At 37.0% G+C, this 279210-nt stretch overlaps 4 protein-coding genes across 5 annotated transcripts; 2 read left to right on the forward strand and 2 right to left on the reverse strand.

Moving 5' to 3' along the window:
- The first annotated feature begins 15753 nt into the window (after positions 1-15753).
- Positions 15754-181790, forward strand: LOC133529641 (ABC transporter G family member 20-like). Its single transcript, XM_061867402.1, has 18 exons — positions 15754-15893; positions 79835-79942; positions 115259-115343; positions 116022-116185; positions 117775-117934; positions 129880-130016; positions 132990-133115; positions 136817-136910; positions 137557-137742; positions 138461-138699; positions 139684-139924; positions 143804-143981; positions 148680-148795; positions 156888-156961; positions 160985-161082; positions 166414-166581; positions 174236-174343; positions 178958-181790. Exons 3-18 carry the CDS (start codon positions 115263-115265, stop codon positions 179149-179151), a joined length of 2364 nt encoding a protein of 787 aa, XP_061723386.1. The 5' UTR covers positions 15754-15893; positions 79835-79942; positions 115259-115262; the 3' UTR covers positions 179152-181790.
- Positions 66641-69463, reverse strand: LOC133529838 (uncharacterized). The gene has a single exon (XM_061867648.1). It carries the CDS (start codon positions 68121-68123, stop codon positions 67023-67025), a length of 1101 nt encoding a protein of 366 aa, XP_061723632.1. The 5' UTR covers positions 68124-69463; the 3' UTR covers positions 66641-67022.
- Positions 181788-221597, reverse strand: LOC133529648 (lysyl oxidase homolog 2A). 2 transcript variants are annotated; one of them, XM_061867416.1, is made up of 10 exons: positions 221255-221597; positions 220309-221067; positions 216204-216344; positions 213975-214210; positions 204608-204839; positions 200275-200426; positions 197622-197758; positions 193269-193426; positions 184502-184596; positions 181788-183259 (listed from the first exon to the last, which is right to left on the reverse strand). In XM_061867416.1, the coding sequence occupies exons 2-10, from the start codon at positions 220481-220483 to the stop codon at positions 183137-183139; spliced, it is 1449 nt and encodes a 482-aa protein (XP_061723400.1). In that variant the 5' UTR covers positions 220484-221067; positions 221255-221597; the 3' UTR covers positions 181788-183136. The 2 variants fall into 2 exon arrangements, with proteins under 2 accessions (XP_061723400.1, XP_061723399.1); XM_061867415.1 differs by having other exon boundaries at positions 220309-221597.
- A 38244-nt stretch (positions 221598-259841) lies between these two features.
- LOC133529898 (facilitated trehalose transporter Tret1-like) lies at positions 259842-272250 on the forward strand. Its single transcript, XM_061867700.1, has 9 exons — positions 259842-260243; positions 261802-262026; positions 263237-263430; positions 264038-264326; positions 264803-265238; positions 269643-269735; positions 270261-270372; positions 271175-271481; positions 271850-272250. Exons 1-8 carry the CDS (start codon positions 260071-260073, stop codon positions 271438-271440), a joined length of 1788 nt encoding a protein of 595 aa, XP_061723684.1. The 5' UTR covers positions 259842-260070; the 3' UTR covers positions 271441-271481; positions 271850-272250.
- Positions 272251-279210: the final 6960 nt, after the last annotated feature.

Genomic DNA, 279210 nt, shown 5'->3' on the forward strand with positions numbered 1-279210 from the left:
TGGATGTCATTCCAGATCTAGAGCGGAGCCCAACTGGGGAAGTACCTCCACCTTACAGAAAACAGCAGCCAAATAACACTAGACCCTACTCGTAGTGTTGTGTTCCTGCCGGTGAGTAAGGTTGCCAGAGCTCAACAAGGGGGGGTCGGGTTTAGGGTCGGCAACGCGCATGTAACTCCTCTGGAGTTGCAGGCGTACATAGGCTACGGAGACTGCTTAACATCAGGCGGGCCGTATGCTTGTTTGCCACCGACGTAGTATAAAAAAAATTACGTGTTCAGTATGTACAGTAACCATACTAGGTTACAGTAACCAATATATATGTACATATAAATAATAATAATAATAAATAAATACTTTTTTTTATTAATATTATAGGACATTATTACACAAATTGACTAAGTCCCACAGTAAGCTCAATAAGGCTTGTGTTGAGGGTACTTAGACAACGATATATATAATATATAAATATTTATAAATACTTAAATACATATAAAACACCCATGACTCAGGAACAAATATCCATGCTCATCACACGAATAAATGCCCTTACCAGGATTTGAACCCGGGACCATCAGCTTCGTAGGCAGGGTCACTACCCACTAGGCCAAACCGGTCGTCATCATACACATATACATCATATACATCATATACATATGGCTCGATGATTTAAAGCAGAAAAAACTTCGGACTGCACAGGAACCATCAACAGATTCGCGCTTCACCTGCGATCTTTCTGGCAGGAGTAATATCACAGTCGAATACTAATAAATGTTATTGCTTCCTTATAATTTACAAAAACATGGTAGTTATTCAATAACACATGGTTATTTATGCAAAAAATGTACATCAATACCATAATTATTTTTTCCAGAACAGAGATGTTTGTCTCACAAAAATGGCCAATGTATTTAGTGCGATTATTATGCTCAATTTCCTAATTGGCTCCTCTATACGATGGGCCATCATACTGGCCCGCTAAGATGGGCCAGCGTGTAGAGCGGGTAGTGGTGTCGGATGGCTTATGGCGCGGCGGGATGGCGATGGGATGGCTATGGTGTCGGTTTTTCGTCCGCACATCAAAGGTGGGCCAGCGATAGTGCGTACGCATATACACGTGTCCAATTTAATAGTGCGGACTGCACAGGAACCATCAACAGATTCGCGCTTCACCTGCGATCTTTGTGGCAGGAAGTGCCGTGCTGCGATTGGGCTTTCCAGTCACAGGAAAAGAAGTGCCGCACCTCCGATCTCCGACGGCGCACGGACCTCTTCTTCTTCTTAATAACCTGTCGCTGCAACAATCATCTGTCAAGATGCTGTGGCCAATGATGATGATACATATGATGGTTACTGTACCTAGTGTTATTGAACCTTATTACGAACAAAGCGACATTATAATGAAGTAGAATCATGTAAGAAAATATCATATTAATAATTCAAATATGTAGATTATTTACTTATTATTTTGCATTTATCATTGCCATTGTCCAAGTAATACGCGTACGCAGCAAAAAGGAAAAAGAATTACAAGAACTTATCCCATTGTTCTCGTATTACCTAGTTTCCCCGTAATATGTTTATTTATGTACTGCGGTCTAGAATGGCTATTACTAGATGCAAGTGTTTCCATTTAAATTATATTGATTTACATAAAACTAGTATTATGACTAATAATTAGACTACATATTGTATTATTTATTACAGAAAATCTACTATTAAATCATGAAATGACTCATAGCAATTATCGTTTCTTTTTCATTCCTTTTATTTGATATATAACACGATATGCTTTTCAAAACTTTTTTGATTATTTTGTTTACTCCCCAAAAGTGGCCTCTATGTTTAAAATTAATTTATTTACTTTACTTTGCCGTGTTTACGTCACAGGCTTACATATTTGTACCAAATTTCAACTTATTTGGTCCAGTAGTTTCGGAGCAAATAGTCTGTTACATACGGTCAGACAAACAGAGGCGTGGTGAGTCATCGTGTAAAAGGTTTCGTTTTTTGCTTTTGAGGTACGGAACCCTACAGTGTTGGCCGCAATGAACGGTTACAGTTTTTCACGTTTAGGCCAACACTGGAACCCTTAAAATTAATTTATTTAATTCAGTTTTAATTAATAGTGTTCGATTGTATTTTTAGCTATACTTATGCAGTTTTTAGAGTGACGTAACCAAAATGCTAAAAACGGAACCATTATAGTTTCGTCATATCCGTCTGTCCGACCGTCCGCGTCCGTCCGTCTGGTACGTCACAGCCATTTGTCTCAAAATCCATAACGTTTAATGAAATTTGGAATATAAGTAGATATATTATGTAATTATGTTAGTAGTATGTATGTATATGTATTGTCTTATTGCTGTAGACTTAAATTTTAAAGGTTTTTTCTCTACTGCTATTTAGTTTTTTACTCAAGTACTCCACTACCTAAAGGTTGTCTGTAAGAGATCGCTCTATAGCGATAAGGCCGCCTGTTGTTTACGTCTACCTTCATGTATTATATGTGTTTCCATGTACATTTATTCTGAGGTTGTGCAATAAAGAGGATTTGTATTGTATTGTATTGTATATATATATTTCGTGATTCAAATACCTATCTAATTCTAAAAGATTTTTGCTTAAAAATAGTTCAATTGTGTTTGATCTACTTTGATTATAGCTTTTAGAATCTGATAAAGTTAACTCTGCACTGACTTGACAAATTATCAATAGCAGAGGCCGGAATTCTCGTGGCAGTTTTAAATATCATTGAGAACCTCTCATTTATCGACTTTCGATAGACCTATATCGATACAATGTAGAATACAACATATTAAACAATATTAAAATTAGAGGTAAATAACAATCGATCTTATCGCTAAAGAGCGATCTCTTCCAGATAACTTTTGAGTCGTCAAATATTCGAAATAGAAATATGCAATAAAACTACGAAAACTTAATAGTTACTAGTTCCATATTTAATTAGGTACTTCAGTTTCTTTTTTTTTTTAATTTCACGTTCAATATTTGCTTTAGTGCTAACAAATAATCCATTACTTTCTTTATTAAAGAAATATGTTATCATCTTTTTAGGGTTCCGTAGCCAAATGGCATAAAACGGAACCCTTATAGTTTCGCCATGTCCGTCTGTCTGTCTGTCTGTCTGTCTGTCCGAGGCTTTGCTCCGTGGTCGTTAGTGCTCGAAAGCTGAAATTTGGCATGGATATATAAATCAATAAAGCCGACATAGTCGTACAATAAAATCTAAAAATTTAATTTTTTTAGGGTACCTCCCCTACACGTAAAGTGGGGGTGAATTTTTTTTTTCGCTTCAACCCTAGAGTGTGTGGTATCTTTGGAAAGGTCTTTCAAAACTAATAGGGGTTTTAAAGAAACATTTTTTGATAAAGTGAATATATTCGGAGATAATCGCTCCGAAAGAAAAAAAATGTGTCCCCCCCCCTCTAACTTTTGAACCATAGGTCCAAAAAATATGAAAAAAATCGTGGAAGTAGAGCTTAAGAAAGACATTAAATGAAAACTATAGCGGACATGATCAGTTTAGCTGTTTTTGAGTTATCGCAAAAAGTTTTCCCTTCATAGTAAAAAGACTTACTTTAATTAGGTACTGATTATGCAAATTTGCCTATTTGTTTAACTCGGGTGAAAGGTACCATTTACTACACTTTAAGCTCCAGTTTAGCTTATTGTGACGGAAGAGTAACTACGGATCCCTACACTGAGCGTGGCCCGACATGCTCTTGGCCGGTTTTTTTCCATATTATCTGCTTTGACGACCGGACTGGCCTCGTGGGTAGTGACCCTGCCTATGAAGCCGATGGTCCCGGGTTCAAATCCTGGTAAGGGCATTTAGTCGTGTGATGAGCATGGGCATTTGTTCCTGACTCATGGGTGTTTTCTATATATTTAAGTATTTATAAATATTTATATATTATATATATCGTTGTCTAAGTACCCTCAACACAAGCCTTATTGAGCTTACTGTGGGACTTAGTCAATTCAAAGTTCAAAGTTCAAAGTGTTTTTATACTAATAATTTGTGTAATAATGTCCCATAATATTTATATTTATATTTATATATTTCTTTTATAGGCAAATATCCATTAACTATTATAATTTTTTAATATTTTGTGTTCTACATTGTATATATCGATATATGTGTACATATCGGAATCGGAAGTCGATAAATGAGAACTCCTTATGGCAGTTCAAAAATGCCACAATAATTCCGGTGTCTGATCATTAGTATCATTATAAAGGTCATATTTCCAAAGTAATTTGACGTTTATGATGACGACTCAAGACTTTGTTGTTGCAAATGTTATGCAAACTATAATGGCTAGCTTCAACTATCTTACAGGTACAACATTGAGATACATTTTTGCATAGATATACAATGAAAATTTTAACCATACTCAATAATTCAGCCCGCAATGTAAAGCAACACACAAATTACGAGATACGAGCTATTTAAAGTAACTTTCAACGCTTGTTAGCAGTAATTAAGGGTAACTTAAAAAAAATCTTGACTCATTATTACACGGGTAAATTCTATGTCTAGTTTGATTTATTGCCCGTATTGGATACACACACTGTATGAATTGATTGCGTACGGATAATAAAGTTTATCAGGTCATGAAGCATTAAAGTTTATATAAATGACTTTATACTAAATTTGACTTATCCTGTTAGGCAGATTTTTATGGCTGCCTTTTTTTTCGGACAGGATAGTTACCAAATCACAACTTGTTCGTAAAAAAAACATACTTTCTCGTAATTTAGAGGAAGTTTTTTTTTAACATACTGTGAAATTGCGCTTTGTGAAAATATCATGCAGAATAGGGAACTTTATCTATCCACTAAATTTTACCGAAATCTGACGAAAACAAAAATTGAGCCACAATAAAATCAGCCAATTAACCCTGCTGAACATGAATCCTCCCGCCTGTCTTATCTATGATGTCGTCAATGTTATGTGGCTAAAAATATGGTCTTTTATTCTGACTTGAATCTATATCTATTCGTGTTAATTGAAGGATAATTTCCATATGTTTTAGTTCCCAATAGACCCACGCGTCATATCTAATAGAATCCTAGCGCTACGGTGCATTCACTGCGAACGCACCGAGCCTTTCTCTGTGCTCAGTGTGTTCGAGACTCAAAAATAGCTCGATTGTCTTTGACCTACTTTGATGAAACATATATCAGGAGGTATATATATTCAGGACGCATCTCGTGATCAAGGAATGTCATTAGACAAATGCTGATATTACAACAAATATGTTAATCTATGTAAATACTGCACTAAAACTAGTAGGACCTGTCTGGCTTGGTGTTAATGGTCAATTTTAATTAGCAAAAAATAAGTGAGTGAGTGTGACCCGTAATTTTTATGTGTTGTTACCAAAATTTGCATATTTTTTTTGTACCTGTTGGTATTCCTTAATATAAATAAATAACAGTATCCAAGTTCTATATAAATCAGGGTTCCAAATAGCCCCAGACGACATATCTAATAGATTCCTAGCGCTACGTTCACGGCGAACGCACCGAGCCTTTCTCTGTGCTCGGAATGTGTTCGGGACTCGGGACTCAAAAATAGTTCGATTGTGTTCGACCTACTTTGACTATCATTTTATTAACTTTAAGTATTGGCGTTGTGCGAAGTTGGTGGTGAGGAAAATACAATGTCAATATATTTTAATCTTTTCTTTGTAATATACTTCTGCATATAATTTAAGTTTTACCACGAAATAAATTATTTATGATTATATTATATTGTATGTATGATTGTACTTTCATGGGATGACATCTTCATACTACTTTGGCAGCTGCCAACTGTCAAATAAGCAATATGTCCCACACCCACTAGGGCGGCACCACAGTCACACACGGAGCGAATAGGTAGGTAATAGCAAAGAGAATTTGAAATAGAGGTGGATTGGCAAATAAAACTTTGTAGCCACGTACATTTACTGCCATCTTTCGACACATGATTAAAACTTTTAGAACGCCATTTGACTTTGATCCTTATTCTTGCACTGATATGTGTGAAATTTGTTAATATCAAAAAGTGGCGCACGTCATGTGTGTGAGTGTGAACCGTAAAATTAGTTTAATGATTCTAAGGTACCTAAATGCCTATTACCCGCAAGTAAGGTGAAGCATGGTGAAGTAAGGATTGAATTCCGACGCAATAGCCAATGAAACAAATTACTATTTTATTGCCTATCTTATGCTTTTCTACTAAGACTATTAGTCTTGCTTCACAACGATATTATATTTATTCAGAAATGGATAATGCAATACCATTATGATGTCAATTCTATATCAGTGCGATTCACGCCGCACACGCCAGCTAAGCTACTAGTCGCCTTCACCGCGGCCTCGAAACCTGGTCCGTTTTAAACGGTATCACAAGGCTAAGGGTCGTGGGGTTGGGTAACGATTGGTAGTGAAGAGCTGGCCAACACCAACAGCACACATCGTCCTCAAACTGGCATCCAAAAAACTCGGTGTGCTCAATAAAGCGAGGCGATACTTTACTCCGGGGCAAAGACTGCTGCTTTATAAATCGCAAGTCAGACTCCATATGGAGTATTGCTGTTACTTTGGGCAGGAGCACTTGCATGCCAGCTTGGACCTTTCGACTCAGTCCAAAATCGTCGACGATCCCAAACTCACAAGCGGTATTGAACCTTTAAGTCTAAGGAGAGACTTTGCCTCCTTGTGTGTGTTCTACCGCTTGTACAATGGGCTGTGCTCTGAAGAATTGTTTGACATGATGCCAACGGCCGCTTTCTATCACCGCACCGCTCGCCGTCGGCAGGGTATTCATCCTCACACCCTAGAACTTAAATGCTTACTATCAGGCGGGCCGTATGCTTGTTTGCTACCGTCGTGTTATAAAAAAAAGACGACAATTGAACTGGCGACCCGCCAGAGCCGCCACAGCCGAAAGGCGGAAGCGGCCACTCATACCTCCCTTCCAGGGAGATATCGAACGACATCCAGTCAGTCAGTGCGACTTGCTTGGATAGAGTGGATAGAAGCGTTTTTGTTTTTCATGTTTCACGAGTCATATTACTTAACATTCATTGCAAACATTTTTTGTAGCCGATCCCAGAGTTTCCCTGCTTTATAGAGGAAAGCGACTACAAATAGGGAACCCGCCGAGCGGGTTTCCAGCACTCAATGTGGGATTTGCAAAAATGATCCCTAATAGATTCCTGGCCGTGTAGCCAACGTTACAATCGTTAACGCTCCGTAGCGTAGCGTAGCCATCTCTCTCTATCACTCTTCAATCTTAGTGCGACTGAACTTCTATGATCTGAGGGCCTACCGCAAACCACGTTCGACGTGTTACCTATGTCACACTTACGTACGAATTCACAAGTGCGACAGAGAGGCAACACGTCGAATGTGGTTCGCGGTAGGCCCTCTGAATGCGACGTGACAGTTGCGTTTCGTTCGCCACGGAGCGTGAACGATATGCACTATGCACGTTGCCTACGTGGGCTGTTACTATTATAAAGTATTTTGGTATAATCGATTTCTATTATATTCTGTTTTTTTTAATACTTTGATAATAATGATAATGATCAGTATTTTGCTTCGTTTGAATAAGTAAGAATTCTTAATAAGTACCTACCTATATAGAATACCCCAGAAAAATGCGTACGTTGGGAGCTTATTTGTTTTTTCTTAATATCTACACTGAGAAAAATTTGCTAAATATGAATCCAAAATTGAAAGTAGCTTGCAAATCGCTACTTATTACGGATGCAGTGCAGCATATACAGTTGCCGCGTACTGCTTAACTGGTGCAAGCATTGACATATATCGAAGGACGGGCCTTACGGGCACTAAGAATGGTGTTAGTTCAGTAGTGTCGCTCACGCATTTGAGCCTGCAGTCTAACGCAACTAGTTGCGAACTTGGGACCAATCGCGCGCGTGAGGCGAACTCATCAACCAATAGCGTTGTGGCGTTAGACTGCACGATTGGCTCGAATTCGTGTGCGTGACATCGCTGCTCTGTCCCCATCCTCATTGCCCGTAAGGCCCGTCCTCAGATATATGTTACGCATTTAGGAAATACACAATGCCCATCAGCTGCCCACACCGTCCCCAAATTGACGGCCACCAGACCACCCCACCAGTCGGTGGGGAAGCGAACCGCAACAGCCGCCGCAGCCATTGTGCGGTAGCGGCCCCTCATACCCCCCTGACGGGGGGTATCGACAGAACACTCACTCACTCACACAATGCCCACTGCTCGTCCAATGCACATTTTTGGAATAAGCCCTGATGAGTGGAAAATTGAATGACGTATGAAGGAGGCGCATGTCACGACCGATGCTTAATGCATGAACACATTAAAAATACTCAATTCTTAAGATTCCAGCCCGCGTAGCCAACATGCTAATCGTTAACGCTCAGTAGCCTACCGTAGTAATATCTCTCTATCACTCATCCATATTAGTGCGACATCGACAGTGACGGTTGCGTTTCGCTATGGAGCGTTAACGATTGGCACGTTGGCTACGCGGGCAGATTAACGAACGGATGAAACATTGAATAGTACTAGTAGCCTGTTTTTTTACGCGATATAGATAATTTTTAGATTTCAGTGGTAAATTCCATAGTTACTTATACCTTAGGCTAGGTACGTTACAAAACTGAATTTAATATACATCATACGCTGATATGCATGGCATCATCATACCATGGATGACCGAAAACATGCAAACCGAATTGTCCTTAGGAATTCTGTTAGTTATTTTGTTAGTGTGAGTCAAATCTTCGAAGCTAAATTCGACCCACTTCTCGATTTCCGATTGAGCTGAAATGTTGCATAAATATGTAGATCGGATGACAATACAATATTATAATGACTGGAGTTGATCTGATGATGTAGACAGGAAGTGGCCATGGGACTCTGTTATGAAACAACACAAACTTAGTTGTGTTTGGGGTTGTTAGAGTTGTCTTGATGAGTATTAGTTGCCTGTTGAAAGGAAAGTACAGTTAGGTAGCGGTAAAAGCTTGTACCAAAAACAATGTTATTGCCAAAAACTTATTTCACTTCGTTAAAATCTGAAAAATAAACCATATTCAAATAATTGAATTCATTATTACTGAGTTACCCATAAATAAAACAAATATAAGCAGCTGCGTGTACATCAGTACCCCTAGTGTAACTTTGATCGACATCATAACGTGACGAACGCGTTTGCGTTAAGTCTCATTTTGTATAGGATTTTGAGTTTCCAAAACGTCCCGCTTGGCGCGCTCTTTCGAAATCCAATACAAAATGAGACTAAACGCAAACGCGTACGTCACGTTTGGAAATCGAATTTATTTACACTAGGGGTACAGAACTATCACCGTAAAAAATGTAGTTCTGTAGGTCACTCGAACAAACTTCTCTATACTATGAGAATATATGATCAGAGTGCTGCCATCTATCGGTATCACCAGGAAACACGTTGATAACTGGTCGGCCAAGGTAGCTGATGGCGCTGCGGGCGTGAAGTTGAAAGCGTTTTAGTTTGGAAGTCCGCCGATAGATGGCGCGCGTGGATACAATCGTATTATCATGAAAAGTCTTTCCTCAGTTTTCTTCGTAAGTGCTCACCCCTATGTTAAACGAAGTATAGAAGTTTTCTTTAGATTTAACGAATGAATATGCCGGAAAAAACACAGTTATATTTAAAATTAAAAAGGTTCAACTCCGGAGAAAGAAATAGTCAAAAATGTAACTTTAAACTTTGTGTGTATTGGCGGAATGTATGCCTACATTGCTTCTATCTATACTATAAACGAACACGTGTAAGCCTCATTATGTAATACAATTGCTTATTATATAATTCATAACTTCAACTATTAAGACACGATATAAGTATTGTAATCAGTACATTGACTACTCCGAGTTTGGTAAGTATCTAAATAGAGAATGAACAATATATGAATATTAGGAACGCTTTATTGAAGTTGTCACTTTGTCACTTGCCATAAGGACGCCTTGGCGGTTATTAACGTAACGATACAAGCATAGCTCGTCCTTATGGCAAGCGGCAAAGTGAGACATTTTGCTGGCCGCGGTCACAATTTTATAAGGTTTTTATCTCTGAGCTCTTTTGTTTGTTTTAATAGTTGTTTGTTGTGTGTGTGTAAAAAAGTAAGTAATTTACGGCATCCTGGTAGTCGGTAGCATCGGTAGTGACCTATTTAAGAAGCTGGAGGTCCCAGGTTCGAATTCTCGTAAGGCCATTTATGTATGTTTATCACGAATATATTTTTCTGAGTTATGGATGTGTTTGTTTTTGTCTATTTATGTATCTATATCGTCACCTAGTAACTACCTACCCATAGTACAAGAAAGTACAAGCTTTGCTTAGTTTAGTTCTAAGGTGTGAGGATGAACTCCCTGCCGACGGCGAGCGGTGCGGTGATAGAAAGTGGCCGTTGGCATCATGTTAAACAATTCCTCAGAGCACAGCCCATATACACATACTTACTTATAAGTGATTCAAATTAGGTCTAATAGGTATAGGGAGCGCGCATGAACTGTAGGAGGCAGCACAGGAGCCGTCAGATTTTTGGCGCGAGGCGTAAATGTGATGTTTTTTGTTCCGATGTAGCCCACAAGATGGCAGAACCTACTATGTACAAGAAAACATGTGACGTGTGCATGTGACAAAATGTGCATGTTTATGGTTCCGATTCAGGCCACAAGATGGCAGACCCTCCAACGCGCACGGTCCCTATACCTATATCACGTATCATTTTAATATCATTATGGGCCTTGGGTATTTGACGCAAGTTTCGCTAGTTAGACCTTGAATATTATGTGTTAGATAAAAAGAAATCCGGTTTTCAATGTTATTCGATCGGACACCTCACAGATGCTTTAACTTTTAAGCAATTAAAAATTTATAGGAAAATGTTTAAAACAAGTTTTTAAGACGTTTTGTGACTTTGCAAGAATTTTATGATCACTCCGTCAGTGAATAAATTTCGTACACTGGTTTCTCATAACGAATAACATGTTTTAAAATTTTATCTCGGTTTTTCAATATATGTAAAAAAATCCAACTCAGAAACAAATCAAATTTTGTAAGTATAAAGATAAAGATAGTTTATTATTCAAGTAGGCATATTACATATACCGGGTGTTTCCTGTAACACGAGCAAAATAAATAATTGAACCATATATTCTCTCTTCTTCCTCGCGTTGTCCCGGCATATTGCCACGGCTCATGGATGGGAGCCGGGGTTTGAACCTGCGATCTCCGGATTGCAAGTCGCACGCTCTTATCGTTAGGCCACCAGCGCTCCACCATCAATGAAACCATATATTGTCCTCCTAAAACGATATATTTTTTGATTAACAACTTTTAAAAATTATGAAATCTTTAGATTTTATCTTTTTCATACAAATTGAATATTATTTTCAATGTATTGCGTCTGAGAATTAACTTCAATGGGTAATAAAAATAAAAACATATTTTTTTTTTTAAAGTTGTTGAACAAATGTTGGTGTTATGAGGAGTACAGCCTACAGTTTAATTTATTGTTCCTGTTACAGGTAACCCGGTATATATATATATATATATATATATGTTAACGGCACCAATCATGAAACATATAAGAGAAAATTTGGAGTGTTTCTGATATTTCACCAACACCTGTAAAATTTCTACCGCTTTACGCTTTAAAAGTTGAATGTTCAATTCGTCCTTTATGTTTTCTATGTATTTAATGAAAGCTACTGCAATTGGTTTCAATATTATTAACCACTTTAAACTATGGTTTTTTGCTCCAGTCATGGAGCAAAAAACCATAGTTTAAAGTGGCGCCATTAATTTTCAAAATAACAAATATCAATGAAAAATTAATCTTAAGCAGCTCTGTGGCTCTTGTTTACGGTAAAATGTTGCCAGCGATTAAAAACTGATGGTAAATACTTGTTTTACAGCATTTGTCTATACTATTCCATTACTGGTGCCTGTTCCATTATAGGGGTGTTTACTATATAAGTATTACTCTTGTTGTTTTTAATAATTACACTAATAATAGTGTAATGTATGTACATATTATACCTACCTACATTAATGAATTTATAGGGGGTTTTCCAATAAATAAAAAGTTGATTATCAAAAACGTCAAATGTACCTAATATAAATGTCACCAATAAATGACCTTTTTGACGTTACCTGCGGCAGCATAACTGCAGCAGTATTGCAGTGTAACATTAAGCAAGGAGTTTTGGCCGAAGGGTGTCCAGCCCTTCGGCGGTGCCGCGGCCGGCTTTCTGACACTGCGGGGTTGCGTAGGTACCTACTACCTAATGCATCGCTACTCTAATATGATTTTATAGTGTTTAGTTTTATAAAATATATTATTAAGTATAACATATATGCTACTTATAAGGTATTAATCTATGGACTACTAGTTACCTGAAAAAAAAAAGATTTTCATTTAAAGATAGTTTATTTTCCAAGTAGGCATATTACAATGCGCTTATGAACGTCAAATAAAGCTACGCCGGCTCTAACCCTACACCTCTGACCCGAGAAGATTAAAATCCCTCCTAAATTGTGGGAGGTAGGGGAGGTAGGAGGGAATCCTAATATGGGACCGACAAGAAAACCCGCGGGACACATCTTTTCAAAACACATTTTACATCTTCTAACATGCATTAAATAAATAAATAAAACACAATTTAAATTAATATGGAATTTAACAATTTCATTACTACCGCAAACATCAAAATAGTTGTAGCTGCCTTGATTTTTCACAGCGTGGCAGCAATGCAAACGGCAGTAATATCACGCTGCAATACTGCTGCAGTAATGCAGGTGAAGTCTGAAACCAAACGATATCTTTATACGTACATTATAATGGTACGCAGGGGCGTATTTACCCTAGGGCCAAGGGTGCCATGGCTGGGCGGCAGGCTGCGAAGGGCAGCGCAGGCCCCACGTTTTCAAAAGGTGCGGAGAAAAAATGCTTCTGTGTTTTGACGACCTGTCTGGCCTATTGGCTTGTGACCCTGCCTACGAAGCCGATGGTCCCGGGTTCAAATCCTGGCAAGGGCATTTGCATTGTTCCTGAGTCATTTAAGTATTTATAAATATTTATATTATATATATCGTTGCATTAAGTACCCCCAAAACAAGTCTTAGTGCGCTTATTGTAGGACTTAGTCAATTTGTGCAATAATGTCCTATAATATTTATTTTATTACATGGGGCGCCCCAGGCCCAATAGCTCAGGGCGCCAAATATTAAAATACGCCTCTGATGGTACGAGGCGTAAATACCTACTCGTATTGTGCATTTAAGAGTTATATGCAATCACGTGCATTCGACAATTCGTTTTATGAATGACAATATTTGTCTACGTGATTTTTACTGATTTTATGATGAGAATATATTTTGTCTCAAACCTATGCCAGTTGAAATATTTAACGCGAAACGTGATTTTATTCTGAATTTGTTATCTCTGTTTTCAAGTTAAACATCGTCACGGAATTACCATTTTGTTTTATTAGATTTATAAATTAGCTAGTGGGCATTTATTTATTCGTATGTTTATCACAAATATTTGTTCCTGCGGCTGTAGAACGGTCGCATTTTTATCACTTGCCACTATGCCTGTCCGTTTCGCACTTACATATCTGTTAGAACGTGACAGGCATAGTGACAAGTAATTAAAGTACGACCATGCTACAGCCGCTGAGTTATGTATATAAGTATATTATTATATACTTACCTAATATTATATCATCGTCTAGTATCTAGCAGGTACCCACAACACAAGCATTTATTGAACCATTGAGCTTACCGTGGGACTAGGTCCTAGGATCTGTCAAACTGATTCAATCATTTATGTATGTAAATTAAAGTGAGGTTTTAGAGAGTGTCTGTACCCCTAGTGTAACTAAATTCGATTTTGAAACTTGACGTACGCGTTTGCGTTTAGTCTCATTTTGTATTGGATTTAGGAAGAGCGCGCCAAGCGGGACGTTTTGGAACCTCAAAATCCTATACAAAATGAGACTTAACGCAAACGCGTTCGTCACGTTATGATGTCGATCAAAGTTACACTAGGGGTACCGATCAGGTGTGTAATAATAGACTTAAATTGACCGGGATATAAACCGTGATTACCTTTTAATATTGTTACCCGTGAACAAGATGCATGTAACTGCGTCGAAATATCGGGTGCTCAAAAATTAATACTTATAAAAGGTAATCACAAGTAATTATGATACAAATTTTGAGTTGTTTCCTTATGTTAGTTGGTACAATTGACTTTTAAATGATGATTTTGAGTGATTGGGATTTGATTTGGTTTGATGTTTTACAGTTAGTACCTACCTACCTATTTTTCTGGCGTTGTTGTGCTGAAAAAATGTGTATCACTCGCTGACGAAATTTGTTTAACCCTCCTGTCTTAAAACTCTCGCAACGCTCAAGATTCCACTTTAAGAACCATTTGCTACGCTCATGGTTCAATTTTGAAATCTTTCGCTTGCTCGGGTATCAATATTAATAATACCGAGCACGGCCACGAACGAGCGGCTAAACAACAACTTTGTCTCCTTGTAAGACAAATAACTATTATTTGTCTCCATTTTTTAAATTCATATATTTACATTACCAACTTACACTACACGTCAGTATTTGGATAACCCAATTTTTTTTTTTTATACTACATCGGTGGCAAACGAGCATACGGCCTGCCTGATGGTAAGCAGTCTCCGTAGCCTATGTACACCTGCAACTCCAGAGGAGTTCCATGCGCGTTGCCTACCCTAACCCCACCCCCCTCGTTGAGCTCTAGCAACCTTACTCACCGGCAGGAACACAACACTATGAGTAGGGTCAAGTGTTATTTGGCTGCGGTTTTCTGTAAGGTGGAGGTACTTCCCCAGTTGGGCTCTGCTCTAGATCTGGAATGACATCTGCTGTGCTGTGCCCTATACCACACAAGGCGAGATGACATTCACATTGCCCATACCTCTCTTTTCGACGTAGTTTAAGGACATACCCAGGTCCGGTCAATTAAGTACTCATGCCAAATTTCAATCTAATCAGTTCAGTAATTTTGGAGCTATTTAACAGAAACAAACGGACAGACACACATATGATCGTATAAGGTGTCGGGGTTTTCCTTAAGAGGATATAAATGAGGATAAAATGATAGAATATAAATGTGAATAAATTGACAAGTAAGTATATGAATAGATTGTATAAAAAAAAACCTAAATCGGCCAAAGCCAAAGTAATAAAAAAATTTTTTTCAACCCTTTAAAACTATGGAAAAGTTAAAACAATTGTTTTTACATTAAGAAATAAAAACCATTTTAGAAATAAGAAATGTATCAGAAATCATATTTAACTACAAATATTAATCATGATTTTCATGGAAACACGTCAATAAAAACCCGCAGGATGCTTATTATTCTATGACGTAAGGAAAACACGTTTGCCGACCTTAAGAATAAACATACCCTTATGTGGTAAGCAATAAAGTTCACTTTTAACGTGCGTGTTTACGTTTGAAGGTAAGCAAGATGGATGCCGTTCCAAAGTTGATGCGAATCAAATGCCAAGGAAACCAGTATAAGCGCTGCAATAGTCGTTACGTATTACAAGGTCACTTAACGCTGGTTGGCCTATCAACTCGACTCTGCGCCATCGCTCGACCAATGAGAACGCATGCTGTGCGCCTGAGCATCAAGTTCAGTGCTAAAGAATCGCAGCGACGGTTGCACGCGCGGATTTAAATTTTGAATTTCGAACTTGAAGTGTTTTAGTGTTGTGGTTGTGTTTTTTTGGATTGGTTGTCGTGAATAGGGTTGGCGAAGTTTAAGTGAGTATTTTTTAATTATTTTTAAGGGGTGATTACAACGTGATTTTTTGTGTAAAATACCCTCATTTTAAGGAAAATGGTATAAGGTCACACATAGAAAAAAACGAAAGTCGTGTCTTACGTTCCCGAAATCGGTCAAATACTCAAAACCACCTCCAACATAGTTAGAGCCTGTAAGTACTGTAGAAATGTATTTTATCCATTATTTTATTAAGTAGGTATTTTTTTATTTAAGCAGAATAACGCTTATAAACATAAACTATATAATGTATTTAACATAGGTATTAAATACAGCCGTCACCCAAATAATTACATCTGTTACAGAAATTGCGTAACTTTCGGCCTCTGCATGCAAAATCCTCGCGTTACCTCATTTTACGTCCGTTACCTCAATTCCTCAATTTATATGAAATATCTCACCGTAACAATGCTCATACGATGGTTACATATGAATTCATTAGCGCAAAAACTAAATTTGGTAACTATCGTAGGTTAGAAACGATTTTGCAATAAGGTCAAAAACTTTTTTAGAATGAGTTACGATTATGCGACTTTCATAGAATAAACGAACTTTAAAGCCAATTTAAAGCTAATTTTCATATTTTATGTATATAGACAAGTAAAAACCTTCTACCTTAAAATTTTTAGGTAAGTATGATGAAAGATTTGAAAAATGTATCCAAATCGTTAACTTGTATAATGTCCACAGAAAAAAATACCTGTTTCTTGGAACGTTTTTCACCCAATAACGAAAAAAATAGACGCGTTTTACCTACCATTAAAACGCATATTAATTTACTTACCTTATTCGAAGCTTATTTAATTGAGATAGGCTGCACGTTTCCCGCCGGTTATTGCTATCTCTTTCTATACCCCTTCTACTTTTCTCCCTCAACCTGGCAGTGGGGATGACTTTGGTTCATTCCCAGATTTCAATTTGTTCTTCATTGGATCGAAATTAAACCAGGCAGAGTTTACTCATAAGCTTCGAATAAGGTAAGTAAATTAATATGCGTTTTAATGGTAGGTAAAACGCGTCTATTAATTTGACTTGACCGTTATTCGAAGCTTATTTAATTGAGACATGTTTGTTATCGCCTGGTGGAGGACTTAAGATGCCAATGTGACATAGAATGTATAAAATGTATACTAGTTCACTTGTGGGATGTAAATATATATGCTAGATTGTTTCAAAATGAACAAGAAGATGATCGTACATCAGTTTTAATTAAGGGTTCACAATACATAGTACAGCTTTGGTAAAGTAATTTAAATCGATAAATACCATATGGAAATCTGAAATATTGGAATACATATAGCAATGGAAGTAAGACCCTGTTCTCTTAAACACGATTTGCACAGGTACTGCTACCTGAAATTCGTTTCTAATTAGTATTTCATAATTAATGTTAGATTAATACAATTTTAAAAACCGTACAGGTTGATAAAGTAATCAACAATATTTGAAACAACATTTCTCAAGACAATTAGTCATAAATATGTATAGGTATCAATCAGAATATCCTTAGGACTAACTAATAATGATTGATTCTAGCTGAATTATAACTAATCAACTGCTGCAAACAAATTTGATATATTCATGGTATTAATCAAGGTGGGCGCAGGCATAACCTCGCGTCTGTAAAATTTTTTAAAAGTATTTTCAGAACGCCAATTACCTCGTGACAGAATATCTTCTACAGAACAATTGTCCACCCAATTCTTAGAAGCTACAGCAGCACGTATGCTCCCAGGTGTTGCCGTTATGCCTGCCTCCCTAAACACAGATTTAACCCAACCTGCAATCAGAGCACGCGATGCGGCTTTAACATCACCTCTGAGAGAAATAAAGAGGCTATTACAATTGGCGGATTCTCTTCTACTTTTTAAAAGCGAGAATGTTTGTTGAATCCAAAAAACAGGGTCAAGATTTTTACACGTCTCATTAGTAAGCAATCTCCACCCTGATTGTCTGTAATCCGCACAATCAGTTTTAGACCCGAAAATAGGCCAAAAAATTATAGAATTATCGGTGAATATGCAGTGATTAGAATCGATATTTAGCAATGTAAGATCGTGTATTCTCCTGCCCGAACAGAGAAGGAGGAGCAATGCCGTTCTTCTGCAAGCCTCAAAAATATTGTCATGGTTAATTTTTGATTTTCTAAGATAATCAATCAAGACTTCCACATTCCAAATTGGAGGTTTTTTATCTATCGGATTTCTTAAAGCTATGGATTTTAGCACATGCTTAACAAGGACATGAGTACTTAATCTTTCCGCAGAATCCGTATTACACAAAGTTGATACTACAGATTTATATAAAAGAATTGTCTTGTAAGATAATTTGTCGACCAAGTAAAGGTCTGATAAGTATTTGGCAACCTCTGGACCCGAAGGCTGTGTAGTATTTACTTTATGCTGCGTCGACCAAGTTACCCACTTTTTCCAAGCTGTATTATACGTCTTGCGCGTAGAGGCGCGCCAAGATGATTGAAGAAGGGCAATTTGTGCCGAGTTCCAGCCCGTTAGACTTTCCGACCACCCCCACACTTCCAGACTTCTAGCGTCATTTCGTGGACATTCGGAGGCGGTAGATTTGTGGTCACGTCCAGAAGGATCTTGTCTAGGTGACCTAGTGTAAACGGAGCTGCTATGGCACGAGCTTTGAGATCCGCACGCCAGAAGACACGGTGCCATCGAGGAACTATCAATAGGAATGTTCCTGAAGCTTGGTTCAGGTGAGTCAGCACTTTCGGTATCAAATACGGGGGTGGAAAAATCCATGCCAGTTCGAAATTCCAAACCTTTGAAAAGGCATCGTGAAACAGGGCTTCGTGGTCGTTTTGGTCTATCGATACATAGTTGATTACGACATGAGCTCTCGCCGAAGCAAACAGGTCTATTACTGGCACTCCCCACTTGGAAAATACTCGCTCCGTGCCTTCTGGAAGAAGATGCCATTCCGGAGGTGCGCGCAATCTTGATAGATGATCCGCGTGACTGTTGTACCTCCCTGGTAAGTAAAACAGGCTTAGATGGATCTGATATTGCTCCAGCAATTGGAAAACTCTGTACGTTAGCTGTAAGAGAGGTGTCGACCTCGTTCCTCCCTGGTTGCGGAGGTAGGCTATAATAGTCTTGTTGTCGCTCTGAACTAGGACCGTCGAGTGAGACAGGAGCTGACAACGATCTTCCAAAACGTTTAGAATGGCAAGCATCTCCTTTTGATTGCAGTGCAACTCTTTTTCCGCATTCGTCCAGAGACCCCAGAGAGACTGATAATCTAGTTGCGCTCCCCACGCAAGATCTGATGCGTCGGTTGTCAGAAAATGAGACGGAGGTGGCACATGAATTCGAGACGAGCAATGACAATTGTGCATCCACCACACTAGATCGTCCCTCGCATCTTGAGGTATCGCATATACCCTTTTCGAAACTTCTGGAATCCGATTTAGGAGATTTAATAAGGCTCGATAGTTTAGCCTTCCCAAGTGAACCACGAAACTCGCAAAGTTTAGGAGTCCCACCAATTTCTCCAACTCCTTCCGGTTTGTCTTGTTGGTGTCTAAAATTTGACGTATCTGTGAGACTAACTTGGGTAATTTGTCTTTCGGCAGATACTTCTGATTGGACCACGGGTCCCAATAAACACCCAAATACACCAGACCTGTCTGAGGTTTCAAGACTGATTTTTCGTAGTTGACTATCCATCCCAGTGATTCTAGTCTTGTTAGGACTATGTCTACGTGGTTGACAAGAGTCTCTTTGACCTGGTGGGCAATCAAGAAATCGTCGAGGTATACAACTACTCGTATATTCTTCTTTCTCAGCGACTGAGCAATCCAGTTGGTTATTGACGCAAATACCTTTGGCGCTGTGGTTAAACCGAATGGGAGGCAGGTCATTTCTAGTAATTCTTGCCTGTAGATAAGACGCAAGAACCTTCTGTGCGCTTGGGCAACTGGTAAATGGAAATAAGCCTGTGACAGGTCTATTTTGCACAACCAATCTCTTGGTTGAAGAAAGTCCGGTATGCGATGAACGTTTAATAAATTGAATCGTTCTGTCAATACGAATTTGTTCAGGGCCTTTAGGTTGAAAATAGGGCGAGCAGTGCCGTCGCTCTTTGGTACTAGAAACATTGTGGAGAGAAAACTGGGTGAAGGTTCTGCCACTTCCAGTATACCTTGAGTCTTCATTTGATTGATAACAGCTGTCATTTCGGGCGAGTGTGGGCACTCGTAGTTGCTCTGATGAAGACTCGGATAAAGCAGTGGCGGTTTCTGTATGAAAGGTATGCGATACCCTTTTATTATTCGCAACAGAAAGTCTGGAGCATTCGCTTCTCTCCACATATTGTAATAGTCTGCTAAACGGCCGGCCCTGAACTGTAACAAGTCAATATCTCCTTCGCTTGTTCTGTCTCTGCCCCGCGGGGGAATGAGGGCGCTTACGTCCTCCTCGAGCTCTTTGCTGATAGTCCCTTGGCTGTCGGTCTCGAAAGGAGGATCCAGGAACTGGCCTTGTATTAGAGCGAGCGAGATTGTACGCATTTTGATACCCTTGCGAAGGGTACGGTTGATGGTAACCACCCCGCGAGGGTGGGATATTGTTTGCATCAGTATAGCCATGATTCTCATAGTTACTGCCACCAGCATGTGCGTGATTATATCGAGCACCCTGCGAGAGTACTTTACGAGGTGCTGCACCCTGCGAGGGAGCACTTGTCATCTTTGAAGGGCCTGCTTGCGAAGCAGGAGTCTTAGGTAATGGCCAGAAACATTTACGCACACCGCCATATTTTTCAATTGCAGCCGTAAAAGCCTCAGCGTTAAACAGTGACGTTCCTGATGGAGGAATCTTTCGTAAAGCGCATTTAACCAACTTATCTCTGACATTTTTTGTTATTCCATTTCGTCGCATTTGAATCACTTCCGCTCTGTGGCCACATATAACCTGTAAAAAATCTTCAGAAACCTTGTAGTAATCTCCACTGAGAAAAACACTGTTAAGTTTTTCACGAAGCGCCTCGTGTACAATTTCCGTGCCTCCCTGGGCCCAAGCCAGCACATCCTGCACGGCTGCGTGTAAGGCCTCCTGCTGTTTTAGCATACAGTAAGTTAATGCACCGAAAGCCCTATCTGCCTGGACTAAGTGAGGATTTTGATCATATTCCTTAACCTCGTCGTTAGTTTCTAAGTCAGTGTAGCCTGGAGTGTGATTATACACTTTTTGTATCTCTGCATAGCGTAGATTAAACCATTCATTATGATTCAACCGCTGTATATCACACAATAGCTTTAACTCACCTTCTGACGTCCCTGGCATAGCCGGTTCTTTCAGTTTGGTACCGAGTCCAAAAGCAAACGGCTTTGGTTCCAGGGGCACAGGCGGGGCCTGGTCTGGTCCATTTTCCACATAAAGATCTCGACTGCAATCTGAAATATCTGAAACATAATCGTACGGGCGAACACATTCGTTTGATCTTGCTATTTGTTCCTGTAAGCCGCTAACGAGTTTTGTCAATCTGAGTAACTCCTTTTTTGTGCCCCCCCTTTTGTTTGACTTGCGGTGCCGTTTTCGCCTCGGGCCTGATGTGCAGGAGCTAGCAGAACTGCTACTACTACTCGATGAACTGGAACTGGACGACCGGTCACGATTTCGTGTAGGTTTTCCCTGAGAACCAGCTTTGCTACACTCTCCGTTAGCATCGTCCATGATTCTAAATCAAATAACAAAGAACGAACGGTAAAACCGTTTAAGCAATTTTCATTATAAAATGGAGGGTAAGTACATTTTCCACAGCAAATATTTAGAGTCCCAGTATTTAATTTTACTTTATAATTACTTATATCACATGAGGGTAGAATCAATGAAAAGAATTACTATCAAAAAATGTTAAGGACTTACGTGTATTGTTGCACACAATTATTAATGTATTTTGGTATTAGTATGTAGATACTATACCGTAAAAATGAAATTTTAACCGTCGCGCTTGATATCGAATGTGGTGAATATTGCGAAATAAATTCCAATCCTTATTCTGTATAATATTTTTGAGAGCGCGACCAACCGCGGCGGGAAACTAGACGCCAATGAAGAACAAATTGAAATCTGGGAATGAACCAAAGTCATCCCCACTGCCAGGTTGAGGGAGAAAAGTAGAAGGGGTATAGAAAGAGATAGCAATAACCGGCGGGAAACGTGCAGCCTATCTCAATTAAATAAGCTTCGAATAACGGTCAAGTCAAATTAATATATGTATCTAAACAGAATAAGACAAAAAATCTTCCAGAAATAATATTAAAGAAAAAAAACCGACCTCAATGAGGAAGACCGGTGAAAGAACGATTATTGTTGATTTTGTATTTCATACAATTAAATTAAAAAGACAGCGTCCTCTGCCTAATTATGTAGAAAAGGAGGTAAAATGTTTTTTTTTGTCACCGCACCCACCTTTCAGATTTGCCCTATGGTTGACTGGTAAGATATCTGCAACAGGGTATTCGACTGTATTTAAAATAATTTATTTCACACCATGCATGAAATAAAGCACCAGATAATTATTAGAAAAACATATATAGCAGTTATAAAAAAAAGTTCTATTTAATAAATAGAATAGAAATATAAATAAAGAAAATACGAACGTCACTATATGTATCTTGCCTTTACTTATCCAATAAATGCTTAAATTCTTGATTTGTTGTTGAAAATATAAAAATCACTATATGTATGCCTTTCACATTTGAAGACTTCCCTCAATCCCTCCTGGATCCCATCATCAAAACTGAGTTTTGACAAAAATGGAACCAATCTGTATATATATAAATTCAAACAAAAACATAAATTTCAAAATCGGTTCAGAAATGACGGAGTTATGGAGTAACAAACATTAAAAAAAAACATACAACCGAATTGATAACCTCCTCCTTTTGAAATCTTGAAGTCGGTTAAAAAAGTAATAAAAAATCCTTTTCGCAAAATTAAGGACACTGACACTGCACGATAGGGCGTCACTTTTATCTTTACAAGACAATTTATTAAGATAAGATTTTTTTATTGATATATTCTGCATGGAATCCTCATTACTGTTTGTCTCATCCCGAGCAAAATAAACTGTGTACGTCTTACCCCACCTTACCTTAAAGTTCTAAGTAAAATTATACTAAAAGGGGGACTTAATGTCGTAAAGCAATTTTTAACATTTAACCCTAGTTTCTGCCCGCGACTTCGTCTGCGTGGGATGGTGATGATGATTGATGTAAACTATCCTATATCCTACTTTGGACCTCAATCTTTTTCCCTACTAAATTTCATCTATATCGGTTTAGCGGTATAAGCGTGAAGAGGTGACAGACAGGCAGGCAGATAGACACACAGACAGATTAATAATAGTAGAGATTAAGGTTTTTACAACTTACTTCAAAAAAATCACTCATATAAAATTGGTTCTCATGAAGTACACAATATATTTATAATGTTTGGAAAATTCCATACAAAATAACCTGTTTCTATTGATTTTTAGTGTATACTAATGTTTATTAGCAAACAACCGTGATGGTCATCGCTTCTTGATGTATAATAATTAAAAAAATCTACTCCATGCTTAAAAAATACTACTCAGCCAAACACGGAGGTTCGATGTTCATAATCATAATGTTTTTTATTTTATTATTATGATTGTTGATTAAGTTGAGTAATATCACAGTCGAATACTAATAAATGTTATTGCTTCCTTATAATTTACAAAAACATGGTAGTTATTCAATAACACATGGTTATTTATGCAAAAAATGTACATCAATACCATAATTATTTTTTCCAGAACAGAGATGTTTGTCTCACAAAAATGGCCAATGTAGTGCGATTATTATGCTCAACTTCCTAATTGGCTCCTCTATACGATGGGCCATCATACTGGCCCACTAAGATGGGCCAGCGTGTAGAGCGGGTAGTGGTGTCGGATGGCTTATGGCGCGGCGGGATGGCGATGGGATGGCTATGGTGTCGGTTTTTCGTCCGCACATCAAAGGTGGGCCAGCGATAGTGCGTACGCATATACACGTGTCCAATTTAATAGAGCGGACTGCACAGGAACCATCAACAGATTCGCGCTTGACCTGCGATCTTTGTGGCAGGAAGTGCCGTGGTGCGATTGGGCTTTACAGTCACAGGAAAAGAAGTGCCGCACCTCCGATCTCCGACGGCGCACGGACCTCTTCTTCTTCTTCTTAATAACCTGTCGCTGCAATAATCATCTGTCAAGATGCTGTGGCCAATGATGATGCTCTCAACCATCGTATGGCTATCTCGCTGGTCCAGCGCTGATGGACTATCGTGTAAAGATGCTATAACCATCGCATTGGCCATCTCGCTGGTTAGCGCTGGGCCATCGTGTAGTGGAGCCATAAAGATTTCAAATTTGGGTTTTTCTTTGTCAATCACTAGGCATGGGAGGCATTCCAGAAAAATGTTGGGCACATCGCCCGCAGTATTTCCGGACCGATACAACCTTCAAGAAAAGAGCGTACTAATCTAAAAGGTAATCTTAAAGGCAGGCAACACTCTTGCAACCCGTGTGGTGATGCAGATTTCCATGAGCGGTGGCAATTAGTTACCACCAAGGGATTCGTCTGCTCGATTCCCTCATATTATCAGAAAAAACATTTAATAAGACATTTCCACACTTTTTCAATTTAGCTTGGTCAGACAATAACACATCCTTTAAATATACCTACACAATAGCAATAATTAATATAAATACTCAGGGACGACGCAAAGACTTGACCTTATACCTGCGAAACCTTCTAGCAACATTAATTTCAATGCTGCGACTTAGGCTGTGGTTATAAAGGTGAAGTCATTACTGTTCATTAGCAAATTACTGGAGCTAAAGGTACTTACTTAAAGAGGTTATAGGTACCTTATTAATGTACTGTAGGTATATTTGAGTTTTAAACTGCATATCAAATCTGCACGTTACTTTGCGTTCATAAAACAGTGCTATGTCCACGAGTGTCTATAATACTTGAATAGTTCCCTCAATTTCTCTTGATCCTGAAGATAACTTACTTCACTAGCTCAGTGATCCAAACAGGATCTTGGCCTCTGACACAAGAGAGCGCGAGGCTTTGTCACTTCAGCGCCCGGGGACGCACAGATGGACGTTTTCCGCCCGGGTGCCCCACATACGCTCTTCTCACAACACGATCCTCTCCCATCCTCTCCAGGTGACCGAGTTGAAGATAACTATTGAATTAACTGTAAATTATACCCTTTCAAACAAAAATACGTCCAGCTTCAGCTGCCTTTAAGAAATCGGGGAGCGAGCGTACGTAATAGCAAAAAAATCTTCCTCATTTTTGAGATTGAGTCGGGACCGATACGTGTCTTTGAGAGATCGAGGGAACTCTTTAATATAATATAATAGCATACCTATTTGGATATTTTTAATAGTCGCTGTAAAGTCGTTTATTTACCTCTGTAAGTCATACGATATAATGTATTTCCAACGGTTCCCCAACCCGGCATCACGCGGTACGACCGCTCTGCTCGCCGGTTTAACATTGACTGATTGTAACTGTCGGTGACGCCACTATGACGTAAGCGCTCGAGATGTCTATGGGACGTGCATTTTCTCTTAAAAACATTAGCTAAAGTAGAATTGCTGGTTCCGAAAATTATAAAATGATGCTATACAATTTTAAGAAAATTAGGCCCGGTCTTACGGGCACTAAGAATGGTGGAGTTCAGCGGTGTCATTCACGAATTCGAGCCAATCGTGCAGTCTAACGCCACAATGCGATTGGTTGATGAGTTCGCATCACGCGCGGGATTGGTCGCAACTAGTTGCGTTAGACTGCACGATTGGCTCGAATTCGTCTGCTGCGTGCCATCGCTGTACTGGCCCCATTTTTATTGCTCTAAGGTCCGTTCTTAGATATATGTCAATGTTTAAGAAGTATTTGTTTAAAAAAGGTGTTAAAGTAGAGAAAAATCGTGTAGCCCCAGCTTTATTCGTCCCACTAGTATAGTTATATAGTAACAGCTCGCGTAGGTGCCTATGGCTTTGCGTAAACATCAAACATAGGTTAAATATAGGTGAACACAAAAGGATTTTTCCATACCGGCTTGAGGTTACTTTGATTGAATTCTATGAATAAGTTTATTACAATAAAACAAAATCTGAAGCCTTTATAAAGGCAGAGCGAATATATTTCCCACCTGTTTTTGAACTTTATTTCAAAGTTTTAGGGTTCAAATTTGCATAGTAAAATGAAGAGTTTTTTTTTAGTATTTATGTTAAAGTAACTATAATTATGTTTAATAATTCTTGAGAGATAATAATTATTGAAGGACGGGACAGGGAAAGTTAGTGGGCGTATAAGTCACCGTGGTGAATTTGACTTGTTGGTAAAAGAGCTCGGAACATGACTTCGGTTACAGCTAGGTATATATTTGAACTTGTTTATATAAAGTTAAAATATTTGTATTTTAATCAGTCCTGTGTGTAACACACGAAAAATGTTCAACCGGAACCGAAAGAAACCGGACAAGTGCGTGTCCGACTCGCCCACCGAGGGTTTCGTACACATTTTACTTACTTTTTTATGTTATAGTTTTTAGGTTTTTCCCTGTACTTGTAGTATAAGACGATATTACTTGCCAAATTTCATAGTTCTAGGTCAACAAGAAGTACCCTATAAATTCCCTTGGGAATGTCGAAATATACGTTTGTTTCGGTATAAACGGCCGTATATATTTTTAAGTTAATTTAGAATTTTGTTTTTTTTTCACAGCTTTAAGTGACTGACTGAGTTTATGGTTAATTTCAATTCGATAACTCCACGCGTTCCCGAGATAAAGGGTATTGACAGACAGACGGACGGACGGATGGACAACATAGTGATCCTAAAAAGGTCCCGTTTTTTATTTTTGAGATACGGAACCCTAAAAAGAATATAAGCTGCAAAAGAAATATAAGACCCATCTCTATAGTCAAAAATTAATAAGCTAAAGTTCCTTTGGCATATATCTAAGGACGGGCCTTACGGGCACTAAGAATGGTGCTAGTTCAGCGGTGTCACTCACGAATTCGAGCCAATCATGCAGTCTTACGCAACTAGTTGCGACGAATCGCGCACGTGGTGCGAACTCATCAACCAATTGCGTTGTGGCGTTAGACTGCACGATTGGCTCGAATTCGTGTGCGTGACACCGTTGTACTGGCCCCATTCTTATTGCCCGTAAGGCCCGTCCTTAGTTAATATATTAATAAAATTCCATGCCAAAATTTGTAATAGTTTCGGAACCAAACTGCTACATTAGCATGTGCGAATACGACTGTTGCAAGAACCTTGCAACATCTTGCCTTGAATATAGTTTAAGGTTCTTATTCGTACATTCTCAGTAGCATGATCGGAGTTGATGACTGCAAAATTTAGCTCACAGAAGTCGCAGAAATGAGTGAGATGACTCACAGATTTGTTTTAAATCCCAGATACTTAGTGCTGTGCGTTATAGACCTCGCGATAAGCTTAGATAATGTAAAAGTAAACAACACTTATGTAGTTCGTTGATTCATTATCACAGCAGGGTTGCGAAATGCATCGCAGCCATAGTGTGTGTTTTAGTTTTTAAGATATATTTTATAATATGTATACTAGTTTTAAGGTATTTATCTATGGTTGCCTGAAAATAAAGATTTTCATTCATTATCATCTGTTTTTTGCTCCTAATTTTTACAAAAATAAAAAAATCGAAAAAAGTCAAACATAGGGGCAGCTTTGGTCAATATACATCGAAATACCATGGAAATACCTATGTAAAAAGTCCATAATGTCTATATCCAGAGAGTATAATGGGGACTACGTTTGTATGGTGACCAACAATAGTAGCTTATAAATTCATTCCTCCGTTATAAATTTAGTGTTTAACTATAGTTAAGTATAAGTACTTTGACTTGCAATGTCAACCGTACTATAAGGTCGGACCTAAGACCCGGCCTTGGTTTGTATAATATTTTATGCTAATTTTAAACCTCTTGTGACTAATATGGCTTCCCTTGATCTCTGACGACTTTATGTTTATGCATATTCGTTTTCCATGTATAATATCATTATCATCATATATTTAAGAGTAAGACTCTTGTGTAAATAAAAAAAGTTTTCAAAAAATGCTCATTTAATAATAATATAGCCATTTATTTCCATGCAAATTTACATATAGTTTTGTACAAAATAATTTTATTTAGTGATTTTTTTTCTTTACTGCACGACCTGGGTAAAGGCCTTCTCCGTCTGTTTCCAACCTGTGCTTTAAGTTTCCAGTCTCTACCAGCAATTCTTTGAATTTCGTCAATCCAGCGGTTTTTGGGTTTCCCTTGGCCTCTTTTTCCTATAGGGCCCGCCCATTTAGTTACCCGTCTTGTCCATCTTCTATCTGTCATGCGAGCTACGTGTCCTGCAGATATTGGAACATATCAATATCACAAATACTTCGGTTATTATTCTCTTAATATGTTACCAACACAATCAGGTAATATTACGGACACCTTTTATGAACAGCGAGCAATATTTTGATTTTACAATTTGTTAAAAGTTTAATATGGTACCAATACATTCTATGATCCTCTTTTTCTGCACAGATTCTAACATACGATCTCCAAACTCGCACTAAATGATTACTTACACCTTACAATTTAAATGAACTTCTCCCTGTTACTCCTCAATATTTTACCCTGTTATTAGATTGAGTAATTACATTGTAATAAATTATGTTAAATAAAGAACTCATTAAAAAAAAAAAATAACTTCTCAGGAATTATCGTAAATAAAAAGTCAATTCGAGCATATAACTTGCAGGTACGAAATGTTAAAAACCTTCGTTTGTGCTTATTTTTACCACGGCATTCGCTGCGATCGCTTTAATATACCTCCACTATGCCCTTTGCACGTAGCCAATACCACCCATTACGGTAATTTCGCCACCACGCTTACCCGCGCGTTATATTTCTCTACATTTCGTTTTTACGCGCTTACAAGCGCGTTACTTTTGCCTACATTTGGTACTTACGCTCGTAGTCGTATTAAACTGCCCTTACACAACTCACAGATCTCACAGTGCATTTTCGAGCACCAATCAGCGATCGACCGCATCAATCCATCAATCAATCAAATTTATACGTATTATCAATATCAAAACCTTAACAGATTTTAAAATCATAATAACGACCAAGTTTAATGCAAAACGACCTTATGAAGTTGTTGACCAATTTGCTCCTTTTAAAGAACGTATTTTACCGGTTTGCTAAAAATAACTTGTGCATTTAGCATGCACGATGCAACAGGCTTTGACAAAGAAGCATCATAAAGGATGACTACCGCTAGACCGGGCCGGGGCCGGGCCGGAGCTTCGGGCGTTTCATTTTCTCTATGACACCACGTGATCACCGAGCAGCCATCATAGAAACGTGACGTCCCGGCCTGGTCTAGCGTGAGTCATCCTTAAGTCAGTGATTCCCAAAGTTGACTAGGCTCTGATTCACCTAACAAAATTGTTAAATTCGGGACCCACCATACCGGGCCATAAAATATTATTGGTAACGCTCATATTCCCTAGTAGTTTCAGGGCCCGACCCATAGTTTGGGAAGTGCTGTATGCTGTGAAATTTATTGATTAATTACCTACTAAGCATAAACGTCTGCAAATGAATATGATAACACAATGCCTGGAAATAAGGGAAAAGTAGAAAACTTGGGCGAGACTAGAACTCGATCACCTGACTAACAAAGCTTATTCTAATCGTAGTTTTATTTCTAAGCATTTGTTATGAGTATTGATTATTTTTCAAAAAGTCTTGGAAACCTTTTTTTACTGTTCTTGGCTTTTGGGCTTATCGCATTCAGTATCGTTAGATTTTCGATCCTACCATCAAAATATTTTAGTTTCTCAGATTTATTCTTTTTGTACATACAATGACCGAACGGGATGGTCATATGGAACTTTCAGTATTAGTAGCAGAGAAAGTGCTATTATTGTTTGTCCTTGTCATAGCCTCACTTCCTTTCTGCCTACTTCTAAAAAGTTCTAAGTGACGTAGCGCACGTTTTTGTTGCCCACCGTTTTGTGGTGGGGAACAATGAACACGACCAAATTACGTAGGTTGTTTCTGGTATGTTGTCAGGAATGTTACAAGGTGTTTTTGATTTCGTCGCAGTGCGTATGTTCTGTCCCTTACGAGCGCACGCGTATGGCCCCCGTCTATTGACAGTACTAACCCCCTTATTCATAAAACTTTACGGAACTGATTTAGTTAAATTACATTTTATCCCTTTCTTACAAATACATAAGTCAAAATGACAGATAAAGATAAACGATTCATAGCTAATTTAGGCCAGTAACGCGTTTATGAATAACGCCATAAGTCTATGGGAAATAGTCATGTGACTTGTCGTAGAATCTGTCACGCCGTTTTTTTTTTTCTATTTAGCTTTTATCAATGTACAGTCGAGTTCATAAATATGTATATTTTTTTTACCTTATTGCAATGGATTAAGGTGAAGAAATGTATTCGACTGTACGATTGACAAAGTTTTACAAGTTTCCAAAGATTTTACATAACGTAATATAAAATGGCAAAGCTGTCGTCCTTGGCAAGTCGGTAACCTTTGAGTAAACTATCTCAATACCAAGTCGTGCGTCAGAACAGAACAGGCTGTTCAATGCTGTGTCGGTATTATTAATGTATTATTCTAGTGAGTGAGCGCGGTTGACCCACTGTAACATGAACCTAAGAAGGATTTAAGCATCGATATATATGTATATCTAAGGTCGGGCCTTACAGGCAATAAGAATAAGGCCTGTACAGCGGTGTTACGCAGAAGAATTCGAGCCAATCGTGCAGTCTAACGCCACAACGCGATTAGTTGACGAGTTCGCATCACGCGCGCGATTGATCGCAAATACCTAGTTGCGTTAGACTGTATGGTTGGCTCGAATTCGTGAGTGACACCGCTGAAATAGAACCATTCTTAGTGCCCATAAGGCCCGTTCTTAGATATATGTCAATGGATCTAACGCAACATAGTAGTGTTTTTATTATATTTTTGTCAGTTTTTAATGAAGGGCAATTGCTATGAAAAAAATCATACGGAAAGTAGATTATATTTGCAAGGCCAAAACTTGAAAAGATTAATGTTGTCTCGATATGAAAATCTCACGTTTTGGTATATTGAAGCAGTCCGAAGGTAAACATTGGTCACGTTTTTCCATTTATAGCCTGCCTCTTTCGCACTCATGACATGCACGTGATGTCTTCCCTTTTGCACACTTCATTTTTGGATAATCGGAAGTTCTATGGAAATGGGACCGCTAAAATTCTTCCGATTTTGAGATCGGTCCCATACAAAAAAGGTATTCAATATGACTTACTTATTTACTTCGCGAAATATGGCTAATGATTTAAAATATCTTCATATTAGGCTCACGCCCTGAAAGTCGCTCGTTGTTGATCTAAAAAGTGTGCAGAAAATGATACGTTTCCGAGAGCGCACTGTACTTTCTAAATACGTATTTTTTGATAAGAAATTAAAATTTTGGTTCTAATGGATTTGTTGTACAATTTCCATTCCATAAATAAAGATATTTTTACCTAAATTGTGAATTTAATGCTACTGAAATACTTTTTTATTTTTTTATTTATTTTTTTATACCACGACGGTGGCAAACAAGCATACGGCCCGCCTGATGGTAAGCAGTCACCGTTGCCTATGGACGTACTTAGCCGCGATTTATAAATGCACATGTATTTAATGTTACTTTCCTCGTATTCGAAATGAAAAGTAGAGTGTTTAGCTCGGGTTAAAGGAATCATTTCAGCCTCGGTCTATTGGCGCCAAACTACCTTGGCACTCCCTTGGCTAACAATCTACTATTAACTCACACGCGCTTGTTAAGCATTTGCAATAGCAATCCAGGTACTTTATACATTCCAATAAAAGCATTATGGCGAAAAGGTTCTTGTAACCAAAAGCACTTGACGACTAAGGGCTTAAAGAAGGGTCCTTTATGAGTTTAGGATATGCGTTGAGATAATTAGGCTTTGAATTAATGTGGGTAACGGTGGTAGAAAGGATTTTTAGGGGATATACATATACAAAATGAATATATAGTGGTGTTACTATAACTGGCTTAAATCTAAAATAGGCCCTTGAGGCATTGTACCAAGGATGCTGGAAGCATTTCCATTTTCCTCGTTGTATCGCAATGCTGATACATTGTGCGAGGAAGCCGCCAGTTATTCGGTCACCAGTTACGTCAACCAGACGCTTCGTGATTGAAAAATATTATTGAGTTCTTATTGGAAAGGGTTGGATATGGATTGAAGTACTGGAGTAATTTTATTATCAATTAAACTTTACATGCATTTTTAGATGAGCAAAATCTGATACAATAAAAACCGGCCAAGAGCATGTCGGGCCATGCTCAGTGTAGGGTTCCGTAGTTACTCTTCCGTCACAATAAGCTAAACTGGAGCTTAAAGTATAGTAAATTGTTAACCAAGGGATGAAACGGTACCTTTCACGCGAGTTAAACAAATAGGCAAATTTGCATAATCAGTACCTAATTAAAGTCTTTTTACTATGAAGGGGAAACTTTTTGCGATAACTCATAAACAGCTAAACTGATCATGTCCGCTATAGTTTTCATTTAAAGTCTTTCTTAAGCTCTACTTCCACGATTTCTTTCATATTTTTTGAACCTATGGTTCAAAAGTTAGAGGGGGGGACACATTTTTTTTTTCTTTCGGAGCGATTATCTCCGAATATATTCACTTTATCAAAAAAAGTTTGTCGAAGACCCCTATTAGTTTTGAAAGCCCTTTTCAACGATATCCCACACTGTAGGGTTGAAGCAGAAAAAAAAATTCACCCCCACTTTACGTGTAGGGGAGGTACCCTCAAAAAAATTCAATTTTTAGATTTTATTGTACGACTTTGTCGGCTTTATTGATTTATATATCCATGCCGAATTTCAGCTTTCTAGCACTAACGACCACGGAGCAAAGCCTCGGACAGACAGACAGACAGACAGACAGACAGACAGACAGACAGACAGACGGACATGGCCAAAACTATAAGGGTTTCTAGTTGACTAAGGAACCCTAATAAAAAGCGGGCCGAGGCGTCTGACACCTGACACTTCATTTTTTATGGCGGGTGATCGGTGATCACGTGATACCTATAGGAAACTAAAGTGTCGGACGTCTCAGCACTCCTCTCCTCTATTCTTCTCTGTCATCTGTACCTCTATCTCTCTTCTCTTTCTTCTTTTCCTACTTGGCAGTGTCGTACTGACCCCACTCATACCTCAAGCTGTAACTGGCCCCAGGTGAGGCCCAGCAGTGTAAGTTATGATAAAAAAAACAAAGGGCCCAGACCCGGATCGTTCTAGCGTGGTTCATCCAATTGTTTACTGCGCCGTCATAGTTTAGTATTAGATGTTTTTTGGCGCAAAAACATCTTTTTTGACGATAAAATTTTTCAAAAGTGCACATAAGGTAAGGTACCTACTTATGGATAATATGACGTAAAGAACCCATTGTATTAACTCGTCTAAAATTATGAAAATATACATGTATTTACTTAAATACTTATATATCGGTGTTTTATTTTTTCTTTAGAACTGTGTCACAAGTGGTTACACACATTATTGTTTAAAATATTAAATTTGTAGATGATAATGTTGATCGATTAATTTCGATGTTTTAAGAGCAGAAGATTATTAAGGTAGCGTTTGAAACACGTAGATATAGCACCTTGATAACTAGCGTGCTCAAAACATATTATCTTTTACATTATTCATGTCCGTGTGCCGTTTTATGTCAAATTAACACGTAAAGTGACGCTCAATAGATTGCCGTGAGAACGTGCGTGTACGTGGTCTTCAAGAGGAAAGGGGAAGGATTCTCCAAACGTAGTCTTAATTTTCCTCTACAGATATTAACATTACAGAAAATGTTTTTCACAATTTGATGTAAATTAAAGATGAAAACATTACATGATAATATAATGTAGGTTTAAAGTCAGGTCGTTTATTGACAGATTCAGGCGATTTTGTATTTGATTGGTTAACCAATAAATGTTAAAACGACCCAAAAATGTACAAATTGTTTGTTTACTTTTATTTTAATACACATATACAGAGTATATTAGGTTTTCTGCAAGCGTGCAAATTTATAATCAATAAAATTACAAAAAATAAATTTATAATGACATGAAAAGTTAACATAATAGGCATATCACAATTAATACAATTATATTACTAAATATCACTATATAAAATACCTATATATAGCATAAATATAAATAATAAAAGTACGTGTTATATGATCTGGTCTGACATGCATCTTCGTAAAAAATTTTTTTTAGATTTTTCTAGGCGTGGAATTTATTTATGGCTCTTAAATCTTATAATAATCAAAATTTAAAAAAGTCAAACGAACTACGTTTATGGAGAAGCAGCCGCCCACCATGCATAGTCTTAGGTTTAAAGCGAATTTGGTTATGCATATAAAAACAAAACAGACGCCATCATAAATCTTATTCGAATGCATGAAGGTCTATATTACATGGTAACCGTGCGCGACTGTGGATGTTTTGGCTGTCAATGGGCCACCCCACACCAGCGTCTCCCGAACGTCAGCGTCTAGTCATAGCGCCTAGGCGTAGTAGTAGTAGCGTAGCCTATGGCAGCTGCTCGACGCAACCTTGACGCGGGTGCGTCATGAAACGTATACGCACTTTTGGTATAATTTTACTTTACAAACGTGCATAACGTATAATAACGTTAAGTATAATGTACGAATTGTCTATTTTCAAAAAGTATAAGCTCATAATGATATAACATACATAAAATATATCATTGTTTCGCCTAACGAGCATAAGAAATAATTCCGTTTGAAATAATCTAGATTTAGTATACATATCAAAATGTCGAATAACATTTTAAATAATATTTGAATATAAAGCAGCAGAGCGTGTAGATACTGTCACGGAAGAGTATTGCTTGACAGAGTATAGATAGGTGCGACGACGAGCGAAGCGAGGAGGAGCGTGTTAGGTGAACTGCGAGCTAATTGATTTTCGTATAAAACTCTTTGTGTTACTATTTTAGTTTCTACTCATAACCCTACAGATTTTAGAGACAAAGTTTGTCGGGGAATAGAGAGAAACATGGGTACCTAATGGAGAGAAATAATAGACAGAAAAGAGAGAAAGTTTGGCGTTTATTAGTATGTTACTTTTTTATATTATTATTGGTAATGTTTGTTATATATTTTTAAAGTTATATTAATTCAACATTATATTACATGAATTTTATCATAAATGATAGTATACTTAAAGGGTGTTATTAATTATGAAATTGTATTTTTCGTTGTTATTCGTTATAATCGTTATTCTTAGTGAATGTTATACTTTTAAATATTATACTATTAGAGTTTATATGTTCTATGGAATATACCATAAGTACGTATACATTTCATTACTTACCCCCTTGACGCAACTGCGCGCTGATTACGCTCAAAAGACGCTAGTGAGAGGTTGCCCTTTGACAGCCAAAACATCCACAGACGCGCACGGATACCATGTAATATAGACCTTCATACATTGCAATAAGATTTATGATGGCGTGTTTATATGCAATAGGCGTAGCGTTTAAAAGTCCGTGATTGTGCATTATCATTATTATATTAATGTTACCTCGTAATGGTTGACTGACTAGCCTTTTGCGTCGTTGCAGATTTTGTCACGTAAGATTTTATGCATAATTGATATGATTACTTGATTAGATACACGTGATTCTGTAATATAATTAACGCTTGCTTTTTTTGTTAATGTTGTTTGTTATGAATTCGAATGTTTATGTTTTTCCATATGTTTAAGAAAAACTAGCCTACATCAATAGTCCATTAAGATATGTTTATTTGTGTACCCAATGAACCAGAAATATGAGTTTGCCGCAATTTTGGCGTGTCACGTTTTTCCACGGGGAAATTACAGACACAGTATAGGGAAAAGACAGAAACGTTCATTTTGTTGTTGTCCTTGAATGGTCGCGGGTTCAACTATACTCGTAAACATAAACTAATTTTAAATGGGACTGGGCCGGCCATGTCAGCCGCATGCACCAGAGGTAGGCAAAAAAAAGCCACAGACACCGCAAGACGGCCGGGGAACTGGCAGGCCCAGGTGAAGATAGCGGGATGACCTGGACGCATAGCTCAACGGCTGACCGGAGATTGCTCAAAACCGAGACTGATGGAGATCGAGGGGGGAGGCCTTTGCCCAGAAGTGGGACACCATGTAGGCTAGTAATCATAATATTTATCAAGCAGTTACGTTTGCAAGCAATACCATATTTTTAAACCCCCTAAAATCAGCCTAAGAAGGAATGGAAAGATTCGCACACATCTGGTAGGACTCCGTGACTCAGTTGCCATTAGTGGTTGGACCGGTGTTCCAATGGTCGCAGGTTTGAGTCCTGCTGGAGGTGTAAATGTTTCAATTTTTCCTTTAATTCAAAAACATGACATTTTTAGGGTCCCGTACCCAAAGGGTCAAACGGGACCCTATTACTGAGACTTTGATGTCCGTCCGTCCGCCCCTCCGTCCGTCCGTCCGTCTGTCACCAGGCTGTATCTCATGAACCGTGATAGCTAGTTGAAATGTTCACAGGTGATGTATTTCTGTTGCCGCTATAACAACAAATACTAAAAACAGAATAAAATAATTATTTAAGGGGAGCCCCCATACAACAAACATATTTTTTTTGCCGTTTTTATAAATAATGGTACGGAACCCTTCGTGCGCGAGTCGGACACGCACTTGCCCGGTTTTTAACGTAGTTTTCCCTATAAAGTAACCCGATAAAAAATCTTTCTGAGTTCAACAAAAATTCAACACTTCCGATGACACTTGACATCATTCTGATTTTTGTCGCACTTTTGATACTTGATAAGAGATCATACATTCTAGACCTGTGGTTTTACGTGCCTTTCCTCACTTGTTTTTTTTCGAATATAAATTTCTGCACAAGCCTAATCTGTACAGTCCCACAGGACGATGAAACCCGAATGACGGCGGAAAATTACGACAGAGTTGATCAGAATACGCTATACTTCATGATGTATTCATAACCTCGGCAAACAAGCGTAGAATACTAAATTATAGGAAAGTTGCCAAATTACGATTTTGTACGCGACGAGAGACAAAGGATTGTTTCTTAGGGATAAATTAAACAACCTTCAGTAGACTTAGCGCAGGAGCGCCGCGACAGTATCTCGCGAGATAAACTACCCATCTCTCTCTAATTAGTATAAGTAGAACATGACGCGTAGTCTATGACGTGCGCGAGATACTGTCGCGGCGCTCCTGTGCTAAGATACAGAGTTATAGATCTGTCAATTTCCTTGATAAAATGAGTGGCATTCGCCGCCGCATTACTGCCGCGATTACGAGGTAGTATAGTCAAATTAACGAAAAGTATGGAAGTAAGTCGTGTAGTCGTGCTATTTTTGGATTCGTTAGATGGCGCAACTAGATTATTTCCCCCGAGTTGCACCGTTTCTATTATGTACGGAAGACCGTTAAATTTTAGGTATAAACTATAAAGTGCCGTAATTTTGGAGTAAATTAAAAGCTATTGGGTTCAAGCTAAGTAGTGTATAGAGAACACCTTGGTGCATAGTATATCTTAATAAAAAAGATGTGCAATGTATGATACCCTAAAAAAATTTTTTTTTTCGATTGCGGCTCGAGGATAAGTCAGTCGGTTGGTGCAATCCATAGATATAAGAAGTAAGGAGATTTATAACGAAGCAAAATTTCAACGAGTCTCGCTGTCTCCAACTGTCCCCCACCACATCATTAAAGGCGTGGCCAGACAACCAACTCACGCGCTGTGATTGGCCAAACCGCGCGGTGTAGGAGCCTAGAGCGGCGGCACTAGAGTGAGGACAATTCGATAGAGCTATCGATATTTTTAATGTTCTGAAAATGACCTTAGAGTTTTGACATTTTTGTTTTAAGTTATAATTGCCATATACTTAATTTATATTCCTTTAAATTTTTGACCTTATTTACGAGCTAAGAATTTTAAGGTACGTGTAAGGTATATTAGTTGAGCCATAAGTTCTCTCACAAAGGTTTTTACTGATAAAATGTAATACAAAGCTTTTAATTAAAAAAAAACATGTACCATGATGCGAAAGCTTGTTTATGCTTAACTAATCAAATTGGTTTAAATTTTAGTCATTATTTGATGTAATGTTTGTTTAAATTGTTTACTTTGGGATTGTCGTTAGACGCGAGCGCTTCATAAAAAAAAAAAGTTTCAGTTTATTATAGCATATTTCGTCACCAATTGAAAGCATGCAATTCCAGCATGTGACATAGTAAGTATAATGCACCATTAAATAAGCTTTTATATCATATGTACGAATAATAAGGAAACAGTAATCATAATTATCAGTAAAAAATCTTTCTGATAGAACTTTTGGATCGACTAAGTATACAATATACTATTATTTTAAACATATTTATATTCTATCTGTAACTGTAACTGGAAATATTTTTCTTGAAAATGATCCAAACAAATAACACTTTTCTCGCTCGTAAACCAGTTAGGGCCCCCTTCCTGTAGCATCTATCCATTTTTCGTTAATACTGGGAACTGAAACTGAAAAAAAATTGCAATCATGAACATATTTCTTTTTTGACTCACTGTAAACTGTACATCTGTAAATTCCATTCACCACCGTTTCTTTTTCAATTGTTTACTCTAAATAATTGTATATTATTATTTTCAATTGTAGTATTGTTTTTTTTTTACTTGTAAACCGTATTATCCACCACAGGACAGGCTATGCCTAGTGTGGGGGCCAGCATAAATGTAATACTGTTATTATTTTATTTCTGAAATAAAACATTTGTACATTTGTACAATTGTACTTAATTAAATCAGTTTATTTTTTGGCTTACATTTTCGATTTTTAATCCAAATTAATAAGTATTAAATTAAACATTAGGGGCATATAAAATAATTGTAAAATCTTACTTGAAAGAAATATAATATAATATCTAATAATAATCTAATAATATATAATATCTTTATTTCTTTATTTCGTATGAAAGTAATTATTTTTAATGTGTGTATACACTTTATCCAAACATTTTTATCGATAACGCTCACAGATCAATTATATGCACGAGCACCACTCTACTTCGCGGCGTCAATGAAGGGAGCGGTTGGCGGTCGTACCAAGAAACAATAATGTCCCTGTGAATATCGTTAGCGGTTTAATGCATTGCGCCGTTGCTAAGGACACTACAAATAGTTTTCCATGCCAAAGCGTCAATGTAGAATGTATAGACAAATTGCCACGCGTTTGTATGACAACATGGTCTGACTCAGAAAAATCATATGTCACTGGATTTATTTGTTAAAATGTGTGGTTTTATTGACTAATACGTGAAAAAAAATGTACTATGTAACTCCATGATCCTTATAGTTTTTGGATACACTCCTATTTCGACACAAAATAACGCTATAATTCGGCATTTCAATAAAATTGACGCGCACATTGTTCAATGACAGCTAATTTGCTACTGTCTTATGGCGGGCCGGTATGGCCACGATGTGGCCATGTCGCGGCGACACGCGCCACGCCTCCGTCAGCCATCTAGTACTTTCTATGATCTGAGGTGCAATCTCAAGTTAAGCTTTTTAAAGCATTATAAACATTCAGTTAACTTTGCACGCCTGGGCAAATTATGGAACATGTATTTTTAATTATTTTGTACATTGTGCTTCGGGGGAAATTAAGAGAGACGTGAAAATTTTAAAAACGGTACTTATCTAAAGACACTACATTTGCACTAAATAAAAAATAGATTTTTTTTACCGGAAGTTTGTCAAAAAGTAAATAGAATTAATCGCAACGAACTGCAAGCGAAGGTGGTTGCCGCACACGGCGCGGGGCGCGCGGGGCGGGGAGATAGCGCAGCGCTCAGCTAGGATTTGCAATATCCGACAATTTTTCGGATCCGGATACATAGAAATAGGATATCAAGAACGACTGTAAAAACTTCAAAAGTGCGACCAAAAATGAAATGCAAGTTTGTGCGTAAATTGTCTATGTGAGATCAAAAATAGTGATGTCATGTTACAACATATTAATAATATATCGGTGTTTGACCACTTTATCGACTACTTATTCAAATGTGTTTGATTGTATAAAAAAATGTTATACGAGTAGGTATGAAGGCGCTTCCCTTAGGGTGATATAGGGCCCAAAAGGTGCCTTTGATGAAACCAGCACCATATTTTAGTATGTTGTTAAGCATGTTATTTTGACAAAAAAACCATCGGGAGACAGTTTCTAACGTGGTTAAGTCACCAGTTATGACGTCATCAAAATGGCCGGTGCCGTGTTCAGAATATTGCGTATACCACAGAAAGTATATCACATGTAAGCTTGTGTGGGGTGTCATAAAAAGCAAAATTAAATGCGCTACAATATCATTTAAACATTTGATCTTGTAAGTACCATAGTTTGCGAGAAATTTTAAGTTTTATTTAAATTTTCCCGAAAAAAAATCCGTTTTTTGTTTTCATCAACTTTACTAGTAACTTTACAGGAAAACATTGTATCAAGATATGAATGCTACATTAGTAAGCTATTAAATTCCATTAAAATTTTGAAAATCGGTTTATAAACAAGCAAATTACATTATTTTTGTTCCATACCGGATGACACCACCAAGAGTCGGATGGCTGTTTCAATACAATTTGCAAGGCAAATGATGTTTAAGTAAAGGTAACTTGCTGAACGATATTTATAGTAAAGTAATATTTTCGATAAAAGTATTATTATCAAAATTAAGAATACTGAGATCGTTTTATTGTAATTTACTCCGGATCTAGCTAATTAAAGTTACACACTAATTAATTAAATCAATCGTAGATCGTAGTGGTTCTTTATACGCATTTGCGTACTAGGTACTACGAGTATTTTTGTTTCGACGTAGAACTTTATTGTGTAACACACTAATTAAAATTTTTTTTTTTACGTGTTATTTTGTCCCAGAGCATGCACCTTCGCATGCGCAAAGCATAGTGTATTTAAATCCGTGTTTTACTCACCCACACCCTGTACAGCGTTCTTTGCACTTGCAAGACAATAGCTCCTTGCAGCTGAGACTAGCATCAGGAAGGGTTTTCTACAAAGAGGTGTACGCTGGTCCATCATTTTTCTTTCGCCAAGCCTAGTTGCAAGAATCTAGCATTTGTGGGTCGCTATTCAGGTAAATTGGTCCCAATGTGGGTCTGTTAAGCCCTTTTTATATGCAGAGAGCATCCTGTTGAAGGAATATTTATTTTATTTTTTATTTTATTGATAAAAATGTTTACATGACATTACAGTTGAACCAATGCGTCACGAAACTTAAACTAACTAATAATTATAAGTATTAACAATTATAAAAACAATAATGGCACATTAACAAATTAAATTGGGACAGTTGAGCACCTAGCATCCATCGCCTCACAGAATCTCAAGCATTCACTATACACTGCCGCCCATCGCCAAGCAAATAGATCGCATTCAGGCGTCGATGCCAGGAGCGCATTGAGCAGTGAGAGGGCGCGGGGCAGCGGCGAGTTCCTGCGCGATACGGTGCGCGCCGGCGGCACGGCCAACAGGTCGCGTTGTCGTGGTCTGAGGGCCATTCTCGGGACGTCCGGAACAAACAGGCGCACGAGACCAGAAACAACTTCGGGACAGTCTGACTCCCCACGCAAGGCTCGGCATGCCATGACAAGGAGTTGGTAATTCCGCCTGACCTCCAAGGAATTGTACCCGAGGGAGCCGAGAAGATACTTTGTCGGGTACAGGTACGGATAGAATCCGAATATTTTTTTATAAAGGAACCTTAAAAACGCTTTCTGGAACTTCTCAAGCAGTAAAGCATACGTCGACTCGTAGGGGTTCCAAATGATCGACGAAGTCTCCAGCTTACTCCTTACTAGACCATTGTACACCATTTTTATAGCCACCGGGTCATGAAAATCGCGAAGATTTCGGATTACAAAACCCAGCCTTTGAAAGGAGCTCTTCGCGAGAGAAAAAATATGCTCGTGAAAAGTTAGCCGTGCATCGAACACTACGCCCAGATCCTTGACGGAAAAGACACGATTTATTGGCTCTGACCCCAGTATATAATGCCCATATATAGCGGAACGAGAGCGGCTAAATGTACACACACAACACTTGACTGGGTTGAAATGAAGTTTATTGTGCATACTCCACCGAAACACCAGGTCGATGTCCTCCTGTAACGTCTCGCAATCAGTTCTTTGCTCAATCCTGTATACCAGCTTCAGATCATCAGCATACAAGAGACATTGAGCCGCCCGAAGAACTGATTTGAGATCGTTAATCATGATGCCGAAAAACAAGGGTCCCAAGATGGAGCCCTGACTCACGCCGGACCGGGTGTGGTAAGGAGTCGAGACAAAACAGCCATGTCGGACGAATTGCTGCCGATCGCGCAGATAGTTGGCAAAAAAGGCTAGTAGCTTGGGAGAGAAACCAATTTCATCAAGTTTCCTAAGCAGCACATCGTTATCCACGCGATCGAAAGCCTTCGAGAAATCGAAATAAATGACATCGACCTGAACACCTTTGTCAAGATGCTGAGCAAGGTTTTCAGTCAGTATCAACAGATTCGTGTTGACCGAACGACTTGGCCGAAAGCCATGCTGCGCGTCACACAAAAAGGGCCGAACCTGGGAAGATAGAATCCGGTGAAGTATGGACTCAAACAGCTTGCCAAGGGTGGGAAGAACGGCTATGGGTCTGTAATTCTCAACGACGGAAGTGTCACCCGCCTTCGGTATTCAGACCATTTTTCTCTCCTTCCTACTCTACTATCCTAGCCTTGGCCTCCAGGTCGCTTTTGTTTTGAGCCTATAGCCCCAAGTCATCAGGATATCCAATGATCTAATGTTTGCATTAAGCAACATTCGCATTCATTGTATAAAGTTACTGCGTGACATGATGTACTTATCAAAATTGATGTGCTGTTAGTATTTGAATTGCTTGAATATATGAAAATACTATATTTAAATGACAAAATTATTCATAAATTTCATTAGAAAATTGTTTCGGTTATAGGTCAATAACCATATTTAACGGATCCGTAATATCCGGATCTTATGACCCGCTAGGTCCGGATCTTATAGTTGACGGATATCCGGATATTTCGGATATCCGGATCTCAAACCCTACGTGCAGCGATTGTTCCGAGACAGTTTTGACGGGCAACGAGCACAAATCTTTCTTCTGGCATTAAAACGGAACTATTGTTTTAAACAATCATTGAGTGAAATAAGTAGTCTAACGTTTTCGTAAGTATATGGAAAAACGCGATTTTTCGAATTTAACAAACATTGAGCGTACCTGTATTTAATTTGTTGACTGTCTGTCTGCATACTCAGAAACCTTTTACGAGAGGTATGGGCATTGTGAATGTCATCTCGCTCTGTGTGGTAGGGCACAGCACAGCGGATGTCATTCCAGATCTAGAGCAGAGCCCAACTGGGGAAGTACCTCCACCTTACAGAAAATCGCAGCCAAATAACACTAGACCCTACTCATAGTGTTGTGTTCCTGCCGGTGAGTAAGGTTGCTAGAGCTCAACGAGGGGCGGGAGGGGGTTAGGGTCGGCAACGCGCATGTAACTCCTCTGGAGTTGCAGGCGTACATATGCTACGGATACTGCTTACCATCAGGCGGGCCGTATGCTTGTTTGCCACCGACGTAGTATAGAAGAAAAAAAAACATACTATTTTTGCAGTAGGTACATGCCACTACTCGTGCCTCAAGAGCCGTGCTTCGTCGGTGCATCTACGCGCGTTCCTTCTCTTGCCACTAATCACGCGCTTGTCGCTTCTGTGTATTTATTGCTCTACGTTTTTGGTACTTGATTACAAAACTGCATGTTCCGTATAAAAATGCCAATTTTTTATGGGGTGCGAATGTAAACAAAATCAAATGAATATGATTGCATCAATTTCCAATAGTATTAAAATTTCCCCCGAAGTACAACGATAGTAAAACATGAAAAACTACTTTCCGGGTGTCGCACCCTGGTGCGAATTTGACATTGGATTTAGATATTTTTTCTAATTATTTACTCAATTTGCACCGAGTACATTACTTTCCCCAGACCCGCAATGGTCAAAATAGATTTTTTTGTATGTTGTTTTTTTTTTACCTGTTCCGTAGCTTAAATTAACATAAATAACACGTGCGAATTTAGATATAAGTGTTGTAAAACGTACGCCAAATTGCACCGAGTACACCTTTTTTCTCTTCTTAGTTACAACCATTACATTATTTTCAGCCGATTTCACCCCTTTCCGGGGGGGTGAATTTAGTAACGATTGTATAAAGTTAGATTTTTAGCCCATACAAAACAATCCGTAGTGATTTTATTAGTCCTTAGAATTAGTTCCTGACTTTAGTGAAATTTGAGTTAATTTGACCGTACTAGTACGACCGCTCTGCTCGCCGGTTTAACATTGACTGATTGTAACTGTCGGTGACGCCACTATGACGTAAGCGCTCGAGATGTCTATGGGACGTGCATTTTCTCTTAAAAACATTAGCTAAAGTGGAATTGCTGGTTCCAAAAATTATAAAATGATGCTATACAATTTTAAGAAAATTAGGCCCGGTCTTACGGGCACTAAGAATGGTGCTAGTTCAGCGGTGTCATTCACGTATTCGAGCCAATCGTGCAGTCTAACGCCACAATGCGATTGGTTGATGAGTTCGCATCACGCGCGGGATTGGTCGCAACTAGTTGCGTTAGACTGCACGATTGGCTCGCATTCGTCTGCTGCGTGCCATCGCTGTACTGGCCCCATTTTTATTGCTCTAAGGTCCGTTCCTAGATATATGTCAATGTTTAAGAAGTATTTGTTTAAAAAAGGTGTTAAAGTACAGAAAAATCGTGTAGCCCCAGCTTTATTCGTCCCACTAGTATAGTTATATAGTAACAGCTCGCGTAGGTGCCTATGGCTTTGCGTAAACATCAAACATAGGTTAAATATAGGTGAACACAAAAGGATTTTTCCATACCGGCTTGAGGTTACTTTGATTGAATTCTATGAATAAGTTTATTACAATAAAACAAAATCTTAAGCCTTTATAAAGGCAGAGCGAATATATTTCCCACCTGTTTTTGAACTTTATTTCAAAGTTTTAAGGTTCAAATTTGCATAGTAAAATGAAGAGTTTTTTTTAGTACTTATGTTAAAGTAACTATAATTATGTCTAATAATTCTTGAGTGATAATAATTATTGAAGGACGGGACAGGGAAAGTTAGCGGGCGTATAAGTCACCGTGGTGAATTTGACTTGTTGGTAAAAGAGCTCGGAACATGACTTCGGTTACAGCTAGGTATATATTTGAACTTGTTTATATAAAGTTAAAATATTTGTATTTTAATCAGTCCTGTGTGTAACACACGAAAAATGTTCAACCGGAACCGAAAGAAACCGGACAAGTGCGTGTCCGACTCGCCCACCGAGGGTTTCGTACACATTTTACTTACTTTTTTATGTTATAGTTTTTAGGTTTTTCCCTGTACTTGTAGTATAAGACGATATTACTTGCCAAATTTCATAGTTCTAGGTCAACAAGAAGTACCCTATAAATTCCCTTGGGAATGTCGAAATATACGTTTGTTTCGGTATAAACGGCCGTATATATTTTTAAGTTAATTTAGAATTTTGTTTTTTTTTCACAGCTTTAAGTGACTGACTGAGTTTATGGTTAATTTCAATTCGATAACTCCACGCGTTCCCGAGATAAAGGGTATTGACAGACAGACGGACGGACGGATGGACAACATAGTGATCCTAAAAGGGTCCCGTTTTTTTATTTTTGAGGTACGGAACCTTAAAAAGAATATAAGCTGCAAAAGAAATATAAGATCCATCTCTATAGTCAAAAATTAATTAGCTAAAGTTCCATTGGCATATATCTAAGGACGGGCCTTACGGGCATTAAGAATGGTGCTAGTTCAGCGGTGTCACTCACGAATTCGAGCAAATCGTGAAGTCTAACGCAACTAGTTGCGACGAATCGCGCACGTGGTGCAAACTCATCAACCAATTGCGTTGTGGCGTTAGACTGCACGATTGGCTCGAATTCGTGTGCGTGACACCGTTGTACTGGCCCCATTCTTATTGCCCGTAAGGCCCGTCCTTAGATATATGTCAATGTCAAGTTAATATATTAATAAAATTTCATGCCAAAATTTGTAATAGTTTCGGAACCAAACTGCTACATTAGCATGTACGAATAAGACTGTTGCAAGAACCTTGCAACATATTGCCTTGAATGCAGTGTAAGGTTCTTATTCGTACATTCTCAGTAGCATGATCGGAGTTGATGACTCTGCAAACTTTAGCTCGCAGAAGTCGCAGAAATGAGTGAGATGACTCACAGATTTGTTTTAAATCCCAAATAGTGCTGTGCGTTATAGACCTCGCGATAAGCTTAGATAATGTAAAAGTAAACAATACTTATGTAGTTCGTTGATTCATTATCACAGCGGGGTTGCGAAATGCATCGCAGCCATAGTGTGTGTTTTAGTTTTTAAGATATATTTTACAATATGTATACTAGTTGTTGTTAATGTGTTCCAATTTGTGCCGCTTTGGCATTAGCTGTAAGGTGCAATTTGTTATTTGAAATAAATAAATAATAATGATAATCTATGGTTGCCTGAAAATTCACTATCATCTGTTTTTTGCTCCTAATTTTTACAAAAATAAAAAAATCGAAAAAAGTCAAACATAGGGGAGCTTTGGTCAATATACATCGAAATACCTATGTAAAAAATCCATAATGTCTATATCCAGAGAGTATAATGGGGACTACGTTTATATGGTGACCAACAATAGTAGCTTATAAATTCACTCCTCCGTTATAAATTTAGTGCTTAAGTATAGTTAAGTATAAGTACTTTGACTTGCAATGTCAACCGTACTATAAGGTCGGACCTAAGACCCGGCCTTGGTTTGTATAATATTTTATGCTAATTTTAAACCTCTTGTGACTAATATGGCTTCCCTTGATCTCTGACGACTTTATGTTTATGCATATTCGTTTTCCATGTATAATATCATTATCATCATATATTTAAGAGTAAGACTCTTGTGTAAATAAAAGTTTTCAAAAAATGCTCATTTAATAATAATATAGCCATTTATTTCCATGCTAATTTACATATAGTTTTGTACAAAATAATTTTATTTAGTGATTTTTTTTCTTTACTGCACGACCTGGGTAAAGGCCTTCTCCGTCTGTTTCCAACCTGTGCTTTAAGTTTCCAGTCTCTACCGGCAATTCTTTGAATTTCGTCAATCCAGCGGTTTTTGGGTTTCCCTTGGCCTCTTTTTCCTATAGGGCCCGCCCATTTAGTTACCCGTCTTGTCCATCTTCTATCTGTCATGCGAGCTACGTGTCCTGCAGATATTGGAACATATCAATATCACAAATACTTCGGTTATTATTCTCTTAATATGTTACCAACACAATCAGGTAATATTACGGACACCTTTTATGAACAGCGAGCAATATTTTGATTTTACAATTTGTTAAAAGTTTAATATGGTACCAATACATTCTATGATCCTCTTTTTCTGCACAGATTCTAACCTACGATCTCCAAACTCGCACTAAATGATTACTTACACCTTACAATTTAAATGAACTTCTCCCTGTTACTCCTCAATATTTTACCCTGTTATTAGATTGAGTAATTACATTGTAATAAATTATGTTAAATAAAGAACTCATAAAAAAAAAAATAACTTCTCAGGAATTATCGTAAATAAAAAGTCAATTCGAGCATATAACTTGCAGGTACGAAATGTTAAAAACCTTCGTTTGTGCTTATTTTTACCACGGCATTCGCTGCGATCGCTTTAATATACCTCCACTATGCCCTTTGCACGTAGCCAATACCACCCATTACGGTCATTTCGCCACCACGCTTACCCGCGCGTTATATTTCTCTACATTTCGTTTTTACGCCTTTTGCCTACATTTGGTACTTACGCTCGTAGTCGTATTAAACTGCCCTTACACAACTCACAGATCTCACAGTGCATTTTCGAGGACCAATCAGCGATCGACCGCATCAATCTATCAATCAATCAAATTTATACGTATTATCAATATCAAAACCTTAACAGATTTTAAAATCATAATAACGACCAAGTTTAATGCAAAACGACCTTATGAAGTTGTTGACCAATTTGCTCCTTTTAAAGAACGTATTTTACCGGTTTTCTAAAAATAACTTGTGCATTTAGCATGCACGATGCAACAGGCTTTGACAAAGAAGCATCATAAAGGATGACTACCGCTAGACCGGGCCGGGGCCGGGCCGGAGCTTCGGGCGTTTCATTTTCTCTATGACACCACGTGATCACCGAGCAGCCATCATAGAAACGTGACGTCCCGGCCTGGTCTAGCGTGAGTCATCCTTAAGTCAGTGATTCCCAAAGTTGACTAGGCTCTGATTCACCTAACAAAATTGTTAAATTCGGGACCCACCATACCGGGCCATAAAATATTATTGGTAACGCTCATATTCCCTAGTAGTTTCAGGGCCCGACCCATAGTTTGGGAAGTGCTGTATGCTGTGAAATTTATTGATTAATTACCTACTAAGCATAAACGTCTGCAAATGAATATGATAACACAATGCCTGGAAATAAGGGAAAAGTAGAAAACTTGGGCGAGACTAGAACTCGATCACCTGACTAACAAAGCTTATTCTAATCGTAGTTTTATTTCTAAGCATTTGTTATGAGTATTGATTATTTTTCAAAAAGTCTTGGAAACCTTTTTTTACTGTTCTTGGCTTTTGGGCTTATCGCATTCAGTATCGTTAGATTTTCGATCCTACCATCAAAATATTTTAGTTTCTCAGATTTATTCTTTTTGTACATACAATGACCGAACGGGATGGTCATATGGAACTTTCAGTATTAGTAGCAGAGAAAGTGCTATTATTGTTTGTCCTTGTCATAGCCTCACTTCCTTTCTGCCTACTTCTAAAAAGTCCTAAGTGACGTAGCGCACGTTTTTGTTGCCCACCGTTTTGTGGTGGGGAACAATGAACACGACCAAATTACGTAGGTTGTTTCTGGTATGTTGCAAGGAATGTTACAAGGTGTTTTTGATTTCGTCGCAGTGCGTATGTTCTGTCCCTTACGTACGCACGCGTATGGCCCCCGTCTATTGACAATACTAACCCCCTTATTCATAAAACTTTACGGAACTGATTTAGTTAAATTACGTTTTATCCCTTTCTTACAAATACATAAGTCAAAATGACAGATAAAGATAAACGATTCATAGCTAATTTAGGCCAGTAACGCGTTTATGAATAACGCCATAAGTCTATGGGAAATAGTCATGTGACTTGTCGTAGAATCTGTCACGCCGTTTTTTTTTTCTATTTGGCTTTATCAATGTACAGTCGAGTTCATAAATATGTATACATTTTTTTACCTTATTGCAATGGATTAATGGTATTGTGTTCCTGCCGGTGAGTAAGGTTGCCAGAGCTCAACGAGGGCAGGGAGGGGGTTAGGGTCGGCAACGCGCATGTAAATCATCTGGAGTTGCAGGCGTACATAGGCTAATACGCATACTGCTTACCATCAGGCGGGCCGTATGCTTTTTTGCCACCGACGTAGAATAAAAAATATATAAAAGGTGAAGAAATGTATTCGACTGTACGATTGACGAAGTTTTACAAGTTTCCAAAGATTTTACATAACGTAATATAAAATGGCAAAGCTGTCGTCCTTGGCAAGTCGGTAACCTTTGAGTAAACTATCTCAATACCAAGTCGTGCGTCAGAACAGAACAGGCTGTTCAATGCTGTGTCGGTATTATTAATGTATTATTCTAGTGAGTGAGCGCGGTTGACCCACTGTCATGAACCTAAGAAGGATTTAAGCATCGATATATATGTGTATCTAAGGTCGGGCCTTACAGGCAATAAGAATAAGGCCTGTACAGCGGTGTTACGCAGAAGAATTCGAGCCAATCGTGCAGTCTAACGCCACAACGCGATTAGTTGACGAGTTCGCATCACGCGCGCGATTGATCGTAAATACCTACTTGCGTTAGACTGCATGGTTGGCTCGAATTCGTGAGTGACACCGCTTAAATAGAACCATTCTTAGTGCCCATAAGGCCCGTAAGGATCTAACGCAAAATAGTAGTATTTTTATTGAATTTTTGACAGTTTTTAATCAAGGGCAATTGCTATGAAAAAAAATCATACGGAAAGTAGATTATATTTGCAAGGCCAAAACTTGAAAAGATTAATGTTGTCTCGATATGAAAATCTCACGTTTTGGTATATTGAAGCAGTCCGAAGGTAAACATTGGTCACGTTTTTCCATTTATAGCCTGCCTCTTTCGCACTCATGACATGCACGTGATGTCTTCCCTTTTGCACACTTCATTTTTGGATAATCGGAAGTTCTATGGAAATGGGACCGCTAAAATTCTTCCGATTTTGAGATCGGTCCCATACAAAAAAGGTATTCAATATGACTTACTTATTCACTTCGCGAAATATGGCTAATGATTTAAAATATCTTCATATTAGGCTCACGCCCTGAAAGTCGCTCGTTGTTGATCTAAAAAGTGTGCAGAAAATGATACGTTTCCGAGAGCGCACTGTACTTTCTAAATATGTATTTTTTGATAAGAAATTAAAATTTTGGTTCTAATGGATTTGTTGTACAATTTCCATTCCATAAATAAAGATATTTTTACCTAAATTGTGAATTTAATGCTACTGAAATACTTTTTTTATTTTTTTATACCACGACGGTGGCAAACAAGCATACGGCCCGCCTGATGGTAAGCAGTCACCGTTGCCTATGGACGTACTTAGCCGCGATTTATAAATGCACATGTATTTAATGTTACTTTCCTCGTATTCGAAATGAAAAGTAGAGTGTTTAGCTCGGGTTAAAGGAATCATTTCAGCATCGGTCTATTGGCGCCAAACTACCTTGGCACTCCCTTGGCTAACAATCTACTATTAACTCACACGCGCTTGTTAAGCATTTGCAATAGCAATCCAGGTACTTTATATACATTCCAATAAAAGCATTATGGCGAAAAGGTTCTTGTAACCAAAAGCACTTGACGACTAAGGGCTTAAAGAAGGGTCCTTTATGAGTTTAGGATATGCGTTGAGATAATTAGGCTTTGAATTAATGTGGGTAACGGTGGTAGAAAGGATTTTTAGGGGATATTTATAAAATATTTTTTTGGAGATATAAATATACAAAATGAATATATAGTGGTGTTACTATAACTGGCTTAAATCTAAAATAGGCCCTTGAGGCATTGTACCAAGGATGCTGGAAGCATTTCCATTTTCCTCGTTGTATCGCAATGCTGATACGTTGTGCGCGGAAGCCGCCAGCTCTTCGGTCACCAGTTACGTCAACCAGACGCTTCGTGATTGAAAAATATTATTGAGTTCTTATTGGAAAGGGTTGGATATGGATTGAAGGACTGGAGTAATTTTATTACAAATTAAACTTTACATGCATCTTTAGATGAGCAAAATCTGATACAATAAAGCAAGCGGGCCGAGGCGTCTGACACTTCATTTTTTATGGCGGGATGATCGGTGATGACGTGATACCTATAGGAAACAGAAGTGTCGGACGTCTCAGCACTCCTCTCCTCTATTCTTCTCTGTCATCTGTACTTCTATCTCTCTTCTCTTTCTTCTTTTCCTACTTGGCAGTGTCGTACTGACCCCACTCATACCTCAAGCTGTAACTGGCCCCAGGTGAGGCCCAGCAGTGTAACTTATGATAAAAAAACGACGCCTCGGCCCAGACCCGGATCGTTCTAGCGTGGTTCATCTAATTGTTTACTGCGCCGTCATCGTTTAGCATTAGTTGTTTTTTGGTACAAAAACACCTTTTTTGACGATAAATTTTTTCAAAAGTGCGCATAAGGTTAGGTACTTATGGATAATATGACGTAAAGAACCTATTGTATTAACTCGTCTAAAATTATGAAAATATACATGTATTTACTTAAATACTTATATATCGGTGTTTTATTTTTTCTTTAGAACTGTGTCACAAGTGGTTACACACATTATTGTTTAAAATATTAAATTTGTAGATGATAATGTTGATCGATTAATTTCGATGTTTTAAGAGCAGAAGATTATTAAGGTAGCGTTTGAAACACGTAGATATAGCACCTTGAGAACTAGCGTGCTCAAAACATATTATCTTTTACATTATTCATGTCCGTGTGCCGTTTTATGTCAAATTAACACGTAAAGTGACGCTCAATAGATTGCCGTGAGAACGTGCGTGTACGTGGTCTTCAAGAGGAAAGGGGACGGATTCTCCAAACGTAGTCTTAATTTTCCTCTACAGATATTAACATTACAGAAAATGTTTTTCACAATTTGATGTAAATTAAAGATGAAAACATTACATGATAATATAATGTAGGTTTAAAGTCAGGTCGTTTATGGACAGATTCAGGCGATTTTGTATTTGATTGGTTAACCAATAAATGTTAAAACGACCCAAAAATGTACAAATTGTTTGTTTACTTTTATTTTAATACACATATACAGAGTAAATTAGGTTTTCTGCAAGCGTGCAAATTTATAATCAATAAAATTACAAAAAATAAATTTATAATGACATGAAAAGTTAACATAATAGGCATATCACAATTAATACAATTATATAACTAAATATCACTATATAAAATACCTATATATAGCATAAATATAAATAATAAAAGTACGTGTTATATGATCTGGTCTGACATGCATCTTCGTAAAAAATTTTTTTTTAGATTTTTCTAGGCGTGGAATTTATTTATGGCTCTTAAATCTTATAATAATCAAAATTTAAAAAAGTCAAACGAACTACGTTTATGGAGAAGCAGCCGCCCACCATGCATAGTCTTAGGTTTAAAGCGAATTTGGTTATGCATATAAAAACAAAACAGACGCCATCATAAATCTTATTCGAATGCATGAAGGTCTATATTACATGGTAACCGTGCGCGACTGTAGATGTTTTGGCTGTCAATGGGCCACCCCACACCAGCGTCTCCCGAACGTCAGCGTCTAGTCATAGCGTCTAGGCGTAGTAGTAGTAGCGTAGCCTATGGCAGCTGCTCGACGCAACCTTGACGCAACTGCGCGCTGATTACGCTCAAAAGACGCTAGTGAGAGGTTGCCCTTTGACAGCCAAAACATCCACAGACGCGCACGGATACCATGTAATATAGACCTTCATGCATTGCAATAAGATTTATGATGGCGTGTTTATATGCAATAGGCATAGCGTTTAAAAGTCCGTGATTGTGCATTATCATTATTATATTAATGTTACCTCGTAATGGTTGACTGACTAGCCTTTTGCGTCGTTGCAGATTTTGTCACGTAAGATTTTATGCATAATTGATATGATTACTTGATTAGATTCTGTAATACAATTAACGCTTGCTTTTTTTGTTAATGTTGTTCGTTATGAATTCGAATGTTTATGTTTTTCCATATGTTTAAGAAAAACTAGCCTACATCAATGTCAATAGTCCATTAATATATGTTTATTTGTGTACCCAATGAACCAGAAATATGAGTTTGCCGCAATTTTGGCGTGTCACGTTTTTCCACGGGGAAATTACAGACACAGTATAGGGAAAAGACAGAAACTTTCATTTTGTATTTGTCCTTGAATGGTCGCGGGTTCAACTATACTCGTAAACATAAACTAATTTTAAATGGTACTGGGCCGGCCATGTCAGCCGCATGCACCAGAGGTAGGCAAAAAAAGCCACAGATTGGGCGCCGCAAGATGGGCGGGTAATTGGCAGGCCCAGGTGGAGATGGCGGGATGAACTGGACGCATAGCTCAACGGCTGGCCGGAGATTGCTCAAAACCGAGACTGATGGAGATCGAGGGGGGGAGGCCTTTGCCCAGAAGTGGGACACCATGTAGGCTAGTAACCATAATATTTATCAAGCAGTAACGTTTACAAGCAATACCATATTTTTAAACCCCCTAAAATCAGCCTAAGAAGGAATGGAAAGATTTGCACACATCTGGTAGGACTCCGTGACTCAGTTGCCATTAGTGGTTGGACCGGTGTTCCAATGGTCGCAGGTTCGAGTCCTGCCGGAAGTGTAAATGATTCAATTTTTCCCTTAATTCAAAAACATGACATTTTTAGGCTTCCGTACCCAAAGGGTTAAACGCGACCCTATTACTGACACTTCGCTGTCCGTCCGTCCGTCTCACCAGGCTGTATCTCATGAACCGTGATAGCTAGTTGAAATTTTCACAGATGATGTATTTCTGTTGCCGCTATAACAACAAATACTAAAAACAGAATAAAATAATTATTTAAGGGGGGCTCCCATACAACAAACATATTTTTTTTGCCTTTTATATAAACAATGGTACGGAACCCTTCGTGCGCGAGTCGGACTCGCACTTGCCCGGTTTTTAACGTAGTTTTCCCTATAAAGTAACCCGATAAAAAATCTTTCTGAGTTCAACAAAAATTCAACACTTCCAATGACACTTGACATCATTCTGATTTTTGTCGCACTTTTGATACTTGATAAGAGATCATACATTCTAGACCTGTGGTTTTACGTGCCTTTCCTCACTTGTTTTTTTTCGAATATAAATTTCTGCACAAGCCTAATCTGTACAGTCCCACAGGACGATGAAACCCGAATGACGGCGGAAAATTACGACAGAGTTGATCAGAATACGCTATACTTCATGATGTATTCATAACCTCGGCAAACAAGCGTAGAATACTAAATTATAGGAAAGTTGCCAAATTACGATTTTGTACGCGACGAGAGACAAAGGATTGTTTCTTAGGGATAATTTAAACAACCTTCAGTAGACTTAGCGCAGGAGCGCCGCGACAGTATCTCGCGAGATTAACTACCCATCTCTCTCTAATTAGTATAAGTAGAACATGATGCGTAGTCTATGACGTGCGCGAGATACTGTCGCGGCGCTCCTGTGCTAAGATACAGAGTTATAGATCTGTCAATTTCCTTGATAAAATGAGTGGCATTCGCCGCCGCATTACTGCCGCGATTACGAGGAAGGAGTAATGCTACAGTTGATATCCGAACAGCGAATAGCTTTGCAAAGCGAATAGTTTCGCGGACATCAGTTAATCCTTTTATGCAATTAATTTATTGCAAAACGTTATTTATAAATGCTTAAATCTAAAATAAACCCGTCGGAATTCGGTATTTAAAAGAAACTATTTTAAAAATAACCCCATTTTTCATAAATTTAAAATTTAAACGTTAGACCTTTTATTTTACTGATTGGAAGCCAGCAATTCGAACGAGCATGTACAGTCAGCATCGATAGTAGCAGACAAAAACGCATCGTAACTATCCGATCGGCCAATGCTATTTTTAACCGACTTCAAGTAAGTAAACGACTTCAGAAAAATCGATAGACGTCGAGTATAGAACACCTGCGGGATGGTTAAAATGGAAACGGCTCACGGGAGTAATGTGCGATGTTAAAATGCCACTGAGGGTAAAAGAAAAACTATAATATAGTTTTTCTTATATTATAAGACCGCGATTAGACCCGCCATACTCCACGGTTCCGAATTCTGGGCCACTACTAAATAACACCTAAACAAACTCCATTCTGCAGAAATGCGCACATTAAGATGGTCGGCGGGCGTCACTCTAATGGATAAAGTAAGGAACGAATACGTCAGAGGCAGCTTTAAAGTCGCTCCTATTAACGAGAAAGTTGTTGAAAAACGACGTAGATGGTACGGACATACAATGCCGGATTTAGAGGTCTGGAGGCTTCGTGCAAATAAAATTTTCCAAAGTCTCTATTGTGGAGGCCCCGGGGCTGTAGCCCCGGTTGCCCTCTTCTAAATTCGGCCTTTCGACATACACAAAAACGACCCTAAGACCCTATCCTCAAGACAGCCTTAAACTTGCCGTCGACGAAGTGTCGAAGCCGAAGGCCTCCCGGCACTTGGTTGACGACGGTCCAAAAAGACCTTAAAGAACAAAATATCGACAAGAACCTAACCAGGAATCGCGCCTCCTGGAGGCTTAGGACAAGGAAGGCCGACCCCAAATAAGGATAAAGGTCTAGGATAACGATGACTTAAAAATGTAGGAGCTTTTCAAAACATCGGAATCTTTTATTTCTATGTTTATTATACATATTAGTACATTACGATACAAGTGCGAAAAATAGGAAATTCGAAACGAGTGGCGATAAATTAAAACACGACCGAAGGGAGTGTTTTAAATCGACACGAGTTGCGAATTACCTATTCGCACATGTATCGTACAACGTTTTACAGTACATATGGCCCTTTAAATGTTCGACACAGTAACATAATATGCTACTTCTCGCACTAGTGCTATAAAGTAGCCCCATATGTACTGTAAATTATATTATTACACCGATTTATTTATTTTTTAACCCCCAACGCCAAAAGAGGGTGTTTTTTGTTTGACGCCAATGACTGTCTGTCTATCTGTGGCATCGTAGCTCTCCAACGGATGGACCGATTTTGTTGCCTTTTTTTTATATGAAAGCAAATTTCCTCGCAATGGTCCTTAGACATGTTTGATAAAAATTGATCTAACTTTTTGAAGAGTATCTGAGTCATGGATGTTTTCTATGTATTTAAGTATTTATACATATGTTTATATTATATATATCGTTGTCTAAGTACATACCTGCAACACAAGCCTTATTGAGCTTACCGTGGGAAATCAATTGGTGTAATAATATCCTATGATATTTATTTATTTATCACCTCTTTTCCAAAATGATATACGGCATTTTTGGCAGAATGTGTAATACCCATAGTACTACCAAAGGGGATTTGAAATGGAGGTGGATTGTTGAAGAAAATGTTGTAGCCACAGTCAATTTACAGCTATCTTTTAGAACGCCATTTGACTTTGATCCTTATTGTTTCACTTATGTTTCACTGATATCAAAAAGTGGCGCCATCTAATAGATCAAAGGCCAAAGGTATGGCGTCATCGTGAGGTTCGAGCGATGGCGCCACAACCTTTAGCTGATGCCCGGTAAGATAGCGCCATTTTTTGATATTTAATGGCCCTTATTCGACATGCTAAAAGTGACGTTTCGTGTTGATTTCCATTTGATGTGAGAAATATTGTGACTTGTCGAATTGCTATTATCACCACCTGTCAGTGAACAATATCCACACTAGAGGCGGGGCGTTGTACCGGAATAGTTTTTGGAACAGGTTATTTGTAATAGACTACTTTTAGCTTGTCGAGTATTTAAAAGTACGGACTTTGATTTCTGAAATAAAACAAATATGAAACTTTTATCACCTCGTACCTCCATTCTTACCGTTACTTTAGGTAAAATAAAATTTTGTTAACAGATGGTCGTCTGGGTGTCTGTTGTATCTAAAAATAATGTAATAATATATAACAAAAATATGACAATAGATTCATAGCCTTCACTCAAAACGTCACCATATTTCCGACCCTTACCGAAATAATAAGTCGATATTTGTATAAATAATCCTTATTTGTAAGACGCCTAAGCACGGCAAATACGTAAACTGCCTATTGGGGGTCATACTCGTAAAACTGGTATTTTAGACGTACTTTTGGTACGAGTAACAGAGACGTACTTTTGGTACGCAGTCCCAGCTCTAGTCAGGATTCTAGTTGTCAAATATAAGCGTGTCGAATACGTATTAGTTAACTGTCAAATGAAATTAGATCAACGGTAGACTTTTTTGTCGATGGGTATGGCTGCCATGTTTGGATTTATGACATTTAAAAGGGGATCCTAAGGCAGAGAGTAGTTTTACCTGTACGATTTTGATTCTTCTACTGGACGCAAGATGGAGTTAGCTGCCAAATTCCGATCAGGCTGACGCAACTAGGAAGAAAAAAGTTTTGTATGGAATTTGTTTCGCAAATCATTGCCAACGAAGAAAAAGAAAACGTCAGTGCTATTTATTCTGTCAAGTTTACATCAAGTCTACTGTCAGCCTAATTGCTTTGTTTGTTTTGAAGGCTTCAATGTTTTGTTCGGGTATTTCGTGTAATTTCTTTATTATTTAGTGCAAAAATCTAAAATAGTCAACCGTGATCAGAGTAAAGAGCGAGTTTGTTACAATGCCAGCGAGAAAACGGTTTACTAAGTGTGAAATATGTGGCAAGCGAGACACTCGAGAAAATCACGAAAAAAGGGTTTTTATGGCGAAATTTCCCTTGGATGAAGACTGGTAAGTATTGCTTTAGATACTTTAGACCTTATTTTGGGTCAGCAGGCTATAAACACATCGAAAATTAGATATTTTACATTATTTTTCGTTGTGAACTAGGGATGTACTATAACTATCGATAACTGTAGTTTTATTTGTATATCAGTGTAAATAATTAAATAAAATATGTGAAATTTCCTTAGAACTAGCATGCAATATGACCATAATTAATTCGTCGAAGCTTAATAATGCATAAATTATCTATTACTTATGCATTAATGGTCATTAGTTAACATATTTTTTTTATCTAGTGATTATTTAATATATTAACCTAAAATGTAACAAAATTAATCTCTGTTTTTATGATAAATAAAGATATATTATAGGACATTATTACACAAACTGACTTAGTACTAAAGTATGAATGGCATGTGTTGTGGGTACTTAGACAACGATATATATATATATATACCCACAACACATGCCATTCATACTTTAGTACTAAGTCAGTTTGTGCAATAATGTATATATATATATGTACATAGACCTAATTTATAAGTAATTATAAATACATAGAAAATACCCATGTCTCAGGAACAAATATTCATGCTCATCACACTAATAAATGCCCGTTCCAGGATTTGAACCTGGGACCATCGGCTTCATAGGCAGGGTCGCTGCCAACAAGGCCAGACCCGTTCTCATGATTAACAGACATATAAATACATAAAAAGTTAAAGCATTGATAAAGGGTTGTTGATAACTGGATGCCGAAAAACATGATTTATAGATGCATATTAGCGCGAAATAATCAGTTGATCATCTCATTAGCAAACACATGGAATATAAACTGTAGATAAAGTCATGTTTTTCCAAGGCTGTATGTTTTCAGATGCAGGCAGTGGGCCAAATTTGTTGGGAACGAAGACCTGATACATCTTCCTATCATCATAGAAAAGTTACATTTATTCAAACATGTATGTGCACATCATAATGAAAATCAAGCATTTAATAAAATAAAAAAACACGACTTAAAAACTGTATTAAAATAATTCGGGTCCACATTAAGCCCGACCAGATAGTAGTCCAATTAAGAACTATTCACTATATAACATACAACTTAAATGTGGACTCGATGCTAACCTGATTTCGAGTACAAAATTTGTAGACAGGAGCCTATGTTTCAACCCTCCCCATTTTATCGATATCGATAAGAATCGTAGGCGTGTAGCGTACTACACTATTTAAATCGCTTATGTTGGTACTATGGTTCTTTGACAGTTCTTTGTCGTACATTTTGGTAATGATTTGCGAAACAAACTGATTCCACTCGCTAGTATGGAAGTCCCATCTCTTAAAACGTAGTGATTATATGCTCTTTGACAATGACATGCAGTTGCGTCGATGTAGATCTATCATAAAAACGTACATGTGACGCATGTGACAATTGTCCAGGATGAAAGAAATATCTTGACAATTAACATAAAGCAATACAATACCACAAAATGTCAACAAGAAAACAGATTTATTATAAAAATACAAATTATATACGAAGCTTCATTTTAAAACCAATGGTCGTGGGTTCTAACCCCGGCTCTTAACAATGTGCATCTTGTATCATGTACCGATTGCTTTTCAGTAAAGTAAAATATATTATCATGAGGAAGATGGAGTAGCCCCAATAAGGTATATTTTCCCCTCTGGGTTAGAAGGTCAGATAGTAGTGAGACAGGGAGATATAGTGAAGAATGCGGAAAAACAAGCATTTATTGTGTTGGCTAGTTTTTTTTTATCAAAATTTGAAAACGAGCGCAACAGCATGCTCAAAGCCTGTGAGTCAGAATCTGTTAAATTTAGGCTTAAGACGAAACAGGAGCTGAGCCCGTACACAAATTTGAGATTTTTAGGTAAAAGGTAAAAAATATCGCCGTCGCGCTGACGAGTGTGGCTGCCCGTACCTAGCTAGAGACTATCCCTTGTGTGTGTACCAACAAACCAAATTTTAGACAAATATGATACGTCTTCTTCTTCTTTGTCGTTGTACTCTTTGCAGAGCGTCGTGGTCAACTGCTGATATCAGGCGCAGATGTTGCTTGCCGTACGATTTCTCGCCATTTTTCGCGGTTGGGGGCCATTCTGGCAAATGCGTTCAGCGGACCCTTCATGGCAGATTTGATATGGTCAGTCCATCGCATAGGTGGCCTTTTGCGCGGTCTTTTTCCGTTTGCTCTACCCTGCACCACTAGACGCTCTATGGAGTCGTTGTTCCTCCTCGAGACGTGACCGAAAAAACTGAGTATGCGGGTCTTTACGAGAGTCGGAAGGCGCTGCTTGATACGGAGTTCTTTAAGGATGGAGACATTAGTCCGAAACTCGGTCCAGGATATCCCCAGCATTTTCCTCTTTCTAGGGCGTCTATCGTCTTCTCCTCTGTCTTTCGGATAGTCCAGGTCTCCGCAGCGTATAAGAATATAGGAAAAACGAGGGCCCGTACAAGCCGAACCTTCGTGGTGTTTGTGACGTTTCGGTGATACGTAGCCTATACGTAAAAACTAGCCAAGACAAATCCTTTATAATTTCAGGATTTTCTACACAGCACAGAACATGGCACCCATATAGATCTCAATTCCGTTGTCGGCGAGTCAACAACGACACATATTCTTAATATTGAACTTAATTGGCTCTCATTTCACATTTATGTTTTAAATTAATTATAGGCATAGACATACCATATCCTATTGTAAGTACAAAGTTTCAGAGCAATCTAGCAAGTCGATTTAAAATGAGAGCGTAACTACATTTGTATGGAGAACCGAATTTGCTGCGGACGCACAATGTAGCATAATCGAATTAGGACCAACCTCGAAATCTCTGTAACAGTCATGAAATTTATTATGTATATAAATTAAAGGCATGTATATATTTTTCATGCCCAAACCATTTAACATTTGGGGACCTCGAGGAATCCGAGCCATCTTGGAAAATGTGTACCATCAACACAACAGTCAACATTAAAACTTATTAAATTCTACACAAAAAAGTCCTCGATATCTTTGCGGAACAATACATCTTGTTATAGAGAATACTTGCTGAATTTAAGTTTAACGCTTATACACTTCCAGGGGACATTCTCTTAAAAGGAAACTCGGAGGAATATGAATTCTATTTTTAACTATACATTTGTACGTGGTCTACCCCAATATTAACATTTTACTCTACTGCGACTAAACCAGAAAGAAGGATTATGGGTGTAAGTACTGATGTTTCAGTACACCCAGTAGCTAGGTATTAGGATACTGGACGGATTTTTTTAAATGACATATCGTTATATTCTTCTTGCCATTCACAACCTACTTTTACTTGTTCTATTAAAGAAAAATCAATACAGCCGCCTTGAGAGGACTCCGAATATTAAATCATATTTTTTCTTCTAGCGCCTAAACTATTGAGCGGAGTACAGTAAAACAGACATCAGTAGATCCACAGTTAGTATACAAGTGCTATGCAATACAAAGTTACTAAAATTAACGGAAGAAAAAAGTTTAGGGCTAAATAATACGTCATTTAAAAAATCCGTCCAGTATTCTAAGCTACAGGCTGTCCTGAATCCTCAGTACTTATACCCATAACCCTACTTTCTGGTTAAGTTGCAGTCAAGTAAAATATTGATATTGGGGTAGATTATATACAAATGTATAGTTAAAAGTGGAATTTTTATTCTTCCAAGTTTCCTATTAAGAGAATATCCCATGAAAGGGTATAAGGGCTAAATCTGGGTTTAGCAAGTATTTTTTAAAGCAAGATCATTTTTTTTCGCAAAGATGTCTAAAACTATTTTATGTAGAATTTTATAAGCTTGAATGTTGCCTTACACGATTATTGAATAAAGAACGTAGAATTAGAGTAAAACGCGAATTTCTCCTGGATGGTCCACATTTTCCAAGATGGCTGCGGTTCCTCAAGGTCCCCAAATGTCAAATGGTGTGGGCATGAAAAAGGGGTCTTTAAGGGGCGTATATACATACCAAATTTCATGACTGTTCAGACATTTCGAGTTTGGTCCTAATCCGACTGTGCTAATGCCACTATGTACGTAAACTGTAACTGTACTGCGGACTCAACCTTCACGTTATAATTTTTTAAGTATTAACGTTGACATAGTAACGAAAATAATAAACACGTCAATTGAAGTAAACAATATTATTATATGCAAGAAAATTTTGCAAAATAGGTACATTAAACATTAATGATTAATATGTAAAACACCATTAATTATTGAATTAAAATTATGATTTTGTGTTAAAAAATATGAGACCAATTATACAGCCCGATTACACGGGCTACATATTAAAAATGATTATCATGGAAACAGTAAATATACACAGGTGAACAAAGTTATAGTAAAATAGGTGCATAATTTCAGAGCTTGCCTGGCCCACCTGTACCACCTACCATGACCACGGCCGTCTCCTACTATTATTTTTTTCTAATACCTATGGCCTTACTAGCGAACAGTATTCCATGTTCTTAATCCAGAATTTAAACCCTTAACTACATATTTGTGGCACTTGGGGTTGAATTTGAAACTCTAGGGCACTAGCGTGGCTCTATGAGAGCGCCTTATATAGGCTTCTGGTGACCAGAGGATCAGCATTGTTAACCAGCGCGGAAATGCACCAAGCCTTCTGAGCACCCTACCGAGCGACCAGAATATAGGGCAAATATTTTATGTATACGTTTTTGACTTAAGTGTTTTTATCATGTTTTATATTTAAACTTACAGATGTCGAACTACCAGCAAAGTTTTTGAAGAGGTGTAGTTTTTATATTTTCTGGTACCAAACTGATACAGGAAATTGGAACATCAGTAAATAATCTACACCGAAGACAATGAAATATAGTCACATAATACTTTAATGTTATATTTTATTAAAGAAATCGGTAAAAAAATGTGTTAACTGAAAAAGATAATTTTTATTTTATTTGTAGTTGAATAACAAAATATGTATTTAATCTCCTTTTAACATAGGAATTCTCTTTGTGTAGGTACATATAAATAATAGGTACTTAGGTCTTGGTAAGTAATATAGGCAGTACAGTAGGTCTTATCTTAATAATTTGAGATCTCATACATGCGTTCCGATATATCTGATGGCGACTGTACATACAATGGGGTCGCGTATACGAGTACAAAGAGCATTAAAATAGTTGTTGATAGACCAAGTGAGCGAGCTACTATGGTACCTATCTTTATATCAATTTTATGCATTATGTAATAGCGCAATACAGAATTTTTTTTGACAAATGTAGTATTATTTTTATAGTAATAAAGTTATTCATGAACCATCTCGTAATTTAAAAAAAAACGGACTTTATCTCTAAATCATATGCCTTATATTTACAGATGTGTTAGGTTACAACTTGGTTCGTGAATGTGGTTTAGAAGCAACTTGAGACTGGGTGCGGAGTAAATTGCATCAATTTTTTTTACAATTTTGAGCGTTTATAGGAGAATATGTGGAGCGAGCATTATTCGACGTGTAGGTGTGGGTTCAACAAAAAGATCGCATGTCAATAGTTCTTTATTGTCGTTAAAATTCAATTAATAATCGCCTTTATCGACCATCAACTGTGTGGTCACTTTTTAATTGATTGACGTTGTCAGGTACAGTTTCACTACTCGCCGCCGCATTGTTCATAGCGCATTACTTATCCTATCGAATACAAGATGTCGCTGATTCCTGTAAACTTATGTTTAAAAAAAAAGACGCTTTACTCTATGCCATATATTGTAGGAAAGGAAGGGTATTCCCTGTCGTACGTCAAAAAATCCAAGATGGTGCCCAAGCCCATGGACAATAAAGTCTAGCAATAAAATCAACACTTGTCAAAATTTGACATTAGCAATCCACAGTCAGGTGACAATCAAATCAAACCGAACCACTTCGAGTTCAGAGCCATTTCAAACTATATAGTAGTAATAAACAAAGTTGATTTTTGTTTGATTATTTTTTCTATGAATGAGTTTTGATTGTTCCAAATGATAATATCCACAGTTGATAGAATCAACACTTGATACAATCAACATGCGATAGAATCAAGTGTTGATTTGATGTGGACGCGAAATTTGACAGTTGTGCATCTCGAATAAGGCCCCAGATGTTTTATCAGTGGAGGAATAAGGATCAAAGGCGTTCTAAAAGTTTTAATCATGTGTCGAAAGATAGCAGTAAATTTACTGTGCGCTACAAAATTTTCTTCGACAACCCCCTTCTATTTGGAATTCTCTTTGGTACTACGTAGTCCGCTAATAAAAAATGGTTTTCCTTTGACGCATAGTCTGATCTGCTACTTTTAACGCTGACTGTACCTACCGTAGTCGCTCGTATTCTTTTTATTTCAACGTTCATATCGGTTGTCATGGAGCAAACAAAAGAATTTTTCAATATTCTTCGTACATTGGGCATAGAAGATGCATGCATTTCTATGGCTTGCTTAAATAGTTATAGCAGTAATAGAAATGTGCGAGGCATAACAACCGTAAGCGAAGTCCGATAACTCGTCCAATTGCTTTTAGTGTTTTTGTGTAAAATATTGTGTTATGTACATAGATGGTAGGATCGTATAGATATGCTTACCGCGTGCGCCCGTGAGGGACAGAATATATGCAATGCGACAAAATTAAAAACACGTATTAAGTAACATTTTCTGACAACATACCAAAAACAACCTACGTAATATGTTTGCTACTCGTATGTTACGAGTAAATAGGCCCCAGATCGAAATCACGATTTTCTAATTAAAAATGACGTGCTGGACTTATTTCTTAATCTCAGTCTTATAATGGCTATAATCATTATTAATTATCTGGACATAAATGGCGACTATGTAAATTGCATCTGGCTCATAAAACCCTAATGTTAGGTCATAAAATATAATGAGATGAAATTGCTCATCTAGAAAACCCTATTTTTATTCTGCGTGTATTTTTTGAATGCGATTAATTTTCGTTGGTTATTTTTTGTCTTATTAAGAAATGTTTGCAATAAATTTAGTTAATTTTATGACATACGATACATTCATGTATGTACTTATAATACCACAATATGCTTTAAGTAGCCGTTAGTTTAGTTGATACGATAGAGAGGGAATGCGATCGAGTTCACGCATTCGCTAGAGTAAATGTCGAATACCAACTCGTGGTATACCCGTATACCCGTGCTGTTATAAAAAGTTGTGGAGTGTGGCTATAGGGCTCTGTACAGTCACGGACTTTAATTGCTGCGCCATTTAGGGTTCAAGTTAATTTGGATGTCAATACCGTTAGGTATGAACGTCCAATGTTGAAGAAGGGTTGGTAGCCTAGCGGTAAGAGCGTGCGACTTTCAACCCGGGTCGCGCTTTTCGGTGAAGGAAAACATGGTAAGGAAACGGGGCTAATCCCAATAAGGCCTAGTTTCCGTAAGTTAGTCACTTTCGTAAAAATGAGTGCCTACGCCGATTTTCGAGATCAGTTGCCAAGCGGACCCCAGGGGTCCATGAGCCGTGGCAATACGCCGTGACAAACGCTAGTAATAAGAAGATTAAATGTCCAATGTAACGTAAACCCTAAATGGCACAACAATTAATGTCCGCGACTATATATTTTAATAATTATTGTCTAAGTAATGTTGATATTTATTTTTGTATTTATAGTTATAATTTAGTTATAATTTAAAGTAGGAAGAACTCGGACTGTTTCGGACATCTTAGGGCCTGTTTCACAATGTCCAAGTCCTGAATAAGCTACTTGCCAATTATCTGACGAATAAAGTCATTGTCGGCGTTTCGCTTCAGATAAGCTTAACTGGTAGATAAAGTGCTGAGGTTTGCATGAAGTTTTATCTGGCAGTTAATTTATTTGTCAATTAGCTATCCGATATTTAATTTATTTATAAAAGAGAAGTTACATCGGCTATGGTCACTTATCTCATATCTGCCAAACTGCATAGGTAGCAGTTTGTTGGCAGAAAACTTATTCTACCCTCCAACATTGTTAAACAGGCCCTTAAATAAATAATACTTAGTATACCTAACGATGATAATGTATTTTTGGAAGATGACGAAATTGATGATGAGTTCATCCTAACAAAGAAGTTTCTAACTGATTGAGGTTACGTTATCAGGAAATGAAGAAAGTGCTAAAAGATGTTAATATCAGAGTTAACAAATAATAAAAATAATTCGAATATCAATTTGAAGCGGCTTTGTGTTTAAATATGAAAAAAGAAAAAAAAACAATGGTGGTTACTTACCTTTTATTACTAAACGTTTACTTATTACAGCGAAACCCTTAAAATAATAAGTAGACTTAATATATACACATTGAAAATAAATCAACCTATCAAAATAACTGACGAGAGCAGTTTTTGCTCTAATAAATAAATAATTAAATATTATAGGGACATTCTCACACAAATTGACTAAATCCCACGGTAAGCCAATAAGGCTTGTGTTGTGGGTACTCAGATAACGATATATATAATGTACAAATACATAGAAAACATCAATGACTCAGGAACAAATAGCTGTGCTCATCATACGAATAAATGCCCTTACCGGGATACGAACCTAGGACACGCAGGATCACTACCCACTAGGCCATACCGGTCGTCAAATTCAATCAATATTCTATAGTCAACGTTTCAACTCCATCAAATTCAGTCTCAATTTCAGGCTTAATATTATTATCTTCATACATAACTTCCCAATATGAAGGCGGATCATCAGAATTTTCGATAGAGAAATCATCCTCCTCAGTTAAATCATTATTCTTTTCATCATCTGTCAATTTCTCAATGACTTGTACAGGTATTTCAAGATACATATTAATATGAGGCGATGGAAGCAGTAGTATAATACCTACAGCGTAATCTCTTGCTATCATTTTAGAATGTTCTATTGACGAACAGTTATTAGGTATAGGCAGATCAGCAGATACTGTAGTAGCTTCTCCAGCAAATATAGCTCCATAGTTAACATTCACACCTTCAACATCTGATTTACTCATCACTTCATTATATCCAACTATGCTGTATTTATCCACTTCGATCAACTTGATTTTAATACCTTTCACTATAACACTAGTATTGTTATCTATTTCACAATCTATTTTGATATTCTCACCGGGTTTCACGATGGAACTTGCTATTGTTGCTTTAACACTTATAACTCCTTTGCTAGAGCAAATAGAAGTAAATTTTAGCAGCTTTTTTTGATCTCCGTGTATAAGCGGCTCTATTGACAATCTAGGTGTTGCACCAGATATAACATTAAGTTCCTTCTTGTACCGTGTACTTAGATTTAAAGTTCCCGGCCTTTCAAATTTAATTCTCACATAATACTTGATGAAACACCAAATTTTGTATTTTCCAGTGTGTTTATAAAACTTCAAAGATGGTGGCACGTTTTCTGGTAGCTGGAAATTGAAATCCATTTCATATTGTCCAATAGTCAGCGGTTCTTTCTTTTCATTAGTGTATATCACATGATCTATATCGACGTAGTCTTCAGAGTTCCAGAATCTGTATTTTTTATCTCTTCTCCGTCTGGATTGGTCTTGTATGCGTAGTTTTCCTAGTCCTTTCAAAGATATTGTTATTCTTTGAAACGTGTACTCCTCATCTAAATAGTACCTTATCGCTCCTGATACGATGCTTCCCGGGGTATATTTATATTTTCCGTCTGCAGGTTTATTTAAATTTATTTCACAAAATATACCCATATTTGTCAATATTATTTAACTTTTTTCAAGAGTAACTGTTAAACGTTGTGTTTCATTTGGTTTGGATTATCGTCTGATAAATATTCGAGTAGTAGTTTATCTATATCTACCCGTGAAGATAACACTATATGTTATCTATTCTAGTCTGATATGTTTACGATGGTTCATCAAACATTTATCGATTCATCGATTTATCTATATTTAATCTAGATAACCTATAAAATCATTATTATTTAGTTTGATATTATTTTTATTATTTTATCTCAAAATATGGCAAAACATTTGTAGCGCGCGTGAATTTTGATTTTAGTTTATATTGTTCAAAAATCTGTTAAGGCCCCGTAGATTGTGTGTTGTTATCTCACTCTCACTGAGCGTCAGCGAAGCGTGATCGAGACGGATGTGTGTTCTCGGGACCGCGGATATCAAGTTTTTGAATTTTAATATGTTGTAAGTTTAAAAAAAGAAAAAAGTATTCGCTTAGCTCCCTAATAAATAAAATTGCGCATTTTTATAAGCAATTTTCATATTTTTAAGCTATAGTGCATAAATTGTAAAAAAAATTTGAAAGTGCGTTTTAGACCTACGACGTTTTAGACGTTTTTTTTTTTCTATCGACCTAAAGTCAAAAAGCCCCTAAAGAATATCATCAAGATTGCCGATTAAATTTTTTCCAACAGTATTGTTTTTTAAAAACGTGGTTCGCTTTTTCAAAATACTCCACTCTCTGAACATACGGCACCTTAAATGTATAGAATATTCAATCCTGCATTTATTCGATAATAACTTTATTGAATAAACAAAAATAGCAACAGAAAGCGCATCCACCTTACGTTTTGTGAAAATAAAACGTGCATTTACACATATGTCATCTGCAACACGCACCGTCAAAATTTAAAGCAAATAAGTTTTTACAAAATAAAATATCTATAATAAGGAAAAAAACTATACAGGGCGTCCCAAGACTATGGGACATCAAGGAAAGTACCTTAAATATCGTAGACAGGATATTTTGCTGAAAGAAGCCTTTAAAAGTAAGTAATATAGCATTCAAAGAATTTCTAAAAAAAATTTGATAGCTGCTTACTTTTTCTGGGAATTAAACCTAATCTTGAAATTTTAATCAAAAATTTTACTGTATTCATTTCTTTTGCGATATCATATTTCTGAGATGACTTATTTTTTATGCATTCTTCCGATTGGCATCATAAAAATACAGGGTGTTTTTTTCGCATTTGAGTCGGTACGATTTCCAGACAAAGTAACTTATTTTTTTAAATCTTTGAATGCAGTATTACTCAGTTTTGAAAATAAAATAAAGTCTCCTTTTAGCAAAATATTCTATGTCTTATATTTAAGGTACTTTCCCTTAATGTCTTGGGACGCTCTGTATACCCGGCACAAACGTTCCCCGAATACCGGTAGCGTTCCTGAGTTGAATAGCCAACGATATACGTTGGACCAGGTACGAACCAGACCTAGGATCGCAACCCCTACCCCGCAAGCATTTACCCAGGTCCCTCGCATAATCCTGCATTTTGTTGACATTATTCATAAAAGCCGTACATTTCCCATTCCGTTTGCAGATTCCATAAAGAGAACATGTTTGTCAAAATAGTCAAATATCGAAGTCAAAGTCAAAGTCAGTCAAACAATCCTGTCTAGTACTGCATAAACACGCGTCACATATCTCGATTATTTGACTTGTCTTATTGACACATCGTAACATGATCTGTGACCACCACCAATAAACTCCGCATTGTGAAGTGTTTACGAAGACTCCACCACATGCATACGTTTGCTGTTAAACTTTTAAGATAAATTAAGATTAAATTAAATTACATCATCACAGGCCTTTGCGTCTATTGCAGACGATTTAAGCATTGCTGTTTAGACAACGGGTTTGGTGACTGTAGAGGCCGATGCGTGAGCGGCACGACCTCCCACATTTTTGGCAGAGAAAGCTCATGCCACTTGAGGTTCCAGTCCCGATTTGCTTTCTGCGACACCTTCTGCTATCTAACGTATTAAACCAGGCTTGGTCGCATAGCCTTCTCCCCTCCACAACACGCATGCGCCATCCATCACTGTCTTCAGCTAAAGTTTCCCAGGCATGGTGGTCGATTTCAAATGCTGACACGTCTCGCTTAGTTCAGTCTTTAAAGCGCAGCATCGGTCTTCCAACTTTCCTTTTAGCATACGCAACTGCACCAAGCAAGACACGTCGAGGTATTCTAGAGGATTCGATCCGGTGCACATGCCCCAGCCACCGCAAGCGTCTCTGTTTGAGTAGAGCGGCAAGCCTGGGCAGCTGCGCTTTTTCAAGAACCCTTTGATTTGTCACTTTGGCAGGCCAAGTTATGCCTAAAATGTTGCGTAGACAGCGCATGTGAAAAGTGTTGAGCCGTCGCTCCTGTTTTGCATACGTCATCCAGGTTTCTGCTCCGTACAAGAGTATACTTAGAACGCAAGTATGGTATACTATCATCTTGGTTCTAATAGTGAGGTGTTTGTTACACCACACCCTTGAACGTAGCCTCCCGAACATGGTCGCTGCTTTGCCAATATGAATATCGATCTCTGCATCAAGCGAGAGATTGTTTGACACAGTCGACCCAAGGTAGCAAAACTTATTGACGACTTCCAGAGCTGTGCCATCCACCAGTATTCTGGGTGTTTCCGCACTGCCCTGCACTGAAACGACTGTCTTTTTGGCATTTATGGACATGGAAAACAAATTGCATGCCGGGAAAACCTGTCCATGATGTTTTGCAAATCAGCTGCAGAAGCCACAAAAGCTGCATCGTCAGCAAACAAGAGACGAAGAGACTTATGTACAATAAAACTTAAAAACTATGTTAGTAACAATAAACAGCCTAACTAAAATCACAACAAATCATCGTTACTGGGCTTATGAAGCGCACAACAGTGCATAATGTACGGACACTCAATCATGTCAGCAATCATAATTAGGATGGTATTAGATAAGCTAAACATTTATTTCATTGAATAATACCCAAAAATTAAAACAATCTATAATACGCTTAAATACTGTACGTATACAAACACGGCTTAGAAAAGTGAACATAAAATATACAATCTTGTAAGCAAAAATTATAACTGGCTCTAAAATATTTCACATCAATTTGACGTCTTTAAGCGCCAAAAACGTGAACTGACGCGCGCGGCTACAGCCCAATATCAACCTTCGTGCATTCCCACAAGGTTAACGATGAAGCGACAAACACGATAGCGTGGCGTTCTAGGGTTCTATATAATTTCGCAAGCCGCAGCATCCCGTTATATTTTACACAATTGTTTTGCTACAATAACACATGTTTAGTTTAAAATAGTTTTAGGTTCTTATGTGTTTTCTCTGCTCAAAAGTTGAGAATATTGGTAAAACCGTTTTCGGCGGTTCTATATTATGACCGATTCACCCTAGACGGAAACGTTATTTTTGATGGATATTTGCAATTACGTGAGCGCACTTAGACAGTATTAGAACTTTTATTACATTGCGGTATTTGATCGGTCGGTAAAATAATGAAATTAAATCGCGTTAGACCCGTTAATTGCATTAAATATGTGTACAAAACGCGAGAGTTTAAAGTGTCATATTTGATCAGTCGGTTGAATTGGATGTAATCTATTATTCGCAATGTAACTATATTCGCCCGTCGTCTAAATGAGCATATGCGGCATTTAGTAGACAAGTGATCTGCACACCGAAAATAGGGGCAATGTCAACAGTCCGTGACAGAGACATGCTCAGTAAGCAATATGAGGTCATTATCTATTTTATAACTATTATATTACGTATATAATATAATATGTACTGTCTTCTTCCTCGCGTTGTCCCGGCATTTTGCCACGGCTCATGGGAGCCTGGGGTCCGCTTGACAACTAATCCCAAGATTTGGCGTAAGCACTAGTTTTTACGAATGCGACTGCCATCTGACCTTCCAACCTAGAGGGTAAACTAAGCCTTATTGGGATTAGTCCGCTTTTCTCACGATGTTTTCCTTCACCGAAAAGCGACTAGTAAATTTCAAATAATATTTCGTACATAAGTTCCGAAAAACTCATAGGTACGAGCCGGGGTTTGAACCCGCGACCTCCGGATTGCAAGTCGCACGCTAGGCCACCAGCGCTTATAATAAAATACTGTAACGGCTAATTAATAAAATAAACACAATTGCTCTAACAAAGTTTTCGAAACTATCGAAAGCAAAAATACAGTACATACATAGTCTCTAGCGGCCAACCATACAAGAAAAATTGGCAATAAAATTTGAATCAATGGTATTAGATTTGTTACGTTTTAAAATCGAACGAAACAAAACATAAGCAACTCTGTACCCCTAGTGTAAATTTAGTCGATAGCGAAACGTGACGTACGCGTTTGCGTTAAGTCTCATTTTGTATGGGTTTTTGAACAGCGCGCCAAGCGGGACGTTTTGGAAAGTCAAAAATCTCATACAAAATGACACTTAACGCAAACGCGTACGTCACGTTTCGCTGTCGAAAATATTTACACTAGGGGTACTGTTCAATAATGATTCAAATGTTATTGGAGGAAATTTGTACTAGTATGAGAACCGTGCAGAGGGTGGGTCAAGGATTAAGACATGCCGTTTTCAAACTAGAGGTCACGATTCAAACTCGCTCAGTTTATCGAAATTTATTTTATATGCATATAAAAGTAAAATATAAAAACACGAAAAAATACAAAATACATAAAAATCTAACCTATGGTGCCGCCAGCAGCTAGGCAGACCCCAGCTGCCGGTAGTCAGGGCTGCAGAGTGAGGAACCGCCGGGCTATTCGCACCGTGTCCAAGTTTACCACCTTCTGCATCTGACTCTTGATCCAGCCACCCAGCTAGAATCTCTCTAGGTGTTGGTAGAGACCATTTCATCCTATAATGATATTAACAATGATAACAATGAAATTGCAAAGCGTCTGGTTGACGTAACTGGTGACCGAAGAGCTGGCGGCTTTCTCGCACAACGTATCAGCACTAGCAGCATTGCGATACAAGGAGGAAATGCTGCCAGCATCCTTGTTACAATGCCTCAAGGGCCTATTTTAGATTTAAGCTAGTTATAGTAATCCTCTGTATATATCTATTATGTATATTGTTATTGTAAATAAAAATAATATACTTACATAAGTACAATGACAATCATAGTTATTTGACTGGCTCACTCCACACTCCTATAATGATATTAACATTGATAATCATAGTTGTTTGCGCCCGGGTCACGTGCCGCCTGTGTGGTTACGTGAGGTCGGGGTGAATTCGAACATGTATCAATGTGTTATGCTCGCATGTTATTATAGATCGTTTTATTAGTATTAGAAAGAAGGTAAGCGATCATGATGTGTATTTTATAAAAAAAAACACTTTTGAATAATAACTCATAGCAAATATGTAACAATTATAAATGGTTTGGCCTATGACCGGTTTGGCCTAGTAGGTAGTGACGCTGCCTACGAAGCTGATGGTCCCGGGTTCGAATCCTGGTAAGGGCATGTATTCGTGTGATGAGCATGGATATTTGTTCCTGAGTCATGGGTGTTTTCTATGTATTTAAGTATTTATAAATATTTATATATTATATATATCGTTGTCTATTAAGTACCCTCAACACAAGCCTTATTGAGCTTACTGTGGGACTTTGTCAATGTGTGTAATAATGTCCTATAATATTTAATTATTTATTTATTTATTTATAAATCGTAAGTAATCGATTATTTACAATCGTTTGCTTTCATAAGCAATATAAACTAATTTTCAAAAAGCGTTTTCAATAATTTTCAATAAAAATACATGTCAAGATTGTTTACGTTTTTTCTAACGTAAAAAAACGAACTATAGTGTATACACTAATATGGGATGCTGCATTTTGTTATATAATCTAGTTAAATAGATATACAATGAGGAATCTATCAACATTATTAGGGTAAGCAAGTTGCACATAGTATCTTAAGCCTTTGAACGCTTTACATAATACATAAAAACGTCTCTTACATGCCAATGTCTGGGACGCAAGCGAAATAATGTAAACCTTACTCGAAAGTATGGAGGTTATTTTTACAGGCAGTGTCTTACCTGAGCGAATAACTCACGAACGCGAAGCGGCGCGGCGCGGCGCGGGTGAATTCAATCGTTTGATACCTATGGAAGTGTCCTACGTGGGCGATCTCCGAATGCCGTTGGGCCGCCGCATTGCCCACGTAAGCCGCCCTGTAACAATTACGGCGGTTTCAGACTAGCGTACCTATTTTTCCGCGCGTATACGGTCGTTTCGGCGGTACGAGCTTACACACGCGTTACTTTTCCTTACATTTGGTTTATAGGTACGGGTACACGCATGTACGCGTATTCTCGTTTAAAATGCTAGTTTGAAACCGCCCCTATAGTTTTCCATGGCGTTGTGGGCACGACTAGTTACGACGCCTTTAAGTGTTCTTGGTATATTTTCTTCTTATATTTCTATGTTGTATGTGTTTACTCTTTGTTGCTTTACTCGTAAGTTTGTTTATTATAAATAAATAAATATTATAGGACATTATTACACAAATTGTCTAAGCCTAAGCCCAAGAAGGCTTGTGTTGTGGGTACTCAGACATCGATATATATAAAATACATACAAAATACCCAAGAATCAGGAACAAATATCCGTGCTCATCACACAAATAAATGCCCTTACCAGGATTTGAACCCGGGACCATCGGCTTCATAGGCAGGCTACCCACTAGGCCAGACCGGTCGTATTATGTAGTTAAGTTTCCTCTACGTATTTGGTTGACCAAAGATGGGCCAACTGTTTAACTTCTTAAATAAAATGTAATGTGTTCTAAGAACAATGATCATCTTCCATGGTTTTTAAGACAATTTGACAAAACTAACGAAAATACACTAGTTAGGTACAAAAACCTGCAATATCCACTAATAATCAGTCAGTACATTTATTTGCCTAACATTTTGTTATTTGCAAAAAAAAAAACTAGCCCCGATGCATATGTTTTTGTCTAGTCAAAGGATTTTTGGAGGTTCTCACGTTTGTAAAAATAAATTGTTAAAAAATCACAAATGTGTAATGCTAATACTAATAAAATTATAAGAATATACAAAATATTTGTGTATAATTAGACGAACTCCACTGCATCGGGGCTAGTAGTAGCAATACCTTCCAACCGAACTGTGTACGCGAAGAACAGATTTCTCGTAAGAGCATACAAAAGTTATAATGAGAAGTACTCTGATATTGATATATTTAATTCGACCTTACCTAGGTTTGTTTCTGCAATTAAGAACATAAATAAATAAATAACAGTAATAATAAAAAACGTAGTAAATATTAAATCTAATGATTTGTATTCTCTAAGATAATGAGCTGCATGTAAATTAAGTATAAGCAAGGTATAGCGTCTTTCTTTTCTGTTGTTTAAGTTTAATAATCTTACCTGAACCTACTTTACAAATTCATAGAAGTTAAACCAAATTGTATAAGTCTGGTTTGAGCAGCAAAGAATGTTATTATTCTATAAGTGGAAACTGTTATGGCTTGTGTGTATTCTATATTTGTTTAAACATATGTATTATTTTTCGCGGTTTGTTTCCCAATAATAAATAAATAAATAAAATAGTAGTATCACTACAACAAAGCTTCCCTGTCCAGAACTCAAAGAGCATGTTATTAAGACATAAGACAATCAGGGCCGATCTAATCACAGGGGCACGGCAGTCGGGGCACGTACACAACTATCACTTTCGGAACAAGGAAGGAAAACTTAACGTAATGGAGGTTTGTACGGATCTGTAATTACTGAACGGAAATTTTGTTTTTCCCGAGCAACCGTAGGTATAGTATGAATTTTCTGAAATGATTTTTACGCCTCAGACCTTAACCTGTTTTTCTTATTTTTTTTATGCAGAGCTACAAAAGCCTTTGTTTTTTTATGCAGAGCGGTTAGCTCCCGTGTCAGGCACGTGGCAAAGCAACAATGTCGCTAGTTGTCGCTTAGTAGAAGCGCATGCAAGTTTCGTCGCTTATATCTACCCGCTTTAGTTTTAATAAGTAACAGAATAGTTCATATAGTTCTATACTTAGTTGTTTAAAATTGGCTTTTAAAGTTGTATAAATTACCCCCTCCTTTGTTTTAAGTACCAAAAAATTTATTTTTTGTAATCTTTTGAGAAATATATATCTTAAATCTAAACCTAAAACTAAAAAGTAGGTAACTGTATCGTGATAGTATCAAGGTTCAAATCTTAACAGCTTATTCGAAGAACAATCGGCCACTCGGGCGGCAAAAACAACAGGTCATTATTTTTGGAGATAACTAAACTTGGCTGTTTCATGAATTTGAACCATATAAATAAGATGATAAGATTGGTTATTAAGCGGCTTATTCCCGTTTACTTAAGAGGAAAGAGGACGGCCGATTCTCTATATACACGTAGTCCCCATTTTCCTCCCTGGATATTGAAATTTTGGAAAATATATATGGTTAATATACATCAAATTTACATTTGATGTATATTAACCATAGCTATGCCCCTACGTTTGACTTTTAATCGATTTTTTTTTATACCACGTCGGTGGCAAACAAGCATACAGCCCGCCTGATGGTAAGCAGTCTCCGTAGCCTATGTACGCCTGCATCTCCATAGGAGTTACATGCGCGTTGCCGACCCTAACACCCCTCCCCCCCCCCCCTCGTTGAGCTCATAAATAATTTTTTATTATTATAAAAATTAGTAGCAAAAAACTGATTTCATACAAAAATTTAAATGCTTCCAACTTCTATAATAATAAAAAAAATCGAAAAAATCAAACGTAAGGGCATAGCTGTGGTTGATATACAACAAATTGTGTCAAAATATATTCAATAATGTTAATATCCAGACAGGAAAATGAGGACTACGTTTGTATGAAAACGAGGACTACGTTTGTATGAAAAGGTAATTTCGCGCGGGTCCTCCATTTTCGTTTTAAGACGGCGTTTTAGCAGTAAGTATTAGAATGATATACCTACTCATTGCACAAAGGAAACAATACCTTTTGTTTTACAGATTAGGGTCGGAGCCGAAAAAATAACTTACACGTTTCATAAAATTCATACTAAGATTACGCAACGTACTTAACTAACAATAAATTAAATAGGTATATCAAAAGGAAACATTTCTCGATGCTGCGAGGCAGCGCGTCGTTAAGAACTATTTAGGAACACATTAGCGCTCATATTAGCAAAAGTTATTTCTGTAACGTAATCTTATAGTCTAGCGCGATTTATTCCGTAACTATTCTGGCATTTTTAGGGTTCCGTATCCAAAGGGTCAAACGGGACCCTATTACTGAGAGAAGCTGTCCGTCTGTCCGTCCGTCCGTCAGTCCGTCCGTCCGTCCGTCCGTCTGTTACCAGGCTGTATCTCATGAACTGTGATAGTTAGCCAGTTGAAATTTCTATAGATTATGTATTTCTGTTGCCGATATAACAACAAATACTAAAAACAGAATAAAATAAATATTTCTTTCCAATCTCGAGGTTCTAAGCAACGTCGGGCGGGGTCAGTCCTTGGATGGGTGACCGTTTTTATAGATAATGGTACGGAACCCTTCCTGTGCGAGTCCGACTCGCACTTAATCGGTTTTTTAATTTTGTTTTAGTTTTTTTTGTCGGTGGTAAAGTTGGTGGTTATACTATTCTGTGCGCAACTGCGTGCACAATGTACAATGTACAATGCCCAATGCGCAATTCGCGATTCGCGACGCCCATGATACTAAGCTCGGCACACGGCGCGTAAGCGTAAGAGACGCGTAAGTGAAATACGCGCGTAGAGCGTGACCACTACCAGCACGTACAACTTCAAACAAGTGCACACACGAAGCGTTGTCGTAGCGTAGCGTATGAGATGTCTGTCAATATAACGACAGGCGTAGCGTTAAAAACAAAACTTCTGACATAATAAAATAATCTTCATCTGACGAGAAAGTAAGATCGTAGATATATCAGCCGAAGAATTTCCAACTAATGAGATTTCACTTATAGAACGCTTACGCTTACGCGACGCTTGGTGCCCAGGCCGCGTAGCCAAAGTTACAATCGTTAATGCTCCGTAGCGTATCGTAGTCATCTCTTTCTATCACTCTTCCATATTAGTGCGACTGTGACAGTTGCGTTTCGTTCGCCACGGAGCGTGAACAATAGGCACGTTGGCTACGCGTGCAGTACTCCGCGCGTCTCGTACTCGTAAAGTTTTTCCGATACGCGTACGCGTCTCTTACGTTTACGCGCCGTGTGCTGAGGGCCTAAACATGACCGCGGCCGGCAAAACGTCCCACTTTGTCACTTGCTATAAGGATAAGGACGAGATTTGCTTGTATGTTTATAAGAATGACAGACAGAGTTACTTTCGCATATATGCATCTCAACTAAAGACATAATAAGCATTTAGGTAACCTTTACCTTTCATTGTTCAGTTTCTTACGTGTCACATGCATTGTCATAAATGCTTTGTTATAGAAGGTATAGGTATTATTTGGTATTATTGCTTAGACACACAGGCCAAACTTGCACTGACATCAAACAGAAATTAGTATGATATTGGTAACATATCAGCTAGCTGTCATACTAGGTGGGCCGACACATGCAGAGTGGTATCCTCTTTAAGACAATTACAAATACACATTGTACCTGAATAGTCCTAACACCTTATGTTACTGTATTTTTGCAAGTAAATAAATGATTGATTGATTGATTATATTGTAAAGATAAAGATAGGTTATTATTCAAGTAGGCATATTTCAATGCGCTTATGAACTTCAAATAAAGCTACACCGGCTCTACACATATCTGATTCGAGAAGATTTAAATACCCCCTCAGTTGGAGGAGGGTATCCCAATATGGACCGGCAAGAATCTTGGCGGGACACATCTTTTCAAAACACGAATTCGAGCCAATCGTCCAGCCTAGATGTATTTTTGTTAATGTATTTTTTATATTAAAGGAAAATTAAAACCGGACAATTGCGAGTTGGAATCGCCCACCGAGGGTTCAGTACTTTTTAGTATTTGTTGTTAAAGCGGCTACAGAAATATATCATCTGTGAAAATTTCAAGTATAACGGTTCATGAGATACAGCCTGGTGACAGACGGACAGACAGACGGACGGACCGCGGAGTCTTCAGTAATAGGGTTCCGTGTTACCCTTTAGGTACGGAACCCTAAAAATGGAAATATGTATGCTTCCGGCAGGACTTGAAGCCGCAACCTCTGCAATCCATGCTCATAACCAATTGAGCTACGGGAGCTGTCCAGAACCTCGCCAATCTTTCCATTCCTTCCCTATGTATACACGCCTTCTGGGGAGGCGTAAAAAAACTATAGCTCGCAGACGTGTATGCTTGTCAAAAATTGGTTCATTAAAATTATGTGTTTATATTTATCATTGAAGTATATAATAATCTAAATTGTATTTTTTCTCATTTAATGCAAGTTCATTATGAAGTGATATTTGGAAAAGTGTCCCGCCGAGTTTCTTGCCGGTCCATATTGGAATACCCGCCCTTCTCGGGTCAGAGGTGTAGGGTTATAGCCGGTGTAGCTTTATTTGAAGTTCAGAAGCGCATTGTAATATGACTTCTTGAATAATAAACTATCATCATCTTTATCTTATCTTTATTTTATTTACAGATTCACGTCCACTGCTGGACCTAAGACTGAGGATCGTCAGATCGGTCCCTCACCCAACGGACTCCCATAGACTTCATCAGATCATCATTCGACAAACGTTGTTTTGAGGTACGTCTTTTCCGAAATTTATAAACTTTCGGACTACAAAATTGGTTAGATGATTGCGAAACTTATGCAGACTTATAGTTTTAATATAAGCATTTTTTGTGAGTGTTTCAAACTAACTGTTATGTTTTTGGGAACTATGAATGAATATTAAAGAAAATTTAGATAGACTTTGTAGCCGCAGTAAATTTACTGCCATCTTTCGACACATGCTTTAAACTTTTAGAACGGCATTTGACTTTGATCCTTATTCTTTCACAGATATGTGTTAATATTGTTAAATATCAAAAAGTGACGCCATCTATCTAATAGATCAAAGATCAAAGGTATGGCGGCAACGTTTCGAGCGATGGCGCCACAACCTTTAGCCGATGCCCGATAAGATAGCGCCACTTTTTGGTAGAGGCACTCTTACCTCGAAAATAACTAAACTTATCGTAAAAACTAACTAAACATTTTAAAAACATACACACTTTAAAATTTAATAGTTTTGTGCTGATATATACGGACATTTATTTATACCGGGTGTTTCCTGTAACACGAGCAAATAATTAAACCATATATTGTACTCCTAAAACGATATAACCTTTGATTAACAACTTTTAAAATTATGAAATCTTTAGATTTTATCTTTTTCATATAAATTTAATATTATTTTCAATGTACGCTGACATCGGTGTGTTTGACGTTGCTTGTCACGCTTTAAACGTAACAAAATTCGCAATACATTGCGTCTTAGAATCAACTTCAAGGTGTAATAAAAATTAAAATATGTGTTATATTTATAAGTTGCTGAACAAATGTTGGTCAGTTTGAGGAGTACAGCCTACAGTTTAATTTATTGCTCCTGTTACAGGAAACACCCGGTATGTATAATTATTATAAATCACTGTAATTATTACGCGTGGGAAGTTGTAAACTAGGATATGCACCTATAAGGTATCTTACTTTTAAAAATGACGGTTCAACTTTTTTCATAATTGGGGATCATTCATAAAAAATATCCCGATGAATTAATACACTTTTGAAGTAGGAAAAGCAACATATTTCTACTATCATTGTCATTAATTTGTTGGTATACTTTACGTTGGTTTACAAACCAATGACTGAGACGATCGGCCCGATTCGAACTTTAAGATACGTCAAATATTAGGTCTAGGTACGATATGGGTCGGATATGTCAGTGTCAAAAGTGACGTTTCTTCAAACAATAAAGTATACAATCAGAGTTACGCCTCTAATGGCTACTAACCTAATATTGTCGGTCAAACAACTTTGTCAGTAGAAAAAGGCGCGAAATTCAAATTTTCTATGGAAAGATAACTCTTCACGCCTTCTTCATGTACCATCTCTGTCCCGGACGTCGGCGACCTTATGTCCAGTAAAGTCTGACCTGATATATGATCACACGTCATATTGCGGAATTTCTTTGGAACTAAATTTTTCATACTAAACTGAACTGTCACCCTATACATGAGAATAACAGCGCCCCTTTGACTTACTTTAACTTATTGTACTATGTCCCCTAGATGGGGCAGAGGGCGTCCACAGTGCGCCGCCATCTGGATCGGTCTTGAGCTTCGTGCTTGAGTTCGCTCCAAGTCTTCCTAATAGCCTTCGCCTCTGCAATTATAGTCCGGCGCCAGGTCTGCTTTGGACGGCAACGTTTCCTTTTTCCTTGGGGATTCCAGTCTAGGGCTTGCCTCGGTATGTGTTTAGGATCCCTTCGGAGTGTATGCCCAATCCAACTCCATTTCCGGTGCTTGATCTGCTGGTCGATCGGGGTTTCATTGCAGCATCTCCAGAGGCTGGCATTAGAGATTTTCTCGGGCCAGTATACACCGAGAATGCGCCCCGCTGACAATTATCATTATACTTCTGGTCGGGCTTTAGTTTTCTTCGCGCCTACATTTTTAAGTTTGCCGCTTTTTCCTACTCACGGAAATGGCTTGGCAGAATATATGTTCGTTTTCATATTAAACATAGTTACTATTATGCCAATCGTGTATGATACATGTAAAATTGTTATGTTATTACGGAAGGTGCCTCTTAGAAGTCTGAAGGTTACCATGTTTTTCTCCTGTCCTTGCCAAGCGAATAAGAACTTTAGTTTTATAGTTATAAGGGTCTGTCTGTCAAAGGTTAAGGTTATGTTAATGTAAGCGTTTATTACTTTTGTATTCATGTTCAAGGGCATGTTCTTATATTTATGATTATGATGATAGATTTGTGTATACTTTGTTTTAAGTTAAAATATTTGTTAGCTATCGCATTATAGGATCTCTGTTGTTCGTCCGACCGTCCGTCTGTCTGTCAAGACCTTTTATCTCGGGAACGCGTGGAGATATTGAGTTGAAATTAAAACCACGTACTCAAGTCTAGAGTCCCTTGGAGCTGTAAAAAAATCAACCTTCTAAGTTAACGTAAAAAAAGATACGTCCGTTTATGCCGCAAAAAACGTATATTTCGACACTCTTAATGGAATCAAAATTTAAAAGGTACTTACCGTTGACCTAGAACTATGGAATTTGGCAAGTAATATCGTCTTACACTATAAATACAGGGAAAATCTGAAAACTATAAATTTGTAAGAAATAAAGTAAAATAAAATAAAACTTAATTTTGTACAGAACTCTCGCACTCGCAATTGTCCGGTCGGTAAAAGTAAATCAACTAAGCCAAGTCGTCAATTTTTTATAAAACCTATGAAATTATGTTCATTAAAGTCTAAACTAACTACCCTTTGAGTATTCCGTCAATCGTCGTATCAAAAATACATGCTGTATAAATTTGTTGCACTAGATCGCCAATGCAGGACGTCATCATTGCAAAACTATCCATGATATAAAATCGCTTATTTTATGGTTTCGTTATCACATGTATATCTCCAACATACGCCCGCAGGTCAATTGAAACAACTAGGTCCGAAGGTCATAGTGGATGACACTGACCATGACACGTCGCCGACATTAACACAGTTCCAATCCAACAGCTGATCAGATAAACCAGTTGATTGGTTTTGTAACCCAAAAACCGAGCGAACGTGCTATTGCACATGCTTTGGGACATTTAAGAGCGTCTCTTAGTATTAGTCACTCGATAATTACGATATATGATATGGTTTTTCGAATTGAAAAGGCAGTTAAACGGTTGTGTTGAGAAAGAGTGCACACCGAACAACACAAATAAATGGGTATATTGTCTGTTCTTATAAAAATAGTGTAACCTCTGTGAATGCATCATATTCTTGCAATAAAGACATTTATGTTCTTTAACATAATATAAAAGGTTGTGGATGAGAAAGAGTGGATACTGAGCAACACAATTATCAGTTGTCGGACATTACACCGGGGTAAGTGAAATGACCATAGTTATCTAAAATCTGTTGGAGAGCAAATGATGATTCCATTCGCACCAATAGTTTCACAATAGGTGCCGAATATCGTGCGAAATGAAAACGAAAAGGCGAAAATGAAAATTTAAGTGTCGTTCTTGCTCCGTTGTTGATCTTACCCTAGCTGACCTCATAAATAAAATACGTAAGGGTCAATATGGGTACAGATGTAGTGCATAATTATTTTCCATCGTATTTTCACGGAAACGAATGAACGTGTCTTACTATTTCAGTCAGTCTCGGTACAATTACTACTGAGATTGGCTGAACTAGCATGACAAATACGAACGATTCCGAGAAAATACGATGGAAAATAATTATGCACTTGCCCCCTTATTCATAAACGTGTACTAAAGTTACGATGCCGCTGATCATCGTTTGTCTCTTTCCGACGTATTGGTATGATGGAAAGGGACAAACGATGATCAGCGGCATCGTAACTTTAGTACACGTTTATGAATAAGGAGGTAGATGTGTAAGTGTGGCTGGCCTCCACATTGGACCTGTTTACACATTGATTAGTGTTTATTGCGAATTCATGCATTTGCTACTTGCGTTCAGTGACAAATGTATATTTTGGACCCACGGTTCAAAAGGGCGAATCTTTTCGAAAATATTCTCTCTATCAAAAAAATGTCTTTTTTAGACCTTTATTCATTTTGAGACCAATCCAACAACACACCACATCATACACATAAAGCGATTTTTTTTAAATTAATGACGTGAGTAAGATATTTGATAGTGAGGTCTATTCGAACTGTCAAGTAATTTCTGCCAGTAGAAACAAGCGGCAAATTAAAAAAAATAATATTAGGCGCGAAGGGGTTGCCTCCCATTCAGGGTTGTAGGCGTCCCATTCATGTAAATATCTTATCTGTAGTTGTGTACGCGAAAGAACGTCAAGTTTTGCCAACCCTAATAACTGCCCGGAGCAATGCTGAGCGAAGCGGAGCCTGGACGCTTTAGTTTCCTCCCCTTGACCCTGCTGCAGTGCAATGTGTAACGCAGCGTCTTACGTAAGTGAACAACTCTCGAACGGCGCAAAGCGAAGCGACACGGTGCGGTGGCCCACGGAATTCGCATTCGCAACGTGATCGCCCGCGTAGGACACATCTACATATAGGTATCAAAGGTTTGATACACCTGCGCCGCGCCGCTTCGCGTTCGAGAGTTGTTCGCTTACGTAAGACACTGCTTAAATCTGCTGCGGTCGCGATTCGAACGTCACCTTTAATGTGATAATTACAATTGTATCGACAAATGACATTCTGCAATACCTTAGTAGGAATTTTAATTACGTTCATAATTATTTCTACAATCCTATAATTACTTGAACAAGTTTGATTATAAAAGGTTAGAAATTAGTGTAATTACATTCGTCATATAATAATATTGAAAAGGTCGAAACAGACAAAAGATGATTATTAAAATATGTCATTTTATAATAACTTATCTAAACAGGTAGATAGTAGGTAGTAATCTAAAGTAATGCATACAATTTCAATTCAAGGAAATGCCAATGATATAGCCAATGATACAAGAGTACCTAGTGTAATTAAGTAACCTATACAAAGCATATGAAAACCTGATGAAAACTAATCGGTAGTATTTATAATACAGGATGGACCTACAAAGCATATGAAAATTAATCCATAGTAAAGTATATAATTATTATACTACTTATATACAGAATCAACCCGAATGAACCTGACTGTATTCCTAGTTGACCGAGCCAGCGCGAAACGTGAGCGAATCATCCCCTTTCCAGTTGGTCAAAATTGCTTTAGTATTTCTGTCCTGGCCGCGTAGCCAACATGCAAATCGCTTACGCTCCGTAGCGATCGAAACGCAACTGTCACTGTCGCACTAATGGGGAAGAGTGATAAAGACACAAAGCGTTTTGTTGTCGTGGCACTCGTAGCGATAGCGATTGTCACCTTGGCTAGGCCGGCGGGTGCCTAGCCAAGGTGACCATATTAGTGCAACAGTGAGAGTTGCGTTTTGTTCGATACGGATCGTAAATGATTGGTATGTCATATTTCATATTTCTCAAACGATCGATTCGTGAGATTTCGTTAACAGGTTCGATAATTATATTAATAGATTGATTGACTTAGTTTTTTTTTTCAAAATAGTGGATTGGGGCAGTCTACAGCTCAAAGAGCCACTGGTTAATAATATGTTATCATTATTGTATTACACACGTGACACAAAAAACTATTTCAATTAATAATCTCAAACCGTGAACAAAGTCCAACTAAAATGTGACATTTGTTCATGAGAGGTTTTTAACTTCATTATAATCGGTGATATAATTACGGATGACATTAATTTTTTATGTTCCGTAAACTCATCCGGCTCTAAAAATAGATCTAATGAGTTCCTTGTACGTCATAAGTTTCTTAGAAAACCCAAAATTTTACCTAAGAATAATTGTATTCAGCGAACGGTCTCATAGCGAAGAGTCTCGACCAACACCTTCAGAGACTCTCGCTAGGGGGATGGATCAAGGGTCAGATGCAGAAGGCGGTGATCTTGGACACGGCGCGGATAGTCCGGTGGTTCCTCTCTCTGCGGCCCTGACCACCGGCAGCTGCGGCCCTGCCCAGCTGCTGGCGGCACCCTAGGTTACCCTAGGTTACAATATGCCAAGCTCGTGGCAAGGCTACTGAGGTATGGGAGGTAGATTTAAGGAACAGAATCTCCATATACCAAAAAGTGTCCAACAAAAACCATAAATAGGTGGCGCTACAATACCTAGAATACTTAGACAAAAATCGATTCATAGACAGCGCACTTCACTCCGTCAATAACGCCTAGGTTCTTAGCTACTCTAGCGCTACTCTATTTATAGCTGACAACTGGATACTTTTGCAATAGTTCTACCCATGGAGATTATATTCCTTGCCTCTACCTTCCATATACTGAAGTCCACATTTGGGGGTTGTCATAGAGATTCGAGATGGCGAAGACGTCTCGAGAATATTTTTTTGTGTTTTGCTCATTCATGTAGTTTAAAGTATAATATCGATAGCTTATTATGCAGTGAACTATCGCGGAAGTGTGCAGCTTATGAAAAACTAATCTTGAAACACGTTTAACCATGTTTTAATCAACACCCGGCAATCCATTGTGACTTTTAAAGTCTAGCTATCTCTTTACTAAAAGCAACTACCGAACAACGCCATGCTCTACGAGCACACTTAAAACGATTTGTTAGATGAGTTTCCCAAACGCAGTACAACGTTACTTGACATTGACAAAATCATCATAGATTTGATGGAAGCCATATTTGAAAAGAAGAAGAAGTCCACACTTCAGGGGGGCTAGCCAAAATGACAAACCCCAAACGAAAAGAAAAAAACAATCGGGTTATACGGAATGACACATGATACGAAAAACCACGTCATTTTGCGAGCACGTCAGAAACGTTTGCAAATAAAGCAATAAATTTTCGACTTATCCGAATAATTTTAAATTTAGAATTTCATATGCGCTGTCTGCGGAGCATACTTGGCTTCACATGGAAGGATCGCGTGACAAATGAGTCTGTTCTAAGCGAGGCACAGCTCCATAGTATCACAGCCATACTAAAGAAGAGACGACTGAGGTGGCTTGGGCATGTGTATCGAATGGAACGGACTCGTTTGCCACGTCAAATCCTGCTAGGGGAGGTTGCAGACGCAAAAAGACTGGTCGGGCGGCCAATGCTGCGCTTCAAAGATTGCGTCAAGCGTGATATGGTTACTTTTAATATCACATGTAACCAATGGCAAAAACTGGCCGAAGACCGACCCGTATGGCGTCGTGCTATTCACGATGGTCAAGCCACACACGACGATGCTTGGTTTACCTCTTTAAGAGAGAAACGTATGAGGTTCCACGAGCAGGTCTCCAACCCTCGCCCACCTGGGCAAGCATACACCTGCCGCGTGTGTGGACGTGGGATCCTCTCTCGCATAGGGCTATACAGCCACGAACGCAAGTGTCGTTACCAGGATGCTGCTTAAAACATCTCGCGCAGATGAAAAGGCCTATTATATATATCCGAATAAGGTGTTTGTTAACGACCCACTTTGTCGCTATTCATAAGGATGCCTTGTCAGGTTATTCGTATAAAGATACAAACAATTCTCGCCCTTATGGCAAAAGACAAAGTGGGATGTTTTGCTGGACGCGGTATTTATTTATTTATTTGCAAACGTTACTAACTGACGTGCCTGCGAAATGCCTCCTCGAGTGCGGTGTATGGTTATTTTAATTAAAAAAAATTAAGATAGAAAAAAAAACATCTTGGCTTGTGACTGAGTCGTTTTATATCAAGTCAGCTTCAATTGCAGTTGCGAGAGTGTATGCACTTTGCAAACAAAGAAACAATTTCAGACGAAAACGTTTTTTCCTAGAAGATGATTCATTTCATCTCAGGGACAATTCAAATATGGCAATAATATTCCGCTCGCAAATAATAATACCTGAAATCACCAGATTTTCATTCTATACTTTTATTTAACTTCACTCCATATATTATAGTAGTTAGTTTTGTAGCTGGCCCCTAGTGGCTAATCCTTGTCTATTGTTAACTAAAACCGCGCGTGCCACTGCCCACTACCTGCAAAAAAAGGGTCGTATAATTCTAATTGGCATCAGAGCGCGGGCTAGTCCAACGCTCAAAAAACCAGTATAGGTGCGCTCTCCGATTACGCGCCTTTGTTACGCATCTCGAGGACACATTTTAGACTGGTTCGGTAGCGTTCGACTCGCCGGCACTCAGTAACCGTAGAGGGACCACACACGAAATTGCCAATTATTTTTTCATTAGTTCATTTTGAATCTCATTGCAATTACCATAGGAGTTGTAATTCAATAACCGGTTAAAGTGACCGGACCTTTTTTTATGCAGGTACTGGCACGCGCGGTTTTAGTTAACAATAGACAAAGGATTAGCCGCTGCGGGCCAGCTACAAAGCTATACGTACCTAACGTAACGACTATAAGTACCTATTCGTATATATATTTGATTCAAATCTTGTGACTTAAGTTTTAACTACTTATAACTTACATCAGGCATTAGGCGTACATTAGGTTTTGACGACCTGTCTGGCCTAGTGGGAAGTGACCCTGCCTATGAAGCCGATGGTCTCGGGTTCAAATCCTGGTAAGGGCATTTATTCGTGTGATGAGCATGGATATTTGTTCCTGAGTCATGGATTTTTTCAATCTATTTAAGTATTTATACATATGTATTTATTATATATATCGTTGTCTAAGTACTTGCAACACATGCCTTATTGAGCTTACCGTGGGCCTTAGTCAATTTGTGTAATAATGTCCTATGATATTGAATTTATTTATTTATTAGGCGTACTTCAGATGTCTGCAATAATTAATGATCATTATCAACGTGCAGTTTTCATAGCAATGTATGGTTGAAAAAAAAAACACTAGCATTATTATCATGGAACAGTGATACGGAGACACAAAGCGTTTCGTTATTGTAGCGCAAGCGATAGGATCGTTCACGAAAACGCGTGCCTTGAACCGTAATGTCATATTGTTAAAGGTTAGATTTGACAAATCTGCGCGTCATCGTGGATGACACGAACTTGGCACCCATTATATTAGTCCAGATAGATGTGGCAGGCAATAGTACTATAATTCCACCACCGGGTTGATGATGAAAACGAATACTTGTACCAATATTTTAACTTTATTAATTTATTGCAAACCAATTTATAATAAATATACACACCTTAAACTGTTCAGTTAACAACTCTAGTTATTTTGTGACAATTTTGACTTGCTGCCAGTTATTTTTACTTTAGTTTTTTTCTTTATGTATTCATCTAATGCAATTGTTTATGTTTTATTTTATTCAATTTTGTAATCTTACAAGCTAACCAGCAGGATAAGCAGGATTGTGAGGCTATATCTTGCAATTCATTTTTTATTTATTTAATTTTATATAAATTTATATATATATTTATTACGTATTTTTAATATTTATGTCTGATGACGAAACTTTTTATTCTGCTAGTAATGACAGTATTTCTTTTCATTCTCTAAATTCCCTTGATACTTCTTACACTTTGGGTACCCTTGTGTCTCGCGAATTTCTTAACTCCTGTGACTTTAACGTGTGCCACATTAATGCACAAAGTATCCCTTCTCATTATAGTGAACTTATCGAAACTTTTCAATCCGACTTCGTCCATGCGATCTTAGTGTCGGAAAGCTGGTTGAAGCCTACCCTAGACTCGACATCCTATGCCTTGCCTGGCTATGTGCTGATCAGAAATGACCGAATTGGAAAGGGTGGTGGTGGCGTAGCAATTTACCTGAGAAGTACCATTCCGTACAAACTGTTAAATTCGACTCCTTCTCTTTACTCTAGTTCAGCGGAATGGTTATTTCTCGAGGTGAATATAAAAGGGGTTAAGGCAGTTCTGGGTGTAATTTACAGTCCCCCGACCATTGACTACTTTTCCGACCTGGAACGAATTCTTGAGTCCGTAAGTTCTGAGTACACACATCACCTGATCATGGGGGATTTAAACACTAACCTTCTGAAAGATACGACACATTCGCGTAAATTGATGTCACTGCTTCAGTCGGTCAGCTTCTCTCTTATTCCTTTGGGCCCGACTCATCACACGGCCTCATCGGACACTTGGCTCGATGTCATTATCACTTCGTCTCCTAGTCTTGTCACTAAGCAGGGTCAATTCCTAGCGCCAGGTTTCTCTCACCATGATCTGATATACGCGTCATACAAAATTAAGGCTCCTAAATTCAAACCTGCTCTTATTCATATGCGCAGCTTAGCTAAAATCAATTCTGAATCGCTCTTAAAAGATGCTGCTGCTATCGATTGGTCTCCTGTGCTCTCAACCTCATCAACGGACACTAAGGTTTCGTTGTTTAATGATGCGATCCTGAGGCTCTTTGACAAACACGCACCCGTTCACACAGTCAGAGTTAGGCGTCCACCGGCTCCCTGGATCACTGAAGGCGTCCGTATAGCAATGCGGAGGAGGAACAAAGCTTTCGGTCTCTATAAACGTGACCGCACCGACACCAACTGGGTACTCTTTAAGGCAGCTCGTAACCGTTGCAACCAGATGGTACGTACAGCAAAGCGACGGTTTATTCACAGTAATGTTTCCTCTTCTTCTATGGCTGATGTCTGGAAATTTCTTAAGTCTCTTGGCTTAGGTAAACCTTCCAATGGTTTCGATGGCAGTTCCTTCACTCTTAATGATCTTAATATACATTTTTCTTCCGCTTCTCGTGTTGACACTGCTATTAAGACCAGTACTCTTTCTACTATCTTATCTATGCCCTCTCCTGTCACAGATTCATTCTCATTTTGTCCTATTTCTGTAGTTAATATAAAGGCCATTATTAAAGCCATCAAGTCAAAGGCCGTGGGTTGTGATGATGTCAGCCGTTACATGATTGTATCAGTCCTTGATTGTGTACTTCCTGTGATGGCTGACATCATAAACTCCTCACTGGTCACTGGCGAATTCCCTTCTCTTTGGCGCAAAGCGTTTGTGATTCCGCTACCTAAAATTAGTAATCCCACCTCTCTTAATAACTTTAGACCCATCTCCATTCTCCCCTTTCTCTCGAAAATCGCCGAAGCGGTTGTTCATAAGCAACTTTCGCTATTTGTCCATTCGCATAACCTTTTAAGCCCCGTGCAGTCAGGTTTCCGACCAAGTCATAGCACCAGTACTGCGCTTCTTAAAGTGACAGAAGACATTAGGCGAGGCATGGAGAGTCAATTGGTCACGGTTCTTGTTCTAATTGATTTCTCTAACGCGTTCAACACCGTTGACCATGACATTCTCCTTGCTCTGCTCAAACTCATGAACGTTTCGGAAACAGCCCTTAACTGGTTCGCAGCCTACCTGAGGGGCCGCCAGCAGGCAGTCCGAGTTGACCGGTCCTTGTCTGACTGGTGTGACCTGGTTACTGGCGTGCCTCAAGGAGGAATTTTATCCCCACTTCTATTTTCCGCCTTTATTAACTTTATTACACCTAACCTTTGCTGTACCTACCATCTGTATGCTGATGACCTGCAACTCTATGACCAGTGCCCCGTGACTGACCTTCAGACTTGCATTGAGAAACTTAACCTGGACCTTTTACATATCCAGCAGTGGTCAAACAAGTTCGGCCTTTTTGTAAATCCTTCCAAGTGCCAGGCCATTGTTATCGGTAGTTCCAGACAGCTTGCAAGAATAGACTTGGACGCGATAACACCAGTAAGTTTTGACGGCACTCCAATAAGGTTCAGTCAAAGTGTTAAAGATCTGGGTGTTCTCTTAGATAGTACTCTGAGTTGGAGAGCGCAGGTTACCGAGATCAGTCGAAAGGTCATGGGTTCCCTTCACGCTCTTAATAAATTTAAGCACTTCCTGCCTATCAAAACCAAAGTTTTATTAATTAATTCCCTTATCCTGCCCATTATTGATTATGGTGATGTGTGTTATCCGGACTTAAATGAAGAACTTCTCGACAAATTGGATCGGCTACTCAATAACTGCATTCGCTTCATTTTTTGCCTTCGTAAATATGATCATGTCTCATCTTTTCGTTCCCAGCTCGGCTGGCTCCCCATTCGTCAACGACGCAATGTTCGCATGTTGTGTACTCTTTTTTCTGTGTTAAATGATCCTCATTCTCCTGAATACCTTAAGTCTCTATTTCAATACTACGGCGTTACCCGGGACCGTCAACTTCGCTCTTCCGGCAATATGTCTCTATCTATCCCTCTTCACCGCACTGGGTTCATGTCGAATTCGTTTTCCGTGCAGGCGGCCCGTCTTTGGAACGGACTTCCCTACGGCATCAAAAATGCTCAAAATAAGTTTGCATTTAAAAAATCCTTACGTACTTTCTTTGCTAGCAGAATGAAAAAATAATAATGTATGGGTAAGCTCTATATGTTTTGTCGTTATTTATGTATATATTATAAGAAATATAAGTATGTATATTTATGTATGTATGTATTATGTATGTATGGTATGTTATTGTATTATATTTGGTTGTTGTTGTTAAAGTAGCACCGCCCACAATCTCTCTGCTTTGCCTAAAGGTTGACTGGTAGAGAATGCCTCATGGCATTAAGTCCGCCTTTTGTACTATAAGGTTTTCTTTTGTGCAATAAAGATTAAATAAATAAATAAATAAATAAATAAATATTCCAGGACGTCTTCACTATAGCTTGTCCGTACTCAAACTGGTTGCTTGTCGCTGAGTTACTGTCTTTTTATAACAATTCAAAATGGCGGGAACCAGTGACAAGTCAATTGATACTCTTTTATAAACTAATCATAGATAAAAGTAAGAATACTCAAAATGTGAGCTATTTATAAATAATGAACCTTATAATACGTATTTTATTTATTGAGGAAGACATGTCGTAACCTATATGTTTAACGATAATAACGAAATATCTAGAAAGTGGACAACCTTCTTCAAGACTGTGCCAATGTCAGATGGAAAATTTCGTATCTGTCTTGTTCTGACCATTCCTTAGAGTATAAGTATAGGTCAAGAAACTTACTAGTCGATAACAGGGTCTTTTGTTTTTAACTTTTATGGTACAAAAGATAAGCATAAGGTATAAAAGATTGACATAATTCTACAGAACAATCTGTAGTCAAGTAGAGGCCGGTGCCAAATTTGTGAATTTTTGAGTTCATGTACCTTTTTTATACGACGTCGGTGGTAAACAAGTATACGGCCCGCCTGATGGTAAGCAATCTCCGTAGCCTATGTACACCTCGAACTCCAGAGGAGTTACATGCGCGTTGCCGACCCTAACACTCCGCACCCTCGTTAAGCTCTGGAAATCTTACCGGCAGGTACACTGGTTTTCGGTAAGGTGGAGGTACTTCCCCAGTTGGGCTGTGCTCTAGATCTAGAATGACATCCGCTGTGCTGTGCCCTACCACACAAAGCGAGATGACATTCACAATGCCCTTACCTCTCTTTCGGACGTAGTTTAAGGACATACGGTAGGGTCCAAAACGGGTACTTAAATGTTTATTGTGTTTGTCGTGAAATTAATAGGCATATCGTGAATCATGAAAATATTTGTCTCGTTCGACGGAGCCTCGCGTCTTTCAGTTTGCCCTTCGGACATCTGAAGCAACCTTACGAACCTATCCTACCTGTCTATTGGTTTAATGTGACTACCGTCAAAACATTACGCAGGAAAATTACGAGCTGCCTGATCTTACGATCTGCCGCCGACATATATATTGTCGTGCTGTTGTAGAAAGTAATTTAATTTAACTTTAAGTCGATAATAGTAAGTATTGGTTGTGTGCGCAACAGTGGCGCCCGTCTATCGTCTATTAATGATTACTTATTTGACACTTGTCAGACCTGTCCACATAACTTTACATTTTAGATACAATTATGGAGTGTAGTGGTAAGAAGAACAATCTATTATGGGAGAACTGTTGCTAAAGTGTCCAGCTAGCAGCTGAAATAATAGTTTGAAATCTCTCCGATGGCGCTAAGGTAGCACAAGGACATGACATGAACTTAGACGTAATTGACGGAGTGAAGTGCGCTATCAGTGGTTTGATTTTTTATCAAAGTCAAAAATTTGTTCGCGATGTATTGTGGCGCCACCTATAGGCTACGGAGACTGCTTACCATCAGGCGGGCCGTATGCTTGTTTGCCACCGACTTAGTATAAAAAAATATATATTTAAGGTTTTTGACGGACACTTTTCATACATAGAGATTGTTCTCCTTACCTCAACCCTCCATAGATGTAATGTTGGATTTCTGGTTGAATTTGAAAATGGCGAAGTCGTCTCGAAATATATGTTTTTTAAAGTGTAATATTGATTATTGTTACTTATTATGCAATGAACTAATAATGCACGTGTGCAGTTATTTAAGAATTAGTCTTGAAATGCGTTCAACCATTCTTAAGTCAAGACCCGGCGGAGATATTTTGGCTATTAGTAAATAAAGTCCCGCTATTTATTTACTAAAAACAACTAGAGTACCAAGATAAAGTGGCAGTGATTTTGATAGCCCAGACGGTGAACGTTTTATTTTAAACGTCAAATTTCTATGAAATGATGACATTTACTTGACACTTGCACCGTCTGGGCTATCAAAATTAGAACAAGATACTTATCTTGTTCTAAGTTTATTGCACAACGTCATTCTGTACCAGACACACTTTTGACATTGGCGAAATTATCAATGAAAGCCATTTTTAAAGAACTTGCCATGTCTTTTAGTTTCCTCAGTTTGCACATAAAATTTCAGGGCCAAGTACACAGATAATACCCATTAGCTAAACCAACAGGATATTAGTGTTTGACAGGACGTTAAAGGCAGTACACATAAGTCTTATAACCTGTTATTTGCTCAAATAAATTAATGGTTGCATTAACTACGTCAATGCATTGTCATTTACGGTGATGCAAGTTGTGGAAAACGCGGGTTTTTGCAATATTCATACAAAGATTCAAGTACGATATGTTCCATTGTTTCGAGATTTTTTGCGACATTTTTATTATCTGCAATGTTCGTATGTAATTTAACATTGTTTAACCACTTTATTATATGAAATTTAGGCAAAACTTATAAAATGAAATTACTTATACCTACAGATTATTAGTGACTGTAGTACCTTGATGGTCCTGGGGTCGAATCCCGGTAAGGGCATTAATTTGTGTGATGAGCACAGATATTTGTTCCTGAGTAGTGGGTGTTTTCTATGTATTTAAGTATTTGTATATTATATAATATACCTATAGGCTGGTGCACGGCAATGTTCGCGATTTCGAGGAGCAACGTAAACTTGACCTCGACGCTAAACGCGACGAGCTAAAAACACGCCAGCTTGCGTCCATACACTACCACTACGTAGCTGGTGTCCTCACGTGCCCTCAATGTGCGCGAGGGTTCACCTCGAAGATCGGCTGCGTCAGCCATCTTCGGGCGAACGAGCGCCGAGCTAACTAGGAATCGAAGTCCGGAAGGATCATAATTATCAATGGCGGCTTCCTCGCACAACGTATCAGTATTGCGATACAACGAGGAAATGCCGCCAGCATCCTTGGTACAATGCCTCAAGGGCCTATTTTAGATATAAGCTAGTTATAGTATTCATCTGTATATATCCATTATGTATATTGTTATTGTCAATAAATAGATTTATTTAACAAAAAAAAAAAAAAAAAAAAAAAAAAAAAAAAAAAAAAAAAAAAAAAATATCAATATACCTATGTTATTGTCAGAGTACCCACAACACAAGCTTTCCTGAGCTTACAGTGGGACTACTGTGGGTGTGGGAATTTGTGTAAGTATGTCCTTGTAATAAACCATTATTTATTTATTTATGCAAAACCACTGAAAAAAATTGTTTATAGTGGTCTGATGTTAGATGATCACGGTTTTTATCTTGGCTAGGATTGTAACAAAGATTGCGTCTTATTTTCCGAATCGTAGTCATCTCTACTAGGTAATTTCAAACTAGTAACGGTCGCGATGTGTTGACTCCACTCTACTTTTAACTTTATCTAAACCACTGTAGGTTGTTTTTGCTAGAAACGTCTTTATTTGCACTTTGTGTTGTTATAGCGACGTAAATTCCAAAAGAGCGTAACAACGTTCGCCAATGTAAGACATAAGACATTTTAGATTATAGCCTCTGATGATGATACAGCTATTCCAAAATGGCGTAAGAACGTTAATAAATTTAAGACATACGACGTTTTAGAAAATAGTCACTAGTTAATGTCACTTAGTTTTAAATGGGCTTGTATTCGCAGACATTTTGTTGCTTATAAGACTTAATAGTTTATAAGTAATGTTAAGTGCATTGCGAAACTTTGTACGCCCGAAGCAATGCGTCATTGGCAGCAGGAAATTGAATTAATTGGAAAAGTTTCGAACTTGGGAGATTAAGAGTTTAAAATTGCAGAGTGCAGTGTTGCAATTTGTTACTTATAAATTTGCACGTTAAACTTCGAATCGGTCCACTTCGAGGATGTTGGCAACTCTGATTCATTTTTGATTTGATTTTAATAAACATGTTATTTTAAGTGTGAATATGTCGTGCTTAAATAAATAGAAAAATATCAAAATATTTAAACGTATCTGTGTAAGGACGGATTTAAGGCCTTATTTCGTTTTTGCTCAATGTGCCGAAAAATATCAAAAAATATGTACAAAGAAAATCAATGTACTTAAGTGCCGCATAAAGTATTTGCTCATGTTACAGGCCACACCCTGTATATATCTAATTTGGAAGAGTACACCAGGGGCCCATTTCTCGAACGGTATTAGTCTAATACTATTAGTTTGTTGCCGTGGTAACCCATACGACTTGACAGTTTGTGGACTAATACAAAAATATAAGTCTAATAAGGTAGAAGTACTACTGCTCGACGCTGCACTAGTCATCGACATGGGCACTTTATTTCATAGAAATAAAGGTTAAATTTGAACAACGAAGATTTTTCTGTATTCGAACTTAATTCTTGTCACTTTGACATAAAGTGCCCATGTCGAGTACTAGTGCAGCGTCGAGCACTAGTACTTCTACCTTACCTTACGAGAAATGGGCCCTAGGATGGTATTAATAGTATCTGTCTAGTCATTTTAAAAACCTATTAAAAGAAAATATCTAATATTGATGCGGTCGATAGGACACCGGTCTATTTATCGTATTATATACCTGTCAGTTTAGGTAAATTTGGCCTCCGTACAAATTTAACTATTTTTTTTTACAAATTTGCCGTTTTCAGATTTTTCCGTGTATTTGTAGTGTGAGACGATATTATTTGCCAAATTGGGTAGTCCTAGGTCAACGGGAAGTATCCTATACATTTTGATTCTCTTAATTGTGCTAAAATGTCCATTTGTTGCGGCATAAACAACTATCTTGTTTTAAGTTTTACGTTAACTTAGAAGTTTTATAGTTCCCCAGTTTTAAGAGACTGTAGACATGAGTATATGATTTATACTTATTTCTTTCATAATATTAAATTACATTATAAATTATTTTAAACTAATCTATATTAATTTATATTCTGATCGTCAAATGTTGGTTTTAGTTTCAACTCGATCGATACCTCCACGCGTTCCCAAGATAAAGGGTCTTGATAGACAGACGGACGGACGGACAGACAACAAAGTGATCCTGTAAGATAAGTGTTTCGTTTTTTTCTTTACGGAACCCTAAAAATGCGGAGAGGAGAATTGTGCTCATTTTGTTTGGTTTGCTTGATTTGGTGAGACACTGCCGTCCCCAAATTAAATCACACCACAGTTACAATTAGAAATAATTACCAGTAATTACGCAATTATTATCGTAACGCAATCTTAATTATTATTAGATCGTTAACTGAGGGAAACTAGTCCTTATTAGGCAGATACATTAAAAGTAATTATAACTATTATAAAATAACTGTATTAAGGCGCCTCTAATACTTGTTCCAATAATTGAATAAATCGAGAAAAAAGAATTGTATAATGTTCACAATACATTAAAAATATTCACTCATTATTTCATTAATTTAATTTTCAATATAAACTTACAGTGTACGAGTACACCAAATCGTTTATATGAGAACAGTTACATCATCGCAATAAAATAATTAAGAAATGACAGAAAACATAGCCAAAAGAATCTAAAATAGCCTAAAAAAAATCCAAAAAAGTCAATTAATAATAAAGAATGATAATTTATATAAGTAAATGTCAAAGTATCCTACAGGTTTAAACATAAATTATTACACACATCAATATAAGAAAATTATACAGAAATAACACAAGTAGAGGTTAACAACCCGGCCTTATCACTTAAAAGCGATCTCTCCCAGACAATACTCAATAAAAGCTTACAATTTAGAGCGGTTTCAGACTAGCGTATATTTCTGCGGGTATGTATACGGTCGTATCGGCGTTACGAGATTACACGAGCGTTACATTTCCCTACATTTCGTTGTTTCGAGCTTACACAAGCGTTACATTTCCCTACATTTCGTTGTTTCGAGCTTACACCAGCGTTACATTTCCCTACGTTTCGTTGTTCGAGCTTACACCAGCGTTACATTTCCCTACATTTAGTTGTTTCGAGCTTACACCAGCGTTACATTTCCCTACATTTCGTTGTTCGAGCTTACACCAGCGTTACATTTCCCTACATTTCGTTGTTTCGAGCTTACACTAACTTTACATTTCCCTACATTTGATACGTCAAACATTTGCTAAAGATACGATATGGATTAGATATGTCAGTGTCTACAGTGACGTTTCCGTATGTTTAGGAAATTTTTGACACATCTTAAAGTCTGATATATTTTAAATTGTGCTGTTGGTCTATACGAGCTTACACGTTCGTATAAAACGTAAGTATGAAACCGCCTTTATAATACTTTCAAATGTGTAAATACTTCCAGAAAGTTCGTTGGCAAGGGATTTTCTCATTTGTGGGTAATCCCGTTCGATTCCTGACTCAGCCAACTTGGTAAATTATTTCGAGGTTGCCATAATCTTGTTAAGTAAGGGTAGGGTGGCGTAGGCTGAATTCATCTTGCGTATACAGGCTGATTCAGGAGACGTGAGCAGGATTAACCGTACGAAAACGCCATTTGGCGTTTGTATATCAGACCAATTCGAACGTACATTGCCGAGGTTTTCCCGAGGGGCTGCAATATGGGGTTCTTCAAAAAAGGAATGTACAGCTTTTTAAAGGGGTCGGCAACGCGCATGTAATATCTCTGGTGTTGCTGGCGTCCATAGGCTACACGTACGCGCAACAGCGTCCAGTAGTGTTGGACCGGGCAGTCTAAGGTAGCACACGGCGCGTAAGCGTAAGCGTATCGCAATATGCGCGAAGAACGAGAGCGCTACGGGCTCCCACAACTTCAAACAAGTCCGCCGACGAAGCGTCGTCGTAGCGTAGGGTATGAGATTTCTGTCGTCATTACGACAGGCGTAGCGTAACACACGCGTAAAAAACAAAGCTTCTGAGTTCATCAAACAATAAAAAATCTTCATCAGACGAAAATGTTAGATCCTCGATACATCCGCCGAAGACATCTGACGCGACTACATGATTTCAACTAAATAAAAAGATTTCAATAATAAAACACTTATGCGACGCTTGGTGCCCAGAACTCTAAGCGGCTCGTACTCGTAACGTTTTGACGATACGCTTACGCGGCGTTATCTTATCAAAATCAAAGTGATTTGATAAGATTTACTTAGTTGAAACCGTTTCCTCCCGAAATGGAATTTCATAGAAAAAGTACCTTTACTACGTTAGATTCAAAAATCTATTCTTCCCTCGTAACAAATTTATTATTTATTTAAATCTGACTTTTATAAAGTTGTTTAAAGGTTATTTAACCTCACATAACATTGACGTCAACATCTGAAATACGTCAGTTTAGCAAATCAGGTTTCATGTTGACCGTTGACCGATAGAAACTTAGTTATGACGTAATTTGAGGACACTGCCCCAAGGATATTAAAGTCAATGTTAGTGAACAGTTAGGTAACCAGGCAGTTCAGAGGTTTTACTTAGCTAGATGACAATTGCACATCGACAAACGCCGAACGGGACAAAAACATTTATTGGGATACTATTAGAAGTATTAGAACAAATAAAATTATTTTCAGAAAATATTTTAATTTGTATTCATTTTAAGTAGAAACACTACTATATAAATTATAAACTGAAATAAATGTCATAAGGTAGAAGTACTAGTGCTCGACGCTGCAATAGTCACCGACATGGGCACTTTATTTCATGGAAATATAGGTTAAATTTGAACAACGAAGATTTTTCTGTATTCGAACTTAATCCTTGTCACTTTGACATAAAGTGCCCATGTCGAGTACTAGTGCAGCGTCGAGTACTAGTACTTCTACCTTATACTAAGAAAAACTTGCCAAGGCCTCCAGTGCCCCAGGCTGGAAGCGAACCAGCATCCTCTACTATCGCGGCAGAATTCAGATGCCTTAGCCACTCGGCCACCGGGGTCACGGCGGCATTGGTCGAATTTTTCCAAGTATATGCATTTCTTACTGAAGGCTTACGGCGCCCCCTAGCCATTTTTAGGGTTCCGTAGCCAAATGGCATAAAACGGAACCCTTATAGTTTCGCCATGTCCGTCTGTCTGTCTGTCTGTCTGTCTGTCTGTCCGAGGCTTTGCTCCGTGGTCGTTAGTGCTAGAAAGCTGAAATTTGGCATGGATATATAAATCAATAAAGCCGACAAAGTCGTACAATAAAATCTAAAAATTTAATTTTTTTAGGGTTCCTCCCCTACACGTAAAGTGGGGGTGAATTTTTTTTCGCTTCAACCCTAGAGTGTGGGGTATCGTTGGAAAGGTCTTTCAAAACTAATAGGGGTTTTCAAGAAACATTTTTTGATAAAGTGAATATATTCTGAGATAATCGCTCCGAAAGACAAAAAAAAATGTCCCCCCCCCTCTAACTTTTGAACCATAGGTCCAAAAAATATGAAAAAAATCGTGGAAGTAGAGCTTAAGAAAGACATTAAATGAAAACTATAGCGGACATGATCAGTTTAGCTGTTTTTGAATTATCGCAAAAAGTTTTCCCTTCATAGTAAAAAGACTTACTTTAATTAGGTACTGATTATGCAAATTTGCCTGTTTGTTTAACTCGGGTGAAAGGTACCGTTTCATCCCTTGGTTAACAATTTACTATACTTTAAGCTCCAGTTTAGCTTATTGTGACGGAAGAGTAACTACGGAACCCTACACTGAGCGTGGCCCGACATGCTCTTGGCCGGTTATTAAGGTAGAACAGTTGGTTCGAACTTCTAACTGGATCAACTCAAGTGATACTCAGCTAGCGAGAGAGATGGCGCTGGATGGATGGGTTTTTCTTAGGTTATGCCATTTATTTCAGTTTATAATGTATCGGGAATATTCAGGATATTCGGGATAACAGATGCAACGACCAAGAAATAGTTGGTGAGATGACCTCGGTCGCTTTTTGCAGTGACTGGCGGGAGCATGCACCAAACCGCGATGAGTGGCGGAAGAAAGGGGAGGCCTTTGCTCAGCAGTGGAACACAAAAAAGATGCAAATAAAAATCATGTGAATATTTCCATACATTTTAAAATATTCTATTGGCGTTTTTTCTGTCAATAATCGTCATCTTAGCTAGGCCCTCTGTTTACCTTTATCGATACTTTGTCTTTGATGTGACGAAAAAAAGTTACTGACCGAGAAAAGGATAGAGATGCTTAAGAATAAGCTAAAAAGGGAAAACTTTACACAGCCTTGTTTGGGCACTTGGGCAAAATGATGAAGTTGAAGTTATAAGCTTATGAGGGATCTTGTTCTTAATCATGAACATATCAAAGTAAAAACATACGAGTGTTTTTTTTTTGCCATTATCACATTTTAGAGTGTCCCATGACTTTGCAATTGAAAAAGAAATAAACAATTGTCTTTCAATAATTCAAGGGATTTATATTCGACATGTCGCGTGACGGCTGTGGCATATCTTCGAATTTTCTAATTTGTCTCTATTCAGTACATTTGGTAGCCAAGCCACGCCGTGTAGTTATGCTTCTGTTCGTTGAATTCGTCTTTTATTGCAGGATATTCATTTTTTATAATTTTATAGATAAGTTAATAAAAAAAAATTATATAAGTAATACAATTAACTGACTACATTTTTTATTGGTTTATAAAATGATATTGATTATATTTGTATTACATATTTGACATTTTTGTATTCCAATAACCGTGAATTTAATGAATACACTAAATTGGGGACCTGTTGGACTTGACTTGACATAACTTTTTTTATGTAGCCTATTTTGTGTCCCTCTGCTGGGCAAAGCCCTCTTCCTTCCGCTACTCATCACTGTTTATTTTATTTTATTTATTTTTATTATTTAAAACTCGTAAAAGCGACGAGGTCATCCCGCCATCTTTTTTTTTTGGTCTGCCGACGACATGACAACACTTTCGGTGTCGAACGCCCCGTTTCTAGTTCAAAATGAACACACATATCTATTCTTAGCAGTGAATGTGTAGTGGGCAAAAATAAATACACAGATAGTGCGTCATAGAGAAAAGTTGTATATAATTTAATTACTGCTTGCTTAAAAAAAGTGTAACTACTGGGATTATCCTGCTGTTACACCAGCCTAATGAGCACAAAAACAAGGGGTAAAGACAACATTAACAACGCAGCCTTCAACTAACTCTTAATACGTCACCTTAAGGTCTACTTTTGAATGAACTCATTGCCGTTTTTCAGAAAACTGAGTGGTTGTAAACTTTGGAAAAGTGACTTTGACTTTGAGACGGAGTCAAAACTTTCACACTTAGGTTTATGAAAGAGGTTAAGGTGTGTTTAAGGCACCTGAATCGTGGTAGACTGGAAAGTGAAATCAACAGTGAGTCTAAAAGACATTATTAACAGTAGTCAATTTTAACTACTAATTGTAAGAAAATTTCCGAGAAACTCAGACATGTGTTATACCTTTAAACCAGCAATTCTTGTATATTTATATATTTCGGGGATATTGGAAATGGCTTTAACGATTTCGATGAAATTTGCGATATGGGGGTTTTCTGGGGCGAAAAATCGATCTAGCTAGGGTGTCGTCTCTGGGAAAATGCGCATTTTTGAGTTTTTTTATGTTTTTTAAAAACGAGTCACTCAACAAGCCGAGCAATAATCAAGTTACGTGAGTGACCCGTATAAAAATTTTTTGAAATTGTGTTCAGATCATTTTGAACACCCGCTTACCTACTTATGCTGTACTTGAAACTGGAGGCCGATTCAAAAGTACGTTTTGATATCTAAATGTCATTGAGTTATTCACGTGAATTCCGCTCGTACTTATCCGTACATGTATTGGGGCGAGCGAGACGCACGGATGAATGAGAACAGAATGATATAATTTTCATGTCAAAATTGACCTAAGCTTGAATTAGCCTACTGCAGTGATCAAAGGCAGTGTCGACAGTCTTGCGGTTTTACACTAAATGTCAGTGATTAGACGAAACCGCTACTGCACACTGCTATGTTGAGATTAACCTAGTTTTACTTGATTTACCTCAATTTAAGTTACAAGAACGTGCCAAACATTCATTGGGACGTTTTCGGGCCCACTGAAAAACTCCGTCTTCCTCATTTTAATGAGTAGGAGAGTGTGCCTGTGCCTGTTTCCTAAAAAAAAAATTCAGACCGAAAACTAGTTCGGAGAATATGTGGGTTACTAAAATAATATACCTAATGACTTAGCAAAACACAACTTCGCTGAAAATTCAAATTTTTATTTTATTTATTTCTCATTTACGCTTTTCTGTTTTGCCCTACGGTTGACTGGTAGAGGATGCCTATAGTGGCATTAAATCCGCCTGCTTTTTATGTGCAATAAAGTTTAAAATAAATAATAAAACTCATACTTACATAATACCTAAGAGATAATAATAATTAAAAAAATGGGTGGCTCAAGATGCCGCGTGCGATAAGTGGCGTATTTGTGAGTGAGTGACCCGATTTTAATGGTAAAAAAAAAATACTTTTATTGTAATCTCCTTGTAACCATATTTTCATAGACAGCGAAAATAGCCACGTGGTTATTTATGCACAATAATTAAATAAATAAGCTAAATAATATTTACCTTACCTACATAATAGATAGGATAAATAATATATACCTATACCCACACTAGACCCTACTCATAGTGTTGTGTTCCTGCCGGTAAGTAAGGTTGCCAGAGCTCAACGAGGGGGGGGGGGCGGGTTTAGGGTCGGCAACGCGCATGTAACTCCTCTGGAGTTGCATGCGTACATAGGCTACGGAGACTGCTTACCATCAGGCGGGCCGTATGCTTGTTTGCCACCGACGTAGTATTAAAAAAAAAACCTATACTAACTATACGAACTCGATTAATATGAAAATTGATTTCACCAAATTCATATTAAAACTAGCTATTTGCTTTTGACCTAAAATACAAAAACAAATTCTCACAAATAATTAATACGGCTACCCTTTCATTACAGAAAATAACTAACAAGTACAGTAATTACTAGTTCTGAAGTTGATTAAATAATTAAAGTGGGGAAGGATGAGCCTAATGAAAGACTCGCAAAATTCAATACCATTGAAACACCATGTTTTTAAATACAGTCCTTGGCAGCAAATCCAAGAGCCATGTTAAGTGATGGTCGCGCTTTTTAGTCCCGAAGCAGATGAACGGATATATAGTACATTACTATAGAGGCCGGGAAACGTAGGGTTGCAGGCCAAGTAGATATATACGGCTGAGCGTAGCGAAGCCGGATAGAGATACGCGGCCGGCAACCCCGTTTTTCGCCGAGATATGTATAGTGCTTTTCTCAAACTTGCAATTAAAACAAAAAATTGTAGTCAATTTGTTTTGTGGCGACCTACTCGGCTCGCCACTCTACCAGCGGTGTACAACCTTACGCGCGAAGTCCGCTCGCCTGCGCGATGCGCCACCGCGCCGTTGCTTAGCAACGAATATGCACAACAAATCTGAAACAAAACTGAAGCTAGTTGATGGTTGGATGCCAAGACGTTGTGTCACAATTTGACGTTAAAAAACAAAAGAAGGTTGCTTTACAGTCCTAGGTCTGTAAGGCAGTATGAAATTCCTTTACATATCATCTTCACTCATGCCACCTGATATGTAGTATTTCCGGACCTAATTTGACGTAAGTCATGTCATCATTTTATAGCAAGTTTGAGAAAAGGAATTTTATTGCCTACTTTCTAGTCTTCGTACTTAGTGACAGTGGCAATAATATGAGATATCCCTAGCGGCTTCACTTCGGTAGTTCTGTGTGGAAGCATTAACCTCCCGCAACTTTGACCTCGCGTAGATTCCCTCGCCTGTGGGATGATTCGCGCCTTCGGCGCAGGTGGGTAATCAAGGTTATTTGTCTGTACACACGAATTAACGTTCCTAAGTAACTTTAGAACGGGTCCACCGAAATATCATAATTACTTATAGTTTTGTAAAAAGTATTTGTGATACATAAGCGATGGTTCTTATTTGTATTTTAACTCAACAGGTGGTGCTACTGTAAGTTACAATTTTTGTAATTCAAATGAACGATTTGCAATCTTCTTCTTCACGTGCCGTCTCCGTCAAGAAGGTTGGCGACTGTATGTCTATATGTCTCTCTATGTTCAGTCATGCGAATTAGTCTATCTCCGCTCTTTACTTTTAACCAGTCTCTTATATTTTTAGTCCATGATGTGTGCCCTCTACCACGACCACGTTTCCCTTAAATTATTCCTTCAATTATAAATTTCAGTAGGTTGTATTTATTGTTTCTATAGATATGTCCAAAATACGCTGCTTTTCTTAATAGTTGATAGTACATCTAGATCTATTTTCTAGTTTTTTTTTGCTTTTTGCATAAAAGTTTATTGAGGGTTGGATCATTTTCCTTAAATTACGTCTTTACATCGTTTGTCATCATAGACATCACTCAATTTATTATTATATAGGTATTATTTTTATATAGGTGAGGACGAAAGTGACACGTGACACTACAGGCGACAGAAGCGTAACCATCCTAGGGTAACAGCACCAGTGGCCAGCCAGGGACCAGTAGTCAGCCTTTTAAGTCGTTTATTGGTCATAAATATCTGGTATATTCGATTAAACAAATCGCGTGTAGTCAAATAGGAGCTCTGATTCCTTATTCGTTAATACGTAACGCGGCAGGTGCGGTGAGGTATCGGGGAGAGGAAATATACTCGTTCATAAAGGTGATGTTTGTTGAAGAGAGCTGGAGTGTCATGTCCGCCATATTTTTTACTGCACGTGGTGTTCTTTTAACGCGTGAGAAAAAATATGTTTTAATATAAAAAGTTACTGTTTTTTGTTAATTATGGGTTTATTGGTTTGTTTATCTATTAAATTGCGTTATATTTAAATAGAAATATCAATATTTAACTTATAAATTAAGGAGGTTGACCACTGGATACCACTTTTTTACAAAAAATCCAGTGCCCAGCCTCCCGCGGCTGACTTTCGGGTTATTAGTTATTTTTTTTATTTTTGATCCAATACGACCGTTAGGACCGTTACATTTACATTTTCAAATTTAGTTAGGCATGTCTCAGTCAATTTAAAGTAAAACCCAGTAGTCAGCCGCATTTGAAATAATGTTTTAATACGGCTGACCACTGGGTTTCACGGATCCAGTACTCAGCCATTATCTTCCTTGGTACGTCGCTGCCAAATATTATGAACTTTAACTCATTTAAATAAGGTTCAAAAGTGTATACATACTTTTGTTGAGAAATATTCCAATATCTAACGGACCCCTGCACGGGTTTCACCAGCATTTAAACCAATTTTAAAAATAATGAATTCTATTAAATAAACAGATTCATTAATAAAAAATAAGAAGATAAATACAGTGTTTATTAGTTTGCAAGAATAATTTTAAGCACCTATGGCCTACAGATTTCGTGGCATGAGAATTGTACTTATAAGAGTATAGGTACCTAGACCTACCTATACTCTAGCTTCCTACCTAGGAATGATAAATATTATAATATCGTTAACTGTAATACAAATAATAGTGTTTTTTTATTTCATTGTTATTAATAGTTTATAAAGGCTGAGTACTGGGTACACAAAGGCTGCTTACTGGATTTTAGAGGCTGACTACTGGAGAAAAGTGCCATTTTTTGTTTAATCTTAATTATAGATATTATAAAGAGGATTGTTATTTTTTGACATACTTTATTTTAAAACTATAATAAACACTTGATCTAACCATGTTATGCGTTTATTTATCCGACTAATCCTGTAGAAACGTCGAGAGTACAAACTTTAAAAATGCGTTATAAGGCTGACTACTGGTGCCTTTACCCTATCCATTGAGTTCTAGTACAAGGACATTAGTGTAGAATAACAAGTCTTGTCTATAATGACGCAGAATAATTATGATCACTACAAATAATTAGTAGCTAGACTTTAGCCGCGAAAATGTTTCATACTTAGGTATATCCTCATGCCGCTCAGAGGGCCTACCTACCGCGAACCACTTTCGACGTGTTGACTCTCTCTCGCACTTGTAAATTCGTATGTAAGTGTGACAGGGACGCAACACGTCGAACGCGGTTCGCGGTAGACCCTCAGACGTCAAAACTTGTCAAGTCGAATGCAATTTTGATATTAACGGAACGGGAGACCTTTTTATAGGTCTCTGGGTTGCTAGAAGATAATATTTTGTAGTCACTGAAGGTTGATGAAAAATGACAAATCTCGAGCCTCTTTGGAAACGAAATGTGGCGATGAAACGAAATGTATTTTTTTCAATCAAGTACGTACTTAAGACATTTTTTCACTATAACACGATGTATAGGAAAATGTCGGGGCATATTTATTAGCTTTTGCATTTAACTGTGTATTCATAGGTACACATTATCTTTCGCCCGCATCATTGGAAAATAGATATTTCCAATTCGAATCAGACACTAAGATTTCATCCCTTTACAGCCCCCATTGTCATTAGTAATCTAAGTCTTATTGATAGTGAGTGACCCGCATAAATACACTTTCCTTTCCTTTACTTTTGCTTCTGACATTAAATCTCGACTTCACCTTCATTTGCTTAGCGCCACTTGCACCATCTCACTAACCCGGGGTTGACCGGTTAAACCTGGAGTTACCATGGTATGGTTATCTGTACAATTAGGTCAATTAGACACTGGGTTAACGTTTAACCGGCTAACCCCGGGTTAGTGGGATGGTGCTAGTGGCTATTAGTGACACAAGATGAAAAATTAGAAGATTTATATTGCGTTGGCAATGTAAATATTTCCGAGGGAGATAAGTGCGTAGTGAACATTACGGAAATGGCGTAGCGGTTAAGATGTTCGTAAATTTTCCAGAACCATTTCTAAATGACAGTACTTGCGTAGTTTTTGTCGTCATGATCATGAGTAAGCAAATTTTTTGCTATAATGACGTAAATGTAATGTTGAACGTTATTTGCAAATGAATATGATGAGATGAGATTTAGCCGTGAAGTATAGGTACTAAAACGTTCTATCTATGAGTTTGCTAATATTTAGATATTGGATTGTCAAAATATCTTTTTTCCGCATACCATATATTACAACATTCTTTTGTGAATATTTTAAATTCTAAGTTCGTAATTCGAAAATTTGCATATTTACACCACAGTGGGGTACGTATATTAGCAGAAATTGCATCAGTTTTTTGTTTTTGGATTGGCTTAAACTGTGATTTGAACACAGATTTTCACTTTAAATTGATGGTTACCAAAAAATAAAACCTTACACGATAGCGCTCCTCAAAGTTTTCATTCGATTTATTTTCATTCATTATTTTTTTAAACCTCAAATAACGTAAAAGCTACGCAAGCTACTTCCGCGAGATTCGCAAAATATTAAAATTCGAGTCACTCACGTTTTTTAATCGCTTTTCGTACGTTTCGTAGCTACTCGCTTCGTACGTTCGGACTCTGCAGATGTTCCAGTTTAAAATGTCGATTGTGAATGTCGAAAAATATTACGTGAGTGACCCGTTATAAAAAAAAAACTACAACAATTTTAAAACCTGCAAGATTTATCCTATACACACAACGCATGTAGGCACTAACGTAACTATTAACTGTGTAATAATACGAGTCATATAAATCGTATATCTTAGGTTGAACACAAAGGAATTCCTTCCCTTGATTCCAAATTTCGTGTAGTTTCGTTGAAATTCCTCCTTTGATTCACCAATGTCTTTTTGTTTCCAATAACTAAGTCTACACACAATACTAAAGTATATGGTATGCTGGATAATCTCTAAGATTATATTTATATGTCATGCTGTAATAAAAGAAAATGGAGGACTCTAAAGATGTGTAGATTAATTAAATAAGTGCCTGATATCTTGATAAGTAAGTTATTTGGAAAATTGGGTACTTGACACATGTTGAATATTATAACAAAATTTAGCTAAATGGTTAGAAAATGAACCATCCATTATAAAAAAAGTAGAATTTAAAAGATTTTTTTTTTTACTTTCAAAAAGAAAAAAAGAATCGAATTCTAATCGAATCCTTACATTTTATTGAAAAATAAATTGTATGACAACTACGAGTATATACATAAACGCAATATTTCAGAGTCAAAATAGCAATTTTCTTGATCTTCCATACATTTAGGACAGACTAACGTAATGTGACGTCACATTACAATATCATTTTGTTAGATGCGTTTCAATCGTCAACAGAAAACCGCACCCAAATAACACTAGTCCCTACTCATAGTGTTATGTTCCTACCGGTAAGGTGGTCAGAGCTCAAAAAGGGTGCGGAGTGTTAAGTTGCAGCCGTCTTTAGGCTACGGAGACTGCTTACTATCAGGCGGGCCGTATGCTTGTTTGTCAGCGGCGTAATATATAATAAAACGATAACTTTGCCCCCTTTTACAAATAACTATTGTCACCTCAGCGTAGCATGAGGCGGCTAAGAGCGCCAATTAGCTCAGATACGAATTACGCAAAGCCTGTAAACGTGTCAAGGTGATGCCATCATAGCGAAGAGCGCGGACTCAGTTTCAGCGATTAATTGAGCCGAAACGAGCAGATTACATGCCAGTGTAGCGGATGGGTTAAAACTCTCATGCAGTTGAATAAACAGTTCCTATTGCGAAAAACGCAAAGCCTGGAAATATGTCAAGGTGACGCCATCATAGCGAAAGGCGCGGACTAATTGCTAGCAATCCATTGAGCCGAAACGAGCGGATTACATGCCAGTGCAGTAGATGGGCTAAAACTTTCGTGCAGTTGAATATACAGTTCCCATTGCGAATTGCGCGAAGCCTAGAAACGTGTCAAGGTGACACCATCATAGCGAAAGGCGCGGACTCAGTGCCAGCGATTCATTTAGCCGAAACGAGCGGACTACATGCCAGTGCAGCGGATGTGCTAAAACTCTCGTGCAGTTGAATATACAGTTCCCATTGCGAATTGTGCGAAGCCTAGAAACGTGTCAAGGTGACGCCATCATAGCGAAAGGCGCGGACTCAGTTCCAGCGATCCATTGAGCCGAAAAGAGCGGACTACATGCCAGTGCAGCGGATCTGCTAAAATTCTCGTGCAGTTGAATATACAGTTCCCATTGCGAATTGCGCGAGGCCTGGAAACATGTCAAGGTGATGACATCATAGTGAAGGGTGCGGACTCAGTGCCAGCGAATTGTTGAGTTGAAACGAGCGGACTACATGCCAGTGATAAAAAGTCCTAATTGCGAATTGCGCGAAACCTGTCCAGAAGCCATCATAGTGAAGGGTGCGGTATGAATCGTAATAATGGGACTACATACTACATCCCCGGGCGTATGAGGACTGAATGCAGATAGTGTATGTGGTGAGTAGTTCTAATTACGAATTGCTCAAAGCCTGGAAACATGTCATGGTGAAGCCATCATAGAGAAGGCTGCAAACTCACTGCCAGCGGGTTATGAGCAGTGGCCAGAACTTTCGTGGCGTTTTCAAAATGTCATAGTGAATTCTTATTTACAATATATCGATATATAGGACACAACATATTAAAAAGTTAATAGGTGCTGGTTATTTGACCGTAAATAAGTACCAAATTTAAAACCAGATACAAATTTAAAAAGTATGAAATGAAATTGAAATGGAAAAAAAAACATTGAACTGAATTGATTTAATGTTAAATTGTTCATTATTTTACCTGTATTTTATAATTAACTCTTGACGGTCATGATGTTAATTCTTATAGATTTGGCATGTAACATTTATAATGCAATGTAATATTATGAAATAAATAATTATCATATCATATAGCTCGAAAGACACTTGTTTAAGAGTACAAAGCCTTAAAATATGTGAAGTTACCTGTCTTAGGCAGTGTCTTACCTGAGCGAATAACTCGCGAATGCGAAGCGGCGCGGGTGAATTCAATCCTTTGATACCTATGGAAGTGTCCTACGTGGGGAATGCCGTTGGGCCCTCGCGCCGTGTCGCATTCGCGAGTTATCACCCACGTAAGCCGCGCTATAAGACAATGTGTTTTCGTTCGAATCACTTAAACGCTCACACAGAAGACACGCCCTAACTCATTAAATTCACGGGCAGCCAGTTGTCTTCCCTAAACGAGGCTGATTAACCGCTTCCATATGCGAATAGCTTATCAATAATTATTGACTGTAAAGTTACGTAATCTTTATAGAGCAGTTCTTAATCGTTGGTCACTACGTCTAAAAGAGAGGTTGCACTGTGAATGTCATCTCGCTTTGTGTGGTAGGGTACAGCACAACGGATGTCATTCTAGATTAGTTTTACTTTTAAAATACTGACGTTTATAATTTAATATTTTTGTTTATGTTTAAAATGATTTAATTTAACAGTTATTTAAAATATTTTTACATAATTTTCAATCGTGGCTGAATGCCGAAGAGGTATGTGCCTTCGATGCCTAACCTGTCAAGAAATTATAGAATGGCGGACGAATATTTGATATGTCACTCACTGTATTTAAGAATTATTTCGTTTAAAATTTTGTTTTTTCTTCGCAAGTCTGATAAAAAACAATGTGTGTAACTCCGGGGGTAAGAATATTGCAAACTCGAGTCTTTAACTCCCTCGTATCCCAAATTTTACTTTCCTCGTTGGACAATGTACATTTTTTTTTCCAGTGCGTGGCTTCAAAATCACCACTGCTTTAAAGCCCATCACAGACGGAGCGATAATATACCAAAAGATATTTTATTTATTTTTATATCTACCACCAATTGACCATTTTAATATAGTCCGCACACAAAGCTGTATCTAACGACCTCTTATAGCAAGATATCTTAAGATATAGTTGTTAGATTTGTAGCTGGCCCCCAACGGCTTATCCTTGTCTATTGTTAACTAAAACGGCGCGTGCCACTACCTGCAAAAAAAGGGGCTGGTCACTTTAACCGGTTATTTAATTACAACTCCTATGGTAATTTAAATAAGTTTCAAAATGAACAAATGGAAAAATAATTTGCGATTTCTTGTGTGGTCCCTATATGGTTACTGAGTGTCAGCGAGTCGAACGCTACCGATCCAGTCTAAACTGTGTCCTCGATATGCGTAACAAAGGCGCGTTATCGAAGAGCACACCTACACTGGTTTTTTGAGCGTTGGACTAGCCCGCGCTCAGGTGCCAATTAAAATTATACGACCCTTTTTTGCAGGTAGTGGCACGCGCTGTTTTAGTTAACAATGGACAAAAGATTAGCCGCTTCGGGCCAGCTTCAAATCGAACGGCTATACCTTGCGATATGCTCGGTATATTACGATATATTTTGGTATATTTCGACTCTCTCGCAATGTAGGTGCTAGACAGACAGCAATATTATATTTTGTTATCGTTGGCGTGTGTAGTGCTTAGTTATACTATCAGATATTTGTCGGTATCTTACGGTATATACGGTATATCTGAAAAATGAAGTGACGAAATTTAATATATATCCTCCGTCTGTGACGGGTTTAAGTTTGTGAAATGCGTCATTCGTTAACGTGTTTTATGCTTTTTAGAATATTTAACGAAACAGGTTTTAAAGCTACACGTGTCTGCTTAACACATTTTAATATTCGATTTTACGACTGCGGATTATGGTGGTATATAAATTACTTATTTTGCGGAATTGGGTTTTATCCGGTATTTTTACCACGAGTTTGATACTGACATATTCGCTAGCAACTGCGTAAACTAACTCACAATGCATCTACCTCGGACTGATATTCGAGGTGCACTGCGTTTGAGTTGACACAGTCGCTAGTTTAAGAGGAAAGTGGAGGACCCGCGCGAAATCGCCTTTTCATACAAAGGTAGTCCTCATTTTCCTCTCTGGATTTAATATTATTGAACATATTTTGACAAAATTTGTTATATGTTGATATGAACGTGTACAGCTCAGGGGACTGATTTTTGAATTTCGACCACCCGATTTCGTGTATTTTGTTCAATAATATCTCCACTACTAGGCAATTAAATTCTCGTAATGGAATTGAAAACGAGTGATCAATACCATAGCATTCCAAAAAAATAGCATTTCGCTGTTTTCCACAGATTTTCGAGTGACGAAATCGAGCGCTCGAAATTCAAAAATCGGTCCCCTGTTATGCCCCTACGTTTGATTATTTTATAATTAGTAATTATTATAAGCGTTAGGAGCATTTAAAATTTTGTTTGAAATCTTTAAAATTTTGTTTGACTTAAATACTATATTAAAGCTGATATTTTGACGCTAAGAGTTAGTGCTTCTGGGCATTTTCTGTAAGGCGACAACCATTATGCCTATTTTGCGTGAAACGAGGTAGCGCTACTCTAACCACCCCCGCTCTTCCACGAAGCCTAGCAAAGTTTTCAGATTGCTAACTTCCTCTTTTTGTGTGCACGAAGTCCCTAGGTATTTGCTCCTGTATATTTCTACCTGTTTGCAGTCTAGAAGATATGTTTTGTTGTTTCCTCTTCCATGCACGCTCTGCACATGGGGCTGTCTGTTTTACCCATATTGTGTAGGTGTTTGTTTAGTGTGAAGGTAACAACAACTGTTACTTAAGAGGCTGTCAACACCCAATGTCCTTGAAATTGATGTTACTTAAACAGTTTTTTAAGAAATACTATTTGTTTTAGTCAAGTAAGAAAAATATATGTTCATATTAATTATATTTCAAAGACCGTGGTTGTACTCGATACATGATTGAACGAAATCGGCTCGATAGAAAATAATTGCAAAGATTGGTCTTAAAATCACAATTAAATGGTTCTATGTCTTTATTGTTTTGACTTATGGGTCTGCAATTAAAATCACAATTTCAAAACATTTATATCTAAACCGCTGTTGAGTAAAATATTACACTAATAATCCACTTTTTTTATTTAAATATTTTTCTTATTATTCCCTTGCCCAGGCCCAGTAACATGCGACAGTGCTATCTCATTTACTCCGATACAAATAGACAGTGTGCGCGCTTTAGGTATTGACAGCCTCTTAAGTAGGTACGGTGAAGAAAATTAATTTCAATACGATTACGTACATTGTCACAGTGGCAATAGTATGAGGTCCCTAGCGACTTCTATATTGATTATCACTGTGCAAAGGTACGAAATATCAGAAGTTGACCAACATTCTTAAACGAGTTTTAACAGGCATCGTTTCTTGTGGGGATCTTTTTGAGCACTTCGTTCAGCTACTTTTACAGCTGACTGTATTAGAGTGACATGACTGATATTGCTGACCCTACTCTGTTCATTCACGAGTCTGAGGTTTAATAAAAGGCGGATTTAGTCATGACTTAACTCTTGACATTAATGGGCCCCAGAGTCTAATAAAAGGCTTTGTCACAAGTTTCAATTTAATATTTAGAATGGAAACGGAATAATTTTGATATGGCCGATATTAGTTTTAGTAATTATTATTCTACTTTCAGTGTTACTTTGCTCGCGATAGTTGTGTTACTTTGCCCACCTTTGAAAATTCAAAGGGCTCTAACTATATGTACTGTAAAACGTATGATATACGTGCGAATAGGTAATTAGTAATTGTAACTTGTGTCGATTTAAACATTTTAAAATACCCCGATCGGTCGTGTTTTAATTTAAATCGCCACTCGTTGCTTTTTTACTACTTTTGTCACTCGTATCGTAATGTAATATTACTTATTCTTCTATAATTTTTTCTATTAAGCCCAACCATAAGAAACTTTGAAAAACTGTAATAGGGACCATCATTTAACGCAAGAGGTACCCCAAGTACCGTCCAATTTGCTTAACTTTAGCTGTGCTAATAACTGTTACTTTGCCCACAACATTGCTGGTGACCTACTAACAAACGACTCTTTTTGTTACAGCACCATGCCAGCCTACGACAACGCTGGCGCCACAATCTCCCTCGAGGATGTACGGGATCCAGAAGTTGGAACCGATGACTTCGAGGTACGTTTCAATAAAGTAATACCGTTTCACTTTGCCCATTAGGCTCCCAACTTTGCCCAAATGGCATGCACAACGAAGGATATTAAATAAATAAATATTATAGGACATTATTATACAAATTGACTAAGTCCCACAGTAAGCTCAATAAGGCTTGTGTTGAGGGTACTTAGACAACGATATATATAATATATAAATATTTATAAATAATTAAATACATAGAAAACACCCATGACTCAGGAACAAATATCCATGCTCATCACACGAATAAATGCCCTTACCAGGATTTGAACCCGGGACCATCGGTTTCATAGGCAGGGTCACTACCCACTAGGCCAGACCGGTCATCAAAATTCATTAGTTCTTTTCTTTCACATTTAGAGTATAGCTTTGAGGTTGCTAAGCCAGGTAACCAACTCAGGTGTGACTGAGTTCAAATCATCAGCTGATCAGGTGATGAAGGGGACAGCGCTGGAATAATATATATGGTCAGTGGTCTGCTCTTCCTGACCGCATACGCAGAGTGGAGAATCTTTCTAACCCCATTTGTATATTAGGGAAATACGAGGGCCATGGCCAGTTCTCAGCCTAAGAATTATTTCCTTGTTCAGTTTTCAATATCGTGGAGTTCAAAACTTTGCAGCCCTACTTTAAGATTTAATTATATATTCCTTTTCACAGATAGCACAAAGAAGACGTATCCAGTTTAAGACTCAGAAGTCCACATTATCCTCTAGAAGACAGCAAGCAGTGTGCGTCAGAAGGGCGTACAAGCGATATGGTTCCAAAAGCAGTCCAAATGTCATTCTCGACGGACTGAATATGACCGTGCCTAAAGGCGCTATGTAAGTATTTTTCTATTTATTAAGCTATAGGTTAAGTGCAATAATAAATACGTGGGAATGTATTTTAAATTCAGCATAAGCGATATAATCCGTTTGTATAGTTTTCTTTCATGAGTAGCTATCGCGGTAACAATATTATGTACATAGATAGATAGATAAAATACTCTTTATTGGAAGACCTCAGTAAGTACAGCTTGTAATAAATACAGAAAACTGAAAATAGATAAGTTGTACTTAATATTTAATAAAATGATTACTTGCTTCATTACCTTTATAAAATATTTAGAAAACCCGTCTGCTAACTTCCTCAAAAAGATTAAAATTACATCTTCCGATATTTTTCATTATAAACGGGCAATAACGAGAAACCCTCGAATTATCCGTCCGCGTCCCGTTGTTCTATTTAAATTATTAGTGAACATCGTGTTAGTTTAAATCAATATATCGCGTAGAGTTTCTACTTAGTTAACATTTTAATGTTAGTAAATGTCCCAACTCCCAACAAAATAAATGCTCGAAAAATATTCCCCTTTCTCGGCAGATTAGAAAAATAACCAATACACGATGGAACATCATTAAAACAACCTTATACTTGTACCTTTAGATGTTATAAGTAAGATAATATTAGATACTGCTCAATGAACATGATCGTTCTCTTCACGAATTTAGTAAATATAAGTATTTTGTCTGTGGATTGCACTTTTACATTAGACCAAGGTTTTATTGCGATCTTTACAGACAACGTGACTATGAAATTAGGTCAATTTGTAATGAGGCTTCCATACAATGCGATTGTGGGCCTTTGTCATCGTATGAGTGATTGAATCACCTTCAAGATTTTTTTTGTATCCCAAAATATCCCATTTTAGACTTATTTTACGTAAAAATCACACAATTTACTTCTGGATCATTACAATAAATTGTAAAAAGGGTGCTCAGCATAATTTATCATCCAAATGTCAAGATGAAATTATATTTTTCCCAGAATATTACGCAAACGGTAAGCGTCCTCAATCAAATTAAAAGTCCTCTTTTTCTCAAAAACCGGATATTTTAGACAATTCTAACGGCAAGGGTTCAATGGTTCTGTAATTTTAGAAAAAGGGCGTAATCAGTTATGAATTTCATAAAATTATAAACCTTTTTTAAAGTTCAAGACAGAAAAATAGGTACGATTTCTTCTACATAATCATAATTTTGTCATTAATTTTAAGCTGATGATCTATTATTTAAAAATGTTGTTAACACTTTAAATGAATCTTTTTTCGTTAAATTAATTATGCTTCTTCTTTTTTGGAGTCTAGCCAAATTATATAGTTATGTTTACCCCCCTCAGCTCTAAATAACTATCGTATATTTCACGCTGATTGGGAAGGGGAGCGCTTTTAAATAATTGAAATATAAAAGTACAGATTTTAAAAGGAAGTACACCATACCGCCTACCATACTCCATAAATCTAGCCCGGCTTCAATATGGAGTCGCGTGCAACGAAGTTGTGCTTGACGCTCATATTTAGAGACATAAATTTCCTTAAATATGATTAAAAACTTAAATGAACACCTAAATCTGCAACCAACCTTCCTTCCAGATACGGTCTCCTGGGTGCTTCGGGATGTGGGAAGACAACTCTCCTTTCTTGCATCGTCGGCCGCCGTCGGTTGAACTCTGGAGAGATCTGGGTGCTCGGAGGTCGGCCAGGGAGCCGCGGCAGTGGAGTCCCTGGACCTAGGGTCGGGTACATGCCTCAGGTAGGATAATATTTATTTATTTAAACGAACTTAATGGATTTAAATTAAATATTATTAATCTAATTTTACGTCTTAACTCTCACATGTTTTAGTCAGTCGTGCGACGTGTTTCGAAGAGCCTAGGTCTAAATATTATTCTAGAGATTGAGATAAAACCAAAACGGTCCGATTCGAACTTTAAGATATACTTATGGATTGGATATGTCAGTGTCAAAAGTGACGTTTTTGTTGTATATTTAGGATATTTTTGACGTAAATTAATTTTGAACAAACAAAAACGTCTGCGAACGATACTATTAAGCTTAGAAAATTGAATTGTTTTGCTCAGATGGCAGAGCGCTGGAGTATCGACCCAAAGGCCGTGAGTTCAAGTCTCACCCAAGACAGTAATTTTTAAATTTATCCTAAGCTTAATTTTTGACGTATCTTAAAGTGCGAATCGGGCCGGTAATTAGTGAAAATTACTTCAGGAACCCTTGTAACTTTATAATAGAAATGAAAGTCTATTTTAAACTTCTTCTATTAAAGACGTCCATTTGAAACCGGCCCTGTACAGAAAATAATTGCTAACACAGTAGGCCTAGCACATGATTGGCAAGATAAACAGGATAGAACTACCCGTCTTTTTTTAACTACGTTAATTAAAGAGTGACGGGTAGTCTATCTCGCCGCGAGATACGCCAGTCATGTGCTAGCCCGGCTGGTAGTTACATTTAAAGTGATAACTTTAATCACCAGTTTCAAACAATAACTTCGGCAACTATAGTTGTCTTAAGCCTTTCACGGCATCCTTATTCAAACTAATTACATAACTAATCGGTAACCCTTTCGGCTTTCCATGTCTAAATGTCACAGGTGTATGTTAAGTTCGTGTACATAAGACTTTCTTAATTTTTGGGAATATGCACAATAAATATACAACCATAGGCTGCCATCTTATATGGCTGAGGAAGCAGCAAATTTAGCAAAGCTGACATGATATACCTTGACTTAACATACCACCCATTAGGGAGGACACTGTATCTATTAATCAAGGCTCGGTGGGGTTTTACACTAAATTTTCATAAGAACAAGAACGTTCTAAGAATTTTATTGTAACCTAATTAAAGCGGTTTATTCGAGGAGCGACGAGACAGCCGGCCCGTCCAGTGGTGTGCCGCGTAAACAAAGATACCGACGGATGGATGTCATTCGATACCTCCCTCACGGGAGGTATGTTTGGCCGCTTCCGCCTTTTGGCTGTGGCGGGTCGTTCCCCACCGATCGGTGGGGAGGTCTATTGGCGGTCATGTGTGGAACGGTGTGTGCTGCTGGTGTAGGCCAGCACTTCACTACCGATCGCTACCCAACCCCACGACCCCTAGCCTGGTGATACCGTTTGAGCGGGACCGCGGTGAAGGCGACCGGTAGCTTAGCTGGCGTGTGCGGCGTGCTGGTGAGGCTGTGTCCAAGTGTGTATTGTGCTTGCTGATGCTCTGCTACTGAGGTCTGATGTTGTGGTGCGGCGCGATGTCCCGTAGATAAGATAACGACATAGGAAGAAACCAGCTTTTATTGTCCTAAACCGGTTAATCTGACAAGAACTTTTTGGAAATATTCTCCGATAAATCGTTTTATGAATGAAACCCCATGTTTTGCCCCAAATACTGACAAGGGTTTGGAAATTTAACTGGATTCCGCTAGCTATTGTTAAACTATGAGCTATATATGAAAAGTATGTTAAAAACTATATAAAAAAAGAGCAGAAGGGAAGAAAGAGACGAAAAAAAGAAAAATAAAGGAAGAAAAAGGAGGCATAGTTTTATATTTAAATCAGTAATACCTCTGATTACATACCCATTTTGTTTAATGCACAAACTTTTTAAGCATATGGCAACATATCTTGGGGATTGACACTACCATTTTACAGTTACTTCTAACTTCTGAATAAGTTAATTTGATAAAATGCTCATTTCCATACATTAATTGCTAATAACCATTTAAATTGTATTATGAATACTCAATGAAATCCCACAAAATCTGCAAAACTTAAGTTTTGCTTTCCACAATAAACTAATTCACAAAATTATGTTTGCTACGCAATTTTATTTTTAATTACTAGGCGCTTTAGATCTAAAATTGAGTGGACACAGGTGATTGGCTTTTAACATTTTGCGTGTATTTGGTCACTTTTTAACCCTGTCACGGCGGCATTAGCAATTCAGTTGAAATCGATACTGAATACGATCCATTAAGGCGGGCTATTCCCGATGCGACAGTCGCCCGGAAGTTGCCGGCTATGACATGTATACATGTCCCGTCATATGTATGTGTTTCCATCTATTTACATGGTTATGGTAAATATGAATTTTACTGAAGAAGTGTGTCTGGATTTTATGGGATAGAATTTACTAGTATGTCTTTTAACTTGTGTTGTTAGACTATTTAAAGTTGTAAGTTTAGTATATTAACAAAAAAAAAGCGGCCAAGTGCGAGTCGGACTCGCCCATGAAGGGTTCCGTACCATTTATGACGTATTAAAAAAAACTAATTACTAGATCTGGTTCAAACCAATTTTCGGTGGAAGTTTGCATGGTAATGTATATCATATATTTTTTTTAGATTTTTCAATCCATTATTTTAGAAGTTACAGGGGGGGGGGGGACACATTTTTTCACTTTGGAATTGTCTCTCGCGCAAACTATTCAGTTTAGAAAAAAATGATATTAGAAACCTCAATATCATTTTTAAAGACCTATCCATAGATACCCCACACGTATGGGTTTGATGAAAAAAGATTTTTTGAGTTTCAGTTCTAAGTATGGGGAACCCCCAAAATTTATTGTTTTTTTTTTGTATTTTTGTGTAAACATCATAATGCGGTTCATAGAACACATCTACTTACCAAGTTTGAACAGTATAGCTTTTATAGTTTCGGAAAAAAGTGGCTGTGACAGAATCGGACAGACAGACGGACATGACGAATCCATAAGGGTTCCGTTTTTTGCCATTTGGCTACGGAACCCTAAAAAACACACATTTACATAACACACATAAAACGTTTGAGTTTTAATATATACCTATATTAAACGTTTGTGTATAATTAATATACAGGTGATTTCAGGCTCGCGGAGCAAGAGAACAAGACATAACGAACCTAATGTTGTTGCTAATGCTTATTTTTCAGATGACAAGTAGAAAAAACATTTTTGCATACAGTTGGTCATCCTACTCAATGTGACGTCTTGTCGCTTTCCATACAGCGTATGTCAAAAGTCATAGGGTGACCATGATGTATAAGATTAAATTTACTTGAAAAATAAGAAAAATAAACTAACTATCTACCAAGTCACCAGAAATCAGCCTGTATACGAATACGTTTGTATGTTTTAGTCTGTCTGTTCTGATTTCTTTGACCTTTTATGAATTTGATTAGAGTTACTTTGATTAATGCATTATTTATTTATATGGCTAATGACGCCGATTCTAGTTGTAAAATTTGTTATGGTTTTGACCTTATTTTAACCTCTTGAACGCCAGACGGCGAAGGAATATGCCGCGCCCCGGACGCCAGGCACACGCGATTATTTAAGCGAAACTGAACTTTATGGAGTTCCGCGAAATTTCCTATTCAATTGGCGAAGCTGTCGGCTGTAGCCAGATGACGGCCAGAGCCGACTGTGGCGGTCAATAGGTTAATACGATATTGTCGATCGCTCACGCTTGGTCTGCTCGAAATGCAATCAATGCATTAAGCATCTTGCTCACAGCTATTGTTAAATCAGAATCGGTCACAACCTCTTGCCCTGTATTCTTTACAAGCTTTTATGTGACTTGCCCTGTTAGTATATTTTTGTGTGGATCAAATCTTGGAAGCTAAATTTGACCCACTTCCCGCATTCTGATTGAGCTGATATTTTGCCTACATATGTAAGTCGGGTGACAATGCAATATTATGGTACCATCGAGCTGATCTGATGATATAGACAGGAAGTGGCCATGGAAACTCTGTGATGAAAACAACGCAACCTTATTGTATTTGGGCTCTTTAGAATTATCATAATCAGCATTAGTTCTCTGAAAAGAAAAGTACAGTCAGCGATATACCAATGCACCAAAAATACCAATAATGATTTTCTTTGCCAAGAACTTATTACATTCGTATCGTCTCTACGAAGCATTTTAATCAAGCGACAAAATTGTCGCTGCCAAAAAAAACTGTACCTAGTCTATAATCGGTCCGTGAACAGCGGCCTTACTTTAATCCCCGACAACGGTGGTGAGCGAACGTAATTTATAGGGAAATGCTTAAATTACTGGCGAGTTTTATGGATTAGCTGTGGATTCACTTCGTGGTTTTTCATTTGTTTTAGGGACGCAGTTTGAATTGGAAACAACGGGGTATAAATTGTGTTGTTGAAAAATATCGAGTTGATGAAGTTGATTGAGTGTGTGGTTTTGTATTTTAAAAAGTTTGTAATCGACGCATGAACTATTGAAATTGAAGTTTTTTGGGTGTGTTTATGTACAACTATAGTTTGTGATTTTGTTTACATGTATTTTTGGAACGCGTTACAAACTTGACGCTTGATGTATAATTATAATTTTGGGTAATTTGTTTAAAAATAGCGCAAATTCTTTAATTAAAGATTTTTCCATCATAATTATCAACAACTAAATTAACATAGCATTTGGTATAAATGTCTTAAGTGGCAAACGTGAAGTCTAGCGGTGCGTTTAGGCGGGGTGCGCCTCGCAAACGTTTTCAAATTCCGATTCAGTACCCCTAGTGTAAATTTATTCGATAGCGAAACGTGACGTACGCGTTTGCGTTAAGCCTCATTTTGTATGGGATTTTGAGTTTCCAAAACGTCCCGCTTGGCGCGCTGTTTCTAAATCCCATACAAAATGAGACTTAACGCAAACGCGTACGTCACGTTTCGCTATCGAATAAATTTACACTAGGGGCTCTAATTCGGACAATTTTGTTTCAAACTAATTTACCCGGTGAATTTCGTCTAACCTACATCTATTTTTTTTTTTTATTATTTTTTGCACGTACGCTCTTTCTTAGTTTTTTCTTTCATAAAAACCTTCTCCTGATGTCATGCCAACAACAAACAGTAAGTAAATAGATTAATAATAATTATATTTTTTATTAGAATTTATAGATAAATACTTCACTGAGTTTAAAGCATATACATACGAGTATAATTTAAATAATTATTAGTCAATTAACAGTCAATTTGGTCCGTTTAAGGTCAATTGATGCAAATGCATTCATTAGTATGCATTATTGAAGTATTCCTTAATGCCATATTGTGTCTTGTCAAGGAGGAGCTATTTAATTTTGCGATGGAATATGTTGATGTTAGTTTTTTTCAGAGACATGTCAGTCGCTTCGCTTGACAGACAGATGAAGTGTGCGAAAGGGAAGCCATGACGTATATGAACAAGCCATAAGTGCAAAAGAGGCAGACTACATATGAGAAAACGTAACCAATTTTGAGTTCGAAGGCGGCCGAGGCGGCCAAAATCATATTGCCGTATTTTTTAACGTGAAAAATATGAGCGAATCAAAAAGAAAATTATACTTACATTAAGTAATTTAGTGACGATGGTGTCATGTTGTGTGCCGGGTTGTAGTATTTCAGGGCCAAAAAACCCAGGAAAATACTCATTTCACAGGTAATTATGATATTCCTAGCGAAATTTTCGTAACGATATTTTATCAAATTAACAGCATAAAAAGTGTAAAAAACCAATTACAACAGTTCATTATAAGTTTTTCTTCAGTTGTGTGTTAATATTTCATCATATTAGTCAATAATTTAGAATATTTTGTGTAAAAACCTAAACTGTTACTTTACGCTAGGGCTTGACAAAATGTTCATATGACTGTATCGATAAGTTGTCGGTATATTAGTAGGTATGGAATTAGTTGTTCACAAGACATCATTAAGATATTACCTTTATAACCGACTTAAAATAATAACGATTGTTATAATACCTTTTTTGAACGTGTACATGTTTAGTGATAAATTTAAACTTCACTTTCCAACACAGTACTTACATTTTAACCACTTTTCCACGGCTTTGCCGCCAACACAAGGAAACACAAGACAACGTATACTTGTACACAGCGTATACAGTGTATACACATCCAGCCCAAGTTGTCAGCAGGAAAAGGCGCGAAATTCAAATTTTCTTTGGTAAGTCAACTCTTTGCGAACACATTTTCAAACAACTTCAACTTTATCATTTTCAACTTTTTCAAACACATTTGAAAAAGTAGTCGATAAAGCAGTTCAACATCGATAGATTATTAATATTTTGTAACATGATATCACTATTTTTGTTCGCACATAGACAATTTACGCACACACTTGCATTTCATTTTTGGTCACACTTTCCAAGTTTGACAGTCGTTCTATACTATCCTATTTCTATGGTTTTTTTTATTACTTTGACTTTTCCTGTCTCATTTTGAGATTTATATCTCATTTTCCGAAAAAAGTGACTAGACATGTTCTTTCCGTGTACACTTCACATGCAGTAACCTAAAACAAAGATAATTGATAGATAGTTGCAAAAAAAAAACGTTATGAAGCCTACTTTCATATACACAATTTAGGTCAATAAACATACACGTATAAGAAAATAAAATAGACATACATAAACATACATAGTGTATATATAGTCTGTATGTGTACAAACTCTTTATATTATTGTAGGCCGTTTTATACTCGACATCTAATATAATAAGTTACTATACACCAACACGCACCACACTTTTACATAATCCATACTACGACACTTATTATTATTTTAAAGGCATGCTACTAAATATTTATGTTTATTTATGTTTTTTTTGTTACATCGTGAATCGTTTGTGATCTGGGTTCTAGCAGAATTATCAGTGCTTCACCCGAACGAGTGGAGCGTAGCACTGAGCCAGAACCCTTTTGTTTTGCTGCAACGCACACAGCACACATTACCTTTTATTGATGCTTTTTGTTCTTTATTTAATTTTTATTTTGGTGTTGCTATTGTTTGTATTATTTTTTTGTTTAGTTGTGTGTATTGTGGAAAGCGAATAAAAAAAATACATAATAAATATATCAGACACAAACCAAGATATACCAACATATAACAGCAACATATCAACCACAGAGTAAAAAATAAATATGTATTTCAAACACTAAGGGAGAGATAGGTAATGTTCTTTAAGTAGTTTTTTTGAATACAGCAAGAGATTGAGCGCATCTAATGTTTGGAGGTAAGGAGTTCCAGGGTCGAACTGCTTGAAAGGTAAAAGATTTGTTGTAAAATTTGAATTTAAATTTGAATTGAATTGATTGTCATAGTTCGTGTCATTCAGGATGACGCGCAGATTTGTCAAATCTAACCTTTAATAACATGACATTACTTGTCAAGGCACCCGACGTCGTGAATGACACGATTATGGAAGGTAGAGGTAAGGAACTCAATCTCCATTGGCACAACTGATGCAAAAGTCTCCAGTTGTCAGCTATAAATAATAGTTCCAAATCTCTCCAGAGTAGCGCTAGAGTAGCTAAGAACCTGGGCGTTATTGAGGGAGTGAAGTGCGCTGTCTATGATTTGATTTTTATTTAAAGTATTCTAGGTATAGTAGCGCCACCTATTTAAGGTTTTTTTGATGACACTTTTTGGAATATAGAGATTCCATTCCTTACCTCCGCCTTCCATAGACACGATCTTTAATACAGAGGTAAAGTCTACGAAAAAAACGTGCTATACTGCGCCATATGTTTTGAGGTCACTGAATTGTCAAACGTCAACTTGTGACAATCAGAGCTACCGCAAAAGATCCACACCGCCATCTCTTTTACCTGTAAAATTCGAAGCACGAAATTGTCTTAGATTTTACGCATCTTATAGAATCGATGTTTATTTGCCTAAAATAAATACATCATAGTAAAATGGAGTGCTAAAATAAACCAGTACAGTAATAAATAAGTTTAGGTTAAGGAAAAACAATTTACGCACCCTCTACAATAAATCTTACCTTTGTTTTATCTTGACAAGCCAAAATCGCTAACTCTTAGGTTTTATATTAGGTAATAAATAAATAAGCGTTCGAAAATTCGGTGGTAAGGAAATTAAATTTGTGGTAGGTAAGTTGCGTGATTTTGAATAAAGGTGCATCCACACATAGGTAAGTTACCTAATGTTACAGTGTTGTACACACTGTATAACACAGTAACTTTAGGTAATTTACCTATAATTCTTTTTTTTAACCTTACCTTCTTTCTAATGCTAAAAAAACCATTTATATTTAGATACTTACTCTTTCACAGTGTTGCTCCACTAAATTAACTGCGGAATTGATGCACCTTAAATTATAAGTTTCTGCCAAAAAAATATTTAAAAAAGATTTTTATTGCAAGTTGTACTTTGATGATACCAAATTATGGTATTGTTTGTATTCTGTAGTACCTGTATCGTGTGATTATACCAGACTGGCTAGCATGAGTTGCGTTCATGCCCGTACTTGAGGTCGCGCTAGACGTATGGAGTCGCTCGAGATGTATGGAGTCGTGCGCGTGAACGCCACTCATGCTAGCAGGCCAGGTATTAGCGAAGTTTTAAATCGAATCTATTAGAAGTATACTGAGCATGTTGCAATAAGTACTTATATTGAGTAAGTTATAATCGACTTGCAAGATTTTAATACATTTTTAGTTACAAATGTGTTAGCCCCTTATAAGGCACAGTAGTGTCAGAAATTATGCAATATTGATCCCTATTACTTTGAACTGAAGTTCAAAATCATGTGGGAAACATATTCCCTCTACCTAATAAAGGTTTAAAATAGGTAGATTCTCACTGCAATAAACCTAATTTAGATTTTCAAATTGTGTTACTTATTGAAAGTTGTTAAATAAAGATAGTACAATCGTTTAAATAAATCACATCTTTATCTGGGAGATGTGGGAAGGCCGATTAATAATCAAAATTTAAATTCTAACATTTATTCTGCAAGTAGGCCTCAAGGGCTCTTTAACAAATAAATACAATACAAATGAAAAATACATAGCAATATTTAAAAATACAATAGCCTGGGTAAACATTGCACTATAATAAACTTAAAATAAATAGTTCCTACAATACGACACAGATGTATAGTCTTGTCTCTATGTTTAAATTAAAAAAAAAAAAAAACATTTTTGATTATATTCATCGTCCTTTTAATGCAAAAAGGTTAGCTTAGACTGACTATATAATTGTTGTAATTACGCCCATTGTGATTAATATAACATGAATCCGGATTCTAGAGCATCCATACAATTACCGTTAATATTACCATTACCTATGTGCATTCTATATCATATCGGGTGAGCACAGCGTCTCTGCATAGTTAATATTCGCAATAATCATGTAGCAATCCTAATAACATTTATGTATTGTACAGCTTACTACAGCTTAGAACTATTATACTTATTTCGGGCGTTGTCTTTTTTGGTTACATTAACGAAGATAAGCTATAAATGGTGCGTAATAAAAATGCATTTATGTGCTTAAGACGATCGGACGATATATGTTATTGAATGAACGGAACAAACACACCATAGCAAATAATTTTTTTTTTAATTCTTTCGGGCTCATACTCGTAGTTGAACTCAAAACGCTCACAAGATAATTCCCACATTGTTTAGGGTTCGTGAAGGTCATTTTACGAATTTTCTTTAAGTTATACTTAAGCCTTACCTTCTGTTAACATTACTATTTTTGAGTGGGGTTTACACCAAATTAATCAGGTACTTTCTTAAGTACAATATATAATAATATAATAAATTATTTATTCACGACCAACTTGGATCATTTTGTGTTGGTGACATTTTATCTTAAAGCTAATGTTAGTATATACATAAGGATTTAATTATAGCTAACTATAAACTAAAAAATGTGTTTCCAATGAATAAGTAAATAAGTCGATATTCTAAAAAAAAAATTCAAGAAAATTAGCTTAGTTACAATATAAGAGTGTTAGATTTAATACCTTTTCTAAAATGAAGATTGATTTTCAAAATACGGCAGATTTTTTTTATACTAAGTCGGTGGCATACAAGCATACGGCCCGCCTGATGATAAGCAGTCTCCGTAGACTATGTACGCCTGCAACTCCAGAGGAGTTACATGCGCGTTGCCGACCTTAATACTCCGCACCCTCGTCACAGATTATATAATAGTTCTTATGACCCTCGTTGAGCTAGACGTAGTTAAAATGATTCCTCTGATATAGTTAATCTGTGAATCTATTTCCTCAGTAATAATAGATTTGGATGCAGAGGCGCGCCGCATTGCACTTGCATGCAATAATAGCTTTGCATGCAGGTCATGTTAGTTGTAATATTAATTAATTCATATTTTAAGAGAACTTAGTGAGGCAGAGAACCTTGAAATGGGTACAGTCAGCAAAACTATTCGCTTAACATCGCAACCCATTGGCGTAATGGCTAAAAACTTGTTATTTTTACCTGATTTTAAGTCACCTTTGGTAAGGCGATTTAACTCGCACCCTGAAATCTTAATGGTCACTATACTTGCCGCAAAACTAACTGGCCACTGAGATCATAATGCTATATCCTTTACCCTTATTAAGACCAACCAAGAGTGAAAGAGATGGCATTATGACCTGACCGGCCAGATAGTTTTGCGAATAGTATAGTCGATGGTTTTAGTGGAATTTCCTTTCGCGAATGCTCTGAAATTATTTACTTCCTTGGCTTAATTCAAACTTTAGTATACGCCAAAAAATAGCTTTAGATACCTACGATATGGATCGGATATCGTCAAAAGTGACGTTTTTGTTTGATGAAACGTCACGTTTGACACTGACATATCCAATCCATATCATCTCATAGGGCTAATATGGTCGGCTCTTTATCATTTGTCACCATGCCTGTCACGCTCTAACAAGTATGTAAGCGCGAAAGCGACGGGCATAGTGACAAGTGATAAAAATGGAACCATGCTGCCACCGGAGCAAATTTTTGACGTACCTGTATCAAAGTTTGAATGAGGCCGTCTGTCGACTAAGCCGACTAGATTATGGAGTGTGGAATTAAGAGGAGAGGCATCTCTTATGGTAGAACTGTTGCAAAAGTGTCCAGCTGTCAGCTATAAATAATAGTTCCAAATCTCTCCAGAGTAGCGCTAGAGTAGCTAAGAACCTAGGCGTTATTGACGGAGTGAATTGCGCTGTCTATGATTTGATTTTTTTGTTCAAGTACTCTAGGTATTATAGCGCCACCTATTTAAAGTTTTATGATGACACTTTTTGGTATATGGAGATTTCATTCCTTATTTCCACCTTCCGTAGACAAGATGTTTTTTACGAAAAACTAAAGCATGTAGGTAATAGGTACTTCAAAAAGGACTGGGTGGCTAACCAAGATGATTATCGTTGATCGAAAACGTCAATTGCAACTTAAATAATGTATGCAAACACGTGACTAGGCTTTTCGTAGCATCTGTCATATCAATATTTTTACTGTACTGAGAAATGTATGTTTGTACGGGTCAAATCTTCCAAGTAAAATTTTACATATGTCAATTGGATGACAATTTAATATTATGGTACCATAAAGCTGATCTGATGATGGAAACAGGAGGTGGCCATAGGAACTCTGTGATATAACAAGTCAACCTAATTGTATTTGGGTGTTAGAATTATCTCGATGAGTAGTATTACTTGCCTGGAGAGAAAAGTTCAGTCAGCGATAAAAGCTTATTAAAAAAGGAAATTTTCAAAATCTTATTTTCTTTGATTTTAACGTTTTTCGATCAAAATATTTCATCTTGGTTAACTAGGGCTTTACAGTTTTCCAAAGAGTTATCTATGCGCAACTGATTTGGCATTAACAAATCTTTCTGTTTACTAAAACTAGAACTTTAGTGAATATTTTTATTGTTCTCAGGAAGTGGCACTGTTCGGCGAGTTCTCCATCCGAGAGACCATGATCTACTTTGGCTGGATAGCTGGCATGACGACGAGCGAGGTTGACGAGAGAGTTGACTTTCTGCTGACCCTGCTGCAGCTGCCGCATCCCACCAAGTCAGTACTTACGCCATTTTTTTTTATTTTTTTTTATTTAGGTAAACAAACAGTCACTACAAGAAAGGCTTAAATATAAAGTACCCAACTCTAGTCCAATACTGCAACTATGGTCCACAAGTTCAAACGGAAATTAAGTATCTATACCAATGTTTCTTTTGGTTTACTCCTAGTTTTACCTTCCATTTATAAACATACTTTGCCTTAGAACTACAAAAATATAGTAAAATACACACCTGAACGAGAAAAATTCGAGTTTATTTGTGGACCATAGTTGGGAGCTTTGGACTATAGTTGGGTGGTTTTACGGTATTTTAAACACTGTTTACAGTATGTGTGACCAACACCGCACCGTTCACCACTTATTAATTAGGTATAATTAGTTAGATTATTCGGAGCATTTTTTTGACAAGTTTTACAACACTGGAGCTTAAGGCTCCGGGAGGCATTGACATTGATAAATTCATGAAGAAGATAAAATAATCCTTAACGCTTAACAGTTAACAGTGCATGCAGTGTTACGTTAATATTGAATAGTTACAATTTTTTTTTCGCTTCATTCTAACTATCATTAGCTTCATTTCTAACTAGTATTAACAACTATACTTAACTATTATATTAGATCCTTTAAACTTAAATAGATGTCCTATACTAAAAAGGTAACCAAGTCCTCCAGTGCCCGAGGCCAGATTCGAACTGGCGTTTTCATATTTCACGGCTAGCGCCGTTACGTCCAATCCATCTGATTACTAGGATATCCATAGTGGTCTTTGAAAACTTTATCTGTCTCTAACTGAATAATTATTCGTTTTTTTTTTTCTATTTAGTCACATTATTTATTGAAGCGTAAGATATTGACAATTTAAGTTTATCATCGTCTATATCTAATTGAAGTTCTATATAATGCACTTCGTTTATATTTTACTGATGTATTATTTTCTTGTATACCTTACTATTATTTGTTATTCTTAAACATGTAAAATAGTTTATACTTTCATGTATTTCTATAACCTCTGTCATGGTATTTTATGTTCGCAGTAATATACTTTTAAAGAAACATATGTACTCAAATATGTCACCAAAATTGTATTGTACTTGCACTTCACATGTATGTTTCTGTATTATCTCATTGATAAATAATTAAACTGAATAAGCGCTGGTGGCCTAGCGGTAAGAGCGTGCGACTTGCAATCCGGAGGTCGCGGGTTCAAACCCGGCTCGTACCAATGAGTTTTTCGGAACTTATGTACGAAATATTATTTGATATTTACCAGTCGCTTTTCGGTGAAGGAAAACATCGTGAGGAAACCGGACTAATCCCAACAAGGCTTAGTTTACCCTCTGGGTTGGGAGGTCAGATGGCAGTCGCTTTCGTAAAAACTAGTGCCTACGCCAAATCTTGGGATTAGTTGTCAAGCGGACCCCAGGCTCCCTTGAGCCGTGGCAAAATGCCGGGACAACGCGAGGAAGAAGAAGAAGAAGAAGAAGAAGAAGAAGAAATAATTAAACTGATCAAAAAATCTAGGCTTAAATAAAACCGTATTAGGAACATGCAAGCGTCTTTGTCACTCACTGGCAATATAGCGTATCTGCCAATAGTTCGTATCGTGGTGAAATCTAGGCTTAAATAAAACCGTATTAGGAACATGTAAACGACATGTGTCTCAGTGTGCAAGCGTCTTTGTGACTCACTGGCAAAATAGCGTATCTGCCAATAGTTCGTATCGTGGTGCGTCATTTTGCAGTCACAGTGCTACATCTACCCACAGCGTCAGAAGCTAATGTGAGGTAATTTCATTGGCAGGTCAATGGTAATTGAACTAGTCTGATGTACCTACAGCCGGTTGATAAGCCACGTATGTAGTCTATACTACTCTGTTTACTGACACGTGTAATAAATGAACTTAAACGGTTATTTATTATTGAGTGAGTGGATGTAAGTGGTTATTATTCTTGTATTTTGTCAGTTATCATTTTCTAAATATAGGCTATCTTTATAACTTTTATGCTATCCGTACTAGGCGAGATGGATATGTTGGTCGAAATTATGCAAAAAATGCTATATTTCATAGGTACATTCTCTATGAAACAGCTACCTAACAGTATTAAAGTAGAGTCGTACCAAATAATTTTCCATGGCATTTGCAATGAAGAAGTGTGGTAATGTCATAATTAATTTCAAAATTCTCACTAAATATTATGTGTATAATCTCGGTATTAAGTCGGTGCAAAGTTATCTTAGACGGACTCTCTATGCATCTGGACGAAAGAATCATCCGTTTGTCACTTATATTGGCTAATTCGCACACTGACATTTCGATTTGTCGCCACATGAAGAACGAAGCGACATCAGTACCCCTAGTGTAAATGTATTAGATAGCATGACGTGACATACGCGTTTGCGTTAAGTCTGATTTTGTATGGGGTTTTGTCTAAATACCATACAAAATGAGACTTTCGCTATCGAATAAATTTACACTAGGGGTACTGTTCTGTGTGCTCAGCGTTTCCTCACTGCCAGAATTTTATTCTTCCTTGTTTCACTCATGACACCATGGTCCATTTATCTCATTGGTGGTTTAGTAGCGGCCTGGCCATCCACTCTTCCCTGGACCCAAGATGTAGATGTAGATGTAGATGTAGTGTAGGGACGCCCGGCCGGAAGCAGGCGGGCTGTCGATCGCGTGCTGCGTTCATTCAGCCCAATTCCCTGAAGTTGGAGCTGCAGGTTACTGTCCCGGCGGCATTCCCATACCAATCTCCTCAAATCTTCTTGTTTTCCTGCAGAACAGAAGGACATCTTTAAGTCCCTGGACCCAAAGTCGTCGTCGTTTTATGACATCATTCTGTTGTTGTCAATGTGTGAATTGATTTACTAGAAATAAAATCATATTAATGCCATCCATTCTTGCATGCTGTCCAATACCGGCCAAACGAAATCTTCTCTTTAATAACACAAGTATTATTTTCCAGGCAAGTGAAGACCCTGTCAGGAGGTCAGAAAAGAAGAGTATCGTTGGCTGCGGCTCTCATCCATGAGCCGGAGCTCGTGATCTTGGATGAGCCCACCGCTGGAGTCGACCCTGTACTGCGACAAAGGTACCTTACCGGAGAATTTTCCAGTTAGAATTTTATACTATTTTCAATGTGCCCTCAGTTGACAACAAAATTAAACGACGATTTAAGCGTGGTTCTATAATATAAAGCTTTAAACCACCACAACCACACCACACCACCACACACCACGAACCACACACCACACACCACACACCACACACCACATACAACACACCAAACACCACACCACACCACGCACCACACCACACCACACAACACAACACTACACCACACCATACCACCACAAACCACACCTCACCATACCACAGCTACCTAGTGCAACCTAGCTGAAACATCGGATAAAAGGTAAAATTATGAAATTTTATTGCATTAGACCCGTTAATGACATTAAATATGGTTCTATAATGTAGCTCATTTCTCCTGCGACTATTTACAGTAAGTTTTGTTTTGATAGCTTTCGTATTAATCTTATGGATGGTTATCGATGAAAGAAGCTCCTGGCGTCCGTTGGCTCGTTGGGTGGACGACATTCGGAAGATTGCGGGTCACTTCTGGATGAGATTATCTCAGGACCGGGACAAATGGCGTACTAGAAGAGAGGCCTATGCTCAGCAGTGGGTTATAAAGGGCTGATATGATGATGATGATGTTGATAATCGAGAAGGAAGTCTTTCAACAGCGACGCCCTAAATTAAATCACAGTTGTGTGCCCAACACAACGTTACAAAAAACACATATTAGCAGATTCAGACAACTTTACACTACGTATACCTACGTCAGAAAATATGAATCACAATAGATACCTCACAATCGCGATACAAACTCAATGAGGGCTCAAATTGTCGTATAAATAGTGTATTTTTAGTTATTGGGTCATTACCTATGAAATTGGCGTTTTTGTTCATAAGTATTAGTCATGTCATAGTTTATTTATTTTAATAGTAACTTCGAAGTATTTTTTAATTTCATTAGTGCGCTACATAACAACGATTTTACATACAATTATTTGCTACTTTTACTGTTTTATGTATTCAGAATGCCGCCCTGAAAACAGCTATTTTTTCTCTGAAGATCTAAATATCAAATCATGTAACTATATATAAACATGAAAATAATTTTTTACACGTTCACATTCATGCCTTAAAAGTTCCATTAAATAATGAAAAATGCAACTTAGTAAACTCGCATTTAAAAATGGACTAAAAGGACCGAGTTCACCCTAGTTTTAAATTCAAATTACCTACTTTCCCATTTTAAAATTTAAATACTGGCTACTGCATGAATGTGCTAACACTGCCAGTCATAAAAGCTTTAGAGACCATTTGAATTTTTATATTTTGTTTGATATATGTAGGTGTCCAATTAAAACTTAAATGTACAAAGTATAGTTTGAGACAGGATTAAGTAATATACGGTTGAAAATCAAATATGTGATAGACTTTTCCCAGTTGTAAAATATTAATATAACCAAATAGGATTGATATCGTCTGTTTAAATAGTTACATAGAAATAGTTTATAAAAACTCAGATCCTGTTAAATATAAAAATATAGATAAAATAATTGAACATAAAATTCACGCTACTAAAATACAATGGTTAGTAAACAAATGTACAGAAATAGAAGAACTACAAAGAAAACATGATAGCTATAATTTGCACAAAAGAGTAAAAGAATTTATAGGCAGAAATAAGAAACGCACACCTAATGTGTTATTGAACAAGAACAATAAACTAGTAACTGATGAAGAAGAAGCATGTGAGGTGTGGGAAGAATATGTGCAGAATCTATTCAAAGATGACCAACGAGAGGGTACATGGACAAAGGAAGACAATATGGAAGGACCTCCTATACTTAAGTCTGAACTGATAATCGCTCTAAAACGTATGAAACTTAGAAAGGCAGTGGGTCCGGATGGAATAATAGTGGAAATTCTAAAACTCATGCATGAATATAATATAGAAGAGATTAATAATTTATTTAACAAGTTGTATAATTCTGACGACGTGCTGCCTGAAGACTGGCTAGTCTCATTATTCACACCTTTACCAAAAAAGCTAATGCGAGATCCTGCGGTGACCACAGAATGATCAGTGTAACGAGTCACTTCCTTAAGTGGTTTTTGAAAATACTGCATAGCAGAGTATACAGAAAAATTGAAGAGAATATAAGTGAAACGCAGTTTGGTTTTAGAGCAGGCCTTGGTACTAGGGATGCTTTAGTAGCTGTAGTAAACCTAGTTCAGAGATGTAGAGATGTGCAGAGGGATGTCCATCTGTGCTTTATAGACTTTGAAAAAGCCTTCGATAACGTACAACACAATAAATTATTCCAAATTCTAAAATCGAGTGGATGGGATGGGAAAGATATACAATTTATTAAAAACCTATATTATAATCAAAAAGCAAAGATACGAGTAAACAATAACATATCAAAAGAAGTAAAGATAGAAAAAGGTGTGAGACAGGGATGCATTCTCTCACCCTGTTTATTTAACATTTACTCGGAGACTATTTTCAAATTGGCACTCGAGGATCTCGACGTGGGCATTCGTGTGAACGGTAAGCTTATAAATAACATACGCTATGCCGATGATACTGTTCTTCTGGCTGAAAACCTCGATGACCTTCAAATAATGCTTGAAAAATTAAATGATGCACTTCAACAGTATGGTTTAAAAATCAACACTAAAAAGACAAAACACATGGTCGTTAGTAAAACAAGTGCACAAACTCCCCCCTTAAAACTAGGAACACATAGTCTGGAAAGAGTTAGTAAATACAAATACCTCGGCTGCTGGCTTAATGAAACGTGGGATCCTGAGCAGGAAGTTAAAACTAGAATAGGTATTGCCAAGAGCGCCTTTCAAAATATGAAGAAACTGTTGACCAACAGGAAGATTAATTTAAACTTAAGATGGCGAATGGTGAAATGCTATATTCTTCCAATCCTCATGTATGGCTCCGAAAGCTGGACGCTAAGGAAACATTTGATCTGTAAATTACAGGCTTTTGAAATGTGGATCTATCGTAGAATGCTTAAGATAAAATGGACCGACAAAATTAGTAACGAAAGAGTCATGTTATTAATGAAGAAAAAGGTGGAAGTCGTAACAACTATTAAAGAAAGGAAAGCTACATATTTCGGACATATATATAGAAACTCAAAATATGACTTATTAAAACTAATCATTGAAGGGAAGATTGAAGGGAAACGAGGACGTGGGAGAAGGAGAATATCATGGACAAGGAACATAAGAGACTGGTTGGACGTGGGCAGTACAGAGAAACTAATTCGCATGACTTCAGATAGAATGGCATATAGACATAAGGTCGCCAACCTCCGGGATGGAGAAGGCACTTAAAGAAGAAGAAGATAGAAATAGTTTAATAGAAATTTGACATTTATAATAACACTTTGATAGTAATTGCCATGTTTATAGCTTGGTTGGTCCGACTCTAATGACAAGTGATGAAATCAATTTATTTTATCCAACTGTCAATACGATAGCTTCTATAGTTTGTGACGTCATGTCTTAGCAATTTCAAATAACCTACGTACTAGTTGAAAAGCTTTCTGATTTAGATGTTTAATAAGTAAAAGTTGCGCTTTTATTCGTAAAGGTCTGAACTTATTTAATGCAACTATGTATTTATTTTTATATTTACTTATTTATTTTTAGAATCCCAAATAGTTCTTTCAATTGAATCCTTAATTTTTGCAGCATCTGGGATCATTTAGTGGAGATTACCAAAGGAGGCAGAACCACAGTAATCATCACAACACACTACATTGACGAAACAAAACAAGCTAATATTGTAAGTATACATAATCCCGGTAAGTATTTTCGATTGCACACGGCGCATAAAACTTGCACAGGGCGCATGTAGCTTGAGCCTTTACTTGATATATCAATGACTAATTTTTTTTTTGGAATGTAGCAAAACTGAAAAATGTCAAAAAATCTTGAACTTGAATAGATTTTATTGATTATTATTTTTTGTCAAAATGGGGTTACAAAGCGGTATTGAATCTATTCTTCGCCATTGTGCCTACAAACTGGCATTTAAATTTAATTTAACTAACTTAACCTCATAGTCCATGTCTAGAAATAATCTATTATGGAACTCGCTCACACTGTAGCAACACATTTTGTCATACAGTCAAGTTTTCATTTTTTCTTAAATATTTTCCCTCTTAATTCAGCTATATATTTTTTCAAATGCACACAAATATGACATATATTATGCGCATATTACATGCACCATGCGCAAGAGAAATACCGTAGGCTCTGTGGTCACTTTGTAATATTTATTTTTACTTATTCAGGTAATTACAAAAACTATATCAACATTTATATACTAAGTATCATTAAACCAGTAAGGTTTGTCTCGATATTCCATTCTGAAGTAGATTTTATAATAAAAAAGAACACCGTTAATTTTATCTGTCCTCGTCTTCTAGATTGGCTTGATGCGTGGGGGCCGCTTCCTTGCCGAGGAAGCACCGAATGAACTCCTCCGTCGCTACCAGGCCGACAACCTTGAGGACGTATTTTTGAAACTGGCTGTTCTGCAGAACAGGGGCAAGAGGCGCCGTTCCAGCATCCTGGAAGATATCGTGAAGAAGGTGGAATTGCCGTCTTTGCCGGTTAGTACTTGAGTAGCTCTTAAAAGCAAATTGAATTGACACTTGCACATGTCGCCGACAACCTTGTGGACGAACACTTGAAGCTGGCGGTTCTACAGACCAGGGGCAAGAAGCGCCGCTCTTATAATGTGGCTGATATCGTAGAGAAAGTGGAATTGCTTTTATAGATAGATAGAATAGTGGCTTTCAAAAGTAAATTGACTATAGCAAATGGTGCTGAAGAAGCACAGAAATCCGCTTTAAAGCCTGTTTTAATGACGAATGATGAAGGACTGTTTCTAATGACCTAGTACCTTATTAAAAGTGCTGCAAATGTGGACGATATTGTCGATGTAGGATTAGCTTGTGCTATTTCCAGCATAATCCGCTAAGCGGACGAAGAGTTAAAAATATTCTGACCGCAACTTTCTGGATAAGGTATTATCTATATAAGAGCGCGAGTAAAACATTTTGACTTCCTCGCCGCGTCCGCTTAGCTGCTGCCTGTATAGTTAGGAGATGTGTGGCATCCTTATCATCATCTTATAAGGTTCATGAGGTCTTTGACGCTGTTTCTAAAATGACATTATGACAGTGAACACTGCAAATGGTCATCCCGCCCTAATAAAAGATTGAAAATCTAAATTGAGAATGGATCATGAACTCTCTATAATTACTAAAACTGTCACTAAAACCTATCTGTTTTTGGAGAAATACTAATATTTTCAATATTTTTCAGGATCCTGCTGTAATCGATCTAGAAGAAGACATCGGTGAGATCTCCGGAGAATTCGGAGATAACGTCTCCATGAGTAGCAAAGGCCGCGTAGTCGTTACACCAGATGTAGCTCCCCTAGAGGCCTTACCTCCGGAAGATAACCCACCGATCGGCTGCTTGGAGAGAATCAAGCCGATGAGATGGAGGAACATGAAAGCATTACTGTGGAAGAACTTCTTGACTCTCTTTAGGAATTACGCGTAAGTTTCTATAAGCCTTTCGCTGCCGCGCCTTATGTTATGACCGATTTTAGTACCTATGCAAAATTAGGAGTGCGGCGTTCAACGGGTTACTCGCTGTTTCTAACATTATACGTCGCCTCTTTGGAACTTCTCATCTTTATCATAATTATTAGCTAAAAGAAGTTTACAATACACGTGAGTTTTAAGTGACTTAGTAATTCGAATACCTAACTTTACTTGGTCTTGAGGCAAAGCCTGACTATACTCGTACATGATCACGTGCCATATTGCGGAATTTCATTGGAACAATTTTTTTCATATTCATACTAAACTGGATTGTCACCATATATGGAAATACATGTAGGTACATGTGAATACACGAGAAAAATAGCGCCCTCTTGACAATGATCATACCTATGTTTCTGGTCGGGCTTTATTCTTTATTGAACATTGCGTGACTATAAGTATAAATAAGCATTTATTTCAGCAAGAAAACGTAAAGAATACAGCTTTTCAAGAATACCAGTATTGCTTATTATAAGTACTGTAATTATGTATGTCACAGCCGATGCAGAAATTATAAACATTCATGACAATTAGCAACTTTGTACGATAAATCATAATAAAGTAATGTCTTGCTACAGGCAACCACCATAATTGTTTTAACTGTGATACTTTCAATCATACGTATACTTGAACTTACATACGTGTACTTGAATAGCTAACGTAAAAATACAAACGTACTAATATTATTACCGTACTAAAGGATTCATTACGGCAGGACGGTCCGGGTCTGGGTCGAGGCTTCCTTCTCTTCGTTTTGTATGACGGATGATCGATAAGCAACTTCTTCCTTAAAAAAACTTCTGAAAAAACCTTCTGTGTCATAGAGGTAGACAAACTATTTGGTAGCGGCTCGTGTCACCGCTACCATCACTCGTTCTTTGTTCATTTCATCAACTTCAACTAAATGTTTTTATTTTATCTTTCCTCTCTTTACAGCCTCCTCGCCTTCATCGTCGTCCTCCCGCTCTCGCAAATGGTCCTCTTCTGCATCGCCGTAGGCCACGACCCTCAAGGCCTGCCCATGTGCGTGGTCAATCACGAGCTTGGAGAAAACAATACTAACACTCCTTGTGACTGGGACAAGACGTGTCCGTTGGATCCAGAGACTTATGAGTGGGATTTGAAACGGTTCAGCTGCCAGTATTTGGAGTTCTTTGCCAAGCGACAGCCTAACCAGGTAATTCTTACATAATTAATTTAAGTGTAATCCAACAACGCCGTCGGTCAGAACGTTCAAGGCTTGCCCTAGTGCTCGTGCGTGGTCAACCACAAGCTTGGAGAAAACAATACTAACACGCCCTGTGACTGGGATAAGATGTGTCTGTTGGAACCAGAGACGGATTGAGTGGGATTTGAAACGGTTCAGAGGGCCAGAGAGGTTCAGACGTATTGCCTCCTTGTCACACTTACGGACGAATTTACAAGTGCGACAGACAGGTAACACGTAAAACGTGGTTCGCGGTAGGACCTCAGTTGCCAGTATTTGGAGTTTTTTGCAAAGCGACACTCTGACCAGGTATTGTTAAGGTCCACCCCCATCTCTATCCCACCCTTCTGTATTGTGTGGTGAAAAACATTGTTCTTTTATGTATGGGAGGAGGCTTGGGCCAAGCATCGGGACATATCTATAACTCCAAGTCGAGTAAATTAACCAAAAAAGGCACAAAGCACAGCCGTACCTTTTTTTAGTTGATGACCCTCTTTTTAGGGTTCAAAAACGGAACCCTTATAGATTCGTCATATCCGTCTGTCTGTCCGATTATGTCACAGCCACTTTTTTCCGAAACTATAAGAGCTATACTGTTCAAACTTGATAAGTAGATGTATTCTATGAACCGCATTAATATTTTTACACAAAAATAGAAAAAAAAAACAATAAATTTTGGGGGTTCCCCATACTTAGAACTGAAACTCAAAAAATCTTTTTTCATCAAACCCATACGTGTGGGGATAGATACCATAGGTCTTTAAAAATGATATTGAGGTTTCTAATATATTTTTTTCTAAACTGAATAGTTTGCGCGAGAGACACTTCCAAAGTGAAAAAATGTGTCCCCCCCCCCTGTAACTTCTAAAATAACAGAATGAAAAATCTAAAAAGTTTTTTAATACGTCATAAATGGTACGGATCCCTTCATGGGCGAGTCCGACTCGCACTTGGCCGCTTTTTATTTTCAAAGCTATTCGGAGCATTTTCGACCTCCTTCAAACTTGGTTATGGCAAAACCTAAAAGTTTTGATTTACAGAGACATTATATTTACGTACCTATTTACATATTATTATTACGAGAAACGTAAATGAGTAGGCGTTCAACTAATTTGTACGTCCTGCCATAAATGCTTTTGCGTGCAAAGAGTCTGTAACCATTTTCCGACACCTTATTATTAGCCTCAGATTTATGGCAGGTATATATGTGTATAAAATAGGAGAGAGTCGGATATATCGTACCAGTTTTTACTTAAACATGGATAGTTTGTTATAGGAGGTAGTTACAAATGTGTTTGACTGTGCATATAAAAGTTCAGTATCTTGGCTACATTTATTATGAAGATGAGCATTCTGGGATCATATTAATAAAGTCAACATTATTTTTTCGGAAGCACTGCCATCAGTACGATTTAGCCGATGAGATTGTTAAATCGTGCGACCCATATCAAAATTATATCTATGAAGCGTATTGCAAGATTATTGCTTATAAACCGACTTCAAGATTTCAAAAGGAGGAGGTTCTCAATTCGGTTGTATGTTTTTTTAGGTTTACTTAAATTACAAATATTTTTTACCAGAATCCGAAATCATATTTATACGACTCAAAAATACTTGGTCCTTTAAATCGTACCTATACCAGTATAGTACGATTTAACGGACTAGCTACTTTTTGAAATAATCTGTATACAAATAAAAGCATAATAAATAAAACCGGCCAAGAGCATGTCAGGCCACGCTCAGTGTAGGGTTCCGTAGTTACTCTTCCGTCACAATAAGCTAAACTGGAGCTTAAAGTATAGTCAATTGTTAACCAAGGGATGAAACGGTACCTTTCACCCGAGCTAAACAAATAGGCAAATTTGCATAATCAGTACCTAATTAAAGTAAGTCTTTTTACTATGAAGGGAAAACTTTTTGCGATAACTCAAAAACAGCTAAACTGATCATGTCCGCTATAGTTTTCATTTAATGTCTTTCTTAAGCTCTACTTCCACGATTTGTTTCATATTTTTTGGACCTATGGTTCAAAAGTTAGAGGGGGGGGGACACAATTTTTTTTTCTTTCGGAGCGATTATCTCCGAATATATTCACTTTATCAAAAAATGTTTTTTGAAAACCCCTATTAGTTTTGAAAGACCTTTCCAACGATACCCCTCACTCTAGGGTTGAAGCGAAAAATAAAATTCACCCCCACTTTACGTGTAGGGGAGGTACCCTAAAAAAAATTTTTTTTTAGATTTTATTGTACAACTTTATCGGTTTTATTGATTTATATATCCATGCCAAATTTCAGCTTTCTAGCACTAACGACCACGGAGCAAAGCCTCGGACAGACAGACAGACAGACAGACAGACGGACATGGCGAAACTATAAGGGTTCCTAGTTGACTACGGAACCCTAAAGAGTGGTAAAATTTTAACACCTACGCTATAAACCCCTTTATATTTGTAGTTTTTTTACTGTTAATTGCGTATTTTTAACTTATCTAGATCTGAAATTATGGTAAGTAACCATACATTAAAAGTTAGATCAAGTCCGACGAACATCATATTTTTTCTTTCCTTTGTTCGTTTGTAGTCATGTGCCATAGCTGATTAGATTACTTAGCTTAATTCCATTAGAGCACTGTTTAGTGACTTACGTGTAAATAAACTAGATTGTTTAATGGGAAAACTTGAGTCAGTACGATTTAACTGGCAGTACGATATAGCCGATTCTCCCCTATACGAGTATGACCTATTTTCCGACTTAATACTCCTCAGGAAACTACCACTATGCATTAACAAAAGGGAAAATACGGCTTTTTTTGCATCAGAGACGGATCATTAGTTTCCTGACGTTAATGTCCTGCTTTGTATTATTTCTTTTATTCCTTTGTTCATTCAGATACAAGATTAACAATATAAAAGCGTAAGCTACGATAATTCTCAAAATATATCTTCTAAAAAGTATTCCTGTATTTATAACAAGGCATTAACTATGAAAAAATAGTGCTAACATACTATTTCACTACGTATCTACAGAAGTTAAGTCAAATATATCAACTGCAGAGTTGAAAAATTCCAGTTACATTCTTACTTTTGTTAGCTACTGCTTCAAGGGCCCGGTTCCGGTTTCAAAATATTTTCCATAACTTTGATTTCCCCTGATTGTGTTGCCCTAAATATCAAGAATTTGTTGCCAAGCATTCCAAATCTAAAACAAAGTCTGAAAGTTGCAAATAATTTCTATTATAAAAAAATCTATGTTGTTGCTGTAGCATTTCACCAGTTTATTACCTACTGTTTTCTTAAGCCACTCCGTGGACCAGTCCCACATATCGTCAGACAAAAATCAGTGCTTTATAGCACTTCATATAAATAGCAGTCATATAAAATAAGTGTTGCCAGAGCTTTTGGATCATAAAATACGTTTCATTTCATGAAGTCACATTTTTATTGCAAAAATATGTTTGTGTTTGCATTATAAAATAAAAAGAAAACCAGTGAAGTGCGGCAATCATAAGTCACGCACATTGACGTACATACACAGACGTGGGCCAAAAGTCGCGAAAAATGGGACTTTTGAGACCATCTGGTCACACTGATTAACAGAATAGGTTTAGGTTTAAGATCATTTATTCTCATAAGAATTTACAATTCACTTATCGAGATAAATACAAAACAGTATATTAAATTTTGTTTAGAGCGCACAAATAACTTAAATATTTCATTTAACTTAACAAAAACAGGTAGTTTTGAGACCATTTGGTCACACTGATTAACAGAATAGCGTTCATGACAACTCTTTTTTTTTGATCCAGTTACGTTTTTTAGTTGCTTCAAAGTTTTCCCCGTTTATCCAGATCTTCTACCCAACGAAGGAAGTAGTGATGGACGCAGCGTACCATGGCAAGTGCCGCGTGGTGTTGATCTTCCAGGCCAACTTCTCCACCAGCCTCATGGACCGTCTCCGGGACCCGCGACATGCCTCCGACATCGACCTTTACAATTCCGACATTGAAGTACATTTGGATGATACAGGTATTTTATTAGCTTAGTGGATGACTCATGTTAGAACGGCCCGGGTGCGGACACTTCCTTCCACCGAGGCCTTCGACACTTTGTTTTCTATGACGGGTGATCGGTGATCACATAATGTTTTCTATGACTGTGTGAGTGAATATCTAAAAACTGAAGTGTGTTTTATTTGGTTAGTTTCTGAATGTCTTTGAAGAATAATTAATTTTTGTAAATAATTGACCTAACACACGACGCCAAAGTGGAGTCTCATTGTTTGTGTACGCCCATATAGGCACGTGGCATTTTCTTTTTTTCCTCGTACGATCGGTGGAACGATATTCTACACAAAGTAGCGGTAGTTAATACTATAGATATTATACCTAACATTTAAAACTTTCGCGTTTTGAACACATTTTAAAACCGAGGTCTATCGAATCGATTGGAAATAAAGATAACAAAATAAATTCGTGATGGACCCCGTTCTAAATATGTTTTAAAAAGATACATAGATATTGTTTCTACAAAAGCTAATGAGATTAGAAATGTGTTTGCCTAAAAGGCTTCACAGACCTGTTACAAATCGCATGCGATTTTCGATACATTGCCGGTTAAGTAGTAACACTGAATTCAATCGATCGATCAAATGGCGCAATGTATCAAAAAAACAACATGCGTTTTGTTAAAAGGTCAGTGGAGCCTCAAAAAAACAGCCAAAATGTAACAACACGTATTAACTGCCCAAACCTCGTGTTGTCCCATTCTCGTCTAGATGAAAAATAAGCGGTTTTGAGTTTATGACAATGTTAGTGGTGTTAATTGCTATAACTGTTCCAAATTTTAGCTAGGTACGTGAAACGGTCTTTGAGAAAAACGCATGTAACCGATTTGAACGATGTGAAGTTTTGTTCGGAACTTAATATATGTTAATGTTCGGAATACAAAAAAATGTAATATTGGCAAATATTCGTTATCAAAAGGCATGTTACTTCTAAAGCAAACAAAAATATTTTCCATGAAAAAAAAAAACCGCACGGGGGCGGCATAATACCTCAAGGAATTGCATATTACTATACCTGGAAATTTTTGTTTCATGTCTTTGAAAAATAACTGACCCAGCGGTCTAGGCATCTGTCGCAAATGCAGAGGAAGATGGTTCAATATCAGCTATGGGCATTGGTGGTCTTGATAACTTTACCCTTTATATATGATATTTATTTCAGTTTAAAATGCATCTTATATCATTAATTTCAGCTGTTTCGAGGCGCATGTGTATGTAAAAGAAAAGGTATATTAAAAAGCCGAAAGACACCTTTCTAGAAATGTAATAAGTATTTCAATTCGTAATTTAAATGTAATGCCGTGTCATGTTTACAACATTTACAAGAATTCTGTTATTGTGAATACCGAAGTAAATTTCTGAGTTTAATTGAGTTAGCCGAGTGTTGAGTTGGTTTTTAAATGAATTCATACATTTGAATAGAAATATGCAAATTTGACTAAAATAGACTTTCAATTGGGTAAATATTTTCGTTGAAATAATTTTCAGCATTTCATTAGTTCTCTTATATTAAGTAGAAATATCTCGAAGTCTTCTTTAAAACTAGGTAGGAGTAGTTTTCAATTAAAACGAAACCTTAAAAACGATGTTTTGTACCGAGCGGGTCACTTCAGGAAAGGCTATTAAGTTAACCAATTTCGCAATCAGATACCCCTTCATGGCCGGCCGGCCCATGGCTATCAAATCTTTCAGTCTTTACAACAACAACTGAACAACAACACAACGATAACTAAAACATCTGATGCAAGAAGTATCATGTAGTGATGTATGTACCATAGGTACAATACTTATAGTTAATTTTTTGATACTTTGTGCAATTTCCCATATGGATAAATGGTCACTTCTCCCATTTCTGTATAGGAAACGAAATTTACAATTACCAAGACGCAAACTTCGTTTGTATCTTGAGATTAATCTTAAAAACATCCAAGAAGTTTACCAAGTCTTGTAAACCATTATTGAGAAATTGTAACAATGCATTGGCACAAAAATTCATACATTTCTAAATTAAACATAAAAATCCGCTATGTAACTTAAGTTTTTAATTAAAATGAATAAATTGTAAAGCTTAATGAACGAGATTTCCGAGAACGAGATCCAAACTAAGCTTCGTTAACTAGAAAATTGGCGCCCAACTATTTTGCAGGCCGTTTAATTTACGAAACCAGTTTTAGACTATGCTATTTCTGGGGCCCTATTTCTCGTATATCTCGCCCCTTCCTCTAAGTGCCCTAACTGCTTTTACACTTTTCTATCCCAGAAAAAGCGCCCTATAAATAGTATAGTAGCCCGTAAAACAATACTAAGTATATCTGCAACTTTTGCTAAATAAATGTTATTCAATTTTGTCAAAACCCTGCAACTCTTTTTTCTTCAAAAGGAGCAGTTTCTCAATTCGCTTGTATGTTTTTTTTGTTTGTTACTCCATAACTCCGTCATTTCTTGACCGATTTTGAACATTTTTTTTTTATTGGAAGTACATATACGTCAAGCGGTGGTGGCCGAGTGGATATGACGTCCGACTTTCAATCCGGAGGTCGTGGGTTCAAATCCTGGCTCGTACCAATGAGTTTTTCGGAACTTATGTACGAAATGTCATTTGATATTTACCACTTGCTTTTCGGTGAAGGAAAAACATCGTGAGGAAACCTGCATGCATCTGCGAAGAAATTCAAAGGTGTATGTGAAGTCCCCAATCCGCATTGGGCTAGCGTGGGGACTATAGCCCGAGCCCTCTCGCGCATGAGAGGAGGCCTGTGCCCAGCAGTGGGACGTATATAGGCTAAATTATTATTATTATTTGTATGTCTCTTACAAATTCTCGGGACCATGGGGTCCCGGGCATTTTGAAGGCGTGCGTGGGGCCGAAGCCAACACGTAGAGGCCCCTTGTAATAAGACAATTTACTCTAAAAGTAATGTGACACCAACCGACGATTATCCCTGTTCACACTATAGCAGTGCACCCAAGGACAACCCCCGGTTAGTGTAGGACTATTGTAAGAAAAAGGTACAAAAAGAAACCGGGCTATTGGGTTGAGTTGCTAGTGGACTGGTAACCGAGGCTATGGAGGTGACTATGGCACCTGCCCTGATCATATGTTAAAAAAACACGAAAAAATGGACAGGTGGTGACTCGCCAACTCACAATATGGGTCCCCGAAAACGGCCGCTCGCACAGAGCGACAAGGGGACAACATTGCGTGAGCGGCTCAGGGTGTGGAGAGGTGTGCGCCGCTTTCTACCCAGTGGCTGTCAGCAGCCACTGTGCCAACTCGCGTCTTATGCATATTTCACTTCCACCCTGCGAGCATATAGCTCTGACACCCCACTCTGGACGGCCGGTAAAGGCAAGCCAGAGGTGAGAGTCCTGCGGCCCCTGCTCAGTGTTCACTCCAGCCGGCCAATCAAGGCAAGCCGGAGAGAGGGGCCTGTCCGACTCTCGGGGGCATGGGACCCAAGGGACGTCACTTCCCATTCAGCTCGCCACAAGCTGCCCTGGGGGTTTATTATTATTATTATTACATATACGTATAAAATACGTATTGGTCTTATTTTTTCCAAAACCTAGTTAAGATGGGATTCATGAAAAATCGAGGGATTTCCTAAAATTTTAAAAACATACATATCGTTATTTTTGTATTTTTATCAACAAATTAAGCATTTACATTAAAAAAAGTGACATTTAATGAAGTGAAACTGTTAATGATTATCATAAAGGAACTCTTCTTCTTGATTTGTCCTCTTCGTTATGTTTGTTAAGCAAGTTAGGTTTTAAAACACATTTTTGTTCTCGAGTTCTGATGATGACATCCATGAAGAATCGAGGAAAATCCTCAAAGTTAATAGAGATTTTTAATTGCTATCTAAAACTAACAATTTGCATTCAAATAGTACTATGTGGTGAAATGGAACTATTCCTCTAAAGTCTTGAGGCTATTATAATTATAATTGTTATAATAATAAAATAAAGTTTATATATCATTTATTTAAAGTAACTATCTATCAGACTCATATTTATGACATGCACTATTTGTATGTGTGTGTGTGTTATGAAATGCACTATGGTTGTAAATAATTAAACTAACTTCACTGTGAAGTTGGTTTTTCTATTAAACATTATTTCTATATCTACATCTATATGGTTAAAATTACAAAGCTATGATGAAGTGGAGACTCTCATATTATAATATACACAACAAATAGAGAATAGACCAACTAGCATATACATACATAACATATACAATCCCAAACACACATGCACACACACACACATGCACACACACACACACACACACACACACACACACACACACACACACACACACACTCGCACGCACACTCACACGCACACACACACACAGTTTAGGAAATTTGTATCACATTAGATTAAAATTTACTCAAAGTTAAATGTATTAGTAAAATTAAATATATTGATATTATAAATATAAGATTTTTACTCAGCAAAACTGCTTGTTGTTTATATTATTTGTTAATTAAGTTCTACACGTGTTGTTATGGAAGAGCGGGGTCTTCTGTCACAGGTATTTTATACTTACTAGAAGACTCCAACCTTTACAATTGAACCCTGTATTATTAACAAATAAAACATTTTCATTTTCATTTTCAAAACATTTTCATATCTGTTTATTTTGTCAACAGACAAGCAAGTGCAGTGGATGTTGGCGCGGGACATTCAGCTCGCGTTTGGAGAAGCCACCCAGAACCTCGCCAAGACATGCCAGCTGCCGACTCGCCTGCTGTCCATACCTGTTTACGTAAGTGTATTTTAGTATTCGTAAGTGTGCTGAAACACTCAAAAATTACTCGCATATATTAGAAAAAAAAACTCGATACTTCAGCCCTTTTAAACTTGTTCTGACGACTTGCGGCTTCTGTAAAAGACATCTATTGGCGCAACATAAGCGGACGAAAGCCGGTTGACTACATACGAGGTTCCCCGTTTCTTGTATTTTTATTTTATTTTTTTATTATACTACGTCGGTGGCAAACAAGCCTACTACCTACCTACTTACCTACCTACCTACCTACTTTAGACTGCACCGGTACAACTTGTATTGTATTGATTTCCGGAATAACTTAAACCTTTTCATATACCTAGTTGTTAACTTAATTAAAAAGAAGATATTACTATCGTAGAGTTTCTCCATTCTTCGTTAGAAGAGCTTAATTGAGGAGTACTCAGTACGCCCAAAAACATCAATCAATGATAAAATCTGGGTCACTAATTTTGAAAGTAAATGAAAGATAAATAAATAAAAAGACATTTACCAACACAGAATATAAAACGATGCATTTAAAATATAAAATCAGATAGAATTTACAAATATTTGTGTAGTAAAACCGATAACACTCAGTGAGACAGCTGATTTTCAGTTCCCAACAAAAAACTTAAAGCTAATTCTTAGTTAAGTTTTAACATAAAGAAATAAGAAGTAATAGAGTGCTCACTCCATACATCAGTTTTGGTACCAAAATGATTATTATATTCGCAGTCGACATCTAGCATCAAGTAGCGGAACTCTCAGTACTGCTACTCGACAATAGATATCGCGGCAAACAAAAAGTCTAATGCTCAACGATTTTCAGCTAATATTATAACCAGAGTAAGTGTAGGAGTTCAAAATAGAATACTGGTTACTTCTCTATGATACGAGTAACTAACCTAACTAACTTACTAACTAACCAGACAAAAGTGAATTCAACGATATAATAGTTTTGATGTAAACATCTATAAAGAGGACGCCAATTTCTGCAGACAATTCAATAGGGTCCCCAGTAGACAAACTTGTATTAATGGTAGTCGGTCAGGTTTGTTTTGATGATCAAATGTATATATGGGACCCATTGCCTTAAAGCAATACAAAAGTCACAAATGAGAGGCAAAGTCTGGCAATTGCACTGATGAAATGCTGCTAAGAATATGATTCAGGCAACAAGGCCCTTATTACAAATACCGTATAGACATACATACACATTTTATTAAAAAAAAATTTTTTTATATAATTTTATATAATGTATACATATACATTTTATATACTTTTATATAATGTATACATATACATTTTATAAAATTAAAACTAACTACTAATTAGGCGACATAATGGCGTGGCTCCGTTGAATCGGCTGCTCTTGTGTGTGTGTCGGAGATATAAGTCACGATTACTTAGAAGCCGATTCGTATGAAAAACAAGGAAATTGCGATTTTGTCGGTGAAATATTGTGTTTAATATATCTTGTTGCTATACATTTTCATAATGAAAGGAATCGAATGGTACTATTAGTTTTTTCCTATTTTGGATGTTACAAAAAACATATTTTGAAACTATGAGGTCTTGTATTTTTATATGAAAAAAAAAATAGGACATTCTTACACAAGTTGACTAAGTCCGATGGTAAGATCAAGAAGGATTGTGTTGTGGGTGTCGCGCCTTCTATACCCACCTTGTGTAACACAAGTGCCTGAATCCAAACGGGTATAAATTCGCTTGGGCAACAAAATATATATCACATCATCAATACATATAATACCATGCCACATGAGAGTAGGAGAAGGGGGTCACCTTCGACCACACTGTTACATGTACAGTACATTTACTTCAGAGTTGGCATCGCACGCATCAATATGAGAGTCTAGTCTACTGGCCTATCCAGAGTGACTCATCCGTACGATCGGTTCGCCTCCAGACTAGGTACTACCGACTAGTACCCTGGTGTCCTACACACCAGCTGGACGTGGGGGCGATGCCCCCACGGGGTCCTCCATAAGCCTGCCCCCTAGACCCGGCCCTTGTACTCCAACTCATAACCGACCGTACTACATGCTTTGCCTGTGTGCTTCCGGTACACACTCCATGAAGCCACGGGCTTCCCTGTCCAATGTCCTTGTTGTCTAGGTACATACACCTCAAGATTGGACTACACCTTAGTGAAACTACGTTAACCAAGGACCGTTGGTCAACCCCCTTGTTCCACTCCCATGCAGCTAGGATGTCGATTATATAAGTGTATATATGTATATAAACACTCACCAGGGCAGGCTCCCGTTACCGCGTGGAGGCACACCGAGTACTTAATTTCTCAGCACACCCAGCGCCATTCCACGCCTCATGCACGTACCTTCATTTTGTTCTTCCCAATGGCGCCATCATGCTTTTTCCGCCATCGGAACTGTCATCCTAGCAGTCAGTGTTGCCACATGACAAAGTAGTAACCTAGTTGATACCACTTACCAACTTACATCGCGCTTGGCGCGACAGTGGGTACTCGCACAACGATATATGTAATATACAAATACTTAAATACATAGAAAACACCCATGACTCAGGAACAAATACCCGTGCTGCTCACACAAATAAATGCCCTTACCGTGATTCGAACCCAGGACCGATGGTCCTGGCTAGATGGTTCGGCTTAATAGACATTACATTATTATTATTCCCATAAATTGTATATGTGCCAATTTTATTGTGATAAAATTGCTCAGTTTCTAACTATTTAACTAGATTTAATTATAAAATTTAACACATGTCAACAACCCTATTCTATACCAATTCAAAATAATTAACCACTGACATCAAATTATAGGGCATTTGATTGCAGCGTTACCTAGAACAGAACCGTCCTAGCAGTGTTGCCAGGTGAGCGGAAGAGAATTATAGTATTTGAGTGTCAAAATTATCGTACCGATGAAAAAAATATCGTACGCCTATCAAAAAGACAGAAATAAATGTCTAGTAAATAAGTTTAAAATTCCAATTTCTAATCAAAGGAAAGACAATTTTCCTCTAAATTGCAGAAAAATCATTTTCATATTTATGTACTTTTGATAGATCCAAACGGTATACAGGTAATTGCTACATTTTAAACTTACACTAAGGAGCCGAACACCCAAAAGGTGCTAATTTAAGCCTATTTCTGAGAGAATGTGTCATATATTGATTCAAATAATAGACTTTAGGTGGCATCGTCCAAGGGCTGAAAATATCGTACTTTTGTGTAAGATAATGTTCTTTTGAACGTACATCGTACCGGAGGCCAAATTATCGTACATGTACGACAATTATCGTACGCCTGGCCACACTGCGTCCTAGAATGCTCATGCATCTGCGGTGTTTCCACCTCAATTGCATTAACAAGCCTAGGCAGCTCAATTGACAAAGGATTTCTGCAGATAGGTACATTTCTGTGCAATATTGCAATCTCCCTTATACCTCATTTCATTTATGGGCAAAGTTTCATTACAATCCAACACGTAGTTCTAAAATGAGATTCCGTTTGTGTGGGAAGATGAAATTCGGCCGAGCTTGCTGAGGATTTTAAAATTTTAAAATGGTTCTTAAGTAAGGACGCTAAACCAAGAATAAAATCGTAAGTATATTAACCCGCCTGTTTCTTTCTCTATCGCACGCATCTTATAGTATTGCTGTCTCTCTAAAGATGCAAGTGGATGCCACTGTGCAAGCGGGACAGCAATATAATGATTCCCAAAACGAAGTTACCATATAAAGTTCTAATTACTTCAAATTGCTTTTCAACCAACAAAAAGTTACAGGCATCTTCCGGGGGGCAATTTCTCGAACGGTAATAGTCTAATATTATTAATAAGCAAAGCTTCAGGAACAAATATCTGTGTTCATCACACAAATAATTGAATAATATTTATAATAGTTGACATTTTATAATTTTCATTTTATACTTATATAATATAATTCTAGAAATATATGTAATAGCGTGTGTCACCTGTAAAGGTAGGGTTCGGTGTGACTCATTTTCTGCAATTGTACCTGCTACTTTGTAACCTGAATTTCCAAATACGCAATAAATTCATTCATTCATTCATTCAATCAATCAATGCACTTACCATGATTAGAACCCGGGACCATCGGCTTCATAGGCAGGGTCACTTCATTACCCACTAGGCCAGACGGTCGTCAAAACCCATACGACTTGACAGTTCGCGGACTATTAATATTAATCTGATACCGTTCGAGAAATGGGCCCCTGCGGTGGCAGCATGGCCATTTTTATCACCTGTCACTATGCCCGTCACTTTCGCACTTACATACTTGTTAGAACGTGATAGGCTTAGTGACAAATGATAAAGAGCCGAACATCTTAGCCCTACAGTAGGGCTGGTCTAAGAATTCTTATTAGTTTGACAAATGCGGGTCTAGGCTAGGATATAAAAATATATGAACGGGCGAGGTCAATCCAGTATCTATCACACCATAAAAAGAGGTCACGTATACACATCATGTTGTGTACAGTATGTCGTTGGCGTAAGTGTTGCCACTAACTCTTTGTTTTAAGTGAGGTCTCTCCAGAAAACCAGCGCCACGGATTGCCGCGGCACTATACTATGCTGACTGGGGGTCCTACTTTAGTGTCCGATGCGTTTTTAGGGTTCCGTAGCCAAATGGCAAGAAACGGAATCCCTTATGGATTCGTCATGTATATCTGTCTCCGTATGTCACAGCCACTTTTTTTTCCGAAAGTATAAGAACTATACTGTTGAAACATGGTTAGTAGGTGTATTCTGTGAACCGCATTAAGATTTTCACACAAAAATAAAATACATTTTGGGGGTTCCCCATGCTTAGGACTGAAACTCAACATTTTTTTTTCATCAAACCCTATTTGGAGTTTTCATAGGAGGATATAAAAATATTGGAAAAAATAAAAATGTGTTTTTTTCTACTTTTCGATTCGAAATTACAAAATAACCGTAAATGGCAAGTACATCATATGTTAGGCGGATTTGTAGAAAATTTCTAGGAGTTCTGTTATGTATTAATCATGTGCCCCTCCCCTTGATCGACATCAACTTCTCCACATTCTACTAATATGCTACTATTAGGACAGTTTTGCTCCTAAGTGTATGTAAGTTTACATGTGCTTGTAAACTTTTAAAAAATATAATAATATGAAGTCCCCAATCCGCATTGGGCTAGCGTGGGGACTATAGCCCGAGCCCTCTCGCGCATGGGAGGAGGCCTGTGCCCAGCAGTGGGACGTTTATAGGCTGAATTATTATTATCATTATTATTTATAATAATATGATGAAATGACTCGAAAAATGGAAACCAGTGAAAAACCAATTTTAGTCAAAACTAGTTTTCCGAAATTCTTACTTAAAATTAGTTTTTTAAAAGGCTTTCGTGAAAACTTTAACTGGAATTTTTAAACCATAACTAGTTTCCGAATCAGTTTGCGCTAATATTATACATACTTAACCTGGTTCTGTGTATAGGTAAAACTTCAATATAGATCGTGTCATTCACGAAGACGCGTGGCTTATGTCGTATTGTCATGTTATTAAGGGTTAGATTTGACAATTCTGCGCGTCATCATGGATGATACGAACTATAACATATTGCCGCTCTTCCCTAAAGAGATAGAACTCACCTATTTTCCCCTAAAAGCGTTCGGAAGATAGTAAGCATTACGTGTTTTATGTACAAATAGTACGTGTTACGCATAAATCAATAAGATCAGACCAAATAAAGGGGTGATATTGCGCCATTTTATATTGAATGAGACGAATTGTTACTAATAAATAATATGAACCCTTTATTGTGTTGATTCACCGTTTCTTTCCAGTCCTGTCGGGAACATCGAAATTCGCAAATTGCGAGGATTTTTCTCTTTTATTCCATTGAAGGGATAATTAGAGTGACAGAGAAAGATACGCGCAATTTGCGTACTTCGATTTCCCCTGATATGCCGTCGGAAAATTTCCAAAATTGCGAAATTTCTATTCTAAAATATATCAGAATTTCTCATATTTTTGTATTCCATTTCCAAAATGAACGTTTCGTTTGTTTCCTGAAATTTTTCTGAAGTTTCTAATAACTTTTCCAACTTTTTGGAAACTGTTCGCAATAAGCTCAAGTGTACTTAATCTCCACAACATTACTTGCCGTAAGTTTAGCGGGTTTTTTTATTTAAAATATTACAAAATGAAGTAATGCATAGTAAATATGGGTCTCGTACGTCCAAAATACGAGTAGCCTACAGATAGCCCTATATCAATCCATACAAGCAAAGAGAATTTGAAATAGAGGTGGATTGTCAAAGAAAACTTTGTAGCCCCAGTAAATGTACTACCATCTTTTGATACATGAATAAACAATTTTGAACGTCATTTGACTTAGATCCTTATTCTTTCACTGATATGTGTTAAATTTGTTAAATATCAAAAAGTGGCGCGATCTAATAGATCAAAGCCAAAAGTATGACGACATAGTTACGAGTGATGGCACTGTTCGATGCGCGACTGAGCGATGACAACCTTTAGCCGATGCCCGGTAAGATGGCGCCACTTTTTGATATTTAACAAATTTTACACATATCAGTGAAATAATAAGGATCAAAGTCAAATGGCGTTCTAAAAGTTTTAATCATGTGTCGAAAGATGACAGTAAACTTACTATGGCTACAAAAATTTTCTTTGACAATATACCTCTATTCTCTATTTTAAATTCTCTTGGATACAAGACAGCGTTGCACACTTGTTTACCACATTGGGGCAAATTTATCGTCTGAAAAAGGTAAAGTAATTGCCTACGGGCTTCACTTTTATTAGATCGTATTTTTGCTACTTATATAACATAATTAACTAGGCGTTGCGACTAACTTATTACTAGCCATTACGAGTAGATGGAATTGATTGGTTCTCTGGAGATATTTGGGATATTTTTCTAGGATTGTATTAAGATTCTGAAATGGATGGTAGTTAGTCTAAAGAAATATCTTACCTGTCAAGTTTTGTTAAGAAACATACTGCTTTTCCGTACCCAAAGGGTCACGGGACCCTATTACTAAGACTCCGCTGTCCGTCCGTCCGTCTGTCACCAGGCTGTATCTCATGAACCGTGATAGTTAGACAGTTGAAATTTCTGCAGATTATGGATTTCTGTTGCCGCTATAACAACAAATACTAAAAACCGAATGAAATAAAATATTTCTTTCCAATCTCGAGGTTCTCATCAAATCACCGAAGTTAAGCAACGTCGGGCGGGGTCAGTACTTGGATGGGTGACCGTTTTTATAGATAATGGTACATGGTACGGAACCCTTCCTGTGCTAGTCCACCCGCACTTGGCCGATTTTTCCTTTTGTTATCATGATTTAAAAGTAAGTACTATACAGTCTATGGAGATAAAATACATTCATACAGGATGTATTTTAATACAATCGCAAAATGAAAGGAAATGTACATATTTGAGGACCGGTCTGGCCTAGTGGGTAGTGACCCAGCCTATGAAGCCGATGGTCCTGGGTTCGAATCCCGGTATTTGTGTGATGAGCACAGGTATTTGTTCCTGAGTAATGAATGTTTTCTATGTATGTATTTATGTATAAACTCTTTATTGTACAAAAGACAAAATATAAATATGGCACAGGATAAGCAGTACAAAGGCGAACTTAACCTTTGAGTAGATGAGAATTGATGAAGAATGGTTGACAAATATAGCACTGAGTACAATAGACCAGAGGAAAATCAATAAAATTATAAAAGAGGGCGAAACAAAAAAAAAACAATTAAATGAAAACAAAAAAGAAATAGAAGTAACAGTATAACAAATATATAGAATACCTATATTATATACAATATTTATATATTTATAGTCACAAATAAGTTAAATCTGCCCCTTAAGCGATGCCAATATTCCAAACATTGTTTATAGATTTCTGTAAACATCTGCATAGTGTTTCAGAAACAGTGTATCCCAAACATTGTTTATAGTGAATACGGACCTTAAGGGAGTGAAAATTGGCTATTCGTCTAAATTCATAAGAAATCCTAAACTCTAGTCCCTACCTAAAATGCTAATTTATTTTCAGATTAACGAACCACCCATATATGGAATCTCTTCACCAGAAATGACAGACTTCGCCGGACCTGGAGTTATTTTGACGTAAGTTTCAATATAATCTATCTGGGTCATTCTACTTTTTCTTGACTTAATCTATTCCCAGAAAATAAAGATAGATATTAGATATCGAATTCGTGTATGAACATTGTAGTCCTAAATTATACCTGACCCAAATAATAGGAATTTGTTGACTATAAATTCACATATTAATATTGATTAATGTATAAATATGGTAACGCAGTGAGACAACCGAGGACCACTGTGTTACTGTGATTAAGAATATTTACAGTAGTTATTTATTGATCAAAGCTATCGGGATTAATAGCCTAATTAAGCCTCTTTTTCCATCACAAAACAGAAAATCAAAGTAATGACCAAGTATTCTAAAGTATGCATTTATCGAAAAATTACAAATACTTATCAACAAGAAGTAGAATGGCACATCTAAGAGTCACCTCGGCGCGAATTTACAATTTTTAACGACTTGCAAGTCAAATCGTTTCGTTGGGGAGCATGAAACTTATAATATATTACCCCTCCCTTTCCGTCGGACCCCCCGGGCGTTATAAACTGACTTAAGAAATGAAATCCTTGTGCAATAAGGTAAGCCCACATTTAATATCACACGCAGTGCAACTGTTATTTTAAACGTCAAACTTCTATGACATGAGTAATACGATGTATAAATAACACTTGCAACTGCGTGTGCTATCAAAATTGTTGCAGACTTGTCTCGGTCAGACTTGTTTCTCGCGTGCATTACATTAGATACGTTTTACGATGTGCAGTGCGCGAGCGATTCGCGAATGGCTTCCAGATTTGGACGCAACTAGAGTATGGTAATTTCTCCATACGAACGTACTCCGCGGTTTTTGAAGCTAGAGCAATGATTTTTTCAACACAAATTATTATTACTAATATCTGTGTCGAACTGTTTTATTTTTTTAGATTTTTAGTTTCTTATGGCACTAGTGAAGTATGGTATTCAAAACTGAAATCAATTAGCCTAAAAAGCAAAACAGTCTGACACAGATAATTTAATTAGCAATTGGATCTCAAAATTTCGTTGTATTTGGTTAAGTTTTAGAGGAGGAAACAGTCGAGTACGCAACATCGTTTTTTGAGATTTTTACACAGGTTTTTTCGCCTAATCTGGCGTTGTCCTTATCGCACTAGTTTTACGAGCCGCTTCCGTTAGCGAGACAGAGATATATTCATCTAAAATTTTTAAATCTTAGCTCCCGTATCCTCTTAACGTTTATTTTACTAACATTATAAGGACCTTGCGCGTTTGAAGATCTACCGTCAATTTACAATTCGCGCCAATAAACATTTCTTGCGTCCTATAAAAGAAAGCTTTTACTCCAGATTTATTATTGTGGCCTGTCAGCTTGTCTCGCATCTTACGACACTCCGTGGCTAGTCTAAGCCACTGTGCATTTTCTATTGCGTAATAAAGGGTAAATAAAGATATCTGAATCACTCTGATATCTACTTAAGAGGGTAGTATACTACGTGACCGACCATACAAAAAGAGAAAACGTTTTTCCACTTTTAAATATTCTCCATGTTTTTTTAGTATGTTATTGACACAATGAAAAACTATATAAACTTCCTTTTTTTATTTTATTTACAAAATATAAATTTTTGTTTTTAAACCCAACGTTTAAACCTAGATAATATTTTGCTGAAGCGATCGACATCAATCGATTTAGGTATATAATTAGTGGAAACCGTTTTCTCCCGAAATGGATTTTCATAGAAAAATAACTGTTATTTCGTTAGGGTTGCAAAGAAATTCTTCCTTTATAAAGGCATAACAACTTACTTAATTCAGTCGTCCTAATAAGCATCCTAGGATTTTTTATGTCAGATGAGCAAATTAAATGTTTAATTTTATAGTATGTAACAATCATTAGTTATAGTTATACAATGTATAATTCCTTTTGACATGTAACATTGGTGTTATCAATAAATATTTGTATTTGTATTTTGTATTTTGTTAACAAAGAGAGTGTATAAGGGAGAAGTAGAAGAGGGAGTTGGAAGGGGTAGACCTCGGCGGACTTTCTCTGATCAAATCGGGGAAATCCTGAAGAAAGGCCAGGTCAAGAGCACCCTAAACCGACGAGCGTGTATGAGGAATGTCATGAAAGTGAAGGAAGCGAAAGAGGTATGTCAGGATCGTAGCAAGTGGAAATCCGTGGTCTCTGCCTAACCCTTCGGGAAATAGGCGTGATTATATGTATGTATGTATGTATGTATGTATTTTAAATGTTCCTAGTTAGTGTAGTCCAACTACACTACAGTGCGGTATGAAAGAGTACAAATTAAATAAAATGGAACTAAATATTTCCATACATGTTCAAGCATTTTAATTCAAAAATATGACAGTTACGAAAAAACTATTACTATTTTATGTCGCACTGTACATAGGTTATTTTTTAGTACGCTTATTTCCTAAAGGCCATTACACCTGGTGACTGAAATAAAACTTAAATTGCTTAGTTTCTTTCTAATGCTAAAAGCAAAGTAGGTATCATTTGAATGAATGAAACCAGCTTTCTAAACAAAGAGCTGTGGGTGTATCAAAACATCGTAGTCACGTTCAATTAAATTGAATTAATGGCGTATAAATAGAAATGTTTGAAAGTGTTGAATTCATTCGAATTTTGGTGGAAAATTATTTCTGAACTGAATGAATAAGTAGAAATATTGTTTCTCTAATTCTTGTAACCGTATTATGATTTTTATCTATAATACTCGTAGTATTTAAGAGGGAAGTATCGTCATCGTCCGTACAAAAAGAGATAACGTTTTATCGATTTCCAAATAATTTCCATTCTTCATGATTATTTAGTACCTATGTTATGTTACTGACACAATGAAAAACTAGGTTTATAGGTTGTTTTCGGAATTAGCAAAATAATTTTCTTTTTAAGAAAAATATATGTTCATATTAATTATATTTCAAAGACCGTGGTTGTACTCGATACATGATTGAACGAAATCGGCTCGATAAAAATAATTGCAAGGATTGGTCTTAAAATCACAATTAAACCGTTCTATGTCTTTATTGTTTTGACTTCTGGGTCTGCAATTAAAATCACAATTTCAAAACATTTATATCTAAACCGCTAACGAGTAAAATATTACACTAATAATCCACTTTTTTTATTTAAATAATTTTCTTATTATTCCCTTGCCCAGGCCCAGTAACATGCGACAGTGCTATCTGATTTACTCCGATACAAATAGACAGTGTGCGTGCTTTAGGTATTGACAGTCTCTTAAGATGAATAATTATTCCGTTTCGAGCCAACGTTCCACTAACTGCGCAACCGAGGCTTAACCGGTTATGGTGATATTTTTCATCATGCAAAAAATCTTTCTCTTAAAAGATTTCTAGCTTAAATAAATAAAATTGCTTATCATTTGAAAACATTACTCAAAAGTTAATGTTATACAAAATACAATACCTACAAGTAAATATAGACTAGATAGGTACATGTAGATATATGTCAGGGCCGATCGTAAGATCAGGCAGATCAGATTTTTTCTAGGCAAATCGTGAAAAGTGAAAATCATTGTAGTTGGTCTCCTATTTCTGGACACTTTGCCCTTCGTTCATCTGAAGCAACCTAACGAACCTATCCTACCTATTTAGTGGTTTAATGTGAGTAATAATATCGTCAAAACATTACACGGGAACATTACGATCTGCCTAATCTGCCACTGACTTATACAGAGTGTTTATTTAGGGACCTGCAATATTTTACGGGCTGTATATATAGGTCATATTGAGCAACTTATACATTCGCGAATAAATTTAGCCCCCATAGAAAATGTCAAAGCCAGGCAGACAAAATGTATGAAACAGCCAATTTTTTTTTCGCGATTTCCGGGTTAATTCCATAGTAAAAGTTGCTCACTGTGTGAAGTGAAGCTGGCTGGCTGGCTACGTTGCATATTCTTTGGTCTAGGAAATTAGGAATGTGTCAGTCCACATAAGAAATACATGAGGTCACAAGTTTTTTTTTTAACTTAACTAACGTATTTTTTTAGGATTGTTTTCTTCTTGGCTGTGGCTCTGACAACGAGCTCCATGTTGGCTGAAAGGAACGAAGGCATTCTGGAGAGGTCTCTGGTGTCGGGAATTACAGGTAAATATTAATTTATTTTTAAATTGCGAAACCAATCATATATGGTCCAAAATTATTATTAATTCGAATATTTTCATTCGGTGTAACTATTAACTGAAACTCAAAGTTTTGATAAATGACAACAAAAAACTCAATGACACCAAAAAGAAGATTTGTGTTGATACTTGGGTGGTTTTACAGTGGGTACACTTTTCTATTATAGATAATAGATACTTTTATATGTATGTATGTATGTATGTATAGGTATTCTTTATTGCATAAGAAAAACAAATACAAGAAGCACAGTTACAAAACGAATTAAATACAACAAAGGCGAATTTATCCCTATATGGGATCTCTTTCAGTCAACCTTTGCGGGAATGAGTAGTAAATAAACTTAGTAAAGATGAATGACAAACAAATACAACAATGTATTATCATTAAAAGTAATGAAATATAAATTATGAATACACATTATAACAAAAAGACTTACATTGTATAGTACATTTTTAATCTCCTGTTGTCATACACTAAAATGAGACGAATATGCTATAAAACATTAGTCGGTAGGTATAGGTAAACTGGCAAATACATACACAAACATACACAGTATCGTTTTCTGTACATCTTAGGAGTACACGAATACGCCACAAAAAAGCCCTACCCAAACAATCGAGGTTACGCTCTCATTTTGAAATGACATGCTTAAATGAAACTTGGCATTAACATTTACGTAACATAGTAGTTCTACACATAGTTCTTAAAAATTGTTATGGCTCCTCTACACGATGGCCCAACGAAATGGCCATGAGATGTTTGAGAGCAGACTACCTATGATGTTCGGACGAAAGATCGACACCGTGGCCATCCCATCGCCATCCCGCCGTGCCATAAGCCATCCGACAACACTACCCTCTCTAGACGCTGGCCCATCTTAGTGAGCCAGTATGATGGCCCATCGTGTAGAGGAGCCATTATGTAAACATAGAAAATCAAATTTATACCCAGTAATAACAATCAGAATATTATCATATTGAATATAGGCTCTGTTATATTATTAAACGCCAATACATAACAATAAATTTTATGTTATCAATTTAGATAGTAATGTTTGATTTATTTAATTGATCATATATTATTCTATCATATGTTATTTGTCCAAATATAAATTAATATGTATTCAGTGACTGGGGACGATGAGATTGATGTACTTTTTTTACTCGTCGACTGTAATGGTTGAATTAAGATTTCGTTTACCAAACTAAGTATAATTGCGTAGGTTCTTTTCATGTATTACTTACAACTTAACTATAAGATTCTTTTCGATACGGTATAGTTAACTATAAAAAATAGACCAATCACGTGCCGCCGCGTTCCCAAAGAAAAGACTAAAGCTAAGCGCGGATTCACACCATTTTGTATTTTGTACTACATTTTTGTCTACTGAGATACTTACCGATTTTCATTAATTATTTAGGTTTTATAGTAAAACAAGTATTATTTTAGATGACTCGTATAAAAAGTATTGTATACAATAGTGATATAATCAAACTTTTTAATCTCGTACCTTACTTAGGCAACTCAGCAAGCTTCGTTGCCTAAACACGATACTCGACTGAAAAGCTCTCTATCATATCACGATTGTATAAAATACTATATAATAGGAAAAGTGATTTAATTGTACGACGATATCGTAACCTAGTCGGTAGTGAGACTAGTGACCCTGCCTGCAAAGCTGGAGGAGGGTTGGAATCCTATCTTACAGGCCAATTCCAACACTAATATGATACTAATCTAACATGGGTCCGACATCATTCCAATATGAGATGGTTCCAAACTCCTTTAGAGGAGCTGCTGAATTGCGCATTATGTCAACCTTCAATTAAAAACGTCACTTATCACGCTGCTAGATCAGTATCAGGATCACGATCAGATTTACTAACTAAAATTTGAATTTGTCTGTAGTCCAATTCTAATTTACAGTGGTATGCGCCTATCTCATTTCATTTTCTAACATTGTAATTTCTAGCACATAGGTACACCATATCAATGATAATATACAGAGTAAATGAAATAAATCACACAGCATCACAGACTCCAAAATTGTATTGTTCATAAACATGCAAATTGCGATGAAATATTTGTCTCAAATGCTTACCTATATTACAGCGTGTACTTCTGTTACGACCGCATATTTTAAGGGTATAGGCAAAGATATAGGTACATATATAACTATATATAAGATAAGTCAAGTTTAAGAAAAAAACGTGTTTCGAAACATCAAGAAAAATGTATGTTCGAATAGATGGCGATATACCTTTGACTTATACTCAATTAAGTAGATGGCGACACCGTTTGATATTTAACACATATGAAAGAACATGGGTCAAATCAAAGAGAATTTGAAATAGAGGTGGATTGTCAAAGAAAACTTTGTAACCACAGTAAATTTACTGTCATATTTCGACACATGCTTATAACTTTTAGGACACCATTTGACTTTGATCCTTATTCTTTCATTGATATGTGTAAAATTCGTTAAATATGAAAAAGTAGCATTTATTTCTAATAACTTGTAACTATTACTTATGAAACCAAAAGTATGTAAATCATAACTATATGCCATATAATTGTTACATATTCATTATGATTTTCTTCAGAAGTATAAAATTAAAAAATGTTGAAAATGAAATTGACATTGAATTATTTTTCAATCAAAAGACACAGTCAAGATAATGGACGACACAAACTATAAACTTTGATGTTTCACATGTTTCACTGACACATTATACTCGTGCAGATTTAAATCATATTTACTTGATAGATGTTCACATGTTCACATGCCGATCAATTTTTCTCACCTATTTTTTTATATCTTCATTGAAATGTACACAATCAATGTATTACGATACCGAAGTACTACTAAATACTAAACCAAGGTACAAACGTGATAAAAATTGACGGATTTCACGAGAAATAACAATTTTTTGACTTCCAACTCGATTTCCATAAATTTTGCCTTACGTGCTCTCTCTCGCGTCCCTGAAATAGCGTTTTGATTGAATAAAAATAGTATTAGGGAACTACGTGCTTGTTTCCGCCTACGCGTCACCGAATATCCTCAAAAGAAAAGACAATGGGGTCAGTTTGTATGAAAATATATGTCTTAGTTAAGTGTTTGTTTTATTACAATTTAAGTTGTAAGTCGTGTCTTACTCCGTTGCTTACCTACTTTAATTTATTTTGGTGTTATTTATAAAACGTCTTCCAAATCTGGCAGGCAGGATAATAGTGATTTTAATTGTCATTAGAGGTATTCGTGTTTGCTAGAGATAGACAAAGTTTAAGATATGTTTGCTAAGTAATATGAATATTATATAACTTTGTAAAAATCTGTCTCGGAAATCGTTTTAAGTAATTCAATGTAGGCATAATATGCATAACAATGGACTTATGGATCTTGAAAACTACCACCAGAGGCTTGTTTCAACACGGTGACAATTTTCACCCGACAGTTCTCTGTACATTCCTGGTCCAACAAATAAAATGTTGACGCTCCGATTCACCGATTGACCATCGTTACTTATCGACCCAGAAATGGACAGGAAATGATCAGTATAAATAAGGCAGTGTCTTACCTGAGCGCTTAACTCGCGAACGCGAAGGGAAGTGTCCTACGTGGGCGATCTCCGAATGCCGTTGGGCCGCCGCGCCGCGTCGCATTTGCGAGTCATCGCCCACGTAAGCCGCGCTGTCAGGTGTCAACGCGGTGAAATAAGCTCCAGTTCTCGCCTTCACCAGACCCGAAAAGTTACTCGGCGTAGTTCCAAATACAGTAAATCTTAAAAGTACGTAAAGCGGATTACTAAATACCAGTGTTGGCCGAACGTTAATTAAAATTGATCATTAACCATTACAAATTTAACCGTAAACTGTATGGTTAATGGTTAATTCTTATTAACGTTCGGCCAACACTGTAAATACTTAAATATTGTAGTAGCATATATTTCAATAAACACATTTTATATAACGCCGTTTATAAAGGTAATAACACATTTACTTGAGAATGCTAATATTTTCTTATTTTGTAAAATATACGCCTCCATGAGACGTAGTTCAGAAGCTTTTAAGGTGCCGTAGGGTCAGAAAACGGAGTTTTTAAAAAGTTGTAGCGCTTTTTTGGATCACAATGCAGCTGTCATACATTTAATTAGCAATTATGAGGCCTTTTACGAGGGACTATCGATTAAAAATCTTGAGTTTTTGACTTTCGGTCGATAGAAAAAAATCACGAACATAGGTCTAAAATGCACTTTAAAAATTTGAAACAAATTATGCATAAAAGTTAAAAATCATGTTTCAGGGAACGTATCGATTCCTTTTTATAATTATTTAAACGTACATAAAATTTTAATACGAGTACCAAAAATACATGATATGTATTTGCGCTCCCGGGCACGCATTTCATAGTGATAGTGAGAGAAAAACACGAAATTACTGGGACTTAAAGGAAAAACAAAGATTTATCGACCTCTATTACCCACCTGAAATCTAGTGTAACCTTAACCAATTTAGTGCATGCGATTATCACCCTTATTGTCTAAACTTATAAGTAAAAATGGCATAAACATTCAGTGAATTTAAGTCACTCTACTTCTAAGCTAGAGTGGAAACTATCAGGGGCATAGTTTTGAAGTTGTTGGAAGTAGTCGCTTGGAAAAGCGAATTTGTGGGGAGTTTCGTATGTCTTTAGACAAAAATGGAGGTCTACAACGGTCGTATTACTGTTTTAGCGAATCATATAATTCTAACTGGTAGAAATGTATATTTTAACTCAAAATGGTTATTTTGTAAGACAGAATTTTATACAAATTCCGCTTTTGTACAGTCCAGTTCATAAATATGTATACATTTTTGCACATTTTTACAATGTTTTAGGGTGAAGAAATGTATACATAATTATGAACTCGGCTGTAAATAGGTAAACAATTGAGGGGTGTCTTTTCAAAAGGGCTTGTTTTTGTATGGTTTTCATAGATAAATAAACCCTTTTTACTCAAAAATCTAAGTAGTAAATTTTTGAAATTAACTATTATCAACATCACATACCCACCAACATAATTGAATGCTTCAATTTTTATCTAGAATAGAGCCGTATTCAGATATTTATGAGCACCGACAAATATCTGAACACGGTTCTATTGTCAAGGCGTTAGAGTGCGTGTTTGATGTTTTTGAGCACCTCGACTGCTCCGATTACCCGTGTGGTCTTATGCTATTACTACCCATGTGGTCTTTTACTATAACATTCCTTCCACAATATTGCCATTCAAAATTGAACCCTATCCACAGGCACGGAGATCCTGTTCTCGCACGTGTGCATCCAGATGTTCATGATGATGACGCAGGCCGCCGTGGTGCTGTTTATCGGCTTCGTGTTCTTCGACCTCACCAACAACGGGCCTCTCGGCTGGATCATTTTGTTGACGGTGCTCAATGGCTTCTGCGGGATGACTTTTGGTACGTATCAATCATATTTAGTTGATGTTTGGTAAACTTCCTAGTGTACCCTGTAGCCTGTTTATCGGTATTCTACAGGATATTTCAGGCAGTGTACGATGGGATTACGTAATCTAATCTCCATCTCCGTTCTGCCACCGTGCGACTAGACGCGGACTTGCGTTTCACCCTTACATCGTTACTCTGCCACTGGTTCGCACTAAACGCTACGCATCCAGCTTTATCATGCGAATGGCTTAGGAGTGGAATTCACTTCTTGCAAATCTATTCCCAGTCCACTGAGTGAATAGACATCTTTTAGGTAAGCTTATTCCATCCTAGACTGCATCGGCATTTACCATCATCAGGTGAGATTGTGGTCAAATGCTTACCTTTTCCCAATAAAAAAATGATAGTCTGATTCAAGTTGATGGTCTTTTTTTTTCTTGAATTGCTTGGAATTAGAACTTTCGAGACAGTGTCCAACACATTATATGCTCAATTTTAGATATAACACGATCCAGTTCGTAAAAACAATAGGCACAGTTTTCTTTAGTCGTGTCCTGATCAGCGAGAGAGATGTGTGTGTTGTGGTGAGTTTTACTCAAAGATACGTCGCCATCTTGATGATCACTTAAAGAAAACGAGACAGTTCGCGGTCTTAGACTCCAAAGAACTTCGAGCGGTGGGTCTATATTGGTAGATCCCTTAATACTTCTCATGTGGGCATTAGTGAGCATCAAAGAACATGTTAGCGTGCCGATGATGATAATGACGTAGGCTACCATGGTGCTGTTCATCGGCTTTGTAATGTGTTCTTCGACCTCACCAACAACGGGTACACATATAGTGTCAAGTTCCTAACAACACTATACCCCTCGCGTGGCAGGATGGTTAATATGACAGTTCATTTTTATATGGAGCAGCCGCTGTCATTTTAAATGTTTGTTGGTTTGTAATAGTACATTGTGCAACGAGGGGGGTAAGTGAAATTTTGGATACGAGGTTGATTATTTCCGACAGCCACAGGCTGGAGGGAATTAAAGATCCGAGTTTGCAATATTCTTACCCCCGAAGTTACACACAATGTTTTTCATCACACTTGCGAAGAAAAAACAAAATATTAAACTAAATAATTCTTGAATACGGTGACATATCAAACATTCGTCCGCCATTTTGTAATTTCTTGACAGGTTGGCATCGAGGACACAAACCTATTCGGCATTCAGCCACGATTGAAAATTATGTAAAAATATTTGAAACGGCTGTTAAATCAATCAAATTATTTCATTTTAAACATAAACAAAAATATTAAATTATAAACGTCAGTATTTTAAAAGTATAACTTATCTATGCTCGCGCGCAGGTTTGGCAGATGCTCTGACGAGGTCAAAGTGACGCTTTTTAGAGCATACTGTCAAAGCTTCTACACAGGGCAACTTTGGACCAACTTCACCAGGAAAGCAATTAACACCCTAAGGGTTCAATATAACGACGCCTTCAGAATCCTGATGAAGTTGCCAAGGTGGTGTAGTGCGACGAGTATGTTTGCGGAAGCTCGTGTCCCCGATTTCTTTGCCGTAATTCAGTCTAGAGTAGCGTCCTTTTGGAGTAGGCTGCGCAGCTCTGAGAACTGTATCCTAGCCACGATTTAGTGAGGATTTGCACAGTCCAATCTGTAGGTTTTGGCTGTCTCTGCATCAAGATGCGAACCGAAAGTAGTTATTTTATTTTATTTTATTCTATATTGTAATTTAAAAAAATATATTATTGTTTTACGGTTACTTTACTTTTAACACTTTTGTGCCATTTCAAATTGTAAATTCTCTGTGTATCACGTTATTTTATATGGGTGCCTGAAATAAAATAAATTTATTTTTTATTTTATTTTTTATGCTACTTGGTTTGTATGAATAAGTGACGTAATAAAAAAAAACCAATTTTTCACAATCCATAACTCCCGCGGGAACAAAATAGGCCTTTGTCCTTCAGTATACCTGCATGAAACAAGAACTTTTTCGAGCAAGTGTGATGAAAATGTTTTTTAGAAGTAAGTAAGCACATTAATTCATTTCGTTTATTTCGTGTCATTTCATTTCCATTTCGTTTTGACAAAGCCTGATGCAGAGACTCATGTAGTCGTAGATAGGACGAAGTTTGTTGCGGATTCCCTTTAGTACCTACGCTTTTGACGAAGCCCGGGCTGTGGATTTAGATGATGGTTAGTTTTTTAGTATCTACTTGTTTTCGTTTAAGTAATCAATTATTCATTATAGTCATTACCATTTAGAAGCGATGGTGGCCTAACGGTAAGAGTGCGCGACTTGCAATCCTTAGGTCGCGGGTTAAAACCTCGACTCATACCAATGAGTTTTTTGGAACTTATGTTACGAAATATCATTTGATATTTTACTAGTCGCTTTTCGGTGACGAAAAACATTACCTATTCATTAAGTAATGTATAATGTACTTACATTTAAGTAATAAAAATATGATAAAACCTATTTATTCATTAAAATAAAATAAAAATATTATTTTCTTGCTACAAGATATTTAATAATATCTTTTTCATTAAGTCCAACCAAAAGATACTTGAAGGAACTGTCCATAGGGATTATCATTCAACGCGAGAGGTATAAGTGTGTGATAATATTAAAGAGTAGGAAATAAAATCTATGTAATAAATATAAAAAGGAAATGATACTTTAGAATGGACCCATTCTGAATGGAAGATATATGTTCTCCTTTACGATCGTAATACTAGAAGATATTGCAATATTACGTACAGAATGCCTGCTATTGCGAGTCTTGATGGGCTGCAGAACCTGTAATGCATTTTCCATTTGAAATAAACGGAATTTTAACAAGAAAATTCTTTTGACACCTACAATTAAGCTATATCTGCTCGGCTTTGCAGCGAGTAAAAAACTTTAAAACGAGATCTGAAGCACAGATATGCTATAATGTAAGATAATTCACATAATTTTTTCTGTAAGAAATTGCTCATGTTTTATAAAATACTTGTATACCTAGGTATATACTTTTATCGAGATTTGACTAAAAATATAGGTACTCGTATGCGTACAATGTCGTTACATTCAGTTGTAATATAAGGCAGTGTCTTACCTGAACGAATAACTCGCGAACGCGAAGCGGCGCGGCGCGGGTGAATTCAATCCTTTGATACCTATGGAAGTGTCCTACGTGGGCGATCTCCGAATGCCGTTGAACCGCCGCGCCGCGCCGCGCCGCGTCGAGTCGCGTCGCATTCGCGAGTCATTGCTTATGTAAGCCGCTGCGTTATACTTATCGTATTATTTATCATTTTATGTCATACATCTCAAAAATAAGTTTAAATGTACACTGGTATCCAACTCTCTTGATAATCTTGCTGTTTTGGATGTTAACTCAAACCAGTAAAAACTTATAGACCGTGTCATTCATGAAGACGCGCGCTTTGACTCGTATGTAATGTCATTAAAGGTTAGATTTGACAATTCTGCGCGTCATCGTGGATGACACGAACTATAATGCCTAAGCTAGAATATATCAATTATTATCATTAAAAAATCAAAATCAGTAAAATACAATCATAAATGTCTAAAAACAGAATTCTGTTCGTACTCAAGGCGTGGCGTATTTCCGTTTGGCCCAAACACTTTTCGCAAAATGTCACTTCCCAATAAACATAACGTAGTAGTTTCATTTCCCGAATGAATCTTTGGCAAATTTACACTTCGCATTTAATTTGTTGCCTTTGTCTTGCCTTTTATCAAATTTTAGTCAGTTTTAGTAGTAAATTAGATAAGGGGAAAGACAGTAACAGTTTGTTACGTAACGCAATTCATACAAGTAGTCTTATTGTTAGTTAAGTCATCGACTCATTTTAAAACATGGTTTATTGGAATGCTACGAAATCCTTCGTTTTTTTATTGAAGTAGATGTTGTTTTATTTACAAAAGAACTTGCTTTTTAAAAAATTGAAAAAAAAAATCTTATTTACATTGGTGAGAATCGATGACTTTCACGTCTCATGTAAAAGAGTCGCCTTGGTGAAAGCCAAGATTAATCTTGTAATAGTATAAAAAGTGCTCCATCTTCTTTTAATTCGCTCGAAAGCGTACCTATCATTGCTACCTCAGTCTCCTCAATTTTTTCCCTCCTATTTCTGCCGACGGCTTACCCAGTTTTTTCTCCATAATCAAGGCCTTTTTCCGCTTGAAATGATACACTGTACTTTGATACAAAACTGCTGAAAGTCTATAGAAAATACGAGTACTTACGTCGTTTTAGGAAAGACTGTAACTTTGTGAAAATATAAGAAGCTGACGTTTATTGTGCTCAGAAAATAGTGTTTTGTTTTTCTTTGTTAAGATTTTTAAAAGGACGGACGTTTTTGAGATAAAAATATAAAGTAACAAAGGAACTAACAGCCTAATTATATACTTCACAATATATAATGCTTAGTTTTTTTTTAAATAGTAGTATCGTTTGCGTTTGTTCCAATAAAATGCATTTATCAAGTTTTCTCTAGAAACTACCGACCGGTTTAGCCCACATATGCCCAGATTTGTTTTGGCCTAAACTCATGAGTTTAAAAGCTCTTTCTCTTACTAATTAAAATGAGTATTATTGAGTTTTAGTTTTTATTTATTTAAACTTTATTGCACGATATAAAATTGTACAAATGGCGGACTTAATACATTAAGGCATTCTCTATCAGTCAACCATTGGGTCAAACAGAAACTTGTAGTTAGTGCAGGATTGTACACAACGAGAGGGAATTTAAAACAAATCAAGTTATTCTAAACAATGTAACATTACATACACATATAAAAATAATAGCAATATACACCACATCTCTCTCTCTCTCTCTCTCTCTCTGCTGTGGCGAAGTGAAACTTGGCCTCCGACACCAAAGACCGCCATGCTTCTCTGTCCAAAGCCGTTACAGTCCAGTCGACACCACATACATACTTAATATATTATGTACCCAAGTAACATTATTGACTGAGCGAGTTAGAGAGGAGCTTACGTAACTGTTGGAGCGTAACTGACGAGCTTACGGAGCTGAGGGCCTACCGCGAACCACGTTCGACGTCTTGCATCCCTGTCACACTTACGTACGAATTTACAAGTGAGGTGAGTAACAGACAGGTAACACGTTGAACGTGGGTCGCGGTAGGCCCTCTGACGTTGTTTACGTTACTGTTTTTGTCGAAAATGAGACGTTACTTGCCGTTTTTTTGTAAATTTTTTGTGATTTGTGATTCGACGACCGGTCCGGCCTAGTGGGTAGTGACCCTGCTTATGAAGCCGATGGTCCTGGGTTCGAATCCCGGTAAGGGCATTTATTTCAGTATTTGCACATAGGGTGTTTATTTAGAAACCTGCAATAATTTACAGGGTGATAATGAGCAACTTTTAATCAATTATGGGACCTACCCCGAAATCGCAAAATTTTTTTGGTCGGTTTCATGCATTTTGGCTGTCTGACCTCGACATTTTCTAGGGGACAGTAAAACATTTTTTCGCGATTTCGGAATTGGTCCCGTAGTAAAAGTGGTTTGGACCCGGGTATGTCCTTAAACTACGACCAAAAGAGAGGTATGGGCAATGTGAATGTCATCTCGCCTTGTGTGGTAGGGCACAGCACAGCAGATGTCATTCCAGATTAAGAGCAACCGACAGAAAACCGCAGCCAAATAACACTTGACCCTACTCATAGTGTTGTGTTCCTGCCGGTGAGTAAGGTTGCCAGAGCTCAACGAGGGGGGGGGGGGGGGGTTAGGGTCAGCAACGCGCATGTAACTCCTCTGGAGTTGCAGGTGTACATAGGCTACGGAGACTGCTTACCATCAGGCAGGTCGTATGCTTGTTTGCCACCGACGTAGTATAAAAAAAAAAAAAAAGTTGTTCAACATGACCTTATTCACCCCTAAAATTATTGCAGGTGACTAAATTTTTACATTGTTGACTGAGTATCCACAACACAAGCCTTCTTGGCTTACCGTGGGACTTGGTCAGTTTGTGTTACAATGTTCCTATAATATTGATTTATTTGTTAAAAAAAAAAAGATATAACCAACAGATGGTTTGTCTTGAAGTTGTCTGTTTTAATTATGCTGAGGGCTTTTAATTTAAAATTATAATTACGAACAGCATCTTCCTCGCATTATAATAATGAATTAGGTAAATAATTATTTTTCGTGTAGGCTGATGGAAATATACCGGATTATTGTAAGAATTTTAGAAAGATAAGACCTTTGAGATGGACAAAACTCGAGTTTTAGTTCTCCCCTTGGGGAGACAGGGAAGTGACATAGACCGAATACAAGTACACGGTTGAAACGCGGATACAGCTATTTTGTTCAAATATGATTTAAACCTCGCTAGTCCCCGCGTGCTTGTATAAGTACAAATTAAATTCAATGTGGAACTCTTATAGAAATATAAAAAAGTTCTGAATTCAAAAGCGCAAACATTCGCCTGTCTCTATCAAGTAAAAAAAAAAATCTCTAGCCTATATTTTCTTATAATGTCTTAGTCTATTCCATACATTAGTCCTTATAAAAAGATAAATTAATTTAGATTGTGAATAAGAGACTGAATTCGTCTATTATTATGGAAATTACCTCCCTATTAATTGCCATTAAGTCTATTGAAAAATTTCAAAGTGGCCCAATAATTCAATTTAAAGGACGTGACAAACCTACTAAGGCAGTGTCTTACCTGAGCGAATAACTCGCGAACGCGAAACGGCGCGGCGCGGGTGTATTCAATCCTTTGATACCTATGGAAGAGTAATCGCCCACGTAAGCCGCGCTGTAATAAGTTTTATGAATCTATAATTGAAGTCAGTTGAATGGAGGGTGGGTCAAAAATTATGTTAAAAAATATATTAACGATTTTTTATCTTACATAATTACTAATTAGGTACCTACACGCAAAGACAATTAGAAATAGAGGTGGATTGTCAAAGATAACTTTGTAGCCACAGTAAATTTGCTGCCATCTTTCGACACATGATTAAAACTTTTAGAACGCCATTTGACTTTGATCCTTATTCTTTCACTGATATGTGTTAAATTTGTTAAATATCAAAAAGTGGCGCCATCTCATAGATCAAACTCCAAAGGTAGGCGACATCGTTTCAAGCGATGGTGCCATAACCTTTGGGTTGTGCCTCGTAAGATGGTGCCACTTTTTGATATTTTACTAATTTAACACGTATTAGTGAAAGAATAAGGATCAAAATGATTCAAATTTCATCGAACTCAATAAGTACTATAAGAAGGACAGTGGACCTTAGGAGTGTATAACATTTAGATACGGTCACGGGTTGATAATTATAAAGTATGACATATTTATTCTTTTATACGTATCTACGCCTAGAATACAGGACATAAGTTTGAACTGCCGCTGAGCAAAAATATCGCATGGAGAGGTCCAAAACCTATGTTAGTATCTGATGTGCAAAATGAATGAATGAATGATTTCTTGTTACCAAAATGAAAGTTTCCATCATTTCCTACGAAGTTTTCCTGTAAGTTCTGGGAACTTATCTAACTTTATAAAAAACACAACACACCGCTTTAATTTGAATTAGGTAAAGTTCTCAGAAAGAGAAGTAAGTAAAAACGTATTTGTGTATTAAATTGCATTATTGTTTTAGGTTTCTTCGTGTCCTGTCTCTGCGACACCGAGAGAACCGCAACGTTCATCGCTCTAGGATCATTCCTGCCAATGATGTTGCTATGCGGCATCGTCTGGCCTATTGAAGGTAAAGAATTAATATTAATAAACATTATTACCAGCCATTAATACTAAGAGAACCGCCGAGTTCTTTGCTATTGAGTCATACTTGCCAATGATGTTGCTATACGGCATCGTCTGGCCTATTTAGGGTAAACCATCAATATTTATCGTCATTATTAACATCCAATAATACTGAGAGGACCGCCCAGTTCATCGCTCTTGGGTTATTCTTACCCATGATGTTGCTATACAGCATCGTCTGGCCTATTGAAGGTAAACAATTAATATTAATCATCATTATTACCAGCCATTAATACTAAGAGAACCGCCGAGTTCATCGTTATTGGGTCGATCTTGCCCATGATGTTGCTATACGGCATCGTCTGGCCTATTGAAGGTAAACAATCAATATTAATCATAATTAATAAATAGTATATACAGATGTCAATCACAATGAAAAAATCAACTATGATCAACTCTGGTCAACGTGGGACTCGAACCCACGTCTCTGGATTGCCGGTCCAATGCGTTACCATGGAATTGTCCATTGGAATTGGACAGCGTTAATATCATGTAGGGCGCCTGCAAATCATTATTTATCCCTCTGGTGCTGGAAAAACCGCCCCATGTTTATATGATGTTGCTATGGGCCATCGTATGGCACATGAACGAAGAACTTAAATAGCAAAACTAGTAAGAAAACCGCCATGTTCATTGCTCTCCGATCTCCCGTCTATGTTGCTGTCTAGTATCATCTGGCCTTTTTAGCATATTACTCTCATGAAATTTTTGAAAATAAATTAAATATGTATAAGTAACATTCCTTGCGATTCTTTGTACACCGTTCATAATAACATGACATTGCTATTATAGGGTATAATTTTAAGCAACCGTTGGTTGAGGGCAGCGAATAACCGTTCGTTGTAGAGATCCTTGGGGAGGCTTTTGTCTAGCAGTGGACGTATTTCGGCTGAGATGATGATGATAATAATTTTAAGATGCATCCACACCACAGTTAAATTTTGTGGAACAGCAGTGTGCAACTCGGTAACATTAGGTAACTTACTGTTGCACAGTGTTACTCTACAGCTGCTCCTCAAAAGTTAATAGTGGTGTAAATGCACCTTTCTACCCCACTTTATGAAAATAAACAATAAGTGTATCACCTAAAGGCATCCAACCACGCAAAAAAATAACTTTTGGATTAAGCTTAAAGTAAGAGATTGTAATACGCGCGAAGAACGAGAGCGCTTCGAGCACGAACAAGTTCACGAGGCGTCATCGTAGTCAGTCATTATGACAGTCGTAGCGTAATACTAGCGTTAGAAACAAATCGTAAACTAATGATATTTCACTTATAAAACGATTACGCTTACGCGACGTTTCGTGCGCAGAACTCTACGTGTCTCATATTCGTAACGTTTTTCCGATACGCTTACGAGACGCGTAGGCTTACGCTCCATGCGGCTTACGTGGGCGATGACTCGCGAATGCGACGCGGCGCGGCGGCCCAACGGCATTCTGAGATCGCCCACGTAGGATATTTCCATAGGTATCAAAGGATTGAATTCACCCGCGCCGCGCCGCGCCTCTTCGCGTTCGCGAGTTATTCGCTCAGATAAGACACTGCCTGAGGGTCGGAATCACCGCACAATCTCAATTAATTTAGAATAAGTACGCTCTATATCTACTCAATTGAATGTTTTCCTCTCTTTCTAATGCATCTAAGTGCATCCATTTGTGAACTTGATTACTTCACAGAATTTTCTCCGGCACCCAGGGGATAAAGTGTTTCAAACTAAGCTTTAATGAAGTATCAACTTTAAGTAGTGCCTAATAAAGTTTATATTGCTACAACGTGGATGAGTTTTTATGTGTTAACTTGTAGAAGCTTTTAGTTTTGTACGATTGGCAACAATTTGCTCTATTTCTTACTTTAAGAGGATTACAAAGTTAAGTAAATACAGTTTATCGCTATTTGTTAAAGTTTGTGTAGATAAAATGTGACCTTGATTGTCAGGTGATATCCGAATGATATTTAGTAGGGCATATCGGCACGTGCATGCAGCAACGCAGTTAAAAAAAATTCATCACACTTGCTCGAAAAAGATCTTATTTCATGCAGGTGTGCTGAAGGACAAAAGCCTATTTTGTTCCCGCGGGAGTTAAGGATTTTGAAAAAAAAAAATTTAATTATGTCACTTATTCATAAAAACCAAGTAGTATAAATGAGTTTTACTTTTAAAATACTGATGTTTATAATTTAATACTTTTGTTTATGTTTAAAATTATTTAATTTGATTAATTTAACAGCCGTTTAAAATATTATATTTTCAATCGTGGCTGAATGCCGAATAGGTCTGTGCCTTCGATGCCTCACCTGCCAAGAAATTACAAAATGGCGGACGAATGTTTGATATGTCACCGTATTTTATTTAATTCAGTTTTTTATTCCCAAGTGTGATGAAAAACATTGTGTTTTATTACCAGTTACCACCCTCGTATCCTAAAATTGACTTACCCCCCTCGTTGCACAATGTACCTACTAATATGTAAAATACTGTTAGCATAAATATATGGCATAATATAATAAGTAATATTCAAATGTCACCTACAATATGTTTAATATTGAAGTAAATAAAATGTTAAAATAGTTAATTATTACATGTAAGGGTGTAGATATATTTTCACAATCGTGAAATCCAATCTAGACTAAGGTCCGATTGTACAGACCGCAATCAACGGTCTGGTTTACTTAAGCGGTTATCCCACTGATGCACCTAACAATACTTCACTCAATTCTCCAGTTTTCTCATGCAAACAGCAAAACCAATACTATGATGGACTAGTCAGACTACCAGGCCTATTCGAACGTACACTAATGATACGTAGATGAAATAATGTACGAGAATGATATTTAAATGAATGACATTCAGTTATCTTGCCAAAGAGAATTTGAAAAGTGGCACCATCTATTAGAGCATAGGCCAAAGGTTTGGCGGCATCGTTTCGAGCGATGGCGCCATAACCTTTGGGCTATGCTCTAGTAGATGTCGTCATTAGGGTTCCGTACCCAAAGGGTCAAACGGGACTCTATTACTGAGACTTCGCTGTCCGTCCGTCCGTCCGTCCGTCTGTCACCAGGCTGTATCCCATGAACCGTGATAGCTAGACGTTGAAATTTTCACAGATGATGTATTTCTGTTGCCGCTATAACAACAAATACTAAAAACAGAATAAAATAAATATTTAAGGGGGCTTCCATACAACAAACATAATTTTTTTGCCGTTTTTATAAATAATGGTACGGAACCCTTCGTGCGCGAGTCCGACTCAGACTTGCCCGGTTTTTTTATATTTAACACATATCAGTGAAAGAATAAAGATCAAAGTCCAATGGCGTTCTAAAAGTTGAAATCATGTATCGAAAGATGGCAGTAAATTTACTGTGGCTACAAAGCTTAATTTGACAATCAACCTCTATTCCAAATTCTCTTTGATCTTGCACTTCGCTTATATTTATCCGCCAATTCAAGGGCGAGAAGCACGATAGCCAACATGATTCAAATATCATTCTGATGTCAGTATACCTACGTTCGAATTGGCCTGTAAATCTTAGCGGAAGCCAATCCACGAAGTGCTAGAAGCCATCAATCTATTACATTGACCGTGCCACTATTTGTTATTTGGTTAAATTGCTTTTGGTTTATATTGGGCCTAGTGAGCATTGTTGGCCGAACGTTAATTAGAATTGACTATACTGAAAATTAACCATTACAAAAACCAGAAACCGTAACGGACGGTTACAGTTTAACGGTTCAATTTGACAGGGGTTATAGCAATTATATTCTTAAAAATAAATTTTAAAGCTAGTTTTTAAAATAAATGCAATGGGGTGGTAATAATCTTTCCATTATAGGTACTCATCCTCCAGGAACTCTGCAACAACAGAATAGTTGGCTTTCTGAATTAATAGCGTTTTTATTGTTGTAGTGAATAAGATATTGGTTGTAATATTTTGTACATTTATTGGTATTTGGTTCTACAATGTATCGAAACGAATATTATAGTTCAGTTGGGAGCCCATACATAAAAAGTATAAATAAATAAATAATAAATAAATATTATAGGACATTATTACATAAATTGACCAAGTCCCACAGTAAGCTCAATAAGGCTTGTGTTGAGGGCTTGAGGGTAATTAGACAACGATATACAATATAACAGCGGTGGCCAATTTGATTATACCCAAGATCTCCTGTTTACTAACGAAACCCTGTGCGATCTACCAATTACATACTTCTTGAAACCTTAAATGAAGCTGGTCTACGTATTTATATTTTTTGCCTTGCCACGATCGACTGGACTAACAGTCGCGATCGATCTGTTGGCCACCCCTGCAATATAATATATAAATATTTATAAATACTTAAATACATAGAAAACACCCATGACTCAGGAACAAATATCCATGCTCATCACACGAATAAATGCCCTTACTAGGTTTTGAACCCGGGACCATCAGCTTCGTAGGCAGGGTCACTACCCACTAGGCCAAACCATTGTTATATGAAATCTTAATTCAACCATTACAGTCGACGAATAGAAAAACATATTAATAGTTCTACTTTGTCCACAGCTCTCCACGAGTGCCTCCAATGGATCAGCTACGTGCTCCCCCTCACCAAGTCCACGGAATCCCTCCGCTCCATGCTGCAGCGTGGCTGGACCATAAACATGCCTATGGTGTATAACGGCTTCCTGTCCACCGGCATATGGATCGCCTTATATTTGATAGGCAGTATTCTCTTGATCAAGTTTAAGAAGGGTTAGTTACTAGTACCAGGTTCTGTTTTTTATATTTATTTATCATGGAATAGTTTATCTACTAGATGTACACAGTTGTATTATGGATAGCTTAATCTACGTGATAAAATAAGTGTCACTTTTTAACACAACGCAATTGAAAAGGATCGAGATTGCTATCACGCTATCACGTAGACAAATATGGCTATCATATCAACGTGCAGAGGGCCTACCGCGATCCACGACAAATTGTCTCTCTGCCTCACTTGTAAATTCGTGTCAGGGCACCTCTACACGATGGCCCAGCGTTGGCCAGTCCAAGGGACGCAGCTATGCGGTGAAATGAGATACTTGCTCCCTCTAACGCATAAATGCGTCCCTAGGACTGGCCTACGCTGAGCCATCATGTAGAGGAGCCATCACAGCCCTCAGGTATGGCTTGAGCCGCAATACTTTTCAAATAAAATAAACATGTATGTGTAATAAGCACGACTCTTTTATGAAAAATGCGGAGCCTAGTAGGTAGATAGTTTGTGTATTTTATTGTAATTTAATAGTTATTTTGGGTATGTAATTATTTTTTAAATAAATCCGTCCTCTTGTAAAAGCATAAGTGCTGTAATAATATTGTTTGTATTTTGTGTATTTTTCTGTACCTACAATATTTAGTCACATTATTTTATTGTATTTTTTTGACACAATGAGAATAGCTTTAAGAGTATCTTAGAATAAGTAGTTGTTTCTAATATCAAGAGCATTAGAGCTTTTAATAAGAGAATGAAATAAATAATGTAATAGACTGAATGGAACTATTATCATGACAAAAATGACAATATTGTCAGCTTAAAAACGAATGGTGATAATGTGAAATAATTTCGTCTGTCTTGGGGAGCCACTTCCGTTCCCCCATTATTGTATAATTAGTTTGTGAAGTTTTAATTGAAAAAAAGTTAATCGTACAAATTTAACGTAATCTCGTAAAAAGTGTCACAAAGTGCCATTTTTTCGTAAAAAGTTTAAGGAGAAAAAAAATCAAGTATTTATATTAATTATAAAATCCGGCCAGTCGGTATTTGTAATATCACCTTTCAATTTGATTTACGTTTTTTTATTTAACTATTTGACATGTATTATAATTAAATTTGTTTTATTTTGTATTTAGTGATTTTTGTGCTGGCGAAACCGTAAGCGATATTCAAAAAATCATTCAATTGTGCAACGCCATTTTGCTGTTAAATCTCTGGTCAGGTGGGGTAAGACGGATATAGTTTATTTTGCTCGGGACAAGACTAACAGTATTAGGATTCCCTACTAGTGTTAAAACAAGTTAAACAACAACAACACAACAACAACAAAAAGTGTTGTGTGTTAGTGCGTGTAAAAGCTGGGGTGGTTAGAGTAGCGCTACCTCGTTTCACGCAAAATCAGCACAAAGTCGATTTGCAGAAAATGCCCAGAAGAACTAATTAACTAAGTGTTCGTCTTGTCCAGGTGATATTCTTACCCCACTTTACCTTAGTTGAAACTTTTTAAGCTGACCGGGAATAATACATTCATTAAGAAAGCCATTTTGTCATACAAAGCATAACAACGCCGACGTCTTTATCTAAGTATGGCTTTCAATGTCCAAGTGTCATTATTGAATGTGATATGCTACTGCAATTTCAACCTTGTGAATTAGAGAAGATGGTAGCTATTTGTATGCATTTTTTGTTACTTGCTATTATTTGTTAATAGCCGTAGCCTTAAACATTAAAGAACAATTTCATTGTTCCTAAGAATCGTGTCATTCACGAAAACGCGTGCCTTGACTTGTCATGTTGTTAAAGTAAAGGTTAGATTTGACACATCTACGCGTCATCGTGGATGACACGAACTAAAATCGCTGAATTTATAAACGGTCAGCTTAAAAAAATACTATAGGTAACGCTTTTTTTGTAAATTCTTTTAAAGTTTCAATTTATTTTAATTGTTAATTTACGTAATAAACTGCAAGTTCAAATAGATTTTCTAATATCACATACGGTTGTTATGCGTAGTCAAGAAGTGCATTCAAACTACTGATCTGCCGTCGAAAACTCTCCAAAATTGTGGAATTTCCAGATGGAGAAATTTCGGAGGGCTCTCATATTTTTGTAAGGAAATCGACATTTTCCAATTTCATTATGAACGTTTATGTTTGCTGTAAAGTTTCCCTGATATTTCCTAGAACTTGTCCAACTTTTTTTTTGTCAACTGTATTTCGAGCAGAGTTTACAGGCTTTCAGAAACATATTATAGGGTTTTTTCTGATATTACACTATGAGTAGACTGAATTCAGTGCTTTAACAACTGTTCAAAAAAAAAAAATCCGAATTCAGGTAAAAATACTTTCTCGTAAGACCCAGGGACTTAATTGTGTGCTTAATTAAGATTTTTTTTTATTCTGGAGTACTTAGTTGAAGAATTGAATTTGTACTCCTAAAAGTACGTTGGGACTTACGAGGAAAATTTATATTTTTATTTTGAGAAAAAGAAGGTGGAAGGTGTCACTGTAAATAGGACTTTATTGGTTTGATGATGGGGTTTATTTTAGAGTACAATAGAATTATAATGGCTCAATTAGATATTGCTGGCATTGTGATAGTAAAGTTAAGGTTTTGTAAATAAAAGTGGTTTAGAAATCATACCTGTGTTTGTTTATTCATTATATCCTAAACAGATTAATACAGATACAGATACAATACAGATTGTATTATAGTTATACCTACTGGGACAGTAAAATATGTAACATATGAGTCCAAGTCGTGTCAAAGATCCCACTTTGTCGCTTACCATAAGGACGAGATTTGCTTGTTTATTTATACGAATAACCTGTCAAAACGTCCTTATGATGAGCGACAAAGTGGGACTTTTTACTTGGAAACGACACATATACCTAACAAATGTGGGTGTGGTTAGGTTAACGATTTTTATCCCGGACACAAAAAAATTGTTCCACATAACTTCTTAATTTTTTTGACAAAGCGTTAGCGAAGCAGCTTTCGTATGTCGTAATTCTCAACGGATTTTGTGAGCAGGTTCGATGATTAAATTGAATTTATTACATGGCTAGTAAAAAGAACTATGGTCGTCCCAGAGTCTGGCACGCGCTCACGTGTCTCTGATAACCATAGTACACAAGTCACTGCGTTCTGCTATACGGGCGTGTGATTTGCACTTTATATTATTATCTATGGTCGCCCCAGCGTACAGCCATACACGCTCGTTTAAGTTTTTGATAACCGTAGTAGGTACACAAGTCGCTGCGTTATTATGAAACTGAATGCTCTGCTATACGTGCGTGTGGATTTAGACTTTATATTATTATCTATGGTCGTCCCTGCCTGTAGCCATACACGCTCGCGTAAGTCTCTGATAACCATAGTACACAAGTCGCCGCGTTATTGTGGAACTGTTGTTCTGCTATATGGGCGTGTGGATTTACACTTTATATTATTATCTATGGTCGTCCCAGCGTGCAGCCATACACGCTCGCGTCAGTCTCTGATAACCGTAGTACACAAGTCGCCGCGTTATTATGGAACTGTTGTTCTGCTGTACGGGCGTGTGGATTTACACTTTATATTATTATCTATGGTCGTTCCAGCGTGCAGCCATACACGCTCGCTTAAATCTCTGATAACCGTAGTACACAAGTCGCTGCGTTATTACGAAAGTGTAGCTCTGCTATACCGGCGTGTGGATTTACACTTTATATTATTATCTATGGTCGTCCCAGCGTGCAGCCATACACACTCGCGTAAGTCTTGGATAACCGTGTAGGTACACAAGTCGCAGCGTTATTATGAAACTTATGCTCTGCTATACGGGCGTCTGGATTTACACTTTATGTTATTATCTATGGTCGTCCCAGCGTGCAGCCATACACGCTCGCGTAAGTCTCTGATAACCGTAGTACACAAGTCGCTGCGTTATGATGGAACTGTTACTCTGCTATACGGGCTTGTGAATTTACACTTTATATTATTATCTATGGTCGTCCCAGCGTGCAGCCATACACGCTCGCGTAAGTCTCTGATAACCGTAGTACACAAGTCGCTGCGTTATTGTGGAACTGCTGTTCTGCTATACGGGCGTGTGGATTTACCGCTACCTGTAGAAAAAGTTCACTTTTAATAAATTGGCTATTTTATTTAAAGAAGTACTACTTGTTTTTAGTTTGGCATTTTTCATGCTATTTTTACTTTGAATCACGAGCGCTTTGAAAAAAAAAATCCTTAGATTTTTATTTCCATTCAGGTACCATTTTTCATAGACTGTATGTCGGTAACGAAATGGGCGGAACGTAAAATGTATGGAAATGTTGGGTCATTTTATTTTCTTCTATTAGGATCGAACGAGCTTGTGATTCTAAGTAGAAATCACAGAAAAATATCCCAAATTTAGAAATTGTCGTGTACAATATTAAAGAATAGGGCAAATATAACTGTTCTTTTTTCACCTCAGCACCTCGAACAAGCCTACTTTCGTCATTCCAGGGAGTGAGGAAAGTGTGACTTTTGCCACTCCAGGGAGTGAGGAAAGTGCGAGTTTCGTCAGTTCAGGGAGTGAGACAAAGTAGATTTTTAATTTAGTGAAGGCCATGGCCATACAGGAATATTTTTTAGAAGCTTTCGTCATAATGATGATGCCTTTCATTCATGAATGTAAATAATTGTGGTTAAAGGTGACAATCCATTTCCAACTGCAGCTGCACTACCGTTGCGACATTACTGGTGCGTCATTACTGTATCGGCCGACTGCTGCTGCTTGCGGCGTGCAGTCGCGGCAGCGTTCGTCAGTTGATTGTCAAAGTCAATGAGTTATGAATAATGTCATTGTCAGACGTATAAATAAAGTTACTAATTTAAGTACTTGTATTTTTTACGAGAAGAAGTAAGTGACGATAATGCTACATGGTACACGAAAACCAAGAACAGTTTGCCTTTCTACAAGAGTCACAGTCAGTCGAATCGAAGGCAGCTACGCAATATTATTAAAAAACCAGATATTTGTGGTGATCGTTTGTTTGCCGATTAAATGAGTAGCAATTTAACTTCAAATTGAAGAAATACAACCAAATTAATAATAATTTTGACGGGAATAAAATCAACGTGATTTTATTCTTACAAATTCTTATTCCAATCATGATTTTATTCTTGAGTGCCAAACACTGGTTATACCACCTTACCGCTTGCGGGGCGTCACCCGCATGCTGTTTATCGACTTAGGAGTATCAATAGTCGTTATACCGTCTGCGGAGAGTCCCCACGCGCTTTATATCGACCGAGTTATCGACCAATGAAACTGAGCTATAAAAAAAACGAACTCTAACTGAAACTGTCCTCCAAATTACCTTAAAAGTATAGTCACCCAACTCAACGTCGGTGACATCGACCCATTGGCAGTCGATGTTGTACATGTAGATGTCCGAACAGTTGACGGAAATGCCTGCAAAATGATAAGTCTAGCGTTAGAGGCCGGGCAACCTATTGGTTTGGAGCGGCATACAGATAAAAAAAAACTTAAGTTAATTTTGAAAGTCAAAATGAAGTTATGATAATTCGAATAGAGCTAAAGGTAAACAAAAAATTAACACAAAAATAGACATCAAAATAACACAAAATCACGTTTTCATACAGGGGTTCTTCAAAAAAGGAGTGTACCTACAGGTTTTTAAAGGGTCGGCAACGCGCATGTAACACCTCTGGAGTTGCAGGCGTCCATAGGCTACGGTGACTGCTTACCATCAGGCGGGCCGTATGCTTGCTGCCACCGACGTGGTATTAAAAAAAAGCTAAAAGTAACTGCAAAAACTTTAGATTATTTGATTACTTTGGCAGTTATTTGGTCCCAGAAGTGTAAAAACTGAAAGTAAAAAGAACATTTCTGAGACAAAATAACTGGCAAAGTTATCAAATAATCAAAAGTTTAACGGGAAAAAGAGTTTTTTTTTTTACTTTGGACTAGTTATTTGTAATCAAGCTTATCGGTATTTGATAGTAAATTTGACGTGCTATCTCTGGTATTACCTAAATTTATTTATTTATTTAAACTTTATTGCACAATACATGAAGTACAATTGGCGGACTTAATGCCAGAAGGCATTCTCTACCAGTCAACCATGAGCCAAACCGAAAGATCTTAGCGCGGAGTAACAAATTTGAATTTGGAACGAAGGTAATCAGGGGCTGAAGGATCAAATAGAATTGAAAACAAAGTGCAGAGATCGACGTTCACGAATAGGAAGCCAGTTAAGTTTTTTGCGATAAGCGGAGATATGGTAGAATTTTCGGAGTCCAAAGACAAACCGGATGCAATTGTTGAGTAACCAATTGAACTTGGTTAGGTAAGCTTGAGGGAGATTGCTGTAACACACATCAGCATAATCCAGGATGGGCAGAACGAGGACTTGGACAAGAAGAGTCTTGGTGCAGGTCAAGAGAAAATGTTTAAACTGATCTTAGAGTATTGGTCACTCTACGACAAATATCAGACCCCTGAGGATCCCAGGTCAGCCCACTATCGATGGTCAACCCCAGGTTCTTCACTTGCGGCACAAAAGGTATATCTACTTACTCGTACTGGATAGGGGCTAAGTACGTCGTGTTATTACATGTACCTTTTTTTTTTATAAAATATACGGTTTTCAAGTAGCATATTTTTAAAATATTTCCCGCGTGTTTTTCGCTCATATACACAAAACTAGATTTGTGGCTTAGCAACTATTTAGTTAACGGGCGGCAGCATATACGCGCTAGGCGGCGCTAGCTTTTCCTCCGGACCCAAAATCGATGATCTCCTTTGCCGTTTACCTAGTCAACGATAGGGTCTGCATTCAATCACTTTCTGGCGGATATCGGATGCATATCGCTTGTCGGGTACACCAACAATAGATCCATTGGCCGTCAGTCAGTGTACAATAACTACAATAGAGATGAATGATAATCTGAAATCGGCAATAGGGTTTGGTGGAAAATTAAAAACGACGATAACGCACTTTAGTCCAAAAAATGTTAACTTTGGTCAATTAAATCATCTATCATAAACTACTGGTGACTGGGTGTCAAGTATAGCTTCCCTGCTGCAGGCGTTGTAACCCTCAATCTCCTTCCCTTTTGTTTGATTTTCTCGAATTTTAATAACCTATTGTAAAGGTTAAGAGTTTTAAAAAAATATGTTTTTTTTGCTCTTAACTCTTATAATTATTATCAAAAAAATTAGAAAGAGTCAGAGGGGCATAGGTAAATTGCGTAATAATATTTTCTCTAGTATCCAATAACGGTGTGAGAGGAAAATGAGGACTACATTTTTATAGAAAAATGATCACGTGACGTTAACATTTACTTGAAAAAGAATAGTGTTCAAAACAAACAATGTTTATTTTAAACAAAACAGACATTAATATGTATGAATTTTATCCACAACAAAATGAAACCACAAAAATCAATTCATGCACCGATAATGGAAACTCCGTACGTGTAATTAGTTATGAACTCATATAGGTATATTCAGAATTGGTTTTGCCTGCTGGGAATATAATAATTTTGCGTAGTCTGGGAGGAATTCGTGGGATTACGTGTTTAAATAAATAAAAATATTAGGTGTAAATTAACTACGTGTACCTAAGGCCTGAGTGGACGCTCGAAACAGAGCGTTCGGCGGAGCGTGCAGCGTGGCGTCGGGCTCACAAGTGATGTGAGCAGCGTGCACTAAGGCCGCTCCTATACGTTTGTATTTGTTTAACATGCACGCCGCCCGCCCCAGCCGCTGCATGCCCAACCCGAGCGTCCTTATACTCTCACTCAAGTAAGCTCAATAAGACGTGTACCCACTTAGACAACGATACATGTATTATATAAATACTTTAATACATAAAAAAGCGGCCAAGTGCGAGTCGGACTCGCCCATGAAGAGTTCCGTAGCATTTATGACGTATTAAAAAAAACTACTTACTAGATCTCGTTCAAACCAATTTTCGGTGGAAGTTTGCATGGTAATGTACATCATATATATTTTTTAGTTTTATCATTCTCTTATTTTAGAAGTTACAGGGGGGGGGGGGAGGACACATTTTACCACTTTGGAAGTGTCTGTCAACAACAAATATCCATGCTCACCACACAATTAAATCGTCGACTGACTGAGAATCTATTTTATCAATTTTTGAGCAAAATCGATTTTAAATAACAAAAAATATGCTATAATTGACAGTAATCGGTTTTAAAACTTCATTCAAAAAATGTTGTGTCATATCGGCAATTTATATAGGATAATTTACACTCTGTTAACAAAAAATTATCACAAAACTTGTGACATATCCAAAACTTCGTTTAATATTCACTCATCAAAAATGGATATGGCTACAATAAAAATGCTTTTATTTTATAATTACCACAATATTCAAAATAAATATTTGTATGGTACTATAAATGCTTAATAAATTTGTGTACGAATATCCTATAATATTCATTATTTTAAGTTATACAGCGTGTATTTTTGATACGACCGGATATCCAAAAGGTAGTTAAGTTTGCTTTAATGAACTTTCGTAGGTTTTAGAAAAAAAAACAGACGACTTTCCGAACATACTCTATAAAATAATTCAGAAAGCAATGTATCCTACCTTGTTAACTTAAAATGTAGCATTTAATCATAATAGGTATTATGTACAAAATACATTGCCGTCCGAAAATAATTCAAAAATTAACTATACTCTGGCAGGTGACACTGAATTAAAAAAAATCTGTCAGAAACGTTTTAAAGCAATAAATCCTACCTCTAGTTTACGTTATATCAAAAATACACACAGTATATCTATCTCTAATACTAGTTTTCTTTCCTAAAAATTGTTAAACAAAGAAAATAAGAGTCAGTAGAAGTTTTATATGTAAAACTTTGCCTAAACAAGTCTGCGAGTAAGTTCTAGGTACGCAACATGAGTTTAGGATGGCTAGACAGCATTCTAGGCTATGAACAACGATACAAAATAATGGAATAGATACCTACTTAGGTGTATTGTTTTATAAAGCCCAATAAAGCATTTATTGGGGTTCAACCGTTCATGTCATTGCTCACCGACGCGTAACAAAGAGACATAAATGTGCCCTAGTTTCTGTCTGTCTGTGTTTGTTGTATGTAACACTTTATGATATGATATGTTTTACGCGACTTTCGAATAGTACTATGACCTAACTTTAATATTTATTAAAAAAATCGTAATAAAGTTTAATATCATTTGGCGTTGAAACTCTAGGTCCATGGGGTCCCAGCGCGCACAAGTTTTTTGCGAAAATCGCGAAGCGTCTGGTTGATGTAACTGGTGACCGAAGAGCTGGCGGCTTCTTCACGCAACATATCAGCATTGCGATACAACGAAGAAATCCCGCCAGCATCCTTAGTACAATGCCTTGATGACCTATTTTAGATTTAAGCTATTGGTTACTTATTAATCCATTATATTTTTAACCTCGGTATATATCCATTACGTAAATAAAGATTGTAAGTTTATTATCTACTTCATTATTTACAGCGTACTTATTTTCCAAAAGTGTTAGTGTAATAAAGTGTTGTACATAATATTTTGAGACCCATTGCAGAAGTTTAAGGCCAGTATAATATTGTTGTGCCAAAACTCATTTCAAGTTTTTTTTTAGTTAAGTATTCAAATGCCATGTAGTTTGGCTTGCGAAATAGAATATTCCTATGGAAGTATACATATTTGAACAGACAACAACGTTTTTAAAACCTACAAAAGAAACAGCCAACTCTATAGTCTAAATCTTTAGGTATTTAAAATAAAAGAATGTAAACAAATCATAATTAGGTATTTTATTAGGTAAGAAAAATTTTCAAGTCAATTGGCTACTTGACTGTTTTTTGTAAATAATGTCAAACGATCTTGATTTTCCTGAGGATCAAATGTCTATATAAGACTCATGGCATTTAAGCAACATAAAGGTCAATAACCGGCCAAGAGCATGTCGGGCCACGCTCAGTGTAGGGTTCCGTAGTTACTCTTCCGTCACAATAAGCTAAACTGGAGCTTAAAGTGTAGTAAATGGTACCTTTCACCCGAGTTAAACAAACAGGCAAATTTGCATAATCAGTACCTAATTAAAGTAAGTCTTTTTACTATGAAGGTAAAACTTTTTGCGATAACTCAAAAACAGCTAAACTGATCATGTCCGCTATAGTTTTCATTTAATGTCTTTCTTAAGCTCTACTTCCACGATTTTTTTCATATTTTTTGGACCTATGGTTCAAAAGTTAGAGGGGGGGGGGACACATATTTTTTTTCTTTCGGAGTGATTATCTCCGAATATATTCACTTTATCAAAAAATGTTTCTTGAAAACCCCTATTAGTTTTGAAAGACCTTTCCAACGATACCCCACACTCTAGGGTTGAAGCGAAAAATAAAATTCACCCCCACTTTACGTGTAGGGGAGGTACCCTAAAAAAAATTAAATTTTTAGATTTTATTGTACGACTTTGTCGGCTTTATTGATTTATATATCCATGCCAAATTTCAGCTTTCTAGCACTAACGACCACGGAGCAAAGCCTCGGACAGACAGACAGACAGACAGACAGACAGACAGACAGACAGACAGACAGACAGACAGACGGACATGGCGAAACTATAAGGGTTCCGTTTTATGCCATTTGGCTACGGAACCCTAAAAATGAGAGTTAAAGTCTGACGCTCGACGATTGAAACGCCTTTAACAAAATGATAATGTGATGTGACGTCACATTATATAAGTCTGTCCTAAATGTAAGGAAGATCAAGGAAATTGCCATTTTGACCCCGAAATATTGCGTTTATGTGTATAGTTGTCATACAATTTATTTTTCAATAAAATGTATGGACTCGAATGCATTTTCTTTTCTATTTTTAAAAGACAAAAAAAAATTTTTTTTTGAGACTTTAGAGCCTTGTATTTTTTTATTATCTCAATATAATTCTTTAAATTCCACTTTTTTATAATGGATGGCACATTTTCTATCCATTTAACTAAATATTGTTATAATATTCAACAAGTGTCAAGTCTGTACCCAATTTAACTCGATGTGCCAAAACTTACAGAAGTTTTACTACGATATATTACTTAGGTACTCAACGTAACAACCAAGCTACTGCAATCGTGCTACTTTTAGTTTAATGGGAATATTCCCATTTTAATATTATTATTATTTGGTTATATAACGGGATCAATAGTAAAACCGTTTTGTAATATTTTGCTATTACTTCGCCCTAGTATAGAACCTAAAACGACATTTTTTATTTAATAAAAATCAGCGCGAACTAAACGACATCGAATATTTCGCCATTTGAAGGTAGATGAAAATATTACACGTTTAAATGAAACAGGTTATAGCCAGACCTCCAACCCTCGCCCACCTGGGCAAGCATACACCTGCCGCGTGTGTGGACGTGGGATCCTCTCTCGCATAGGGCTATACAGCCACGAACGCAAGTGTCGTTACCAGGATGCTGCTTAAAACATCTCACACAGATGAAAACGCCTATTTGTATAGCCAGAACAATGAAGTTTCAATTACCCGAAAATGTACATACCTACAGATTCTATGTAGAGTCCAATACTACAACTATGGTCTAGTACTTCAATTTATGAATTAATTCATATCAATTAGTAATTATTTTTAAATACATTTAAAAAAATCACCCGTGACTCAACAACATCCATCCATCGTACCCACTAGGCCAGACAGGTCGTCACGTCGATATTTTCTTATATATGACATCTATTTCAGTTTAAATTAAATACAGTGAAAAGATATTTAAGGGAAGTCGAGAAGTTGTTGTCAGCATAATCTAACAAGCATTCTCGATTTTATGACATCGCTTGCACAATATACGTATCTCACACCAGGCGCTGGCGTGTTGCCAGGAAAGCAATTTGAAACGGTCTAGGTCTAATATATCGCTCCAGAAAATGCTAGATTTCAGGCGCGGGCCTTAAAGGTGTTAAAGTCGAAAATGAAAATGTTGACGTGAATGGTCTGCTTGTGATGTTATAATTTATTCTTGTTAACAAATAGTCATATAAACAGCGGTAATAGTCATTTACTCATGCAAACAGTTATTTTTCAAGGTTTTATTTAAGTCGGTATTTTTAGAAGCGCTGGTGGCCTAGGGTTCAAACCCTGGCTCGTACCAATGAGTTTTTAACATCTTGAGGAAACCGGACTAATCCCAACAAGGCCTAGTATACCCTCTGCAGTCGCTTTCGTAAAAACTAGTGCCTACGCCAAATCTTGGGATTAGTTGTCAAGCGGACCCCAGGATCCCATGAGCCGTGGCAATATGCCGGGACAACGCTAGGAAGAAGAAATAAATTACTCATTAAGTAATGTATAATGTACTTACATTTAAGTACTTAATAAAAATATGATAAAAAAAATTCGTTAAAATAAAATAAGGTTGGAAGGTTGGAAGGTCAGGATGGCAGTCGCTTTCGTAAAAACTAGTGCCTACGCCAAATCTTGGGATTAGTTGTCAAGCGGACCCCAGGCTCCCAGCCGTGGCAAAAATGCCGGGACAAAGCGAGGAAGAAGTAATAGTAAGTCGGTATTTTGTCTAGAAGTCTTCTAGAAATTGATTTTCGATCATGTCATCTCGGATATGGGTGAATATGGTATCAATGCATTCAGTTTGATGTCCTGGACATAATTATATGAGATGACAAGCGCGAACATAGTGGGGGTAGTTACTGTGACGTCATAAAGTCGCCAGAAAATAGTTTTTCTTTTAAACATACCATGTGGGGTACCAAATGAAAGGGCTTTGTGAGTAAATTACAAATATATACCAAACTATAACATGTTCACGACTTGGTCTAAGAAATTATTAGAAAACGTTCATAAATTTTACAATCCAGAGTTGATTTTGAACTGCTCTAGTTTCAAAACTACTGAGTGGATTATTCCAAAATACATAACAAGTGACTGTGAATATCCTCTACATAATGTTCAAAAATAAATAAGAGAAGTAGGTCCATCAATTTGAAGAAGAGTAATTTTCTGTTACAGGAAACTAATTACATACTTTTTTTTCACTAAAAACTTACCAAAAGTGAACAAAGGTGAAGGCAATTTTATTTTATTCGGAAAACCAACAGCTTAAGTAAACTAAAAATAGGTTAACATAAATATGTATCAGAGAAGCCAATTAAAGGTTTCAACAGACAGGATACAAAGGTAGGCAAAATGTGAAAAATATTACAAGAGGTCGAATATGAATGATCCCACGGCAATTGTGCTGTGCTCAACTGTAGCACTGTAGGTAGGTACAGCGCGCAGCTTGACAACATAATTTTATTAAGTATTAGACATACATAATTGTATTTTAGCCAATCAATACATTGACTAATCACAACTTTTTTAGCGGGAAATTGTGTATTGGATAATATTCAAAGCCATGAGCGTGGTACATTATACTACTCTGTTAATTTTATACGAATAAATAAATAAACGTTATGTATATTCAACTTTATGTACACTATATAATCGTGCTTAGTATCCAATACATTTCAGGTCGAGCCTAGAAAAAAAAAAAACGGAACAGGGATAACTTTTGATTTATGATAAGTGACAGATAAAAGCCCGTCGCATGGACCGTTTTTCGAAGCCAGAACTGTATTAAGAGGAAAGTAAACCACGTGATCGCCAATACAAAAGGAGAAAACGTTTTTCCACATATTTTCATTCTCCATGATTTTTAGGGTTCCGTAGCCAAATGGCAAAAAACGGAACCCTTATAGATTCGTCATGTCCGTCTGTCTGTCCGATTATGTCACAGCCATTTTTTTAGTATGTTATTGACACAATTAAAAATTGAGTTTATAGAGGTTTCCTTTTTTTTTTTAATTTGCTTGATTTGCTAATTTTAAAATTGTTGTTTTATACAAGATCTATAGATTATATTATGCTGAAGCGATCGACATAAAAATGAGACTGATTTGTGAAGATTTTGTTAGTGTAAACCGTTTTCTCCCGAAATGGAATTTCATAGAAAAAGCACCGTTAATTCGTTATGATCACAAATCTATTCTTCCCTCTTAAGACTGTACTAGAAAGTCTTCCGTAAGTGAATTACCTTGATCTCCATAATTCTTGCAAGAATACTTCTTCTCCACACCAGGCAAGCAGGTATTGTCTTCTAGACAGAAGGAGGCCTTATGGCCCTCTGCCACTCTGTGCCCAGTTGCATTGAGAATGTCAAACGTTGCGAATACTTCCATACTGTGGTAATGCCTGGGAAATATTAAAAAAGCCGTTATGAACTTTGTATGGAGAGACTTTTTGGCTTAGCACCGTCATTATTCGGGTTCCGTACCCAAAGGGTCCCCTACGGGACCCTATTACTAACACTCTGCTGTCCGTCCGTCTGTCCGACAGTCGCCAGGCTGTATCTCATGAACCGTGATAGCTAGTCAGTTGAAATCTTCACAGATGATGTATTTCTATTGCCGCTATAACAAACAAATACTAAAAAGTACGGAACATTCGGTGGGCGAGTCCGACTCGCACTTGTCCGGTTTTTTATGAGTAGCTTCAGCCTGCGACTGCGACTTCATTCGTGGTGAAGATAATGATGATGATTGATTAAAATTATGTCCTTTCTCTGGCCTCATACTATCTCCACACCAAATTTCATCTAAATCGGTTCAGCAGTTTAAGCGTGAAGAGGTAACAGACAGATAGACAGACAGAGTTATTTTTTGTATTTAATATTTTTTAATTTATGGTATGGAGAACCGAGCTTGCTGGGGACCCTTAATTATTTTTTATATTAAAAATCAATCGAGAAAATATGAGCACGGCGGCAGGGCTCGGAACCGGTTTATTTTTAAATCCCGAAATAGCCCAATATTTTTAATTATTTTATACTCTTTACGTAGGACTGGATCATGTATTTAGGTAACAACTTCGCATTATTAGATAGTCCCGTTAAAAATGAAATAATAGACCAAAGAACGAAAAAGAACGTAATAATACCGGTATTTTTTTTTATGAAGAAAAAACCGGTTCCGAGCCTTGCACGGCGGTAACTGTTTGCGTAACGTAAACTCGTACGTCACGTTTCGAATTCGAATAAATGTACACTAGTGGCTAATAGCACTATAACATACGTCTGGTTTAAGTTTGCTTTTATATCAATAATAAAATAAAATGCATATAAATTCCATCAAGAATTTCGTTAGCGAGTTCTCAGAATAAAGACAAAAGCGAGATATACGAATCGACGCGGCCAGTTCAGCGTCACCTGGCGTAATATTTGGTAAACTTTTTTGTATGAAAGTACTATACGGACGCAAACAGTTACCGCCGTGCAAGTCTCATTTAGTATGGGATTTAGACACAGCGCGCCAAGCGGAACGTTTTGGAACCTCAAAATCCCATACAAAACGAGACTTAACGCAAACGCGTACGTCACGTTTCGAAATCGAATAAATTTACTTACACTAGGGGCTCTGGAAGAATTTAATTATTTTTTGTAAATATTTCGAGCGGCGATGTATTTCGTACATTATGGTCACTTGTGACATTGTGACGTCGCGTCGTTAAATGCGACGTTTTGAGTTCAAACAAAGTAGTGATATATTGCTTGCTGAATTGTATTATAATATGGAAAAATAAAAGTCTTCCATTTTTTATAAAACCTATGAAAATGTGTTCATCAATCAGCCTAAACTAACTATCCTGTCGTATCAAAAATACAAGCTATATAAGGCCAGGAATTATTATTAATATGTTCGCTTTACTTGTAAATGTGAATGTTTCTTTCATTATTTCTCATGTAAAGGGCGCCCTTTTCGACTTTTAGCGAATAGCCTTATTTATGTCATGGCCGGATATTTTTATACCTTTTATTATTGGTACGAGTATATCATACAAAATATCTAAATTTGGCTTTGAGATGAATGACTTTGAGAATCGCAGCAACGATTATTCTAAATTTAGATCTTTTTAAATTACACGATGGCGGGTTCTTATCTGTCTATGCTCAACATTCCTTTGATACCTCGCATTTTGCAAGAATATCTTTTGTCTGCGATTGTGAAAATCATTTGACTGTAAAGTGGTTTGGAATTATTATAAAATATATTCTTTCTGGGCCATTTCGTTGTTTTCTTTTTTGTGTATCAGTAGGTAGGTAAATACCTAAAAAAAAATTATGTTGCCTATTTTTCTGATTCCCACATGGAAACTTGAAAGGTCCCTAAAATATTTTTAATGTCTCATGCTCTGAAAGTGGGTTATTGTTGTTCTATGAAGTGTGTAGAAAGTGATATGCTTCTGCACTACACCATTTTACATTCCACGTACTAAAAAATAAAAAAGTACGTGGCATGTAAAATGCTCTAGTGCAGAAACGTATCACTTTCTACACACTTAATTTTACATTCCACGTACTTTTTTACGATAAGTAATTAAGATTTGGTTGTTGGACAATTTCCGATTTAACTTTCTGATATGCTGATATTTAACTCCCCATTCCATAAATAATGATAATTTTACCTAAATTAATGATTCAAAGTACGAGAAATGCTATAAAAAATTTACTCAGTCACGTTAAAAAAAATACATATGTATTTTACTGTAATCGTATTCGAAATGAAAAGTAGAATGTTTTTAACTCAGATGAAAGGCACCAGTTTCGGACTATTGGCGCTCTCACTGCGTTCCAAACGGCCTCGATTATCTACTATTATTCAATGTAAAATTGAATGAATAAAAAAAATCCTAGTTCAATACCATCAAAGGCATACAAAAGTCTAAATTATTCCGCTAAATATACCTAAATAATGTACAAAATGATACACGTATTCCGTTTGAAATGGTTAGTAAACAAGACTAAAAAGTTTAAAAAACTTTAAACTATCATTTGGCTCTCGTGCACTGCAATGTGCAGTACCTACATAAGTTACTTGAGTGCATATAATATACAAACAAATTAATATGAGTCAACATATAGTATGTAAATAAACGCTATCAGATGTGCTAAATTCTTTCGTAATCCAGCATACTTTGCACGGGGTCTTTCAGCAGTGAACGAGTTAAACAATTTTATTAGAATAAAATAAAATAATCCAAAACTATTTCGGAATGATCCAGCACCCAAGCTTTGTTATAAATAATTTAATGACCGAGACTCGGTGCAGAGCGGTGACTGACAGTAAATTAAATTTCATGAAAAAGTGAATTCATGTGTTTTCATCACAAATATACAAGCTGAAAGAAAATACAGAAAGAATATGTTACATCGAATAAACGAAAACTGAATTTAGTAAATGGGCTCGTCGTGAGACATGTAATAATATTTATTGTTGCAGCTTTTGATTTCATTATGGTATATTTTTATTTTGGCTAATTTTATAAGATAATTTTTGTCGCTCTATGCTGTTAATAATGCCAATAATAATTAATGTATAAATGTATCTTAGACTTCATAATTTCACAATGTAGCAATCATTTTCATGAAATGATAGGTTGGGGCCTAATGAAGAAGTTAAACCGAAATTTCAATTGATCACTTCATGATATGGTTTGGTATCATGAAGTGATAAATTGAATTTCATAAACTGATCAAATTATATGATCTGGCCACGACATCTACAGCTATAAAACGAATCTAAGAAACTGAAACTTGAAACTCGAGGTCCTTGGCGTCCCAACGCGAACAAGTTTTTTCTTCTACTTTTTTCCTAAACTTTCCTCGCACAACGTATCAGTATTGCGATACAACGAGGAAATGCCGCCAGCATCCTTGGTACAATGCCTCAAGGGCCTATTTTAGATTTAAGCTAGTTATAGTAATCCTCTGTATATATCCATTATGTATATTGTTATTGTAAATAAATGTTATTTGTATCTAAGAATGTTTAAAATATATATTAGCTATAAAGTGAAAACTAACCAAATGAAATTGGCTTTAGCTTAAATTTATCGTAAGTAATTTGTTTTACAGAAGTTGGCACCCACTTTATTCAGAATTATTTTTTGGGGTCGTGAACTTGCCTCTAATTTTTTAGGGTTCCGTAGTCAACTAGGAACCCTTAGTATGTCCGTCTGTCTGTCTGACTGAGGCTCAGCCCCGTGATTATTAGTGCTAGAAAGCTGCAATTTGTCATGGATATATAAATCAATTATTTATGGTGACAAAGTAGTGAAATTAAAACTAAAATAAACCATATGGTGAAGAGTGTTATTGGATAAGTATTTCAAAACAAAAAGATAATTTCGACAGCAATATCTTAATTTTTCGGAAATAATCACTCCAAAAGTAAAAACTATGCGTCCCCCTCTAACTTTTGAATCACGGGTTCAACAAGAAAAGAAATCGTGAAAGTAAAGCTTATTAAAAAAATAATGAAAACTATATTCACCAACAGAGCGGCAGCTGACATTCACGGGGCCTCGAATCTGGTGAAAGTTATTTACTTACATGTGACAAAGATGCCACTGCCACAGATGTTTAGGCAGGTAGGGCCGGAACTCATCATTGCCGATGTTAAGAGAGGCCGCGGTGAATCGTAGTAGACGCCGGGTCTCGTACTGCCAGGCGGGGTTGGTTTTTTGGATCTAATGAGAATGATAAGCGATTAGGGTGAAATTACATTAAGTTGTTCACCTAACGAGGTCGCCCTATCTTATTGTCTTTCACGAAGACGCGTGCCTTGACTCTTATTGTTAAGTAATTAAAGGTTAAATTTGACAAATCGGCGTGTCATCGTGGAAGATAAATTTAGCACAAAAGAATTTATTTTTAAATATAATTCTTAGTGGAAAAGGCCCAAAAAAATACAAAATTGAAGAATGCTCAGATAAGCGCGATATTTGAAGGTCAAAAGCATTTTAGAAAAAGTTAACTTAGCTATAGCGGTGGTGGCCGAGTGGATATGACGTTCGACTTTCAATCCGAAGGTCGCGGGTTCAAATCCTGGCTCGTACCAATGAGTTTTTCGGAACTTATGTACGAAATGTCATTTGATATTTACCACCAGCTTTTCGGTGAAGGAAAACATCGTGAGGAAACCTGCATACATCTGCGAAGAAATTCAAAGGTGTATGTGAAGTCCCCAATCCGCATTGGGCTAGCGTGGGGACTATAGCCCGAGCCCTCTCGCGCATGAGAGGAGGCCTGTGCCCAGCAGTGGGACGTATATAGGCTGAATTATTTTATTATTATTTTAACTTTTATGGACAAAAAACAAAAAACTTATTAAAGTCTCGAGTACTGAACAAATGTTAATCCGCCTGTAAGGGTGCATCATAAAAATTTGCTTTAGATGACTACAGGAAAGACGCGAAAGAGTTCAGGTATACAAAAAAATGTGTATGATGACCCCCAATTCCGTTGTTGGTGTGAATGGGCGTCCAAAAAACTGTTAGCCTCGATAACCAAACCAATCACGCCCGACGTTAACATTTAACTATTCACTGACTTGAATGATTGAAAATAAGTCTGAAGGCTAAAATAATAACTATTGAGGCTATTCTTTACTTACAAGCTTTTATTTAACTTGCCCTGAATGTATGTTAGTTTGTTATATAATCTTATGATTTTCGGAGGCCCTTGCGTCAACTACTACCGTCTACTACTCCAGAGCTTGTCCAACCATCTCCATATGCAGGATGATGGAGCTCATTGGGTAGCTACCCATGTTAGTTTGTTAGTTTGAGTCAAATCTTGAAAGCTAAATTTGACCCACTTCCCGATTTCCGATTGAGGTGAAGTTTTGCATATGTATGTAAATCGGATGGAAATGCAATATGTATTATAATGACATGGAGCTCATCTCATGATGGAGACAGGAGTTGGCCATGGGAACTCTGTGATGAAACAACACAAATTAATTGTGTTTTGAGTTATTAGAGTTGTGTCGATGAGTATTAGTTGCTTATGGAAAGAAAAGTACAGTCGGCAATAAAAGTTTTCATATAAATAATGCAATAAGCATTATTGTACGGAATTCAAACTTTAGCTAAAAAAATACACCATTATAATATTGACTTGAAGTACCACGGTAAAGGTTGTGAGCCAAGAAATTGAAAAAAAAAATACTCAAAAAGCATTTTCTTTTATACAATCTCCATACATTTTACGAAAACTTCAAGTAAAATCCGGAGTAATAAAAGTCGTGATTGTTTTCCGAAATATTGCATAATACATTTTTAATAAATTAAAGTTTTCTGAGATCTAAACATTATTATTTCTTGTTTTTCTTTAGTTGGTATTTTTGTTCAATAGTATACAACGTGTAAGAAAAATAGTGAGGACCCGTTTAATTATATTCGATGTCATGAGTTCTTATTAGGGAAAAAGTAGAAGAATTTTTTTTGTCGCAAAAAAAATATAGGCAGGGTGTCCAACTCGGCAACCGTCCATACAAAGGTCAAAAATTACTTTTTCCTAATCAGAATAGAACACGATATCGAATATGCCCTTAAATGGATCCCCACCATTTTAGTTACACCTTGTATACTATTGAACAAATACCTACAAAAAAAGAAATACAATGTTCAGCAGGGTGGGTAATTTTTACTTTTTTATTTTATTAGCGAGCATTATATAAAGGTACCATTTGGTAATTAATTATGGCACGTATATTTTTTATTTATTTTCTAAAGCGTAGAGCGATCACTAGTACATAGAGAAAACATCGATAATTGAGTTGAGTGAGGAACTCTCTACCTGTCATTTAGGTTTGCTCCCTCAAATCCGATATCTGAGGGCTTACCGCGAACCAAGTTCGACGTGTTGCCACCCTGTCACATTTACGTACGAATTTACAAGTGCGACAGAGAGGCAACCCGTAGAACGGCCCTCTGGTCATCATAATATTTAAGAAATAAAAGTAATATATTAAAAATAGATAAATAAATAAAATATTATAGGATATTACACAAATTGACTAAGTCCCACAGTAAGCTCAATAAGGCTTGTGTTGTGGGTACTTAGACAAAGATAATATATATAATATATAAATACTTAAAATACATAGAAAACACCCATGACTCAGGAAAAAATATTCGTGCTCATCACACAAATAAATGCCCATCACCATCAGCTTCATAGTATATTAGTTGTATGGTACCTCATATGCGGTCTTGCTGAGGCAGTTTTCTTCCATAGCGCATTGCAGAAGATACATAGGAACATCTTGCAGATGTGCAGATCTTTCAATGGCGACGGTATCTAACTCTAGATCTGCGAGGCGGTCTGTGCACACCACTGCTGCTACGTGACCTGCAAAAAGGCAGTTTTATTAAATAATAAATACATATTATAGGACAATATTACACATATTGACTAAGTCCCACGGTAAGCTCAATAAGGCTTGTGTTGTGGGAACTTAGACAACAATATATCTAAGGTTGTAAGGCGTCACGGTAGACCTCGTCGGAGATGGCGGGACGAACTTGATGCCTTCGACAGAGACTGGTGGGAGACTTCCGAGGATAGGGACACGTGGAAGAATAAGAGGGAGGCCTTTGCCCAGCAGTGGGACAATATGTGCTCATAATAATAATCATAAATAATTATAATATCTAATATATTAAATACATAGAAAGTGCTCATCACGCTAATAAATGCCCTTACCAGGATTTGAACCCGGGACCATCGGTTTCATAGGCAGGGTCACTACCCACTAGGCCAGACAGGTCGTCAGGCCTATTGTAATGCTTTGCCGCCGGCAGGTATTGTAATGTGAATTGGTAATACAGGGTGTCCAGAGGTAGATTTACCCACGATTTTGAAAATTTGCAAAAAAAATCTAAAACATATTTATAAACCAAAATAATCTATTTTCACGAAAAGTTATGAATGTGGATTTAATTTTATAAATCACATTTTTAATTTTTATTCAAATGTTGTCGATCTTCGCTGCGTACGCACTCCTCCAACCCCCAACCTTGTCCGCATATTACGAATTCCGCAAAATTTATATAGGCCTTGCGGAAAGTATTCCGTGAAAATCCTTTAGTACATACGATACGTTTCAGTAGCAAAGCCAAAAATATTTGGATTCGAAATCTGACATCTTTCGCTGGACAACTTTTATAGCATGTATTTCAAGAAAAACGTACGAGTCAAAGTTCCGGGACGGGCGTTTTTTCTGTAGGAAATAACGTATCTTATAACGATTTAAGTACATTTTTCAATGATTTCCAAAAGGTTTGAATATGACTATAATAAGAATGTATGATGTCTACAAAAAAACGGAAGAAAAATAACGCAAAAATTTAGTTCATCCTGCATTGTCCTAATGTTTAAAATTATATAATCATGTCGTTGAATACAAAAAAAAACTCGTTGAGTCTCATTGGAAAAAACTTCCGGTACTTATAGAAAAGAGGCTAAATTTCCTTTGCGTTATACAACTCCATCTAATCTGCGCTGGAGTATCAATCCAGAGGCCGAGAGTTTAAGTCTTACCTAAGGCAGTAATTTTTCCACTTTTAAATGTATCACCAGTTCAAAACTAACAAGTTATTAAATCTGTATTGGGTTCTTGATCTCTTAAAGCGTTAAACCGTTAATACCCCAGCCGGCGTTTTACAGCCTTTAAAATTTTACGTACCAAACACGCCGGGAACCCAATTCGATTTTCATAGCTTAACTGACACAATACGGCACCGAGGCTGTAATGATGTGCTTATACCAGCATTAACGGCAATATTCCCTATATTTCCGGTAAATCTGGTAATATTACTCAGAGTCATAGCTCATAAGTAAGTAAGTAAATATTCTTTATTGCACCAACCATTGTTCATTTACATACATAAAAAACTACAAATACATTTAAAAGGAAAATAGAACCAGGTAACAACAAGCGGTCTTATTGCTAAAAAGCGATCTCTTCCAGACAACCCACAGCAGCAGCAGGAGCAGACAGACAGCAGGAAATGTAGAACTCATACAAAAGTCAACAGGTAGTGCAAGGAGCTAAATATGGAGACTCTTAAACACAAACAAACATAGTACATACTACTTATATAAGTATTAAAACAATACCTAATACACAAATAAATATACGATATATGTATATAATGTATATTTATTTGTGTATTTATTTTGTAGCCACAGTAAATTTACTGCCATCTTTAAAAAATGATTAAAACTTTTAAAACGCCATTTGACTTTGATCCTTCTTTCATTGATATGTGCAAAAAAAATTTAACATCAAAAAGTGGCGCACCTATTTCAAATACTCTTTGGCAGTCGTTACTATTATTGCCGAGATGTCAACATTGCCGGGAACGGGAGTAACTGGTGATGGCACATCACTATGCTCTAATGAGTCCATGTCATTATATTAAATTGGTTTTAACTAAAAGGTTTTGTAATAGTGGGTTTATAGTAGCTGCTAAATGGCTAATGTTATAATACTCCAAATCAAATCATATTTGACTGTTCATCATCATATTTGACTGTTCATCATCATATTTGACTGTTCATCATCATATTTGACGGAGATTTCACCAACTGATGAAAATCATTTAATTTAGGATACCTATTGTTTTCATTGAAAGCATTTACTAAGTTTTTGTTTCACGATTTTTTGGACCTAGGGTTCAAAAGTTAGAGGACATACATTTATTTTCTTTCGAAGGGACTATTTCTGGAAATATTAACTTTATCAAAAAATGGTTTCAGGAGACCCTTATTCGTTTTAAAAGACCTATCCAACGACACCCCACACTATTGGCTCAAAGCAAAAAAAAAACACAAAATATCATTTTGTATGGGAGGTACTCTAATTTTTTTTTGTAGTTTGATTTTACCATTCTGTTGCCATGCATAATTTATGTATCCATGCAAAATTTCAGCTTTCTAGCACTAACGATCACGGAGCAAAACCGCGGACGGGCGGACATGGCAAAACTATAAGGGTTCCTAGACGACTTCGGAACCCTAAAAAGGAGCCTTTGAGTTATCGGACAAACAACCCTTTGCAACCAATGTAGCATAAAAGGCAAAAGTGACAATATTTAGATTAAAGTGTTTTTGACCATTAATCACCATAAATAAATCACCTTATGTGGTGTCAGTTGACACAATGGCCCCGTGGGTGACCTAATAAATCATGTTCATGTTTGTTCATAAACACTAAACACTGCCTTAAATCAACGTTAATTTATTAACACCATTAGTCGCCTTAATGCCATATAGAGTAAAGACGAAACAAGAAATCAAGAACCTGTAGAAAATGCTTGCCGTCTTTACTGTTTCCACCTAAGTGTGAGGAAAACAGAATAAGACAATTTCAAGTTATAATAGGGTTTTTAGGTTTAGGTAGAAAGTAAGATAGACTACTATGATTAACAAGGAAAGGTACCCAACTGTCCGGTTCCGATTTGATTTATATTTATATATGTTATAGAGTAGTCTAAAATAACAGAACTTGACCTATATATTCACCACGTAAATTGTTGCAGGTGACTAAATAAACACTATGTATAATCTGATGGTACAGTCAGTATGAGAAATATTTACTATAATGAGGGAGACTAATTTTTAAAAAAAATCGATAGTTATGAGGAAACCTCCGTTATATGTTTTGAGAGTGTAGTATAGATTTGTTATAATATGTACACGATTATCCTAACAATCAGTATTGATGACCGGTCTGGCCTCGTGGGTAGTGACCCTGCCTATGAAGCCGATGGTCCCGGGTTCAAATCCTGGTAAGGGCATTTATTCGTGTGATGAGCATGGATATTTGTTCCTGAGTCATGGGTGTTTTATATGTATTTAAGTATTTATAATTATTTATATATTATATATATCGTTGTCTAAGTACCCTCAACACAAGCCTTATTGAGCTTAGGTACTGTGGGACTTAGTCAATTTGTGTAATAATGTACTATAATATAAATATATAATATAAATGCATTTAAATCGAACTTACAGTATAGAGGCGTTTATAAGAAGGGAAGGAATAATAAATAAATAATAAATAAATATTATAAATATTATAGGACATTATTACACAAATTGACTAAGTCCCACAGTAAGCTCAATAAGGCTTGTGTTGAGGGTACTTAGACAACGATATATTTATATAATATATAAATATTTATAAATACTTAAATACATAGAAAACACCCATGACTCAGGAACAAATATCCATGCTCATCACACGAATAAATGCCCTTACCAGGATTTGAACCCGGGACCATCGGCTTCGTAGGCAGGGTCACTACCCACTAGGCCAAACTGGTCGTCAAAAGGAAGGAAGGATTTTATTGTTGTCAATTTGTGTTACTCTGGCATAATATTGATGATAATTTTCACATACATTCGCGTTTGCGTATCAAAATTGTTTTGTTTCAGGTAAATAACCATAGTCTTTGTTTCTAATAACATTTTGTAAACCACTCAAGTCTAAAATTACTATAAAAAAGGTTAAATTTCCCACTCACCCACATCTCCCGGGCACTTAACCTCTCCAATATCTTCATGACTGCACTCAAACAGACTCTTCTCATTCCCCTGGCACTCCACGCCGCTGAGGACGATCTTCGACGCCCCAAACACGTTCGTTTGCGAGGCCTGCGCAGCGTAGCCGAGGCCTAAATGCCGGCAGACGGGTATGGCTTCGTAGAGAGACCAGCCGTCTGCGCAAATGCTGCCCCATTCGCCTTTGTAGTATATCTGAACAAAGAATATTGTAAATTAATTTTCAAGAAGCAGAAACGTCTGCGAACGATGCTATTGAGCTTAGAATAAATTGTGGAAAAAAATTAAAAATTAATTTAGTATGGGTAGCACATCGTTACTGGTGAATTTCTAATATGACTTGGAACTCCGGTAGTCGTCTAAGAAGTGTAACGTTCTTACGGTAAATGTCGCTAGGGTCCCCTAGACCCATATGGTGGAAAAACTGCTGCTTATGGATGAGGTCTTGGTGGCTCAGATAGCAGAGCGCTGGAGTGGAGTGGAGTAGACGAGGGACGGGAGGGGGTTAGGGTCGGCAACGCGCATGTAACTCCTCTGGAGTTGCAGGCGTACATAGGCTACGGATACTGCTTACCATCAGGCGGGCCGTATGCTTGTTTGCCACCGACGTAGTATAAAAAAAAGTATCGATCCAGAGGCCGTGAGTTCAAGTCTCACCCAAGACAATAATTTTTCCACTTTATAATTTATTCTAAGCTTAAAGAATATCGTCGTAAAATACATATTTTAATCATTAGGAAATTAACTTTAATAGGTAAGTTAAGAGTCCTTATTCCTACAGACGAGCGTATTTTGTAAAATGCTTCCTTTTTCATTCAAGATTACGACGTAACTATTAGTATTTATTCAAAAACTGATAACGTACTTAAATAATCGTTTCCTAAAGTAGGGGCTCCAACAGTTCAAATTTTCATTTTCTCTTTTAAACCTCTTTTTTAATGAGGTTTTTTTGGGAGTCTTTTCCAAATTTTGCAGTGAGATGTGGCGTTTCGGTTCTCAATTTTGCTATATACAAGAATCATTTGGTACATGAATGACTACAATTTGATTCAACATATCTCGTACGAGGGGCTGGAATGATTAACAATCGAAGCTTCATTTGAAAAAACTGATAAAATACCTTCCGAGTTTTCTTCATTTTTTTGGCGAAAACAGGGTTTTATTATATTTTATTTCCGCAAATTGTACGCATATTTTGCTTTAAAAATAATATTATAGCAAACTGTAACTTTATGTTAACCTATAAAAAAAAAAATCGTAACTATGGGACCTACATTGCCGTAAATTTATATTTTTATAAAACACGTATAAATCACGCAGCAGCGACGCCCCGCTCTCAGTCCGCGCGGAGCGCGCTTAGAGGACGGACCTGTGCTCGATTGTCAGGCATTCGTTGCGATCGTAATCAGCTACGGAGTTCCGAGAAGTGCTATATACTGCGATTAGAAAATCTTAATAAAAGTTCATTTTTTACAGTATGCCTAACAGACTCGCTTATTGATGGATTTTCAGTGTTACTTTTTTTTTAATACTAAGTCGGTGGCAAACAAGCATACGGCCCGCATATGTACGCCTGCAACTCCAGAGGAGTTACATGCGCGTTGCCGACCCTAACCCCCTCCCGCCCCTCGTTGAGCTCTGGCAACCTTACTCACCGGCAGGAACACAACACTATGAGTAAGGTCTAGTGTTATTTGGCTGCGATTTTCTGAAAAACGCATTTTCACTTGAAATTACGTTAGGGTTTGCATTATTATTTTTGACCCGGTTGAGGTCCAGGGTCTCATGATGGAATCAGGAGTTGGTCACTAGAACTCCTAATCTACTCATTATAATTTCATCGTGTTTGGGCTCAAAAGATTTGCCCTGATGAGCACCATCGATCTAGATGAGGTCCAGGGTCTCATGATGGAGTCAGGAGTTGGTCACCAGAACTCCTACTCTACTCATCATAACTCCATCGTGTTTGGGCTCAATAGAGTTGCCCTGACGAGCACCTTCAATCTAGATGAGGTCCAGGGTCTCATGATGGAGTCAGGAGCTGGTCACCAGAACTCCTAATCTACTCATCATAACTCCATCGTGTTTGGGTTCAATAGAGTTGCCCTGACGAGCACCATCAATCTAGATGAGGTCCAGGGTCTCATGATGGAGTCAGGAGCTGGTTACCAGAACTCCTAATCTACTCATCATAACTCCATCGTGTTTGGGCTCAATAGATTTGCCCTGATGAACACCATCGATCTAGATGAGGCCCAGGGTCTCATTATGGAGTCAGGAGTTGGTCACCAGAACTCCTAATCTACTCATCATAACCTCATCGTGTTCGGGCTCAATAGATTTGCCCTGACGAGCATCATCAATCTAGATAAAGTCCAGGGTCTCATGATGGAGTCAGGAGTTGGTCACTAGAACTCCTAATCTACTCATTATAATTCCAACGTGTTTGGGCTCAAAAGATTTGCCCTGATGAGCACCATCGATCTAGATGAGGTCCAGGGTCTCATGATGGAGTCAGGAGTTGGTCACCAGAACTCCTAATCTACTCATCATAACTCCATCGTGTTTGGGCTCAATAGATTTGCCCTCACGAGCACCATCAATCTAGATGATGTTCAGGGTCTCATGATGGAGTCAGGAGTTGGTCACCAGAACTCCTAAACTACTCATCATAACCTCATCGTGTTTGGGCTCAATAGATTTGCCCTGACGAGCATCATCAATCTAGATAAAGTCCAGGGTCTCATGATGGAGTCAGGATTTGGTCACTAGAACTCCTAATCTACTCATTATAATTCCAACGTGTTTGGGCTCAAAAGATTTGCCCTGACGAACACCATCGATCTAGATGAGGTCCAGGGTCTCATGACGGAGTCAGGAGTTGGTCACCAGAACTCCCCAGAACTCCTAATCTACTCATCATTCACTCCTAACCAACTCCTGACTCCGTCATGAGACCCTGGACCTCATCTAGATCGATGGTGTTCGTCAGGGCAAATCTTCTGAGCCCAAGCACGATGGAATTATAATGAGTAGATTAGGAGTTCTGGTGACCAACTCCTGACTCCATCATAAGAACCTGGATGGACTTCATTCGGGTCAAAAATAATAATACAAACCCTAACGTGATTTCAAATAACACTGAAACTCTATAGCACTAATGTGCGCAAACGATTGGCATCTTGACTACGCAGCATGGGTGCGTAGCCACCATGCCAATCGATACGACAACGAAACACTATCTGTCTCTCTCTCGTACTAATATGCACAAACGATTGGCATCTTGGCTGGGCAGCATGGGTGCGTAGCCAACATGCCAAACGTTTACGATACGACAAGGAAACACTATCTGTCTCTCTATCGCACTAATATGCGCAATCGATTGGCTTCTTGGCTAGGTATCATGGGTGCGTAGCCAACATGCCAATCGTTTACGATACGACAACGAAACACTACTCTCTCTCTATCGCACTAATATACGCAAACGATTGGTATTTTGGCTAGGCACTAAGCAAGTGTGTGGCCAACATGCCAATCGTTTACGATACGACAACGAAACACTATCTGTCTCTCTATCGCACTAATATACTTTATTTATACCTGCAGCCATTTAGTAACTTCTTCATTTTCCATTGGTGTGAAAGAGACAGAATAAAGAGCAAGGGTTATAGTACACTCTGTAGTCTGTACACTTAGTAGTAGTGTACATTAAAAAAAAAAACTACTGTGCATATAGTTATAGTATTCATCTGTATATATCCATTATGTATATTGTTATTGTCAATAAATAGATTTATTTAATTCTGTGCATATACAATAAAATAAAGAGTGCCCATATGATATCATATGACACTAAAATTAATGTTGCTTGAAATTATATTGAAAACTATCAAGATTATTCTAGTCTGCATTGAAACGCGCGTCGCGTTGCCGGCGCTCGCGTACCGAGCGCCAACGCCATCTATCGAGCGTTATTTCGTGAAATCGGAGAACGCTCCAAGGATTAAGGGCTCTTAACAAAAACTACAAACAAAAACAAATCATACAGTGAGTAAAGTTCGATTCACAAGAACTGGCACGAAAAGAATGAATGAAAATATCTATGGACAAAAGAAGAAGTTATTTAAGATACAAGTGCAGAAAATAGGAAATCGTGTTTTAATTTATCACCACTCGTTGCGAATTACCTATTCGCACGTGTATCGTACAACGTTTTACAGTACATATGGCTCTTTAAAGTTTCGACATATGTACGGAAAGTGATCATTCGCGCACACGTACGGGAAAGTAGCACCATATGTACTGTAAAAATATTAGAATAATAATCAAATATCGTTTTGATTGTTCATGAAACTAGCAACGATATGTAATAAATTTATCGTTAAAACCTTTTGTCATAGAAAACAAGAAGATAACTTCCGTGACACACAGACATATTAAAATGAGTCATTCACGTCTCAGGAGCACGATCATCATCGATCAGCGCCGGTCCAGTAACGCGAGCTCCCGATGATGCTCCTCGGTGCGGAGTGTAACATGGCGAGTGATTTTGGACTTAAAATACGTGAGTGAGATTTAATATACTTAATATCTCTGTGTCTAATGGAAGTTTTGTTATTAAAAAACCTACTCAGTGGTTACCAGTTTATTAATTTCAAAGGAACTTTAATTAATATTTGTTTGTTACTTTTACGAACAAACATAAAATCTGCGCAAAATCTTAAGCCAATATAATACTGATAATATGGGTAACTTCCAGGAGAAATGTTTACCAAGACAATGTTTGTAGCAAGTTATTACCGAATATTAAGTTTATAACTTGAAAGATGGAAATTCTTTCAACAAATTGAGATTGGTCTTCCGGTTCGAGCGCCAACTTGATAGTCACGCATCGTGAATAATTCCTTTGTTTTTTGCTCATTAATATCGTTTAAAGTGTAATATCGATAGCTTATTATATAGTAAAATAATGTGGTAGTGTACAGTGCGTGGAGAATTAATCTTGAAACGCGTTTAACCACCATTTTGGAGTTAACGACCTGTAGTCCACGGGCTACTTGTGAAGTCCAGCTATCGCTTTACAATAGTTAGTAAAATAAAATAAAATGCATTTATTTCAGACAAATAAGTGTTCATAGTTTGTTAGTAATAAGAAAACACTTAAATAACTATATAAGTACAGTCAGCATCAAAAGTAGCGGATCAAACAAGGTTTCGAAAGTATCTACCATTCTGTAACAGCTTAACAAAATGTGATGGTTCTATATGTAAAACAATTAAGACTATAAAAGATATACTGTTGAACGTAAATTTTAGAGATTTATCTATATTTGGAAAAGTTATCCGGAATAACAGATACTTTTGGCGCGTTGTTTCATCCGCTACTAATTGCTGCTGACTGTACCTAAACTTAAGTGAAGCGAGGACCCATGCCTGATTAGGCAACTGTCCCACCGTGTCCCACCATAAAATCACCGTACACTGTCTTGTACTAACCGTAAAATTTTAGTCGTAATTAAAGCTCCTAATACCTTGACACTGGCGAAATTGTCCCAATGGACTGAAGCCATTTAATTTTATAAGAATGAATGAAGTAAGTTTGTAAGGAAATTCAATTTATAGGAGTAATTCTCGTAGGATTTAATTGTATTATAAATACAATCTTAACTGATGATAATGGTCTGGGGACTTGAATACCTCTTGTGTTGTTTTGATTGAGTTTAAACCTTTCGGAGCCAAAATTACCTAAAGATAATTTAATTGTTTAACGTAGTTTTGTACGCTGCAAAGTACATAGATACCTACTGATATATTATTAATATCATCATGGGAATATAGTTAACAGAATCTTAGTCACATAAGTTTATTTTTAAGCATAAGGGAACGTAGATGATACTCGTAAATGGTATAAAGGGGCCCACCTAACAGTCCACGGGACAGTATCAGCCTGTCAGTTAGACCCACAGAGACTATATTGAGATAGAAGGAAAGAGTGTATGTCCCATGCGTGCAAAAAGTCGCCGCGCGGCTCTTATGCTCGCCGCAAACATTAAACGGCTGCCGACCGTTTTCCGCGTGAAACGTCAGATTTCAAAATCAAAACGACTGTTTGTTCCATACTTAATTGTTCAAACACCACAAATAAAGTTGGAGCTGTTAATCCTGGTATTTCCTTTCATCGGTAAGTACTCTTTGTCTTAAAATATCTGTTATTTAATTAAAAAACAATTTATATTGTGTCCGTGTATTATTTTCATCATGACAGGAGTTGGCGATTTCGTGTTTTCATTGTGGTTTGAATTTGCCGAGCCAGACTTAGCGTGCGTTCAAAACAAGCGATGTATAAAGTCCATTTGACATTTGACGTTTAACGTAATTATGTACGCTGCAAAGTACATAGGTATAATATAGTTGAGAGAATCTTAGTCATATAAGTATATTTTTTAAGCATTTTTTAAGCATGATTCTACGTTGGTAGATGGTACTCCTAAATGGTATAAAGGGGCCCACTGATTAACAGTCCGCCGGACGGTAACGGTCTGTCAGTTGTTCAGAACTGTCAACTTTTTGTTCTAACTGACAGGCCGATACTGTCCGGCGGACTGTTAATCAGTGGGCCCCGTAAGAAAGTAACGTTCGGATGTCAACAACTGCAAAGTGCATGCCATCCATGATGACGCGCAGATTTGTCAAATCTAACCTTTAATAACATGACAATAAGAGTCAAGTGTCTTCTATACTGATGCGGTGTCGTTGATGCCGCCACTGAGGACAAAGAACAATCTCTGCCTGAGGACAATCTGTATCTGAAAATGTCCTTGATAAAATGTGTGACGTTCGCCAATCATTTTATTAAATATGTATACAAATTACAAATACAGCAGCGGCAACAACGATACTGCAACAGTAATGCAGCTGCAGTTGTTGACATCCAAACGTCACCTTTAGGGTGAGATGTTAATTATGCGTTTGTTTGTTTACACAATACATCTTCAATACAAATCTTGTAAAATTAATTTCATGAACACTAGATATTGGTCTCAATCAAACAATTTTTCGTGTTATGGCTCCATCAAGGTGTTGATGATTCTGCGAATGTCGAGGTTGGATAAGACACGGCTAGTATATGAATCTTATCATATTACGATCTTAGACAGTGCGATATTGGTCTGGTCTGTCATTGCCTTTGAGTTCGTGTAGCTACCGTTGGCGCTAGTTATGTAGCTGTAATGTTCAGCCAAGGTATGGTTGGACCGGACCGATACAGTGTTATGTGTACGATGCTTGATTTTATATAAATAACCCTTATTTAATTACCTTATTATTTAGATGATGTTTACCTATTATCTTTATGTATTATATGTGTTTCCATGTACATTTATTCTCAGGCATTTGTATTGTATTGTATTAATTTAGTCGTTGTGTTGTATCTTCATGCTGTGTAATTTTTCCCATTTAACCATTTGTTCACTCTATATTATATTATGTCTTTCTTCTTCTTGTCTTACCTTCCGTGGTTCTTCTCACTTGATGGTCAGCGCTGGAAGCCACCAGCAACATGCTGAGGTGGGCCATATCGTAGTACTTTACCTCTATAGTTTTTGTGTTTTGTTAGAGTATGTTATTTGTCTCGTTTGTGTTTACGAATATAAATAATTATATTCTATTCTAAATTGACCTAATACATTTTCTAAGTGTGCGCTTTCATACACAAGTTCTTAAAGTATAGTTCTTTCTTTTAACAGGCAAAACTGCAATACACTCAATCAATAATATCATATTAGCTCGTTTCTACATCTTTTTACCAGACGTTTCGCGATTTCTCAAAAAAACTTTGCCCGCTGGGACCCTATGACCTAGAGTTTCAACGCCAAATGGTACAAAATAGTACTCCGAGGCTCATATATTTATTACGTTTCAAAATTTCGCCGTTTTTCGCCGCTGCGCCCGCTTTTACATTAGTCCGTTGGAGGTGGGACGGCGCCAGTATGTCTAATGGTGTATCATAACTCTATCTTGATTTGATACACTATTGTATGTAAGACTGGTCATTATAATTCTTAAGAGCTCTGTTCTTATCGGTACTAACTGGTCTGTATGGAATGGTAATAGTATCTCCCTCGATACATATTATAATTTATGTTAAAACCCTTAAATAAACACTTCCCGACTGCCGTCAAAAGCTTCCCTTTTAAAGTGTCGTTCCTAATAACCCTTCAGTAGGTAAATAGTTAAGTAGACTTTGACATCGCTACAGAGTTTCTGCAGTAATGGAAGAACTTCCAATGATTAACGGGGTAAGTGCGGTAGGTACTTATTGGAATTATTGGTGAAAGTTTCTTTGTAACTTGTATTGAACAGTACCTTGTGTTAGTGATTTATCATGGCCGTGAAAAAGATGAAGAGACGTTTGATGCTTGAAAACTTTTCGGGTTCTAAGTAGTTCTAGTTCCTAAGTATTGAAGATGTACGTATGTATGTATAAAACTCTTTATTGTACAAAACACAAAACATATTTTACACATTTTTTAACAATTTGGTAATTTATTTAAGTAATATATAAAAAAAATCATCTCATGTTTTGAAAAACAACTAGCCACTGTATTTCTGAAAAGTGTGTAGAAATTGATACGTTTATGCACAAGGGTTTTTAACTTTCCCAGTACGTTTTTTCGTTTATATTACCATAAGCAATAAAAAAATTGATATTAAATGGATTTGTTGGACAATTTCCATTCTAATATTTAACTTCCCATTCCATAAAACACGACACTATTACCTAAATTGTTAATTAAAAGTACCCTCAAGAAATACTATGAAAGTTTATACCTAGTCATGTTATTATACTTTCACATGTATTTTAATTTCTTTGTATTCGAAATTAGAGTATTTAACTCGGGTGAAAGGTACCATTTCAGTCTCGGACTATTGGCGCTCTCACTGCGCTCGAGCGCCAAACTACCTCAACAGAATTAAGTGCCTTTCGTCTCTTGGTTAACAATCTACTATTTCAGGATTAGTCCAAAACTTGGTCGAATAACATCGGCCTGTTTGCATTGGTTGATATGGATTCTTTCTTAATTTTTTTCCCATATAGTCGTCGCTCTTATCTATGACTAGTCCCTCCAATAAGCCTCAACCGAGCATCGACATCAAGCGTCTCCATCAAACTCCTCCTTCTCGGCTTCACCAATGCCACTGGAGTTTCAATACAGATGGCGCCAGCAGCTTCGGACGGCCATAAATACCTTTGACGTTTTATTTAGTCGACTAATATCATCTTCATACACAGTCCATAGATACTGATAATTGATAAATCACTTATCTTACCTCAACTCTTCCTTCATTAGGACTCCTCCCTCCAACAAGCCTCAACCGAGCATCGCCATCCAGTGTCTCCATCAAACTCCTCCTTCTGGGTTTCACCAGTGCTACTGGTGTTTCAGTACAGATGGCGCCAGCAGCTTCGGAAGGCTCACAGTCGGATGAGCCCCAGCCGCTGAAGATGCAGTGGTTCAGGGATGGCTCTGTACCTTCGCAGACTACATCATCCATCCAGAACTTTCCTGGAGAAAAAAATGTGATTAATGGGATATGATTGGAATTTTATTCAAGATACTTTAAGGTTAGTTTTGTATCTAAGACATACTATCGAATCGATTTTGAGTTTCTGTACGCATATAATGATTGCACTTTTATACATAGTCTATTTATCAGCAACCACGAAGACATACCGGCAGATCTTAGAGCTTGAAGCTCCCGAGAGTATGAAATTCATTGATAAAGTCGTCACACACTTTTGCGGCTGATGGTACAGTCACGGAATTTCAAGGTTTGTCACTTTTAGATTCTATGTAATGATTTTAAGATTCAGAAGTGACAAAATTTCAAATTCCGTGACTGTACATGTCTTTCCTCTTAAACCCTTAGCTTAGTAAAACCTCATACTTAAAACGTATTTATGACAATGCGCATATTTTAACCTCTTGAGTTTTTAATATCTATAACTCTATAGGCTACGGTCTTCGCTAACAAGCAAACCGGTCGTTGTCTTTTGTTGAATATGGGTTGATATCTGAAAAACTTTTGAGAACGAATAATAAGCATTAATGACTTAATTTATGTTTTATTAAGAAAGGTCTTACAAATACATTAAGTGAAGTTGAAAGATCAAGACAAACGATTATTAGTTACTTGAGGCTTGAAGCGCGTTTATGAATAAGAGGGGGTAACATCTCTTTATGGTATCAATGATTGTACCTACATAAGTATATTTTATAACTGTTCTTTTAAAACTCTGAAGCTCATAACTCTTACACCTCTCGTAAAACAAACTCATTTCTTTCAATATCATGTAAGTACCTAAGTAGTTTATATATCTTTCCGTCGCTGTTATATACCGTCTGTTCAATACAAATAAGAGTACGAGAGAGGGTTATTTTATAGATGCCGTCGTAAAAATTTAATAAAGACCCTTTTAAGGCGCAATCAATGTCCAAGCCACAAACGTATAAAATAAAGCCAAGAGTTCCACGATCTTTAATCTGCTGAGGTATCGAGAGGAATTTTATCGTCTGATCTTTGTATCTTCGCCGAAATTAATTGCGAGGGAATGCTACGAGTACAAATGAAAGTTACAATACAATATTTTTTGTTTTTCATTTGTTCATCGATAATAAAAATAGTTCGGACGTGAATTCCGTGGATTCTGTGCTAGTGCAGCTTCTGTGCCGTATAAACAAAAAAAAAAGCTTGAACTACAAAAAGACAAATAGCCAAAGTCTGCCCCATATGGTTAAAAACGATATTTTTCAGACAACTTTTAGGCAGGGGGAAAGATATCTGTCTTAGGTTTTTGTAACAAGAAAAATACCCATGTTGACTGAATAAGGGACCAAAGAAGACATAAGATATGAATTAGGTAAGAGATGACTTCCAGACATTGTATTGTGTGTATTGAAAAAAAAAACAATCAGGACACGAGCTCTGGGTATTTTCGACCTAAGAAAGTGGGAGGATGCAGCCTACCTCTTGCAAAAAGCAGAGTGGAAGAGGTAAGACTTACTCCTCGCTTCTCCATACTGGGCGGCATGTGTGGCGACTCCGCTCTGGTTCCACTGCCTGCAGACTACCTAGGCGGCCGCGTCGTGGTAAATGTAAAGTTCCCTGTGTATGTGTCATTGTAGATCTGAGGAAGGAAATTACTTAGGTTTCGCCTCTCCGTACTGCGCGGGGTCTGTGGCGACTCCGCTCTGGTTCCAGCGACTGCACTACCTGGGCGGCCGCGTCATCCCAAGAGTCGTCACATACGGCGCCCCACTGGCCGCCGTGGTAGATGTATACGTTGCCTGTGTAGTGTATATATCATTGTAGGTCTGTAAATGAAAATGACTTACTTTTCGCCTCTCCTTACTGAGCGGCGTGTGTGGCGACTCCGCTCAGCTTCCACCGACGGCAGACTACCTCAGCCGCGTCGTCACAAATGGTCGCCCACCGGCCGCTGTGGTAGATACGTTCCCTGTGTATGTGTCATTCTAGATCGGTGGATGAGTGACTTACTTTTCGCCTCTCCATACTGCGCGGCGTGTGTGGCGATTCCGCTCCGGTTCCAGTGACTGCAGACTACCTGGGCGGCCGCGTCGTCCCAAGAGTCGTCACATACAGCGCCCCACCGGCCGCCGTGGTAGATGTATACGTTGCCTGTGAACAAACTCATTTTAATAATCTTTCCATCAGCATTATATTATCACTTACTGATTTTGATGTAAGGTCAATACGGCTGAGTGTGGCATACGGATAAGTGTGGCTGACCTTTACATTGGGGCCTGTTTATATTGTTTAGTGGTAATTGCGTAGTGAATTCGCATTGTCTATGTCATTATGGCAAGTCCTTTTTAGTAAAAAAAAAAATTATTGCACCCCAATCCTTTTAGAAAATATTACTAAATTCCTTATAGTAAAAATATCCCCAGTTAGACCCAGTAATCATTTGCTTACAATCGAAAAGCTTTTCCATGAATTCGTTTTTCTTATAAAGCTTAAAAATAAATTAAAAGTGGAAGCTTAATAGCATCGTTCGCAGCTGTTTCTGGTTGATAAAAAAATAATTTCGTAATTGTTTTCCGCAATATCTGTAGAATATTCTGGATATGACACACATTGGATTACTAGGAATTCATAAACGTGAGCGCTTGGAGTGACAATTGTAACACATGTTTTGTTCTTGGGCTTTCGCGGATCACTTGTCACAGATGGATAGACGCTTCCAAAAATGTGTGACTATTTTATTTCACCTCACGGGCCTAACAAAGATGACAATTGTACATCGACATACAGATCGGGATGACAGATGCTACAACATGACACATAACATAAGTATTTTCATGCATTATTTAAATTTTGATTGGTGTTTTAAATATATTAGCGACTGGCATCTTGGGTAGGCCCCTTGGTACCAGAAACATAAAAACCAGAAAGTTGTGCCAAAAATTCTATTTGCAACTGGCAGAGACTGAGGACGGCGACGCCGAAGTTCGCAAATTGCGGGCATTTTTCTCCTACTCCAAGAAAAGCATAAGTGCAGTGACGGAGGAAGTTCGCTTTAGACCCTGTGCTGTTCGTAATACCATGATTACTTTTATGTACTTAATGTTATTATTATTAGTAAAGAAGGGATACCTATATTTTTAAGGTAATTTTTATTTATGGATACTGTTTATTGTTTATTTTATTAACCAACTCTGTAACACGGTTGTACAATAAAGAATTATCTTATCTTATCTTATCTTATTTTATCGGTTGTCGGATATAACAACAAAGAAGCAAAAGTAAAAAAGTGCCTTTACAGTACATATGGGGGCTATTTTATAGCACTAGTGCCATATGTACTGTAAAACGTTGTACGATACATGTGCGAATAGGTAATTCGCAACTCGTGTCGATTTAAAACACTCCCTTCGGTCGTGTTTTAATTTATCGCCACTCGTTTCGAATTTCCTATTTTTCGCACTTGTATCGTAATGTACTATTTTATATATTGTTTTACATTTAAGTATAAGTTATTGTTTGTTCTAGAAAAGAAAGCGTTAATGCAAAAATAAAATGACTTAGTGCCATAGGACATTTTCAGCTGTTTTTCTCCAAAGGTCATCCGACATCCGATATCAGATGAGACAATTTGAAAACGCTTTAACAGTCACACCAAATAAGTAGGTATGCTATAGTTGACATTCGGTATAAGCTGACGACGGATTTTACTGGTGCAGCCGTTTACAACAAAAAACGCCTGTCGGCCCAATTCGAAAAATGCTTATAGGATGTCACAGTGATACGATACCGATCTATCAGTGTCAAGAGCGACATTTTGTCAACCAAAAACTTCACTTTTGACATTTTTAGATCGGTATCGCATCGCTGTGACATCTTATAAGCATATATTGTTCGAATTGGGCCGTGTGTAAGGAGTCTTAGTAGGTAAATGCTTTGTAATGAGGTGTCTATCACGGTCAGTCTATGAGGGCTTGAATACAAAATATACGGCGTAAACATACTAAAGTGTTTTGTAACTACTTTTATAATATTCAAAATATCCGTTAATAATAAATATGAAAATAAATAAATAATCGACTATTGTTTAACAAAATTTATCTCATAAGTCATAAATATATTTTTAGATAATGGTAGCTACTAATAATAAAAAAATATGATGATGAAATTAAAGTTTCAAGTCATACAACACATCAAGATATTAACTAACACACACACTTACACTTCAACACAAACACTGTCTTCACACACACACACTTCACACACACTTTTAAATAACATACACTTTTAGAGCTCCTAGTTCAATTGTTCAAAAGAACACATTGCTAATATTGCTATATGAAATATGTTTTGTTCCTAGTGTGCGGCACTGTGCAGCACAATCATTTTTGTACTGACTACTAAATATTAAATTTATACTTGTGCCGCGAAACGGGGTGCAGGACGCAGCTCTCGGCGCTCGTACAGTGGCATCCCGCAAATCACGTTTTTATTGGAAGTGTATAGCATGCACCATAGTTCTCGAGTTCCTGATACTTTATAGCAATAGTTCTGGGGTTTTTATCATAAAAACCAAAATACTATGCATTTTTACCAAATGATATGCTAATAATAAATTTTGAACATATGTATACCGAAACAAACTAGTGCTTCTTTGAGTTGTAGACTTTGCGAAACACCATGGCTATGCCATTTTGAAAAAAAAAAACCATACCTTATTATAAACTCACATGACTATTTTTATAGTTTCAATTGGTATTTTTTATCAACTATTGTCATATATATGCATCAAATTTTCAAGAGAATCGGTTGAGTAATGTGACATCTAGAGGAGAACAGCCGGAGAGCCGGACAAAGGGTGACATTTTGACCATCAGTCATGTGTTCTATAAATATTATAATATTGATCAAGTGAGCGCGAAGCTTCCCCGTATCAGCTTAGGGAAAAAAATGCACCAATCATACTCTGTGTAGTGACTTTATAGGTCATACTAAAAGACGTATATTATGGGACCAATGCCAAAATCACGAAAAAAATTTGGCTGCCCCATATAAATCAGCGGCATTACGTCAGCCAGATTGTATGGAACAGCCAAATTTTGGCTGCCCCATATAAATCAGCGGCATTACGTCAGCCAGAATGTATGAAACAGCCAAATTTTGGCTGCCCCATATAAATCAGCGGCATTACGTCAGCCAGAATCTATGAAACAGCCAAATTTTGGCTGCCCCATATAAATCAGCGGCATTACGTCAGCCAGATTGTATGGAACAGCCAAATTTTGGCTGCCCCATATAAATCAGCGGCATTACGTCAGCCAGAATCTATGAAACAGCCAAATTTTGGCTGCCCCATAGAAATCAGCGGCATTACGTCAGCCAGAATGTATGAAACAGCCAAATTTTCGTCATTTCGGCATTTGGTCCCATAATATACGTCGTTTAGTATGACCTATAAAGTCACTACACAGAGTATGGTTGGTGCATTTTTTTCCCTAAGCTGATATGGGGAAGCTTCGCGCTCACTTGATCAATATTATAATATTTATAGTAGTAATATGTACAATGGTAGGATTAAAAGGTAGACGGATTAAATAACTAATTTATAAGCAGGGTGATAGTTTCGTGGGTAATACAGTCTAGTAACTATTTAACCTAACCTAACCTAATCTTTAGGCTTAAAAGAAACTTTTATCTAATATAAAATTTAGGATTTAATTAAATATTTTTGGCCTGGTAATCTTCAACATGGGATGATTGTAAGTATATCTTGTTTAAGGCTTATAAAATAATGCAGGATATAGTGGAAATATCGCTTCCGGTAGTTCGGTTGGTACTTAGAGCCGTAAATTTGAATTCAATCGAATCGTGTCCATGTCATCTAATTTTCCATTTTTTTTTATAGAAAAACTATTTCACCACGAAAATGATAAATTATACATTAAAATGTTGTTAATTACATGAATATGACGAATAATGAACAAAATAGTGATCTGGTTGGTGAAATAAAAGTAGCAAAGGAGAAAATTAATACTTACAGCCTAATGAAACAAAAAAAAAGCAAGTGTGTGTTACCAATGATATTTGATACGTTGAAAACAGTAAAATAAAACTGTACCTTCAAATTGGTTTGGACCGCCGAAAAGCTTTATTCTCCCTTCAGCCGTTTTTTGCTTGTTTAGTAGTTTCTGAACGAAAGCAGCGCGGGCGGCCCGGTCAGTGTCGTTCAAATCACGACTAGTGACTTCCACGAGTACCGCGACAGTAATGAAACATTTCACTGCAAATTTCATGGTAGCACTTGAACTAAACTTTTTGGTACCTTCGGCTGTTCTTTGGTTTTAACGATCACTTACTTGCAGCGTATCAATGCATATAAAGCTCGTGGATATCTGTTTAGTTAAATGTCGTACATGGGGATCAAAAAAAAATTTTTTTTAAATTTTATACTTACACTTCTTAACAAAATACCATAAAAAATTAAACTGTAATCATTTAACTAAAAGGTGAACATTATTTTCGTGGACTTATTTTTGACCACTCTGTGACGCTTCTATTTTTGTCTTTTATCAAATAAAAAAAAAATAGTGCTATTGCATGACTCTAGCTGTAGATTATAATTATCTTGTGAGAAATTAAAAACTCCACTCTGCTACATTTTTTGTAGACAAAAAACAAGGCAACGAAAAGATATTTTTGATCAAAATATACCCTTTTATCTTTGATATTTAAATGCAACACTTCTCAAAAATATGCCGCAATAAACAATTTTGTCAATATACTCGTATTTTGGGCCGACCTGTTAATGTATTGATATTTCTAACACTCATTTGTTATTCAAGTAACATTTCATAGTTAGTTTTTCACACACTGCGCACTAAAAGAAAATTGGATTTGAAATTAAAAATAGTTTTGTTAAACAAGTTTGCACCAGCGGACATCGAAATCGAGAAATTGTCAATCAAAAACGTAGAACGTCAATTCGTTAGTTCTGATTGTCAAAACGGTGACCAATAAACTAAACATTTTATCAAACACGTTTTGAAATTTAAAATATGAACTACTTTTGTTGTTCTTTTTAATAAATTAACTAATATTGGAACTATTATGCGACTAGACGTGAACAATTATCGCACTGTATTGAGTCTATTGCGTGCTTAGAATCATGTGTTATTAATTGTTTATATAAGAACGTCATACTAGTTCAATGTTAAGAATATATGACTTTGCCATGTGCTGATGAGTTCATGGTTTAAGGGGAAGATCGTCATTACTGAAAATCGATAATGTTACAACTGGGGAATAAATTAAATTGTTTTATTATGTATCTTGTAAATTATAAACATATATAATTGTTAGAATAATAAAATAACGTAGACGTAATTATTTCAGTTTAAATGTTAAGTGTTTAATAGGTACAACAAAAGGAACATATAGTTGCTACTATTTTTTTGTACATGCCCAATACTTGTTTGTACTAGGTACAGTAGAAGAATCATTGCTTAATAACTAATGAATTTCCCTATATTTTTTAATTAATTATTATTGCAAATAAAACCATAGTCAAATATATATTATGAGTCATATTTATAGCACAAAGCTGCTGCTGTTGGCGAAGTTCATTATTCATCAATCTTATATCATACAAAATTATTCATATTGAATCTATATCTTCGGAGCAACATATTATAACGTTGTATATGTTATATTACTTACCCCACTGAAGTAACGAACGTTATAACGTTACTGTGAGCACAGCATCTTTAGGCCAAGGTAAATTTTGAACTAAATGAGATTGTTATTATCCTAATCAAATGCAATGCGAAAGATTTTATTTAATTAAATCTGATATCCCGGAATCCTAACATTGCTAAAGCTGATAAAATATATTCAGAACGATGGGCTTAAATTAGGTGCTTTCCGGAAATATTTAAGATGGAAACGAAAAGGCCGATATAAAGGAAAAAAATGGCGGAATCAGAGTATAATTAGTATACAGTACTTCATCTTATAAACCGCTAGTAATCGAGCGGAAAGTGATTGCGTCTTCCACGACGTTGGTCATGTTTCCAAGTAGCCAAATCCGCCTCTCAATTACCAATGACTACTTCGTGAGTGTGGATGAAATATCATTTCATACAGCGTATGAGTGGAATGGTACATACCATTTGGGTTAGAATAAAAACATTTGCACCTATGCTACACTTATAGCTTGAATTTGACTAGTATTAGAAAACTGTTTTGTCTGAGATTCTTCCAACTGTGGTTCTCACTAAGATAACGTGCCTTAATGGGGCTACCGTTTTAGTGCTCACCAGTTGGCGCCACTGCAGAGTGAGGCCCAGAAAAACAGATCTTAAAATTATGATATGCTTATAAAAAAAAAAAAACAATGCGTTCTAATATACACAACGTATTTTGACGTCAAATTTTCCATTTTTTGAACTTGTTTTATTTTGCACATATTTTAGTTCGCATTTTATTCAAACAACTAACATTTATTGAACTATATATAATGTTTACCATGAATAATCAAAAAAAGGTTTGAGATTTACCACAACTATGAATAAGGAGTGTAAATTCGCGAAAACCTAGCTTACAACCCTCAAAACTTCTATGCATTTGACATCTTGGAAGACCTTTGTCTACACTAGCGCCCCTAGCGGCGAAATTAAACGCGATAGCCTTATTAACAACGTATTGTAACTATGCTGTGTAACATACGAGTGGGCGTTGTGAGTGTAATTCAACCGTTGAGCGTTTTATCGCGAACATTCCTTGACCGGCGATAGATTACTGTCATTGTCTCTATACTGTGGTGAAACGACTTACGAATAAAGATGTAATTTAAAGAAAAATACATGTAGCTAAAATAAAACCGGATATAGGGCGAGTGTCATGCACGAGTGTGTTGTTATTTGTGAGCATATCCGCCTTAATAAAATACGAATGGGGGAAAATTTTCTATAAGATACTTATTCCTTTAAATTAAGTTATTTTATTGGTGTGGTTTCAAGGTATTTTAATAAAATATTTTCATTTATTATTATTATTATTTTTTCTTATATTCTATCCATTATACGGGGTATTATTTTCTTTTAAAAATCTTAACATTTTTTGTAAGGAGTTTTGATTTTACACAAAACGAGATTTGAATTAATGATCCGTTATTATTATAAAATTACATGGCCCTTAATTTAACGTCTCCTTTGCATTTTAATCTCAAACATATGTAATTACAATCACACTATTTCATTACTTAAAGAAGTATGTACACTCCACTACACTACAGATTAAAAAAAAATGTAAATTCATGTTTTTGTAAGTTGGTAAAAATGTAGCATTTCCTGTGTCCTGTGTATGTCCTTTTGAATTTTCTGGGATAAAAGTGTGCCAAGATGTCAATTCGTCATTCTTTATCACTGAAAGAAATGTTTGCATAGCAGTAGAAAACAATTTTTGTTACTACATACTTACACAAAAAATAGAACTATATGTTACCTGCTACTGATCGATTTTAGGATATTGAGCATAATTTATTTCTTTATTACTTAAGTTCATTACTATTTTTTTTTTCAGTAGAACCAAGAAATAATTCCGAGGACACCACATTTGATTCAGAATTGAGATGTCATTTTTCACTACGAAATATAATCAAAAATAAATCAATGAGAACTGCGCCTTAATCCAAACAATATTGCATCAAACAGTATCATTAAAATTGACCTAAATAGCGCCGATTGTCTCGGCATTGGATTGTTTGCTCTGATTCGGCCATAACTGAATCATTGTACATGCTTCTGAATTGGATTTTCGGTAAAATAACATTATTGGATATTTGTGAGAGGAGGTAATAGAAAAATCTCATATAATATGTGTGCGAATATTCGCAACTCGTGTCGATTTAAACACGACCGAATCGACACTCGTTGCGAATTTCCTACTTTTCGCAGTTATATCGTAATGTACTGTTATGTATAAAAACCAACGTGCCGAATGTAAGAATAAACTAATATTGAGGTTTGAATGTCTGTATTGATATTGTCCCAATTCCCTCCAATATACGGTAGGTACGTAAAAACAAATTAATACAGTGTAGTTTCCATTTCTTTCCTCGTTAAATAGTAAGTCATTGTACCTTTAAAATAAATAATCGTCGTCTCAGCCGAAAGACGTCCACTGCTGGACAAAGGCCTCCCCTAAGGATCTCCAGAACGAACGGTTATTCGCTGCTCTCAACCAACGGTTTCGGTCTGCGTGATAGAATCAGAAATGAGGAGATCCGCAGGAGACCCAAAGTTGTCGACATAGCTCAGAGAATTGCCAGACTTAAGTGGCAGTGGGCGGGCCACATTGCTCGCAGAACCGATTGCTGATGGGGCAGAAAGGTTCTCGAGTGGCGACCACGTACCGGAAGACGTAGCGTGGGAAGGCCCCAGACTAGATGGACCGACGATCTGGTTAAAATCGCGGGAAATAAATAATAATAAAAAATATTTATTTATCAGCTCACAAAGGATTTGTAACAATTTCACAATAAGATTATAAAAGAGATGACGTTCTGATCATTTGTGAGAGACTGGAGTCTGAACTAGGTAGATACTTGTATTACAGATCACCAGGCTCTCACACCGGAGAAAACATTATACCTATTTTATCATAGGATTTGGTACTAAATCTCCAAAGATACAACAGAACTAATAATGAAGACATAACATTTCAAAACCAAAAATAACGAAAAAAAAGAAACATAATAAAACAAAGAGTTTGCATACCACAATGTTTTTACATAATAGTTAAAAGTGTGATTAATTTCTAAATGTGTGAAGTGAATTTTCTCGTAGGTATGATATTAGTATGTAAAAGATTATCAATGGGATCTTTAATCGCTGATATCATATAACACACCCGAGCAAGTTCAAAACGGGAGTATGTTGGTAAATTGTCCACTAAATCATTCCCTTTTTGCTAAAAACAGCCTATGTTACTTAAGGTACAATGTCGGTTAGGTGTTGTTAAGATTGTCGTTCAAGATAGTGCAAACGTGGATACAGGCGTTCTAGAAGAGACTTTGTATCAAAGTCCTATTATACTCATATCTGTTTGACGACAGGTCTGGCATAGTGGGTAGTGACCTTGCCTATGAACCCGATGGTCCTGGGTTCGAATCTCGGTAAGGGTGTTTATTCGTATGATGATATTTGTGGCATTATCTATGAAAAGGGACCTTATTGTCGATGGCGCTTACGCCGCACTGCGTCGCCCAGCGTTGTATTTGTATCGGAGCATAGTTTATAACGGCGGAAGCGCCATCGACAATAAGGTCCCTTTTCGTAGATTAAAGTCACATTTGTTCCTGAGTAATAGGTGTTTTCTATGCATTTAAGTAAATACTTATATATAAATATATATTGTATTTATTGTTGTCTGAGTACTCACAACACAAGCCTTCTTGAGCTTACTATGGGGCGTAGTCAATTTGTGTATGTCCAATATTTTTTTATATCTCTTGGAGAAAAGAGAATCTAAAACAAACGTTATATTGACTCACCCTCACTATTTAAGTCACGGCAATGTGAGCATAAAAAGACTCTAGTAGCCTATGCGTTGAAAGTGTATTATACACCGTGGGCTGGTAAAACCCGACAGATTTTAAAGGTGTATTCTTGATGCAATTCTTCTTCTTCAACCTAGCGTTTTCCCGGTCTAGCGCCAGGGTCCACTTTCGTACTTGATCTTCTCCACTTTACCTGGTCTTCGGCATCTTCAGGTGTGAGATTGTTCTCTTACATCTCCGCTATCACGACGTCCAGCCAGCCGTGTGATCTAGGGCCTTGGATAGTGAGGTTGAGGCATCTATTTCCAACGTAGTCTACTGGTCTACAATTAGAGACTAAAATGTCATACAAAGTTTTCTAAAATTGGTCTTGTTATAGAGATAATAACAACTCTCGTGAAAATTTGTGTCTATTCTAACTTAGTGAAAAACACCTTTTGGCGACGTTGCTACTATGTGACTTGGTTTGGACATACCTACTGACAAACATTAATGTTTTAAGGAAACACGTAAAATATATCAGTGATATAAAAAAAAAAATCTTAGAGTCAGACCAAGACAAGTCTGCAACGATTTTGATAGCACACGCAGTGCAAGTGTTATTTTAAACGTCAAACTTCTATGATATTATGACGTACAAATAACACTTGCACAACGCGCTATCAAAATCGTTGCAGATTTATCTCGTTCTAACTCTACTTATTCGCTGTAATGTTTTTTTGCTTATGAACTGATAAATGCGTAGCTAAAATTTGTCGGGTTTTACCAGCCCACGGTGTAGACACAATATATTTGCAAAATCTTGAATAAATTAATTAAGTAGATACTAATTACTTCAACTAATATAACATCTTCGAACAAGTTCGTATTCATAATTAAAAGAAAAAAGCAAATCATACGTAAAAATAATTTCACATTCAAAAAGAAAATCTCATAATAAAGTTTTGTAGACAGTCCTTCGTGAAAAGTGACACCTGGCTACTTTACAGTCTACACGTAAGTAGGATGGTTATTGGATATCAACTTTTGGGACTTAAGGCTGGAGCCACATCTGAAGCGTTCACCAGAATTTTTGACTGTCGTGAAATACTTTTAATACATACCTACAGAATGATTTCGATATGTCTGAGAGACTCTGGGAGGCATTATTCTATCAGACTTTTTATTTATTTTGTGCTATTTGAGCACTCAATACGGCAGGTTTAGAGCTAATGAATGAAATTGACAATTCTTTCAATTTTGAATGCCATAAAATCTTTACCCCTGAAGAATGTAGTCCCATAATAACTAAATACACTCTAAAACTTCTACAAGTTAATATTAGAAGCATGCAACGGAACTTCGATAACTTTCTACTGATTCTTGCACGATTTAATATAAATTTTGATATTATTCTGTTCAGCGAATGTTGGATTAACGATAACTCGACTATTAGACAAATCGAAGGTTATACGTCGTATAGCACAAAAAAATATATAAATAAAGCTGGTGGTGTTATCGCCTACGTAAATAATAAATGGTCTCCAAACGTTTCTGAACCAGACATAGCTGACGCAAATTGTTTAATGATAAATATTCCAACCGTTGCCTCAGTCTTGGGTCTTTACCGATCTCCGTCTTTTTCTAATACTGACAACTTTATTTTGTCTCTGGACCAGTTCCTCAACACTGTCAACCGAAAATCGTGTTTCATAATGTCAGGTGATATTAATATTAATATTTTAGAATCAGCAGTAGATAGTCAGCAGGCAACATGTTACTTGGAACTGCTTGCATCGCACGGGCTACTGCCAACTATCAACAAACCAACGCATAACAAAACCTGCATAGACCACATATTCCTCGCAAGTAGGTTTAATGGCGAAACTATTGTTTGCTCCACTGATCTTACTGACTATGACTTAATTATGATCGGTATCAAAACAGAAAGCCACGTCAGAAAAAACACGATTCAAAAACGATCAAGATTAAAAGTTGACTACGATGGACTTTGTAGAGAGCTAGAATGTATTGACTGGTGCCCTGTTATGCAGGCTAGTACCGTTGATGACGCTGCGTCTACGTTCTCAGCTATTATTTCAAACGCCGTCTCAAAAAATTCCAAAATGACTCAAGTAAGCCGCTCTAGATTTTGTATTCAACCTTGGATGACTCCTGGTCTCATAAGGTGTTCAAAGCAAAGGGACAAACTTCATCGCATTACAAGGCAGTTCCCAAACGATGAAATGAAAAAACTAATTTATACAAGATATCGCAACTTTTATGTAAAACTTCTTAGAAATCTCAAGGCTGAACACGAGAAAAAGGAGCTCGTCGCGCACAATAAATCACCTAAAAAACTATGGCAATTAATCAATAAAATCTCACATCGGAATCAAAACCCAAAGCTACCCACAGCGCAAAACTTGTTGAAAATAAGAAACTCAGAAAAGGAGTCCTTAAATGTGTGCAATGAATATTTTTCTTCTATTGGCCAAAATCTTGCCAGCAAAATACTAGCCAAGGAAAATGAAACACAAGAGTCTCTAGCAGCTAAAGTTACAGCTAATTCGCCGGCAATCAACTCCATTTACATGTCTCCTACAGATAAATATGAGGTTCTAAACCTTATTAAAAAACTAGACCCAGATAGTTCCCCAGGTTTGGACTATATAAACAACAAAATATTGAAAGTCATTGGCCCTAAAATTGCTGAACCACTTGCAACGATTTTTAATCAAAGTATCGAGAGTGGTATATTCCCTAAAGCCTGGAAGGTCGCGGCTATCATACCGATTCACAAAGGTAATGAGAAAAATGAACCCAGCAACTATCGGCCGATATCACTCCTGGGGTCTTTCTCAAAACTTCTGGAGCGGGTCATTAATAAAAGGGTGATCAATTACCTCGAATCCAATTCCATTCTAACGGATCGACAGTTTGGTTTTAGAAAGGGGTTATCAACAGAAGACGCTGTTATGCTTCTTACAAAGATTGTCTCAACGCATATGGATGAAGGCCGGGCCTGTGTCGGAGTCTTTCTGGACCTAGCGAAGGCCTTCGACACAGTGTCTGTCCCTATCTTACTTAGAAAACTGGAAGCACACGGTTTCCGAGGAAATAGCCTAAAGTGGTTCGAAAGCTATTTGTCGGAAAGAAGCCAACGTATTAAGATAGGTGAACACCTGAGCGACCAGAAACCAGTCTCTTTTGGCGTGCCTCAGGGCAGCATACTGGGACCTACCCTATTTCTATTATATATTAATGACATCTCATTTATACCATTACAAAATGCCGAGATTCTATGTTACGCCGACGACACCGCTATCATTTTTCACGGGAGTTCATGGAAGAACGTCTATGATCATGTTGAGTATGGTATGTCGCTGGTAGCACGCTGGTTGAAGAAGAACCTATTAACTCTAAACACGTCAAAAACTAATTATTTATGTTTTCATAAGACTTCGGCTTCTTCACCTATACCACAGCAGGTGCTTAAAATTCACACCAGTCACTGTATAAATTCTCCAGTTCAAGAGTGTGCCTGTGACCACATAACGAGAACGCCCTCAATTAAGTACCTAGGAATTATCATAGATGAAAAACTAAGCTTCAGGGAGCATGTGGCTGCAGTTTCTGGCAGAGTAAGAAAGCTGATACACTCTATGAAAATGTTACGAGAGGCAGCCGATTTTCCCTTATTAAGAACTATATATTTAGCACTAGGACAGTCTATAATTAATTACTGCATTCTAGCATGGGGTGGCCAAACCTCTTCTATTCTCCTAAAATTGGAAAGAGCGCAAAGAGCGGTGCTGAAAGTGGCTTTGAAAAAACCAATTACATACCGAACGAATGATTTATACCGCGACGCACAGGTGCTCAGCGTCCGGAAACTATACTTAGCGAGGGTAGCATTGCACGTACATAAAGCGGTTCTCAGCTCATCCAACTACAACAATCTACTAAAAAACCGTATCTTTAAAATCCCAACCACAGCAGTTAATACCAAATTTGCACACCATTTCCCAGTATTTTTGTTCCCCCGTATTTACAATCGTCTAGTAGGGCTATACGAGTTTAAAGAGCACTCCGTTTACAAGACAAGGAAGCTTCTACTGAAAAACATGATAAGCCTATCTTATGTAGACACCGAAAATCTATTAAAGACGACATCCTAACGAAACCTAAATACACACACACACACACACACACACACTAACACACACACGCGCACACACACACACACACACACACACACACACACGCTTGTGCTATAATACAACTTCATTTTTCTTAGCATGTTACTTACCTAGGTCATAAGTCTTATCTGTTTTTAATTGCAACTTAAATTAATTATATGTATTACCTTTAGAATAAGTACTTACTGTTGCTACTAGCCGCTAATGCTTACAATATGTTAATCTTATTATTTCCTCTACGAGACAGGCTATGCCTAGTGTGGAGGTCAGTATAACATGTAACACTGTTTAAACTTATATTTGTTAAATAAACAATTTGTATTTGTATTTGTATTTGTAGATAAATATGTAGGTTTATACTGAACGATATTTACGATTGGGCCAACCCAGAATTAAATACGCAAAAAAACTGCTGTCTCATATTTTTGGACGAATTATATCTCAATGTTTTCTACGGAACAGCAGAAGAAACGTTACTTTTGACACTGATAATGTCCAATCTATATCGTAGGTATCTAGACCTAATATTTGACCTATCTTAAAGTTCAAATCGTACCGTAAGATGCCTAATGCCATCAATAACAAATTGTTACATCAACATCGCCATCATCTTTTGTCATTGTTTGCGGCAGATATCATTTGTATCTCCCTTTTTATGTATCGCTTTATTTTATGTAGGTGTAAACTACTTCGATTTGATACTTATATCATTATATCATTACTACACTTACACACATTGCACTTATATCAGACGGCTCAAAAAAGTTCAAGAAAACTGACGTTTTTCTGTGAACATTACAAGAGTTAACCATTTCGATTCATTTTTCTAAGCCTTTCATTATACAACTTGCAAGTAGTAGTAAAACACCCATAACCTTAACTTATACATACTTACGTCAATACGATACAAGTGCGGAAAATAAAAAAATCGCAAAGAGTGGTGATAAATTAAAACAAGACAGAAGAGAGTGGTTTAAATCAACACGATTTGCGAATTACAACGTTTTACAATACCTACATATTTATGGCCCTTTCAATTTTCGACATGAGCATATGTACTGTAAAAAAAATTAACCCAACTACAACGCTTAAGTATTACTTAAGTAGCCACAGCCTTATTTCAGATAGCCAATAAGACCGTCTGCAAATTTAAATTGTTATTTTATAGCCCACTAGTCCAGACAAAGTTATCTTTGCAGTTGTCCAAACTTGCAACTTAATAAAATAAACCAGAAGTTGGACACTTAGGGATTTCACAAGTGTTTAGTTAAGTTTGTTAACTCATTTTTATTATAAATTAGTACTTTTTACGGGTGCAGTTTTACAGCCACAATTTAAGCCGGTCTACTTTTACTATTAGGCGGTAATTTGTAAAATAATAAAGCGTTTTTAGGGTTTCGTACCAAAAAGGTACAAAAGGAACCCTTATGGTGAGACTCTGTCCGTCGTCTGTCTGTCACATCGTTAAATATCTCGAGAACCACTTAAGCTTAAAGGGTCGGCAACGCGCATGTAACACTTCTGGAGTTGCAGGCGTCCATAGGCTACGGTGACTGCTTACCATCAGGCCGTATGCTTGTTTGACACCGACGTGTTATAAAAAAAGCTATCGATTTGAAATTTGGAATATTATGAACAACGCTAACCCAGACACATTGAATGTATTATTTTATTTTTTATAACTATGGAAAATGCCCAATATGAAGAGGGGGCAAAATTCTAGTGACTAAGTCAAATGAAAGAGCTCAAATTGAACATGCCAAAACGATTTTTTATTATTTTTTCATAGTGTAAAATATTTACGAAGGAAAATGTGAAAAAAATACCAGTCCCCCCACAAAATAGGTATTAACATTACTATAACTTTTACAGGAAAAATATAATCTGTACCCCTAGTGTAAATGTTATCGACATCATAACGTGACGAACGCGTTTGCGTTAAGTCTCATTTTGTATAGGATTTTGAGTTTCCAAAACGTCCCGCTTGGCGCGCTCTTTCTAAATCCAATACAAAATGAGACTAAACGCAAACGCGTACGTCACGTTTCAAAATCGAATTTAGTTACACTAGGGGTACAGATCTCTATCTTGGTAACTTTTTTCTAATTAACAAAAATCATTTCCGAATTCAGTTTGCACTTTAACCAACTTTATGTGTGTTTATTACACTTGATATTTGCGCTTAAATGGCGATTACCTAATAGTAGTTACGTTATTTTATAATAAAATAAAAAAGTTTTATGCAATGTTAAAATACCTACAAACTAAAAATATGTACCTACCTCAGTGAAAAATGGATTTCCAGGCTCGTATCTTTATCGGCGTCGTCTACTAGGCCCCCAAAGCAAGCTTTATTAAAGAACCCATTTTAACGTACTGTTTCGTAACTAACTCGTTTCTTGGCTAGAAATACAAGTAATAACTTACACAGGGTGTGGGTTCCGGTGCTTTTTGTCACCCGAAATACACAGGGTGTAGTTACAGACGAAATAAAAGTACAGAAAGATAACTTCCTACAAAACTGAAGTTTGACAGCAATTCAGGGCCGAATCATGTTGTTCCTTTCTAATGAATGGAACTATCCCTTTTGGATATTTAGGGTTGTCAAAATTCATGTAATTATGTTATCTGTGGTTGTGCACGCAAAGGAATGTCAAGTTTTGCCAATGAAGTAATAAAGTGCCGTCAACATCACGTCAAAAATGTATCGTAAACAACACGTGTAACATATCAAGTCGTAGCGTGTGGGGCACGAAATGTACTGACTTTATATCAAGTCAATGGCGGCGAAAAGGTTTAAAGGTCAGTGTAGCCAAATGGCTAATCGTGACGTAGCGTAGTAATTTCTCTTTCAGTATTTCATATTACAGTGACAGTTTCGTTTCGTTCGCTACGGAGCGTTTACGATTAACGTGCCAATCGTAAACGCTACGCGGGCTGAACGGACAATTTGTGATTTCCTCTGTGAGGCCAATTTAAATTTATAGTTTGATATCTAAATTTCCACCGTGATACAGTTTAATACTAGTACGGGGAACAGGTAGCTTACTTTATTCATGAAATGTTGTTCATATATTATTTTATTGTAATCTTTACTAAACAGTGCAGTTAATTGACCACTTGTACACCTTATTCTATTGACTTGGGGACTGGAGTTGGCCATGTAACTGTACTGTGCTATATCTACTTGCTAAGTTAATTAAATATATCTATGTAATTGTAAACAAAAACGTAAGCAAATATTTGTCCTTTATTACTGAATAAAGATATTTTATTTTATTTTTTTATAAATGAACTCATTTAGTTTTGATTTGATATAAACTTTATTGACAAACTGTGTAGAGAAGATGAAATTTTATACAACAGACGGTCCGATTCGAAGAAGATAACGATAAGTTCTGTAGGGCTAATATGGTCGGCTCTTTATCATTTGTCACCATGCCTGTCACCTTCTAACAAGTATGTAAGCGCGAAAGTGACGGGCATAGTGACAGGTGATAAAAATAGAACCATGCTCCCACCACAGGTTTAGATAAGTTCTCATTTAGACATCGTTAGTATGTCGTATAATTGACAGAGGCAGCTCGATTCGGGCAACCAATGTCACTTTGACGTTATAAATATCGTAGATAGATTTTATTTGGATCACAGCGGATTCGAAATAAACGCCAATTTCGACATGTCGTTTAGTCATAGATCTCTTAAAGAATTTTCCAAGATCTTAAACGTGTCTTAATCATTCTTCGAATCGGGGCAATTGTCCCAACAGTTACCCGACATGGGCGTGTAATGTATACTTACATCTACTTAATACCTATATTAACTATACTAGCAACATGCAAATCATGTCTAAAACTAATTAGTTAAGCAAGTATCTAAAATAAACAACTTATGTAGACACCTAAAATTTAGGTGTGATATTACCATTCGGGCGTGCATTTCGCTCGTACTACATTTCGTGTGAGTGTGACGTACGCGTATGATAACAAAATGACGTGATTTGATATCTAAATATACGTAAGTTACGTCCTTAAACTACGTCCACAAGAGAGGTATGGGCATTGTGAATGTCACCTCGCTCTGTGTGGTAGGGCACAGCACAGTGGATGCCATTCCAGATCTAGAGCAGAGCCCAACTGGGGAAGTACCTCCACCTTACAGAAAATCGCAGCCAAATAACACTAGTGTTGTGTTCCTGCCGGTGAATAAGGTTGCCAGAGCTCAACGAGGGGCGGGAGGGGGCTAGGGTCGGCAACGCGCATGTAACTCCTCTGGAGTTGCAGGCGTACATAGCCTACGGATACTGCTTACCATCAGGCGGGCCGTATGCTTGTTTGCCACCGACGTAGTATAAAAAAAAAGTTCGAATTGGTATCCGTGTCTGTGATGCAAAAACAGTGAAGATATCAAAACATTATGTGCGTGTATAATTATATGTCTAAAAAATTGTAAGTCACTTCTAGCATTTCAACCATACTATGACAGTAACGTAGTTTAATGTGCCCATACTGTTGCCAAAATGGGGTGTCTTGTTCATTCCCCGTTAGGGTAATATGAGCTTTGTAATTAACTTTCGTGTATGTAGGCAATTACCTTTTAAAAAAAATGTTTTCATTTTTATTTTATAGATTAGGTAACCAGTAACAAATATGTATAACTCCGTCTTGAAAAGAACGAATGAGTGACGGTAACTGTAACCGTCATACTGTAAATTTCATAGAAATTTGACATTGAGAGGGAAGGGGACGGTCGCTTCACCGTACAAACATACCTAATTTTTATTTTCATTTCTGGATATTCACATCATGGATTTTATACATAATTTGATGTACGAGTATATTAGCAATAGCTATTGACTATTTTCATTTATTGATTTCTGTATAAATTTGGAGCGAAATACAGTTTTCATACAAATTTTTAAATGTAACTCTTAATACGGTGGTGGCCGAGTGGATATGACGTCCGACTTTCAATCCGGAGGTCGTGGGTTCAAATCCTGGCTCGTACCACTAGCTTTTCGGTGAAGGAAAACATCGTGAGGAAACCTGCATACATCTGCGAAGAAGTTCAAAGGTGTATGTGAAGTTCCCAATCCGCATTGGGCTAGCGTGGGGACTATAGCCCGAGCCCTCTCGCGCATGAGAGGAGGCCTGTGCCCAGCAGTGGGACGTATATAGGCTAAATTATTATTATTATTAACTCTTAATACCTTAAAAATTCTAAAATAAAAAACAAACTTCATAGTTGTTGTCGACATACAGCAAATTGTGTCAAAATATTTTCAATAATACTAATATACAGAGAGGAAAATGAGGACTTCGTTTGTATGAAAAGGTGATCGCGCATCTTATGGTAAGGTTGATGAGTCATCAATGATGACATTACCACACTTTTTCATCGCAAAAACCACGGAGAGCTAGCTTAGTCGAATTAAATAGAACTTTAACGTTTTTTCTAACTATTAGACAAAACCGACCTGTGGTAATGTATAGAAATTTCCCAAATAGCCTTCTCGAAAAAGTCCACAAACTCAAATATATTGGCTACATTACGAAATCCTGTGTCTAACACGCATTTTCTTATTGTGAAATGTTTTCATTAGTCAGATCTATTCTTTAGCTGCCCAAACATCAAAACTTAGCAAGACAAATGTACTTTTTTTTTTGTCAAAAAAAGATTCAAATTAGAATGGAACGGCAGACCTTTTTATAGGCCTCTGGTCAACTAAAGAGGTTAAACGAAAACAGCTATAACTAAAGTATTTTACCTTCTGTCGCAGAGTTTCTTTGAAATTGTACAGCCTACATAAATTTTTAACAAGCAGACGTTTGCGAACGATGCAATTAAGCTTAGAATAAATTTAAAAGTGGATTAAATTCCTGCCTTGGGTGATACTTGAACTCAGAGGCCGTAAGCTTACGGCCGAACTCAGAGGCCGTGAGTTCAAGTCTCACCCAAGGCAGTATTTTTTCTACTTTTAAATTTATTTTATAACTTCTTTTTTAACGGCACCAATCATGGAACATTTAAGAGAACATTTGGAGTGTTTTTGATATTTCACCGACACCTGTAAAATTTCTACCACTTTAAATATAATATAATAATAATAATTCAGCCTATATACGTCCCACTGCTAGACAGAGGCCTCCTCCTATGCGTGTGAGGGCTTGGGCTATTATAGTCCCCACGCTGGCTCAATACGGGTTGGGGACATCGCATCCACCTTTGAATTTCTTCGCGGATGTAGGCAGGTTTCCTCACGATGTTTTCCTTCGCCGATTAGCTAGTGGTGAATATCATTTGATATTCCTTACGTAAGTTCCGAAAAACTCATTGGTACGAGCCAGGATTTGAACCCGCGACATCCGGATTGAAAGTCGGATCATGTGATAAATGGTCACTAAAATCATATATTTCACTTCCATATTCCAAATCAGCTTCATGCAGCCAATCTTACTAATCACCTCAGTTAAGCTTAACCATTTTGACGCCAATGACGGATATATCCGCACCGTAAGTCCAACGCTTAAGACGGATTAATCCGTCACAGACAACAGAACACCATAGACCTACGTGCATATGCATAAAGTTGAATTTCAGTTTTGACACTTCAGTCACGAGGCGTCCGAGTTAGTGTCTGAACAAAGAGAATTTGAAATAGAGGTGGATTGTCACAGAAAACTTTGTAGCCACAGTAAATTTACTGATGCCATCTTTTGACACATGATTGAAAACTTTTAGAACGCCATTTGACTGTGATCCTTATTCTTTCACTGGTATGTAAGTAAGTAAGTAAGTAAATATTCTTTATTGCACCAACAATTATACATTTTACATACATGTAAAACTACAAATGAATTACCCTTAGAGGGATAGTCAAGCGAGCGCTCAACCGAATGTGCCCGCCGCCTGTACAACAGAGAGAGTCCTGAAAGATGGATCTTTCAGCGTCCCGGAGTATGTTAGCGCTGTGGCAACACCGCTAGTTTTTCTACAACCAATGATTGATGGAGATGCGGCTCCAATCTGCCAACATAGACGACAGAACGGCGGCCAACCAGAGAGCGCGATGCCAGCGCCGGAGTTTCGCACATGAGGCGCATCGACGTGCAGCGTGACCCGAGCTTCGACCTCTTGCATCTTAACCACTGAACTGAACGCGCGTGTCCTAGACAAAGAACCTATAGTAACTTGTAATACACCATTAAACAATGGTACTTCTTTAAACACATTGTCTTTTATTTAAATAGCGTAATAACGCGCTAACATTACTCATTAGTATTCATTTGCTAAATATCAAAAAGAACACGGATCTAAGTCGAATGGCGTTCTAAAAGTTTTAATCATGTGTCAAAGGTGGCAGTAAATTTACTGTGGCTAAATTTTTATTTGACAATCCACCTCTATTTCAAATTTCCTTTGGTTTGACTCGGACTCGGCGTCGAAAAGTTAAGCCTACAGCCTACTTATACGCGGTAGGCGTAACTATGCTTTTCAATCAATCATAGTCATACTAAAACTTACAAGAACGAAGGAAAAATACTAAACTCAATCTTGGCTATCTCTCCTTAACACTTAACAGAGTGCGGGTAAAACCACAATATTTCATGATGACAACGCGCGGGCGGAAGGATACAAATAGCTATATCCACGAGACAGCCAATTAGTGTAAACCAGCCTTGATGGAGTTACTGACATCTGATCTCTTGAGGTCTATCCGATATTTAAAAATCAAGTGGTGATTTTGGTATAGTTAATAATAACGATCAATTTTACGTCCTGTGAAAATCAAATGTTTCTAATAATTTAATAAACCTTCCAGCTACTACGCATAAAACATCCAAAATACGAAAAAAGATGAGGCGTGCGTGCACCGAGTAAACACAGCGCATACAAAAACGATACTTTTAAAACTTACAAAACGATATTTTTCAGGAATCGATTTAATAATAAACTTAAAAAAAATATCAAATAAAAAATATTTGTACTCGGTACGGGCACATCTCGTCTTATTTTTTATCGTTACAGCGCGCAGGCGGAAGGATACTAATACTAATAACATAACGATATCCGTGAAACAGCCAATTCGGGTTAGACCCAGCCTTGATGAATTTGTTGACATTTGATCTTTTGAGGCCTATCCGATATTAAAAACTTTACATATAGTTTTTAAAATCGGATATATTATGAAAGAAAATTCAAAGGCGCATAGCCTTTGCTATAGTTAAATAAGACCTCGATACCTCGAACCTCCATAATCCTCGTTAATATTAAATAAAATGCCATTCCCTTCCCTTCAAAGCCCAAAACCTCTATAACTATAAAACTTAACCTCGTTAAGACGAAGTAATCAACGATTCCCTTCACGACTATCCAGTACAGTTTTTACTTCTAAAACTAAAATTTTACTTTTACAACAAAAAAAATGGGCGTATTGTTTTACCACCTCCATATCTCGCAGTAATTTGCTGTCAAACTTCTGTAACTCGAAAAAAAGACAAAGACTGGGGGCCTACCGCGAAAAACGAAATTCGCAAATTGCGGGGATTTTTCTCTTTTACTCTCACTAGGACCAAATTAGAGTGACAAAGAAAAATGCCCCGCAATTGACGCACTTCGATTTTCGCGGTAGGCCCCCAGTACATTACGCGGGTGTATGATCTCCTCTAATGCGTAATTTTCATGGTGTTACCTCTGTAACTCGGAACCACTTTAAGACGTACAAAAACCTGTCAGAACCTTCCTAAGTCGACGCCTTCTAAAAGATGAAATCTCGTTAACATGAAGTTTTTAGCGCTTTCTTTGAGATTCGTGCTATCGAGTTATTTGAGAAATTCCAACGGTATCGCCATGATCCGGGTGGCCTAGTGAATATAGCGACTGCCACGAATGCAGTCACGCTGTTTCGATCTCAGCTCTGAGCACTGAAGGCCTTTTTCTTTCGTACCTATAGGCAATCTATTTCAGTACATTATATAATATGATAACGATACCTGTGGGTCGGATGCGATTCGGGGCAGTCCTTTAAAATGACTTTTTTGTAATAATTCACATAAGGGAAAATGACGAAGCCTGTTGCGGATAGCTTTATTGTTTGTGTGTAACGACGACGCCTGTTGCTGATTTATGGTTGTACCCTCCTGGCGAAACCTACGTTGCGGATTTGAATTTGTCAATTAGTTTGTAAGAATTATTATGTACCTATGTGCAAATTTAGAAATAAAATTTATCTGTACATGATACGAACTTGACTCGCAGTGCGCTTAGCTCACACTTAGTGCTGAACTGGAGATGCTTTGTGAGTCGTCTCATAATCATTTCCGCTTCAGGGTCATACAAATTTTATTGTACGTAAGCATTGTTTAAGATGATGGTCTTAAAAATATATATTATAGGATATTATTACACAAATTGACCCAGTCCCACAGTAAGCTCAATAAGGCTTGTTTTGTGAGTATTTAGACAACGATATATACAATATATAAATTCATAGAAAACACCCATGACTCAGGAACAAATATTCGTGCTCATCACACAAATAAATGCCCTTATTAGGATTTGAACCCGGGACCATAAGTTTCGTAGGCAGGGCCACTACCCACTAGGCCAGACCGGTCTTTTCTTGTAGAGATCGCAATATTGAGAAAATATAAATATACATTTAAACGCCGGATCCATTTTTAGGGTTCCGTACCCAAACGGGACCGTATTACTAAGACTCCGCTGTCCGTCCGTCTGTCTGTCCGTCTGTCACCAGGCTGTATCTCATTAACCGTGATAGAGATAAACAGTTGAAATTTTCACAGATAATATTTCTGTTGTCGCTATAACAGAAAGTATGGAAACCTCGGTGGGCGAGTCTAACTCGCATTTCTCCGGTTTTTTTTAATAAGTATGTTTGATCCGTAAGGCAGTGTCTTTACCTGAGCGAATAACTCGCGAACGCGAAGCGCCGCGGGTGAATCCAATCCTTTGATACCTATGGAAGTGTCCTACGTGAGCGACCTCCGAATGCTGTTGGGCCGCCGCGCCGCGCCGCGTCGCATTCGCGAGTCATCGCCCACGTAAGCCGCGCTGTGAGCTTTTTTTTTAATTATTCTCATTACACCGCCTGAAATACAAAGTCCTTGTAGTAAATTTTACAATAACACCCAGACCTCTATCTAATGGTTCGTATCCTTTATCTAATCTCGATGACTAACCCAAATATATTAAAACTTTCAACAACATCGACGGGTGTTGAAAAAATCTGAGGAAAGAAAGAATCTTTTTCATAAAAAATAAGCGCCTGAGCCGTGCCTAATATTGCCAAATTGCCCCCGAAACTTTGTCGCTTCAGCGACACCTTTGCAAAGCTTGTGAATATATCTACTATATTTGAATTTGAATAGGCCTTCGTATTGTAAAATAGGTCTTCTTTTTCTTCTTCCTAGCGTTTGTCTCGGCTTATTGATACGGTTCATGGGAGCCTGGGGTCCGCATTCCAACTAATCCCGAGAATTTACGTATTTGTTTTTCCAAAAATCATTAATGAGGTATGTGTTATGTTTGCTGATGACGCAACCATATTATTTTCAGGTGAACATTTAGATTCGGACTTTCAAACAAAAATTAATAATACCCTAAAAACAGTTGTAGATTGGCTACATTCTCTAAACTTAAAAGTAAATGTTGAAAAAACGAAAACTATGCAATTCAGGAATTATAAAACAAATCCTGTAGCCCTAAATGTAGAACACGGAGGCACTATTATACAAAACATAGATAGTGCCAATTTCTTAGGCGTATCTGTAGACTCACACCTAAACTGGATATCTCACATTGAAAAATTAAACAAAAGAATTTCAAGCGAGTGTTATGCTCTTTCCGTTTTATCTAGTACTTGCTCAGAAGACATAGTAAAGAAAGCCTACTATGGAAATGTTTACCCTCTCTAAAATATGGTGTTATTTACTGGGGTAATTCTGTCAATGTTAAAACAACATTCAAGCTACAAAAGAAGTGCATACGCGCCTCTACAACAAAGAATCCCTCAGATATATTTTTAAAGATAACAAATTCCTTACCTTAACTGGTCTTTACATCCTTGAACTGTGTTCGTTTGTCTCGTCCAATAAACATTACTTCAACTTCTGGTCAGCACGGCGTGATAATTTACGGCCTCAATATCAGTACAATATATTGCTCCCGAGGGTTAATAACGCAACTTATTGCAAGAGTACATTTATCTCGGCCATCAAAGTTTATAACCATTTACCCAATAGTCTTAAGGTGTTAAGCGGACAATCATTTAAACGACAGCTAAAGCAGTGGCTAATAGATCAAGTTTTTTACGATTTAAAGGATTATTTTTTATTTAAGTCCGTGTAATTTTAGATGTACTTAATATAAATTTAAGGGACCTGTATATATATAATTGTGTAATATTGTATACCCGATAAGGGTAGCCGTTGTGACTCTGTATCATTTTAACATCTTGTTTGACACGGTAAACAATAAACGAATTCTTCTTCTTCTTCTTCAAAAATGACTGCCATCTGACCTTTCAATTCACTACACGCCAATTTAGATCAACAATATGTGATGCTTATCCATACACACATTAACAATGTAACAATCTATAAATATCCCTAATTACCCCGTTTTTTAATAACAAAAAGTTGCCCCGGATGGCAATATAAATTCTTCCACACATACAGTACCTATACAATACATATTTAGAAGATAATAATATGCCTGCAGCTTCCTGAAACCCTGAGATAGCAAGCAGCAGCACGTTTCATTGTTAACACACAGTAAGTATGCTTTTAGAGTGTGCAATATTAAACAAACACGGGCTCTCTCTTTTATAAATCCCACTCTGTGATTTTTACTCGACTACGATGAAGCTAAAAGCGAGGGCATTTATTTTTGCAGACTTTCAGTATGTGCATATGTATTCTCCTCATCTTCACCTACGGAGCACAGACTTGGTCCTTGACAAAGGTTAAAAAACCAAACTCAGGTTTTGTCTGCGAGCCATGGAGCGTAGTATTCTGAGCGTGAAGTTAACCGATCGCATTAAAAATATAATGCTACGCTCTAAAACTGGAATAACTGATGCAGTGTAATGGGACTGGGCAGGATATGTCTGCCGTATGCCGAATGATCTGTGGGCCAAAACAGCCACCCGTTCGGTCTGACAAATTGTGAGGCGTCACGGTAGACCTCGTCGGAGATGGTGGGACGAGCTTAATGCTTTTTGACAGAAACTGGTGGGAGACTTCCGAGGGTAGGGACACGTAGAAAAATAAGAGAGTCTTCTTTGCCCAGCAGTGGGACCATATGGGCTCATAATAATAATTGTGTATATACGTCGAGTTCACAAGCATATTTACAAGCTAATAATGTTCCAAGAATATCACCACACCCCTCTAAGACACTGACAATGAGGTCATGTAATTTTTTTTTTCTTACCACACCAACTGGTAAAGGCCCTCTTGATAGTTCAAAAACTAATGAGAAAGTTGCATTTTATTCACATGTGGGGCAAAGTAATCTGATGCAAATTTTGAGTTGTTTCCTTATGTTAGCTGGTAGAATTGACTTTTAAATGATGATTGTGAATGATATTTTTAATAGCGTTTATTTGGATTTGATATGGTTCGATTTTTTTTATTTCATAGTTAGTATTTTATTCGCGTTGGTGTTGTCAAAAATTTTGTTTCACTCGGAATCAGAAGCAAAGTTTGTTAAGCCCTCGTGCCTTGAAAGTCTTGAAACCATCGCAACGCTCAAGTTCCGACTTCTAGTTACTATGCTCGTATTTCAATTTTGGAATCTTTCGTTTGCTCGGGTATCAATATTAGTAAGAGCGGTTAAACAACTACTTTGCCAATATTGGATTTTTAAGATGTTTGTAAACTCGACCATGAATGTATATTTGTTTTCACCACACTTGCTTGAAAAATAATTTATTTCATGCATGCATTGTTCCCGGGGAGTTATGGATTGTGAAAAAAATGGTGTTTTGGCAGGCAGGCAGCTTTGGCAGTCGTATATATTCCTGAAATGAAGGGTCATACCTACCGACTGGAATTGGTTTCATGGTGGTGTCAGATGGGTATATTTAGGGGTCCGATTGGCCACCTTTGAGAGCGTCTTACAAGCACTTCCGGCAAAAAAACTTACAGATTTCGCTTTTCTGTGGCTACATGTAAATTTCGAACTGCTGATATAACTATTATTTCGGTATCAGATGGGTTAAATCAGCTAAATGCCGTAGCCAATGGCAAAAAATGGAACGGATTCGTCATGTCCGTCTGTCTGTCCGTTTATTTATCTGTACTTTCGGCAAGATCCGCCGTGACAGACTATCAAATTCGGACTTAGCATTTTATAGGAAACCTTTGTGCATTTCATCGCGGTATCAAGTCGGTACGAAATTTTGCAGTCGGCTCTTCTACCATAAGTGAATATTGACTATTGCACCACATCTCGTTCTTTGCATCATATACCTGGATGCCTAGCCAAGATACCAATCGTTTGGACCGTAGCGAACGATACGCTTGTCTCTCTATCGTAATAATACGGAAGAGTGATAGAGATAGATTAGCGTTTCGTTCGCATCTTGCTAGGCCCTCTGATGTCTGATCATTGTTTTTATGATTACCTCATATAAGGTAATCAAAAATACGCTTTTAATACTGGCTCGCTTGATTCTTCTTTTTGCTTTTATTCAGTAAGCGTTTGGATCAAAACTCAGGAGCGGAGCATAAAAATTTATGCGACACCACTTATATTAATTTACTGCATATTTAAAGATAGTTTATTATTCAAGTAGGCATATTACAATGCCTCATGCTTTTCAATGTTTCATGCTTTTGCAGAATTTTTTTAGGTTCAAATTAACAAGCACTTAAATTTAGTTTTCTTTTATATTCTCTTGACTTTTATGATTTCTGGAGGCATTTAAAATGTTGTTCAAATACAGGCTGTTTATTTAGATACTTGCAATAATTTACGGGGTAAATATATAGGTCATACTGAGCAACTTTTACTATGGAACCAACCCCGAAATCGCGAAAAAAAAAATTGATGTTTGATACATTTTGGCTGTCTGACCTTGACATCTTCTATGAGAGAGTAATATTTTTATTACTGTATAATTTAAATTTCATTTCAGCCTCTTTGCATTTAAAAGTGACACTTTGGTGATAATAACTTAATAAAATACCTATTTATCAAAAAGTCGAACATACGCAATTACCTATATGTATGTAGATATTTAAGTGAAGAATTTATATCTAAACAATTTTTTTTATTATTATTATAAACTAATCGGCGATTGGCCCTAGTCACGCCTGGTGGAAAGTGAAGACAGGGCCTGAGATGAAGCTCACCGGTTCAGTAGTAGCCTATTCACTCTTGCTTTAAAGAGACCGAGGTCATATTTATCAGGGAATATAGAAGGCGGGAGCGCATTCCATTCTTTAACCGTCCGTACCAAATTAATCTTAAAATAAATAAATTATTAAAAATTGTTCCCCCGAGGCCTTGTTGCATAGACGTTGGGAATAATTTGTTGCGTGAAGAAGTGACCTACATTAAATACAATGTGCTTAAATACTTCACAAACTTATATGTAGCAGATGAAAATGCAGAAGCGACTTTAAAACCGAACGGCAACAGTTGAAATTCGAACTATCCTCAAATCTGGCCGAAAATGCGGTCAATGAAAAACGGGTAGACAAGAACGGCTTAGATGTTTAAGTTTTTGCTGTCGAACCCTTTTCTTTTACTTACGAAGGGTCTTTCTGATCATAGAGAAATAAGTTAGCATAGAGTGCTCACTCCATACATCAGTTTTCTTATCAAAACGCTTATTATTTTCGTAGTCGACATCTAGCGTAGCAGATTTATCAGTACCGATACCGCTTGTTGACAATGCATATCGCGACGAACGTAAAGTCAAATGCTCAACAATTTTCAGCTAATATTATAATCGGACTAACCGAAACTCTATTTTCAACTCTTTCTGCTTGTAATATTAATTGTAAATTGTTGAATGCACTTTTCGTCAGTCGTGACACCCGTGGCATCTATTGTCAAGTAGTGTAATCGATAAATCTGCTACTTGACACTAGATGTCGATTACGAAAACAATAAGCGGTAAAAAAACTGATGAATGGAGTGGGTACTCTGTGCTAACTTATTTATCTTGTCCTGTAGGGTTAAGATCCTGTAGGCCTGTCACGTTCTAACAAGTATGTAAGCGCGAAAGTGACGGGTATAGTGACAAGTGATACAAATAGAACCATGATGCCACCGCTGATATACACGTGATATTAATGTGTGCTGCAACAAAATCTTTTATTGTCTGTTTTTGTAACTCTTTTCTCTCTACTAAGTAAGGTTGGTTGGTATGTAATAAAAAACTCATATTTTACATCTAAAAGGAGTTGTTTGGGGTTTTTATTTTAAAATTTACGCTTCACGCGCATGTTTGTCGTGTCTTTATCAGAACATAAAGGCTAAAAGACACTGTTAAGTAAAGTTGTAAAATATGAATATTTGCAAAAAAAAAAACACAGTTTTCGGCAGATAACATAACATTAGACACAAACATATTAATTATAACTAATTCAGATATTACTTCTTATCAAGCATTATTCAAATAAAATAAAACAAATCTAAAATCGTTTATTGTCTGGCGTATAAGACTGGCTAAATAATTATAATCATAAAAACTAAAACGCATTTCGGCTGTTTTGGTGATTTTCGGTAGATTTTCACGGACCCGTCAAAATATCATATTCTTAATCTAGAAGTCTGCGCTCCAGATGGTTTCACAAACAGAATTATGGTTCAACGGTTCTCTATGGTTGTAGCACGCCTGCTCGAGAAGCCATTTTTTGAGTTTTGTCTTGAATATAGGTGCGCTTGCACGTAGGTGTAATTTGCTTGTGTAAAAACCGTGGTCAAATAACACTAATATTGGTAGTGTAACTCATAGTGTTGTGTTCCTGCCGGTGAGTAAGGTTGCGGTGAGCAACGAGGGTGCGGAGTGTTAGGGTCGACAACGCGCGTCAATCCTCTGGAAAGGCGTATATGAACATTCCATGAGTGCGAAAGAGGCAGACTGCAAATGAAAAATCGTGACCACTTTTGAGCTTATTATTAATGCCCAGGCCGAGTTGTGTGTGTTTTGGTCTTGTGTATGTGACAGTTTGTATCCCATCAAAAACAATACTTGTCAAAAAAACAAAGTCTCGCAACTCAGTTGTTCTGCGGTAAAAAGTTGTGAGATCCATGTAATACCAAGTTGGTTATTAATTTATTCAGTCTCTACTTAAGCGACTTTCTGTCTTAATACGTCCAGTCTCTAAGACCACGATCGTGGTCCATAACAATTGAAAATCAATTGTGTCTGGAATCTCCGTACTCGAAGCATTAAGTTGTTACGTAATAATTAACAGCATCTTATAGTGACGCATATCAATATTAAAATTCTTTAATGTTTTATATAAATATATTGAGACTTGGCCATCGCCTGAAAACACGTGTAAATTCAATCGCCTGAAAACACATGTAAATTCAATTATTTAGTGCGATGGCCAAGTCTCAATATATTTATATAAAACATTAAAGAATTTTAATATTGATATGCGTCACTATAAGATGCTGTTAATTATTACGTAACAACTTAATGCTTCGAGTACGGAGATTCCAGACACAATTGATTTTCAATTGTTATGGACCACGATCGTGGTCTTAGAGACTGGACGTATTAAGACAGAAAGTCGCTTAAGTAGAGACTTAATAAATTAATAACCGACTTGGTATTACATGGATCTCACAACTTTTTACCGCAGAACAACTGAGTTGCGAGACTTGGTTTTTTTGACAAGTATTGTTTTTGATGGGATCTCATTTCTTTTTGTATTTTGTAGACAGTTCTACTTTTTTCCTTATAAATACTTAGGTACTTAAAGTATCAATATTTAATTTAAATTATTTATTCGAACAACGTCCAAATTGTAAGCAAATAATATCAGTAAACCAATGAGAGTAGCCTTTAGTCGTCAAACTAATATAGCAATCGAAATTATCAATGAAAATCGCAAACTTATAGGTAAGAATTCTGGGCACATCCGAACAGCATTGGGTCGCTCGCGCGTATGAGCGCGGCTGCTGCTCGCTCGGCGACATTCACCTTTCCGCGCGCCCCGCCACTGTCCCCGCCCCGCGCCCTCGCGCTAGCACCGCGCAGCGCGTGGTATAATAATTAATTTACAACCTTACGCACTCGTAATAAGTACGAATACGCACTTAGGTACGTTTTTCGCATTAAATAATTTAATTTACACGTGTTTTCATGACGGGAATACCCATTTTTTGCTCGATTTGGCAGGGGCACTACCATGCGCCTATATTTATATGGGACTAGCTTAAACCCGCGGCTTCGCACGCAATAATAATAACTGCCGTAAAACATAAATAAAACATCGTTACGAATAAAGCCAATATTGAAAAATTTAACTGAAGACTTGGTTGTATAGGCTTAATTTTCTTTGCGGTCTTTTCTAGATTTTTTAGTTTTTCCTTGATTCATACACCAAACACTACTTATATTCCAAATTTGAAGCTTCTAGGTCTGCTAGAAGTGCCTTAGAATTTTGATGATCGGTGAGTCAGTGAGTGACAAAATTAAGAAATTTGACCCGTTATAATTCTTAAAATACTGGTTCAAATTGAATGAAATTTGAAATATACCGTGTCTTTACAATGCCTGCATGGTTACTGAAAATTTCAGTCTTCTAGTTTTATCCACAACGAAGTTACAGGGGGTCGAAAATGGTCTGAATTGCTTCGAGAAAAGGAACGGCTGTGATGCTTTTTTGCTCGACTTGGTGGGGGCACTGCCGTGCCCCCAGATATTGCAAGAAAGTATGCAAATAGTTAGTTAACAGTTGGGTCTCATAAAATAGGCGTTTTACTGATCGCCTTGATTGGAACAAGAGGCTTACACGGTCAGCTTGATTATTCATCCCTCGTTAGTATGGGACGACTTGAATTCTTAATGTTGGGCGTATAGTTTTAGCGGCTGATTGGACGTTTTAGTTAAATGGTTACTTAGATTTTTGATACCTACTAATAAAAACAGCGGTGGCAGCATAGTTCTATTTATATCACTTGTCACTATGCCCGTCACTTTCGCGCTTATATACTTGTTAGAACGTAACAGGCACGGTGACAGTACAGTAACACCACTGTATACATTTTGTATACCTACTGTTAAAAAGAAAGTAGAAATTTTGTATGGAACATAAATACACTCGCTCGCTTTAATTTATTTGTATTACAATTTCTAGTACCGTAAAACCACCCAACTATATTCCAAAGCTCCCAACTATGGTCCACAAATAAACTCAATTTTTCTCGTTCAGGTGTGTATTTTACTATATTTTTGTAGTTCTAAGGCAAAGTATGTTTATAAATGGAAGGTAAAACTAGGAGTAAACCACAAGGAACATTGGTATAGATACTTAATTTCCTTTCGAACTTGTGGACCATAGTTGCAGTATTGGACTATAGTTGTGTAGTTTTACGGTAACGAAAACTGATACCAGACAGAGATTTATACTCCTTGAATATTCATGTAAAAATTAATGTTATTCCCAAAAGTCGTGTGGCTATTAAGGTGCAGTAGGTTCCGAAAAAGGACTTTTTGAAATGTCGTTGCGGTTTTTGAGATTACAATATCTATCATAAATTTAATAAGCAATCTTGAGGCCTTTTTGAAGGACTTCAGCGATTCGAATCCTGACTTTTTCACTTTCACTCGAAAGAAAAAATCACGAACATATATCTAACATTCACTTAAAATATTTGTAACATATTTTGCACAAAAGCTAAAAATATGTTACTTCTAAAAATGGACACGGTCATGTTTGAGGTAACTCAGCCATTACTTTTTTTATTATTTAAACTTACAAAAAATTTAAATTCAAAACCCGCTGCAGGGGACCATCGAATGCGCTTCTTCTTCTTCTGGCCGAAGGGTGTCGTGTTCCGGAGCCGATTCAACGGAGCCACGCCGTTTTGTCGCCTAAATAGTGTTTAGTTGTCATTTTATAAAATGTATATGTATGTTAGTCTGTAAGGTATTTGTAATATGGGCCTTGTTGCCTGAATCAAATTTTAAATAAATAAAAATAAAAAGCATGATATCCGCGCGCCCGGGCACGCACATCCATCTCGCTCATACTCAGTGAGAGTGAGAGAAAAACACGAACTCACTGCATCTTCAGCAATTGTGTTGACATCTCCAACAAAATAACTTGGATATTTGACCATGACTTTAATCAGCATCAATTCAAATACTTATTTCGCTCAACCGGGGATTTGTAACAATACCCTACAAACAGATGCTAACCGCTAAGCCAAATGAACTCGAGATATTTGAGAACTTAAGATGAGGTTAAGAGGAAAGTGGAAGACCGCCTCTTCATACATACGTAGTCCCCATTTGTTCGCACCTGGCTGTTGTAAATCCGCACTTTTTTTTTTATGGTAGAGGAGGCAAACGAGCTGACGGATCACCTGATGGTAAGCGATTACCGCCGCCCATGGACACCTGCAACACCATAAACATTGCACTTTAAGGTTTACTGTTACTTTACTTCACTGTGTCACTGTCACTTCATTTTTGGTTACTGACTTGACCATGGAAACTGGTTGACTCCATTTTGGGAAAAATACCGTTCTAGTTTGAATTTTAAAAAGCGACATCTAGCGATCAATTCAGTAATTAATTTACAGTATGTACACTTATGCGGCAACACTCTCATCAACACCATTTTTCAGTCTAGTAATATTAAAGAAAATATTTTTTTAATATTTGTTCAAAAAGTGCTACTTTACGTAGCTGTTTAGCGTGCGGAAAGTTGTATTTCGCGAACTAGTGCTTTATACTTTTCCACTTGTTCCAATTCATGACTTATTGATGAGTGTTAATATTAGTTTCCTTTAAAAGTCGTAATCAACATTAAAACCTACTGTTAATGTAAAAATAATAAATATATGCATATTTCATATTTTATTACTTACCTCTTCATCGTCATCTAACACGTTTATTTTTTAATTTGAAAAACTTGACTATTGAAAAACCATTCTTAATAAGTTGTCTAAATGGAACGGAATAGCTGCCGAAACGCCTGTCAAAGCAGAGGCGTTTTTCTTACTGCAAGAAAGTTTTAAGTTTCCAAAGGCAACATTCGATACTGTTTTCATACAATTTAAATATATGTACGATACACTAATAATCGTAAATAACGATACTTAGATAATAATAGTATAATATTTTATATTTACAACTGTTTCTGTCTTAGAAAAGTACTTATTGTTTTTCTTATTTTTTCGCAACTGTATTAAAAAACGTCGTTCGATACACGTACGGAAATGTCATTCTTCAGTCGTCCCGAGTCATGGCACTCGCCTACGGCTCGTGGCAAGATATCTCGGTACTCGTGAAGTAATAACATACTTTTCGCACTAGCATCGAAATGTACAATTATTTTACTAGAGAGTAAAACGGGGACTAAGATTTTATGGTGAAAAGGTCATCCACTTTCCTCTTAAGTCTTATTTAAGTGCACTTAGTCTGGGAAAAAACTTCAAAGACCGTCGATAGAGATAGGTAGGGGTGAGTAAATACTGAGTATTTACTCGGTATTTACTCAAAGCACCCAATAAATACCCGTATTTACTCATTTACTTGGGTAAAAAAATGTGATTTTAAAACTATTTTTATTGAAGTGTTAACGTGTATTAAAAATATTTACATAGTAAAAAGCATACCTATAGGACGCTTAATTTTAGAAAATACAAGGTAATCATCAGTGAGGGGCAATTTGTGATAATGCGTACTTAACAATTTTGTTTTAAATAAGAAGGTGTTTACTTGAAAAATATGGGACTTAAGTTCTATCTATGTTCTAGATACTTAACTGCATTTCGTGCAAAATTGTGTGCTAACGCTGCACTTACGAACTTTTAAAAGGGTTTTTCAAAGAAAACTCAAAAAAGGCTCAACCGATTATGATCGAATATGTTCAAGGAATTTTTTTTAGTACTTTATTCTACAGTTAATCTCCCGATATTTTTTAAGGATATATATTTTTTTAACTTTGTTTCGAAAGTTATAGAGGTATAAACATTATTTCGGGCTTTAAAAACTGTTTTTTCCAAAAGTATTTAATTTATTCAAAAAGTTCTTATTCTTAGAAACATTGAAGTTATTTTTACAGACTCATTTGATGATGTGCAACACGTTCGTGGTTTATTTATTACATTTATGTAGTGCCTCCCTTAAAAATATTAGTATTTACTCAGTATTTACCCTTGAGTATTTATTCACTACACATCTCTAACCGCCGATAATCGAATTTCGGGAACACTTAGCTTTATTGGGTATCAATTGATTGTATAAGCTCATTAAGGAGGTCTGCTTGGTTTTTGCTAGATTAACAGACGAAACTTATGATTATATGGGGCGACGAACTATGACTTATTCGATTAAATACAACGGCTAACTCCAACAAAGTCATACTTAGATGAGTACCAGGGCACTCCGACATTAACGGACACGAAGAAGCGGACGAACTTGCTAGAAAGGGCGCAGACACACCCCTGGTCGGCCTAGAACCGTTCAGTGGAATCACAAAACGGGATGCATATTCTCTGCTCAGCAACTTGGAAAAAACTAGAGTAATCGACTGGTGGAAGTTCGTCAAAGGACGAGAACACTCGAAAGCTCTAATCAAAGGGTGCAACAGCATAACTGCTAAGGAGCTTTTGGGGCTCAAAAGACACAAAACCTGCGCGGTGAATAGAATATTTACTGGATACTGTAAGTTGCACAGAACAGAACTGTAAGGAGACTGCAATAATGTGCATTGCAGTCTCCTCGGAGTCCTGGCAGAACCTGCATGTCGCATCTTGTTTCTTTCCAATTTGAAACATGTGTTTGTTCAACTTACAGTGTCCAGTAAATATTCTATTCACCGCGCAGGTTTTGTGTCTTTTGAGCCCTAAAAGCTCCTTAGCAGTTTTGCTGTTGTACCCTTTGATTAGAGCTCTCTGTTCCTGTGGACCACTAATGTCTAAAAGAAGTACCTACTTAGGGCGGCATGTATTGCAACGCTATGAGGTACAGAAAATTACGGCCCAAAGAATCTGGAACTTCCTGGATTCCACGGGCATTAGTAATGAACTTTAAAGGGCCGTCACAATAGATCACTGCTTGGTCGACGTGGCACTCAAAAGCCCGCAACACCCCAATAATAATAATACTCGACTTTGTAAGATTGATTGTTATATTTATGCAAAATTTCAGCTTTCTAGCACTAACGATCACAAAGCAAAGCCTAGGATAGACAGACAGAGAGACGGACATGGAGAAATTATTAAGGGTTCCTAGTTGACTACTGAACCCTAAAAAGTTAGCAAACAGAATACGTGCATTCGAAATGTGGAGGCTTATAATGAAATGGACTGACAAAATAAGTAATAAAAAACTCTTAAGAATAATGAATTAGTACTTACATTGTGCAACGAGGGGGGTAAGTGAAATTTTGCAAACTAGCAGTGTTGCCAACTTAGTATTCAAGCTTAGAGCTAGTGTTGTGCCAAAAAAGAGCTGAAAAAGAGCTAACTTTATCAGCTAAAGAGAGCTAAATAAAACTATTCGAACTTATTATATTTTAATCAATAAAAAACAATGTTCTTAATAATAGCACTAGGTATCATTAATCTTCATCTGACCATGAGTAACATATGTTGTCGTCATCGTGAAAATCAATCACCAACGAACTTCCACTTGGGCCTGCTGCAGCCTGATCAGGGTTGTTGTATGAAGCCATTGTCCCTATTTTTTTTAGTACCTTAGTTGGCAGTATGTAGTTGTGACAGCATTTTTTTTGACGCCGTAATCCTGCCCTGATGGTAATAATGGCATTCGTGGTGGTGTTGTGTAGTCTATTGCGAGCCTTGTTTTTAACTATATTTAGTTGGCTAAAGACTCGTTCAACTTCCCCATTAGACCACGGCAAAGAAATCATCGACATAACAATTCTATAAAAGGATTATTGCCAGCTGCATCTTGATATTTCCAAACTTCAGACCAAAATGAAATAGTGTTGTCCTTTTTCTCCCATGGTACAAGAGCTATATTGACCCACTGTGTTTCTACCTTCGCGATAAAATCCTGGCTGTGGCCCATTTCTCGTACTAGTGAAGTTATTCTTTCCTTTACTTGCTTCAATGTGTTTGAAACTGACAACTGGTTGACTTTTTTCAAAACATTGTAATTTTCTGGAAGTCTCTGTTTCAGTTGTTTTATGAGCTCTACTGTGAACTTCACACATTTATCCCTGAATTGCTCTTCATCTTGGGTTGAAAATCGATTGGTCTCTCGTATTTCTGAAAGCTTACTTTCGACTTTGAATCCTAGATAAGGATGTGGAACCAAGAAATCTTCTAAATTTTGTATTTCGAATACATTGATGTTCCTAGTAGGATTCAGAACTTTTTTCCCGAGAGATTCTATAGCCGTTATTAGGTCATTAAGTAATTTGCTAGGATCAATATTATTCGACTGAAAAATTTTTACTAGCCCCTGTAATTGATCCAAAACGCTGTGGATATATAACAAATATGCTTCGTTTGTGGGATTCCTGTATAAATTGTAAAGTGTTTCTGCACTGTAGCATTTTTCAGTGTTCCTTGTAATACCAAAATGTAATTTTAATTCTATCCATTGGTCTAATATTCTTTTAACTGCAGTTTCAACAGAAAGCCACCTGGTTGCACATGCTTGTGTAATTTTTAGCGGTTCTTCATCGTTAATTGTGAGATATAAATTTCTGTATGCGTTTTGTCTGTTTGACGATTTCGAGAACCAGTTGTAGGTTTCCTGTATAATATATTCGAGATGCCTAGGTAAATTTTCGGCAGAAGCATGAGAAACTGCTAGTTGAATTGAATGGCACGAGCATTTAATCATGACGAGATGGGGTACCTCCTCTTTAAGTTTCTGGTATACTCCGCTATGTACACCTGTCATTACATTGGCGTTGTCAACTCCTATACCAGAAAGCTTTTTGATGTCAAGTCCATGTGCAAGTAGTGTTTTTTTTACAGTTTGCGTAATGGATTCAGCGTCGCCTTTACTTAACTCTCCAAGCGTAAGGAAATTTGACACTATCTCATATGAAGTCTTACTAAAATATTGAATAACAACTCCCAGTAACTTTGTTACACTTATATCAGTGCTCTCGTCTAACAAGAGGCTGTACGGCCCATCACCAACATCTTCACGTAATTTGGACGCAAAATGTTGCGCCAAAATATTTTTTATTATAGCTGTACATTTCGTCCGGTGCAATTTTATATCAGCTTTAAATTCTTTTTTACATAAAGCCCCAAGATGGTCTACCGGTAATATTGAAGAATGAGCGGCAATATACAATGACAGAGAAGCCTCAGATGAGCTCTTCAATTCGTCGAACTTTGGCTTTGCCTGAAAGGTCAATTTTTGTTGTCTCGAAGAAAAGGGCTCCGCAGCTATCAAGTGTTTTTTTGCGCTTTATGTGATTAATTAAGTCATTTTTTTTGGCGTTTATTTCGCATCGACAATAACTGCAGAAGGCTTTCGTATTGTCATTGCTGACTTCTTTTAACCAGCCCTGAAAATCAGGCTCAGAGAGCCATTCCTGGCGGAATTTCTGGGTGTATGGTTTACTACAGGACATAATTTCACAATAGTCTTCACTTCAGTCACTTTCTTAACAAACAAACTTAACTTTAGAACAAAACAAGCACCAATCTCTCAAATGACATAAACTTTTCACATACGTAAGATGAATGAATACCATGTAAGCGCAAGAAAGAAATCGTGTACGGCGACTGTGGGGAATTCCCCGTTCGCACCGCGCCGTCGACCCGAATCTCTTTATGATCTATGGTTAAGTACAATACAAAATGGTTGCGTTCAATAATTAACCTGCACTTTGGTAGTGGATTCGAAGCCGGAAAGCCACCGTGGTATGGCTAACTGAAAAAGAGCTGGAATAGTCGTAAAAAGAAGCTAAGGAGCTAAACGGGTTTTTTTAGAGCTGATACATGATAAATAGAGCCAAATCTAGCTCTAAAAGAGCTGAATTGGCAACACTGCAAACTAGGTCTTTAGATGCACGACAGCCGTAGCTTTTTTTAACAATCCATATCTCCCGTGGGAACAATAAAGGTCTATGTCCTGCAGTACACCTGCATGAAATAAGATCTTTTTCGAGCAAGTGAGATGAAAAGATATGAAAGTAGTTGCAACCATTTAAAAAGGAAAAGTAGAATATTTCGGCTACAGAAATAGAACATAATCCAACGACCTACTACGACGGCTTATTGAAGGTAAAATTGACGATAAACGCGGCAGTAGAAGAATGTCATGGACGCCAAATTTAAGACTGGATGGAAGCTAGCAGCACGGAAAAACTAATTCGCATGACTTCAGATAGAGTGACATACGGACATAAGGTCGCCGACCTCCGGCATGGAGATGGCACATGAAGCAGAAGATTGCAGGCAAGGCGTTTTAAGGTGTAAAGTACTTGAAACCAGCGGTCTAGCCCCCTGGCTAGACCTGGCTGGCATGGCCCCTGCCATGGCAAGCGACTCGACAGAATGACACTGGTGCCTCGGAGCATGGGTCAGCCGCTAGGTTGGGACGCTACATACTACTCTACTCTCTACTCTCATACTGCCACTCTGGTACCGTCCCATGTTCCGAGCACAAGTTGCCGCTGCGACATCCTCGGCCGAAAGCCTCAAGCGCCGTAAATATGCCGCATTAAGAAGCAGCTACATGTTTGCGATGTTTGGCATTGAAACCTTGGGGGCCATGGGAGCCAAGTGCGGGTCGACTGTATAAGAATTTGTCGGCGCGCCTAATAGGGACCTCGGGTGACCAGTGGGCAAAATACTGCCTCGATATATGCACTGCGTGAGCTTGGTAAAAAACTGGTGTCGCCAAAAACTCTCCTACATGTGTATTATGCCTATATACATTACATCATATCCTACGGTGCTGTCCTTTGGGGTAACTCAACGGATAGTAAAAGAGTGCTAATTTTACAAAAAGAGCTCTTCGTATCGTAGCAGGGTGTACCCAGAAATACATCTTGCCGAAATGTATTTAAATCAAAAGGAATATTAACTGTATGTTCGATATATATATATGTTACCGGAAATGTATGTAATCCGTCATTGTATACAATTCCTAGGAAATGTATGTAATTCCTAAAATCGCACGGAAATGTGTAAAACAAATTATATTAGACACATTTCCCAGGAAATTTATACATTTCCTAAATAGCAATCGGAAATGTAAAATAGTTGAGATATCAATGGGTACGCGGGGATAGCGGGGCGAGGGGAGGTTCCATCCAACCGAATTATTGAGATTTAAAAACATATTGGCCTACTTTAAAAATTATTCATGGTAAACCCAGGCATTAGCAAAGTCAGGGGAGTGTGGAAGGAGCAAATCAGGATATTGACAATATGTTGACCACGTGGATGCAAGATAATAATAATTCACATTGGAGTGAGGGTTTGAGATTAGTGCAACTCATGAAAAACAGAGCTTTTCACGCTGGTATTAAGCAATCTCCTTATGAGGCACTTTTCGGGTGTAAAGTAAAAGTTAGTTTACAGTTGCCCAATGATCTTTTCCGTCTCTAGCCCGTAGATGTTGAAGAGCGGCTTGATGACGTCTGTGGCCTCCCCTTTCTTCTTAGCTTCTTCGATGGAGGCGATCGCTGCGTCCTCCATCTTCGTCAGGTGGCGTATGATGAGGCGGTATTCCGCCTCAGAGCGGGGTTCAAAGCGGATGCCCTCCCCTTTCGGCTTAGTGGAGGGCGGCTCCCCGAGCTCCTGCGTTAGGTCCTCCAAGACCTTCGGCCAGCTCGGCAATATGTCGGCAACGATGGCAGGGTATCTGAGTTTTTTCTTTTTTTGTATACCCACATCATCGTTGCTGCAAGGCTGCGCGCTACTATCGCTCTTTTTAGTAGCTGTATTATTTTTTTGGTTGCTGTTATTTTTTTTTTGTTTTTGGCAGCCTTGCTGCCGGGGGCTGCGGAGCACGGGACTGTTGAGTCCGAGGGGAGGGCTGCGGCGTCCGCGTAGCTGTTGCTAGTGCTGGGTCTAGGTCCTGTGGCCTGGGGGTCCGGCACTGGGGCTTCGGTGCGAGTTGTGTCGCTGTCGGTGGCTTTTTTAGGGCCGGGTGCAGGCTGCGGGGTAGCTCGAGAGGGGTAAGTCGGAGCTGAGCTTCCCGCGGGACCGGCGAGAAGGTGCGTCCGGGGGCTGCGTCGGCCGAGTGCCACGGCTTTGGGGAGCCGTCGGCGGGAGCGGTTGTTGCGGCGTCCGTGATTTCGGCGATTTCGTCGTCGAAATCGGCGTCTGGCTGCGACGTCGTTGGCGTAGGTGTGGCCGACCATTCTAGACAGCTTTCTTTCCTAATCCGATATTGGAATTATATACAATTCCTAGGAATTTTACATATTTCCTAGGACAAGTATGTATTAAATAGTTTTTGAAACCATATTTTATACATTTCCTAAATAGCTTCGGAATTGTATAAATTTCCTAGGATTTGTATACAATTCCTAGATTTCATACATTTCCGGTAACATATACACGATACAGTGATGAATGTTAAGCGAAACTTGAAAAGATTTAAACGAGCCGATGAAGTCTACAATTATAACACACGAAATGCTCATCGTCTCATGAACATTCGTAAAAGGCTGGTACTGGTGTACACAGGATCCCAGAGTAATGGGACCATCCCTTTATGAACAGTTACCTAAACGTGTGGAAGACATAATATCCAGTGTGTCGGAATTTCAGTCGCAACTAAAGCAAATACTGCTAGAAAATACTATATATTATATGGACGAACTCCTGAAACCTTGAACTGTGTTATATTGTTTGTTATCTTGTATTTTATACTGTACTCTTGACGATCATAATATTAATTCTCATACATATATTGACAATAATTTATAATGAAATGTAATATTATGAAATAAATTAATATCATATCATATCATATTGTTAACAATATTGTTTCAGTAGATTTAATTTTATTCTAAGTTTGTTATTTATTTAGGCAATTTTATTTTCAGCGAGAACTGTTTACAATAACAGTATACATAATGGATATATACAGTGGTGTGAATATAACTAGCTTATATCTAAAATAGGCCCTTGAGGCATTGTACTCGTACCAAGGATGCTAGCGGCATTTCCTCGTTGTATCGCAATGCTGACAATATGTTGTGCGATGAAGCCGTTACTGTCTTACTTTTTAAAAGTCGGTTTGCTTTGGGCCAATTTCGATGTTTTAGAAAAGTTTTGCTGAAGATTTTCACTGTTTATTTTGGAATTTTTCCATGTTTCATACATCGATACATATAAGATGAGAATTAAATAATTTTAAGTAATACAAACTCAAGTCTTGGAATGGAATTTGTTTCAGACGTGGCATACACAACTTAATATACGTAACGTACTTATTATATTTCAAAAGATGCGTCAAACTGGTGCATTGAATAAATTAAATATGCCGCACTCCAAACAAACCATCTTTAGAAAAATATTATAGCACGAAACAGCTGTTGAAACTGCGTGTATATTGTTTTACCACATACACAACTTACCGTTGAGATACCATCAAAAGTCAATCTTAATTCCATGAAGATACGGTTGAAAATTCAAATTATTAAAACAACTTTGAATTTATTTAAGGTTAAGGTAGGTTAATTAGGGCACTGTAGACTTTCGACTTTATTACTAAGTGATTAAGACTCAGATAATGTTCTTGTTGATTTTAGTTAGGTCACGAATGGGTTAAGATACCTTTCATGTTATTTTACGTCTCTCTTTAATATTAGCTATATCAGAATGGACGTTTACTATAATTAATTGATTTTCATTTAGTGTTATTGTTATAACGAGTACTTAATATATAATTGCTGTGCTGGTTTTAACAACTGTCAAAAGTTATAAGTCAACCATGTATTTTAAATTGGAACTATATGTAAAAAAGCAAATTTGTATAGTAGCTTGCCGTGAGTATTACTTATAATAAATAATTTACATTTCTTTGAATTTCCATAATTTGTCTGGTCGAATTTAAACTGTCGTGTCATGTCTATGTCGTGTTTGTGTATGTCGTGTTATCTCTATGTCGTGTCGTTTTGTCACTGTCGTGAGTGTGACGTGAGACCTAGGTGCGTAGCCAACGTGCCAAACGTTAACGCTTCGAAGCGAACGAAACGCATTTGTCACTGTCGCACTAATCGCACTATACCTAGCGATAGAAAGAGAGATTACGCTACGCTACGGAGCGGCATGTTGGCTACGCGGGCTCTTGGACAGATGTCGCGCAGTCGAGTGGCTACCCTCTATAGTTAGGAGAACTCTCTCATATCAGGGAACAGTTGCAAGAGTTCAGCTATCAGTTATTGACGGAGTGAAGTGCCGAGATGGAAAAAAATAATATTTTTGTTACTTAAACTTATAACTACCTCAACCCTCTATAGTTTTCTTTAACTGCAGTATACAAAACCCATTGAGTTATTATTACATACAGAGAAGACAACGGGTTCAAATCCTGGTTCGTACAGTCAGCATCAAAAGTAGCGGATCAAACAAGGTTTCAAAAGTATCTTCTTTTGAAACACCTTAACAATATGTGGTAAAAGATATACTTTTGAATGTAACTTTTAGACATTTATCTTTATTTGGAAAAGTTATCCGGAATATCAGATACTTTTGGCGCGTTGTTTCATCCGTTACTAAAAAACTCAAAATTATATTACACATTTTGGGGCATTTGGTGCTTTTTGTATGGGGTGTTTTTTACTGGCGCTACATTTGTTTTTCTAAATTTGAAGTTTCTGGGGTCTAATAGATAGCAGTCTTGCGGGATCACACGGGAAATAGAATCAATCGACTGTTTCCAAAAAACCATACACAGCTAATTAGACCCCTTTTTTTACGGGTTTCAATCGAAGATTATTTAATAGCAATCTTAATGATTCCAGTAAACTTAGGTCACGTGCTAAACGGGTACTCCATGGGCTGGTCGTCTCCAGTATTAGTGAAACTGTTTGATGCAGAGCAGAGCCCTCTATCGGATGCCATCACAACTACGGAGGCGTCATGGATCGCGTCTTCTTTTATAGCTGGATTAGTTACGGGTAAATAGTTAACTGTTTATATAAGCTAATATCGTGGGATTCAGAAATACAGGGTGGGCAAACAAGAAGAATACATTTTGTTTTTAAATTTTAACTATTCAAAGATATTAAGTATTGTTTTAAAAAGATATTATTCAGGGTTGGCAAATATATGCGGAACATAATGTCGGACGTATGTCCACCTCTAACAGAAGGCAAATGTAAACCCTAAAATGTAAGTGTTTCAGCTTGCAGCTTGTAAGCATAAAAACGTACTTCTAGATAGCTCCACAGAAATAACCCAGGAGCAGCAAAATTTGGGGAATTTGGGTGCCAATCACTGTCACTTTTTCTCAAAATTAATCGAGCAAACAATGTGTTTTACAACAACACAAACATTTGAGAAAACATTGCTTGCTGATAGAGGTAGACATTTGGCAGAAATTATCTTCCATATACAATTGCCAACCCTGAACAATATATTTATGAAAAAATATACAATAAATTCTGCACTTAATATAGTTAAAATTAAAAAACAAAGTGTAACACTCATTTGCCCACATTCATATTACTATTGTGTTAATGTTTCTACTATTGTGTCATTATTATAAAAAGATACTTTTACATTTAAATCATTACTAGCTGTTGCACGCGTCTCGGTTCACGTGTAATTTGGTTGGTTGTTGTAATTCTACATATATGCATTGTGCAGCATAAAATAACAGTTGGGTTAATAAATGACAATACGTGAAATTTGTCTATCACAATGTCGGTCTACGAAGTTTCAAATCTGTCACTCGAAGAAATATTTGCTCTCAAAACAAACCTTCAACACCCTTCTAGCGTAGAGAAAGAATTTTCGTTATTATGTATATTTACGAAGGTCTCTCATTTGAAGAAACATTTTCAATTCCAATTCAACTCCAGGGGTGAATTTTAAAATAAAAATATTAGTTTCTATGAAGTCTCTAGTTCCTAATTTAGAATAAAACTTGTACCACATTCAAACTTTCATCCGCTTTTTAACCTTTCAGTTTTTTTTTAATAAACGGAAAGTTAAATAGTTGTTAAAATGGTGTGACGTCTTTTACCAACTGAGCCGAAGCGTACCCGATTGCATCGAATATTTCCATTACATATTACCTTTATTTTGTTCGTTTTTAATCATTATTTAAAAAAGAAAATAATTTTGTTCGTCCTTCAAAACGAAAAACGTATTTAAAAATTCTGATTTGCACAGCAGAATGCTGTAATTATTTTATTTGTCATCGTTTCAATACTACCCTTAAAAAACATAATATTAGGTATGTATGCTCTACTCTTATATTATTGCTTAATTAAATTATATACTTTTTTGATATTTTTTAACACTGAATCTGCTACTCCGAGTGTCAATAGACTTATTTTACTCCTCCCTTATTTAATAAATACACAAGATAAAGTATGTAATACAATGGCACATCGAATAAACAATGGTCAAATATCGTTTTTCTTTAGATTCCAAATACAATGTCCCATCTAAACAAGTCGTCATTTCAGAGCTTATTCAGAAAACTTTTCTGATAATTTCTTCTACTGCAATGTTTTCCACGTTTTTTTTCTCTCTTTATAGGCATCTTCCCACTTGGAATGATCACAAATATAATTGGAAGAAAACCTTCTATAATTTTATCATCATTTCTGACATTGATGGGACAGACCTTGCTGGCTGTGTCTTTAGATACGACTTGGATATATTGTGGACAAGTGATAAAAGGCATGGGATCGGCCGGATTATCTCTTTTGGACTGTATGTATATTGGAGAAATCGCGTGAGTTGATACTGTAACATTTATTCATCATCATTATCGTCTTATCGTCCTTTATCGCCTACTGTTGAGCATAGGCCTCTCTTCTAGTACGCCACTTGTCCCGGTCCTGATCTAATCTTATCCAGAATTGACCTGCAGTCTTTCGAGAACGCCGTTCACCCAATGAGCCAACGGATGCCAGGCGCTTCTTTCATCCGAAAGCGGTCACCATTTCGTTAACATTTTTGTCTACCTGCCATCACACAAATTTATTCAATGTATTTTCGAACAATATGTATCTATCGTTATACATATATTAATATGTATGTGAGAAATATGTAGAAGTTTATTATATATATATAGGTATATATTATATCATTTTTATTTGTGTATTGTATATGTAGTTCATATATTTTACAGTTGTTTGCAATAGATTTACAATTAAATTCTCTTACTTTTATTCTTGCACAATTTTTAAATTCCTGTTTAGCCCTAGTACATTTTTTTTGTATTTTGTGCAATAAAGTTTAAATAAATATTTTGCGATGTTTTTTTTGTCTGAACTTTTTTTTCTAAAGTGTAAATGTTTCAGAAGGTTACAACTAAGTACAACATATCCTAAAGATATATTATTTTGCCGATAAATTTATATGAATATTAGCAATTAGAATTAGCCGCCAAATATTTAAAGTTGGAACCACAAAACTCAGATTTACTTATTTTTCATCACTCTAACGGTGTTATTGTATGCCAGCATACTGAGATGGAATGAGCTATATTATGCCTACGGGCGGTAATAGATTTTTTAAATTTCACTACGCCCATTGGCCTATTTTTTAATTATATCAATATTTAAAGAGCAGTTTAAAATATTTTTTACACAATTTTCAATCGTGGCTGAATGCCGGATGGATCTATGCCTTCGATGCGTAACTTGTCAAAAATGACAATATGGAGGACGAATGTTTGAAATGTCATTGCATTTAAGAATATTTTTTTTTTTTTACTCACAAGTGTGATGAAAAACATTTGTGTGCCACGGGCGGTACAAGAATTAAGAACTCATGTTAATTAAGGCCTGGCATTCGGCTTCGGGATTAATTAACACTTGTTCGTAAATTCTTGTTCACCGCCCTTAATACACAATGTACTATTTGTGTAGTTGGAATTTGACCCTACATATTCACTGCTCATATTGTGGACATAAATAACAAAATCACTATATTTCCAGGTCACCAAACATCCGAGGAATATTGTTCACATCCACAAACTTTTTCCACGCATTTGGCACATTGCTAGTATATGCTATCGGCCCATACGTCTCATACAGGATGATATCCTATGTATTCATTGTTATCAATGTTGCACATTTGGTCAGCTGTTCGTGCTTCATTCCTGAGAGCCCTGTGTTTTATGTTATTAAAGGTAATTTCTATTAAACATAGCTTCTACTAAAAATGTTACTTGGAACCCAAACTGAGATTGCTTGGTTTTAAATTTTCTCGAACCCGAAATAAAATAATTCCAAGTTCATAGATACACTCCGTACATTACATAATATATGACCCAACTATATATATTACAGGCATGACCTTGCTTTATCTAGTTCTACAATTATGTGGAAAAAACCAAATATTACAAAAAAAAAAAACAAAATTGCTTAGCAAGCTAGATTTTTTGAATTAAAAGTTAATTACTAATATTTACACAATTAACAAGGGATGTTAATGTACACTCAAATATTTCAAATAAATAAAAAATAATGGACATTCTTACAAAAATTGACTAAGCCCCACAGTCAGGAAGCTCAATAAGATTCACTAAGGAATTAAAACTTAATATTTGATTAGTAATAATATACATGTAATAATATGCCCCACCAGCAATTAAGCTAACAACTGTAAGTGATATTGGAACATTATTTCGATCTCGCAATTGGATAAGGGAGTAGACGATAAATAATTGAGTGTTTCTTTAAATGTCAGGACTATGAAACTATTCAGTTAATCAATTAGGTCCTTTTCAATTGCAGATAAAGAAGAAGCTGCCATAAAAGTACTTCACAAACTTGGAAGAAGTAAAGACATAGACACAGAATTAAAAACAATGATAGAACAGCATAAACAAAATAGCACAGACGCAAAGTGTCTCCAACTATTTACCATAAAAAGCAATAGGAAGGCACTGATCATAAATCTAGTGATGATGATTTTGAACCAAGGGGGTGGTATTATGTGTGTATTGTTTTATGCTACAATGATATTTGAGAGTGCAGGTTCATCTGTAGCTCCCGAAATAGCTTCTATAATATTAGGAGTGACGCAGACGCTTCTATAATATTAGGTGGCAACCCTGGCTGTCAAAGAATCAGCAGCTGATTTTGCTAGGTCCCTTTTAATTATTCTATATTTAATTATATTTCATGTAATATTAAGCCATTTTGGTGTGAATTAAATAGTTTTAGTGTTAATTTTAATGTATACATAATAAGTGAAGTGCTTTAGTGACGTTTACAAGTGTCTTGTAATATCTTAAATTTGTAGCCGTTGTAGGTTATAAATTTAAATTTGTGTTCGTCTCGGTATATTTTCTATGTTTTTATCGCTATTTATTACCAATTTTGTTTGTATTACAGCGTAGTAAATCATTGTACAGAGTCAGAACACAGTGTAGGCATAGTGAAACGTCACTATTTCATGTAAGTACGCTCGTAATATCGCTTAGCTTGAGTAAGCAATTCCCTGGTTTGGTTTGGGTCTATCCTACTATAAAATACATTTATAATGCTAACTCGCAGAGCAGCTGCAGCGGTTCGCCAGCAGGAGGCTGACAAACTCCAAATTACCTTGCTGGAATTAAAAAAATCCAAGGAATTGTGTGCTCAATTGCTTAGTGAAAGAGAGGATAGTGAAAAGGAACTATTATTATCACTTAATAGTATAGAGAAGTTAAAGAAGGAACTATGTTCTTTAGAAAATGTTTACAATGATGTAAATTCAGAGCGGGCCCGGCTCCAGGAGACGGTTGACAAGTTTACTGAGTGTAGTGCAGCATATGAACAGGCCTTGACAGACATCAACTCATTAGAGAGAGCACTGCACGACGCCCACGAGCAAATCTACGAGCTACAGGAGGCCCAAAATATTGCTGCAGCGGCACACACTCAAAACTTATTCGAGGAACTGGTCCGGCCCGACTCACAGTTGGTTGCCGCTCCAATTGAAAACCCTGTTGTTAGTATAGATTTAATCAATGAATCCACCACAAGACTAGTAAATTGCAGCGGAAACAAACTCAAAAAATATATTAAATTAAATAGAATGATTAAAAAAAACCAGAGATTATCAAAAATGAATAAATTGTTTTTTAAGAAATTGAGATTTTGTAAAATTAATGTTAATTTAGTGGATAAGTTAGACTTGTATTCTGTTCAATTAGAACATAGTAAACTACAGTATGAAACTGACACACAGATTTTAAAATCAAAAGTTCAGAGTTTGGAGGATTCTATACAATCCCTAGAAAGAATAAATGAGAGTTCGAAAAAGGTGATTAATGAATATTCTTTAGCCATGGATGATTTAATATCCCAGATTAAGCACAATTCAGAGCGGTTTGAGTCGCTGACCAATGCCCAGTCATGTGCATGTAAGCAAGCGACTGGACATTTGTTGACCAGTGTACTCGATCCAAGCCTGTGTGACAGTTTACCACAACAGCAAATAAATGATAATAGCTCCTTCCACACTCCACAACAAAGCACACCTAAACCTAATATTATTATGTATTGTGATGAAATTGGGAGCAATATGAGCTCATTTTTAAACTATCACCTAAAGGGACTTAGTACAATCAGCAATTGTCTGCCTCACAGTAGCTTTGAAAATATCTTAAAACAAATTTTAAATGACAGTAATATTAATTCTAAGACAACACTGCTAATTCTTATGGGTAATAGGGGAAATGTGAACAAAAATAATTTACTTAAATACTTTGAACAGTTAAATTCACTTGCAGTGCATGAAATTATTATTTTCACATTCCCCTATTGTGAGCAAATGTCAGAGGCAGAAAATAACATTAGACATAAGTTGAATATATCTCTATATAATCTTTGTACATATAGTAGTAAGTTTATCATAATTGACACTAACAAATTTGTTAGTAAATACCATATGCCTATGGTGTTTTTGACTAAAGGTAAGTGTTACCTTTCAAATTATTACAAGAGACAAATAGCTTTATCGCTATCCTATTTACTTGACATTTCTGCCAAGAATTTGGCAGACAACTCTGCTCCTATTGAGCAGCCCAGTGTGAGCTTGGAATTGGTTCCAGTCATAACCAATGATTTAAACTAGCTGTTAAGACAAAAGATTCTGTCTCTGGCAATTTAGTTTTAAATAAATATAATGAAAAATACTGTAAACATGGAAAGTATATCCACCTGGTGCATCAAAACATTCAATGTATTAGAGGAAAAGATTTACAGATTGAACTTTTTATGAACGATTTTTATGTTGATATTTTATGTATTACTGAACATTGGTTAACAAATAATGAATTAATGCCTCAATTTAATAATCATCAGGTGGGAAGTTCGTTCACCAGAATTAGTTCCATACATGGTGGGTCGTTAATTATATTAAATAGTCAGTTAAAATTTAAGGAACGTAAGGATATTGTATCCATGTCTGTTGAACGGACTATAGAACTAAGTGCAGTAGAATTGGAGCAATTTATTGTTGTCTGTGTGTATAGGCCGCCATTAAGTAATTTTGAAATATTTGAAAGTGTAATGGATTCTGTGCTACTTAAAATATCATCTTCTAGTAAGAAATTATTTATATGCGGCGACTTTAATGTAAATATTTTGGAAAATTCAACAATGTCTTGTAGATTGTTGAATCTATTCAAATCTGGTAATCTCAACCACATGTTTATGGAGCCTACTAGAGTGACTGCTACTAGTGCAACCTGTATAGATAATATTTTCACTGATATTGTTCCTATTACTAAAAAAGTTATCAGTAATTTAGAATCAGACCACTTAGGTCAATTAATGGTATTTGAGACATTAAGGAAAAATACTTTGAGAAAACAAATAACTTTTGTACCAGTAACCTCGGACCGCGTAGAAAGAATGAAGCAAAGTTTAGTTCAGGCGCTACCCTTTTTGTCTTCCGATATGGGTCCAAATAGTATGTATAATTCATTCTTTCACACTTTTATGGATCATTATAATGCGATATTTACTTCAAAATCGGTCGTAGTTAGTGGTGCATCAGTTTTTAGTGAGTGGGCTACTGCGGACTTACATCAACGAAGACGTGCACTGTATGCCTTGTATGAGGAACGGCGGTTTAACACGAGTGATGAATTTAAAGAACATGTCAAGCAATATTCGAAAAAGTTTAAAATAGATTGTCATATAGCTAAGCGAAATTATCTAAGTCAAAGAATAAAAAATAGTACCAACATTATTAAAGCAACCTGGAAAGTAATCAATGTGGAGACTGGTCGCTCGAAACACAGAGTGAATGATTTTAAACTAAATATTGATAACAAAATTATAGATTCCAATTTAGAAGTAGCTACAGAATTTGAAATTTTTTTCACTGACGTACCAGTTTTCACAACTAAGGATTTAAATTCATCACCCTCATCTGCTGTTACTCTATTAAAAGATAACGCTCCAGAGTGTTGCGGAGATTTTCATTTTGAACGTGTTTGTACCTCCGATGTAGTAAAGGCGTTTAATTCGGTTAATGTCAAAAAAACGAATGACCTCTGGGGAGTCTCTGTCCATGCTGTCAAATCCTTAGTAGAAATTATAGCGCCTGACTTAGTAATTATATTTAACAACAGTGTTGATTGCGGCGAGTTTCCTGATTTAATGAAACATAGTAAAATAACTCCTTTATTTAAATCGGGTAGCAACTCTGACCCCACTAACTTTAGACCGATATCTGTGCTACCAACGTTCAGTAAGATTTTTGAAAAATTAATTCTTTCTCAATTAGTACGACATTTTAACGTCAATAATTTAATGCATAATAAGCAGTTTGGTTTTACACGGGGTCGCTCGACAACTGATGCTGGTGTTGAGCTAATTAAGCATATCTTCGATGCCTGGGAGGAGTCACGAGATGCTATAGGTATCTTCTGTGATTTGTCTAAGGCCTTCGACTGCGTTTGTCATGAAACATTAATCAGGAAACTACACTATTATGGAGTTAGAGGAGCGGCACTGGATTTACTTAAGTCCTACTTAAATGGTAGAATACAAAGGGTCGATGTGAATGGACAGCGATCACCGGGGTCATTGGTCTCTATGGGTGTACCACAGGGGTCAATATTGGGACCTTTCCTGTTCCTTATCTACATAAATGACTTGCCATTCCTTGTAAAGACCCACCATGATATAGTATTGTTTGCAGACGACACTTCACTTATTTTCAAAGTCAAACGACAGCAACAAGCTTACAATGATGTAAACGATGCTATTTCTAAAGTAGTAAATTGGTTCAATGTTAATAATTTATTGTTAAATGAGAATAAGACTAAATGTATTAAGTTTGTCACTAGTAATGTAAGGCATGTACAAACAAGTGTCATTGTGAAGGATGAGGAATTGGAACTAGTTGATAGTACAGTTTTTCTTGGTATAACTTTAGATTCTAAACTCCAGTGGGGTCCCCATATTGCTACTCTTTCGAATAGACTGAGTTCTGCAGCTTTTGCAGTAAGCAAAATCCGTCAGTTAACTGATGTCAAAACAGCTCGATTAGTATATTTTAGTTACTTCCATAGCATTATGTCATATGGTATTTTACTGTGGGGTGGTGCTTCAGAGATAAATACCATTTTTGTTCTGCAGAAGAGGGCTATTCGAGCAATATATAAAATGAACCATAGAGACTCACTGAGAGATAAATTTAAGGAAATTGACATCATGACAGTGCACTGTCAATACATTTATGAGAATATTCTGTATGTGCATAAAAATATTGCCGATTTTAAGAAAAATTGTGACATTCATAATATTAATACTAGAAATAAACATAAGCTCGCCGTGCCCTTCACTCGGCTCCATAAAATTAAAAAATCATTCATGGGTAATTGTGTGAGATTTTATAATAAACTTCCAAACCATATTACTGAGTTACCAATTAATAAATTTAAGAATCATGTAAAGCGTAAACTTATTTCTAAAGCTTATTATACCACACAAGACTACATGAATGATAAAACAACGTGGGATTAATTGTGATTCGAAATGATTAATTATTTATTATATTTGAATAATGATGATGAAATGGATATTCCAATGCATGTATTTCCTTTGTTGTTTTTATTATATTTGTTTGACATTTAGAATTTATTCTAGAAACAATCTAGACAAGTATTTTTTATACATTTTTTTTTGTATGACTGTATTTTGTGAAAGTTTTAGTATTAAATTTGATCTATGAATTATATTCATTAGTATTATATATGGAATAATATTTACAACATCAATAAATTGCTCTGATAATTAGATTAAGATAATTATATGTAATACTGTCTTACTATTCATAAGTGCTTGTTGCTAGGCCTACATGAATAAAGTATATTTGAATTGAATTGAATTGCAGTTAGTGGGTGTAATAGTAACGCCGTTTTTCATTGATAAGTATGGGAGAAGGACGTTGCTGGTGCTGTCTTTGCCGTTGTGTTCTTTTTTTCTGGTAAGTTATAGATAAATGCATGCAATCTAAAAGAATTTTTTAAGGGTTTAATGTGTAGTAACACACAGGAACAATTTCTAAACATTAGTTCGAGAAAAGAGTTGCCTTTCAGTCGCTTAAACAGTAGCTGGCAGTCGGAATGGTCCTAAATTCACAAAAGACCTGAAGTATACAGTAAAACCATATGGAAAAATTGCAACCTTACATGTCACAACCACAGTCCACATTATTTCTTGAGTTAAGAAATTTAATTAAAAAGACAATTAATCTATATAAATATAAAGGCTGCTAAAATCATGTTTATTGTCTCTGTATCAAGGTAGGTACTGAAGTAGCATACAATCCGAATACCTTGATGGTTGACATATATTTTGCTGAAAACAAAGTATGTTTACATTAAAATACAAATAATAAATATCTCAAACGAATAAGTAAGGTAAAATATACATCAGTAAACTTTTTATGTATACGAAAGTAACCCAAATCCACTATTTTAATATCTAAATATTTACTGTCTTGTTTCAGACCACATTAGGAGCCTACTTTTATCTAGAAATGATCAAGTATCCATCGATAGTCTCCATTCGGTGGCTGCCTCTGTTTGCTCTCATGGCGTATTTATTTAGCTTCAGTTTTGGTAAGTTGTATGTACGAGTAAATATTTTTATAAGTTGTCTGCGTCTTGGTACTAGAATAGAATTTTGAAAAAAAAATCAGGACTATGAAACTATTCAGTACCTATTAGTTTCCTAATGGATTAAACAAAAGCTTGTAAACTAATTGCATAATTATAGGAGTCCTTTAGGTATATTTCGTGGGCAAAGTTACAATTATAAGTCAATAGTTGGTAGTTAGCTTTCTTACCATATGAATTCTTCCATTTTGCACGCTAAAATTAGGAACAGAAATGTGAAATGGATACCAATGTTAATTGTATAATACGTGTCAGTAAATTGAATTTCAACAAATTAAGGCAGAAAGGGGAATAATGCAATTTGCTAGATGAATTTTCATTACAAAAGTATGTAGAAATTAAATTCAAATTGCGATGGTATGGACATCGCTAGGGCGAATTGTTGCCAGGAGCTACGAATTGCAATCGCAATGGTCGGGCAAAGGCAATATCCAAGTCCAAGTTATATTCAAGATGCAATGGTATACACCATCAGGTGTTATAGTAATGGGCTGGGTTATAGTAATAGTAAGGGTGGATGGTTTTTATTCAAAGCAGCATGGATGGTACGAAACCCAGATTGCGCTTCTCGTTGTGATGTGAATGTTATGAACCAACCAAGGAAAGCACTAAGTAGAGAAGGATAGCGGAAAATAATAAAAAAGGGCGTACAACGAACTCAATGACGAATACTCTGACAATAGTAGTTACACGACTAAGAAGAATGGTATACGCACAAAACTGATAGCTTCTTCTAAATTTTCAGGTATAAATTGCGTACCAAACGTCCTCCTTGGAGAAACCTTCCGCCCCAACATGCGAAGTCTCGGAGTCTCCACAGCCAGTATCATCGGCTGCATCGCCGGTTTCATCAGCTCGACCAGCTTCGGCCCTATCGTCAGCGCCTTTGGCAGCCATGTTGTCTTCTGGGGGTTTGCCGGACTCAACTTCTTTGGGTTCTTGTTCACGTTCTTCCTTGTGCCGGAGACTAAGGGCAGGAGCTTGATGGAGATTGAACAAATGCTGGGTTGACCATAGAGTCAAATCAAGCTTACTCTGCATCACATTCGTAGGTATTAATGTTCTAATGTCAAATTTCTATGAAAATATTACGTTTATAATGTCAATCCCTTAAATAGGTGCAAAGTTAGCTTAAACAGACTGGAACCGATTAAATTGTTGAAATTTGCGATAAATTCTTGAAATAAACATAAAAGTTGGTAAAAACCTAATAAATAATTTAATCTTATATTTTAATATCAAACATGGTTATGAATGAGTGACTGAATGAATGAATAAATAACGTTTCTATTGTTAAGGCGTCACAGTGCGTGTTCAGATATATTTGACTACCTCAGCCGCTTCCATATATCAGATGGCGACTGTATAAAAACTTTCCCAGCATTGAATACTCATAGTCCTCTTCGGTTTCACCTTCCAGCCACGACCATCGCCTGCATCGTCGGCTTCATCAGCTCGGCCAGCTTCGGTCCCATCGTCAGCGCTTTGGGCAGCCATATTGCCTTCTGGATTTACGTCGGCATCACCTTTTTCGGGTTCTTGTTCATGTTTTTCTTGGTACCCGAGACTAGGGTCAGAAGCTTAATGGAGATTGAACGGATGCTTGAACGAATATACCTAGCTAGAAAAATCGTTAAATTTTTTAAATAAACATAAAAGTTGGATCTAAGAAAGGTCTTGTAAGGTCGTGTGTGGTAAGAAAAACATAGTTTTTTCGCTCATGGCAAGAGTATTTCTCGTATCCAATATAAGTTTAAGTAATTTAACCAAATATGATGGATTTGATGTAAGGTTATAAATGATGATATCCAATCAATCATCAACGTAATATACGTTGATGTATATTGAACATAATTTATATTTTGTTGAACATTACACCATCGATCGGTAATGTCAAAATTGATAACAAAAAAATGGGCAACTGCTAGTCGAACTCGCCCATCGAGGGTTCCGTTCAAATGGCAACAGTGCATTTCGGATCGGCTTGACTCCTTGGCGCTGCGTAGAGATGTGGCCTCGCTCTGCATTTTCTATCGCATGTACAACGGGGAGTGCTCCGAGGAATTGTTCGGATTAATCCCTGCCGCTTCTTTTCGCCATCGCCCTACGCGACAACATTTCCATCCTCACCACTTAGATGGTTGGCAGTCCTCAACTGTGCGTTTTTCCAGGAACTTTCTGCCTCGCACAGCTAAACTGTGGAATGAACTGTCGCCTGCGGTATTTCCGGACCGATACGACCTTCAAACCTTCAAGAAAAGAGCGTACTCCCATCTTAAAGGCCGGCAACGCACTTACAACCCCACTGGTGTTGCAGGTGTCCATGGGCGGCGGTAATCGCTTACCATCAGGTGATCCGTCTGCTCGTTTGCCTCCTCTACCATAAAAAAATAAATAATAATAATAATAATTTTTAGTTAAATATATATTTTTTATTTTTTTTATTTATAGCCCTTAGATTTTTTCTGAACTTGTAGTGTAAGACAATATTACTTGCTTTATAGATATGTCTCAACAGTATACATCCATGGGACAAATTGCCCATTCTCCTTTCATAGTTCTATGTCAACGAGAAGTACCTACTTTATAAATTTCGATTTCCTTGAGTGTCGATAGTACGTTTTTTTTGTTTTGCTACATAAACGGCCGTTTTTATTCGTTATCTTTAGACGTTTGATTTTTTCACAGCTTTAAGAGATTGTAGACTCAGTACATGGTTTTAATTTCAACTCGATTCCTTGACGCCTTCCCGAGAAAAAGGGTTTTGACAGACAAATGGACGGGCGGACGGACGAACATACGACAAAGTAATCCTAAGGGCCTTTTGAGATACGGAACCCTAGAAATCAAAAGAACACTTTGTAATTACAATTGTTATAAATGTACCCGAACGGGTATGTCCTTAAAGGACCCGGGTCTGTCCTTAAACTACGTCCAAAAGAGAGGTATGGGCACTGTGAATGTCATCTCACTTAGTGTGGAAGGGCACAGCATAGTAGATGTCATTGCAGATCTAGAGCAGAGCCCAACTGGGGAAGTACCTCCACCTGACACAAAACAGAAACCCTCATAGTGTGTGTTCCTGCCGGTGAGTAAGGTTGTCAGAGCTCAACGAAGGTGCGGGGTGTTAATACCTCTGGTGTTGCAGGCATCCATAGGCTACGGTAACCGCTTACCATCAGGCGGGCCGTATGCTTGTTTGCCACCGACTTAGTATACAAACATGTAGATGTACAGTGGTCTGACTCTATCTACTAGTATATACCTACATACCTATCTCAAATTATAAATTCTGAATAATTATGAGCTTAATGAAAAGAAACCTAGGAGTAATTTGCGAATGCATGAAATTTCGCAACAGTCATGCTAAGTCACTCTTTAATATTAAGCCTCGCTAATGAAATGTATGTATTCAGTCTTTAGAACTGTACGAAATGGAGAGCAGAGAGGAAATTCAAATTATCAGGCCTACCGTGATTTGCAATGTTGGTAGTGGAAATAGTTTCGAGTGTTTCAACGAGAGTTATTTTCATTCCTAGTGTATCATTGACAATCAAAATCAATCTAAATCCAAATTTCTTTATTGCAAGATTATGCTAAGTACATTCATGGACCTATAATACCAAGGAGGTAGTTTCGCTAAAACATAACTAGGATTTCATCATCCACCAATTAGTATTTACGCGTGACACACACACATTGACGGTTATCTCGGCCTTATCCACCAATCTGCCGTCAGTCGGATTGAGACGTCAGTGTATGGAAGGTAGAGGCAAGGAATAGAATCTCCATAGGCAGAACTGTAAGTGTCCAGCTGTCAGCTATAAATAATAGTTCCAAATCTCTCCAGAGTAGCGCTAGAGTAGCTAAGAACCTACGCGTTATTGACGGAGTGAAGTGCGCTGTCTTTGATTCGATTTTTTTAAAAGTATTCTAGGTCAATACCTACCAATACAACACAGCACAATTACAATTAGCGCCACCTATTTATGGTTTTTTGTCTGACATTTCTGGTACATGGAGATTCTATTCCTTACCTCTACCTTCCAGACGTCAGTGCATTCCTTGTTCGAAAAAAAAATTAAATACGCCAGCATGCGTGGTCGAATGTTGCAAAAATTATACCGATCGAAAGATAAAAAGAGACAGGATAAATTTTCAAAGATAATTTAATCAATTAAATACAATACAATACTCTTTATTGAACACCTCACATAGTTGACAATAAATGTACAGAAACAAATAAAGACAATTTGATAGAAGCAACAATAGGCGGTCTTATCGCTTAAGAGCTAATCTCTTCCAGATAACCTTTGGGTATCGGAGACAATAAAATTAGAATATACGGTAGGTGGCACAAAGAAAAACAACAAAATAATAATAATAAAAAAACAATATAATTATTACGTTATTTTTCGTAAAATACGATATTAATCCAAGATGGTGTACCTAAAGTGGATGCCACTCTCACTTCTTTAGCCATACTAAATTTAACCTTATCACCGAGATGGAAAGGTGTTCGTACCAAACTAGAGAAAATGTACTCAATCCGCCTAGGTGTCACAGCTGTAGGGCTAAGATGGTCGGCTCTTTATCATTTGTCACCATACCTGTCCCGTTCTAACAAGTATGTAAGTGCGAAGTGACGGGCATAGTGACAAGTGATAAAAATGGAACCATGATGCCGCCGCTGGTCGTCAGTGGCTTGGCCTCTGTCAAACTTTTCCTATAGAGGAACCCACAATGTATATAAATAAATAATTAATAAATAAAATAAATATTATAGGACATTATTACACAAATTGACTAAGTCCCACAGTAAGCTCAATAAAGCTTGTGTTGAGGGTACTTAGACAACGATATATATAATATATAAATATTTATAAATACTTAAATACATAGAAAACACCCATGACTCAGGAACAAATATCCATGCTCATCACACGAATAATGCCCTTACCAGGATTTGAACCCGGGACCATCAGCTTCGTAGGCAGGATTACTACCCACTAGGCCAAACCGGTCGTCAAAATTATTTACAATATATTAGAACACATAATTTACCCATCAGAGCATGCAATAGATTCATCTCCATTGTCTCTTCAGTACTAAATAATATAGTATCTAACATTTTTACATGTAAACATTTACAGGAACATTAGTTACCGATCATTAAAATTACATTCATAATATTCATTTAAATTACAAAAACTTATTTTTATGAATATTTTCTTTAGAGTAGCTTTAAATTTTATTCTTCTCATAATTTTAATGTAGTTTGGCAAATGATTGCATATTTTAATACTAGCATAATGCATCACTTTACGTGCCATTGTCAGCTTTGACTCCGGAACTCCGGTAAGTTTTCGAAAAAATTGCCAAAAATATGTATACACTGCCTTAATATATGAGCAATAAAGTCGTGTATACATATTTTTGGCACTTTGTTCGTATCGATATTTTCAGACGTGACGGTATCCAGCACGCGAACAAAGGCGAGTCCCAGCGCTGCGCCGGCACGTTAAGAATACTATTTGGGGCGAAGATAAGGCGAAGGTAAGAATAGGTACCCTTTTGTACAATGAAATAGAGCCTAAGAAAGTAAGAAAAATTAATGATAATAATTAATTTTATGCTAATGAATTCAGATGTCCAAGCAATTATTGTCGACTTTGTTATTGGACGACACCTTGCAAAGGTCGATTTACAAGTATAAATATTAAAATCATTTTTATGGCGGTCAACACAAATGGACGTTAATTAAAAATTTTACGGATCACTGAAGTAAAATTGAGGTTACGAATATATTTCAGAACTCTCATATGTTGTTTCGATTAAAAATATAATTTTTTTATGGGCCGTCATAAAATTTTTGCTGATAAATTATCAGACAATATAGGTTTGAAAAATCAGAGAAAAAGTTTGCCTATTGGTAATTTATAACCTTAATGGCTCCTCTACATGATTGAACCACTACTACACGATGGCGACATTCAGTTGCGATCTATTCGTTTTCCATGATGGACGTGGAAGCATTAGCCACTGCGTCAATTTATTTATACGCCACGTATCAACATTTTCTTAATCTGCACAATAATTAAGTAATTAAAAAGAAATGACGTAGAAGATTATGGTGGATGTTATCTATCCATCGCAATAAATAAATAAATAAATAAACAAATATTATAGGACAGCATTACATAAATTGACTAAGTCCCACGGAATGCTCAATAAAGCTTGTGTTGTGGGTACTTAGACAACGAGATACTTCTATGTATTTAATTATTTATACATACTCGTATAAATACTTAAATACAAAGAAGTATCCGTGACTCCGAAACAAATATCCATGCTCACCACACGAATAAATGCCCTTATTAGGATTTGAACCCGGGACCATCGGCTTCATAGGCAGGGTCACTACCCACTAGGCCAGACAGGTCGTCAACTAAGTCATTTTTATTTGTGCAATAAACTCTTCAAAGCTTTAAAACCCTACTATAGTTGTGGTCTTTATGTTTGTTTGGGGATCCATGTTACGCTTTCTTCCCAATATAATTCTAAAAACTTTATCGTTTCGTGATGCAGCCACGTACTCGTCATTTTTAATCAAAATAATACACAGCACGAACGTCCACACTGCACCGCGTTCGAGCACGCACTGTGGAATGGGCCACGTGTAGATGCGTACAGCCATCGCTGGTCCACTGCCTTTGATATGCGGACGAAAAACCGACACCGCGGCCATTCCATCGCCATCTCCCCGCGCCATAAGCCATCCGACACCACTACCCTCTCTACACGCTGGCCCAGCTTAGTGGTCCACTATGATGGTCCATCGTGTAGAGGAGCCATAAGGGGCCAACTGATTACCAGTTCGCCGGACGATATCGGCTGTCAGTGACACTGACATAAATGTACTAGACAGGCTATCGAAAACAAATTGTGTCCGCCATTTTCGGCGCTTTGACGTCTGTCACTAAGCTAAATAATAAGCATAATATATAATTATTCATTTAAATTGTATGGTGTAAGGGACCATTGTATAAGCTGTATGAAATACTTAATATAAGTAACGTATTTATTTTGATAATTGTTAATAATGTATCCATGTAAATAGCTTTGCAAATGCCACATATTACGTGATCTTTTTCTAGAAGTTACGAGTATGTATAGTAAGTTATCCTTAAAAGATAGACATTTAACATCGCGGACTTTTTTGTAGACCTATGAATGAGAAACAACCCCACCATACATTGTGTTGTTATAGCTCAAACGGATTAGGCAGCGTTTTCGATTAAAGCTCCTAGCCAGCGTGATTTTTTCCGACAACATCGTTATATTTCAAACAATTTACACAAAACCTTAGCAAGTTATATACTTAAGCCTTCCTCAAGAATCACTCTATTGATAGATGAAAGTCGTATGAAAATCCGTTCAATAGTTTTTAGTTTTGGAGTAGTTTTATAAGATTTAGTGAATTGACGTTTTCCCCTAGACTTGCGGACACTAGGTTGCGTGACAGTCGTGCACGCTCCCAATACTGTCAACCGGAGTGAATAGGGATATTGGGATGAATACGGATAAATACGGGAATGGCATTTACCTCACAATTTCTTAAGAAACTATCCACACAAAGTCTATCATGTGATTGAAATAGTAAATTTTGAATCATTACATTTTTGTGAATGTTGACTTTGACTTTATAAGTAGAAATAACGTAAATAAACCCCAAACCTTTAAAAAATTTAGTGTAGACGGAATCAGAGGGCGAATCAGATCAAAATGAAAATCCGATGATACTTATTTGAAATATTGTTATGAGCAAAGTAAAATTGCACCATACGTCTCTCCTCTTAGCTTGCACATCTAGTTATAAGAAATATTTTAAATAACAATAGATTCTTTAGTCTGATCTGATTTGCTCTGTGATCGGATTCACCTCCGTCTACTTTGCAACTTCAAATAAAATAACCCATAAATGGCACATCCTCCCTGTGCTGTGGTAGTGTGTATGTAAAACGTTACCATGAAGCTCTGAGCGTGTCACTGAATTAATTATACCACGCATCCCGAAACACGGTCATGTTGAATTTGCATAATAGTAATCAGTAGGTATCTAGGTATGACAACAAAAAATAGTTTGGTAGCGCACGATTTTGTTATAAAACCTAAGCTTGCGGTTTCCGAACTAGACGTCGTCGGTTCGAAACCCGGCATTCGTTTCCCCTCTTCGATATATGTCCTAAGCATTTCCATTTCCGTTTCACGATTTCTTCTCAAGTAGGTGTTTGCTGGCATATACTCGTACTCTATAGGTTTTCATTTCGAATTGTTTTTGGACAGAAAAAAAAAAATTTTTTTAGAAAAACAACAAATAGAAATAAAATATTTACATATATATTAATTAAATTAAACCAACATTATCAATTATATTAAATTAAAATTATCAACTAAATTAATATTATCAATTAAATTAAAATTATCAATTAAATTAAATTTATCAATCAAATTAAAATTATTAATTTAATTAAATTAAAATATTTACCTACTTGTCATAGTGGGTATATGGCGCGTGATATTTCGCCCAGCGGAAAATGTAAAATAGGAATTGTGTAAGTATTAGTAACTGAAAGCTAAAATTCGGATGTCAACCAGCTGCAGAAAATTGTTATGGACTATGTGCTAAAATATTGTTTCTTTCCATTAAAAACTCGGTAATCCAAAGTAAAAACGAAAATAAGAATAACATAATCCTTTGAACGGCTTACGATAAGTCAA

This window comes from Cydia pomonella, chromosome 21, assembly GCF_033807575.1.
Source record: "Cydia pomonella isolate Wapato2018A chromosome 21, ilCydPomo1, whole genome shotgun sequence".
In the NCBI taxonomy this organism is placed as follows: Eukaryota; Metazoa; Arthropoda; class Insecta; order Lepidoptera; family Tortricidae; genus Cydia; species Cydia pomonella.

Coding starts and splice junctions, on each gene's coding strand:
- LOC133529641 (XM_061867402.1), top strand. CDS start 115,263: ATGCCAGCCTACGACAACGCTGGCGCCACAATCTCCCTCGAGGATGTA. Junction 143,982..148,679: donor AGTACATTTGGATGATACAG/GTATTTTATTAG, acceptor TTTTGTCAACAG/ACAAGCAAGTGCAGTGGATG. Junction 148,796..156,887: donor TGCTGTCCATACCTGTTTAC/GTAAGTGTATTT, acceptor ATTTATTTTCAG/ATTAACGAACCACCCATATA.
- LOC133529838 (XM_061867648.1), bottom strand. CDS start 68,123: ATGGGTATATTTTGTGAAATAAATTTAAATAAACCTGCAGACGGAAAA.
- LOC133529648 (XM_061867416.1), bottom strand. CDS start 220,483: ATGAAATTTGCAGTGAAATGTTTCATTACTGTCGCGGTACTCGTGGAA. Junction 204,840..213,974: donor CTAATGAAGGAAGAGTTGAG/GTAAGATAAGTG, acceptor TTCTTTGTTCAG/ATATACTACAAAGGCGAATG. Junction 183,260..184,501: donor TGGGTGACTATACTTTTAAG/GTAATTTGGAGG, acceptor CTTTTTCTACAG/GTAGCGGTAAATCCACACGC.
- LOC133529898 (XM_061867700.1), top strand. CDS start 260,071: ATGATTCCAGTAAACTTAGGTCACGTGCTAAACGGGTACTCCATGGGC. Junction 269,736..270,260: donor CGTTGTGTTCTTTTTTTCTG/GTAAGTTATAGA, acceptor GTCTTGTTTCAG/ACCACATTAGGAGCCTACTT. Junction 270,373..271,174: donor TTTATTTAGCTTCAGTTTTG/GTAAGTTGTATG, acceptor CTAAATTTTCAG/GTATAAATTGCGTACCAAAC.